The sequence below is a fragment of the Caretta caretta genome, chromosome 28, assembly GCF_965140235.1.
Source record: "Caretta caretta isolate rCarCar2 chromosome 28, rCarCar1.hap1, whole genome shotgun sequence".
Lineage (NCBI taxonomy): Eukaryota > Metazoa > Chordata > Testudines > Cheloniidae > Caretta > Caretta caretta.
The window spans coordinates 5,653,008-5,941,365 of NC_134233.1; the positions used below are offsets into that span (position 1 = coordinate 5,653,008).

Genomic DNA, 288,358 nt, shown 5'->3' on the forward strand with positions numbered 1-288,358 from the left:
TGGGCACTATGCTAATACAAATAAATAACAACAATGATGATGCAGAATACACCTGAGCTCTCCCTCCTGTAGCTGGGCTGGCTCTGCAGAGTTAAGATGAGCAAAATGCTACAAATCCTCCCCCTTCTCATTTTTGTCACGACCCTCACAGCTCTGATTCCAATACACACACACAGAGCAGGCCAGCTAAGGAGATGCCATTTTTAGCCAGTCACCTTTCAGAGCAAAAGCACATCATGGGACTGAAGGGACAACTTGCCGGTGGCGTAGCAAACATATTTTCTGATGGGCAACCAAATCTGAGATTCAGGTTGACTCTAGACTGTGCAGTTCTTTAAATTCTGTCTTATTTAAACTTATAATCTTGGGGGGAAGGATTTTTTTAGATGACTGATGCATTCAAATTGTGTGAATTGCAGTGAAGACAGGAGAGAATCTAACTCTTTGCGTTTTTTGTTTGTTCGTTTTAACTAAAACATCAGGAACAAAGTTCTTCATACAGATCATGAGCCACAAGGTAGGTGTAAACGTGTTGACCTCTCAGGCAGGTGGAGGGGCTCAGGATGGAGTATTACTTTGAGTGTGTATAAGAAAAGATAACTGAGCTCCCCAAATACACGGCTTAATTTTTCTTGGGAACTGGTTCTTTGAATCCTCTTCAATGTATTGGGAAAAGAGGATGTTTCAGACAAAAATCTGTGGATTTTAGCATCTTGGAGGAAACCTTTTCTCTGTGGAGCACAAGAATACGTGGTTCCCGGTACCCTACATTATACGTGGGCCCCCAAGAATAACCTTGTATCCTATGTTTGCACAGCGTAGCTGTAAAGTCTACCACTTGCTGTAGTGCAGTTGATCTTTGACACTTAATAGCTGTGATGGATAAATTGAAATAACTTTAAAGTTATTTCCAGTGCCTTGAAGTTGAAGCTAGAAAAATGCAGAATGGAAATAAGGTTTATTTTTAACAGTGAGGATAACTAACCACTGGAAAAATTACTAACTGTTGTAGATTCTCCATCAAATTTTAGAAAGACATCCAATTTTGATTTCAAAAAGATCTGCTCTAGATCAAATGGGAATTAATTCATGGCAGTCCTATGCCTTGTGTGCTACAGAAGGTCAGCCTAGATCAGTAGTTTTCCATTTTTCTTCATTTGAGGACTCCTAAAAATTTTTGAATGGAGGTGCAGGACCCCTTTGGAAATCCTACACATAGTCTGTGGACCCCCAGGGGTCTGCAGGTGACAGGTTAAAAACCACTCCTAGATTATCATAATTGTCTCTTCTGGCCTTAGAAATCTGTGAATCTCCTCATTTTTCGTCTGTAGGGTAGATATTTTTAGGAGGAGAGTGACACTCAGAGACTGGCTCAAAGGGTCCTCCAACAAAGCTTCAGTTCTTTCAGCATCAGTAAAATGGATTTAGAAGGCAACTATGGTAAGTGTTTCTTTGCTGGCTTCTAATATTCATGCAGGGAACTGGACTAGATGACCTCTCGAGGTCCCTTCCAGTCCCACAATTCTCTGTTTCTATTCATGGTTCCTGCAAAGATACAGTGAGAGACCGCTTAGATCTTTGAAAGTATGAAAATATCTTAAACTTGGTTAAAGGAGGGAGTGGAGTAACTTTCCGCTATAGGCATTAAGTTTGGTGAATATATGCTTCTGTGTATTAGAGCACTGGCCACTGCTGTAGGGGCATTGGCACCATTTTTATAGTGGAGGTGCTCAAAGCCACTGAACAAAACTAAATGCACTATATGAGGGAAACCACTTCAAGCAAGAGGGCTCTGCCACACCCCCAGCACTCCTAGTTCCAGTACCTCGGCATGGCTGGAAGACAGGATACGGGATACACAACACATTAGCTGAGAAGGGCAATGCGAAAAAGAGACTCCAAGTGGGGAGCAGCGACCTGTGAGGAGAACTGCTCAGGGAGTGACCTCACCCCTGCACAGGATGGCAATGCCCGGTGGGAGGCAGCGAGGTGTCAACTTGCTCCTGTGCACGAGGTTTGTGCCTTCGGCTGCAAGCTAGATGCAAAGGAGGATGCTCCAGAAGGCCAACAGCCTTAGTGAGAGCTGGTGCCGGGCAAAGGAGGGAACTCAACGCCCCAATAAAGCAGCCCCCACACTGGACAGATCAGCCACAAGACAACTGTGAGATGGACGCTGACTGCACCCCCAGAGGGGCTGACAGCATTGCATGCCGCTGTTCAGACAGAAGGGGGAGTTGGCCACAGACAGGCTTCTGAAGGCAGGAGATCTGCCACCCTCCTTAGCTGGAGTTGGGGCCCAGGCTGGCATTCCCAGAAGCACTGGTATCCGGCTTGGCAATTATTCTGCCATTTTCTCTTTTCAATTCGTTGCCAAGTACACTTTGCCCTGGTGACTGGCCCCAGCAGAACGGGCACTGCCAGATGCTCCCCATCAGGAACCAGCATCCGCCCTTCCAGCAGCAGCAGGAGCAGGAAATGCAGCTGCAGCAGGGTGTAAAGGCCGGGCTCCTGCTGAGAGCTGCGCAGGGCGTCTGGGTGGGAAGTGCCAGGCATGTCTCTCACATAGCAAAGGAGGCAGCGTGTCCACACCAGCTGTGAGCAGCAGCCCGAATACCCAGGCTCTGCTCTCGCCTGGCCGTCAGTGCGTCCGCATTGCTGCCCATGCACTAGGACACAGGGGGCCTGGCACAGCCAAGCTGGGCTCCTCACACACAGCCGCCCCTAGGTTAGCTCCGCGGGCTGCACGAGTGCCCGTTCCCGAGCACGTTTCCTGGCCCTGGACCCACAGCAGAGCTCGGCAGCAGCACTGGTGTGATGCTGGCAGTCAGGCAGCTCGCCGGTATGGTGGGCACCTGTTATTAATACTCGGCCTTTCATCGGAGACGCCACGGCCACCGCAAACCCGCTACTGGGTGCAGCTCTGCCAGACCTGGCCCAAAGCAACACGCTCAAGGGGGAGAGTTAGCAGTGGACACAGGGGAGCAGCCTCTCGACTCTCACCTCTCAGGCTCTGGCCTTCAATCCCCTTCTCCCCCACCATTACTCAGGGTAACAGATTCCCTCCCAGGCTCAGGGAATCCTGGCCTTTCATGCACATTGCCCCTACAAAGGCAGGTGAACAGCCAGGCCTTCTCTGGAACCATGTAGGTCAAACCAGATAAGACACGGGGTTGTGGAGCCCCATCGCCCCTGGTGGGCAGGGGACCAGGACTCCAGGTTGTCATGCTCAGCTCTGCCACCAACTCCCTCTGTGACTTTGGGAGAGTCATTTGGCCTCTCTGTGCCTCAGTTTCACAACCTACAAAACACGCCTAATACAAATCCGGGGAAGCGTGCTTTAAGGGTCAGCTCCCAGGCAGGAGAGGGGAGAGCCGCATTGAGAAGGCCGGAGGTTGTCGTTCTCTGCAGCAGAATCACAGGGCACAGCAGGGGCTTAGCGCTCTCTAGGCCTACAGGACTCAGACCGGGGGTCATGCTGGCGTGTCTGAGAGCTGACGATGATCAGGAGCCACATGGCTCAGAGAAGCACAGAGATCTCATGGACCAGTTTCCAACTGGCCAGGCTGCGCCTTCACTCTCAGAGCGATGAGTCAGGCCCACTGTGTCACTAAGGCAGGGGTGGGCAAACTTTTTGGCCCGAGGGCCACATGGGGTTGTAAAATGGTATGGAGGGCCGGGTAGGGAAGGCTGGGCCTCCCCAAATAGCATGGCCCCCACCCTTATCCACCCCCTCCCACTTCCCGCCCCCTGACTGCCCCCCTGAGAATCCCCGAACCATCCAACCCCCTGCTCCCTGTCCCCTGACTGCCCCCTCCGGAGACCCCCGCACCCTAACTGCCCCCGGGACCCCAACCCCCCCCACTCCCTGTCCCCTATCCACACCCCGGGGGAGGGGAGGCAGCGGGGGAGGGGCCGGGGATTGGACAGGACGGTCCTGCGGGCCAGACGTCGTTTGCCCACGTCCTGTCCGGCCGCCTGAGCTCCCGGCCGGGGAGCGAACCCCGGTCCCTCCCCCGCAGCCGCTCGCCCTCTGCCCGCTGCTCCTGCCATGGAGCGTTGCAGCGGCGGGACCGGCTCCGGCGAGCGGGGGGCGGGATTGGATGAGGGGCAGGGGTTTGCGGAGAGAGTCAGGGAGCCGGGGGCGTTGGATGGGGGGAGGGCGGTCGGGGGAGGGGCCGGGGCTCGCCTCCTTGGCCGGGAGCTCAGGCGGGCCGGACAGGCCGGTCCCGCGGGCCCTAATTTGCGTGTGTTGGTCGCAGGCCGGGACTCAGAAGTGAGGGTTCCGGGTGCAGGGGGAATGGGACTGTGCAGGGGGTCCAGATGAAGGTGGTTGGGGGTCAGCAGGGGAGGCTGGGTGCTGAGGACTCAGCATGAGGGTCCAGGTGCTGGGGGGTTCAGTGGGATGGGGGGCTCATTTGGGATGGTCCAGGTGCAGGGGGCTAGTCAGAGCATGGGTCTGGATGCAGGGAGGGGGAGCTCAGCACAGATCCAGATGCAGGGGGGACTCTGTGGGGGTAGGTCTGGATGCAGGGGGTCTCCATCCCTGCTGAAGGCAGCAGAGAAGTGAGGGTGTCAATCCTGCAATGCCCCAAGAGCAGCCTTGCAACACTCCCCCATCCCCTTTTGGGTTGGGGCCCCCACTATTACAACAGCCTGAAATTTCAGGGGTAAACTTCCGAAAATGTGGAATTGTCTTATTTTCAAATCCTATGGCCATGAAATTGACCAGAATGGACTGTGAATTTGGTAGGGCCCTAGTAATAACAGAAAGTTTATCGCTGCTGTACTCAGTCTCATAGTGTGCTCCATCGCAAACGTGACAAAACCCAATACAAGAATACCCCACCAATTATGGGTTTTGCTCACAAGAGTGAAACAAGCCTAATCGAGGAAAGCATACACTCATGCCCACACAGCCGTCTCAAATAGATAGATTACTCTGCGCTTCACCCCACATGTAGTGAAGGTTGCCAGACATGTTCCATCCAAGGCCTGGCTGCAATTCAGCAAAGGATAAAATAATACCATGTGTAAAGCATTGAAATCCTTCTGGATAAAAGGCACCAGATGATCATAAAGTGTTATCAAGAGTCACAACCACACATCTAATAACCAGAGGACTAAACCTACTAACCAGAGTTTGCTTCAAATGATTCCTTTCCTACTCAGTGGAGTCCAAGGGCTGTGCTATGGTGGGAATGCCAAATCCCACCCCTTTTACTTCACTACTGGTGGAGGAGAAGGGCTTCCTGCTCAGGTGTTGTCCCTGAATGTTATTTGAGACTCACACATTTTTCTGTTAGACTTGGCTACAAAGTGCCTCTTTAATTTGATGGTTTCCCAGTCTGCTGAGAAGAATGGAAACCGTCTTCTCTCCAAGACACAAACCCATCCCTGCTGTCTAGTTAGAGGGAACCAATACCATTCTCTCCATCCGTCCATCCCCATTCTCTCCCATCCCTATCAGCTGCTTCTTCCCTTCTCTCTGAGTTTTCTTTTTCAGGCTATAGATACGTTACAGCTCAGTGCAGATGGGCAGAGTCCCTGCGTGTTTCTGGAGAGGCTCAGCCCTGGCACTGTGTCAGGGTCGGGTGCAGCCTCACCTCTGAGTCCATGTCTCAGGGGAGGCGCGGGGCTTCAGGGTGATCTCCCACCTCCATACAGCCAGTGCGCGACTCTTGCCCCTGTTGCTGCACCCGCCCTGCAAAGGTGTGGGGATGACACAAACAGCTGTGGGGAAGCCATGGGAGCCTTGGCCAGGACTGCCATTTAGGGAGGGTGGAGGGGCACCCCCATCTCGAGTTCCATACCAGAGGCCTGTTCGTGGCACATAGTCGGAGCTCTTACCTGCTGCGCCATGCAGGTGCCCTCCTCCAGCTCCTGTGGTCTATTTCCTCCACTGCACTAGGGTGTCTGGGGGTGGGCAGGCAAGGAAGAGGTCAGTCGAGGGGTGGGGGTGGGGAAGCACAGGGGCCCTGGGGATGGGGGAGGGAGAGAAGCAGAGAGTCCCCAGTGGTGGGACAGCTTCAGAAAAATCTAGAGAAATTCTGCTCCTGGGTTTGATATTGTTTTATCATCTATTTAGTATGAACATGTAATTGCATGGCATGGCTTGGGCTTTTCGGCAAGCAGCATATGGAATGCTTAAACCTTGATTATGTTTCTTAGATTATCCTTACAATTGGATGTCTCTGAAGACCTTAGATTGAACTGCTACTGTACATAAGAGAGCCATGATAAGTGCATCTTTTGCTCCACTTTCCACATTTTAAAATGTGTCTAGATTAGGAAAAATTGTCAGGGTTAGGTAAACCTCATGTAGATGCAAGGGTGTAGTTTGTGGGGTGGGAGGGTTGCCCCTCCTCTCCAAACTGCAGGCCTCAACAGTTGTGGAATTTGCGCATCCCCCTCCCCCCATGCAGAGTCCTGTTGGCCTGACTGAAGCTGGCCCCCCAAATGTAGAAGTCAAACTATGCCTATGTGTAGACCTTTTACCTCCAGTGAGCTGGTTGCGGTTGATTGCCAAGTACTCCTAGAATTAACCCACTAAAAATTCTACCAACGTTACCAGCAAATGAAAAGGATATCATTTCAATCCCATGGTATTCTTATATTCTAGCATTGATTAAATCCTTTTGTTTCAGATCAGCCCAAATGAAATTGAAAGATTTTCAGATTTCCCATTGTCAAACAAAACACTGAAAGGTAAGTACACCAACAGTTCTTCGGAAAGTATTTGAATAAAAGACCAATTTTCATCAGTCTTCTTCATTGGCTGTTTCAGGAGTTTTTGTTTTTAAATATCAGAGTTCCAAGATAATGTTGCCACCTGCAGTATTTTTCCTTATGGGAAAATGTGTCATTATCCAAGGCAAAAAGTAAGAATCTTTTTTTTTTCTCTCCCAAATACTAGGTTTGCAAGAAGCACAGTATCGCATGGTTACTGAGATACAGAGGCAGACCATAGGCTTATCGTTGCAAGGTAAAGATGTACTTGGAGCTGCAAAGACTGGATCAGGCAAAACCTTGGCATTTATTATCCCAGCAAGTAACTGACCTTCTCATTGGAAGCTTGAGCTTACGTAAAGTGAAGGTATTGGACAGTAAACAGCATATTTTGGTTCACCTGGGCCAGGAGGAGACGTATAATTTGACTGTAATATTTGTTCACGTAAAGCTATGAGAGACTGACGTACGTATTGCTGTCTGAGGTTTTGTAAGATGGCCTGGGTATATTTTTGTCTCTAGAAATGTTTTGACACTTCGATATCTTGTTCTGACATTTTTATTAAGACTGATTTTTTTTCAAAAAAGTTTTTTCTTGATAGTCCTTTACCCATATAGTTGTCTGCTAAAATTATTTAAAACTGAATGTCTGTATGGAATAAGTGTAAAATTGATCAAGGAACCTCTTTACAATTAATCTTCACTAAATATGTAATACATTGTTCATTGTAGGTTAGGCTAGAGTTCATGAAAATGGTTTGCAAAATAGACTGAAATTTGGCTCACAACCAATATTCCTTATAGGATAAAAGTTCCTAGTGGTTCAGCTGGAAAGTTAGGCTTTGCATTTATTTTCTTTAGTATTCTAGAAAGGGATTTTTCAAGTTGGCATCTAAATTGTTCCCTCAATCAATGGTGATCAGGTTGGGAGGGCTTAATTTGGTTTTAAATGATGAGATTAGTGATAAGCATTCAATGTAGATTATTAGTTTAGGGCCCAATCCACTTGCATTAAAGTCAATGACAAAAGAGTGGGAACAGAAATGGGTATTTAGGCAAGCTCTCAGAAACCGGAATGTGCTTTATGCTAGATCTCATTCATGCTGATTCGGAAATAAATGTCTAAGTTTTGGAAGGGGGTGGGGGGAAACAATCTTCTGCATACTGTAGAAAGGAAAATGAGGTTGCTTAATTTATATCAGTAATTGAGAACTAGAGCTCTTGAAACAATTGTATGCATGTTGAGGTCCACGCATTTAAAGGGATTTGTAGAGAAGGGGCCTAGTGATAACTGGGATTTAGTGTCATATAGAAGGAGGTTAGAAAACAAGTTTTGTTCTCCTGTGTGGCTGTGGAAATCACCATGAGTAGGGGTATCACGTCAGCTCTGGTGAAATCCTTTTGTTGTACAGCTGAACACAACAATTTGACAGCGTGTGAATCTGTAATAGCAGAAGTGGACCTGCATCATGGCTGCTGTACCTTTAGTTGGAGTGCTCTGTTTCAGCCATGGTACTGCCTTGTAGGTGTGCGCCCAGTACTGCTAAGGGCATTCTACACCCAAAAATGAAAAATTCTGTGCACAATATTTTAAAATTCTGCAAATTTTATTTGTTAATTAAATGTGGAGGCTCCAGCACAAGCCACTGGCTGCACAGAGGTGGGAGATCATTGTGCAGCCGCCTCCTCCCCCCCCCTCCCGCCCCCAGGGGACACGGACTCACCGGTGAGGCTGTACCCAACCCTGACACAATGCAAGGATCCGGTCTGCCCCAGAAACACCCCAGAGTCCTGCCCCACCATGCCAGGTGCACCAGGTGTGGACAGGGAGGCTCACAAGGCGGGATCCGAGTTGGAAGGAATCCAACTGTGGGGTGAGGGAGTTCTGTGTGGGGCAATCTGGGAGCTGGCGGCTCAGTGGGTGATCTGGATGCCCAGGAGCTTGTTGGGGGTTCTGGCTGCAAAGGTAATGGGATTCTGCATTGGGGGTCCAGGTGAAGGTAGTTGGGGCTCAGTGGGGGGAGGGGGTTGAGTTGCGGGGAGATTGAGCTCAGCAGGGGGGTCTGACTGTGAGGGGATGTCCAGATGCTGGAGGAGTGGGGATCAGTGAGTTAGATACAATTGTTGTTATTGGGTCTCTGCATGAGAATAAAATATATGCATAGACTGTAACCCAGTTCTTCCTCTCCTTGAATTTGAGCCTGCTATGGTGTCATTATCCTGGGTTTGTGGCATCACACGATTGTCATGGAAAAGCAAATGGAGTAAATTCAGCATTATTGCGTAACGGCAGCTTCTAGCAGGACTCCTGAGAGTTTTCTCAGTATTAAGTGACTTGCCTGAAATGGGTCAGGCTGTGTGTGCCCGCCTTTTCCCCCACGAGTACGACGGGATGACTTGTCTCACACCGGTGCTCTTGGGAATGCTTCTAAAGCACTCTGGAGACTGAAGCAGCTGGACTGTGTTCCTAAAAAGGGTAAAGGAAATGGGATTTAATTCTAATCCTGCTGAGATCACTTTCCGGTGCACAAAGGGGGCCTTGTCAGAGAGCCGCTTTTCAATGAGACGTTTTCTGCGGTCGGCTAGTGGTAGAGGCAGCGTGAATAGAGCTTAGCGGAATACTGGGGATAGAAGGCCTGTTTCTTGGCTGAGAAACTGTACCCTCTGCTCTACGACTGACTACCCCTTGACTTCACCCCACCTTTGTCGGGATCTCCTTTCAGATGAATTCTCCCAGGGCCTGGGTGTATTTAAGGCTTTGCTGAAGTTTCAAGGGAAGGCTGATAAGAACCAGTCTTCAGCTATTTTTGCTGGCAGAGTGGTGATTTGAAGAGAGCACTTTCCTTCTGTAGGAAAAGCTTTACAGGCAGTGGCGTAGCTAGGACAGGGAAACTGGGCGGGCAATGACGGGGCGGTTGGGGATAGGGAGACCTGCCTCCCCCACCATCTCCAGCCGTCCTTCACTGCTCAGCAGGCACCTGACCATGAGGCTGCCTGGGGGAGGGCGGGGGTGTACCTTGCAGGGGCAGGGCTGGAGACCAGGGCAGCAGCACGTGGCGCTGGCAGGAGCGGGACGCGGATGGACACCGACCCGGTGTTGGGAGTCCCAGCCTGTGGATTCGGGGGGCTCCAGCCCCGATCTGGGTGGGCCTGGATGCTAAGTGGGTGGGCCGCAGCCCACTCAGGCCCACCCATGGCTACAGCCCTGTCAGGTGCTTGCTGACTCCTAATCTAACGCACAGATTAACGGTAAAACTGCCCTGCATTAGGGTTTCATTGTGGGGGAATCTGCCAAGTTCTTCGAGTGCTTGCTCATGTCGATTCCAAGTAGGTGTGCGGATGCCGCGTGCACAGTCGTCGGAAGGTTTTTCCCCAAGCAGTACCCGTCGGGTCAGCTGTGGAGCCCCCGGAGCTGCGCCTTCATGGCGGTGTATATAGGTCCCTGCCGACCCGCCACCTCTTCAATTCGTTCTTCCTGCCTGTGACGGTCGTTGGAGCTGTGTGTCTCTCTTGCCTCCGCAAGCAGTTTCCCCAGTGATGGGACTTTCTGTTAACCTGTAAATAGTTAATTAGTTAGTGTTAGTTTTCAGTAATTAGTTCGATAGAAGTGGGGGGTTCCCCCAAGCCCAATTCCCTCCCCTCTTGGGGTTCGGCACATGCCTCCATCCCAAGAGTTTAAGCCGTGCGGGACCTGCTACAAGCTCATGTCAATGGGCGACCCCCACGACTCCTGCCTAAAGTGTCTGGGGAAAGCACATCAAACAGCTCGCTTCAAGATCTGCAAAGTTCTCCGCCCGAGAACAAAGAAAGAAAGGGACTTCAGGCTCAAAGAACTCCTTATGGAGGCAGCCCTCCGTCCCCTGCCGGCTCTGGGCGCGCAGGACTTGGCATTAAGCACCTCTGTGCGCAGCGCTCTGGCCTCTGTTAGAGAAACTACGGCTCGCACTCACCGGTGCCACCTAAGCAGCACAAGAAGATGACTAGAGGGCGCTCACCCATGGTCAGAGCACTGGGTCTGACAGCATAAGCGGTCTGCGTCCTGCGCAGGGATCAGCACTGTCGACTTTGGGCCTGCAGAGGGATCCGTCAAGTCTGGTGCCACTGGACCCTCCTGCTAGAGAGTGCCAGGTGGAGGAGCAGGAGCTCCCTTCCATCCTAGACACGTTTGAGGTGGCCAGGGACTTGATTGCTAGGGGGAGGGATAGCTCAGTGGTTTGAGCATTGGCCTGCTAAACCCAGGGTTGTGAGTTCAATCCCTGAGGGGGCCATTTAGGGATCTGGGGCACAAATTGGGGATTGGTCCTGCTTTGAGCAGCGGGTTGGACTAGTTACCTCCTGCGGTCCCTTCCAACCCTGATATTCTATGATTCTATGATGGCACCGCAGTTTCCCACCAGGCAAGATAGACCTCCGGCCCCACAAGGCACGGCGCCGTCCAGAAGCAAGCCCATGATGATGAAGCTCTGCTCGCCTTCCCCACGGCACCATCCTCCGACACTATCCTGCTTGGACCACCCTGCCAGATTGGCTGAAGAAGTTAGCTGCCTGGTTCTTAAACTCAGCAGCAGCAGTCGCTCGCTGGGTGCTCAGTGATTCTCTGCCTCCCTGGGCTCAGCTCTTGCCAAGCCCTGCTTTTGCTCTGCTCCTCCACAGCTTCAGCCCAGATCCTGTCCTACACCCAGCCTTGCTCCTTCCTCAGAACAAGCCCTGCTCCCTTCTTCCCTGGCCCCGGTGATCCGGTTCTGACCCTTGGCTCTGATTCCTGACTCCAACTCTCTCTTGATTCTAGAGTGACCAGATATCCCCATTTGATAGGAACAGTCCTGATCTGGGGGTCTTTTTCTTATATAGGTTCCTATTACCCCCCACCCCCATCCCGATTTTTCACATTTGCTGTCTGGTCACCCTACTTGATTCTTGGCTCTGGCATTTGGATTCTGACTCTAGTTCTAATCTTTGGACCTGCTTCTTGGTTTTGGCCCTGTCTCAATCCCTGCTTTTGGCATTTGGACACTCACCACTAGGTATGACTCCCACTCTGACCACTAGGCCTGACCGCCTACAACCCGGTCTCCTGGCATGTGTTCAGTCTGGTTTGTGGTTTAACCATCTGGTGAGTTCCATGTAACCTTGTGCATGTCTTTGTGAGGAAACCAAGTATCACCAATAATCAGTGCATGTTACTGCACAGCGGTTCTCAAACTGTGGGTCGGGATCCCTTTTTAATAGGGTCGCCAGGGCTGGAGTTAGACTTGCCTGGGCCCAGGGCTGAAGCCCAAGCCTGAGCCCTGGGCAGCAGGGCTGAGACTTGGGCTTCAGCCCTGGGATCAGGTTACAGCTCCCCCCGCCCCCTGCCTGGGCCTGAAGCCCTTGGGTTTTGACTTTGGCCCCTTCTGGCCCGGGGGAGCTAGGGCTTGGGCGGGCTCAGGGTTTGGTTCTCCCTCCTGGGGTCGCGAAGTAATTTTTGTTGTCAGAAGGGGGTCGTGGTGCAATGAAGTTGGAGGACCCCTGTTATAGCAAGTTCTTATCTTTCTCTATTATCGTTTGCCATCCTAATGCCATGGGGGAAGTAGTTTTGTTTTGCTGTATGGGGGTGGCTTGCTGCATCAGGGCCTCTAGTGGGTGGAGCACGTACGGGCTCTGGCTGGGAGTTCAGATGTGGGAGTTCAGTGGGACACTGGGGCATGGCCACTAGGTAACTCGAGGGGATGGAAGACCACGAGTGTCGATGAGGCCCCCTCGCACTAGGTCCAGGTGTCCTTCCCCCCCCCCCCCCCCCGCCCGCCTGGAAGCACTCGCAGCAGCTCTGCATACTAGGCCCAAGTGTCCTTGGCCCCCGCGCCTGGAGGCACTGGCAGCAGTTATGCTGAGGATCTGCAACAATATGTTGCAGAGTCAGACTGCCTGAAACTAAACAAGGCCAAACAGGGCAGATATGGAAGAACAATGCTGAATAAAGCAGCTTTATGTATAGTTTAACAAATGATACAGAGAACAAGGGCACTAGCTGGGAACTGGATTGGCTGGCTATATGGATACTTAGGGCAGCTTGCTATTGGATAGGTATGCTGGGAAAAAGGATGTATAAAAGCCTGTGTAACTTCCTGCTCTGGGTGCAGGATTGGAGATTCTATTCTCCCTGTACCTTTTTGCAGCTGCAAATAAACTTTTCTGCTTCTCCACCCCGTTGTGATTATTGGGTGTAGCACAGCGGGTAGCGAACCAACCTCAGCTGTTGTTTAGGCTCTCGGCACTGGGTGCCGGCAACAATAACAATTATCAAAAAGTGTCATGTTTTCTCTAGTGACGTGCTAACATATTTTGCCACCAGGATAAATATGGACTAATTCTAATGAATTACCACAGATTTACATTGGTGTAACTGAAATTGTGCATTCAATATCCTGTTTCAGGTTAGTAAAAATAAAAGAATGCTGTGGGTTTTGTGGACATGTACAAGATACAGATTTATAAAAACAACATGAAAACAGGTAGTTATGCTGGGGAAAGGGGAAGCCTTATTGAAGCTGGTGGGCATACCAGTTGTCCTTTATTCAGGATCAATGTAAAAACAATCAAGCTCTTTTGTGGAACAGATGGCTGACTTAATAGAAGTCACCATCAAGTAAAGTTGGACTAGGAGTTGAGCCATACAGTGGAAGGGGCTTTCACTAGGGTCTGAATGCAAATGCAGGGAGATGGGGTTTGGGCGGGGGGGAGGAAGAGAGGGAGTGTGACACCGCAGAAGCACAAAGGAGCCCCAGAGAAGTATTTGTAGTGTGATCTCAGAAAAAGTTGAGAGAGAGAGAGAGAGAGCACGCGCGCTTTAGGGTAGACTGCTGGATAGAAAGAGGCTTGGAATTGTGAGCCAAGAAACTATTCCTGCTGTCGTTAGGGAAATAGAACTTTGGGTACATTCTTTGTAAATAGCAGGATTGTGTCAAAAAAATACCTGACTCCATCACCCATTTCTCCCCCAATGGAAACAACTCACAAGACCCAAAATATTCACTAATTACTCATGTCAAAAGGGATAACAATATTGTGAATTCTTTTCTTTTCCTGTTCTTCGATAAAGAATTAGACCTGCTTCAGTAAAGAACCATAAACACTGAAAATACTGTTTTGTTCTCTCAGAGCTAGCTCTCAGTAGATCTAGAAAATAAGAGTGTTTGTTGTTACACAATCCTTAGAATTCAATTATTTGCACAAATCATTTTAATTTTCCTCTGATTAGGATTTAAAAATAAGCAATTAGATATTCTGTATAGTGTTTAGGAAATTTGTAGGATTAAGATCAGCATGTATTCTGTATACATGGCTTTACCATATATGCAACCTCACATCTACACTTGTAAGAGGACCACATTTCCTGAAGCAGTTTCACACCACTTCAAGCTAGGACAGTTTTAAGCTACTTTATGTTTCAAATGTGAATGGTGTCCGCTGTGTCAATTAATTTTTTAAAATTATGACCATGATCTAAGATGCACATTTTCAGAATTTTCTTACATCATTCATATGCTGGGATGAATAAGGCTGCTTTCCTGAACTGCGGTCCATATTTGGAATTGTCTTTATAGTTTAGACTCAACCATCCTTCTTATACAGTTTGGAAGTTGTTTGATACTCCCTTGGGACCAGATTTACTCTTCTTTACACAGATTTGGGCCCTAGTCGGGGAGCGACATACTCATGTAACCGAGGAGCAGAATTTGACCCTCATATGGGTTCAGTCTCTCAGTTAGGCCTGTCTTTTTATCTTATCTATTGATATAGCATCCATCCCGAGAGTAGAAGAGCAGCTGTCCCATTTCAGACGAGATACATCAATACCTATATTGATTATTCACAATGTTTTTATCTTTGTTGTACTGTTCCTTTTGAGAAATAAGAAAATAGAGTAAAAGTAAAATGTACTTTTTCTCCCAAATCTATGTGCCATTCCCGATCTTGATTGAACAGGGGAGAGCGTCTTTCCTCTGGATTAAGAGTCCAGCTGAGACAACTACCCCAGCCCCACACATTCTACAAGGGAATCCAAAGTCAGAGCAGTGGCGTTCAGTGAAGGGTAGCTGCTCTCTTTGAACATCCTGATAGATGAAATAAAGGACTGGGGGTCATCATTAAAAGTACCTTAAATGGGAGCTCAATCCCCAAAGCTATGATTGCCGAATCAGGAAAAAACAAGAAAGTATGTCGTCTCAGGGATTGGCATATTCAAGTTTACAAGAGAGACGATAAAGACTGGCCATGACGTAGAAAAATCAAAATTCAAGTTTGCCAGTAAGAAAAGAGCCTGAGTAATAGTCAGCTAAAGAATGGAAGTGTTGGGAACACTGGGGCATGGCCACTAGGTAACTCGAGGGGATGGAAGACCACGAGTGTCGATGAAGCCCCCTCGCACTAGGCCCCGGTGTCCTTGCCCCCCCCCCCCCCCCCGCCTGGAGGCACTCGCAGCAGCTCTGCGTGCTAGGCCCAAGTGTCCTTGGCCCCCCCGCCTGGAGGCACACACAGCAGTTATGCTGAGAATCTGCAACAGTATGTTGCAGAGTCAGACTGCCTGAAACTAAGCAAGGCCAAACGGGAGATATGGAAGAACAATGCTGAATAAAGCAGCTTTATGTATAGTTTAACAAATAATACAGAGAATCAGGGAACTAGCTGGGAACTGGATTGGCTGGCTATATGGATACTTGGGACAGCTTGCTATTGGATAAGTATGCTGGGAAAAAGGATGTATAAAAGCCTGTGTAACTTCCTGCTCTGTTGTGCAGGATTTGAGATTTTATTCTCCCTGTACCTTTTTGCAGCTGCAAATAAACTTTTCTGCTTCTCCACCCCGTTGTGATTATTGGGTGTAGCACACCGGGTAACGAACCAACTCAAGCTGTTGTTCAGCCTCTCGGCACTGGGTGCCGGCAACAGCTTTTGGCGTCCCTGGGTGGGCGACGAGGCTGCAATTTAGCCTTGCCCGGACCCCTCCTGGAGGTCGAGGATTGCAGCGAGAACCGACGCCCAGCGCGCACCGGTGAGTTCATCGGGGGCCTCGGAGGAGACGCGATTTGATCGACCCCAGAGGGCACAACGGTGCAACGCACTCATATAGTGGAGAAGCTGTTGTGGACGGCGGTGAAGAACCGGTCCCTTAGACATGGGGGAGGAGCAGCTGCAGGCCACGGTGAAGAACCGGACCCTTGGATAAGGTAGGAACCTATTAAAATCCGGATTATATGCTCTGTTGGAACCTGGGGACGCCCAGAGTTACCCTGTAGGTATGGGACAGGGACAGAGCTCAGAGGTTAGGGCATGGTGTACGCCCCTAGAGTGCATTCTAGCAAACTGGAAGGTATTTGGTGCGGATCCAATGACTAAGAGCCAATTAAAACGATTCTGTACAGTTGACTGGCCTCAATATCAACTAGAGGACCAGGAGTGGTGGCCACCAGGAGGGTCAATTAATTACAACACGATCCTCCAATTAGTTTTGTTTTGTCAGTGAATGGGTAAATGGAATGAACATATGTATGCGCATTTGTTTCTGACTTTATGTACTCGACCAGATATTTTACAGCGCTGTAATCTGACTCCGACTGGTTCGGTAGCAGCTAATGTTAGTCCCCAGACCCCCACCCCCACTGTAATGGCAGAGCCGGTGTCCCCTTCGGCCCCCACATCCCCACCTTATAAGGGTAGGATGCCTCGGGTTACAGAGATTGCCTCCTCGGTGGGACTCTATCCTTTGCTTACCGAGACGGTTGTGGCTTGCCCAGGGGCAGACGGACGTCAGGCTACCACTATGCAAGTTTAAACCCATGTGCCATTCAATCCAATAGACTTAGCAGCTTTTAAAACACAGGCTGGGGAATTCTCAACGAACCCAAGCAGGTTTATTTCAGTCTTTGAGCGGTGCCTCAGTAGTCACAAGCCGATTGAGACGACTGTAATATCCTCCTGAGAACCCTGTTGTCTGAGGTGGAGAGGGATCAGGTTACAGCTAAGGCAAGGGGAGCGTCAGCTTTCAAGCGAAAGAAAGGAAGCTATCTGTCAAGTTCCTACCCCAAGTAACCGTAAGCGGCTCAGGGCATTTCTGGATATGGCAGGCTTTTGCAGGATATGGATCCCAGAGTTTGGACTGTGGGCTAAACCCCTGTATGACTGTGTAAAAGGAGCAGATCATGACCCCTTCTATTGAACCCCAGAGGCTGACAGGGCATTTAAAATCCTGAAAAGAAACTTGATGGAAGCCCCGGCTCTGGGCCTGCCAGATCTCTCTAAGCCGTTTCAGTTGTATGTACATGAACGAAGGGGGGTGGCCCTAGGAGTGCTTACACAGCTGTTAGGAGCATGGAAGCGTCCTGTGGCTTATTTTTCTAAGCAATTGGATCAGGTTGCAAAGGGTTGGCCGGCATGTTTACGGGCGGTCGCAGCTACTGCCCTATTGCTTGAGGAAGCCGAGAAGCTAACATTGGGAGGGGTTATGCAAATCTATACTCCCCATATGGTCCGAGCCTTATTGGATGCAAAGGGAGGGCTTTGGCTCACCCAGGCTCCATTGCTCGGTACCAGGCTAAGCTGTTAGAGAACTCTGAAGTCACCCTACAGCCTTGCCCCTCCCTTAATCCAGCCACCCTCTTGCCAGAAACAGAGGAACAGAAACATGACTGTTTAGAGATCATAGATGTCCAGTACTCCAGCCGTCCGGATTTAAAGGATGCACCCGTCCCAAATGCAGATTATGAGTGGTACACTGATGGTAGCAGTACTGTAATAGATGGGCAAAGGAGGGCGGGTTATGCTGTTGTGACCCTCCATGACACTGTGGAAGCTGAAGGTTTGCCTGCTGGGACCTCTGCCCAGCTTGCCGAACTAATAGCCCTGACCCGTGCACTTGAACTGTCAAAAGGAAAGCGGGTCAACATTTTTACTGATTCAAAGTATGCTTTTGGTGTGCTGCATGCTCATGCTGGCCTATGGAAGCAAAGGGGAATGCTGACAGCCCAAGGCTCCCCAGTCAAGTAAGGGCCCCAAATCCTCCGGCTCCTAGAAGCCATACAACTTCCCTCGGAAGTGGCGGTGGTACACTGTAAAGCCCATCAAAGGGAGGATCAAGATGTGGCCAGAGGTAACGCCCGGGCAGATAGAGAGGCTAAGCATGCTGCCACCCTGCCATCCCCTCAGGCTGAGAACGCCCATATGCATGCCCTTATCCCATCAGTAGGGGAGCTTCCAACCCCTCAGTACTCTGGGGAGGAGAGACAGCTAACTGACAAACTCAGTCTCCGGGAAAAGGAGGGATGGCTCCATTCCCCAGAAGGGAAGGTCCTCTTACCAAAGGGCCTAATCCGGCCAGTGCTGCAGAAACTACATCAAACCACTCATGCTGGCAGGGAAACACTTATCCAGCTAATGGGAAAATACTTTATCACTTCCGGACTCCGACCCCTGGCTGCCCAGGTACAAGCGGACTGCTTAGTCTACCAAAAGAATAACCCCCGACTGGGACATCCTGTGCCACCAGCTGCCCTAGAACTCACTCCGGGCCCCGGACAAGTGTGGCAAATAGACTTTACTGAGTTTCCCCGGACCCAAGGGTTCAAATATCTCCTTGTTATAGTGGATCGGTTCAGCGGATGGCCAGAAGCCTTCCCATGCTGTAACTGCACTGCCAGGACAGTGGCCCTCAAGTTTGTTAAGGAGCTCATTCCTCGCTTTGGACTCCCCCTGTGGATGGAATCTGACAATGGGACACACTTCACGTCAAAAATCATTCAAAGCATCTCACATGCCTTACAGATCCCCTGGAAACTCCATACACCCTGGAGACCGCAAGCCAGTGGTGTAGTGGAGCATACCAATCAGACCCTTAAACGGCATCTCTCAAAAGTGTGCCAAGAAGCCTCACTGCAATGGCCTAATGCTTTGCCCCTCGTCCTACTCCGTATCCGCGTTCTCCCAAAGGGTAGATTAGGGCTCAGTCCCTTTGAAATTATGTTTGGAAGGGCATGGCCCATGAATGGCACCCCGGTTCTGTCAGGGGAATGGGAGTTGGGTAATGTTTTTTTGTCACAGTATATGTGTTCCCTGTCTGCTGTTCTCTTGTCTCTTCACAGGCATACCAAGGATTCCCAGCCTCTCCCCTTGGACTCTCCCGTTCACTCCTTACAGCCCGGTGACTCTGTGCTTGTTCGTACCTGGAAAGACGAGCCTCTCCAGGAAAAGTGAAAAGGACCCTATACCGTCCTGCTGATCTCCCATACAGCGGCAAAGATCGAGGGACACAAGAACTGGATCCATCACTCTCGTCTGAAGGCAGTACCTGCCCCCTCGTCAGCAGAACAGTGGACCGTCCAACCTGCTGACTCCTCATCTAGTGACGATCTCGGGCTAAAGCTACTGTTTAAAAGACACAAATATCGGGCACCTTAATGCTAAAATGGGCCCACCCAGGTATTGGAGACCTTGGGTTGGGAAGACTTTGGTAATAATTAATTGGGTAACATTGTTATTCTTTGTATTGGTATTTCCAAACTGTGCATATCGGGAGCATAACTCCTTTGTTTTGCTTGCGCACCATGTTGCTAATTTAACAAACTAGACTGATTGCTGGGTATGTGCTCCGACTCCACTGTCCCCAAGACGGGAATGCCCCTTGACATGCTGCCCTTGACCCTAGCAGAATTAGCCACCACCAAAGAGCAGGAAAGAACGAACTCACCGTTCTGGAACAAGACCTCTTTACAGCAAGCCACCTATCAGGACCAGGAGTATTCAGTTGCAGTACTCACTAAGGGAGTGTTATGTTTTACCCGAAACCAATCTGATCCCTATGGGCATCCTGTGGGAAAGAGCTCCTGTGTTATTACACAGTGGGCTGATGGGTATTGGATAAAGACCAACAGGGGAGGCCAACAGTGTGGGTGTAATGGTTGCTCCCCTTTTAGGGAAACACTTACAAATAATCTTACCACAAAAAAGGGGTTTGGAAATGTAACTTGCCGTCCAGTTAATATCTCCAATGTAGCAAGCCAATGGTGGGTTTGTAGTGGTCCCTATGGCGAGTGTAATTTGAACGGGACAATTAGAAACGCCCCCACTTGTACCCAATCAGGAGGATGGGATGCCCCCCTAGGGGCATATGACCTGTTTGGAAAAGCAGCCCTAAATATCCCAGGAATCCCCTTAAGAAACAGTCCTTACTGGGCCCTACAGGGTCACTATTTTGTATGTGGCCGCAAGGCTTACAAGGTGCTGCCAGCCAACTGGACAGGTAGCTGTTATATAGCTCATGGAGTTCCTCATCTTTCCATAACTGCCACACTGCCCAAAGGAAAGATTAGAAATGCCCGAGACACCTCTGTTGAGTCACGAGAAAAGACCCTGCGGCGACTGACTAAGGCATTGGAGGGCAATATGAAGAATCCCCTCACAACCGAGAAGCTGGTAGGGTGCGCTGTACTGGGAATAGCGCCACTGTTTACCGGGCCAGCCATGGCATGCATAGGCCGCTATACTGTAAGCCTGCAGATGGTACTTGAGAAAGTGGCCTTAAAGTTAGAGGACTCGGTTAGTGATTTAGGGTCAGCAGTAAAAACATTAAATAAAGAGGTACAGCAGCTCAGGACGTTTTCCCTCCAAAACAGGCTGGCTTTGGACTATCTCTTGGCATCCCAAGGAGGGGTTTGTGCCCTCATCGGGCCCCGATGTTGTGTATATGTAAATGATAGCAGTTATGAGATCTATGAAAAGGTGGTACAGGCTGAGGCCCATGCCCGAGCCGGAGCACAGGTTGCCTATACTGCCCCAGAAAACGATTGGTTGCAGACCTTGTTTTCAGGCTGGGGTTTGTCGTCTTGGCTTGGTGGTTTATTTAGCCTGCTATTGAAATTTTTCTTTACTGTATTGATTGTATTACTGGTATTATGCTGTGCAGTATCATGTGTTAGGGCCCTTTTGCAAAAGTTAATAAGTCATTCTCTTCAGGGCTATCACAAAGTGCTTATGCAAAGTCATATTGTAAAGAAATAAGTAGCCCAAGTGAGAAAACTCAGAGCCAAGGCTGTTGAGTGTTCTCAAAGGGGGGAGTTGTTGGGAACACTGGGGCATGGCCACTAGGTAACTCGAGGGGATGGAAGACCACGAGTGTCGATGAAGCCCCCTCGCACTAGGCCCCGGTGTCCTTGCCCCCCCCCCTGCCTGGAGGCACTCGCAGCAGCTCTGCGTGCTAGGCCCAAGTGTCCTTGGCCCCCCCGCCTGGAGGCACACACAGCAGTTATGCTGAGAATCTGCAACAGTATGTTGCAGAGTCAGACTGCCTGAAACTAAGCAAGGCCAAACGGGAGATATGGAAGAACAATGCTGAATAAAGCAGCTTTATGTATAGTTTAACAAATAATACAGAGAATCAGGGAACTAGCTGGGAACTGGATTGGCTGGCTATATGGATACTTGGGACAGCTTGCTATTGGATAAGTATGCTGGGAAAAAGGATGTATAAAAGCCTGTGTAACTTCCTGCTCTGTTGTGCAGGATTTGAGATTTTATTCTCCCTGTACCTTTTTGCAGCTGCAAATAAACTTTTCTGCTTCTCCACCCCGTTGTGATTATTGGGTGTAGCACACCGGGTAACGAACCAACTCAAGCTGTTGTTCAGCCTCTCGGCACTGGGTGCCGGCAACAGAAGGGACCAGTTTACCCAGGAAGTTACAAGAGCCTTTATTAAAATGGAGAGCTACTTTTGTCCTTCTGTCTGCTTGCTTCTGGCAAAGGTTGACTCCGGAATAGAGGGGGAATCTCTTGGGGTCCAGCAGCTCTGCTGGCTTGGGAAAGTGTGCACTGCATCACCCACTCCTCCCTGTGTGAGACAATCTCTGTGCCTCTGTTTCGACAGTTCAAAACCCTTAAAAATATCTTTCTTTACAGCTCAATACAGAAATTGCCAGAACCTAGTCCTGTACTTTTTTCTTTAAAAACAAACAATGAAATGGGGATGTTTGCACGACAATGATATGAACCGATGTCTGTATTTTTATATCTTTAGATGCCCAACAAATACATAAAAATCTGCATGAAAATAACAATTAGTAAGTTTGCAAAACTGAGCAATGGAAAGTTCGGAAATGCCAGGATTCAGGGAGTCTGAGTACTGTGCACGTGCATTTTGACACAGTCTTTGAATTGCATAATGGTAGTATTTTTTTCCACAGGCCCCTCATTCAGTGACCATTGAAGTGTTGTTTGTTGTTTGCCTTCCGACACTGTGTACATACTTCTGCAACGTGAACACATCAAGTCAGGTTCCAGGTCGCAGTCCTTCTCTTCCAGGGGCTCAGTGGCCAGGGCCCAGTATATCTAAAATATCAGGTAAATCCCTGGGATTAGGGGTGTGGCTGACAGGGCCTATTTCTCAGGCACCATGAAGTGTTCTACTGTAAGGATGAGGCTTGTCTGTGCAGTAGATAGAGCTTTCTCAGGGGACAGTCTGTGACAGGAGAACAAACTCCCATGTCATTGCGAGGCTATTAGAGAGACAAGGTGGGGGAGGGATAGGGTGACCAGATAGTGAGTATGAAAAATCGTGATGGGGGTGGGGTGGGATTGATAGGTGCCTAAACCCCGAATATCTGGACTGTCCCTATAAACTTAGGACATCTGGTCACCCTAGCTGAGGTAATATCTTCTGTTGGACCAACTTCTGTTGGTGAAAGGAATAACCTTTCAAGGACCTGAAGGAGAACTCTGTGCACTCCTTTCACCAACAGAAGTTAGTCCAATAAAAGATATTACCATGACAGATGTGAGTCATATTATTAATGTACTAGACGAAGCTGCTCAGATACTTCATTGAGGAGAACAGTGGAAAAACCTAGATAGAATAAAGTGAAGGAGAAAGAGAGAGCCTCTTTCTGAGATTATCCTTTTCCTTCTCCCTAATGATCCTATTTGCTAACAAAGAAATACATTCTTAGTGCTGTTGTGGCTTTGTGCAGAAGTGTGAATTGTCTCAGTAGATTCTGATGTATTTTATCTTTTAGGTAATGATATCGAAAACAGGGAATACAAACAACACATGTTATGCAAACCCGCACCACTAGGTGGAAGCAGATATTTTGAGTTGTCATTAATTGAGAAACCATTTCAAAAAGCGAAGTAATGTTCTTGGAATTCTGCTTTAAGCCACAAGGCACACAGCTAAGCAGAGTCATCTTTTGAGTGCTGGATCTTTAATTTTTTTTTCCATACAAGAACCTGCTTAAAATCCCATTAATAAACTGTGTTCTCTTCACTCTCCTATTTGTCTATGCTGTGACGGAAAAATATAATTGTCTGTCAATAATGGCTTTTATTTGAAGCAGAGAGTTAGAAAACATGTGTGTAAAATGCTTTGAAGAAGAAAATCTCTCTAGAAATGCAAATTAGTATTATTGTTGTTATTGGGTCAAATTCTACAGTAGGTATTTAGGCTCCTAGCTTCCACTGATTTCAGACAGACAGACACAGACACAGACCCTTTGTTTTTTCTCCCTCCTCCCAGCTTTTGAAAGTATCTTGTCCCCTCATTGGTCATTTTGGTCAAGTGCCAACGAGAGGTTACCTTGAGCTTCTAAACCCTTTACAGGTGAGAGGATTTTTCCTCTGGCCGGGAGGGATTTTAAAGGGGTTTACCCTTCCCTTTATATTTATGACAAATGCATTTTCTGTATTTACCAGCTTTGTTTTCTTGCATCCTCAGTCATTTTGGGCCTTGTACATAATGTGTATAAATGGAATATTTATCATCCTCTCTGACTGTAATGTGTTTTAAGTGATGGTATATTGTCAAGCTGCATTCAGTATGGGTTAATCTGTTGATCCTCATTCGTGAGACAAGTGTATGAATTACGAGCCCAAGCAGGATCCCGCTGCTCATTGCTGCAGCTCAACTTGCACTGCCGCAGAACACTATTTGCGTGTGTGCACAAGGCTTGTGTTGCGAAAACCTTGCCCCCTGTAAATACACTCAAAGTCAACCTCTGATCCAGCTCTTGTCAAATGCAGCCAGTTAACATCACAGTGACCTCGGGTGTAAAGCTGTGGCCTCCTCCTTTTGAGGGTCTACTGTTGCCCAAGTTCTAAGTCAAGCTGAGGCAGTGTTGGGGTGATGATGTGCTAATTTATGAGCTCCTTGATGCCTGCACAGTGTTTGTCATGGCTTTGCCACACATACTCTTGTTCTGTTCTTGATCTTAATTTGTTCTGTGGCATGACATAGTTCATGGTGTTACTTGTCACATGCTGAACACTCTTCCCATCACTGGTCCATCCGTCGTGGACTTATATGTGGATGCCTTGCCCGGATGGTAACAGCTGCAATGAGCAAGCATTCTTACAATTACTTGTGCTCCTACCTGATGCTGCATTTTTGAAAGGCCCGACTTTATGGAGCCAGGTGTAGACAGTGAGGGGTGCAGAACACCAGCACAGAGACAGGCAAACTCTCTGTGCTGACCATGCCCTTAGCTTCTTGCCGAGCGGCCTGCTGTTTATGTACTAAAAATGGAGTAGGCCTCAACTGTGTGCCACTGGATACTTTCCATCTTGTGCAAATGTACGAGTCCCCAGTTTACACAATGGCATGGAACAGGGGCTGAGTCACATCAGACCCTGACTCAGGAAGAAAGTTCCCGAAATAGGTAGCACTATATTAGCTATCTGCTGGTACCTGGTCAAAGGGGGCTTTTTTGCTTGCTTTATTATCCTCTTGTCTGTTTGTTGTGCTGTTAAGATGTGTTAATTAATTAATGACAGTTAAGGACCATCTTGTTCTCTGTTTGTACAGGTCCTAGCGCAATGGGATCCTGCTCTGTGACTGGGACTGTGAGGCAGTACTGCAATACAAATAATCACATGCTGATCTCCAGAAATATTTTTATAGCGTGGCCATCCCCACTAGCTTAAGAGATTAGTCACGGTAAATGGAAGTATGTGAACCTGACATCTGCAGTTTAACTCAGTCCCCTTGTCTCCTGCACTGAGTGTTCTTTCTGCTCAATACACACTCAATGGTAGGCATGCCCACAGAATAGGGTTATGAAGATGGGTCTCTGGGAGGCTTTGACTTCCTCTACCATGGGATGCTATTGCAGGAAGGAGGTTTGCTGGGAAGAGATGGGGTCCGTCTGACCAAGAAGGAGAAGAACATCTTTATGCACTGACTCACCAACCTTAGGAGAAGAGCTTAAAACTAAGTTCAGAGGGGGCAGGTGAAAAAAGCCACCAGGTAAAAAAAGGTGGCCTTAATAGAGAACTAGCTGTGTGTGGAGAAGTAGATGTGGAAAATTGCAGTAGAATTACAGGAGAAACAAGAGGGAAATCCATGGGGGCATCCGCTTAACATCTTAGATGTCTGTACACACAAGCAAGGAGTAATAATAATGGGGAGTAAGCAGTAAGAACTGGGAGTTTTAGTACATGAATCTTAACTGAGCTTAACTGCATCACAGATACTTGATGGGATAAATCTCATGACTGGACTATTGGTATAGAGGGCTATAGCTTGTTGAGGAAGGACAGGCAGGAAAAAAAAGAGAGGACATATTGCATTGTTAACCTGTTCTGAGGTCCAGAAGGAGGTGAGAAGCAGACCAGTTGAAAGTCTCTGAGTAAAGATAAAAGAGGGAATAAACAGGGGTGAGGTCCTGGTAGGGGGTCTATTACAGACCACCAAATCAGGAAGAGGAGGGAGACGAGGCATTTCTAGAACAAACAACAGAAATATGCAAAACACAAATCCTGATCGTAATGGGGGACTTTACCTACCCAGACATCTGCTGAAAAAGGAATATGGTAAAACTCAAAATTACCCAATAAGTTCCTGGAATGTACTGGGGACAATGCTTTGTTTCAGAAAATGGAGGAAGTAAGCAGGGGGACAGCCATTTTAGACTTGATTCTGACCAGCAGGGAGGAGCTGGTGGTGAATGTGAAGGTGGAAGGTGATTTGGGTGAAAGGGATCATGAAGGATAGATTTCATGATTCTAAGGAAAGGAAGGAGTGAGAATGACAGGAGAAGGACTGCCAAAAGCAGACTTTAACATCCTCAGAGAATTGGTAGGTAGCGACCCATGGGGAAAAAGTCTAAGGCATAAAGGAGTTCAGGAAAGCTGGCAGTTTAACCTCCAGGAGACAATATTAAAGGCACAACTGCCAATGCAAAGGAAAGACAGGAAGAATAGTAAGAGGCCAATGGCTCCATCAGAAGTTTTGTAATGACCTGAAAATCAAAAAGAAATCCTACAAAATGGGGAAACATGGACGAATTACTAAGGAGGAGTACAAAAGAATAGCATGTCCGTGTAAGGGCAAAATCAGAAAGGGTAAGGCACCAAATCACTTATACATAGCAAAGGACACATGTCATTGGAATTCTTTTTCCATATGGTTTACTGCAAAGAGTGTCATCACTCTTAATGCTTTGAAGGCAACATCATCTCCAAAATCAAGTGTGGCCTCTACATATGGCCATACATATGACACCACACTGTATTAAACACAACAAAAAATAATTTAGTTGATTTGTTTGGCGGGACATGGAAATGAAGAATAAATTTCAATTCATTGTAAAACAATATAAAATCAATATTTGTAATACAGTCCAATAAGATTTCATCAAGCTTTTTAATCAACCGAATTAAAAAGCAAAGGAAACCAACCACCCACACTCAAGTGTCACTGTGCATTCCAACCAACCAACCACACTCAAGTGTCACTGTGCATTCTCCAAGGCAGTTTCTTCTCTTTCTTTGTTCGGTGCTTTTATTTTCTATCCATTCAACCAGGAGCAGATTTTCCAGTAAAACCAATATTGGAAAGTGTGGCAAACTGAGAGAGGGACGGAACCAAAATTCAAAATGATTTAGAGCGAATGAGAAATTCTACACTGGAGCAAATTTAGCCACCTATTGGACTGCGTACATGGATGGGCCCAGATATTGAAATGTATTTAGGTTCCTCACATCTATTGATTTCAGTGCGAGTTAGGAGCCTAAATACCTTTGAGGATCTTGTCCATGTCATCACAGCACCCACCTGGTCAGCAGCAGTTTATGTGCTATGTCACAGTCACAGCGATGTCATAATAGTGCTTGCATAATCTGAACTGGCTATCCTGGACAGGACAGGACAGCCTGAGAGGCCAGCTGCCTATCAGTACTGGAGCTCTTTGGAGAAAGGACTGGAGGAAGTGTTGAGGAAAGATTAAAACATGAATAAATTTGTGAGTGAGCAGGAGGTAACCAACAGAGGTAAGGGTCAGCATTGTATTCTCTATATCCATTCTATATTCACACACACATTGAGAAAGCATAGGCATACAGATTAACTGTAATGTTCTCCTTTTGTATGAGCAGAACCTCAGCTGCTGGAAACCAGTGTCCCTCTGTTGACTTCCTTGTACTTGTGTTGATTTACCCCAGTTGAGGAGTTGGCCTACAGCCTCTGGACCTGGAAACTTTCCTGAGAATCTGAGTTTCTAGGGAATGTTATGGGGGAGGCCTTCCTTCTTTTCTCCCAGTTGTTTTATGTTTGTTATGGGTCCTCATTTTGTGTCTTCTGCATCCATGGAGCCAACTCCATCAGAGAGAGGGGAAATTAGAACAAAAAAGGCAGAAGGACTTCTCCTCTAGCTGTCTAAATGAAGCTCTGCTAATATCTTAAATGCAAGAGAACAAAGCATGGGGGTCACATTTCTTAGCAACACTAGTGCTCCTCATCCCACACGGATGGGCAGTGTAGGTTACAGTTATGATTATGTTTGCATCTGGGTGTTACAACTGAAGGATGCAATTTGCATAACGGATGGGCAATCACCTAACCTCAAGCAGTCTTTCCTGGGAAGGGGAAATCTTGTTAGTTCCTCCTTCATGCTTGGAATGCTGTTACAATGGAGACAGATAAATACGGCATTTCAGATTTCTTGTGAAATATTAAGTCTCCTGGAGAATTTCTGCCCAGAGCGAAGAGATACATGGGAGATCAAATCCTGATTTTTTTCATACACCAGCTATTTCATTGTTTCCTAGAGTTTAAGGCCAGAAGGGACCATTAGATCATCTAGTCTGACTTCCTGTATTTCACAGGCCACTACATTTCACCTAGCAACCCTACCCTGAACCCCAAAACTTGTCTTGGACGAAAACATTTCAGTCTTTAGGAGACAAAACTGTTGTGTGCCATCGGCAGAGGACAGGAGAGACTGAGGTTCCACCAATGCCTGAGGCCCTTGCAATGGTCGAGAATTGATTAGGTCAGATATACGCAGATTATCCTAGCAGGTGATCAGTGCCCCATCCTCCCACTCAAAGGTCCCTGCCAATCCGACCAGGGGGAAATTCCTTCCCACCCACAACTCTGGAGATCAGTTGGACCCTGAGCTTGTGAGCAGGACAGCTAAGGAAACAGATTCTCTGAACCATCTTAGAGCACTGGTCCACCCTACCAGGTGTCCCATCTCCTGCTATGGTCAATCCCTGATGCTTCAGATGAAGGTTGGAGGGACCCACCCCACCCCACCCCACTCACAGCGTACACCTCGCCAATTGTGCATGGGGGTGGGGGGGGGGGCGGGGGAATTCCTTTATGACCTCTACAGGCAACTGTACAGGGGGGAGGGATAGCTCAGTGGTTTGAACATTGGCCTGCTAAACCCAGGGTTGTGAGTTCAATCCTTGAGGGGGCCATTTAGGGATCTGGGGCAAAAGTTGGGGATTGGTCCTGCTTTGAGCAGGGGGTTGGACTAGATGACCTCCTGAGGTCCCTTCCAACCCTGATATTCTATGAACTGGATGAACTCCGTTCCATGAGTCTTCTCTGCAAGTATTTAAACTACCATAAAAGAAGATTGAAGGCTTTCTTCAGAACAAGGGGCCTAAAGTTAGGCTTCTAAATTCATACTGAGCTCTCCAACAGTGGCCTGATTTTCAAGAGATACCGAGCCCCCAAAGTTCCCAGCATAGCCAATAGGTACATCTGGGTGCTCAGGATTTTTGAAAATGAGGCCCTGACTAAGCAAAACTCTTAAGCATTTGCTTAACTTTAGCTCTATTTCTTGGCTTAGAGTTAAATTATTACTCTGTATGCTATCAAAACTCATCAATTGACAGTAAAGAGGGAAAGGAAGATTATTTTATGGGGTGATCTACTTGAAAGGAGCAAATTTGCTTCATTATGATTTCCCCTCAAGCACACTGGGTAGTTCAGCAAACAAACCTGGTCATGAGGAGGAAGGAAGAGGATTTCCACGATTCCCAGGTCTACTTCTCACAGTGTTGGGGCTCCTGCAGAATCTTGACTGGATAGTGAATTAAAGAGGCCAGCACCAATTTCTGCTATCCTTTTATTTAATTTCAGGTGTTTATAATGAGGTTGTCTCCCTCCTGGCACATATGGATGATCAAGATAAGGGCAAAATTGCCCTCAGGATTGCCTTTATAGCCGAGACCAAGCTGGCTATCGTTCTGACAGTTCTGCTCGAGAAACTGCAAAAGGATGAGGTAGGGCAGTTTCATGAAATTACATCCGCTTTCCAGGTGTCCACACCAAATTCTGCCTGACTTCATGGGGGTACAGGGGACTGCACGGGGATAATTCAGTGTAGAACTTGGCCTGGCGCACCATCAGGAGAATCAGTATTCGCCCTTCTGTCCTCAGGCGTAAACTCATCATGCAAAATGCTGTTCTTACAGATCAGGATGATATAATGCTCTATAAAGAGAGCATTGTCCTTTTACACACAGTGGAGTACATGGGCTGTAGACAGTAAAAGTACACCATCGGACTAGCAGTAATCTCTTCTAATAATACTTTGCCCTTCTTTCGCATCTTCATCCAAAAATCTCAAAGCACTTCCCTAATACTAATGAATTAAGACTCACAGCACCCTTGTGAGAATGGGAAGCATTATCCTCATTTACGGATGACTTGTGTCACAGGGAATTAAGTAACTTGCTCAACACCACTTAGCAAGTTAGTCAAAGAATGTGAATAAAACCCAAGTGAACTGACTCCCTGCTCTAAATCCTAGCCAACACTCCTTTATTATGATGACATATTATTGAGATTATAGCATTGAAGGGACCCTTATCTATATATTTTCTACGGGGGGAATTCTGCAAGAAAAAAATAAAAATGATGCGTACAATATTTTAGAAGTTCTGCAAAATTCTGCATATTTTGTTTGTCAAAATAATACAATATAATTACACCCGTTAAAATTATTTTTGGTTATTTATTTCAAAATACCTGTCAGCAAGTATGTCTGTATGAATAGAGACAACAAAAAGGATTCAGGAAATGTTTTTTGACAAACTGATTCCTTACTATGCATGTTAATACAGAACTCAGAGTAATAATTCATTTAAACTCAATACAGAACCATATTTCTTGCACCCCTTAGGCGCAGTGTAAAGGCTTGGTAGAGTCAGGGGTAATGGAGGAGCTGAGGGAGAGGGAAGTAAATTGCTGGGAAGGAGCCTGGGTGTGAACTTGGAGCGTTGCTGGGTATGGGTGGGAAAAGTATGGAAGAGTTTTTTTGGGAGGGGCGGGAAGGAATTGTTAGGCAGCTCCCCCCATGCAGACCCTGTCTGACCCCTAACCTCTCCCATTCGGTAAGGCACATCTGCCCCTGTCTCCATGTGTTCCTGCACACCCGTGGGTCCTGGCACCCCTTGTCCACATGTGTCCCTCCACCCCCACTCAGAAACCCACTCCCGTGTAGATCTAACGGCTGAGCTCATTGCCTCTGGGAGCGGTTGAGGACTTACTGCAGGAGTTGGGTATTTTATATTCCACATTTACAAATTCTGCCTGGAGTGGCTAGAGCAAGGGCAAGGTGCTCATTTTTATTGTTTGTTCTGAATAAATGAAACTAGAGAAGGGGGCAGTGAAGGGCGCTTCCTCTGGCTCTTTTCTCTCCAGGAAGATTAAACAATGTCAGTTGCTCGGCTGCTTCTGAAGCGCTGCTCAATGCGGTGCTTGTGGAGGGCCGGGCACGTTTTACACCAATTAAGTCACCAATTAGGGCAGGGGCTTATTAGCCACATTACTGTCTGGTCGGCAAGAAAGAGTTTTCCCAATTCTTCTCTTTTATGTTTTGTCCCCAGCAAAACAGAGTAGACATTTACTGTGTCCTGGAGAAAGTCTTACAGCAGGACACCCAGGGCCTGGAGAGAAGGCTTCTGAAGAAAATAATTACACTAGCCTCAAACCACATGAGAGAGACTCAGGTAAGTTAGTTCTCCCGAGATACCAATCAAAGGATCCAAAGCTTTAACTCATTCAAACTCTCTTTTGGGGGGATAAACTATATACTGAAATGAAAATGTATTCTTCTGTTAGAGGCCCACACCTTCCTCCAGACCAAAGCCCAGGTCCTAGACAGCACTTGTGCACATGCATAAGATGGGACAACTCACATGCTGAAAGTTACACATGTGCTGAAGTGCTTTGCAGGATCAGGACCTGAGACACATGATCTCAGACCCAGAGACAGGCCTATGGTGTCTTAAGGAGCAAGTCTTTCCCGAAGTCTACTCAGGATTTCATTATTGATACTGATTTTATGGGGAAGGCGCTCTGATACTGTCGCGATAAGTGGCAGTATAAAGCCCCAAGACAGACAGAATATGAGCTATCTCCAAAAGAAGCAGCACTGGATTTAGAATATAGTTTGCCAGCAGGAAAACCCATGGAAAAATCCCTCTCTTCTTCCAAAGGAAGTCAGCCTCCTTTTGTGGGACAGTTTATTCCAGGAAAGCTCTCGGAATATTTGAAGCTGCCCAGTCTGTGTCTCACTTACCGCCTCAGGGAAGGGCAGGGAAAATATCATGTGACTCTGGTGACCAGTCACCCACCACAAGTAGCTAACAGTGAATAGGCTAACGAAGCAGCTTGCAAGCAACTCGAAGGCTGAAAACTCTTTAGCCAAGTGACTCAAGGAATATTTATGACGAATGACTCTACCCTCAGAAAGTTGGGTTGGTTCCTTCACAACTTGTGCACAGAAATAAGGACTTGACTCATGTAAACAACTCTGGCTAGTGCAACCGGCTTCAGTCACCTCAGTCTCTCTCTTTTGGTTTTTGTTTTTAGGAAGCAAGAAATGAACTAAAAGTGGCAGCTAGCAACACCTTAGTGACTCTGGCACGCTGCTATTTCAGCGATGTCATGGTAGAGCTGATGTATCATCTGGAGCTGCCTGAGGATTTTATTTTCATTACGTTGGGCAACCTGTCATCCGCCTATGGTATGGTCACTTCCCTCTTTTCTTTCAAAGTGATTGTTTTTCATTTAAGGACAGGGGATTATCTCTCTACCTAAAAATGTTACCGCTAAACAGAGCTCTGTTTGAGTGTGTGTGTAGAAACACAAGATTAACTGCTGTTGCTAGTTCTGGCCTCCAGATCATGAGCGATCCAGCCGGAGGTGCAAGCTCTAACTTATGCCCCTGAGTGAAGTACCTGAAGGATGGGAATGAGTGGAAGATCAGGTCTAGTGGAGCTCTTCTCCACCCCACTTCCCATCCCGCCCCAGTGCTCTCTCCCCTTACTCTGGGAGTGAGTTGGGCATTGGGCACAGCTGTACACTTGTGGAGGATTCCCCTCTTCAGGGTGACTTCCCCACTGGCTTTCAATGGCTGCTTTAAAGCCATTCTGCTCTGCTTACGCAGTGCCAATGGCCTCGGAACCCATAGCATCCTGCCCCACAGTGTTTCTAAGTGTGTTGTAAGAAGGCAGAGAGCAGCTGATTGTCTGTCTTCCTTCTCTTCTGGCCTTTCTCTGCAGCACTTAAGTGTATCCCTTTTGTGGGAATGATCCTGAACGTCATGATCTCCATGTTGGAGTTAGTCGAGGACAGCAGGATGAGACAAGCATTTTGTGGTGGTAAGTGCCAGCACTTCCTGTAGGTGCCCCAAATGGATCATGGAATAGCATATCAGGGTTGGAAGGGACCCCAGAAGGTCATCTAGTCCAACCCCCTGCTCGAAGCAGGACCAATTCCCAGTTAAATCATCCCAGGCAGGATATTTAGGGGGTCTTGGTACAGATTTAAGTGACTGACCAAGTCTGCAAACAGGCCCTGAACTGTGCTCCCTTCCCTGGATTGCACCAGGTGCTGTGTTCCTTGGCTCCCGTGGCACTCAGTGAAGTTGAGAATGCTCCTTACTTTGCAGGAGGTGCTGAGCATTTGTAAGTTCAGGCCCTTTGTGACTCACGCATATCGTTTAAAATAAACAGACACAAAGGCTGAAGCTGCCCCTCTGCCAGGAGGCTCCTGGGGGAGGAGGTGAAGGGAGCAGATTTCATTACTGTACATTTAAAAATCCCCTGTTTCCCACTCCTCCACCCATTCTCTCTCCTTAGTTTCTTCATCATCATCATCATCTCCTTTCACCCCCTTTCTCTGTCTTCTCTTCTCTACTTCTCTCTTCCTTTGCTTTTCAGGTGATGCTCAGTAAGGGGTTAATCCTGTGCCCTTGAGGGAAATGGGAATTTTGCCATCCACTTCATAGAGAACAGGATTGGGCCCTAATTCCTCTTAGCAAGGACACTAGATACACCTACTTTTAGGGCAAAGTGCTCCCCACTACCTTCAAATCCCACTGAAGCCAATGGCAGTTAGGGGCACTGAACATCTTTCAGACAAACTGTAACTCAAGATGAAATCATACAGTGTTCGGGTTGAATAAACAACAACTGCAGAGGACGCGAGTCTTCAAATGATGGTAATTGAAAAAAGATGGAGAGATGTACAAAGAAAAAAGCCTTTTAAGAAACAAGAAATGGAATGGGGGAAAGAGAAATAGCTCCAAATTGATATGAGATTTCAGCATCTAGTCCTGATAGGAGCTGCCATGGAATTGGAGTAAACGATAGGCCTGGGTGTCTTCTCTGAGAAAGCAACTTCTCCTCATTATTACTATGTCCTTTTCACATTGCCTGTCTTCTCTCCTTCCCTGCAGTTCTGGAAAAATGCTCAAGGGCAGTGAATGGATATTTTATGAACTGGGAAAAGTGCTCATTCCCCAGAATGGGTGAATCACAATTCTGCAATCAAATTCTTCCCTTATATTGTCATGTGACCAGCAACTGGCTGACCTGTGAGGAGCTGGAGGTGAGAATTGCTGACTTTCTAAACCTTTAGCGGAAATTGTGATGTTACATTCTGTGTGTCTGGCACTCTTTGTGATGATGGCATTTAATGGTAGGTCCTTTTGGATGGAACAGAGTGTCATGTAAAACACCGAAAACCCATACGTTTATAATGTCACCACATCATGGAAATTCGGTCTGTACCTAGTGTACATGGATTCTAGTTTTGTGCACCTAATGTGCAGATGAACCCGGGATAGTGGGCTAAATTAATTCCTGGTCTAAGTCCATTCAGCCCCAGTGGAGTTACAGCAGGGATGAGTTGGCCTAGAATGCATATTAATCTGGGGAAATATTTTACCTGCTCTAGTTGTGAGGTGCATTAGAATATAATCCTGACACCAACCCTACGAGTCCTGGTTCTTTACCAGGAAATATTGGGATAGGACCGTTCCGACAGTGGAACAAGGGAAATTGCACTCATTAGAAGTAGAAAAGGTGTGCCTATTGGAAGATATTGAATGAATTCATAGGAACATAAATTCTGTGTCTCATCTATGCAGCTCAAGCAGGCCATCATCAAAGCCCTTGGTCCCATGATGGGCATCCTACTACACAAAAAGGAGCCAGAAAATCCGATATTTAAGGAGATCTCATGGCTCCTTGAGCAATATAAGGAGGAAATTGATGTTTTTCACGTCACCAAGGTGAGGTACCACTCATTAAGGTAACTGTCTCTGTGTGTGCATGTGTGAACTGCAGGAGGAATTTGCTACCAGTGGGGTTTCCTGGTCTAGATAGTGACTTGTTAGATAATAAATATGCACACAAGTTCTGGCTTTATACACATGGTGACCCAGGCAACAAGATTTGTAGGTAACTGCCTCTGATGAAAAGCATCCTCTGTTTCCTAGGGAGGAGGAGCAGGAGATAAAAAAACAAAACACCTGCACAACAAGATACTCTCTCCTTGTGACAGGTTTCAGAGTAACAGCCCTGTTAGTCTGTATTCGCAAAAAGAAAAGGAGTACTTGTGGCACCTTAGAGACTAACCAATTTATTTGAGCATGAGCTTTCGTGAGCTACAGCTCACTTCATCGGATGCATACCGTGGATACTGCAGCAGACTTTATATACACACAGAGAATATGAAACAATACCTCCTCCCACCCCACTGTCCTGCTGGTAATAGCTTATCTAAAGTGATCATCAGGTTGGGCCATTTCCAGCACAAATCCAGGTTTTCTCACCCTCCACCCCCCCACACAAATTCACTCTCCTGCTGGTGATAGCTCTCGTCCCCTAAAGCCCCTACTCTACTTGCGCTATATTGATGACATCTTCATCATCTGGACCCATGGAAAAGAAGCCCTTGAGGAATTCCACCATGATTTCAACAATTTCCATCCCACCACCAACCTCAGCCTGGTCCAGTCCACACAAGAGATCCACTTCCTGGACACTACAGTGCTAATAAACAATGGTCACATAAACACCACCCTATACCGGAAACCTACTGACCACTATTCCTACCTGCATGCCTCCAGCTTTCACCCTGACCACACCACACGATCCATCGTCTACAGCCAAGCTCTGCGATACAACCGCATTTGCTCCAACCCCTCAGACAGAGACAAACACCTACAAGATCTCTGTCAAGCTTTCTTACAACTACAATACCCACCTGCAGAAGTAAAGAAACAGATTGATACAGCCAGAAGAGTTCCCAGAAGTTACCTACTACAGGACAGGCCTAACAAAGAAAATAACAGAACGCCACTAGCCGTCACCTTCAGCCCCCAACTAAAACCCCTCCAACGCATTATTAAGGATCTACAACCTATCCTAAAGGATGACCCAGCACTCTCACAAATCTTGGGAGACAGGCCAGTCCTTGCCTACAGACAGCCCCGCAACCTGAAGCAAATACTCACCAACAACCACATACCACACAACAGAACCACTAACCCAGGAACTTATCCTTGCAACAAAGCCCGTTGCCAATTGTGCCCACATATCTATTCAGGGGACACCATCACAGGGCCTAATAACATCAGCCACACTATCAGAGGCTCGTTCACCTGCACATCCACCAATGTGATATATGCCATCATGTGCCAGCAATGCCCCTCTGCCATTTACATTGCTCAAACTGGACAGTCTCTACGTAAAAGAATAAATGGACACAAATCAGATGTCAAGAATTATAACATTCATAAACCAGTCGGAGAACACTTCAATCTCTCTGGTCACGCAATCACAGACATGAAGGTCGCTATCTTAAAACAAAAAAACTTCAAATCCAGACTCCAGCGAGAAACTGCTGAATTGGAATTCATTTGCAAATTGGATACTATTAATTTAGGCTTAAATAGAGACTGGGAGTGGCTAAGTCATTATGCAAGGTAGCCTATTTCCCCTTGTTTTTTCCTACCCCCGCCCCCCCCAGATGTTCTGGTTTAACTTGGATTTAAACTTGGAGAGTGGTCAGTTTGGATGAGCTATTACCAGCAGGAGAGTGAGTTTGTGTGTGTATGGGGGTGGGGGGTGTGTGAGAAAACCTGGATTTGTGCTGGAAATGGCCCACCTTGATTATCATGCACATTGTAGGGAGAGTGGTCACTTTGGATGAGCTATTACCAGCAGGATAGTGAGTTTGTGTGTGTGGTTTTTGGGAGGGGGGTGAGGGGGTGAGAGAACCTGGATTTGTGCAGGAAATGGCCCAACTTGATTATCATGCACATTGTGTAAAGAGTTGTGACTTTGGATGGGCTATCACCAGCAGGAGAGTGAATTTGTGTGGGGGGGTGGAGGGTGAGAAAACCTGGATTTGTGCTGGAAATGGCCCAACCTGATGATCACTTTAGATAAGCTATTACCAGCAGGACAGTGGGGTGGGAGGAGGTATTGTTTCATATTCTCTGTGTGTATATAAAGTCTGCTGCAGTATCCACGGTATGCATCCGATGAAGTGAGCTGTAGCTCACGAAAGCTCATGCTCAAATAAATTGGTTAGTCTCTAAGGTGCCACAAGTACTCCTTTTCTCTCCTTGTGATTTCCCAAAACATCCTGTCAACTCTGTGTCTCTCTTTTAGATCATAAGCTCCTCAGAGCAGGGGCTACCTTATGTTGTCTCTGGTCAGTACCAAGTCAACTGTCAACGGTTGAAAATTAATAACAAGGAGGCTTGAGGGTCATTGCTTTGCACTGCATAACTAGATAGATATAAAATCATTGCCTGTCTGTTTCATCTACCGTTCTATGCAGTGCTGTTGTAGCCATGTTGGTCCAAGATATTGGAGCGACAAGGTGGGTGTGATAATCTAATTGAAGATATTGTCTCACTCGCCTTGTCTCTCTCTTTCATCCACCCTCAGTACCACATGAGCGAGAAGTAAGGGGCCATATTCTGTCTTCAGTGGGGCTACACAGTTGTAAATGAAGTCATGAGACAGCTATAACTTCTTGGTAGTGATATTTACTCACCGTCTATGTTGGTTGAAGCTTTCTAGTACAGAGTATGTGGTCACTTTGGGGGTTGAAATACCCATGATTTGGAGGGAACCAATGTACCATGGACTTGTTTGATAACATCAGGGCACTACACAACTGTGTAAACATAGTAAAGTATGTAGATGGCATCCGAGACATTCTGGAAGCTTCAAGCAGCAACAGAGAAAAGTGTGTTAGATGCAGGAAGGAATTAGATTTTCACCATTTTTTAATCAATAACCTGGCAGAGGACATAAAATCATCATCGATAAAGTTGGCAGATGAGATAAAAATGGGGGAGTGGTAAATAATGGAGAGGACAGCTCACGGATTCAGAGTGATCTAGATCACTTAGCAAACAGGGCGCAAAGAAACAATATGCCTTTAAATATGGCTGAATGTAAATGTATGCGTCTAGGCACAAGGGATTTAGGCCAGACATACATGATGGGGATGCTGTCCTGGGAAGCAGTGACTCTGAAAAAGATTTTGGGGGTCATGGGGCATAATCAGCTGAACATGAACTCATGCTGTGGCCAAAAAAGCTAAAGCTAGGATGCATCAAAAGGGGAATCTCAAGGAGGAGCACAGTGGTTATTTTACCTCTAAATCTGGCACTTGTCTGACGACTGTTGGAATCCTGTGTCCAGTTCTAGTGCCCACAATTCAAAAAGGGTGTTGCTAAATTGACAGAAGAGCCACAGTGAGGAAAGGATTAGAAAATATGCCTTACAGAGGGAGAATCAAGGAAGTCAATCTATTTAGTTTAATACACAGAAAGTAAAAGGGTGTGTGATGGGGTTTACCTACCCCGCATTGGTTCAGCAGGGGTTAATCATGCTTTGTGGGCCGAGGAGGTCATGCCCCCTCATCTCTGCTCGGCATGCTTCAGCTGGACCCAGGATACAAAAGAGAGCCGCTCAGCTCAGGCTGGGATGGCTGCCAAAGGGAGCAGAGGCGCATTGCAGGCTCCTGCAGAGAGACTGCCAGTGCTCCAGGATTCAGAGGCCAGCCGGACTATGGCTGCAGCTGACCCCCAGCCACCCAATGCCAGAGATGGAGGAGAGACCCCAGAATCCCTGAGAGTCCCAGCTGCGGAAGAACGGGTGGGAAGCAGCCTAGGTGGACGAAGCATTGATCCACTTGAGGTAGCAGGCTTGACTCAGCATGCTTTGGAAGGATCCCCGCTGAGTTGGTGGCAGATACCCCTGCGCCCTGGGCTGGGACCCTGTGGAATAGGTAGGACCCAGTGGAGAAGGGCTCACCACTAGGCAACACTACCCTGCCGCAAAAGGTGGTTCTATCGACTCTGGCCACTAGGCCGCATTGCCCTGCAGCCAAGGGTGGGTCTCCTGACTTTGGCCACTAGGCCGCACTGCCATCCCGAGAAGGGCAGCCCAAGTGACTCAGGCCGTTGGGCCGCGGTCCCTCACCCAAGGGCTGCTGCACTGATCCCGACCATTAGGCGATGCTGCCCTAGGAGCCCGGACTGCTGTGGTGGCTAGGGAGACTAGGCCAGTTGGGCCGCTCCAGATCTACTTCAATTCCTCCTCAACCTGATACCACCCTGACGGGGTGGACCTATCCTGTGACAGGGTGACTTAATTACAGTCTATAATATCTTACATGAGGGACTCCTATTATCTAATGGGCTCTTCCGTCTAGCAGAGAAAGGTGTCACTTGATCCAATGGCTAGAAACTGAAGCTAGACACTTTCAGACTGGAAATACGGCGTACATTTTTAATGGTGAGATAATTAACCATTAGAGCCATTTACCAAGGGCCGAGGCGGATTCTGACGATTTTTCAATCAGGATTGGTATGTTTTTCTAAAAGCTCTGCTCTGGGAATTATTCTGGGCAAGGTCTATGGCCTGTGTCCTACCGACCGGAGGTCAGACTAGATGATGGCAAGAATCCGGTCTGGCCTTGGAATCTAGGAATCCCCTGAATCTGCTTCAGTCACTACATATGGCTCCTTTGTGTGCCCACCATCTGACTTTCGCCCTCTGTTGCAGAGTCTGAGCCAGCTCTTGGAGGTCTCTGTTGAATATAAGATCCCTCTACCGAAAGGGAAGTTTCAAGCCATCTGCAGTGCTCTGCACAACCAGGTGAGGGGTGGTTTTGCTTGGATCCCTTGAGCTTAGGCACAGCAGATCTGAAGCATATTAACACTAAAAAATCAATGGAATGATCGTGCAGAGCCTGGGGACCTCCTCATGCCTTACTGATTTCTGCAGGCTCAAGAGTAAGCAGGGAGCGGTCTCATTTTCTTAGCTACTATCCAGCTCAGTTTGTAAAGCGATTTCACCATAAGCCGATTACCAGGGGGAGTCAGAGTTGTAAAGTAAAAACTGTGGCTGTGTCTTGATTAGGTCAGCTCTGCTGCTCAAAACACTTTAGCTTCTCTTATCTAATGTATTGGTCATTGTCTTGGAGTCTTGCTGTGCATGCAGGACCATCTCCCTGGGGTTCAGACCTCTAGTTGGACAAGCAGGAAGTGGAAGCTTAGAAATGAATTGAACATTTTTCTTTTCCCTTGCTTCTGATTCGTTTTTCTTTCACCATTTCCCTTCTTCCCACAGATCTGTTCTCCAGCTAAGCAGCTCAGCATCGAAAACCACAAAGAGCTGTTCCATTGTGTACTTCTGCTAGGTAAGGGGAAGAGACTCTGAGTTACACAGTGGTTTCTTTGTAACTTCCTTACCTTTGTGAGGTACGGTAAGAAGAAGAGTTCTGCAGACAGTGAGGATGTGATTTCTTCCCTTGCAGCCCGTTCTTCTCCTGATGATCTGCTGGCATTTCTACACGAGCAGCTGGAGATTGAGCATGAGGCCGTTCGTGTGGCGTCTTTAGAGCTCCTGAGAGCTATTGTTGGGGCTGACTGTAAGTAACACAGGAGCAACTGTGCCAGCTGCCCTCTTGGCCGACATGCTGAGGGTTGAGTTGAGGACATCCAGAGCTAAAAGCTTGAGCTACTCGAGATTGAGCTAAAGAACCAAGGCTGTGTAGGCACGGCAGGGCTGCAGCAGACTCATCACCTCTGCAACTGGGGCACAGAGGCTCCAGAACACACAGTCACCAGTGGTTTGGAGATCCCCTAAGGGACCAAATGCTGCCCTAAGTTACTCCCATATGGCCACAGAGAAATCAACAGGTTCAACTAAGTGCTGAATGTAGCCCAAGATATTTGTCAAGGTCTTTTTCAACTTCAAATACAGAAGTTAACTTGGGGCTAATGCATGTTAACAATAATCAGATAAAAATAGAATAATACTCCTGACTCGAGAATCCTAAGTATTATACACTCTAGACTAGATTCTGAGTCCTGTTATGCTGGTGTAAACACAGATTAACTTCAGTCACCTCAGTCTATCAAACTCCTTTATAATATTTCCATCATGGTAGTAGGATGGCACTATTTAGAGAAATGGAATTACTTTAGATTTACACTGGTGCAACTGAGACCAGAATCTGGTCCTAAGTCTTCCCCACTGATTCTGTAGAGGAGAGAAGCTTGATACTATTCTTAACTAGGGCCCTTTGGAATCCAGGATTAATTCCAATGTGGAAAGTGAGTGTGTGTGGAACAAAGAAGCACTGTACACCTCTCCTTATCTTTCAGTGCCTGAGACAAGAGTTAAAAAGCTTCTGATTGTGAAGGCAGTGAAATCCACTCTCAGTGATCAGAATGCTACGGTAAGATTGTGTGTGGAACAGTGAACTATTTCAACTTTTTCAGTGTTATGGGATGAATGGATATCTGGGTGGAGCTTTCATTCCGATCCAGATGAGAGACTGCAGAATAGAGAAGGCATGTCATTCTCCTGCCGGTGTTAAATGTATCCATGTTTCTAATCCAAGGAGACAAAATCAAAAGCATAAGGACTCTCCTATCATATCCTAGCTCCTATTTCAGGCAGAAGGGCTAACAAGAAGTGCTGTGTGTAATCTCTACCCTTGCAGGTGAGGAAGGCAGCTCTTCATTTCATCAGGACGCTGCTCAGTTCAGGAAGTGTGGAGAATTGTGCAGCATGGGATCTGGTAGCATATGTTTTCAGCGAGTTCAGTGTGTCCACCAGCAAACTGGTAAGGAGAGTTCTTAACACTTAGGACTCGGTCCTACCATTCTTGCATGCTGATTGCTCCCCTTGACTTCAGTGGGAGTTTTGACTCCAGGACAGCTGGACTGAATGAATAGAGCCAGAATCGGATCCGTTATATTGGTGTAAAGTCAAGGTAACTCCACTGACTTGAGTGGTGTTACTCTGGATTTATACGAGTGTAACAGAGACCAGAATCTCACACTGGGTATTTCCATCTAACAGAGTTATCTATGCTGCTCCAAACTCTGATGAGTCATTGAACATTCAGAAAACACCATTTTTCAGTGAAATGTTCCTGTACAAGGAAGCACATCTTTTTGTTTTAAATAGACTCTCCAAAAAACAGAACGATGCCCCGTTCTGTGGCTGTCAAAGCAGACCTAAACTATCAGCAAAACACTCAGGTTATGCAGGTTGCATAAAAATATCTTCAATCCGTATTTCTATCCATGGACACAGCCGCGGGCCCCAGACACTTTGTGCTCCATGACTGAATCCATGATGTGTATGAACATAAACAGTTCAACTTGACAGTAAGTTGTGGAAGATCTTAGCTCTGCCTGGCCCCTTTTCTACAAAGTTGGAGCTTGTGGCAATAACCACACACACATATCTCTTAAAGAAGGCTGCTTTTTCTCATCAGGCCAGTTTTGGTCCCATTGATAGAATCACACTCACTACACACAGAATGACCAAGCTGGTTGGGGCATCAGAACAAAGAGATTGGATCCCCCTGGTTCTGCAAATTTATTTCCCCTGGGCAGAATCGGAATGTTTTTCCTCAGAGATCAAAAGATGAAACAGTTTTTCAAATTTTAAAAAGTTGAACACTGTGGGGGAACTCTTTTGTGTCCAGTGAATCATTCCCTTCATTTTAGGGTTTTCCTAAGCCTGGGATCTGACCCACCAGTTCGGAGTTTCTATTATTCTCTTCCCTTCAGACGTCTGTGCACTTCCAGTGCAGTATAAAAGCAGGCATAGGTCAATGCTCAAGATGGCTTTGTAAGAGAAGGACACTGGTTCTATTGCCAGTGTCTTACGACTAGCGAATAAGTTCGATCTAGCTATCTCACAGCAGGGTACAACACTTCTCACCCAGGATGTTGAGGAAGAAAGCACGATCCAAACCCTGTGCATTGACATCCTGCAATGTCTGGACACCTCAGTCAATGGAATGACCCAAGTAAGTGACCTCTTGCTACTGCTTCTTGAAATAGGGACGTTCTTCCTTACGTTCCTTGTACCCCTCCACAAGGAAGCCTTCTGCACAGTCAGCATAATGGAGGATCAGCATGTCAAATTCATGTCAGGGATGATGTGACCCCTTCATCATGGAGTAAGCGGTTCACAGTAGAGAAAAGATATAAAGCAACTTAACTGGAAGGAATCATGTTGCAGAGATCGTCTCTTAATTCTTTCCACTGTCTGAGTGCAACTTCCCCTTAGATCCCCCATGAATACTTCTGAAACGTAGAGTTGGTGATCCTAGATTTGAAGAGATATTGGGGCTGGGACTGTGCCTTATATAGGTCTGTCAAGTTCTGAGTAGGCTTATGTTACTATCTAAATATCTCCATAATGCTCTAATGCTGGGAAAGAGGATTCATCTCTGGGTGCGAACCCAATTGCTCACTGTTAGGGGGCTTATTCCTTCACCCACTCACTTCCCTGGTCCTTCTCTCATGAACAGAGAGCAACAATACCCGAAGTCCAAAGGTGCAAACAATTCGATGTTTATTGGGGTGAACTTCCAGCAAGCATGATTCCAGTTTCCTTCCTTAGTATCCTCCTTCCCAGCTCTGACACCACAGAGCCTTACACCTGTGTCCCTGTTCCCATTCCTGCCCTTAACCAAACATGATTCCAATTTCCTTACCCCCATTCCCTGTTCCCATTTCCCCCACCCCCCTACTTCCTGATTGACTGCAGACTATATCGTAAAACTTGACTTCTGCTTTGCTATACCTTAACCAATCATGTTCCTGAAATTTAACTAACCAATCCTAACATATTGTAACATGATTATGTACCCAATTATATCCCACCACCTTAATTAGTTTACAGCCAGCAAAATTAATTATACAGCAGACAGGAACAAGCACAGAACCAGACAGAGATTATACAGACAAACAATAGCAAAGTGGGAACTATAATGGGGGGAGGGATAGCTCAGTGGTTTGAGCATTGGCCTGCTAAACCCAGGGTTGTGAGTTCAATCCTTGAGGGGGCCATTTAGGGATCTGGGCCAAAAATTGGGGATTGGTCCTGCTTTGAGCAGGGGGTTGGACTAGATGACCTCCTGAGGTCTCTTCCAACCCTGATATTCTATGATTCTATGATAATGACAAGACAATACAGAAGTGAGGATTTCACATCCCAGTATTGGTAAGTGAGTTCTTGCCAGACAGGATGCTATCAAACTAAGTTTCCTTTTACATCTTCTAGGCCCTTCCCTTTCTCTGGAGGTGATAGGCACTATCAGGACAGGATTGTATTCCTAACAGCCCAATAGCACCTGATTTCAGTGTGACTAGTTTGGAATGTGAGGATGTGACTGTTCGCTTCCTAGCTTATGGCTGCCTCTGCTGCTTAGCCAAAGCCTTAGCCTAAGAACAGGGCCTCAGACTGTCACAGTAAGAGAAGGCTCTTACACCAGCAGACAGTGATTTTGATTCTTTCTTTTATACCTCTATAACTAGCCAAGTGATAAGAATACACCTAAATTCTTAAAGTACAGGCCTTTGCAGACAGGCCTGAATATCTATATCCTAACTCTCACCAAACAAGATAGTGTCTTTAAAAGACAGAGTGAGGGGGCACCAGACAGGTAGAGTGAGCTAATGGGGAGAGAGAGATGAGGTGATAGGTTAGGGAAGGGTCCGTGAGGAATCAAAGGAGAAGCTACATGGCAGCTAGGGATTCAGACAGCAGGATACTGGAGGTGGGGGAACGGAAATAGCTCCGTACTGAGCAGTCTCGCTCTTCTCTGCAGGTGTTATGGCCAAGGCTGCTGGAGTATGTGGTGCCAGCTCAGTACACAGGTACTTTGAAGCCTCTTTGCAGATGCCTGAGGGAACTGGCTGAGAAAAAGCAGCGGGAAGGAGAAGCAGCTGCTTGCCTCGACTACAGTGGACGAGGTTTATAAGAGAAACTCTTTCATTTCTTCTCTCCAGGCACTATGAAATGAACAGGTTCAGTCTGCTCCAGTTCTCTCATCTGCAATCAGGAGGCTAAAATGAATGAGGGATGGTCTTGTGATTACAACACGGCCATGGGAGGGAGCTAGGAAATGTGGGTTCTGTTCCCAGCTCGCCACCAAAATTCGGATGTCACCTTGGGGAAATCACTTGATCTTTCTCTCTCAGCTTCCCCACTTGTGAAATGAAGGAGTAATTCATGCCAACCTCACAGAGGTGCTATGAGGTGGAATTCATACATGTTTGTAGAGCATTCTGAGATGCTCAGACTGAAAGCACTATGGAAATGCAAATTATTATCAGCTGTATTCAACATTGGCGGGCATGTTGGAAATGGATAGGTGAAGAACATCAGCAGGACTCTCTGCAAAGCCTGGCATAATTAACGCTATTCTGTTTCTTTCCCTAGTGCAACTCCCTACACCCCAGGGGCTGCTGGCGCGACTCCTGGTGAGTAGACCATGAGAATAGGTTTTCTGTGGAATGGGACAGTTAACGATACACATTGGTTTTGTAGCTAGATGCTTGACTTAGGCTGAGGAATGTGTATGACTGGGTCTCTCTCTCTCTCCGGCCTCTCCTGAGACGCACTGTCCTGCATCCTCCTACTAGCTAGAATGCTTTCTTCTTCAGGAAGGCACTGCAGTAGAAGCAACAACTCTCTTGGATTGTCTCCACAATGAGAGTCTCTGAACTATTCCCTCCCTCAGGAACAAACTGGTATTGTGCTGACAAAACTTAGCCTGTTCTTTCTCTCTCATTGACAGGTAGTAGCCTCATCCCCTTATGAAAGAGAAGGACACGGATGTGCTGCCTTGCAGTTACTAAAGGCCCTGCACCAAACTGTCCATGCAGCAGTGGGTGAGATGTGGCTAGTAAAGATCCCGTCTCTGCTGCAGTACATTGAAGGTAAAGTGTTAGTTAGGAGGAGTGTGGTCCATGGAGAATAGAAGGGAAGCCAGAAAATGCAGCTTCGTATTGACGTGTGTTGTGCCATTCCTGTTGCAGTACGTGGGAACAGTGGGGAATTGAAATGGGGCTTCTAGGCCCACACTTTTCCTTCCTCTGGATAACTGTGAACCACTGAGGCCAATTCAAACAGGGCAGAATCAGGCCAGGAAGGTTTCAGCTGAATGGAAATGTCACAGCACTTTCCCCCACACCTTTGCTAGGTTATTTTTTGGGAAGGTCAATACGCATGAAGCTGGAGGTTAGTGAAAGATTTTGGGGTTACATATAGAGTCTGATTTTGCAAACGGACTTTTTCTGAAAATTAAACCCCACATTTACTTTCAAGGGGGATTCAATTAAAAAACCCATAAGAAACCTGTGCCATAAAAGCTAGGTTGGCCAAGTGGGTGCCCTAGGGAGAATCTAGGTATTGTGGGCCTAATAATGTCTTTCACCAATTTTACAGTGGTACGACTCTATTGACCTCCATGGAAAAAACCCTTCAGTCAGCGCAGGCTGCGTCTAGACGATGGCGTTATGCCAGCAGAGCTCCCGTGACGGAGCTGCGCCTGTCTAGTCTCTGGGGAGCAGGACAGACCCTAGGTGCAGCACAAGCCCGCTATGTTTCTCATGAACGTCGAACCCCCCCATGGACAAGCGGGTTTGATATTCCAAAAAAGATTTTAAAAAATGAGCTGTATCTTCCCTCCTTGCTGCGGCTGTACAGAGTCCCCAGCACTACACTGTGCCGCCATTAAAGAAGGCTAGGTTAGAACTGGACACTCAGAAACAGGGCCAGATTCTCAGCTGATGTAAATCAGTATAGTTCCATTGACTTCAGTGAAGCTACACCGATTTACATCCAGTTCGGATCAAGTCCAGAATCTCTGATTCTGCAGGAAAAGTTAGTATTCCTACTAAACCCAGTCTTCTGATGTGCTGAAGAGTTTTGTGAGGTGCTCAGCACCCTCAGCTCCCATTCAAGTCAAGCGGAATTGGGAGTGCTCAGCATCTCACTCCTGGTGGGTTGACGGACCCTGAATAAAAATGCCAGCAGGGTACGTAACATCTGACGAAGTGAGCTGTAGCTCACGAAAGCTTACGCTCCAATAAATTTCTTAGTCTCTAAGGTGCCACAAGTCCTCCTTTTCTTTTTGCGGATACAGGCTGAGACGGCTGCTACTCTGAAACAGGACATTTTCTGTTGGTCCAACAAAGAACGTCGGCGCAGGTCCCTGTGACGGCGCAACGACTCACCCCTGCAGCGCCTCCTGCTGGCCATCTGGGAATTAGCTCTTTCCAGCACAGAGCACCCTCTGCAGGCCCGTGTCCCTCTCAGACCCCGGTGCCCTTTTTACCCAGGGTGCTGCGCCCTGGCAGTACCCCCTCAGTCTCTATGGGTCTCCCTTCTCTGGGGAACGCCCAACCCTCTAATCCCCACCTTGCCTCAGTCTGGGCCCCTGCACCTTGGGGCAGATTGCAGTGTAAGAGCCAGTCACCACAGGCAAGGGGGTTTGGGTCTGCTGCCTTTCCCTGCAACCCAGTACCCCTATGGGCCTTGGGCCAGGCCCGATAGCCTGGGGAGTTGCCAGCCTAGAGCTTCCCTGCTCCTCTGGCCTTTCCCCAGCCCAGCCCAGCCCACCCTCATTCCCAGTACCCTTTCTAAAGGCAAGCCCTACTCCCTTCAAAACTAGAGAGAAAGACCTTCTCCTACTGGCCCATGGCCCTCTTATAAGGGCCAGCTGGGCCCTGATTACCCTGGCTACAGCTGTAGCTGCTTTCCCTGTCAGCCCAGCTCTTGTTAATCCCTTTCATAGATTCATAGATATCAAGGTCAGAAGGGACCATTATAATCATCTAGTCTGACCTCCTGTACAACGCAGACCACAGAATCTCACCCACCCACTCCTGCGAAAAACCTCTCACCTCTTTCCCTCCTACAGCCCTCGCCCAGGGCTGTTTTAAGCCCCTCAGGACAGGAGCGGGATGACTCTCCCAGAACCCAATAGGTACAGTTCCATTTTGCCTTGAAAGCCCAGGTATGTTACAGCTTGGCAGACCAGGAGTTTTAGAAGGACTGATTGCAAAGGAGATACCTGGGATGACTCTTCTTGCGAATCCAGGTGACATTATTGTTTTGCCTCCTGCTTTATAGGAAACACAGAGAATTCCCTGGACTGTGCACGGTGGGAGCACATGCTGCTAAAGGTAGAGGATGGCTTTCAGATGTATTGTCACAGTCCTCTCTTCCCCCACCAAATATATCAGCTGGGGGAAAAATTAATGATAAATTATTCATTATCAGCAGAGCTGGTCAAACCATTTCATTTGCAACTTTTGTTCAATTAAAAATGGCCTTTTTATTTTCATGGGACATTTTCAAATTTTTCAGGGTTCTTTTTTTTTTTTTTTTAAACACACACACAAAAAAAAACCCCAAAACAAAATAACCCCAACCCAAATAGAAAATGTTTAGTTTTTTGAAACTGAAGCTGTTTTTTTTTCCAGTTGCTTTGCTGTTTGTCTCCTTCCCCTTTCCCCCCTCCCCCTCCCCTGCTTTTCAATCACAAAGTGGAAGAGGGGGAAAAAAGCACGGGGATGAGGGATAAAGGCAAGGAAATGGGGAAAACAAAGAATTGAATAATGGTCATCTTTGATTTCGAAAAGCAAAATATTTTTGTGTTTTCACTTTTCATTTGTATGTTGAAAAATCAAGAAAACAAAAAAATCCCACTTGTTTTGTGAAATGGCCTTACTATTGTTCAACCAGCTCTCGTTATAAATCCCTCTGTATTACCCCTGGGAACAACACAAAACTTAACCAGAAACCCAGCATGCTAATGGTGCTAATGCATCACTGGGGGACGTCTAAAGGATTTTTTTTCTATTTGCCACTCAAAAGAAAACTTGCTCTGAGAAACCCAAAAAGGAAAAGAGACAAGACAAGGTTTGGTGTCTGTATCTCATGGAGAAGCCTTTGTGGTCAGAAAGAGCTTTTTACAGCCTCATGTAAATCCAGACAAGGAAGATTTTTATGGCGAGGGCTGAAAATGAAAGGAAAGGACCTAGTGACAAAGAAGCCCCAGAAGGTTTGGAGTTCCATTTGGGGTTGGATTACACTCTAGAATTTCCCATTCCAGATCCAGCCTCATTTGAAATTCTTTGGGCTCAAAAATCAACTAAGATTAGGTTCTCTTGTGAGGTTTCTGATATTTCCTGGCTGCTGTTCAAAAGTCGGGCCTGAAACAGCAAAGTGCTGAGAGTTACTAACCTCTGGCTGACTTCAATGGGAGTTGAGGGTGTGACCCCGGGTCCTTTGGGTACCCACTGGCAGAGGCCACAGGAGTGCATAGGGTTCCCAGGATTCCCTGGATCTGATCTCTATATCATCAAAGGGTGTCATGTAAAGCCTTTCCTGGATGCCTGTGCCACACTGCATAATCCTCATAATCATTGCACAGTGACTGGATGGATAATATCTAAGGCGTTATGGTTGTCTACTGAAACTGATGCTTTGAAGGTCTGTGCGTTGGGGCTGGTCACCAGAAGGTGATAAAGAAGTTTCTTTCAGGCAGAAGATGCTTAGCTGCTTGAATGGCTGTATGTACACTGAGTAATTATTCACAGTGGATGCTAATCAATAGAGCAAAATTCTAATCAAGTGATTGCAAAGTCTCCAGAGGAGATTCGAGACAAGAAAAACAAAGAAACAATAGGGGGTACCCTGTTTACAAGCGGACAATGGATGCTTGGAACTATATCTGGAGGTCCAGAGGTATCCTGCACCAGGTATCCTTCACCTATTGGACAAATTGCCAACTGGCTTGTCTTATGAATGGAGGATCTCATTTGGTCTGGGTGTTTCCTGCTGGGAGAGAGATTTGGGGGAGCTATCCCTTGTGAGACAGGGGACTGTTTGGTTCTTTAAGTTGAAGCTCTAGAAGTGTGTTAGGATTTTATTTTTATGTAACCATTTGTGTACATTAATTATTCTTGCTGCTTCTCAAATCTCTGATCTTGGTGAATTAAACTCTACTTCTTTTCACTGTCAATGTATTGAAGTGTGTGAAATGGAGCGGTGATGCTGAGGTGAAACTGGTAAGGTGGTGTGTAGCAAACCTCTGAATTCTGTGAGTGTCCAGTGGAACAGGGGCTGGACATTCTGGGGATGTCCAGAGGGCGAGCGGTTGGAGTGTACTGATTGCTTATCTGTGGTAGGACAGTGGATCCTGGACGGGGTGAGAAGGGTGTGCTTGTGTTTCCTGTGACTGGCAGAGTCAGGAGCTGACACTTGGCAGGTACAGAGAAGGCTTCCTCATGCTAAGGGCAGGTGGTAGTGAGGTCCCTCACAACCCTGGGTACCTCGGGAGGTGTCATAAAGGATCCATAGCACTTCAGAGAAGGTGCCTGGTCCTTCGTAGTCCAGGGCCCTTTGTTCAAAGTTGACTAGACCCATCATCCATCCACTGGAAAATCACTCCTCGATGGTCAGATGTCTTGGCTCCATCTCATTCTCCAATTCACTGTCCATCTGGGTTTGGGGACTGAGAGGAATCCTCAGGCAAAGGTTCAAGTACAAGAGGCAGAGGAAGTCTGGGTTGTCAATGTTTATAGTTCTCAATAGGGAAATAATCTTCCCAGGACACCTGAATATTGGAAAGTTTACAACAGAACAAGGAAGCAAAAACCAACCAAATAAACAAAACCCCAAACCCCACAACAGCCCCCACATTCTTGCAATTAACCATCTGCTTTAACTCTGGTTTTACACGCAGTTCCTAAGAACATCTCTGGAGATGATAGACGACAGTGCCTGGAGCAGCCAGATATCCCTTGAGTTGAGCTGGCAGATGGCCGGCTATGCCAGCCCCTCCAAAGAGAAGGTTTGTTCTCTGTTAAGGTTTAGTTTCTAGTTACTTTCCCCTGAAATTCTGATTGGAGGGCTGCATAAGGCTTCTCTCAAGGTTTCATTATTTGATATTTTATTCTGCGTATAAAATTTGTTTGTACTTATTCCCTGCTCTCTTGCCCCCCTGCCCTTCCAATATTTGCTTGGACAGGCTGCTTGTCTGTCCTGCATTGTTGGTTCTCTGGCTGGGCTAGACGATGGGATGTTTCTGCAGCATGGGTGCTTGGACTTGGCTGTCTTGTTCCTTCCTGAGTGTTGCTGAGCTGGGTCTGTACTGACAGGCACGTTGTGTTCCTGATATCCAAGGGCTGGTCTCTTTCTTTCAGAGTTTCCTGTATAAGGCGCTAGGAACGTCCTTAGCAGCTTGTCAGGACCTGGTCCATCTTAAATCACAGATTCATACACTTCTGACAACAGCAGATTATATGGAAGCCCCTGAGAGACAGGTGAGGCCTCTGTCCCTCTCTCCATTTTACCAAGTAATCCCTGAATGCTCCCTGTGGGGCTCAGCTCTGAGTTGGCCTGGGACAGATGCCATTTTGCTTCCTATCCTCTTGATTTCTATTTCACTCAGCGCCCGCTCCCCATGTGTCTCAGGCCCGATTGGCACTTTACACCACTTTGGGTGAAAGGAATGGACTCGTGGGCTCTATCAGACACCTGGTTCGATCCTAACCTGTATTTCTCTTGGGTGACAGGGAGTCGTCTCCATCCTCGCAGTCTGTGCTGCGAGCCACTTGGACCTCACCTTGAAGGCACTTCAGGAGTTTGGGGCTGCAATGAGCCAGGTTAAGATTTCTGGGTTCGTCAGCCGCCTGAAGGTAAAGGAGCCAGGGGGTTCTCTCAAACTTCCTCTCTCTCTAAAGCAGGGGCAGCAGCCCCACGGTAGTGTCGGCTCCGGTCAGCTAGCATTGTCCCCCAGTGTATGCGTTCCACGTGATGCCTGCCGTTAAGCAGACAGGAGCACGATGTGGAGCTGGGGTTCTCTCAAATGATTTTCATCGTCTGATGTCTCATGGCTTGAGCGCCCCTCCCATGCACAATGTGTGGGAACTACATCAGTTGCTTGCATGGAAAAGCATTGAAGGTATTTTTAACTGTTTTTTATCCCAGGTTAGTAGCTGGAAATGAGGAGGTGTTGCAAGCAACATGTGGCTTACCAACCCGCTTTAGGTAGACCATCAGTGGTCTACGGATGACAATTAGGGAACCTCTGATTTAGAACAGTAGTTCTCAACCTTTCCAGATTAGTGTCCCCCTTTCAGGAGTCTGATTTGTCTTGTGTCCCCCAAATTTCACCTCACTTAAAAACTACTTGCTTACAAAATCAGGCATAAAATTATAAAAGGGTCCTAGCACATTATTCCTGAAAAAAAGACTGCTTATTTTCCCATTTTTGCCCTAGAATTAGAAAATACATCAACTGGAATCTAAATATTGTACCTGCATTTCAGAGGGCAGTATACAGAGTAGTCTAAAAAAGCCATTGTATGAAATTTGAGTTAGTAACTTTGCAAGTGCTTTCTTTGTCGTCTGCTGTAAAACTAGGCAAATATCTAGATGAGTTGATATACCCCCTGGAAGACCCCTGGAGACCCTCAGGGGTACAGAAGTCCCCCTGGTTGAACACCACTGATCTAGAGGATAGAGCAGGAGACTAGGCCTCTGGGCTCCCATTGCTGGCTCTGCCATTTACTCACTGTGCAGCCTTAGGCAAGACATTTAGCGCCTGATCTTGTACCCACCAGTGTCAATGACTAAGCTCCCGTGTACTCCACTGCTGTCGGTTCAGCCTTTTCGGCTCTCTGGGTCAGAGTTACCCAGTGGGAATGATGGCGATGGGGCGGCGAGTTCTATGGGCTCATGGTGCCCGGGCTCCAGCAGTATTCAAGGCTCGGGGGCCCGGCTCCACCAATGTTTGATTCATTCCAAGTCCAAATAAATCAGAAGAACTTGTCTCTAGTGATGTTTCCTACTGTCTAGGATTACCACCATGGGACAAGAGGCAAGACTCGCCGCACCTTGATGCTGACATACAGCAACGTGGCTGTCCATGCTCCAAAAGAGCAGCTTCTCTCCCGAGTAGAGGCAGACATCACAAGGAACATCATTCACCATTACAGAACCAGTTGTCAGGTAAGAGCCTTTGCATGACAACTGTGAGGGGCATTACCCTGAAGTTATAGAATTGCCTCTGAGTTTATAGAGAGAGGGCTTGTATTTTCTAAAACTCTCCTTTGAGCAATAATTTGTCACATAACTGAAATTTAAAACTGTAATGGATGGAGCGTGAGCTGTCACATGTTGTATCACTTTTGTTGCTCTTCTTTGTGTTTTCTCTAGTTTTTCTATAGTCTTCTGAAATTCTGTCGAGCACAGCTACACAGTAATTCACATGGAGTCACACTCAGGCTATTCAGAATAACACTCTAACTCTCCTAATATGTATGTGTATCTAGCTCTATCTTTTGCTAGCCAAGAGAGAATGGTGCTAACTTGTATTTAGTTTCTTTGCTGTCACTCTGTTTCTTGGACTCACTACTTCCCTTCCCTCTTCTCTGTCGTCTTGTTTGTCTGTGTGCTCGTTATTTCTGTTCCCTAGGTGTCTGACTGCTGGTACTGACTCTCCTCTCAGTGCAACCTCACCACGTCACTTTGCCATTCAGTTCTGCCCTGTCTAAGTGAGAATCTCATTTAGCCTTTGTCAAAAAAGTTGATCACAGTTGAACCAAACGGATATCTTCCAGAAGTTCATAAATGCAAATATTCCATAGGATGGCCCCTGATCTTGACCTCTGCAAAACACCCCCTCTGGATACGTTTCCTGCCTTTTGGAAGATTTAACAATCATGATTTCTCTCTGCTCCATATTCACCAGCCAGGCCATTTTGAGGATGTGTGTTATGTGGGACTATAGGCATTGCTAATAGCTGTTTTGCATTTTGTTTTTCAGGTGCTGGGCATCGCTCTTACAAACAAGGTAAATTCTAAATAATCTGCCCTCAGCTCTTGCCTTTTCTATCCACAAGTTGCTTGTTTAAATTGCACAGAGCTTGATTTCCTTGCTACATCAAGCAGGAGTCCTGGCTGCTCTGGTGTAAGTGGCCCTGGATTTCTTTCATGAACCTGGGTTTTCTCTTCTTCTGAGGTGGGTGCAGAGCCAGGGTCCTCTGCCTTCTGGGGTCTGTGGACACCTCTCTCCTCTCCTGTGGCTAGATTTAATTCCTGATCTTTATCTTCTGGACTCTGGTTCTTCTCTCCGTTTCTCATCCACATCCTCTTGTTTCTCCTTCTGGATTATGTAGGACATGCACCTAAAATTAACCCTCATCCAGAATGTCACGGAGATTAGCTGTGCCATTTTGGAGACCAGAGACTCCCAGGAGTACGAATTCTCTTACAAACTGGAGCTCCTTGGCTACATGCTGGTGAGTGATGAGGAACTTTGAGGACTGAAGTACAAAGGAGTTTGTTGTAATGTCATCAGACTGGGTTTCCAGGTAGATGTTGTTTTATCCATTGGCTGTGACTGTACCACTGCAGTCTCATGAGCTACCTGCATGGCACCCAGAATGCTGCTGGGTCCACTCTGAGCTTGGCAGGGATGCCGACCTATTGTGGGCTGTAAGTGGCAGGAATGCTTGTGTCTGGGGAGTTATCTTTCTGTCTCCGTATAGCCTGCAGATGACCCTACGGTCCATTTCTGAGGCAGAGAGCCTGCCGAGCACGGTGTCTGTTTATTACAGGTCTGGCATATGGCCCTGTTTCAGGGTGTGAGAGGAAAGCCTCTCTGCCTTTCAAATCCATTTCCCATTTTTTTAATTTCCCTATTCGTGCATTTCAGGACTTCATTAAAAAGGAACCACTGGATTCCCTGGCATCTCCAGTTCGCTACAAGGCAATTCTTGCCATTAGACATCTGAGGTAGGCTATTTTCTGCCATATTTCCTGGCACTGTGACGTCGTCTTTGTTAGTTCATGAGTGCCAGGTTGGGAGCAGTTTGATGCCTGCCGGGTTTGGCTCACATGCTGCTCACCAGCAGAACTTTAGTTCTTGAGGGTTTGAATGTGTCCATTTGGAGGTTTGTGCTTGAAAGACACAGACTTGGAGGTTGTGGGGCATGCAGTCCAATGCAGGAGAGTTCAGATGGGGAGGGAGGTGTCTGGCTTGCTGGCAGGGGGAAGGAAGCTTGTGGGTTTCTCTAAAAAGGGGACTTGAAGCTTTAGCTTTAGTTCTCAATGAGCCAATACTTAATAGAGGTGCAAAGAGGTGCTCAGCTGCAAAGTGAAGGGTTGTTTGCATTTGGGGTTTTAGATTGAGACAATCTCCAGTCATTGGACCCATTTCTTTTACTTGGAGGTGGTACTGAGTCTAATGCATGACTTTTCTCTCTCTCTCTTTCTTCTGCCAGCAAACTCAAACCATCTTTGACCTTGAAGGAAAACCGTGAGCTCCTTCATCAGTGTTTCAAAAGTTTGTTTCCCCTCCCTCCCCTGGAGAAGATGATGAAAGAGGAAGGTGAGACAGCAAAGGATGCTCTGCCTATACAGGTACGTGACAACAATTCTCCTCAGGCACCATCCACTGTATTTCTGCCCAGCAGGCACTGGGTGATGGCAGTCACACATGGCCTCCCTGGCAAGGTTATGGTTAGCTTTCCCCAGCCCCCAGTTGCCCCCCCCCCCACACACACACACAAATTATCTGTGCTGAGCCTCACTCCTTCTCTTCTGGTTTCAGTCACTGTACGTAGAGTCCTTGGAAGCCCTTGGCAAGCTAATGAAGACTTTGCTGGAGGAAGAACCAACCGCACACTGGTTCCAGGAAATGTTTCAAGTGAGTAGACCATTGAACCATGGTGAAGATTGTTTGTTTGTTTGTTTGTTGTGTTACTGCAGGGAAGAGTCAGAGATTTAGGGGGTCAAGCTTCAGTTGTGGAGGAATTTTCCACAATGGAGTGAATTGTCGGGGGAAAAAGCACCAAATTCTTCCTGGGATAAGCAGGCATGTGCCCCGCTGAAATCCACAGAAGCTATGCCATTTTATGCCAGGGCTGGATTGGGACCAACTTCTTACAATGTAGTTGACACTACTTGGACCGGCAAGAAAATCACCACTGCAGTAGCCAAATCCAAGAGAACCAGTTGAAACTGATCACTTCTTCAAAGAGGAATTCATTCATATTGAGTTAAGCCCTGTGTATGGAAACTCATCCAGAGGAGACTTCCTGTTCCTCAGACATGAACAGAATATCTTGAAGAGCTGAGGGGTGGGGAGTTTGATGCACCTTCAGTATAAAAATGAAGTTCTAAAAGGAGCTGGGCTTCGGGGGGGACTTCTCTGCTCTTTTTCAAATTAATAAAAAGAAATGCTCCTCTCTGTCATTTGGCCACTCAATGTGGGAGAAGTTGCCCAGGAAACAGAACACAGCAGCAGACATCAAACAGCATGCAATGTGGTAGACAGCTCCCATCAGACAGTCTACAGAAGACATGACGTACACAGGCCCAGGTTCATCTCTCATGTAACTCCTTTGTCTTCAATCACTCAGAGGTGAATCTGGTCCCTGGCACTTCCATTAGACATGTAATTCCTTCGCTCCATGGAGGTCGGGTGTTTTGGAGAGGGATTTTAGTAACAATTAAACCTGTTTAAGAGGAACTTTTGGGAGGGATTTTCTGGTACTAACTCTGTCCATTCCCCTGCTCTGCCAACAGCTACTAGAGACATGGCTCCATTCAGAGAAGGAGTGGGAGAGAGAAAGGGCCTTGCAGGCCACCATCCAGCTGCTGACTGCCTATCAAGAGACAGTTCATAGCACAGTGAGTATAGCCTTCCTCTTCCTTCAGCTGACTTCCCTGCTTATATCCGATCTGACACTCAATGCAAATGCATGAAAAAAGCTTCCAGGGCAGCAGCTGGGATCTCAAAGTGACTAAGATCCCTCTGCTTCTATAAGAGAGAGGTTTACACAACAATGCTGTGACCACACTCCGGGCAGACTGCAAGAAGTAGAGGGCAGACGATCCCCCAAACTGATGGCTTATTCTAGAATTACATGCACCAAGTCAACAGCAAAAGAGCTTCCACCCTAGTTAACAAAATGCCAAACACGGTCCCCTTTTGGCATTCCAGACCTAGGCTCCCATCTAAACAGCCCAGTCTAATATAGTGAGGGGTTACTGAAAACCTGATTCACCATATGTGAGGTTCACCCATCATAAAGGACCAGATGCTTATCCCCAGGTCAAGGTGAATCTCAGGTCTTTCCCAAATAGCATGCTGCCAGCCAATCCTTGATAACGAAATTGAAGATTTCTTCTTAAAAGAAAGAAGAGAGTTACAAATGGTTAAAAGATCAATATCCATACAAGTGACTGTCAATGTTCATAGTTCAGGATCTCATCAGTGATGGAATAAACTGCTGGCTTGTACAAGTCTCTCTGGAATCATCCCAACAGATCAGAATCCAAAGGCAGCTTAGATGTAAAGACTGTTAGTTTTTCCATGCATTTTCCAGGTTCTTTCAAATGATGATTTGGAAGCTCTCTGTCCTATGGCTTACACTTTCCCTGTTCAAAGTTTCAGCAGACTAGAGATGACAGGATGAGGCCCGAGCCTTCTCTTTTCTAGCTATTCTAGCAGGCTGACAAGCCTACCTCACAAAAATGGTTCCAGCAGGACCTTCCCCCGAGAAAGACTAGGCAATGCAGATCGCCTCCTGTACTTTGCTTTGAAGCTAATCTTCTATTTCCTGTGCATACACAGTAAACTAGTTACTCATTCGCATAAGGTGATTAGCCGTTCTTCCATTATAACACAGAGAGTTAAGCTGAAGACAATGTAGAAAGTATTAGTTTCCTGCAGTATCTTACATCTTTGATTTTAAGGTTAACTGAACACCTTGCACACATAATGAAGACTTGAAAGGAAATGAGCATCGACAAGCTAATTTGGTTACATTGTGAAGAAGTGAGCTGTAGCTCACGAAAGCTCATGCTCAAATAAATTGGTTAGTCTCTAAGGTGCCACAAGTACTCCTTTTCTTTTTGCGAATACAGACTAACACGGCTGTTCCTCTAAAACCTGTCATTGTGAAACTTCTAACCGCGTATAGATCAACAAAGACAAATAGACTTAGCATCTATTGTTCATTTTTGAATGAGTTGAGGATTGCTAGTCTAATCCATCTCTTTGAAATTCACATGCAAGTGAACTGTCTTGATACAGTGGAAGTGCCTCTTGTTAAGTTATTATGGGTCATACACAGGTTGCCTGGTCTGCCAGTGTCACAAATTCATTCTTGGTTCTTATGCTCCCAGGGTGGTAAAGGAAAATTTCTATTTAACCAGCTAAGAACATAAAACATAAGAATGGCTAACCTGCCTCCCGCAAAAGAATGGTTCATCTGGCCCAGTATCCTGTCTTCTGACTGCATTGTGTGAAGATATGCTTCCTTTGGTTTGTTTTAAACCTGCTGCCTATTAATTTCATTGGGGGGCCTCTTGGTCTTGTGTTAGGTGAAGGGCTAAATAACACTTCCTTATTGACTTTCTCTACACCAGTCATGATTTTATAGACCTCTAGCATATTCCCTCTGAGTCGTCTCTTTTCCAAGCTGAAACGTCGCTCTTTTTTTAATCTCCCTTGGGTGAGAAGTTATCCCATAGGCCTAATTTTTGTTGCTCTTCTCCGTATTTCTTCCCATTCTAACGCATCTTTTTTGAGATGAGATGACCAAAACTGCACGCAGTATTCAAGGTGTGGGGGTCCTGTAGATTCCTATCGTGGCATAATGATATTTGCTGTCTTCTTATCGATCCCTTTCCTAAGGGTTCCTAACATGTTGTTAGCTTTTTTGACTGCATGTTGAGCGGATGCTTTCAGAGAACTGTACACAATGACTCTGAGGTCTCTTTCTTGAGTGATAACAGCTAATTTAGACCCCATCCATTTCTATGTACAATTGGGATTATGTTTTCCAATGTGCATTACCCAGTACAGTACAGGAATCAGGGGCACAATGTTACCAGATGTGCCTGTTACTTTGGGGTAGGCTCATTGATTAGGGTTACTCTTCTTGGGGGGGGGGGTCTGTAATTCTATTAATGTGCTGCTTATGTCACTTGTGTGTTCATATGGAGCTCTACTCCTTCCTTCTGCAAGTGCCCTCCCAATGGAGCGACCCTGCAGGACCTCGGTTCCCCAGGGCTGGGTTCCTCCAGCCCTAGAACTAGATGAACACGCACGCACGTACGCTCACACTAGCAGAGCAAGTCTGAGCGGACCAGGTCAATCAGCACTCTCCAGCTGATCCTCTCATATGTCCCTGTACTCAATGGGCTGGGTTAAGCAGCACTTTCAGCTGCTCCCCTCTTATGTGCCCCAAGTTTAACACATCCCTATCCCACTTCCACATTACAATTGTACTGGTAGTAACCCACTTCATGAGCAAACCCCACAGTATTTTTGGGCGCTACCGGGACCTTTAGCTTAGGTAAAAGAAGGGTTGCTGCAGAGTAAATGGGGGAAGCGGAAAATACAGAGTGAAATTTGGAGAGCGAGAGAGAGGGAGAGAGAAGCAACCAGCTGAACCATAAAAGTTATTTATTGAATAATAGTGATAACTACACAAGGAGGGCTAAACAAACATAATGGTTACATTTGAAAGGTTAATACCTGAGGAAGAAAAGAAAACGGAGGGGCGAGGGGGGGGGGGAATCTCATCCACTCCATGAGGCTTGAACTGGGTGGGGTTCTGAATTGGTCTGGAATTGGTCTGAATTGGACTAGAATTGGTCTGATAATTGCTGAGCTAGGTGTGTGCAGGCATAGGTTCATTAGCATCTGGAGCAGGGATTCCCATGATGCAATGCGTCCCTGCTTTTCTGGTCCCAGAGTTCAGTGCGGTTCTCTGTTCCTCATTCTTCATGCTAATTCCTATCCCATCTTTCATGCAGATGAGGCTAGGGGAGTTGTCTCTGTTCTTCATTCTGTATGCAAATGGAGATGTCTTAATCTTGTCACCTTTCTCAGGAGGGGTCTAGGTGTGTCTCCCAACACCCTTCATTGTTCTCTGCAAGCCTTTTCTCTGATGGGTTTTGGTTCAAACAGAGACTGGTGGGGGCGGGGGGTGTCTTTCATGAGTCAGACAGGCTAGATACTGTGCCCTGGTTCCACAAAAAACACAGAGCTGACTGGTCTGAACAATAAGGATGGCAAGTGAAGTCTAGTCCAATTGGAGACCATTCATTCTTTGTTCTTCGTTCTTTTTTCATTAGACTCAGGGAACTTTTGATCAGTTTGGATCTCTGATTGGACTAATAGCACCATACAGCTGTGATTCGCTGGCCACGTCCCGTCAGTGGGTGGTTGACTGTATCAGCTGCCTTCTCTGTATACAAGGTGAGGAGACCATTAGCAGGTATAAGGAATTCTTCACCTTCTTTCACTGTTGTAATGTCCATTTGTCTGCCTATCTAGTTCTTTCTGTCCTGTCTGTTGTTGCTTAGATAACAGAATGGTGCGCATCTTGTAAATACCTCATTAGAAGAGAAGATTCTGATGTGTAAAGAGCCTAGCACACTTTTGGGAACTGTACAACTAATAAATGGTCTGCATACAGGTAGATAAGGGCTAAAATCCTTAGGGCTTGTCTACACAGGGACAGTAAGGAAAGTTAATCCAAATGAACTAAAGGTGTACATTTCAAGTGCATGAGGTAAATGGCATTAAACACATGTGTGGATGCTCTGATTCTGAATTAAAATGGGCCTTATTAATTGTAGTGAATTCCATGAATGAAACTAACCTGAATGAAGGCCACTTTAATTCTAAATCAGTGTGTCCCCACAGGTGTTGAATGAAGTTTAACGAATGCATTTTGAAAATGAATGGGGATTAGCTTTCTTGAATATCTCCATGGAGACAAGCCCTTGGTACTAAACATTTTCATTCTCTTTACCCTGCCACTGGCTGGACTGGAGGGGTTTCCTGGAATAATTCTGTAAACAAAAAGTTCTTCCAGCAGCCCTCTGCCATGAGCACTCCGAGCGACTGGAGTAAGTAGAGGCCATTTTTCCCCTTTGTGAAAGAGTAGGATATTCTTTTCACCTAATGGTTAGATGTTAAGGGATAGAGCTTGGTTATCGTTTAAGGCCATTTCCAATGAGGGTGACCAGACAGCAAATGTGAAACCTCGGGACAGGGGGTGGGGGGTAAGAGGAGTCTATCTAAGAAAAAGACCCCAAAATGGGGACTGTCCCTATAAAATTGGGACCCCTGGTCATCCTATTTCCAATGATTCTTAATAAGTCCTAAAAACAGTGTTGGTGATTCAGAAACAGAATAAGGGACTCCAACCTTTGAATGTACAACATAGTAATCCCAGCATTGTTTAGAAGTGACTGATGATGAGCCTGGGTTTCTTGCCAAAGTTTTTTGTCTATCCCCATCTCTTTTACAAGGAGAGTTTGGTGGAGGGATTCACCTCTAAACTGGAACCTCTGATCTACCTGCATGAGTTGTACTTGAATAGGAGCTTAGATGTAAATAGTGAGAGCAGAGAGACTACTGAAACCAGACACACACACAAAGCTGCTCCAAGCTGAATACAGTGCTTGTTCAATCCTGGATCATTCACAATAACATACCACTACTGTTAACATTCAGACATTTTAGGGTGTAATCCCGACTCCATTCCAGTCAACAGGAGTTTTGCCATTGACTTGAGTGGGGCCAAGATTTTACACTATGCTGATGACAACATAGCACATGGATCCTCCCGTATGAAGATCCATGCAGTAGGGGTTCAGTTTCCTTAATCGTTACAGTACTTTTTCTCCTTTTCTCCACTCCAGGCCAGTCCATAAACCTGGGCTCAGCAGAGGAGGAGCTGAGATGTCTCCGTGAAGGACTAACAGCTCCAGACCCCGAGGCTCTGTTTCAGGCATCTTCCAAAATGGCCAGGGTAACTGACTCAAAAAGCTTGTGCGGATGTGCGAGTGACCGGGCACCGTTCATTTGACATTTGCTCTTTCATGATGCCTTTCCGTACTCGGAGGGAGCTCTGGGAGTGGGGCGTTGGCTGCTAGTAACCAGCAAGATGCTTTTCATAGATGTGTGCTCTGAATGCCACGTAAAAACCAGATTCCACAGAACGTTGCACGCCCATGAAAATGCGCACGCGGATGCACACGCATGTACCTATCCAGCAGGGCCGGCTCTTGCTTTCTCACTGATCCAGAGCAGTGAAGCACAAAAAATAATGAAATAAAAGAGCCCCCATGCCGCCCTAAGATTGGCCGGAACACCGCCCCTTGCAATCTGCCGCCCCAAGCACGAGCTTCCTCGGCGGGTGCCTGGAGCCGGCCCTGCCATCCAGCCACCCAGGAGAAAAACTGTGTTAGTGGAACATCAAGCTGAGAAACCACCCAGGATTCATTCCGTCACCTTGTGGGTTTGCCTTCGCCGATATTTGTGTGCATGCCTCTCTTGACTGACTTCTATATGCTGTAAAAAGATGCAGTGTATGTAAGAGACTACAAAGGGAAACTTACCTCCTGCCTATCCAGTACAATGTTGTGCTAACTATGCAACAGAGTCTTTGCCTCTAACCTGATATGATAAGTGTAGAATACAAAAATGTAGTCTATAGACTAGAGAGAGAATTGTAATCCCAAATGGCGAGCTAGACAGGAGGCTAATTCACCATTTGCTGATGCAGGTATATCTTTTTTTCCATTTGTAAAAGTGCTGGAGTCAAATATCATTGCGGTCTCTCCTGTTTTTGATTTGTTCCCAGGTTGTTAGTGAGTACTTTCCCTCCGAACAGGCCACAGACTTTATTGCGGCCACATTGGGTGGTCTGCTGTCTGCTAGCCCCACCTGTGCCACGGCAGCTGGACTATGGATGAAGATCATCCTGAAGGAGTGTGGAGATGCCATGCTGGACAAGGTAAAACTGGGAACTGGAGAGCTTTTCTGCCTAAACTCTAGGCTTTTTGATCTTTGCCCTCATGTGTAAGGAAGAAAAATCTTGCTGTTTCTCCCCCTCGGACATAGAGTCGATTCCATCTCTGTTCCTACCCTAAGATAGGCAATGGCAGAATCAATAGCAGTAGACCGAGATAATCCAAGGGAAAAGGAAGATGGTTGGTTCTTTATTGGTCTAGCTTGTTGCCACAGTATTCAGCCAAGAAAGGCTTGAGAAAACAGACTCTGGGGAAAAGACAAGAAGACAGAATGACTGGCACTTGGAGGCCTCCAGGTCTTAGGAGGCCTATGGCTAAGGGCTACATGGATTAAAAAGAGCACTGGGCTATTGCCACCCTCTTGCCAGGTTTCTGAGCCTGGCCTCCAGCCCGAGCAGGAACAGCTCCACTTTTAGCCCCATCGTGCAAGCCCCACAGGCCCAGGTTGACCTGAGCTCTGAAACTCAATGCTGTGGGATTTTTTTGCTGTGTAGACCTACCCTTTAAGAAGAGAAGGAAGGAGGGAGAAAACTCTAGTGTCTTTGGGATCCACTATTTATATGCCTTATTCTGGAGCCCAGTACATCAGGGCTAGATGAAAGGAGCACTCCACAAATCTTCTAACAAGGCTGGTGAAAGGCCTCAGGACAGGGAACCCTCGCAGCAGAACTGCCATGTTTGCACAGTGTTTTGAAGATGTGAAGGGCTAGGAATGAATATGAGAGGTAGTCACCTGTTCAGAGTCCCAGGCATTTACACACTGTCTTTAAAGCACTTGCATATTTTGTGCTTGTGGTTGTTGATGAGCTCTGCATTCTTCGAGGCAAATGGTCAGATTTGGCTGCTTAAATCACAGCTGCAAAATCTGGGCAAGCAAAGCTGCCTTTTGTGCATGTGAACTGGTTTGTGTAATGCATAGCTGGGCACCACCACATTAAATTACCTGGTATGTCTATGTGTGTGTCAGTGTTAATTTTTACAGCCGTGTGTGGGCAATTTGTGTGGGTTCAAGTTACGCAGACGTATTTGAACATTTGCTTCTTGAAGTGAGGCATTTCTAAAAAAGCAGCAAATGGCTAAATAAAGGTTTTGATTCTGTAGAGTGAATGGAGAGAAAGAAAAGGGGACATTTCTTTCTGGTTTTGTTCCTTCCAGGTGCCAGATATCCTGGCTATACTATATCGCCACATGCCTACTATCCAGGAGGGCAGCTTGAGGCAGTTCCTGGTGGAGGCAGTGTCCATTCTAGCTCACCATCACCAAGAGGCAGTGATCTCCAGCCTCCTCAGCAAACGTCTGCCGATGGACAGGTATATACCGCTACCTATTGCATTCATCTTGGTAAAACATGGATCCCACAGCTTTACTAGGAGATGTAGGGCTTCATTTAAGCCGCAAACAGTTTGGGATCATTCCTAAGGGTTAATAGCCTGGCTCTTTCTGCAGGAAGGTCCAAGAACATGTTAAGGTGGGGTGCGGAGAGAAATTAAGTGTCACTCTGTTTCCATTCATGAATAGCTGCTTTGACATCCTAAAGATCTATCTTTACTGGTATAACTGGAGTGTATTGTTGGAAACATCTACCTCTCTAGATGCCTGAATTGAGCTCACTCTGGAAATGAGCAGTGGCTGTTGGTTTCCTGGTAGCATGACAGCTTCAGGTGCAAATCCCTGGCTGATTGCAAAGACTAGGGCCAATATTATCATCAGACCTCTGCTTGGTATCAGTGAGGGTGTGGCTGCTAGAGCAGAGTTGCCATCCTTGGTACTTAAAAGTGGACTGGAAGCAGATCCATCATTTCATTTCAAGATCCCTAACTGAGGTATCAGTTATCAGTGCTGGAATCTAAGACCATAAGAACAGCCATACTGGGTCAGACCAAAAGGCCATCTAGCCCAGTAGTCTGTCTTGCGACCGTGACCAGTGCCACATGCCCCAGAGGAAATGAACACAACAGGTCATTGTCAAGTGATCCATCCCCTGTTGCCCAGTCCCAGCTTCTGGCAAACAGAGGGTAGGGACGCCATTTGTGAAGGGGACCTAGGATGGCCAAGAACATTCCTTCTCATAGTTGTATGTCCATCTAGTAGGAATCTGGCTTTTCCTTCATCCACTTGCCTTCCAAACCCTAGATCTTTGGGAGCCACATGCTCATGATTCCATATTGACTGGGAAGTGGAGAAAACAGGAAGTGAGGTTGGCGCTCTGTGTCCTGTCCTTCTGAAGTCTAGTATTAATGGTTAGGCTGCAGGAGGACTAGGTCACTTAACTTAGTTCTGTAACTGGAAACTCAATATTTAAACATGAGGAGCATTAAAGGAGGACAGGACTCCTAACTCTCTCATCATAGGCAAGGAGAACATTTGGTCTTTGCTAAAATAAGACACATTCAGGGTGAGCCACAAAAGTGTCCAGGGCTCACCTGTAACTTCTGTTAAACTGCAGTGACACCGCTGAGCAGTGGAGATCTCTGGGGGGAGACCCCTTGCTTGCCACTCAAGTCCTACGAGCCCTAATAGAGAAGATAAAGACTCCAACAAGAACAGAAGGCAGCATCACCTCAGAGACCGAAATGGACAGGCATTTGGCAGCTGCTGAACCTCTCTTAGTAAGTTAGATGGCAGACACGTCTTTCAGGCTTTCCTGTGCCCTGCGATAATCCTGCTGATGGAAAGCTGGAAGTGTGGTATAATATTGCTGTGTGGGCACTTCTCCTCTGATGGACTGTTTCCCTGAGTCCAGCTCTGCTGCCTGTGGAACAAATACGGCAGCTTTAGATACGTTACTGATTTACTTAATACTATCTGGCCATTAGAAAGTCTTTGGAGCAGGTTTCTTTGCAAATCTTCCTTTGGACTCACAGCATGCCTTGGGAGGTCATACACATTTGTACAGATGTGGGAAAGTGAGCCACGAGTTAAGCAAGTTGCTCGCTGTCATTCAAGTTACTGGCAGAAGGGAGAATTTCGTACAGCAGATATCAGACGGGGAGAGAGGGTGTGATGGTTTTGGGAAGAGATCTCCTTTTTTACCATGCTCTCCTTTCAGGCAACATGTGCCATCTTTGAGGTGGTGTCAGCCCTGCAGTCGAGCAAAGCTGTGCGGGAACTGCTCCCAGAGTTGTTTCCTCTTCTCCTGCAGCAGGTCAGCCAAACCCTCGGACAAAAGCTGCCTTTGCCAACGAGAAGCAGCCCGAGAGAAATCCGAAAAGGGCTACAACTTCCTGAGGGCAACCCTTGCCGGTAATTAGAAGGAAGGGAGAGAAACCAAGAGAATTCCAGTAGAGTTGTGTGACGCTCCCGAGGAGTTCCCAGGGTTATGAGGCACCTTACCACCACGTGCCCTTCGAGTGAGGAAGTCTTGTCTGTGCCTGCTGTGGGTCAGTTCCCTGAAACGACCAGGCTCTGGCAAAACAAACCCTGCCACCCAGGCCTCCTCAGACCTCAGTCTCTTTGTACAGGTTAATGACAGGCACACACCCACCCCCGAGTCCTCTGACCATTCCGTATGGTGTCCAGCCCTTTATCCACTGAACTCCCACAGAATTGTCAGGCCTGCTGTTCCCAGTGGAACAGTACACACCCGTTTATTACTTCTACTTTAGACTCTGTACTCGATACTTAGACTCTGTACTGCAAAACACACAGCACTTAGATATATTTCTAGTGAAAACAAGAAGGGAGATTATCAAAGAACAGAGATTCCAGTGACCGTCAGTAAGAATGCAAGCAAAAAATGGTTACATTTCAAATGAAATCATAACCTGCTCCTAGAAACTAAACTTAACCAACAGGTTAACCTCCTGTCTAAAGATGTTTCTCACCCAAAGTTCTCAACCAAGCCTGATCGCGACCCCTCTTTCATGAAGCAAACTCACGGTCCATCTACTTCCTAAGTGAAAGATGTCCCCCAAATAGACTAGAGCAAACCTTTGATGTGTACCCCAAAATTGGGTCCCCACCCCCTGTCTACTTCCTGCTACTTTTCTTTCTTTAAAGTTCTCACAGTCCTTCTCAACTGAATGTACATTAAGCATGTAGGGTTCACATGTAAACAAACAGATGGATAAACATTTCTTGCCTGAAAGAAAACCATTTTGTCACCTTTCCTGGTGACTAGTCCCGAGACACAGATCCTAAGCATGTAATTTTCAATGCATATCCATGACTCTTTACACAGCATCTGTACATGCGTTTCACAATGATATTGGTGACATGGGCTTTTATTTGAGACTCATGGGGCAATCTTTTAGTGAACTAGAATGTACGTACCAGGTCCCTCGGCACCCACTCTGTGCCCCTCGCCAGTTAACACTAAGATTCCTGAGTCCTCAGTTGACTTCAGCTCTGGTAGCACATTAATGTACATTTCCCACCAATCTCACAACATGATTAGTTTCTCTTCTTGTTGTGTTTCTTTATTCCATGGCAACAAGGTGCTCAAATTACAGACTTCATGGTTTTATAATGTCTCTGAATTTTCCTAGGAAACCAGGATCTCAGCTCTGTTCACGGATGGGCAGCAGGTATCAAATAAACATAAGGAAGTACTACTTCACACAACACACGGTCAACCTGTGGAACTCATTGCCAAGGGATGTTGTGAAGGCCAAAAGTATAACTGGGCTTTTTTAAAAAAAAGAATTAGATAAGTTCATGGAGAACAGGTCCATCAATGGCTATTCGGCAAGATGGTCAGGGATGCAACCCCAAGCTCTGGGTGTCCCTAGGCCTCTGACCGCCAGAAACTGAGACTGGACAACAGGGATTGGATCATTTCATGATTGCCCTGTTCTGTTCATTCCTGCTGAAGAAGCTGGCATTGACCACTGTTGGAAGAGAGTGTACTGGACTAGATGGACCATTGGACTGGCCCAGTAAGGCTGATCTTAGGTAGTGGCCACAGTGGGTCAGGTTTTCAAGATGGGTGCCTCAGTTTTGTCCACAAAACTTGAATTTGTTCAGATGGATGGGTACCTAGCTATGTGATTGCTGGCGCTGCAGACACTAGTATATATTCTGCTCATGCTGTTGGCCCATGTGCAGGCCCATTTTAGGTACCTATATGTGACGGGGTGGTAGGCTGTGCCCCGGCCTCTTCCATGGACACAGACTGCTCCGAGTCCCTCCAAAGTGTTCTAGGGATGCCTGCTCCTGAGATCCTGGTGGTAAGGGCTCTGATGACTGTTTGACCCCAACGGATGATCTTAAGTCACCTTTACGCTTGACCTTTGTTTTCTTTCTCCTCCCTCTTGTCTATACTTTCGTGTCTAGGTTTCTCCAGCCCCTTTACATATATTTCCTCTTTACCTGGCCCTTCAGGTTTTATTTCCACCCTCCTGGGCCTCCATACCTGCCTTGGTGTCCCTGTTAGAAAGGGATTCCAGTCCATGCCCAGTAGAAGGCAGTGGGGCAATCCATCCACTACCGCTACATGTTTCTGCCTAAACTTCCCCTTAATATTCAGGGTCCTTAAAATTGGGCAGAATTTATCGTCCCCATGGACACTGGGCAGAATTTCTTGTCCCCATGGACCTGGTATTCAGTTTTGATCCTACCTCTGGGAAGTATCCAGTGGGGTTTCACTAACTCCTGCCTGATTAGCAAACAGGATGAAGCTGTGTCCATTAGTCCCTTTGGTGGCTCCTCCCTACCCAGACCGATACGGTAGGTACTTTCTTTTTTCTTTCCTGCCTGGGAGTCTTGTCCCAACCACAAAACTGGGCAAACCCACAGTCCATTTTAGGACAGTCTCTTTTTAGATGTCCTTCACGTCCATGTCGGAAGCACACTGTAGGCCAAGCTCCCACTACAGTTCCTTGAGGCTCCTCCCTCTTCTTCTTGCTCCCCTTCCCAGCTGTAAGCACTCTGGTCCTTCTCAGATCTAGTCCCTTAAACCACTGACTCACTCTGGGAATGTCCGCCTCTGTAAATTCCTCTCACTTTAACTGTGGGGTCCAGATGAACTGGCTGGCGCCACAGAACCCATCCTCGGATATGCTCAGGGAGACTCTGAAGAAACTTCCAGAATCATGCAAACCATGATCTCCCCCACAGTCTGAGTATCTGGCCTTACCAATGAGTGGCCCAATCTTTTAATTCCTGTCCAAATGCACAGAGGCATAATCCCTCAATCCATCTTTCAACTCTACATTTCTGGCAGTACATTTCTGGACAGGCCCCACCTCGTCCAGCATGGCTGCCTTAATCATGTCATAATCGCTTGCCTGCTCATCACTAAAAGCCCTGTATGTGCTTCCCCGGTTAAATAGGGTGTCAGTTGAAGGGCCCACATTGTTCTGTCCCTAGGAGGTCTCACTGCTGCTCCTTGAAGAGTAACCAAAAACACATTGGGGTTGTTCGCAGGTCCCATTTTACAGTCTGATCTCCTGTGCCTGGTTTCCATTTCCTGTCACGGGACTCACCAAACTTTGGAGGAGTTGTTGCCAGACCTGGGTTTGCTCCCGTATAAATTCCTGACGGCTCTTTTGCTGTTAAACCTACCAGGCAAGGAAAGGCTGTTTTTCTGCCTGGTGGGATTGTTGGAAGGTCTGTCGGGTCTTCTACACCAGTGGTCTCCAAATTGGGGTGCGCGGGATGATCCCGGGGGGAGCATGGCATTAGTAGCGCCGCCGGACAGCACTCTGCCGTTTTTTTCCTTCGGCGGCAGCTCTGCACGTCCAAGGCTGGTGCTCCCCTTTGGCGGCCCGCCTGCGGCAGGTCTTCCATCGGTGGCGCGTCTGCGGCAGGTCACCCTGGGGGTGCGTGAGCCAAAACGTTTGGAGACCACTGTTCTACACCAGCAGTTCTCAGCCGGGCCGGTTTTAGCGGGTCTGCCAAGCAAGGTTGGCTTTAGACTAGCTGGGGCTCAGGGCAGAAAGCTGAAGCTTTGAGCCCAGCCGGGCTGGAGCCCTGAGGCCCAACACCTGCACTAAAGCCCCGAGCCCCTGCACCCTGTGGGGTTAAAATCCGGAGCCAGGAGCCCCAAACTCTGATGCCTGGCAGGGCAGAGGCCTGGAACTGGGCCATGGAGTATTTCTAGCATGTTGAGGGTGGGGGGAGGCTCAGAAACAGAAAGGTTGAGAACCCCTGTTCCACACTTCTCTTTGCTGCTTCATCACTTGTTTCAGTGTTCCCTCCATCACCGGACTGCCAAACCTCTACACTGGCTTCTCCAACAGGCTCTCCATTTGCATAGATAACAGGGAAATCCCTGATGAGCCCCCAGCTGTGACAGAGAGGGGTGTTGCACCCCCACATCTTCCACAAACACAGACCGTGTTGAGACTTTTTTCCTTCTAAGCACCAACATATAGTCTATTTAATCCCCCTACCAATACATAGCACCTTTATATTGTATCTCAACTTTCTAAACTCTTCTCCAAAAGTCGGGTGGGGGGTAAGGTGTTTCCACTCAGAGACCTCACTTTGTCAGGCTCTCCTAGCTTTTTGTCTTTCTGTTTCTCTTAGGGTGACCAGACAGCAAGTGTGAAAAATCAGGACGGGGGTAGGGCTGTGGGGTGGGGGGGAGGGAATAGGCACCTGTATAAGATAAAGCCCCAAATATCAGGACATCTGGTCACCCAAGTTTCTTTCTCTGTCTGTTCCCCTCAAAGGGCTCCTGCCCATGTCCTTTTACAGTTTCCCTGTTAATGGAATGATTGGTTCCTTGACTCACTAGCCCCAATCTGACCTTGTAATCAGGTACACCTCTCTCCAATTAGGCCTTCTGTGAGGAACGGAATTAGGAGGAATAGTGACCAGAGTGCTGACTCAAGTGCAAACCCTCAGCACTCTGTCACCTCATATCTGGAGATATGACCCCAGAATGTCCATTAGTGATCACCACACTCGATGCCCCCTGTTTCTGGGTCCTGATCATTACCTTTTCCACATCACTTTACTCTGCTAGTGCCCATAGTCCTTGCAGAAAGAGAAAAAGGACTGCAAAATTTTGTCCCTAGCAAAACTAGTCCTATGAGATGTATGAGACTGAAACTTACCTCCCAGCATCAAGTCCTTCCAGGGACACTGGTGTCCAGGACATTGCCAATGGATGAACTGCCGATTGAACAGCAGACCTGAGAAGTAGCCGGGGCTTCCTGACTCTCTGTTCAAGCTGCACCTTCCTCCTGATTGCTGCAGTTCTGTGCCTCTCTTTCCCCAGGCTTTCTATCAAAGCATTCGAGTCTGTGCTTTTCAAGGGTGGGAATGAGAGACTGGTGAGAGCGCTCAGGAAGCAGAGAACTTGGATTCTTCTGGAAAACCCCAAGACTCACCATGAGGGAGTGTGTCTGCTGGTGAGGTAAGAGATCTAGGAGGCATCATTTTATCCTTGGGAATCAGTAGCCAATAGAGTGGCTGAGAGGGAACCTCCCGTTTATAGCTTTGTGGGTGGGGGGAGGGGTGGGGTGTCTTGGGTGGAAACACACAGCTCCCACTCCTAGATATCAGAGCTGTCTGCTCAGAGCAGCTGAGTTTTTTTGAAGTGTGCAAACTAGCCCATGAGCGGTTTCTTTTGTCTTCCAGTCTTCTGCTAAGATCTGGACTCATAACACCTGAGATCATACAGAGCCTCCTCCGCTGGGTGAATTCCCCCACAGAAAACCACCGAGTCACCAGCACAGCTTTCCTTGCCCAGGTAAGACACAGGGCTCTGAAGAGTAGTTTCACCATTAGACTGTTGTCTGCCTTTCTTTCGGGAGTTGTACAGTTCTGTTCATAGGAGTAATTGTCATTTTAGACAGTAGAATAGGTCCTCTTTTATATGGAAACCTCACCAGGAACTTCACGATACCTTTCTGAGTCCTTCTCTCTCTGTGGTTTTTATTGCCGTCATTGCCTATACTAGCTACACAACCACAGGTGCTGGCTGAGAGAGATACGGACAGAGTTTGGATGACTGGACCTCTTCTGCCAAGTCCTAGTGCTGATCCTAACCAACAGCTCCTGATTTTGGTTTCGCTCAGCAGATCTTCTGAATGAACCTAGTGTCCTAATACTACCCACCAAGCAACCTACAACTACATTAATGTCTATCTTAGGTTCTCATTACTCTAGTATCTGAGTACCTCCAAACTCTTTAATGTCTGTATCCCCACCACACTCCTGCGAGGTAGGGAAGGACTATGTTTCCTATTTTACAGGCAGGGAACTGATGCACAGAAGGGCTAAGTGACTTGCCCAAGGTCACACAGGAAGTCTTTGAGGGAGCAGAAAATGGAACCTGGGTCTCCTAAGTCCTAGGCTAGTGTGATACCTGCCGCAGCATCCTCCCTTTCCACAGCCTTCCTCCAACATCTGCATCATATTTCCCACTTCATGAAAGCAGCCAATCCAAGCCCATGAGGCTCGGCTAAAAGGAGCTGAAGGGCCTTAGCAGGTCAGTTCCTGGCAGGAACTGGAGGGGCAAGAAAGGGCGCTGCTCTCTGGCCACAGAAATTCAGGGGACAGCCAGAGTTTGATTCTGGCAGGCTTTACTTAAGCTGTGTTTTCAGGAAGAGAGTCCTGAAGAACTTTAACCCTGAGGTGAGGGTGAAGCTAAAAGTGGCTGGTAGGAAGAAGCGACAATGAACTGAAATCAAGCAGTGCCTAGCTCCTGTTTATAGGATCCATGGTTTGGAACCCAGAGTTAGGGGCAGGCCCAGGTTCCCCTACCACCAACAGTGGCATAAGCCCCATGGAGGGGACAATGCTAATGGAGAGCTTGAACAAAGGGCAGAATGTAAAGGACCCAGAGTTGGGGCTGGAGACCCAAGTGAGGGCAATGGGATTGTTCTGGACTGCCCCAGAAGGGGTTCATTTGGACTTTGGGACTCAGCCAGAGGCCTGAGCCACAGAAGGCTCACTGAGGACGGCTGGCAGGGTGCACCGGGGTGAGAAAAGGACTGTGATACCATACCCAGCCACTAAGAGGCTCTCAAGAGGTGAGTGGATCCCTATTCTAGTGCCCAAAAGGAAAGCTCCATGTTTTGTAGACCTTTCTCATTTGTGTGGAATGCTAAAGTTACAGTGGATTATGTGGCAAGTATCAGAGGGGTAGCCATATTTGTCTGTATCCTCAAGACTGGGGCTGTAGGAGGACTCCTTGTTGTTTTTAGCGTATGACATGTCTGCTCAAATTCTATTCCCAATCTTACTGATCCTATTGGGGTAATGGACAGGTTGATTTTCTTTCAGCTAATGAGTGATCCCATGCTCAGGGAGAAGAAGTTCCTTAAGCCAGTCTTACGCATCTTGGAAGAAAGGTCACATGATAGGAACAGCATTGTCCGGCAGATGGCTGTAAGAGGCCTGGGAAATTTAGTCTATGGGGCGCCTGAGAAGGTAAGAGAGAATACTGACTAGAATGCAGCATAACTAGAGAAACCAAGGGAAATAGTTCTTCAGAGTTTACAGAGGCTGCACACAATGCACTAGGCCAAATTCTGCTCTCTCACATACCCGAGTAACCTCTTTGCAGTCAATACAGGGCAAGCTAGATCCTTTGCTAAGCTGGGCATAAGCAAACAATCTGTGCACTTTAATATGACCATGTGTAAATGTCTCCATCTAGGAATAAAAAATGCAGGCCTTACTTACAGGATGAGAGACTCTATCCCAAGAAGCAATGATGCTGAAAACCACTTGAGTCATGGCAGAGAATCAGTTGAACATAAGGTGTCCCAATGCGAAGGTGTGGTCAAAAGGGCTGAAATGATCCTTAGAGGCATAAAGAGAGGAATCTTGAATAAGAGTAAAGAAGTTCTTTTCCCTCTGAATATGACGCTCATGTGAGCACTGCTGGAATGCTGTGTCCAGATCAGGTCTCCACAATTCTAGAAGGATGCTGATAAATTAGAGAGGATTCAGAGAAGAGTCACAAGAATTCTCAAAGGATTGGAAAAGATACCTCTAGTGATAGACTCAAGGAGCTCAATCTATTTAGCCTTACAAAGAGAAGGTTAAGGAGTGACTTGAGGACAGTCTATAACTACTCACATGGGGAACACATTTTGAGAATGGGTTCTTCCCATTAGCAAACAAAGGTATAAGAAGATTCAATGGGGGAAAATGAAACTAGACTAATTCAGACTGGTAATAAGGCATTGATTTTTAATGGTAATTTTAATTAACCATTGGAACAATTTACCAAGGGTTGTAGTGGATTCTCTGTCACTAGCAATTTTAAAATCAAGATTGAACGTTTTTCTAAAAGATACACTCTAGTTCCAACAGAGACTATTTCGGGGAAGTTCAGTGTTATGCAGGAGGTCAGGCCGGATAATCACAAGGGTTCCTTTTGGCCTTGGAATCTAAGTAACTAGGAATCTAATGATAGGATGACACAGGTGTATTATGGCACCAAGTTTGGCTCATTGCAGCTCGAACCTGGTCTGAAATATAGCTATAGGTCTCCGGGGGTGGGAGGGGGAGATGAAATTCCCACAGCTTCATAACTGCTAAAGAAAACGTATTAGAAGTGTGATCAGTGATCAGTGTTCTTTAATGTCCTATTTTTGTCCAGGTGAAAAAGCACAAGAAGTTTCTTATGGTCATACTGATCAGGGCCTTAAGTGACCCTTTCAGTTCTGAAGTCATTGGCGAGAGCATGAAAGCAGTGGCCAAAGTCCTGAAGGAGCTGAAAGAGAAGGACATAGGTTCTTCCTTCAGAGACCTCACCCAACAGATCCGGACCTACTTTGACAATGTATGTGACCAGAACTCTCCAGCCCCAGTTCAAGCGATCTTGATTAGACTCCATTTACTCCCTGGGCATTGCTCATGTCAGAGTGAAGAGATGTTTCGGCCCCAGGGAAGAGAGGTGTTTTACGGAGGAGGAGAACATTAGGAGGATGGGGATGACATCCCTGCTCCCACAGTCTCCCCCTTCTGTTCTTCTTTCTTGCCACTGAGAACCTCAAAGGAAGTCTGAATACTAGATTAGATAGCTAGATAACCATGAAAAGGGGGTTCCAAGGTACAATAGAGAGTGTTGGGCCTGCTCTATACCATTTTTTTGTGAGAGGGTTGGAATGATTCCGTTTTTGCAGAGAATTTTGAGATTTCAAATTTTGGTTTTGTTCCAATTTGTGGGACTCCCTCTCCCCAAACTTCAAAACTCTTTGTGAAACGGAATTACTATTCTCAACCGAGCTCTATTGAAAGCCTTGGGTCCGGGCAGTCTGCTCTCGGCGCTGGGAACCTAGGTGCTGGGAACCCAGGAAACTGTGGGAGCTAGAAGTGCCAGGGAGTTGCAAATTTGAGAGCCAGGGTCCCAGACGCTGTGGGTTTGGAAGCCCACAATCCCAGTCAGCCTGCTAGATCGGCTTCCAAGGAGCTGAATGGGTGCACTGTCAAGACAGCAGGCAGGTTTCTAAGGACCTCTGCCTGGCTTCTGGAGGAATTTCATCAAAATGGAACTGTCGCTAAAATAGTTTGATGAATCAGCAAACTCAAATCAAAAATTCGTTCATGAAAGTGTTTCCGACTAGCTATAGTTGGAATCCCTCAACTTTAGCATAGAAGAGATGGCTGTGCGAGGTACGTGATGTGATTGTCCCTTAGTTACTAACTTGTGGGTCTTTCTTGGCTGTAGGAGGACGATGCTCTTCGTTTATTGTCCTTTGTCCTATTTGGCATCCTGGCCCGCGTGAGCAAAAGAAAATGGAAGGGCTATTTCGCCGAGCAGGTTAGACAGAGCTGGGTCACACTTCTGCTGCACCTGCAAGACCCGAACCCCAGGGTTTCAGTGGTAAGACCGAGAGTGACTTATTTACTAAGCCAAAGGAATCTTCCTCCCAATGCCAGGGGAGATCTGCTATTCCTGCCTGCTGTGGAGGCCCAAATTCTCCCCTCAGTTCATTGCCCTCCTGCTGAGTCAGTTCCCGCCAGGTTGCTCCATGGCTGCCTCACCAGAATCCAAGATAGGTCATGGGTCTGAGCCCAACAGCTCTCTATTCCTGTCTGTCTCTGCACCCCAGGCCCCTGCCTCCCCAGAACAGAAGAGAGACCTGGTGAAGCAGCTTTCATAGGTAGATCTGTTCCAAAAAGACATTGATGCTACCTCCAGGTTGCAGTGGAAGCTCTCCCCTCTATTAGTCATTCCTGCATGTTTTCTGCCAATTACATCCAGATGAATCCCTTTTTATCCTGGAATAGATGAGCAGGCAAGCAGATGAGTTCCCTTTGAATGACCATAGCACTCAGTAGGGAACAATTAAATGGTGTGACACGCTTTCTTTTTTTCAGGAATGCAGAGCTACGTTTCACCTCTGTGTCCCATTTTTGGGACTGAAGAGGCTCCAAACTGCAGTGAATGAACACCTTGATAGCACAGCTGAGCTGAAGCCTGAGGAGCTCCAGGTGGACATTTGCAGACACCTTGTGAGTGAGCTGTTGAAGTGTCTGAGATTCTTGACTGGAGTGGCGTGTGGTGGTGTAGAGATGTGTGATGGGTAATGGAAATAACGGTCAGAGTGGGATATATGACTGAGGGTGATGGAAAATGTAAATCTGCCAGAGATCCCCATTTTTCCCACGTCCACCCAGTCACCTGTTCTTTCTCTGATTTACCTGTGGCTCGTAAAAGCATGTGCTGGCAGTCAAAGGGCACTTCTAGCCAGAGAGAGCTCATGTGTCCCTGATTTCCTCTAGGCCAAAGAGAATGCCGAGCTGCTGGAGAACTTGTACAAAAGCACCATCACGTACTTCTGTAGCAGCTGGGAAGAGATGCGGGCAGTTGCAGCCAAGTTAGCTGGTGAGAGATGATGCCCAGTGTCCCTTTTGGTATTCCCATTGAGGGAGAGAGAAGAAAATCCCACTGTGCAGCACTGAGCTGCCATTAATCTCTCTGTGCCTCAGCTTCCCATACATAAATGGGGATGTTAATATCCCTACCTCTCCAGTGTGGTGGTCGGAGGAAATCATGACTTGCTATAAAGTGCTTTGGGATTGTTGCAGGGAAAGCATGGTGCAGTCATTTAGTAGTAAAGGCTGGGACACTGTCTCGTAGGGCACGTTTACACTTGGAGCTGGGGGTCTAATTCCCAGCTTGATGAGACATACCCGCACTAGCCCTGAGTGCTAAAAATAGAGAGTAGCTGCGATGGCAGGAGCAGCAGGAAGTTTAAGCACCCCAAGTATGATCCCATCCAAACCCCAAAGTCGATTCTCAAGGTGGCTAGCTCCTCCCACTGCTCGTGCTGCTTTACCTACATTCTAATTTTAGCATGCAAGCGCTGTTCGAGCTAGAGTGGGCCTGTCCCATTGAACTGGGAGTGATCTCCCTCGCTCAAAGTGCAGACCCACCCACAGTGTTGCTCAGTGCTCTTCACTACTACTTCATCATTGGGAGGCATGCAGCCCACCTGCCCTCAGCGCCTGCTGTTTCAGGTTCCTGGCCACACCACCTTGTCAAGGAGGCAAAAGGTTCCTCCGCTTTGGCCCTGTGCCCTCTTCTCCCAAGCATACCCAGGTGAGACAGGCAGGCGTTGTGCCCTAAGTCTCACCTATCAGTCACCTTGTGGGATCCCTGCTTAGAACTCACTTATTCCTGGCCCCAGTCCTTTGCTCAGACCACTAGACCAAGACACTAGCTTAGTATGTCTCCAATGACTGACAGCAGTGGCAAGAGGAACACAAACTCTTTAAAGCAAATGGGTTTTGTGTAAACATTCTTAAAAATAAAAAGTCTTTCTCATTCTCTTCAGTGTGGACTCTAAACTGCACGAGCATCCTCTTGCCCACAGCTCACCCTTAGGCCCACAGTAGGAGAGGCCAAAGACCTGTCTAGGGGCTGCTAATATCACTTTGCACTCAACAAGGGAAGGTTTTATTGTTGTTGTTTGTTTTCCATTGTGTATTTAGGCATCATCCTGGAACACACAGACAGGCAGCGTATGAAATGGCTGGACCTGGAACATCTGCTGATGTGTAAGTAATAAATACAGCTGAAGTTCTGCTCATCCGTGAGTTCTAAAGGAATTTAGCTGACAAGCAGCTGTAACCGATAGCACTGGTGCAAAGTGCATCAGCCACACGTCAAAGGACAAATTCACTCTTGCCCAGTAGAAAGTCAGCTTTAATTTCCCCTGAAGGAGGAAGCTGCAGAGGGTGTGATGTGAGTCCGTGCATCTCCTGGTTGTCCTGGCAAGGCCCCCTCCGCAGCCAGTGCTATCGACTCTTTGGGCTTTATTGGCTCTCTGTGGACTCCCCAGGTGAGGAGAAATTGTAGCCACTTTCTGCTACCCCAAATTTCCCACCAGCAATTTTTCTTCCAGTAGGTGCCCTGCATCCTGCACAAAGCAGCTTGGACCTGGCCTCTGTTCAATTCCAGGGTTATTGGAGCTCAGACAGTGGCTCCTGAATAGAGATGGAAAATAAACTTAAAAGTGGAAGCTATTGAAACAATGGACCTTCTTCCATTTACAGCAGAGTGGATGACTTTCTGGTCGAGTCAGGGTCTCCCCGCTTGTTGGGAGCATGGAAGGGAGCCAATGGAGGAAGCTCAAGCTTTCTTTGTATTGGAGAGCTTCTGTAGAGTGGTATTCAGAGGTAGTAAGTCTCCAGCTATTTCCGGCACAGGTGACAATATGAAAAGTGAGGCATATTCATCTCTCATGTATTTTCCACCCCAATAGAAGGACTGAGGCTAGTTTCACATTTTACCATGTGATCATTCTGCTCTGGTACTTCAAGATTCTGTGATCACGCTTAGCTGTGATTTGACAGTCTGTATACTAACATGTTGTCCTGTGTCATTTCAGCTCTCCAGGTCCTCAAGAAAGACCCAAGTCCCTCTGTCCAGCTGGTGGCAACGGAGGTCATAAGTGACATCTGTCCTGGCCGAGTGCTTGGGGACTGAAGCGGAAGGGACACAAACAGAAGAAGGCGCTCCAGTAGTATAAGGGCCCTACCGTCAATCAAACAATTAACCCCACCCTTGGCCCTCGTAAGCCTTGCCCACCGGTCACTGGAAGTCCCAAGCCATGAGGTATTACTTCCAGGGTCAAGGCGGACAAATGACCGGAAGCAAGGTGTGTCATGTGACCCCTCTAAGAACTCCTCCCATTGTCCTCTACCAATCGGGATGGGTTTCGCCCTGATAGGAATGCCCCAAGAGAAGATTTGACCAATCAGGGGGAGTTCCGGGGCAGGATGACCTGTCTGGAAGTGGTTCGTGTGACCCCTCTAAGAATTCCTCCCACCACCCTCTACCAATCAGGAGGGGTTTCAGCCACTGGAAACCACCCAGAGAGGAGGTTTGACCAATCATGGGGAGTTCCGGGGTGGGGTGATCTGTCTGGAAGTGGTTTGCGTGACCCCTCTAAGAATTCCTCCCACCGCCCTCTACCAATCAGGAGGGGTTTCAGCCACTGGAAACCACCCAGAGAGGAGGTTTGACCAATCATGGGGAGTTCCGGGGTGGGGTGACCCGTCTGGAAGTGCTTCGTGTGACCCCTCTAAGAACTCCTCCCACCATCTTCTACCAATCGCGATGGGTTTCGGCTGCAGAGGACCTCCCCGAGACGAGATTTGACCAAAATGGGGCAGGTTCTCGGATTGGGTGAACCATCCAGAAGAGGGTCATGTGACCCCTCTGAGAACTCCTCCCAACGCCCTCTGCCAATCAGAGTGCAGCACCATCACCCCATAAGTCCCAGCGCTGGGCAGAGGAAGCCATCTCTTACCAAGAAGACATGTTTTAGAAATTGTGGAAAGGCTGAGAGGAAACGTGGACTCCTTCACCACCCCCGTGAGACCTTCAGATTTTGTTTTAGCTCCAAGGACCTTTGGAGTTGTGTGGAGAAAGCGCTACAGCAGTGACAGTTCCGAGGAGGGCCCTTTGACTCAACCGTTGATGGCTACGTCGGAACCTGACCCCAAAATCCAAACCTTTGTGAGGCACCCCAGTGAGTGTGACAGCCTCTCATTGTCCATGCCCTAAAGTTGGAAGGCGATTGTGGCTTGGGGGAGTCACAAGGTGAACGGGAAAGATGGCGCTCAGGTAAATGAATGATTAAGAAGCGACTGTCAATCATGGGGGTGTAATGGGGTTGGGAATCGACCTGGCATTGCATAAATCTAAAAACAGGCAGTGGGGTGCTTACACTGTTTTTTGTCTGAAAATCTCTCAACAGCTCGACGATGCCTTTCTAGAGGCCTTTGAGAAGTTGCACATCGGTAGCCCTGTGGGAGTAAATCCATCGCGCATCAGCTGTTTTTGCTCCTGTCTGAGACCCAGATCTCAAGAGGAAAATCCAGAAAAGGACAAAAATGGAAGAATGAACCAGCTCAGACTCCCTCATGGTAGGGGTCATGGCGTCCTTTGTTTCAGGCGGCTGTAAAAGATTGTGTTAAACCAGGCGATTAATAAAACTTATTTAAATGTGTCAGAATGAACGTGTCCCCCTCCATACTTGTGTTCGTAAAAGACGGTCCCAGGAAGAGTCATGTCTCCACAGACGGCTCTGTTAAAGAAAATCTGTTAAACCCCCAGGAAAGTTGGGGGCTTTGACGGGGTCAATCTTCTTTTTCAAGTGGCCAAAAAGCATCATAAAACTTTAAATAGAAGACAGGTAGGAGCTTGGCTTTCACACCAGGATGCTTACACTTTACACAAACCAGCTCGAATACATTTTAAAAGAACCAAGACCGTTCTTTCAGATGTGGACGCGCAATGGCAGGCAGATTTGGTCCGTATGCACTGGTTCTCCAAACACAACAGCGGTTTTAAGTACATCTTAACAGTGATAGACGTTCTATCCAAATATGCCTGGGCCTTAGGCCTAAAAGACAAGATGAGTGGTGAGGTATCCAAGGCCTTTAAAGCTATTTTTAGCCAAGGTCGCGTGCCTCAAAAATGACAAACTAATCGGTGGAAAGAATTTTGAAACAGACCTTTCAGCAGATTGTTGAAATGGCACAGCGTTAACGCTTTTTGTTACTGATAATGAAGTCAAAGCAGGGGTTGTGGAGCGATTTAATAGAACTTGAAAAAGATGCGGAGGATGTGGCGATATTTTACAGCCCATAACGCCTTTCGCCACCTTGACCTGTTACCTGACTTTATGAAGAGTTACAACCAGAGCTTTTACAGAACTCTACGTACCAGACCCGCTGATGTTAACCCTTCCAATTCTCTGAAGATATGGAAACTGGTTGATAGAGATGGTTTTAAAATAAAACCGGTTGTTGCCCCTTTTAGAAAAGGCGACCACGTGAGACTCTCTCTAAAACCAAAGGAGCTTTTGAAAAAGGTTGTGAACAGACGTTTACCAATGAGATATTTATAGTGGATGAAGCCTTAACCAGGAGCCAGAGACCTGTATACCGATTAAAAGATTACGAGGGTGAGACAGTTACTGGATCTTTTTACCCTGAAGATTTACAAAAAGTAAACCCCAAAGGAGACAGGATTTGCCGGATCGAAAAAGTTCTAGCGGAGAAAGGAAAAGGGAGAAAAAAGCAGCTACTGGTGAAATGGTTTGCCGGGGGGACGGGGACGATAAGTTTACCAGCTGGGTGGAAGCTTCTCAATTCTGACGTTTAGACACAAACAAACAAAAAGATTCCTCCTGCAAAAACTGAGGGAGAGAAAAATGAGCGATGGCAGGTGTTACATGACTTTGCCCAGCAATGCCAGCTCTGCAGTTTTTCCTCAAAACACCAGCTCGAACTTTACAATACAGCTAATTAAGGCCTTGGGTCTCCCGGGTGCCTGGAAGGTGGGGTGAGTGGAAATACAACACCCACACAGCTGGAACACTATCCGCGAGAACACCCCTTTTGAAATCACCTTTGAAGATATGGCATAGAGTTTTATCCTACGACAAGGTTATTACTCGTCCATACCCGAATGATTGGATCATATGAACAGTACCGTGGCTCGTCCTCCCCCACCGCCTGAGGTGGTCATGAACTATGACCCTGTGGGTAGAAAAGTTAGCCTTAAATCCGCTGATTTTACTTTTATGTTTTCTACCAGCAGGGAGCTAGCTAACATTCTAGGTTTGGGCCCCAAGCGCAGCGTCCAAAAATTCCCCTTCTGGGCAGACATCACAGGGGGGGTTAAGTCCTTGTATCTGCACACAGTTATTGTAGAACACCAGTTTGTGAGGGACTTTTCTGTTCCCCTGTTATGCTGTGTCCCTGTTTGAGGAAGGAACAATGAGTTTGTCACCATCACCTACGATAAACCTCATCACGTTCCTGTCAGAAAACACCACATCGATACCATTACCATTGAAATAAAGACAGATCAGAACAGATACGTCTCATTTGTTGAACGGAGTGGATGTGAAAATTAAACTGACGCGCAGTTAAGACGCTTTCTGTTTAATGGGCAGTGCAGCCGAAGGCTTTAAATTGCGCATTGTATCACCATCGCTTTTGTGAAGAAAGTACGGATGGCCCTGAGCGTTCGTCTGGGGCACGCGGAGTCCCTGCTTACCACAAATGCTAAATATCCCGTGGACCGTGTGGGAATAAAAGTGTTCAGCATCCCCGTGGGCAGCAGGGTCAATAACCAGGAGAACCTGTTTTTTGGGACAGTTACCCAAAATGCTTGTCCTAGGGTTTGTCCTATGCCTTGAGTGGAAGTTACACGAAAAATCCCTTTCATTTTAAACATTATGATATTGGTTTTGTGGCCTTGTATGTGGATGGTGAACAGATACCAACCAAGCCTCTGCAACCAGACTTGGAGGCAGGATGCTGCGTGAGAGAATACATGAATCTGGTACTGACGCTGGTAAACACATGACAGATCGTTCTCTGTTAATCGACCGTGAGAAGTTTCCACAGGGTTACATCTTGTTTGCCTTTGACCTGTCTCCCGACCAGGAATGCGCCGATGGCTATTCCCTGATTAAAACCGGGAACCTGAGAGCAGAAATACGTTTTGGGAAGGCTTTAACCCTCACCGTCAATCTGATCGTGCATGGGGTTTTTGACAACATCATAGAGAGAAATCAGAGGAGAGACGTTCTGCTTGACTATATGTGAACATGGACACCGTGCAGCTCTCGTGTGTCTTATCAAGGTGCCTTACACAAAAAAGAATTTCTTAGATGTGTTCCCTTGTGATTTGGCTCCCTGGTGACAAGCTGTCTCAGAGACCCCTAGGTTTGTATTGCACATCCACACAACCAACCTGGTGAACACTGGCTTGCCTTGTGTCTGGCAGAGCGTAACGTGGAGAGCTTTTAGACTCATACGGGCACCCCCCGAAGAGCATGTTGTTCCCTAAAAGCATTATGAAATTTTTAAACAAAAATGCCACAGGCATTGTGTTTCACAATAGACAATTACAAGACCCCCGCTCTGTCGCCTGCGACTATCACCGAGTGTTTTTCTTACATCATCGGAGCAAGTGTTTATCTTTTGACCGGATTTTAAAATTGTATTGTAAAACGACCGGATGGTGATGAATTTTGTAAAAAATACATTTAAATTCTTGGGCATGCCTAGCCTTGCTCAAAATGTGTTTCAACAAGCCCAGACATGTGTATCTTGCAATGCTTTTTATAGCCAGGTTATCCAATATTCTCAGGCATAACAGACAATGTTTTGTTTGGCATTATCCAACACATTTTTTATAAAGTAACTTTTCCCACAGTTGCTAGGCCCCGCGAGAATTGCAGAAAAGGGGTGTTTCCACCTCGTATCCATTTTAAAATCCATAGGGCAGGGTTCTAAATCCTTCTCCTAGGACCCTCTTGTTGTAAATGACTTTCTGTGTTTTCTTAAGGGTTTTGGTCTCTATTTACCACTGATTTTTGTTCCTTATGATAGAGGGCTGCTGCACCTCTCTCTTTTTTGAGGTGTTTTCTCGCAGGCCCGTGCAATAGTCCAGGACTAGATCTTTCAAACTGTCAAAGTTGATCTATTGACAGTTTGCCAAGTTCAGGGTAATACCTTTGACTTTCATACAGGCTTTTCCTCCCGACAGCTTATACCCGTATGTTTTCGGGCCTGCCGACACAAACTCGGTGATGTGTTGATCTGGCGGGATCTCACTCGTGAGGGAATTTAGAAAGAGTTTAGCGATTTGGCATTTAGCGGGGTTAAACCTGATCTCGTGTTGGCACAAACGCATGCCTTCTTCCTGGTAGAAATCGTTCATGTACTTATTTTGTTTTGATTCGTCTGTGCACCAGCTGGGGTACCCTGAAGCCTCTTGTTTCTGGTGGAGGTGTCATTTGATGAAGTCTTTTCAGAGTACATCAGATTTTTCATTAAAAAGCCAGTTTTCATATATTTTTGCCACCGCGTACCCCTTCGCTATGGCGGTGTTCAATTCCACCGTGCACCAAGTCCCCAGGATGGCCCTCTCCTCGTCAGTATGGATGCACATCTCCCGCTGCTCGGTTTCCGCACAGGTTCGGCATAGCGGGAACATAAGCTTGCCACCCACTCTGACAGGTAACAATGGGAAAAAGAAGCCTTGTGTGGGGTACACTTTAACTTTTGCAATTCCAAAATAATTTGCAAGGGGTCCAAATTTGTCATAAACTATATCAGAGTGTTCGAGAGGGTATTCTTTGGTTTTCTTTACAAAAGGGTAGAAGCTGGTAAAATCATAATAGTGGATTTCTTCCCTGGAGTTAAGTTTGTAATATAGGTGCATAGCGTTTGTCCTTCCCCAAAAAGAGCATCCCTAGGCACGAGAGGCTAGGGCAACTGGGCTCAGTTTAAAAAACCTGCAAGCTCCCTGTCTCTTTCTTTCATCACTTCCCACTCTTGCTCCCAAAGAGTCCTCACTACAAAACCAAGTTGTTTCAGATAGTCGGTCTTGAGCTGCGTCTTGTAATAAAGAAACCCAAAAGTTGTCCCCGTCATAGGGTTTTGTGCTTTTTCACAATGACAGGTGGCACAAGCGTGGAAAAGAACACCCGTTAAACTCTAAGGCTGTGTGTACCCTGTCAACACTGGCATAACCGTCTAAAGAGTAGGAGCCTACCTGTAGTTCCCCACCCTGTAAAGCATGCTGTATTTGTATAGTTTCTTTGTGAGAGGTATACAACAGCCACTGAACAGATGGGGTCGAATATCTTTTTCCTGCCTGTGATCATTGTCTGGAGGGAGAAGAGCTACCGTGTTAGGCTCCAAAAACATAAACCTGTACATAGCCATACAGACAGATGCCGGTGTTATGTACCAGAATGGATCTATACACAGTTTTATCTCGGTGAATTTACCAGGTTCTCTCTCTACTAGATCTCCCTTCTCCATCTTTTTCATAATCTCTTTTCTGTAGAGGATACAAGGCTGTCTCAAAATTTTGACATCCTGCTGACAGTAATACACGAGCTCTTTCTGCAAGTCAAACGTCTCCTACCTGTGGGCCTGCTACCAGTCGAGAAACTCTGCTTTTTCCCTGGGCATCATGCTTTCTACACCATAGTGCTCCACACGGGGCATAGGCCCCACGTCATTTTGATTTTCTAAAGTGTTCAAAAAATGTGGAAAATACCCTTTGCACCCTTCAAACCCCATCACCTGCGGGAGCTTACCAAGCTTCATGGGCAAGAAGTTTAAAGAGTCTATAAAACGAATGCCCAGGACCTTACACACATTACTTTACTACCCTGAGTGATCAGTTCTAGGCACATCTTTTTCTTCAGTAACTGTCTAATGATGAAGTATGCATCGTAACCTTTGGAATTGTGCGCCTGGAACGTGTAGACCTGGAACTCTTTGCCAATAAAGGTCTGAACAAACATAGAAAGACACTCATCACCCTTAAATTCCCAGGACTTTTCCAGCTTGAGGGACATAGCAAAAATGTAATTGGGAGTGTGCAACCCAGTCTCCTATGTGTATTCAGAATCATAACAAATACACTTTTCTGAGGATTCGGGCTTTCTAAGGCTGTCCATAAAACCGAGGTGACCAGCGATCAAAGCCTGACCCCGCTTATAGCGCCTCCCTTTACACCTGTGCCGCTTGTCCACGTAAGACTGACCCTTATCGCACAACGTTTTAGACAGGCATTCAACTTGTTCTGTCGATGCCCAGTCGATGTGTCTGTCTAAACGCTCTCTGGACTGACAATACAGTCTACAGCGAGGAGACCTCAGCTGCACGTCCACGCTGTCTGAGCATGTTATGCTCAAGCAGAGGCAGCAGCTGGACCTGCAAGAGTGGCCGTTTTGAGTGTGCTGTTTTGAGTTGTTAAAGGTTTCAAAGCAGATTTCTGGTTCTTTGGCTGGTCTGGTGGAGGTGTCCCTGTAGCTACAGCATTGTCAGGAGAACTGCACATACCCGATTAGGGGGGAAGGGACATATTACAAAACTTAACTTTACCATCTTTCTCACCCACACCGATGTATTTACTTAAAATACAAAACCTCATAACCTCACAAACACAATATATTTACTGGGCTTCATCCATCCATCTGGGGAATTTTTCTTTTCAGCTGTCTCTTTTCTTCTTCTTTTAAGCTTGTTTACCCTCTGGTCTAAGGGTCTCTCATGTTTTCACCGTATGGTGGAGCAGACAAAATTATGATGATGATGATGATTATTATTATTATAAATCACATGAAACTGTCTTGTAAAGTTAAAAATAAAATATTCATTAGGGTGTTTTTCTATTTAAAAAGTCAGAGCTTTCAAACAAAATAATCCATTTCAGGCTGCACAACAAACAGGAGTTTTGAGTTTATTTCTACCACTTTAAAACAAAAAACAACAAACCCGCAAACATTTTTTTTAAATACACCTCATTTTGCAAAATAAAAACCAAACTGCTTTTAAAATCAACTTTTAAAATCCAGTTTAAAACACATTTTGCACAGTAAAAAAACACCCTGTTAGTTTGAAACACACCATTACTATCAGTTTGCAGCCATATACTTTAAAAAAAAACCACCTATGTTTTTTTTACACAGAGAGAGAGAGAGAGAGAGTTTAAAACACAAAAAGAAAAGGAGTACTTGTGGCACCTTAGCGACTAACCAATTTATTTGAGCATGAGCTTTCGTGAGCTACAGCTCACTTCATCGGATGCATACTGTGGAAAATACAGAAGATGTTTTTATACACACAAACCATGAAAAAATGAGTGTTTATCACTACAAAGGGTTTTCTCTCCCCACACCCTACTCTCCTGCTGGTAATAGCTTATCTAAAGTGATCACTCTCCTTACAATGTGTATGATAATCAAGGTGGGCCATTTCCAGCACAAATCCAGGTTTTCTCACCCCCTCCCCAAAGAAAAACAAACCCACTCTCCTGTTGGTAATAACTTATCTAAAGTGATCACTTACATTGTAAGGAAACCTGGATTTGTGCTGGAAATGGCCCACCTTGATTATTAATGTGTGTGGTGGGGTTTTTTGGTTGGTTGTTTTGGGTTTTTTGGTAAATATAGTATTTTAAACTTTTAATGGCTTTGAATTGCTAGAAAGAGTGACCCATAGCATTCAAAACCACTCCTGGGTCATATTTAAACTGTCCAGTGGAGTTCTGCCAGTTACTGGGTCCTTTAAACTGTCCAGTAGAGTTCTGCCAACTCCAGGGATTATATTTAAACTGCCCAATAGCATCTGCAAATTCCTGAGGTTTTATTTCATTTCATATTAATCCGAACTCACCCACCCACCTCCCTTACTATGGGTGCACACCCATCACATTTATCCCTATAGCAACAAGGGTAAGGAATCACAGTTACCTTCACTATTCAGTGGGGGTGTGGTTAAAACCATTCAGTTCAACAGGATGAGTCAACTCTGTTGTACTCAAACACATGTCTGAACCATCCCTGTTTTGTTTTCCTGTTGTAAGCAGAGGCAGGATGAGCTCTACCCTGACATCTGGTGGTGAGTTGTGGAAAAGGACTTCAGGAGCTGATCTCGTTTGCACAGGCACACCCACCCCGCCTAGCATGAGCCCACAGGAGCCCAAACGGTCACTTTGGCTGCTGTGGGATCCCCAGTGTCTCTGTTATTGGGGCAGGAAGAATAAAGTGTCGTTATCCTGATTATGTGAACCAAGGACAGTGGAACTGTCCTTGGCCTTTTATGACGGAGGGACTCACCATCAACTAAGTAGCACTTGCTAGGCAAGGGACAAGGATTGAAAAAGCCAGTGAATTGAGAGAGTTTGAGGATGGAGGTCTGTGCCTAGTGGTGTGAGCCCCCTTCTGAGGGCCCCAAATACCAACTGCAGCTTCTCTCCATTATGTAATATCAGAGAGAATTTTAATTCTATTAGGAGTTTGGTTACAGACTGCAGAGCTGAATTCACTTTGGGTTCATGGTGTCCTAGCTCTGAGGCCCACTACTACTACCACTAGATACTGAACCTAGACCCTGTTGTTGCCAACTCTGATGGGCAGAAGGGTTACACTGTAAACACATTTCTAGGATTTGTTCCCCTCCCACTTCACAGCTTGTTGCTGTAAATGGGTCTCTTTTACACAAAGACACAAGAGCTAGGTTCTCACAAACCATTTTTTTTCAATTTAAAAGTCATACAGATTCTTGAAAACAAACCCAGATCTCCATTAAAACTTTTAGCTCACTTACGGGCCAGAGACCTTCTAACAGAAATACAGATTATCACAAAGCCCTTTTCATTCGATTTTTCAAAATGTACAGCGACCAAGTTTGATATTGCATGTTTGTCCCCTCATCATTCTCTCAATTAATCCTTTTAGATTTCTTACAAATAGTCTTTTTCTTAAGCAGGGTTCTGTCAGTTTTTGTGTGGACCAGACGGTCAATGTAACGCTGTAAGCAGGCATCTTCCATTTTGGACATTTTCTTTAAAACACGGTCAGGGTCTCCACTGAATTGCACAGCATTTCTCAAGGTCACCGCTTGCGCTAAATGTTCTTGGGTTAGGCACAGATGTTGCATAACATAACCTATGGCAATAATAGTGTTCAATAAGCTTTCCAAACACAGCTCAGCACACAGGCCCCAGAGCTTGCAGTTTCTATCCATTGAAGTCCAAGTCACACAGGCATGGTGCCATTGGGCTAGGGCATTGATGACACAGTCCTCACCATTTTCAAAAAGCTTTTCCCCAAGACAGTGATGAAGAACAGCATAAACAGCAACGCGTACAATAGTCCGCATAACATTTTTACGCTCGTGACGTGGCACTGGCTCAGCGAGTTCCATGCCAAGCCTCTCCTAAACTCCTCATAGCCGTCCTCCTCGGAGTCATCTTCAACAATTTCTAGCGGCGTTGAGCAAAAACAAGGCGGGCCTGGTTCACCTTCGCTGTTTGATGCAACGCCGTCCAGGGCCTCCGGGTCCTCTAGAAAGGCATCGTCAAGCTGTCGAGAGATTTTCAGACAAGAAACAAGCGTAAGTTCCCACTGCTTGTTTTTAGATTTACACAACCCCTGGTTCCTAACCCCATTACACCCAATCATCGACCGTCGCTTCTTAATCATTCATTTACCTGAGTTACGTCTTTTCCATTCACCTTGTCTGCCAGTGCCTCCCCCACGCCATGATGGCCTTCCTCCTCCAGGGTGGCGGATGACGAGAGGCCACCATGCTCATGGGGGTGTCTCATGAGCAGTTGGGCTTCAGGGTCGGATACTGGCATATCCATCAATGGCTGGGCCAAAGGAATCCCCTTGGCTTCTCTCTCATCCTCTTCAGAACTGTCGCTGCTGTAGCGCTTTCTCCACACAACTCCAAAGGTCCTCGGGGCTAAAACAAAGTCTGAAGGTCTCACAGGAGTGGTAAAGGAGTCCACGTTTCCTCTCAGCCTTTCCACAATTTCTAAAACACGTCTTCTTGGTAAGAGATGGCCTCCTCTTCCCAGCGCTGGGACTTATGAGGTGATGGTGCTGCACTCTGATTGGCAGAGGACGTTGGAAGGGGTCCTTAGAGGGGTCACACGACCCTCTTCTGGGCGGTTGACCCCGTCCCAGAACCCACCCTATTTTGGTCGAATCTTCTTTCGGGGCTGTCCTCTGTGACCAAAACCCATCACGATTGGTAGAGGGTGGTGGGAGGAGTTCTTAGAGGGGTCACACGAGCCACTTCCTGACGGGTCACCCCGCCCCAGAATTCCTCCCAATTGGACAAATCTCCTCTCGGGGTGGTCCCCAGCGGCTGAAACCCTTCCTGATTGGTATAGGGCAGTGGGAGGAGTTCTTAGAGGGGTCACACAAACCCCGGAACTCCCCCTGATTGGTCAAATCTTCTCTCGAGTCGTTCCTGTCAGGGCAAAATCCATCCTGATCAGCAGAGGACAGTGGGAGGAGTTCTTACAGGGGTCACATGACACACCTTGCTTCCAGACATGTGTCCGCCTTGACCCTGGAAGTAATATTCCCATGAGGTGGGACTTCCAGTGACCTGTGTGCAGGGCTTACAGGGTCAAGGGGTGGGGTTAACGTTTGATTGATGGTAGGGCCTTTATACTACTCGCTCCTGCGACCCAAAATTGGAACAAGAGAGACTATAATACTGGAAAGAAAGAAAGGAATGTTTTAAATGTTTTAAAGCCTTGTACTGTGCTGTAAATTCTTTTCCCCAAATTAATTCAAAACATTCATTTGTATTTTTTATTTTTCTATTTATTTTGTTGTTTTATAACACGATACAGCAACTATAATACTGGCCAGTATTATACTTTTATAAATAGAATACAACAACCATAATACTGGCCCGTATTAGCCATTCTCCTACTGCTCAGATGCTGTAAGGGAGAGAAGGATCAGGCCCTGTAAAGTAGGCTGGGTTGATTTTTTATGATTCGAAGTGTTTTTATTACACATCAGGACATCTAGTCATTCTGATTTAATTGGGGATTGTTCCTGCTTTTGAGCAGGGGGTTGGACTAGATGACCTCCTGAGGTCCCTTCCAACCCTGATATTCTATGATTCTATGCAGCCTCTGGACAAGCTCAGTGATAAGCATGTACATTACACTGCTTGCTCAGGGGTCATTACTATAGAAACAGCCAAGTACTGGCCCACATCCTCAAATACACCTGAGCTTTAGACTCTGGGTTGTTCTAACTTACTCTGTCTTGTAAGAGCCATTGCTGTACGGGAGATTGCTGTAGCACCGGGGTCGGTAATGTTTGGCACGCAGCCCCCCAGGGTAAGCCCCCTGGTGGGCCGGGCCAGTTTCTTTACCGGCCGTGTCCGCAGGTTTGGCCGACCGCGGATCCCACTGGCCGCGGTTCCCCACTGCAGGCCAACGGGGGCTGCAGGAAGCCGTGGCCAGCACATCCCTCGCCCCGCGCTGCTTCTCGCAGTAAAACAGAAGGTTTATTAGATGACAGGAACATGGTCTAATACAGAGCTTGTAGGTGCAGAGAACTGGACCCTTCAGCTGGGGGGTCCATTTTGGGGGGCAGTGAGCCAGACAACCACTACTGCCCTTCACTCCATGTCCCAGCCAGCCCCAGACTGAAACTCCCTCCAGCCCCTCCTCCTCTGGGCTTTGTCCCTTTACCCGGCCAGGAGGGCACCTGATTCCTTTGTTCTCCAACCCCTTTAGCTCTCACCTTGCAGGGGGGAAGGGCCCAGGCCATCAGTTGCCAGGAAACAGGGTGTCGGCCATTCTCTGTGTCCAGACCCCTGCACACACCTGCCCTCTAGGGATCTGCAACGATCATACACCCTTACCCCACCCCCTAGATACTTAAGAACTGCCTAGGGGAAACCGAGGAACCACGCACTATTCAGAGGAAACATTAAGAACAGTCCCCCTTCGTCACACTGGGTATGAGATTTTGCTGTTTGTGCAGGGAGCTGGGAGCCCCAGGGCGCCCTGTTTAACCCTGGGACTTGGTGCCTCTCCAAGAGGCCCTGCAATGAGTGTTGGACTGAAACCCAGCCAGCTTGGTTTACATCCGGCCCACAACAGCGTCAGATGGAGCGAACGGGCCAAAGTGAAAGCAGAGCCTCTCCCCAAGCCTCTGGGAAAGACCGACCTGCCTTGCGGGGCGGGTGTGCAATTCCTAGCTTCTCCCTCCCTCCCGGCTGCTGTTAACGGGAGGCAAACAGAGACTGCAATAAACCGCTCTGGTTGGAACGAGCGTGCGTCGCTGGGGAACGGAGCCACCCGGAGCAGATTAAAAGCCCTAGTCCCAGAGCCAGGGCAAGCGCTCTCCTCTGGACAGCGGTTGGGGACGTCATACAGGGCAGCTTTTGGGCCCAGGGTTCTCATCCTGGCGCTTCAGCTGCTAGTTACCTAGGGCCTCCTCTTCTGCAGCGCTGAGTCCCACAGCTGCACTGAAGTCACTGGGGCAGATCCACTGCTCGTGTCAGTGACCACGGCTCCAGGAACGGGGCTGGAGATGTGCTGTGCCCCTGAACAGGGCTGGGACAAACTGCCCCAGCTGAGGTCTGCCCCGGTGGGAGCTGTGGGGAGCCCAGTGTACTGGAAGCTGCTGCTGCCCCGGGGTTTGTGATGGAGAATGTGGGGTGACGGGGGGGGGGCAATTCAGCACAAACAGCTCCTTTCGATTTCCTCCCAGCCACCCCAGCATGCCTGGGGACTCCCCTCCCAATCAATCAAAGCCCAAGACGGGGATCTGAAGCTCGACATGAAGTTATTCCTCCGCCAGCTGATGTAACCCACGCACCTTCTGGGTGTGGTGTTGTGTCCCATCGAGTGGCACCAAGACCATTCGAGAGAGAGATAAGATGAGTCTGCTCTGCAGCCGTCGCTACCAGCCAGGGGGCTTTTAGCTCACGCGATAGAGGCTCATGCACTAAGCTCCAGAGGCCCCAGGTTTGATCCCCACCCGCCGACGACCAGGGTCTGTGGGAGTGACGCTGGCGTGGCGGGCAAGGGGCAGCAGGAAGGGTTTCCACTGAGCGTTAAGGGAAAGGAACTTGCAGGCTGTGGCACGGTGCAGCCGGCTGGTTGGCACACCGGAAAAGGAAGATGGAGAAGAGCTCCAGCCCTGGCTGGTTCCCAGCTCTTGTCTTGGCCTTGTAAAAGGCTGACAGACGTAGTGCGAGGTTTGAAAGCGAACACACCATGTTCTGGGCCTGGAGCAGCGGCTGGGAAGCGTTCCCAATCAACAACCGCCCCGGGATCCCTGTAATCCGCACCAGAGTGCAGGGGGAGGGGAGGGAGCTGGAGGGCCTTTGAAAACACAGACAGCTTGATGCCAGCCTTCCCTGGCTGCATGAAGCTATCCTCCAGAACCATGCCACCAAGGGCCCAGTCCTGCAGCGGGACAGCCGGAGGGTTGGTGTCGCTATCCTCCTGTTCTACAGAGGGGGAAACTGAGGCACAGAGCTGGGCCACGTCAGGGCGCGGCTGGGGATGGAGCCCGTCAGATCCTCACGAGCTGCTGTGAGGCGCTAGCCCTTGTGTCTGTGCCAGGTATAAACCCAGGCCCCGTGTGCAGGCCCAGCCGTCCGTCCCCTGGCGGGCAGCAGGGCCCATGCGGGAGCCCCCACGCAGCCCCCCACCGCCCTCGGCTGCAAAGCAGCCCCAGCCCCACGGCTGGCCCAAAGGAAACACCTCCATGGTCTTTCCAGGTGCCACCCAGTCCCCCGGTGCCTGCAGGAAGGTTTGGGGTAATCACACACACGCTGGGTCTCCCAGTCACCAACGCTTTGCCCGGAGCCTGGCTCGGAGGGAAGCGCAGATCCAGTCCAGCCAGCCTTGACGTCCCTCTCCGCGGAGCTGGGAACGCGCCTGGAGCTGCCAGCCCAGTCCTGTCTCCTCAGCGAACGGCTTGCTGCTGCTCTTTCCCGGGTCTCCTGCTCCCTCCCCAGCCCTGGAGCCAGACGAACACCCACACACAGGCCTACTGTGCCCATGGCTGTACAGCGGCTGCAGGGCTGCAGCCATCGCGTCCTGGACATATTCAAGGGGAGCCCGATGGGATTGGCCAGGCAAGGAGGGCATGAGCCCTGCCCAGCTAGGATGGGGCACCGTCCCCAGGCTGCTGCATCAAAGCCAGCCCTGGCTAGGAGCGATTCTGCAACCCAGGAGCGATTCTGCAACCATCCGCCTGCTGGAGAAAGACATCAAGGTGAACTTGTCCCAGCTTGGAACTCCCTGTAGCCAATGGGATACATTTGGGTTAGGAAAAATAAAAGGAGTCCTTGTGGCACCTTAGAGACTAACCAATTTATTTGAGCATAAGCTCCCAGTGCCAGCTGTGCCAGGGCCCCCAAGACCTTTGGGCCTGGATTGGGGGGATCATGACTCGGGCGGAGCTGGGACCCAGGGACAGGTGAGGCTGCACCAGGCTTGCAGAAGAGCTCATCCTGCAGAGACCTGCATGCAGACCCTGCTTGTTTGGGGAGATTGTTTGGGACAGAGCAGGGTGACTTGGGGGGCTTACAGCAGGGCGGGGGGAAGGCAGTGGGGGTAGCAGGGAGGGGGAGAGGTTTACAGTAACTGCAAGCTGTATACACTGCATGGGTGGGGGGGTCAGGGGTGATTTGGGGTGGGGCAGTGGGAGGCAGGAGGTGCGGGTGGGTGACACCCCCATGCAGCGGCAGTGCCCCCTGTAGGCAGTACGGGTGCATCCAATGGGCCCTAGAGCAAATATTGTCTAAAGATCGGAGTTCACCAAACCCAGGCTGAGCCAGCCCTGTCCCAAACTGCCCATCCCTTGTGGGTGTGGACTGCAGCCTGGTGCCCCCTGCCCTGGGCCTGGCCATGCTGGGGGCTGAGTGATCCCAGAATGATGCCCAGTGCACACCCCTTCTCCCGGGCAGGGACCCAGCATCTCGTCCCCCAGCCCTCCCCAGAGTCGTCCCCCAACCTCCAGGGCTGGGCGGGGGGTGGGGAAGGCGACCGGCCTGAGCCAAGTTCACAATTATGCAACCAACCAGCCCGTGTGATGCTGCTTATCATCTTACCGCGCAGCCCAAAGCCGGTTCACCTGCCACTTTCGTGGCATTTTGTTGCCTGAAATTAAATCTCATTTCCTAATTACGGGGTGGACTCAGGCTGCTGGGCAGGGCTGGGCTGGGCTGGGCTGGGCTTTAAGAAGAGGGCAGCGTAGTGTGATCAGCATCAGTCACAGAGACAGCCTGTTGGAGAACCCGCCCCCCCAAAGCCCGAGACCCCCCTCACCACAGCCAGCCCCCCAGGCTGCATCTAACGAGACCCACTCACCTCCCTCTGCCCTGCAGGAAACTCAGCCTGGCTGGTTCCTACAGGGCCCATCCAGCCCAGTATCCCCTCTCTCTGCTGTGAGTGAACGTCAGGCCCTGCCCACTTGCACGTTCCCAGAATCTGGCCAGCCCAGCGCTGATCGTGCAGAAACGCGCAGTCCTGGACAGTGCTCGGCACAAAGGACTCACACAAACACATTCCAGAAGCGTGGTACAAAAACCACAACATCAAGAATGGCACAAAAACATTCCCCAAGGATAACAGGAACACACTGAGCCCTCCTAAAAGATAAGGTCAAATAGCAACGTAATAAATACAAATGTTTTAATCAAACCAACATGTACAAAAACGTGGGCAATAACTAGCCAGGTCAGAGGGCAGTATCTAAGTCAGAGGGGCAGCTTGTTTGTATCAGGGTATCTCTGAGAGAATGTGTTGGTCCAGCCAAGGGGGAAATGGAAAGTCCTGCCATTCACTGAGCTGCGTCCATTGTCACAGGCATACATGTCTTAGTATCCTCGTAGAGTCTGCCAGGTGCCTGGAGCCTGCGCCATGCACTGCTCTCTCAGAAGAGAAAAAAGGAGCTGTCTCCAAGAGCTCTTGTGATGAAAGCTCTGGACTGGGACTCAGGACATCTGGGGTCCGTTCCTGGCTCTGCCACAAACTCCATCTGTGATACTGGGCATTTCATGTGGGACCAAATTCCCAAAAGTATTCAGCACCAAGCAGCCTCCATTAGGGGAATGTGAGCATCGGATGCGAATGGACCGCCAGCTGGGGGAGGCTAGCCCCCAGCCCTGCCCCTTCCGGCTGAGGCCCCACCCCTTCCATCCCCTCACCACAGCCCTGAGCCCCCCACCGCAGCAAAGGAAACCAACCACCCAAACTCAAGTGTCACTGTGCATTCCAACCAACCAACCACACTCAAGTGTCACTGTGCATTCTCCAAGGCAGTTTCTTCTCTTTCTTTGTTCGGTGCTTTTATTTTCTATCCATTCAACCAGGAGCAGATTTTCCAGTAAAACCAATATTGGAAAGTGTGGCAAACTGAGAGAGGGACGGAACCAAAATTCAAAATGATTTAGAGCGAATGAGAAATTCTACACTGGAGCAAATTTAGCCACCTATTGGACTGCGTACATGGATGGGTCCACATATTGAAATGTATTTAGGTTCCTCACATCTATTGATTTCAGTGCGAGTTAGGAGCCTAAATACCTTTGAGGATCTTGTCCATGTCATCACAGCACCCACCTGGTCAGCAGCAGTTTATGTGCTATGTCACAGTCACAGCGATGTCATAATAGTGCTTGCATCATCTGAACTGGCTATCCTGGACAGGACAGGACAGCCTGAGAGGCCAGCTGCCTATCAGTACTGGAGCTCTTTGGAGAAAGGACTGGAGGAAGTGTTGAGGAAAGATTAAAACATGAATAAATTTGTGAGTGAGCAGGAGGTAACTGACAGAGGTAAGGGTCAGCATTGTATTCTCTATATCCATTCTATATTCACACACACATGTAGAAAGCATAGGCATACAGATTAGCTGTAATGTTCTCCTTTTGTATGAGCAGAACCTCAGCTGCTGGAAACCAGTCTCCCTCTGTTGACTTCCTTGTAGCTGTGTTGATTTACACCAGTTGAGGCGTTGGCCTACAGCCTCTGGACCTGGAAACTTTCCTGAGAATCTGAGTTTCTAGGGAATGTTATGGGGGAGGCCTTCCTTCTTTTCTCCCAGTTGTTTTATGTTTGTTATGGGCCCTCATTTTGTGTCTTCTGCATCCATGGAGCCAACTCCATCAGAGAGAGGGGAAATTAGAACAAAAAATGCAGAAGGACTTCTCCTCTAGCTGTCTAAATGAAGCTCTGCTAATATCTTAAATGCAAGAGAACAAAGCATGGGGGTCACATTTCTTAGCAACACTAGTGCTCCTCATCCCACACGGATGGGCAGTGTAGGTTACAGATATGATTCCGTTTGCATCTGGGTGTTACAACTGAAGGATGCAATTTGCATAACGGATGGGCAATCACCTAACCTCAAGCAGTCTTTCCTGGGAAGGGGAAATCTTGTTAGTTCCTCCTTCATGCTTGGAATGCTGTTACAATGGAGACAGATAAATACGGCATTTCAGATTTCTTGTGAAATATTAAGTCTCCTGGAGAATTTCTGCCCAGAGGGAAGAGATACATGGGAGATCAAATCCTGATTTTTTTCATACACCAGCTATTTCATTGTTTCCTAGAGTTTAAGGCCAGAAGGGACCATTAGATCAACTAGTCTGACTTCCTGTATTTCACAGGCCACTACATTTCACCTAGCAACCCTACCCTGAACCCCAAAATTTGTCTTGGACGAAAACATTTCAGTCTTTAGGAGACAAAACTGTTGTGTGCCATCGGCAGAGGACAGGAGAGACTGAGGTTCCACCAATGCCTGAGGCCCTTGCAATGGTCGAGAATTGATTAGGTCAGATATACTCAGATTATCCTAGCAGGTGATCAGTGCCCCATCCTCCCACTCAAAGGTCCCTGCCAATCCGACCAGGGGGAAATTCCTTCCCAACCACAACTCTGGAGATCAGTTGGACCCTGAGCATGTGAGCAGGACAGCTAAGGAAACAGATTCTCTGAACCATCTTAGAGCACTGGTCCACCCTACCAGGTGTCCCATCTCCTGCTATGGTCAATCCCTGATGCTTCAGATGAAGGTTGGAGGGACTCACCCCACCCCACCCCACTCACAGCGTACACCTCACCAATTGTGCATGGGGGGGGGCGGGGGAATTCCTTTATGACCTCTACAGGCAACTGTACAGGGGGGAGGGATAGCTCAGTGGTTTGAACATTGGCCTGCTAAACCCAGGGTTGTGAGTTCAACCCTTGAGGGGGCCATTTAGGGATCTGGGCCAAAAGTTGGGGATTGGTCCTGCTTTGAGCAGGGGGTCGGACTAGATGACCTCCTGAGGTCCCTTCCAACCCTGATATTCTATGAACTGGATGAACTCCGTTCCATGAGTCTTCTCTGCAAGTATTTAAACTACCATAAAAGAAGATTGAAGGCTTTCTTCAGAACAAGGGGCCTAAAGTTAGGCTTCTAAATTCATACTGAGCTCTCCAACAGTGGCCTGATTTTCAAGAGATACCGAGCCCCCAAAGTTCCCAGCATAGCCAATAGGTACATCTGGGTGCTCAGGATTTTTGAAAATGGGGCCCTGACTAAGCAAAACTCTTAAGCATGTGCTTAACTTTAGCTCTATTTCTTGGCTTAGAGTTAAATTATTACTCTGTATGCTATCAAAACTCATCAATTGACAGTAAAGAGGGAAAGGAAGATTATTTTATGGGGGGATCTACTTGAAAGGAGCAAAATTGCTTCATTATGATTTCCCCCCAAGCACACTGGGTAGTTCAGCAAACAAACCTGGTCATGAGGAGGAAGGAAGAGGATTTCCACGATTCCCAGGTCTACTTCTCACAGTGTTGGGGCTCCTGCAGAATCTTGACTAGATAGTGAATTAAAGAGGCCAGCACCAATTTCTGCTATCCTTTTATTTAATTTCAGGTGTTTATAATGAGGTTGTCTCCCTCCTGGCACATATGGATGATCAAGATAAGGGCAAAATTGCCCTCAGGATTGCCTTTATAGCCGAGACCAAGCTGGCTATCGTTCTGACAGTTCTGCTCGAGAAACTGCAAAAGGATGAGGTAGGGCAGTTTCATGAAATTACATCCGCTTTCCAGGTGTCCACACCAAATTCTGCCTGACTTCATGGGGGTACAGGGGACTGCACGGGGATAATTCAGTGTAGAACTTGGCCTGGCGCACCATCAGGAGAATCAGTATTCGCCCTTCTGTCCTCAGGCGTAAACTCATCATGCAAAATGCTGTTCTTACAGATCAGGATGATATAATGCTCTATAAAGAGAGCATTGTCCTTTTACACACAGTGGAGTACATGGGCTGTAGACAGTAAAAGTACACCATCGGACTAGCAGTAATCTCTTCTAATAATACTTTGCCCTTCTTTCGCATCTTCATCCAAAAATCTCAAAGCACTTCCCTAATACTAATGAATTAAGACGCACAGCACCCTTGTGAGAATGGGAAGCATTATCCTCATTTACGGATGACTTGTGTCACAGGGAATTAAGTAACTTGCTCAACACCACTTAGCAAGTTAGTCAAAGAATGTGAATAAAACCCAAGTGAACTGACTCCCTGCTCTAAATCCTAGCCAACACTCCTTTATTATGATGACATATTATTGAGATTATAGCATTGAAGGGACCCTTATCTATATATTTTCTACGGGGGGAATTCTGCAAGAAAAAAATAAAAATGATGCATACAATATTTTAGAAGTTCTGCAAAATTCTGCATATTTTGTTTGTCAAAATAATACAATATAATTACACCCGTTAAAATTATTTTTGGTTATTTATTTCAAAATACCTGTCAGCAAGTATGTCTGTATGAATACAGACAACAAAAAGGATTCAGGAAATGTTTTTTGACAAATTGATTCCTTACTATGCATGTTAATACAGAACTCAGAGTAATAATTCATTTAAACTCAATACAGAACCATATTTCTTGCACCCCTTAGGCGCAGTGCAAAGGCTTGGTAGAGTCAGGGGTAATGGAGGAGCTGAGGGAGAGGGAAGTAAATTGCTGGGAAGGAGCCTGGGTGTGAACTTGGAGCGTTGCTGGGTATGGGTGGGAAAAGTATGGAAGAGTTTTTTTGGGAGGGGCGGGGAGGAATTGTTAAGCAGCTCCCCCCATGCAGACCCTGTCTGACCCCTAACCTCTCCCATTCAGTAAGGCACATCTGCCCCTGTCTCCATGTGTTCCTGCACACCCGTGGGTCCTGGCACCCCCTGTCCACATGTGTCCCTCCACCCCCACTCAGAAACCCACTCCCGTGTAGATCTAACGGCTGAGCTCATTGCCCCTGGGAGCGGTTGAGGACTTACTGCAGGAGTTGGGTATTTTATATTCCACATTTACAAATTCTGCCTGGAGTGGCTAGAGCAAGGGCAAGGTGCTCATTTTTATTGTTTGTTCTGAATAAATGAAACTAGAGAAGGGGGCAGTGAAGGGCGCTTCCTCTGGCTCTTTTCTCTCCAGGAAGATTAAACGGTCTCAGTTGCTCGGCTGCTTCTGAAGCGCTGCTCAATGCGGTGCTTGTGGAGGGCCGGGCACATTTTACACCAATTAAGCCACCAATTAGGGCAGGGGCTTATTAGCCACATTACTGTCTGGTCGGCAAGAAAGAGTTTTCCCAATTCTTCTCTTTTATGTTTTGTCCCCAGCAAAACAGAGTAGACATTTACTGTGTCCTGGAGAAAGTCTTACAGCAGGACACCCAGGGCCTGGAGAGAAGGCTTCTGAAGAAAATAACAACACTAGCCTCAAACCACATGAGAGAGACTCAGGTAAGTTAGTTCTCCCGAGATACCAATCAAAGGATCCAAAGCTTTAACTCATTCAAACTCTCTTTTGGGGAAATAAACTATATACTGAAATGAAAATGTATTCTTCTGTTGGAGGCCCACACCTTCCTCCAGACCAAAGCCCAGGTCCTAGACAGCACTTGTGCACATGCATAAGATGGGACAACTCACATGCTGAAAGTTACACATGTGCTGAAGTGCTTTGCAGGATCAGGACCTGAGACACATGATCTCAGACCCAGAGACAGGCCTATGGTGTCTTAAGGAGCAAGTCTTTCCCGTAGTCTACTCAGGATTTCATTATTGATACTGATTTTATGGGGAAGGCGCTCTGATACTGTCGCGATAAGTGGCAGTATAAAGCCCCAAGACAGACAGAATCTGAGCTATCTCCAAAAGAAGCAGCATTGGATTTAGAATATAGTTTGCCAGCAGGAAAACCCATGGAAAAATCCCTCTCTTCTTCCAAAGGAAGTCAGCCTCCTTTTGGGGGACAGTTTATTCCAGGAAAGCTCTCGGAATATCTTGAAGCTGCCCAGTCTGTGTCTCACTTACCGCCTCAGGGAAGGGCAGGGAAAATATCATGTGACTATGGTGACCAGTCACCCACCACAAGTAGCTAACAGTGAATAGGCTAACGAAGCAGCTTGCAAGCAACTCGAAGGCTGAAAACTGTTTAGCCAAGTGACTCAAGGAATATTTATGACGAATGACTCTACCCTCAGAAAGTTGGGTTGGTTCATTCACCACTTGTGCACAGAAATAAGGACTTGACTCATGTAAACAACTCTGGCTAGTGCAACCGGCTTCAGTCACCTCAGTCTCTCTCTTTTGGTTTTTGTTTTTAGGAAGCAAGAAATGAACTAAAAGTGGCAGCTAGCAACACCTTAGTGACTCTGGCACGCTGCTATTTCAGCGATGTCATGGTAGAGCTGATGTATCATCTGGAGCTGCCTGAGGAGTTTATTTTCATTACGTTGGGCAACCTGTCATCCGCCTATGGTATGGTCACTTCCCTCTTTTCTTTCAAAGTGATTGTTTTTCATTTAAGGACAGGGGATTATCTCTCTACCTAAAAATGTTACCGCTAAACAGAGCTCTGTTTGAGTGTGTGTGTAGAAACACAAGATTAACTGCTGTTGCTAGTTCTGGCCTCCAGATCATGAGCGATCCAGCCGGAGGTGCAAGCTCTAACTTATGCCCCTGAGTGAAGTACCTGAAGGATGGGAATGAGTGGAAGATCAGGTCTAGTGGAGCTCTTCTCCACCCCACTTCCCATCCCGCCCCAGTGCTCTCTCCCCTTACTCTGGGAGTGAGTTGGGCATTGGGCACAGCTGTACACTTGTGGAGGATTCCCCTCTTCAGGGTGACTCCCCCACTGGCTTTCAATGGCTGCTTTAAAGCCATTCTGCTCTGCTTACGCAGCGCCAATGGCCTCGGAACCCATAGCATCCTGCCCCACAGTGTTTCTAAGTGTGTTGTAAGAAGGCAGAGAGCAACTGATTGTCTGTCTTCCTTCTCTTCTGGCCTTTCTCTGCAGCACTTAAGTGTATCCCTTTTGTGGGAATGATCCTGAACGTCATGATCTCCATGTTGGAGTTAGTCAAGGACAGCAGGATGAGACAAGCATTTTGTGGTGGTAAGTGCCAGCACTTCCTGTAGGTGCCCCAAATGGATCATAGAATAGAATATCAGGGTTGGAAGGGACCCCAGAAGGTCATCTAGTCCAACCCCCTGCTCGAAGCAGGACCAATTCCCAGTTAAATCATCCCAGCCAGGATATTTAGGGGGTCTTGGTACAGATTTAAGTGACTGACCAAGTCTGCAAACAGGCCCTGAACTGTGCTCCCTTCCCTGGATTGCACCAGGTGCTGCGTTCCTTGGCTCCCGTGGCACTCAGTGAAGATGAGAATGCTCCTTACTTTGCAGGAGGTGCTGAGCATTTGTAAGTTCAGGCCCTTTGTGACTCACGCATATCGTTTAAAATAAACAGACACAAAGGCTGAAGCTGCCCCTCTGCCAGGAGGCTCCTGGGGGAGGAGGTGAAGGGAGCAGATTTCATTACTGTACATTTAAAAATCCCCTGTTTCCCACTCCTCCACCCATTCTCTCTCCTTAGTTTCTTCATCATCATCATCATCTCCTTTCACCCTCTTTCTCTGTCTTCTCTTCTTCTCCACTTCTCTCTTCCTTTGCTTTTCAGGGGATGCTCAGTAAGGGGTTAATCCTGTGCCCTTGAGGGAAATGGGAATTTTGCCATCCACTTCATAGAGAACAGGATTGGGCCCTAATTCCTCTTAGCAAGGACACTACATACACCTACTTTTAGGGCAAAGTGCTCCCCAGTACCTTCAAATCCCACTAAAGCCAATGGCAGTTAGGGGCACTGAACATCTTTCAGACAAACTGTAACTCAAGATGAAATCATACAGTGTTCGGGTTGAATAAACAACAACTGCAGAGGACGCGAGTCTTCAAATGATGGTCATTGAAAAAAGATGGAGAGATGTACAAAGAAAAAAGCCTTTTAAGAAACAAGAAATGGAATGGGGGAAAGAGAAATAGCTCCAAATTGATATGGGATTTCAGCATCTAGTCCTGATAGGAGCTGCCATGGAATTGGAGTAAACGATAGGCCTGGGTGTCTTCTCTGAGAAAGCAACTTCTCCTCATTATTACTATGTCCTTTTCACATTGCCTGTCTTCTCTCCTTCCGTGCAGTTCTGGAAAAATGCTCAAGGGCAGTGAATGGATATTTTATGAACTGGGAAAAGTGCTCATTCCCCAGAATGGGTGAATCACAATTCTGCAATCAAATTCTTCCCTTATATTGTCATGTGACCAGCAACTGGCTGACCTGTGAGGAGCTGGAGGTGAGAATTGCTGACTTTCTAAACCTTTAGCGGAAATTGTGATGTTATATTCTGTGTGTCTGGCACTCTTTGTGATGATGGCATTTAATGGTAGGTCCTTTTTGATGGAACAGAGTGTCATGTAAAACATTGAAAACCCATACGTTTATAATGTCACCACATCATGGAAATTCGGTCTGTACCTAGTGTACATGGATTCTAGTTTTGTGCACCTAATGTGCAGATGAACCCGGGATAGTGGGCTAAATTAATTCCTGGTCTAAGTCCATTCAGCCCCAGTGGAGTTACAGCAGGGATGAGTTGGCCTAGAATGCATATTAATCTGGGGAAATATTTTACCTGCTCTAGTTGTGAGGTGCATTAGAATATAATCCTGACACCAACCCTACGAGTCCTGGTTCTTTAACAGGAAATATTGGGATAGGACCGTTCCGACAGTGGAACAAGGGAAATTGCACTCATTAGAAGTAGAAAAGGTGTGCCTATTGGAAGATATTGAATGAATTCATAGGAACATAAATTCTGTGTCTCATCTATGCAGCTCAAGCAGGCCATCATCAAAGCCCTTGGTCCCATGATGGGCATCCTACTACACAAAAAGGAGCCACAAAATCCGATATTTAAGGAGATCTCATGGCTCCTTGAGCAATATAAGGAGGAAATTGATGTTTTTCACGTCACCAAGGTGAGGTACCACTCATTAAGGTAACTGTCTCTGTGTGTGCATGTGTGAACTGCAGGAGGAATTGGCTACCAGTGGGGTTTCCTGGTCTAGATAGTGACTTGTTAGATAATAAATATGCACACAAGTTCTGGCTTTATACACATGGTGACCCAGGCAACAAGATTTGTAGGTAACTGCCTCTGATGAAAAGCATCCTCTGTTTCCTGGGGAGGAGGAGAAGGAGATAAAAAAACAAAACACCTGCACAACAAGATACTCTCTCCTTGTGACAGGTTTCAGAGGAACAGCCGTGTTAGTCTGTATTCGCAAAAAGAAAAGGAGTACTTGTGGCACCTTAGAGACTAACCAATTTATTTGAGCATGAGCTTTCGTGAGCTACAGCTCACTTCATCGGATGCATACCGTGGAAACTGCAGCAGACTTTATATACACACAGAGAATATGAAACAATACCTCTTCCCACCCCACTGTCCTGCTGGTAATAGCTTATCTAAAGTGATCATCAGGTTGGGCCATTTCCAGCACAAATCCAGGTTTTCTCACCCTCCACCCCCCCACACAAATTCACTCTCCTGCTGGTGATAGCTCTCGTCCCCTAAAGCCCCTACTCTACTTGCGCTATATTGATTACATCTTCATCATCTGGACCCATGGAAAAGAAGCCCTTGAGGAATTCCACCACGATTTCAACAATTTCCATCCCACCACCAACCTCAGCCTGGTCCAGTCCACACAAGAGATCCACTTCCTGGACACTACAGTGCTAATAAACAATGGTCACATAAACACCACCCTATACCGGAAACCTACTGACCGCTATTCCTACCTGCATGCCTCCAGTTTTCACCCTGACCACACCACACAATCCATCGTCTACAGCCAAGCTCTGCGATACAACCACATTTGCTCCAACCCCTCAGACAGAGACAAACACCTACAAGATCTCTGTCAAGCTTTCTTACAACTACAATACCCACCTGCGGAAGTAAAGAAACAGATTGATAGAGCCAGAAGAGTTCCCAGAAGTTACCTACTACAGGACAGGCCTAACAAAGAAAATAACAGAACGCCACTAGCCGTCACCTTCAGCCCCCAACTAAAACCCCTCCAACGCATTATTAAGGATCTACAACCTATCCTAAAGGATGACCCAACACTCTCACAAATCTTGGGAGACAGGCCAGTCCTTACCTACAGACAGCCCCGCAACCTGAAGCAAATACTCACCAACAACCACATACCACACAACAGAACCACTAACCCAGGAACTTATCCTTGCAACAAAGCCCGTTGCCAATTGTGCCCACATATCTATTCAGGGGACACCATCACAGGGCCTAATAACATCAGCCACACTATCAGAGGCTCGTTCACCTGCACATCCACCAATGTGATATATGCCATCATGTGCCAGCAATGCCCCTCTGCCATGTACATTGGTCAAACTGGACAGTCTCTACGTAAAAGAATAAATGGACACAAATCAGATGTCAAGAATTATAACATTCATAAACCAGTCGGAGAACACTTCAATCTCTCTGGTCACGCAATCACAGACATGAAGGTCGCTATCTTAAAACAAAAAAACTTCAAATCCAGACTCCAGCGAGAAGCTGCTGAATTGGAATTCATTTGCAAATTGGATACTATTAATTTAGGCTTAAATAGAGACTGGGAGTGGCTAAGTCATTATGCAAGGTAGCCTGTTTCCTTTTGTTTTTTCCTACCCCCCTCCCCCAGATGTTCTGGTTTAACTTGGATTTAAACTTGGAGAGTGGTCTGTTTGGATGAGCTATTACCAGCAGGAGAGTGAGTTTGTGTGTGTATGGGGGTGGGGGGTGTGTGTGAGAAAACCTGGATTTGTGCTGGAAATGGCCCACCTTGATTATCATGCACATTGTAGGGAGAGTGGTCACTTTGGATGAGCTATTGCCAGCAGGATAGTGAGTTTGTGTGTGTGGTTTTTGGGAGGGGGGTGAGGGGGTGAGAGAACCTGGATTTGTGCAGGAAATGGCCCAACTTGATTATCATGCACATTGTGTAAAGAGTTGTCACTTTGGATGGGCTATCACCAGCAGGAGAGTGAATTTGTGTGGGGGGTGGAGGGTGAGAAAACCTGGATTTGTGCTGGAAATGGCCCAACCTGATGATCACTTTAGATAAGCTATTACCAGCAGGACAGTGGGGTGGGAGGAGGTATTGTTTCATATTCTCTGTGTGTATATAAAGTCTGCTGCAGTTTCCACGGTATGCATCCGATGAAGTGAGCTGTAGCTCACGAAAGCTCATGCTCAAATAAATTGGTTAGTCTCTAAGGTGCCACAAGTACTCCTTTTCTCTCCTTGTGATTTCCCAAAACATCCTGTCAACTCTGTGTCTCTCTTTTAGATCATAAGCTCCTCAGAGCAGGGGCTACCATATGTTGTCTCTGGTCAGTACCAAGTCAACTGTCAACGGTTGAAAATTAATAACAAGGAGGCTTGAGGGTCATTGCTTTGCACTGCATAACTAGATAGATATAAAATCATTGCCTGTCTGTTTCATCTACCGTTCTATGCAGTGCTGTTGTAGCCATGTTGGTCCAAGATATTGGAGCGACAAGGTGGGTGTGATAATCTAATTGAAGATATTGTCTCACTCGCCTTGTCTCTCTATTTCATCCACCCTCAGTACCACATGAGCGAGAAGTAAGGGGCCATATTCTGTCTTCAGTGGGGCTACACAGTTGTAAATGAAGTCATGAGACAGCTATAACTTCTTGGTAGTGATATTTACTCACCGTCTATGTTGGTTGAAGCTTTCTAGTACAGAGTATGTGGTCACTTTGGGGGTTGAAATACCCATGATTTGGAGGGAACCAATGTATCATGGACTTGTTTGATAACATCAGGGCACTACACAACTGTGTAAACATAGTAAAGTATGTAGATGGCATCCGAGACATTCTGGAAGCTTCAAGCAGCAACGGAGAAAAGTGTGTTAGATGCAGGAAGGAATTAGATTTTCACCATTTTTTAATCAATAACCTGGCAGAGGACATAAAATCATTATCGATAAAGTTGGCAGATGAGATAAAAATGGGGGAGTGGTAAATAATGGAGAGGACAGCTCACGGATTCAGAGTGATCTAGATCACTTAGCAAACGGGGCGCAAAGAAACAATATGCCTTTAAATATGGCTGAATGTAAATGTATGCGTCTAGGCACAAGGGATTTAGGCCAGACATATATGATGGGGGATGCTGTCCTGGGAAGCAGTGACTCTGAAAAAGATTTTGGGGGTCATGGGGCATAATCAGCTGAACATGAACTCATGCTGTGGCCAAAAAAGCTAAAGCTAGGATGCATCAAAAGGGGAATCTCAAGGAGGAGCACCGTGGTTATTTTACCTCTAAATCTGGCACTTGTCTGACGACTGTTGGAATCCTGTGTCCAGTTCTAGTGCCCACAATTCAAAAAGGGTGTTGCTAAATTGACAGAAGAGCCACAGTGAGGAAAGGATTAGAAAATATGCCTTACAGAGGGAGAATCAAGGAAGTCAATCTATTTAGTTTAATACACAGAAAGTAAAAGGGTGTGTGATGGGGTTTACCTACCCCGCATGGGTTCAGCAGGGGTTAATCATGCTTTGTGGGCCGAGGAGGTCATGCCCCCTCATCTCTGCTCGGCATGCTTCAGCTGGACCCAGGATACAAAAGAGAGCCGCTCAGCTCAGGCTGGGATGCTGCCAAAGGGTGCAGAGGCGCATTGCAGGCTCCTGCAGAGAGACTGCCAGTGCTCCAGGATTCAGAGGCCAGCCGGACTGTGGCTGCAGCTGACCCCCAGCCACCCAATGCCAGAGATGGAGGAGAGACCCCAGAATCCCTGAGACTCCCAGCTGCGGAAGAACGGGTGGGAAGCAGCCTAGGTGGACGAAGCATTGATCCACTTGAGGTAGCAGGCTTGACTCAGCATGCTTTGGAAGGATCCCCGCTGAGTTGGTGGCAGATACCCCTGCGCCCTGGGCTGGGACCCTGTGGAATAGGTAGGACCCAGTGGAGAAGGGCTCACCACTAGGCAACACTACCCTGCCGCAAAAGGTGGTTCTATCGACTCTGGCCACTAGGCCGCATTGCCCTGCAGCCAAGGGTGGGTCTCCTGACTTTGGCCACTAGGCCGCACTGCCATCCCGAGAAGGGCAGCCCAAGTGACTCAGGCCGTTGGGCCGCGGTCCCTCACCCAAGGGCTGCTGCACTGATCCCGACCATTAGGCGATGCTGCCCTAGGAGCCCGGACTGCTGTGGTGGCTAGGGAGACTAGGCCAGTTGGGCCGCTCCAGATCTACTTCAATTCCTCCTCAACCTGATACCACCCTGACGGGGTGGACCTATCCTGTGACAGGGTGACTTAATTACAGTCTATAATATCTTACATGAGGGACTCCTATTATCTAATGGGCTCTTCCGTCTAGCAGAGAAAGGTGTCACTTGATCCAATGGCTAGAAACTGAAGCTAGACACTTTCAGACTGGAAATACGGCGTACATTTTTAATGGTGAGATAATTAACCATTAGAGCCATTTACCAAGGGCCGAGGCGGATTCTGACGATTTTTCAATCAGGATTGGTATGTTTTTCTAAAAGCTCTGCTCTGGGAATTATTCTGGGCAAGGTCTATGGCCTGTGTCATACTGACCGGAGGTCAGACTAGATGATGGCAAGAATCCGGTCTGGCCTTGGAATCTAGGAATCCCCTGAATCTGCTTCAGTCACTACATATGGCTCCTTTGTGTGCCCACCATCTGACTTTCGCCCTCTGTTGCAGAGTCTGAGCCAGCTCTTGGAGGTCTCTGTTGAATATAAGATCCCTCTACCGAAAGGGAAGTTTCAAGCCATCTGCAGTGCTCTGCACAACCAGGTGAGGGGTGGTTTTGCTTGGATCCCTTCAGCTTAGGCACAGCAGATGTGAAGCATATTAACACTAAAAAATCAATGGAATGATCGTGCAGAGCCTGGGGACCTCCTCATGCCTTACTGATTTCTGCAGGCTCAAGAGTAAGCAGGGAGCGGTCTCATTTTCTTAGCTACTATCCAGCTCAGTTTGTAAAGCGATTTCACCATAAGCCGATTACCAGGGGGAGTCAGAGTTGTAAAGTAAAAACTGTGGCTGTGTCTTGATTAGGTCAGCTCTGCTGCTCAAAACACTTTAGCTTCTCTTATCGAATGTATTGGTCATTGTCTTGGAGTCTTGCTGTGCATGCAGGACCATCTCCCTGGGGTTCAGACCTCTAGTTGGACAAGCAGGAAGTGGAAGCTTAGAAATGAATTGAACATTTTTCTTTTCCCTTGCTTCTGATTCGTTTTTCTTTCACCATTTCCCTTCTTCCCACAGATCTGTTCTCCAGCTAAGCAGCTCAGCATCGAAAACCACAAAGAGCTGTTCCATTGTGTACTTCTGCTAGGTAAGGGGAAGAGACTCTGAGTTACACAGTGGTTTCTTTGTAACTTCCTTACCTTTGTGAGGTACGGTAAGAAGAAGAGTTCTGCAGACAGTGAGGATGTGATTTCTTCCCTTGCAGCCCGTTCTTCTCCTGATGATCTGCTAGCATTTCTACACGAGCAGCTGGAGATTGAGCATGAGGCCGTTCGTGTGGCGTCTTTAGATTTCCTAAGAGCTGTTGTTGGGGCTGACTGTAAGTAACACAGGAGCAACTGTGCCAGCTGCCCTCTTGGCCGACATGCTGAGGGTTGAGTTGAGGACATCCAGAGCTAAAAGCTTGAGCTACTCGAGATTGAGCTAAAGAACCAAGGCTGTGTAGGCACGGCAGGGCTGCAGCAGACTCATCACCTCTGCAACTGGGGCACAGAGGCTCTAGAACACACAGTCACCAGTGGTTTGGAGATCCCCTAAGGGACCAAATGCTGCCCTAAGTTACTCCCATATGGCCACACAGAAATCAACAGGTTCAACTAAGTGCTGAATGTAGCCCAAGATATTTGTCAAGGTCTTTTTCAACTTCAAATACAGAAGTTAACTTGGGGCTAATGCATGTTAACAATAATCAGATAAAAATAGAATAATACTCCTGACTCGAGAATCCTAAGTATTATACACTCTAGACTAGATTCTGAGTCCTGTTATGCCGGTGTAAACACAGATTAACTTCACTCACCTCAGTCTATCAAACTCCTTTATAATATTTCCATCGTAGTAGTAGGATGGCACTATTTAGAGACATGGAATTACTTTAGATTTACACTGGTGCAACTGAGACCAGAATCTGGTCCTAAGTCTTCCCCACTGATTCTCTAGAGGAGAGAAGCTTGATACTATTCTTAACGAGGGCCCTTTGGAATCCAGGATTAATTCCAATGTGGAAAGTGAGTGTGTGTGGAACAAAGAAGCACTGTACACCTCTCCTTATCTTTCAGTGCCTGAGACAAGAGTTAAAAAGCTTCTGATTGTGAAGGCAGTGAAATCCACTCTCAGTGATCAGAATGCTACGGTAAGATTGTGTGTGGAACAGTGAACTATTTCAACTTTTTCAGTGTTATGGGATGAATGGATATCTGGGTGGAGCTTTCATTCCGATCCAGATGAGAGACTGCAGAATAGAGAAGGCATGTCATTCTCCTGCCGGTGTTAAATGTATCCATGTTTCTAATCGAAGGAGACAAAATCAAAAGCATAAGGACTCTCATATCATATCCTAGCTCCTATTTCAGGCAGAAGGGCTAACAAGAAGTGCTGTGTGTAATCTCTACCCTTGCAGGTGAGGAAGGCAGCTCTTCATTTCATCAGGACGCTGCTCAGTTCAGGAAGTGTGGAGAATTGTGCAGCATGGGATCTGGTAGCATATGTTTTCAGCGAGTTCAGTGTGTCCGCCAGCAAACTGGTAAGGAGAGTTCTTAACACTTAGGACTCGGTCCTACCATTCTTGCATGCTGATTCCTCCCCTTGACTTCAGTGGGAGTTTTGACTCCAGGACAGCTGGACTGAATGAATAGAGCCAGAATCGGATCCGTTATATTGGTGTAAAGTCAAGGTAACTCCACTGACTTGAGTGGTGTTACTCTGGATTTATACGAGTGTAACAGAGACCAGAATCTCACACTGGGTATTTCCATCTAACAGAGTTATCTATGCTGCTCCAACCTCTGATGAGTCATTGAACATTCAGAAAACACCATTTTTCAGTGAAATGTTCCTGTACAAGGAAGCACATCTTTTTGTTGTAAATAGACTCTCCAAAAAACAGAACGATGCCCCGTTCTGTGGCTGTCAAAGCAGACCTAAACTATCAGCAAAACACTCAGGTTATGCAGGTTGCATAAAAATATCTTCAATCCGTATTTCTATCCATGGACACAGCCGCGGGCCCCAGACACTTTGTGCTCCATGACTGAATCCGTGATATGTATGAACATAAACAGTTCAACTTGACAGTAAGTTGTTGAAGATCTTAGCTCTGCCTGGCCCCTTTTCTACAAAGTCGGAGCTTGTGGCAATAACCACACACACATATCTCTTAAAGAAGGCTGCTTTTTCTCATCAGGCCAGTTTTGGTCCCATTGATAGAATCACACTCACTACACACAGAATGACCAAGCTGGTTGGGGCATCAGAACAAAGAGATTGGATCCCCCTGGTTCTGCAAATTTATTTCCCCTGGGCAGAATCGGAATGTTTTTCCTCAGAGATCAAAAGATGAAACAGTTTTTCAAATTTTAAAAAGTTGAACACTGTGGGGGAACTCTTTTGTGTCCAGTGAATCATTCCCTTCATTTCAGGGTTTTCCTAAGCCTGGGATCTGACCCACCAGTTCGGAGTTTCTATTATTCTCTTCCCTTCAGACGTTTGTGCACTTCCAGTGCAGTATAAAAGCAGGCATAGGTCAATGCTCAAGATGGCTTTGTAAGAGAAGGACACTGGTTCTATTGCCAGTGTCTTACGAGTAGCGAATAAGTTCGATCTAGCTATCTCACAGCAGGGTACAACACTTCTCACCCAGGGTGTTGAGGAAGAAAGCACGATCCAAACCCTGTGCATTGACATCCTGCAATGTCTGGACACCTCAGTCAATGGAATGACCCAAGTAAGTGACCTCTTGCTACTGCTTCTTGAAATAGGGACGTTCTTCCTTACGTTCCTTGTACCCCTCCACAAGGAAGCCTTCTGCACAGTCAGCATAATGGAGGATCAGCATGTCAAATTCATGTCAGGGATGATGTGACCCCTTCATCATGGAGTAAGCGGTTCACAGTAGAGAAAAGATATAAAGCAACTTAACTGGAAGGAATCATGTTGCAGAGATCGTCTCTTAATTCTTTCCACTGTCTGAGTGCAACTTCCCCTTAGATCCCCCATGAATACTTCTGAAATGTAGAGTTGGTGATCTTGGATTTGAAGAGATATTGGGGCTGGGACTGTGCCTTATATAGGTCTGTCAAGTTCTGAGTAAGCTTATGTTACTATCTAAATATCTCCATAATGCTCTAATGCTGGGAAAGAGGCTTCATCTCTGGGTGAGAGCCCAATTGCTCACTGTTAGGGGGCTTATTCCTTCACCCACTCACTTCCCTGGTCCTTCTCTCATGAACAGAGAGCAACAATACCCGAAGTCCAAAGGTGCAAACAATTCGATGTTTATTGGGGTGAACTTCCAGCAAGCATGATTCCAGTTTCCTTCCTTAGTATCCTCCTTCCCAGCTCTGACACCACAGAGCCTTACACCTGTGTCCCTGTTCCCATTCCTGCCCTTAGCCAAACATGATTCCAATTTCCTTACCCCCATTCCCTGTTCCCATTTCCCCCACCCCCCTACTTCCTGATTGACTGCAGACTATATAGTAAAACTTGACTTCTGCTTTGCTATACCTTAACCAATCATGTTCCTGAAATTTAACTAACCAATCCTAACATATTGTAACATGATTATGTACCCAATTATATCCCACCACCTTAATTAGTTTACAGCCAGCAAAATTAATTATACAGCAGACAGGAACAAGCACAGAAACAGACAGAGATTATACAGACAAACAATAGCAAAGTGGGAACTATAATGGGGGGAGGGATAGCTCAGTGGTTTGAGCATTGGCCTGCTAAACCCAGGGTTGTGAGTTCAATCCTTGAGGGGGCCATTTAGGGATCTTGGCCAAAAATTGGGGATTGGTCCTGCTTTGAGCAGGGGGTTGGACTAGATGACCTCCTGAGGTCTCTTCCAACCCTGATATTCTATGATTCTATGATAATGACAAGACAATACAGAAGTGAGGATTTCACATCCCAGTATTGGTAAGTGAGTTCTTGCCAGACAGGATGCTATCAAACTAAGTTTCCTTTTACATCTTCTAGGCCCTTCCCTTTCTCTGGAGGTGATAGGCACTATCAGGACAGGATTGTATTCCTAACAGCCCAATAGCACCTGATTTCAGTGTGACTAGTTTGGACTGTGAGGATGTGACTGTTCGCTTCCTAGCTTATGGCTGCCTCTGCTGCTTAGCCAAAGGCCTTAGCCTAAGAACAGGGCCTCAGACTGTCACAGTAAGAGAAGGCTCTTACACCAGCAGACAGTGATTTTGATTCTTTCTTTTATACCTCTATAACTAGCCAAGTGATAAGAATACACCTAAATTCTTAAAGTACAGGCCTTTGCAGACAGGCCTGAATATCTATATCCTAACACTCACCAAACAAGATAGTGTCTTTAAAAGACAGAGTGAGGGGGCACCAGACAGGTAGAGTGAGCTAATGGGGAGAGAGAGATGAGGTGATAGGTTAGGGAAGGGTCCGTGAGGAATCAAAGGAGAAGCTACATGGCAGGGAGGGATTCAGACAGCAGGATACTGGAGGTGGGGGAACGGAAATAGCTCCGTACTGAGCAGTCTCGCTCTTCTCTGCAGGTGTTATGGCCAAGGCTGCTGGAGTATGTGGTGCCAGCTCAGTACACGGGTACTTTGAAGCCTCTTTGCAGATGCCTGAGGGAACTGGCTGAGAAAAAGCAGCGGGAAGGAGAAGCAGCTGCTTGCCTCGACTACCGTGGACGAGGTTTATAAGAGAAACTCTTTCATTTCTTCTCTCCAGGCACTATGAAATGAACAGGTTCAGTCTGCTCCAGTTCTCTCATCTGCAATCAGGAGGCTAAAATGAATGAGGGATGGTCTTGTGATTACAACACGGCCATGGGAGGGAGCTAGGAAATGTGGGTTCTGTTCCCAGCTCGCCACCAAAATTCGGATGTGACCTTGGGGAAATCACTTGATCTTTCTCTCTCAGCTTCCCCACTTGTGAAATGAAGGAGTAATTCATGCCAACCTCACAGAGGTGCTATGAGGTGGAATTCATACATGTTTGTAGAGCATTCTGAGATGCTCAGACTGAAAGCACTATGGAAATGCAAATTATTATCAGCTGTATTCAACATTGGTGGGCATGTTGGAAATGGATAGGTGAAGAACATCAGCAGGACTCTCTGCAAAGCCTGGCATAATTAACGCTATTCTGTTTCTTTCCCTAGTGCAACTCCCTACACCCCAGGGGCTGCTGGCGCGACTCCTGGTGAGTAGACCATGAGAATAGGTTTTCTGTGGAATGGGACAGTTAACTATACAAATTGGTTTTGTAGCTAGATGCTTGACTTAGGCTGAGGAATGTGTATGACTGGGTCTCTCTCTCTCTCTGGCCTCTCCTGAGACACACTGTCCTGCATCCTCCTACTAGCTAGAATGCTTTCTTCTTCAGGAAGGCACTGCAGTAGAAGCAACAACTCTCTTGGATTGTCTCCACAATGAGAGTCTCTGAACTATTCCCTCCCTCAGGAACAAACGGGTATTGTGCTGACAAAACTTAGCCTGTTCTTTCTCTCTCATTGACAGGTAGTAGCCTCATCCCCTTATGAAAGGGAAGGACACGGATGTGCTGCCTTGCAGTTACTAAAGGCCCTGCACCAAACTGTCCATGCAGCAGTGGGTGAGATGTGGGTAGTAAAGATCCCATCTCTGCTGCAGTACATTGAAGGTAAAGTGTTAGTTAGGAGGAGTGTGGTCCATGGAGAATAGAAGGGAAGCCAGAAAATGCAGCTTCGTATTGACGTGTGTTGTGCCATTCCTGTTGCAGTACGTGGGAACAGTGGGGAATTGAAATGGGGCTTCTAGGCCCACACTTTTCCTTCCTCTGGATAACTGTGAACCACTGAGGCCAATTCAAACAGGGCAGAATCAGGCCAGGAAGGTTTCAGCTGAATGGAAATGTCACAGCACTTTCCCCCATGCCTTTGCCAGGTTATTTTTTGGGAAAGTCAATACGCATGAAGCTGGAGGTTAGTGAAAGATTTTGGGGTTACATATAGAGTCTGATTTTGCAAACGGACTTTTTCTGAAAATTAAACCCCACGTTTACTTTCAAGGGGGATTCAATTAAAAAACCCAGAGTTTGTCTTTCTGTAAGGAAACCTGCACCATAAAAGCTAGGTTGGCCAAGTGGGTGCCCTAGGGAGAATCTAGGTATTGTGGGCCTAATAATGTCTTTCACCAATTTTACAGTGGTATGACTCTATTGACCTCCATGGAAAAAACCCTTCAGTCAGTGCAGGCTGCGTCTACACGATGGCGTTAGGCCAGCAGAGCTCCAGTGACGGAGCTGTGCCTGTCTAGTCTCTGGGGAGCAGGACAGACCCTAGGTGCAGCACAAGCCCGCTATGTTTCTCATGAATGTCGAACCCCCCCATGGACAAGCGGGTTTGATATTCCAAAAAAGATTTTAAAAAATGAGCTGTATCTTCCCTCCTTGCTGCGGCTGTACAGAGTCCCCAGCACTACACTGTGCTGCCATTAAAGAAGGCTAGGTTAGAGCTGGACACTCAGAAACAGGGCCAGATTCTCAGCTGATGTAAATCAGTATAATTCCATTGACTTCAGTGAAGCTACACCGATTTACATCCAGTTCGGATCAAGTCCAGAATCTCTGATTCTGCAGGAAAAGTTCGTATTCCTACTAAACCCAGTCTTCTGATGTGCTGAAGAGTTTTGTGAGGTGCTCAGCACCCTCAGCTCCCATTCAAGTCAAGCGGAATTGGGACTGCTCAGCATCTCACTCCTGGTGGGTTGACGGACCCTGAATAAAAATGTCAGCAGGGTACATAACATCTGACGAAGTGAGCTGTAGCTCACGAAAGCTTACGCTCCAATAAATTTCTTAGTCTCCAAGGTGCCACAAGTCCTCCTTTTCTTTTTGCGGATACAGGCTGAGACGGCTGCTACTCTGAAACAGGACATTTTCTGTTGGTCCAACAAAGAACGTTGGCGCAGGTCCCTGTGACGGCGCAACGACTCACCCCTGCAGCGCCTCCTGCTGGCCATCTGGGAATTAGCTCTTTCCAGCACAGAGCACCCTCTGCAGGCCCGTATCCCTCTCAGACCCCGGTGCCCTTTTTACCCAGGGTGCTGCGCCCTGGCAGTACCCCCTCAGTCTCTATGGGTCTCCCTTCTCTGGGGAACGCCCAACCCTCTAATCCCCACCTTGCCTCAGTCTGGGCCCCTGCACCTTGGGGCAGATTGCAGTGTAAGAGCCAGTCACCACAGGCAAGGGGGTTTGGGTCTGCTGCCTTTCCCTGCAACCCAGTACCCCTATGGGCCTTGGACCAGGCCCGATAGCCTGGGGAGTTGCCACCCTAGAGCTTCCCTGCTCCTCTGGCCTTTCCCCAGCCCAGCCTCATTCCCAGTACCCTTTCTGCAGGCAGGCCCTACTCCCTTCAAAACTAGAGAGAAAGACCTTCTCCTACTGGCCCACGGCCCTCTTATAAGGGCCCTGATTACCCTGGCTACAGCTGTGGCTGCTTTCCCCGTCAGCCCAGCTCTTGTTAATCCCTTTCATAGATTCATAGATATCAAGGTCAGAAGGGACCATTATAATCATCTAGTCTGACCTCCTGTACAACACAGACCACAGAATCTCACCCACCCACTCCTGCGAAAAACCTCTCACCTCTTTCCCTCCTACAGCCCTCGCCCAGGGCTGTTTTAAGCCCCTCAGGACAGGAGCGGGGTGACTCTCCCAGAACCCAATAGGTACATTTCCATTTCGCCTTGAAAGCCCAGGTATGTTACAGCTTGGCAGACCAGGAGTTTTAGAAGGACTGATTGCAAAGGAGATACCTGGGATGACTCTTCTTGCGAATCTAGGTGACATTATTGTTTTGCCTCCTGCTTTATAGGAAACACAGAGAATTCCCTGGACCATGCACGGTGGGAGCACATGCTGCTTCAGGTAGAGGATGGCTTTCAGATGTATTGTCACAGTCCTCTCTTCCCCCTCCAGCTGGGGAAAAAATTAATGATAAATTATTCATTATAAGCAGAGCTGGTCAAACCATTTCATTTGCAACTTTTGTTCAATTAAAAATGGCCTTTTTATTTTCATGGGACATTTTCAAATTTTTCAGGGTTCTTTTTTTTTTTAAACACCCACACAAAAAAACCCCAAAACAAAATAACCCCAACCCAAATAGAAAAAGTTTAGTTTTTTGAAACTGAAGCTGTTTTTTTTTTCCAGTTGCTTTGCTGTTTGTCTCCTTCCCCCCCTCCCTTCCCCCCCCCCCCCCACTTTTCAATGACAAAGTGGAAGAGGGGGAAAAAAGCACGGGGATGAGGGATAAAGGGAAGGAAATGGGGAAAACAAAGAATTGAATAATGGTCATTTTTGATTTTGAAAAGCAAAATATTTTTTGTTTTCACTTTTCATTTGTATGTTGAAAAATCAAGAAAACAAAAAAATCCCACTTGTTTTCTGAAATGGCCTTACTATTGTTCAACCAGCTCTCGTTATAAATCCCTCTGTATTACCCCTGGGAACAACACAAAACTTAACCAGAAACCCAGCATGCTAATGGTGCTAATGCATCACTGGGGGACATCTAAAGGATTTTTTTTTTCTATTTGCGACTCAAAAGAAAACTTGCTCTGAGAAACCCAAAAAGGAAAAGAGACAAGACAAGGTTTGGTGTCTGTATCTCATGGAGAAGTCTTTGTGGTCAGAAAGAGCTCTTTACAGCCTCATGTAAATCCAGACAAGGAAGATTTTTATGGCGAGGGCTGAAAATGAAAGGAAAGGACCTAGTGACAAAGAAGCCCCAGAAGGTTTGGAGTTCCATTTGGGGTTGGATTACACTCTAGAATTTCCCATTCCAGATCCAGCCTCATTTGAAATTCTTTGGGCTCAAAAATCAACTAAGATTAGGTTCTCTTGTGAGGTTTCTGATATTTCCTGGCTGCTGTTCAAAAGTCGGGCCTGAAACAGCAAAGTGCTGAGAGTTACTAACCTCTGGCTGACTTCAATGGGAGTTGAGGGTGTGACCCCGGGTCCTTTGGGTACCCACTGGCAGAGGCCACAGGAGTGCATAGGGTTCCCAGGATTCCCTGGATCTGATCTCTATATCATCAAAGGGTGTCATGTAAAGCCTTTCCTGGATGCCTGTGCCACACTGCATAATCCTCATAATCATTGCACAGTGACTGGATGGATAATATCTCAGGCGTTATGGTTGTCTACTGAAATTGATGCTTTGAAGGTCTGTGCGTTGGGGCTGGTCACCAGAAGGTGATAAAGAAGTTTCTTTCAGGCAGAAGATGCTTAGCTGCTTGAATGGCTGTATGTAGACTGAGGAATTATTCACAGTGGATGCTAATCAATAGAGCAAAATTCTAATCAAGTGATTGCAAAGTCTCCAGAGGAGATTCGAGACAAGAAAAACACACAAACAATAGGGGGTACCCTGTTTACAAGCGGACAATGGATGCTTGGAACTATATCTGGAGGTCCAGAGGTATCCTGCACCAGGTATCCTTCACCTATTGGACAAATTGCCAACTGGCTTGTCTTATGAATGGAGGATCACATTTGGTCTGGGTGTTTCCTGCTGGGAGAGAGATTTGGGGGAGCTATCCCTTGTGAGACAGGGGACTGTTTGGTTCTTTAAGTTGAAGCTCTAGAAGTGTGTTAGGATTTTATTTTTATGTAACCATTTGTGTACATTAATTATTCTTGCTGCTTCTCAAATCTCTGATCTTGGTGAATTAAACTCTACTTCTTTTCACTGTCAATGTATTGAAGTGTGTGAAATGGAGCGGTGATGCTGAGGTGAAGCTGGTAAGGTGGTGTGTAGCAAACCTCTGAATTCTGTGAGTGTCCAGTGGAACAGGGGCTGGACATTCTGGGGATGTCCAGAGGACGAGCGGTTGGAGTGTACTGATTGCTTATCTGTGGAAGGACAGTGGATCCTGGACGGGGTGAGAAGGGTGTGCTTGTGTTTCCTGTGACTGACAGAGTCAGGAGCTGACACTTGGCAGGTACAGAGAAGACTTCCTCATGCTAAGGGCAGGTGGTAGTGAGGTCCCTCACAACCCTGGGTACCTCGGGAGGTGTCATAAAGGGTCCATAGCACTTCAGAGAAGGTGCCTGGTCCTTCGTAGTCCAGGGCCCTTTGTTCAAAGTTGACTAGAGCCATCGTCCATGCACTGGAAAATCACTCCTCGATGGTCAGATGTCTTGGCTCCATCTCATTCTCCAATTCACTGTCCATCTGGGTTTGGGGACTGAGAGGAATCCTCAGGCAAAGGTTCAAGAACAAGAGGCAGAGGAAGTCTGGGTTGTCAATGTTTATAGTTCTCAATAGGGAAATAATCTTCCCAGGACACCCGAATATTGGAAAGTTTACAACAGAACAAGGAAGCAAAAACCAACCAAACAAACAAAACCCCAAACCCCACAACAGCCCCCACATTCTTGCAATTAACCATCTGCTTTAACTCTGGTCTTACACGCAGTTCCTAAGAACATCTCTGGAGATGATAGACGACAGTGCCTGGAGCAGCCAGATATCCCTTGAGTTGAGCTGGCAGATGGCCGGCTATGCCAGCCCCTCCAAAGAGAAGGTTTGTTCTCTGTTAAGGTTTAGTTTCTAGTTACTTTCCCCTGAAATTCTGATTGGAGGGCTGCATAAGGCTTCTCTCAAGGTTTCATTATTTGATATTTTATTCTGCGTATAAAATTTGTTTGTACTTATTCCCTGCTCTCTTGCCCCCCTGCCCTTCCAATATTTGCTTGGACAGGCTGCTTGTCTGTACTGCATTGTTGGTTCTCTGGCTGGGCTAGACGATGGGATGTTTCTGCAGCATGGGTGCTTGGACTTGGCTGTCTTGTTCCTTCCTGAGTGTTGCTGAGCTGGGTCTGTACTGACAGGCACGTTGTGTTCCTGATATCCCAGGGCTGGTCTCTTTCTTTCAGAGTTTCCTGTATAAGGCGCTAGGAACGTCCTTAGCAGCTTGTCAGGACCTGGTCCATGTTAAATCACAGATTCATACACTTCTGACGACAGCAGATTATATGGAAGCCCCTGAGAGACAGGTGAGGCCTCTGTCCCTCTCCCCATTTTACCAAGTAATCCCTGAATGCTCCCTGTGGGGCTCAGCTCTGAGTTGGCCTGGGACAGATGCCATTTTGCTTCCTAGCCTCTTGATTGCTATTTCACTCAGCGCCCGCTCCCCATGTGTCTCAGGCCCGATTGGCACTTTACACCACTTTGGGTGAAAGGAATGGACTCGTGGGCTCTATCAGACACCTGGTTCGATCCTAACCTGTATTTCTCTTGGGTGACAGGGAGTCGTCTCCATCCTCGCAGTCTGTGCTGCGAGCCACTTGGACCTCACCTTGAAGGCACTTCAGGAGTTTGGGGCTGCAATGAGCCAGGTTAAGATTTCTGGGTTCGTCAGCCACCTGAAGGTAAAGGAGCCAGGGGGTTCTCTCAAACTTCCTCTCCCTCTAAAGCAGGGGCAGCAGCCCCGCAGTAGTGTCGGCTCCGGTCAGCTAGCATTGTCCCCCAGTGTATGCGTTCCACGTGATGCCTGCCGTTAAGCAGACAGGAGCACAATGTGGAGCTGGGGTTCTCTCAAATGATTTTTATCGTCTGATGTCTCATGGCTTGAGCGCCCCTCCCATGCACAATGTGTGGGAACTACATCAGTTGCTTGCATGGAAAAGCATTGAAGGTATTTTTAACTGTTTTTTATCCCAGGTTAGTAGCTGGAAATGAGGAGGTGTTGCAAGCAACATGTGGCTTACCAATCCGCTTTAGGTAGACCACCAGTGGTCTACGGATGACAATTAGGGAACCTCTGATTTAGAGCAGTGGTTCTCAACCTTTCCAGATTAGTGTCCCCCTTTCAGGAGTCTGATTTGTCTTGTGTCCCCCAAATTTCACCTCACTTAAAAACTAATTGCTTACAAAATCAGGCATAAAATTATAAAAGGGTCCTAGCACATTATTCCTGAAAAAAAGACTGCTTATTTTCCCATTTTTGCCCTAGAATTAGAAAATACATCAACTGGAATCTAAATATTGTACCTGCATTTCAGTGGGCAGTATATAGAGTAGTCTAAAGAAGCCATTGTATGAAATTTGAGTTAGTAACTTTGCAAGTGCTTTCTTTGTCGTCTGCTGCAAAACTAGGCAAATATCTAGATGAGTTGATATACCCCCTGGAAGACCCCTGCAGACCCTCAGTGGTACAGAAGTCCCCCTGGTTGAACACCACTGATCTAGAGGATAGAGCAGGAGACTAGGCCTCTGGGCTCCCATTGCTGGCTCTGCCATTTACTCACTGTGCAGCCTTAGGCAAGACATTTAGCGCCTGATCTTGTACCCACCAGTGTCAATGACTAAGCTCCCGTGTACTCCACTGCTGTCGGTTCAGCCTTTTCGGCTCTCTGGGTCAGAGTTACCCAGTGGGAATGATGGCGATGGGGCGGCGAGTTCTATGGGCTCATGGTGCCCGGGCTCCAGCAGTATTCAAGGCTCGGGGGCCCGGCTCCACCAATGTTTGATTCATTCCAAGGCCAAATGAATCAGAAGAACTTGTCTCTAGTGATGTTTCCTATTGTCTAGGATTACCACCATGGGACAAGAGGCAAGACTCGCCGCACCCTGATGCTGACATACAGCAACGTGGCTGCCATGCTCCAAAAGAGCAGCTTCTCTCCCGAGTAGAGGCAGACATCACAAGGAACATCATTCACCATTACAGAACCAGTTGTCAGGTAAGAGCCTTTGCATGACAACTGTGAGGGGCATTACCCTGAAGTTATAGAATTGCCTCTGAGTTTATAGAGAGAGGGCTTCTATTTTCTAAAACTCTCCTTTGAGCAATAATTTGTCACATAACTGAAATTAAACTGTAATGGATGGAGCGTAGCTGTCACATGTTGTATCACTTTTGTTGCTCTTCTTTGTGTTTTCTCTAGTTTTTCTATAGTCTTCTGAAATTCTGTCGAGCACAGCTACACAGTAATTCACATGGAGTCACACTCAGGCTATTCAGAATAACACTCTAACTCTCCTAATATGTATGTGTATCTAGCTCTATCTTTTGCTAGCCAAGAGAGAATGGTGCTAACTTGTATTTAGTTTCTTTGCTGTCACTCTGTTTCTTGGACTCACTACTTCCCTTCCCTCTTCTCTGTCGTCTTGTTTGTCTGTGTGCTCCTTATTTCTGTTCCCTAGGTGTCTGACTGCTGGTACTGACTCTCCTCTCAGTGCAACCTCGCCACGTCACTTTGCCATTCAGTTCTGCCCTGTCTAAGTGAGAATCTCATTTAGCCTTTGTCAAAAAAGTTGATCACAGTTGAACCAAACGGATATCTTCCAGAAGTTCACAAATGCAAATATTCCATAGGATGGCCCCTGATCTTGACCTCTGCAAAACACCCCCTCTGGATACGTTTCCTGCCTTTTGGAAGATTTAACAATCATGATTTCTCTCTGCTCCATATTCACCAGCCAGGCCATTTTGAGGATGTGTGTTATGTGGGACTATAGACATTGCTAATAGCTGTTTTGCATTTTGTTTTTCAGGTGCTGGGCATCGCTCTTACAAACAAGGTAAATTCTAAATAATCTGCCCTCGGCTCTTGCCTTTTCTATCCACAAGTTGCTTGTTTAAATTGCACAGAGCTTGATTTCCTTGCTGCATCAAGCAGGAGTCCTGGCTGCTCTGGTGTAAGTGGCCCTGGATTTCTTTCATGAACCTGGGTTTTCTCTTCTTCTGAGGTGGGTGCAGAGCCAGGGTCCTCTGCCTTCTGGGGTCTGTGGACACCTCTCTCCTCTCCTGTGGCTACATTTAATTCCTGACCTTTATCTTCTGGACTCTGGTTCTTCTCTCCGTTTCTCATCCACATCCTCTTGTTTCTCCTTCTGGATTATGTAGGACATGCACCTAAAATTAACCCTCATCCAGAATGTCACGGAGATTAGCTGTGCCATTTTGGAGACCAGAGACTCCCAGGAGTACGAATTCTCTTACAAACTGGAGCTCCTTGGCTACATGCTGGTGAGTGATGAGGAACTTTGAAGACTGAAGTACAAAGGAGTTTGTTGTAATGTCATCAGACTGGGTTTCCAGGTAGATGTTGTTTTATCCATTGGCTGTGACTGTACCACTGCAGTCTCATGAGCTACCTGCACGGCACCCAGAATGCTATTAATGTGCTGCTTATGTCACTTGTGTGTTCATATGGAGCTCTACTCCTTCCTTCTGCAAGTGCCCTCCCAATGGAGCGACCCTGCAGGACCTCGGTTCCCCAGGGCTGGGTTCCTCCAGCCCTAGAACTAGATGAACATGCACGCACGTACGCTCACACGAGCAGAGCAAGTCTGAGCGGACCAGGTCAACCAGCCCTCTCCAGCTGATCCTCTCATATGTCCCTGTACTCAATGGGCTGGGTTAAGCAGCACTTTCAGCTGCTCCCCTCTTATGTGCCCCAAGTTGAACACATCCCTATCCCACTTCCACATTACAATTGTACTGGTAGTAACCCACTTCATGAGCAAACCCCACAGTATTTTTGGGCGCTACCGGGACCTTTAGCTTAGGTAAAAGAAGGGTTGCTGCAGAGTAAATGGGGGAAGCGGAAAATACAGAGTAAAATTTGGAGAGAGAGGGAGAGAGAAGCAACCAGCTGGACCATAAAAGTTATTTATTGAATAATAGTGATAACTACACAAGGAGGGCAAAACAAACATAATGGTTACATTTGAAAGGTTAATACCTGAGGAAGAAAAGAAAACGGAGGGGCGAGGGGGGCGGAATCTCATCCACTCCATGAGGCTTGAACTGGGTGGGGTTCCCAGGTAATGGTGGTAGCTCCGGGTCCTGAGTGCTGGAGACAGGCAGAGCCCCCAGCACAATCAGTCAGGAGATGGAATCCCAGTGGAACTGATGCAGAGTTTGGGTCTATACCTCAGAACCCTTACTTGGGCATAGGTAGGGGGTTTTGTAGAGAAAATACAATGGTTCAAGGGAGAACACTAGATTTGTTTATGGGTAAACTAATGGGTTTTCAAGGGTTTTCTTTAGGCTAGACAATAGGAGCTGATCACTCTTGGCTACGGGTGGTGGTTTTTTCCAGGGAGCTCACAAGGCAACTAGGCTGCTTCAGTATTTTAGGATAATAAAGATTTATTACTAGAATTGGTCTGATAATTGCTGAGCTAGGTGTGTGCAGGCATAGGTTCATTAGCATCTGGAGCAGGGATTCCCATGATGCAATGCGTCCCTGCTTTTCTGGTCCCAGAGTTCAGTGCGGTTCTCTGTTCCTCATTCTTCATGCTAATTCCTATCTCATCTTTCATGCAGATGAGGCTAGGGGAGTTGTCTCTGTTCTTCATTCTGTATGCAAATGGAGATGTCTTAATCTTGTCACCCTTCACAGGAGGGGTCTAGGTGTGTCTCCCAACACCCTTCATTGTTCTCTGCAAGCCTTTTCTCTGATGGGTTTTGGTTCAAACAGAGACTGGTGGGGGCGGGGGGTGTCTTTCATGAGTCAGACAGGCTAGATACTGTGCCCTGGTTCCCCAAAAACACAGAGCTGACTGGTCTGAACAATAAGGATGGCAAGTGAAGTCTAGTCCAACTGGAGACCATTCATTCTTCGTTCTTCGTTCTTTTTTCATTAGACTCAGGGAACTTTTGATCGGTTTGGATCTCTGATTGGACTAATAGCACCATACAGCTGTGATTCGCTGGCCATGTCCCGTCAGTGGGTGGTTGACTGTATCAGCTGCCTTCTCTGTATACAAGGTGAGGAGACCATTAGCAGGTATAAGGAATTCTTCACCTTCTTTCACTGTTTTAATGTCCACTTGTCTGCCTATCTAGTTCTTTCTGTCCTGTCTGTTGTCGCTTAGATAACAGAATGGTGGGCATCTTGTAAATACCTCATTAGAAGAGAAGATTCTGATGTGTAAAGAGCCTAGCACACTTTTGGGAACTGTACAGCTAATAAATGGTCTGCATACAGGTAGATAAGGGCTAAAATCCTTAGGGCTTGTCTACACAGGGACAGTAAGGAAAGTTAATCCAAATGAACTAAAGGTGTACATTTCAAGTGCATGAGGTAAATGGCATTAAACACATGTGTGGATGCTCTGATTCTGAATTAAAATGGGCCTTATTAATTGCAGTGAATTCCATGAATGAAACTAACCTGAATGAAGGCCACTTTAATTCTAAATAAGTGTGTCCCCACAGGTGTTGAATGGAGTATAACTAATGCATTTTGAAAATGAATGGGGATTAGCTTTCTTGAATATCTCCATGGAGACAAGCCCTTGGTACTAAACATTTTCATTCTCTTTACCCTGCCACTGGCTGGATTGGAGGGGTTTCCTGGAATAATTCTGTAAACAAAAAGTTCTTCCAGCAGCCCTCTGCCATGAGCACTCCGAGCGACTGGAGTAAGTAGAGGCCATTTTTCCCCTTTGTGAAAGAGTAGGATATTCTTTTCACCTAATGGTTAGATGTTAAGGGATAGAGCTTGGTTATCGTTTAAGGCCATTTCCAATGAGGGTGACCAGACAGCAAATGTGAAACCTCGGGACAGGGGGTGGGGGGTAAGAGGAGTCTATCGAAGAAAAAGACCCCAAAATGGGGACTGTCCCTATAAAATCGGGACCCCTGGTCATCCTATTTCCAATGATTCTTAATCAGTCCTAAAAACAGTGTTAGTGATTCAGAAACAGAATAAGGGACTCCAACCTTTGAATGTACAACATAGTAATCCCAGCATTGTTTAGAAGTGACTGATGATGAGCCTGGGTTTCTTGCCAAAGTTTTTTGTCTATCCCCGTCTCTTTTACAAGGAGAGTTTGGTGGAGGGATTCACCTCTAAACTGGAACCTCTGATCTACCTGCATGAGTTGTACTTGAATAGGAGCTTAGATGTAAATAGTGAGAGCAGAGAGACTACTGAAACCAGACACACACACAAAGCTGCTCCAAGCTGAATACAGTGCTTGTTCAATCCTGGATCATTCACAATAACATACCACTACTGTTAACGTTCAGACATTTTAGGGTGTAATCCCGACTCCATTCCAGTCAACAGGAGTTTTGCCATTGACTTGAGTGGGGCCAAGATTTTACACTATGCTGATGACAACATAGCACATGGATCCTCCCGTATGAAGATCCATGCAGTAGGGGTTCAGTTTCCTTAATCGTTACAGTACTTTTTCTCCTTTTCTCCACTCCAGGCCAGTCCATAAACCTGGGCTCAGCAGAGGAGGAGCTGAGATGTCTCCGTGAAGGACTAACAGCTCCAGACCCCGAGGCTCTGTTTCAGGCATCTTCCAAAATGGCCAGGGTAACTGACTCAAAAAGCTTGTGCGGATGTGCGAGTGACCGGGCACCGTTCATTTGACATTTGCTCTTTCATGATGCCTTTCTGTACTCGGAGGGAGCTGTGGGAGCGGGGTGTTGGCTGCTAGTAACCAGGAAGATGCTTTTCATAGATGTGTGCTCTGAATGCCACGTAAAAACCAGATTCCACAGAACGTTGCACGCCCATGAAAATGCGCACGTGGATGCACACGCATGTACCTATCCAGCAGGGCCGGCTCTTGCTTTCTCACTGATCCAGAGCAGTGAAGCACAAAAAATAATGAAATAAAAGAGCCCCCATGCCGCCCTAAGATTGGCCGGAACACCGCCCCTTGCAATCTGCCGCCCCAAGCACGAGCTTCCTCGGCGGGTGCCTGGAGCCGGCCCTGCCATCCAGCCACCCAGGAGAAAAACTGTGTTAGTGGAACATCAAGCTGAGAAACCACCCAGGATTCATTCCGTCACCTTGTGGGTTTGCCTTCGCCGATATTTGTGTGCATGCCTCTCTTGACTGACTTCTATATGCTGTAAAAAGATGCAGTGTATGTAAGAGACTACAAAGGGAAACTTACCTCCTGCCTATCCAGTACAATGTTGTGCTAACTATGCAACAGAGTCTTTGCCTCTAACCTGATATCATTAGTGTAGAATACAAAAATGTAGTCTATAGACTAGAGAGAGAATTGTAATCCCAAATGGCGAGCTAGACAGGAGGCTAATTCACCATTTGCTGATGCAGGTATATCTTTTTTTCCATTTTTAAAAGTGCTGGAGCCAAACATCATTGCGGTCTCTCCTGTTTTTGATTTGTTCCCAGGTTGTTAGTGAGTACTTTCCCTCCGAACAGGCCACAGACTTTATTGCAGCCACATTGGGTGGTCTGCTGTCTGCTAGCCCCACCTGTGCCACGGCAGCTGGACTATGGATGAAGATCATCCTGAAGGAATGTGGAGATGCCATGCTGGACAAGGTAAAACTGGGAACTGGAGAGCTTTTCTGCCTAAACTCTAGGCTTTTTGATCTTTGCCCTCATGTGTAAGGAAGAAAAATCTTGCTGTTTCTCCCCCTCGGACATAGAGTCAATTCCATCTCTGTTCCTACCCTAAGATAGGCAATGGCAGAATCAATAGCAGTAGACCGAGATAATCCAAGGGAAAAGGAAGATGGTTGGTTCTTTATTGGTCTAGCTTGTTGCCACAGTATTCAGCCAAGAAAGGCTTGAGAAAACAGACTCTAGGGAAAATACAAGAAGACAGAATGACTGGCACTTGGAGGCCTCCAGGTCTTAGGAGGCCTATGGCTAAGGGCTACATGGATTAAAAAGAGCACTGGGCTATTGCCACCCTCTTGCCAGGTTTCTGAGCCTGGCCTCCAGCCCGAGCAGGAACAGCTCCACTTTTAGCCCCATCGTGCAAGCCCCACAGGCCCAGGTTGACCTGAGCTCTGAAACTCACTGCTGTGGGATTTTTTTGCTGTGTAGACCTACCCTTTAAGAAGAGAAGGAAGGAGGGAGAAAACTCTAGTGTCTTTGGGATCCACTATTTATATTCCTTATTCTGGAGCCCAGTACATCAGGGCTAGATGAAAGGAGCACTCCACAAATCTTCTAACAAGGCTGGTGAAAGGCCTCAGGACAGGGAACCCTCGCAGCAGAACTGCCATGTTTGCACAGTGTTTTGAAGATGTGAAGGGCTAGGAATGAATATGAGAGGTAGTCACCTGTTCATAGTCCCAGGCATTTACACACTGTCTTTAAAGCACTTGCATATTTTGTGCTTGTGGTTGTTGATGAGCTCTGCATTCTTCGAGGCAAATGGTCAGATTTGGCTGCTTAAATCACAGCTGCAAAATCTGGGCAAGCCAAGCTGCCTTTTGTGCATGTGAACTGGTTTGTGTAATGCACACGCTTAGCTGTGATTTGACAGTCTGTATACTAACATGTTGTCCTGTGTCATTTCAGCTCTCCAGGTCCTCAAGAAAGACCCAAGTCCCTCTGTCCAGCTGGTGGCAACGGAGGTCATAAGTGACATCTGTCCTGTCCGAGTGCTTGGGGACTGAAGCGGAATGGAGACAAACAGAAGAAGGCGCTCCAGTAGTATAAGGGCCCTACCGTCAATCAAACGTTAACCCCACCCTTGGCCCTCGTAAGCCTTGCCCACCGGACACTGGAAGTCCCAAGCCATGAGGTATTACTTCCAGGGTCAAGGCGGACAAATGACCGGAAGCATGGTGTGTCATGTGACCCCTCTAAGAACTCCTCCCATTGTCCTCTACAAATTGGGATGGGTTTCGCCCTGATAGGAATGCCCCAAGAGAAGATTTGACCATTCAGGGGGAGTTCCGGGGCAGGATGACCTGTCTGGAAGTGGTTCGTGTGACCCCTCTAAGAATTCCTCCCACCACCCTCTACCAATCAGGAGGGGTTTCAGCCACTGGAAACCACCCCGAGAGGAGGTTTGACCAATCATGGGGAGTTCCGGGGTGGGGTGATCTGTCTGGAAGTGGTTTGTGTGACCCCTCTAAGAATTCCTCCCACCACCCTCTACCAATCAGGAGGAGTTTCAGCCACTGGAAACCACCCCGAGAGGAGGTTTGACCAATCATGGGGAGTTCCGGGGTGGGGTGATCTGTCTGGAAGTGGTTTGTGTGACCCCTATAAGAATTCCTCCCACCGCCCTCTACCAATCAGGAGGGGTTTCAGCCACTGGGGACCACCCCGAGAGGAGATTTGACCAACTGGGGGGAGTTCCGGGGTGGGGTGACCCGTCTGGAAGTGCTTCGTGTGACCCCTCTAAGAACTCCTCCCACCACCTTCTACCAATCGCGATGGGTTTGGGCTGCAGAGGACCGCCCCGAGAAGAGATTTGACCAAAATGGGGCAGGTTCTCGGATTGGGGGAACCGTCCAGAAGAGGGTCATGTGACCCTCTAAGAACTCCTCCCAACGCCCTCTGCCAATCAGAGTGAAGCACCATCACCCCATAAGTCCCAGTGCTGGGCAGAGGAAGCCATCTCTTACCAAGAAGACATGTTTTAGAAATTGTGGAAAGGCTGAGAGGAAACATGGCCTCCTTCACCACCCCCGTGAGACCTTCAGATTTTGTTTTAGCTCCGAGGACCTTTGGAGTTGTGTGGAGAAAGCGCTACAGCAGCGATAGTTCCGAGGAGGGCCCTTTGACTCAACCGTTGATGGTTATGTTGGAACCGGACCCCAAAATCCAAACCTTTGTGAGGCACCCCAGTGAGTGTGACAGCCTCTCATTGTCCATGCCCTAAAGTTGGAAGGCGATTGTGGCTTGGGAGAGTCACAAGGTGAATGGGAAAGATGGTGCTCAGGTAAATGAATGATTAAGAAGCGACTGTCGATCATGGGGGTGTAATGGGGTTCGGAATCGACCTGGCATTGCATAAATCTAAAAACAGGCAGTGGGGTGCTTACACTGTTTTTTGTCTGAAAATCTCTCAACAGCTCGACGATGCCTTTCTAGAGGCCTTTGAGAAGTTGCACATCGGTAGCCCTGTGGGAGTAAATCCATCGCGCATCAGCTGTTTTTGCTCCTGTCTGAGACCCAGATCTCAAGAGGAAAATCCAGAAAAGGACAAAAATGGAAGAATGAACCAGCTCAGACTCCCTCATGGTAGGGGTCATGGCGTCCTTTGTTTCAGGCAGCTGTAAAAGATTGTGTTAAACCAGGCGATTAATAAAACTTATTTAAATGTCTGAGAATGAACGTGTCCCCCTCCATACTTGTGTTCGTAAAAGACGGTCCCAGGAAGAGTCATGTCTCCACAGACGGCTCTGTTAAAGAAAATCTGTTAAACCCCCAGGAAAGTTGGGGGCTTTGACGGGGTCAATCTTCTTTTTCAAGTGGCCAAAGAGCGTCATAAAACTTTAAATAGAAGACAGGTAGGAGCTTGGCTTTCACACCAGGATGCTTACACTTTACACAAACCAGCTCGAATACGTTTTAAAAGAACCAAGACCGTTGTTTCAGATGTGGACGCGCAATGGCAGGCAGATTTGGTCCGTATGCACTGGTTCTCCAAACACAACAGCGGTTTTAAGTACATCTTAACAGTGATAGACATTCTATCCAAATATGCCTGGGCCTTAGGTCTAAAAGACAAGATGAGTGGTGAGGTATCCAAGGCCTTTAAAGCTATTTTTAGCCAAGGTCGCGTGCCTCAAAAATGACAACCTAATCGGTGGAAAGAATTTTGAAACAGACCTTTTAGCAGATTGTTGAAATGGCACAGCGTTAACGCTTTTTGTTACTGATAATGAAGTCAAAGCAGGGGTTGTGGAGCGATTTAACAGAACTTGAAAAAGATGCGGAGGATGTGGCGATATTTTACAGCCCATAACGCCTTTCGCCACCTTGACCTGTTACCTGACTTTATGAAGAGTTACAACCAGAGCTTTTACAGAACTCTACGTACCAGACCCGCTGATGTTAACCCTTCCAATTCTCTGAAGATATGGAAACTGGTTGATAGAGATGGTTTTAAAATAAAACCGGTTGTTGCCCCTTTTAGAAAAGGCGACCACGTGAGACTCTCTCTAAAACCAAAGGAGCTTTTGAAAAAGGTTGTGACCAGACGTTTACCAATGAGATATTTATAGTGGATGAAGCCTTAACCAGGAGCCAGAGACCTGTATACCGATTAAAAGATTACGAGGGTGAGACAGTTACTGGATCTTTTTACCCTGAAGATTTACAAAAAGTAAACCCCAAAGGAGACAGGATTTGCCGGATCGAAAAAGTTCTAGCGGAGAAAGGAAAAGGGAGAAAAAAGCAGCTACTGGTGAAATGGTTTGCCGGGGGGACGGGGACGATAAGTTTACCAGCTGGGTGGAAGCTTCTCAATTCTGACGTTTAGACACAAACAAACAAAAAGATTCCTCCTGCAAAGACTGAGGGAGAGAAAAATGAGCGACGGCAGGTGTTACATGACTTTGCCCAGCAATGCCAGCTCTGCAGTTTTTCCTCAAAACACCAGCTCAAACTTTACAATACAGCTAATTAAGGCCTTGGGTCTCCCGGGTGCCTGGAAGGTGGGGTGAGTGGAAATACAACACCCACACAGCTGGAACACTATCCGCGAGAACACCCCTTTTGAAATCACCTTTGAAGATATGGCATAGAGTTTTATCCTACGACGAGGTTATTACTCGTCCATACCCGAATGATTGGATCATATGAACAGTCCCGTGGCTCGTCCTCCCCCACCGCCTGAGGTGGTCATGAACTATGACCCTGTGGGTAGAAAAGTTAGCCTTAAATCCGCTGATTTTACTTTTATGTTTTCTACCAGCAGGGAGCTAGCTAACATTCTAGGTTTGGGCCCCAAGCACAGCGTCCAAAAATTCCCCTTCTGGGCAGACATCACAGGGGGGGTTAAGTCCTTGTATCTGCACACAGTTATTGTAGAACACCAGTTTGTGAGGGACTTTTCTGTTCCCCTGTTATGCTGTGTCCTGTCTGAGGAAGGAACAATGAGTTTGTCACCATCACCTACGATAAACCTCATCACGTTCCTGTCAGAAAACACCACATCGATACCATTACCATTGAAATAAAGACAGATCAGAACAGATACGTCTCATTTGTTGAACGGAGTGGATGTGAAAATTAAACTGACGCACAGTTAAGATGCTTTCTGTTTAATGGGCAGTGCAGCCGAAGGCTTTAAATTGCGCATTGTATCAGCATCGCTTTTTGTGAAGAAAGTACGGATGGCCCATAGCGTTCGTCTGGGGCACGCGGAGTCCCTGCTTACCACAAATGCTAAATATCCCGTGGACCATGTGGGAATGAAAGTGTTCAGCATCCCCGTGGGCATCAGGGTCAATAACCAGGAGAACCTGTTTTTTGGGACAGTTACCCAAAATGCTTGTCCTAGGGTTTGTCCTATGCCTTGAGTGGAAGTTACACGAAAAATCCCTTTCATTTTAAACATTATGATATTGATTTTGTGGCCTTGTATGTGGATGGTGAACAGATACCAACCAAGCCTCTGCAACCAGACTTGGAGGCAGGATGCTGCGTGAGAGAATACATGAATCTGGTACAGACGCTGGTAAACACATGACAGATCGTTCTCTGTTAATCGACCGTGAGAAGTTTCCACAGGGTTACATCTTGTTTGCCTTTGACCTGTCTCCCGACCAGGAATGCGCCGATGGCTATTCCCTGATTAAAACCGGGAACCTGAGAGCAGAAATACGTTTTGGGAAGGCTTTAACCCTCATCGTCAATCTGATCACGCATGGGGTTTTTGACAACATCATAGAGAGAAATCAGAGGAGAGACGTTCTGCTTGACTATATGTGAACATGGACACTGTGCAGCTCTCGTGTGTCTTATCAAGGTGCCTTACACAAAAAAGAATTTCTTAGATGTGTTCCCTTGTGATTTGGCTCCCTGGCGACAAGCTGTCTCAGAGACCCCTAGGTTTGTATTGCACATCCACACAACCAACCTGGTGAACACTGGCTTGCCTTGTGTCTGGCAGAGCATAACGTGGAGAGCTTTTAGACTCATACGGGCACCCCCCGAAGAGCATGTTGTTTCCTAAAAGCATTATGAAATTTTTAAACAAAAATGCCACAGGCATTGTGTTTCACAATAGACAATTACAAGACCCCCGCTCTGTCGCCTGCGACTATCACCGAGTGTTTTTCTTACATCATCGGAGCAAGTGTTTATCTTTTGACCGGATTTTAAAATTGTATTGTAATGACTCAGTGCAGAACGACCGGATGGTGATGAATTTTGTAAAAAATACATTTAAATTCTTGGGCATGCCTAGCCTTGCTCAAAATGTGTTTCAACAAGCCCAGACATGTGTATCTTGCAATGCTTTTTATAGCCAGGTTATCCAATATTCTCAGGCATAACAGACAATGTTTTGTTTGGCATTATCCAACACATTTTTTATAAAGTAACTTTTCCCACAGTTGCTAGGCCCCGCGAGAATTGCAGAAAAGGGGTGTTTCCACCTCGTATCCATTTTAAAATACATAGGGCAGGGTTCTAAATCCTTCTCCTAGGACCCTCTTGTTGTAAATGACTTTCTGTGTTTTCTTAAGGGTTTTGGTCTCTATTTACCACTGATTTTTGTTCCTTATGATAGAGGGCTGCTGCACCTCTCTCTTTTTTGAGGTGTTTTCTCGCAGGCCCGTGCAATAGTCCAGGACTAGATCTTTCAAAATGTCAAAGTTGATCTATTGACAGTTTGCCAAGTTCAGGGTAATACCTTTGACTTTCATACAGGCTTTTCTCCCGACAGCTTATACCCGTATGTTTTCGGGCCTGCCGACACAAACTCGGTGATGTGTTGATCTGGCGGGATCTCACTCGTGAGGGAATTTAGAAAGAGTTTAGCGATTTGGCATTTAGCGGGGTTAAACCTGATCTCGTGTTGGCACAAACGCACGCCTTCTTCCTGGTAGAAATCGTTCATGTACTTATTTTGTTTTTCTTCGTCTGTGCACCAGCTGGGGTACCCTGAAGCCTCTCGTTTCTGGTGGAGGTGTCATTTGATGAAGTCTTTTCAGAGTACATCAGATTTTTCATTAAAAAGCCAGATTTCATATATTTTTGCCACCACGTACCCCTTCGCTATGGCCGCGTTCAATTCCACCGTGCACCAAGTCCCCAGGATGGCCCTCTCCTCGTCAGTATGGATGCACATCTCCCGCTGCTCGGTTTCCGCACAGGTTCAGCATAGCGGGAACATAAGCTTGCCACCCACTCTGACAGGTAACAATGGGAAAAAGAAGCCTTGTGTGGGGTACACTTTAACTTTTTCAATTCCAAAATAATTTGCAAGGGGTCCAAATTTGTCATAAACTATATCGGAGTGTTTGAGAGGGTATTCTTTGGTTTTCTTTACAAAAGGGTAGAAGCTGGTAAAATCATAATAGTGGATTTCTTCCCTGGAGTTAAGTTTGTAATATAGGTGCATAGCGTTTGTCCTTCCCCCAAAAAGAGCATCCCTAGGCACGAGAGGCTAGGGCAACTGGGCTCAGTTTAAAAAACTTGCAAGCTCCCTGTCTCTTTCTTTCATCACTTCCCACTCTTGCTCCCAAAGAGTCCTCACTACAAAACCAAGTTGTTTCAGATAGTCGGTCTTGAGCTGCGTCTTGTAATAAAGAAACCCAAAAGTTGTCCCCGTCATAGGGTTTTGTGCTTTTTCACAATGACAGGTGGCACAAGCGTGGAAAAGAACACCCGTTAAACTCTAAGGCTGTGTGTACCCTGTCAACACTGGCATAACCGTCTAAAGAGTAGGAGCCTACCTGTAGTTCCCCACCCTGTAAAGCATGCCGTATTTGTATAGTTTCTTTGTGAGAGGTATACAACAGCCACTGAACAGATGGGGTCGAATATCTTTTTCCTGCCTGTGATCATTGTCTGGAGGGAGAAGAGCTACCGTGTTAGGCTCCAAAAACATAAACCTGTACATAGCCATGCAGACAGATGCCAGTGTTATGTACCAGAATGGATCTATACACAGTTTTATCTCGGTGAATTTACCAGGTTCTCTCTCTACTAGATCTCCCTTCTCCATCTTTTTCATAATCTCTTTTCTGTAGAGGATACAAGGCTGTCTCAAAATTTTGACATCCTGCTGACAGTAATACACGAGCTCTTTTTTCAAGTCAAACGTCTCCTACCTGTGGGCCTGCTACCAGTCGAGAAACTCTGCTTTTTCCCTGGGCATCATGCTTTCTACACCATAGTGCTCCACATGGGGCATAGGCCCCACGTCATTTTGATTTTCTAAAGTGTTCAAAAAATGTGGAAAATACCCTTTGCACCCTTCAAACCCCATCACCTGCGGGAGCTTACCAAGCTTCATGGGCAAGAAGTTTAAAGAGTCTATAAAACGAATGCCCAGGACCTTACACACATTACTTTACGACCCTGAGTGATCAATTCTAGGCACATCTTTTTCTTCAGTAACTGTCTAATGATGAAGTATGCATCGTAACCTTTGGAATTGTGCGCCTGGAACGTGTAGACCCGGAACTCTTTGCCAATAAAGGTCTGAACAAACACAGACAGACACTCATCACCCTTAAATTCCCAGGACTTTTCCGGCTTGAGGGACATAGCAAAAATGTAATTGGGAGTGTGCAACCCAGTCTCCTATGTGTATTCAGAATCATAACAAATACACTTTTCTGAGGATTTGGGCTTTCTAAGGCTGTCCATAAAACCGAGGTGACCATCTACATCACCAGCGATCAAAGCCTGACCCCGCTTATAGCGCCTCCCTTTACACCTGTGCCGCTTGTCCACGTAAGACTGACCCTTATCGCACAATGTTTTAGACAGGCATTCAACTTGTTCTGTCGACGCCCAGTCGATGTGTCTGTCTAAACGCTCTCTGGACTGACAATACAGTCTACAGCGAGGAGACCTCAGCTGCACGTCCACGCTGTCTGAGCATGTTATGCTCAAGCAGAGGCAGCAGCTGGACCTGCAAGAGTGGCCGTGACTGTGCACCGTGGGGCAAAACTCACCATAATTTTTTGCTCCAAACAACTTTTTCACAACCAGAACCCCCTAGTAATGCTCATCGTGCAACAGGATGAAATAAGTCTTGGGGTAAACTGCCCCTCCCCCCCGTTTTAAAAAAGCCCCTTTCGCCGCATACAGCACCACCTGTATGTTGACTCCTAAATGCTGTTCAGACATTGCTACGTCACTGAGCATAATCTTTTTTTCATCTGACCAGCCCAGTTTCTCATGCAACTTTCTCGCCCCAGCTAACAATTCCGCGTCCGTAGGTTTATGGTCGGACATGACAGCCAAGAGTCCACGCGCAAAACACAGATGGGTACCCGTGTAAGTCAGGTCTACTAAACATTGTCTCTTTTTTATGGATGATTTGACTACTGAGGATAGAATTTAAAACTCTATGAGCGGTCCCCACCCCTGTTTTTTTACAACTGTCACAACGAGGTGCAATGTCCCATTGACATGCAACTCTATTGCTCTGTGGCAGCTTTGAGGTCTGATTGAAGAAATCCTCAGCAGACAGCTCATCCCTAGTTCTTCAGACCAAAACCAACGGCTTAGTTAAATTACAGCTCTCTAAATGTAACTGAACATAATCATCAGGGCCTACCCTACCATTAACGTCATCGAGAACTAACTGTACCCCCTGTGTATGGCTTCAACAACCTGCTGAGCTGAATTTATTCGCTCAAGATTGACAAAATGAAATTCCTCACAATACACTCACCCCCCAAATCTAGGTAATTCACGTTGCCAACTTCTCACTCTCTCCATACACACCTCTGCATTTTCAGGGTTACTTGGGGGTTCCTCTACGGGACCATCAGCGGCATCTTCTACATCAGATGCTATTTGAGAGTCAGACTCCGAGGCGCCTCCGTGAGGGTCATCGGGAGAAGATGGGGACCCATCATTCTAGAGAGTCCTCTGGGGAATTTTCTAAACCAGACTCTGTGTGAGAGTCTGATTCCACCTCCCCATTTTCAGACATGCCAGTTTGAGAGCCTCCAGTCGAGGGCATCTCTTTTTGTTCCCCCTTTGGCTGGTCTGGTGGAGGTGTCCCTGTCGCTTTGACTACAGCATTGTCAGGAGAACTGCACATACCCGATTAGGGGGGAAGGGACATATTACAAAACTTAACTTTACCATCTTTCTCACCCACACCGATGTATTTACTTAAAATACAAAACCTCATAACCTCACAAACACAATATATTTACTGGGCTTCATCCATCCATCTGGGGAATTTTTCTTTTCAGCTGTCTCTTTTCTTTTTCTTTTAAACTTGTTTACCCTCTGGTCTAAGGGTCTCTCATGTTTTCACCGTATGGTGGAGCAGACAATATTATGATTATTATTATTATTATTATTAATCACATGAAACTGTCTTGTAAAGTTAAAAATAAAATATTCATTAGGGTGTTTTTCTATTTAAAAAGTCAGAGCTTTCAAACAAAATAATCCATTTCAGGCTGCACAACAAACAGGAGTTTTGAGTTTATTTCTACCACTTTAAAACAAAAAACAACAAACCCGCAAACATTTTTTTTAAATACACCTCATTTTGCAAAATAAAAACCAAACTGCTTTTAAAATCAACTTTTAAAATCCAGTTTAAAACACATGTTGCACAGTAAACAAACACCCTGTTAGTTTGAAACACACCATTACCATCAGTTTGCAGCCATATACTTTAAAAAAAAAAACACCTATGTTTTTTTTACACAGAGAGAGAGAGAGAGAGAGAGAGAGAGAGTTTAAAACACAAAAAGAAAAGGAGTACTTGTGGCACCTTAGCGACTAACCAATTTATTTGAGCATAAGCTTTCGTGAGCTACAGCTCACTTCATCGGATGCACACTGTGGAAAATACAGAAGATGTTTTTATACACACAAACCATGACAAAATGAGTGTTTATTACTACAAAGGGTTTTCTCTCCCCACACCCTACTCTCCTGCTGGTAATAGCTTATCTAAAGTGATCACTCTCCTTACAATGTGTATGATAATCAAGGTGGGCCATTTCCAGCACAAATCCAGGTTTTCTCCCTCCCCCCCCCAAAGAAAAACAAACCCACTCTCCTGTTGGTAATAGCTTATCTAAAGTGATCACTTACATTGTAAGGAAACCTGGATTTGTGCTGGAAATGGCCCACCTTGATTATTAATGTGTGTGGTGGGGTTTTTTGGTTGGTTGTTTTGGGTTTTTTTGGTAAATATAGTATTTTAAACTTTTAATGGCTTTGAATTGCTAGAAAGAGTGACCCATAGCATTCAAAACCACTCCTGGGTCATATTTAAACTGTCCAGTAGAGTTCTGCCAGTTCCTGGGTCCTTTAAACTGTCCAGTAGAGTTCTGCCAACTCCAGGGATTATATTTAAACTGCCCAATAGCATCTGCGAATTCCTGAGGTTTTATTTCATTTCATATTAATCCGAACTCACCCACCCACCTCCCTTACTATGGGTGCACACCCATCAAATTTATCCCTATAGCAACAAGGGTAAGGAATCACAGTTACCTTCACTATTCAATGGGGGTGTGGTTAAAACCATTCAGTTCAACAGGATGAGTCAACTCTGTTGTACTCAAACACATGTCTGAACCATCCCTGTTTTGTTTTCGTGTTGTAAGCAGAGGCAGGATGAGCTCTACCCTGACATCTGGTGGTGAGTTGTGGAAAAGGACTTCAGGAGCTGATCTCGTTTGCACAGGCACACCCACCCCGCCTAGCATGAGCCCACAGGAGCCCAAACGGTCACTTTGGCTGCTGTGGGATCCCCAGTGTCTCTGTTATTGGGGCAGGAAGAATAAAGTGTCGTTATCCTGATTATGTGAATCAAGGACAGTGGAACTGTACTTGGCCTTTTATGACGGAGGGACTCACCATCAACTAAGTAGCACTTGCTAGGCAAGGGACAAGGATTGCAAAAGCCAGTGAATTGAGAGAGTTTGAGGATGGAGGTTTGTGTCTAGTGGTGTGAGCCCCCTTCTGAGGGTCCCAAATACCAATTGCACCTTCTCTCCATTATGTAATATCAGAGAGAATTTTAATTCTATTAGGAGTTTGGTTACAGACTGCAGAGCTGAATTCACTTTGGGTTCATGGTGTCCTAGATCTGAGGCCCCCTACTACTTAACACAGTATTCAGTGATTTCAACTTGTCGTAGGGGAGCTTCAGTGCCCCACTGGTGGGGGCTTGACCTGGTTTTGCATTGTGTTACGGGAATGGAACTCCTAGACACTGAACCTAGACCCTGTTGTTGCCAACTCTGATGGGCAGAAGGGTTACACTGTAAACACATTTCTAGGATTTGTTCCCCTCCCACTTCACAGCTTGTTGCTGTAAATGGGTCTCTTTTACACAAAGACACAAGAGCTAGGTTCTCACAAACCATTTTTTTTTCAATTTAAAAGTCATACAGCTTCTTGAAAACAAACCCAGATCTCCATTAAAACTTTTAGCTCACTTAAGGGCCAGAGACCTTCTATCAGAAACACAGATAATCACAAAGCCCTTTTCATTCGATTTTTTAAAACGTACAGCAACCAAGTTTGATATTGCATGTTTGTCCCCTCATCATTCTCTCAATTAATCCTTTTAGATTTCTTACAAATAGTCTTTTTCTTAAGCAGGGTTCTGTCAGTTTTTGTGTGGACCAGACGGTCAATGTAACGCTGTAAGCAGGCATCTTCCATTTTGGACATTTTCTTTAAAACACGGTCAGGGTCTCCACTGAATTGCACAGCATTTCTCAAGGTCACCGCTTGCGCTAAATGTTCTTGGGTTAGGCACAGATGTTGCATAACATAACCTATGGCAATAATAGTGTTCAATAAGCTTTCCAAACACAGCTCAGCACACAGGCCCCAGAGCTTGCAGTTTCTATCCATTGAAGTCCAAGTCACACAGGCATGGTGCCATTGGGCTGGGGCATTTATGACACAGCCCTCACCGTTTTCAAAAAGCTTTTCCCCAAGACAGTGATGAAGAACAGCATAAACAGCAACGTGTACAATAGTCCGCATAACATTTTTACACTCGTGACGTGGCACTGGCTCAGCGAGTTCCATGCCAAGCCTCTCCTAAACTCCTCATAGCCGTCCTCCTCGGAGTCATCTTCAACAATTTCTAGCGGTGTTGAGCAAAAACAAGGCGGGCCTGGTTCACCTTCGCTGTTTGATGCAACGCCTTCTAGGGCCTCCGGGTCCTCTAGAAAGGCATCGTCAAGCTGTTGAGAGATTTTCAGACAAGAAACAAGCGTAAGTTCCCACTGCTTGTTTTTAGATTTACACAACCCCTGGTTCCTAACCCCATTACACCCAATCATCGACCGTCGCTTCTTAATCATTCATTTACCTGAGCTACGTCTTTTCCATAGACCTTGTCTGCCAGTGCCTCCCCCACGCCATGATGGCCTTCCTCCTCCAGGGTGGCGGATGACGAGAGGCCACCATGCTCATGGGGGTGTCTCATGAGCAGTTGGGCTTCAGGGTTGGATACTGGCATATCCATCAATGGCTGGGCCAAAGGAATCCCCTTGGCTTCTCTCTCATCCTCTTCAGAACTGTCGCTGCTGTAGCGCTTTCTCCACACAACTCCAAAGGTCCTCGGGGCTAAAACAAAGTCTGAAGGTCTCACAGGAGTGGTAAAGGAGTCCACGTTTCCTCTCAGCCTTTCCACAATTTCTAAAACACGTCTTCTTGGTAAGAGATGGCCTCCTCTTCCCAGCGCTGGGACTTATGAGGTGATGGTGCTGCACTCTGATTGGCAGAGGACGTTGGAAGGGGTCCTTAGAGGGGTCACACGACCCTCTTCTGGGCGGTTGACCCCGTCCCAGAACCCACCCTATTTTGGTTGAATCTCCTTTCGGGGCTGTCCTCTGTGGCCAAAACCCATCGCGATTGGTAGAGGGTGGTGGGAGGAGTTCTTAGAGGGGTCACACGAGCCACTTCCTGACGGGTCACCCCGCCCCAGAATTCCCCCCAATTGGACAAATCTCCTCTCGGGGTGGTCCCCAGCGGCTGAAACCCTTCCTGATTGGTATAGGGCAGTGGGAGGAGTTCTTAGAGGGGTCACACAAACCCCGGAACTCCCCCTGATTGGTCAAATCTTCCCTCGAGTCATTCCTGTCAGGGCAAAATCCATCCTGATCAGCAGAGGACAGTGGGAGGAGTTCTTACAGGGGTCACATGACACACCTTGCTTCTGGACATGTGTCCGCCTTGACCCTGGAAGTAATACTCCCATGAGGTGGGACTTCCAGTGACCTGTGTGCAGGGCTTACAGGGTCAAGGGGTGGGGTTAACGTTTGATTGATGGTAGGGCCTTTATACTACTCGCTCCTGTGACCCAAAATTGGAACAAGAGAGACTATAATACTGGAGAGAAAGAAAGGAATGTTTTAAATGTTTTAAATCCTTGTACTGTGCTGTAAATTCTTTTCCCCAAATTAATTCAAAACATTCATTTGTATTTTTTATTTTTCTATTTATTTTGTTGTTTTGTAACACGATACAACAACCATAATACTGGCCCGTATTAGCCATTCTCCTACTGCTCAGATGCTGTAAGGGAGAGAAGGATCAGGCCCTGTAAAGTAGGCTGGGTTGATTTTTTATGATTTGAAGTGTTTTTATTACACATCAGGACATCTAGTCATTCTGATTTAATTGGGGATTGGTCCTGCTTTTGAGCAGGGGGTTGGACTAGATGACCTCCTGAGGTCCCTTCCAACCCTGATATTCTATGATTCTATGCAGCCTCGGGACAAGCTCAGTGATAAGCATGTACATTACACTGCTTGCTCAGGGGTCATTACTATAGAAACAGCCAAGTACTGGCCCAGATCCTCAAATACACCTGAGCTTTAGACCCTGGGTTGTTCTAACTTACTCTGTCTTGTAAGAGCCATTGCTGTACGGGAGATTGCTGTAGCACCGGGGTCGGTAACGTTTGGCATGCAGCCCCCCAGGGTAAGCCCCCTGGTGGGCCGGGCCAGTTTCTTTACCGGCCGCGTCCGCAGGTTTGGCCGACCGCGGATCCCACTGACCGCGGTTCCCCACTGCAGGCCAACGGGGGCTGCAGGAAGCCGTGGCCAGCACATCCCTCGCCCCGCGCTGCTTCTCGCAGTAAAACAGAAGGTTTATTAGATGACAGGAACATGGTCGAATACAGAGCTTGTAGGTGCAGAGAACTGGACCCTTCAGCTGGGGGGTCCATTTTGGGGGGCAGTGAGCCAGACCACCACGTCTGCCCTTCACTCCATGTCCCAGCCAGCCCCAGACTGAAACTCCCTCCAGCCCCTCCTCCTCTGGGCTTTGTCCCTTTACCCGGCCAGGAGGGCACCTGATTCCTTTGTTCTCCAACCCCTTTAGCTCTCACCTTGCAGGGGGGAAGGGCCCAGGCCATCAGTTGCCAGGAAACAGGGTGTCAGCCATTCTCTGTGTCCAGACCCCTGCACACACCTGCCCTCTAGGGATCTGCAACGATCATACACCCTTACCCCACCACCTAGATACTTAAGAACTGCCTAGGGGAAACCGAGGAACCACGCACTATTCAGAGGAAACATTAAGAACAGTCCCCCTTCGTCACACTGGGTATGAGATTTTGCTGTTTGTGCAGGGAGCTGGGAGCCCCAGGGCGCCCTGTTTAACCCTGGGACTTGGTGCCTCTCCAAGAGGCCCTGCAATGAGTGTTGGACTGAAACCCAGCCAGCTTGGTTTACATCCGGCCCACAACAGCGTCAGATGGAGCGAACGGGCCAAAGTGAAAGCAGAGCCTCTCCCCAAGCCTCTGGGAAAGACTGACCTGCCTTGCGGGGCGGGTGTGCAATTCCTAGCTTCTCCCTCCCTCCCGGCTGCTGTTAACGGGAGGCAAACAGAGACTACAATAAACCCCTCTGGTAGGAACGAGCCTGCGCCGCTGGGGAACGGAGCCACCCGGAGCGGATTAAAAGCCCTAGTCCCAGAGCCAGGGCAAGCGCTCTCCTCTGGACAGCGGTTGGGGACGTCATACAGGGCGGCTTTCGGGCCCAGGGTTCTCATCCTGGCGCTTCAGCTGCTAGTTACCTAGGGCCTCCTCTTCTGCAGCGCTGAGTCCCACAGCTGCACTGAAGTCACTGGGGCAGATCCACTGCTCATGTCAGTGACCACGGCTCCAGGAACGGGGCTGGAGAATGTGCTGTGCCCCTGAACAGGGCTGGGACAAACTGCCCCAGCTGAGGTCTGCCCCGGTGGGAGCTGTGGGGAGCCCAGTGTACTGGAAGCTGCTGCTGCCCCGGGGTTTGTGATGAAGAATGTGGGGTGACGGGAGGGGGGCAATTCAGCACAAACAGCTCCTTTCGATTTCCTCCCAGCCACCCCAGCATGCCTGGGGACTCCCCTCCCAATCAATCAAAGCCCAAGACGGGGATCTGAAGCTCGACATGAAGTTATTCCTCCGCCAGCTGATGTAACCCACGCACCTTCTGGGTGTGGTGTTGTGTCCCATCGAGTGGCACCAAGACCATTCGAGAGAGAGATAAGATGAGTCTGCTCTGCAGCCGTCGCTACCAGCCAGGGGGCTTTTAGCTCACGCGATAGAGGCTCATGCACTAAGCTCCAGAGGCCCCAGGTTTGATCCCCACCCGCCGACGACCAGGGTCTGTGGGAGTGACGCTGGCGTGGCTGGCAAGGGGCAGCAGGAAGGGTTTCCACTGAGCGTTAAGGGAAAGGAACTTGCTGGCTGTGGCACGGTGCAGCCGTCTGGTTGGCACACCGGGAAAGGAAGATGGAGAAGAGCTCCAGCCCTGGCTGGTTCCCAGCTCTTGTCTTGGCCTTGTAAAAGGCTGACAGACGTAGTGCGAGGTTTGAAAGCGAACACACCGTGTTCTGGGCCTGGAGCAGCGGCTGGGAAGCGTTCCCAATCAACAACCGCGCCGGGATCCCTGTAATCCGCACCAGAGTGCAGGGGGAGGGGAGGGAGCTGGAGGGCCTTTGAAAACACAGACAGCTTGATGCCAGCCTTCCCTGGCTGCATGAAGCTATCCTCCAGAACCATGCCATCAAGGGCCCAGTCCTGCAGCGGGACAGCCAGAGGGTTGGTGTCGCTATCCTCCTGTTCTACAGAGGGGGAAACTGAGGCACAGAGCTGGGCCACGTCAGGGCGCGGCTGGGGATGGAGCCTGTCAGATCCTCACGAGCTGCTGTGAGGCGCTAGCCCTTGTGTCTGTGCCAGGTATAAACCCAGGCCCCTTGTGCAGGCCCAGCCGTCCGTCCCCTGGCGGGCAGCAGGGCCCATGCGGGAGCCCCCATGCAGCCCCCCACCACCCTCGGCTGCAAAGCAGCCCCAGCCCCACGGCTGGCCCAAAGGAAACACCTCCATGGTCTTTCCAGGTGCCACCCAGTCCCCCGGCGCCTGCAGGAAGGTTTGGGGTAATCACGCACACGCTGGGTCTCCCAGTCACCAACGCTTTGCCCGGAGCCTGGCTCGGAGGGAAGCGCAGACCCAGTCCAGCCAGCCTTGACGTCCCTCTCCGCGGAGCTGGGAACGCGCCTGGAGCTGCCAGCCCAGTCCTGTCTACTCAGCGAACGGCTTGCTGCTGCTCTTTCCCGGGTCTCCTCCTCCCTCCCCAGCCCTGGAGCCAGACGAACACCCACACACAGGCCTACTGTGCCCATGGCTGTACAGCGGCTGCAGGGCTGCAGCCATCGCGTCCTGGACATATTCAAGGGGAGCCCGATGGGATTGGCCAGGCAAGGAGGGCATAAGCCCTGCCCAGCTAGGATGGGGCACCGTCCCCAGGCTGCTGCATCAAAGCCAGCCCTGGCTAGGAGCAATTCTGCAACCCAGGAGAGATTCTGCAACCATCTGCCTGCTGGAGAAAGACATCAAGGTGAACTTGTCCCAGCTTGGAACTCCCTGTAGCCAATGGGATACATTTGGGTTAGGAAAAAGAAAAGGAGTCCTTGTGGCACCTTAGAGACTAACCAATTTATTTGAGCATAAGCTAAAGCTCCCTTCATCGGATGCTTATACTCAAATAAATTGGTTAGTCTCTAAGGTGCCACAAGTCCTCCTTTTCTTTTTGCGAATACAGACGAACACGGCTGCTACTCTGAAACCTGTCATTATTTGGGTTAGGGTGAATATATGTCAAGAAGACAAAACCACTCCTTGAGAGGGGTGTGGCAGTGAGCTAGGCCCAGCCTGAGGGCCTCAGAGATCCCCTTGTCCCACCCTCTCTGCCTAGCTTTGGAACAGTCTAGCGGGTTCTCTGTGTATGAAATTCCTCTCACTCTGCCCTCATTACCGGGGCTGGAGGGGTGCTGGAATATTTAGCTGCATGCAGCACATTGGCTTCTTGGGGTGAAGTCCCATCACAGAGAGGTGCACACAGGGCTAGGGAATGGGCAGCTCCATCAGACAGTCATAGTATTCCCTGAATCACACATGCAACATGAAGGGCCCATGAGAGTGCTGAGTCCTGAGAGCACCACAGCTCCAGCTGGACTGGATCTCCTAGCTCTCCCCCTTCCCCCAGAAGGTCGGGGTGAGCAGCTCTCAGATCACAATGGATGCTTTGCCAGCTTATACAAGGCTATTGGAATGCATTGTTTATTGGTGGGAGAAAAGGACCTAGAGAGGTGAGGTTTATGGGCCAACAGGCTTTGCAGTCTGCACTGGGTTCGCGTGCTGACGCACACCGTCAGTGAGACCAGGGACAGCACACGCACAGGGCTGTGGACAGCTCTGGCCCACGGGCTGGGCTGGGCTCAGAAGCATCCAGCGGAAGGAAGGCTTCGGTATTTCACCAGAAGGGGGGCTAGGTCAGAGGCGAATTGCCGATTGGAGCTGGCTCGCTCGTGTTGGCAGGCCCCACCCTTTACAGACACGCGACTCCATCCTCGTGTCCATGCTCCCCGAGCCCTTTAAAACAAGGGTAGCCAAAGGCAATGTTTCCTTGGCTGCCCCAAGGAGCTCGGCTGCTGGAGGTTACAGGACACAGGCAGCGATGCTCTACCTTGAACCAAGCGGCTAGGCCAGGAGCACGACATGCCAGAGACCCAAGGTCTCCACCAGCCACACCACCTACTAAAGATGATGCAGCTGGATTCTTTGCAAACTGAGCAAGGCCCTCAGGTCCTCTCACCCATCCCCTCCTGCTCCCCAGGCCTCCCCACAGATGCTGCTGACTCTGCATTCCAGTGCTGGGGAATAGCAATGCTGGATGGAGACTCCCCTACTGGGGCTGTGCAGGAAGGTCTAGCAGTGTGGGGGCATTTATCGTGGGTCAGTGCTCCTGCTCTGTGGCTGATTATCAGCTTCAGTGACCAATTTCTTGCTCTAACAGCACCCAGGGAGCACAGGATTTGTTGTGCTAGCTCACTGCAGCACCCAAAAGCCAGGTATCCTGTCTCCATAATCACAGGCTTCAAGGAAGGTACCAGAGACCCTGCAGTGTGTAATTATGGAATAACCTTCTCTTTGGGGAATGTGCCCCCCTGTAGTCAGTGGCTGGCTCCTGCCCTGTGGAGATGGTTTTATAGTCCTGTGTCTCCTGCCCTCTCTAGCTGGTGATATTTGGATTATCCCTAGATATGTCTCATCCTTTTTTGAATCCCACTAGACATTTGGCCCCCTCAATATCCTGTGGCAGTAAGTTCCGCTGGTGAATTATGTGTTGTTAAGAAAGCCTTTCATTGGTAAGTCCTGAAAGCCCAAGGTGCCAAGGTGGCTGTGACTGGCTCATGGCTGCTGTGTTCCCTGTTGGAGGGTCAGTGGGGCATCATTCAGGCTGCCTGCCCGCACCCCTGGGTAGAAGTATGGCCGCAGGGGCTCCAAGAAGATGCCACTGAAGGTGTAGATGTGACAGCTGCCAGTCACGTTGTAGAAGGACACCTCTCCGGCCTCAAAGTCCAGGAGGATACCAATCTGCCGAGGCTTCACTCTCAGCATAAGCTCGGACAGGGGGGAAGTGAGCGCTGCATACTCATCCCCATTGTGCAGCCACACCGTCCCGAAACCAGTCGCTGGTGAGGCCGTGAATATTCCCTGCCTGCTCACACACTCCTCACAGACCACCCGTGTCCAACATGGCTTGTCCCCCACTTCCACCTCCCAGTAGTGCATCCCGGCTGTGAACCGCTGCCGGCCCAGGATGCAGCTGCACGTGTCAAACCGCTTGGGGTTACTGGGGACGTCCCGCCTCTTGTTGCCCACACTCACGCTCCGCTGATCCCGGGACAGGAGCAGGTAGGCATTGGCTGTGTTGGGGTCCACAGTCACACGCGCTAGGGACAGAAAGAGAATCACATGGTGCATCCCATTAGTGTCTGTTGGTTACTTATGTCCTGCCCTTTCCTAGCACCTCCCTCAGAGGTGCTGTATAGACTGGAATGAATCCAGCCCCAACCCCCAGGAGCTGGGTCGGTGTCATTATCCCCGTATGACTGAGGCACGGGGGGGGTGGGGGGAATTGCCCTCAGTCACACAGGGAGTCAGCTGCAAAGCCAGGAGGAGTCCTGACTCTCCATCTCCTGATCTAAACAGTAGACAACCCTCCCTCACAGATCCAGGAATAGAACCCAGGAGTGCTGACTCCCACCCCCAACCCCCCCACTCATACCCACTAGACCTCGAAGTGTAACTTACTAATGCAGATTTTTTTTTGGTTACCTAACCTACTTCTTATTCTGCCAATCGCTCAGACAAACCAGTTTGTTTACACTGACGGGAGATACTGCTGCCTGCTTCTTAGTTACAATGTCACCTGAAAGTGAGAATGCATGGAACTTTTGTAGCCAGCGTTGCAAGGTATTTACATGCTAAATATGCTAAACATTCATATTCCCCTTCATGCTTCAGCCACCATTCCAGAGGACATGCTTCCATGCTGATGATGCTCATTAAAAAAATAATGCATCAATTACATTTGTGACTGGACTCCTTGGGGGGAGAATTGTATGTTTCCTACTCTGTTTTACCCACATTCTGCACATATTTCATGTTATAGCAGTCTCGGGTGATGATCCAGCACATGTTCGTTTTAAGAACATTTTCACTGCAGATTTGACAAAACGCAAAGAAGGTACCGATGTGAGATTTCTAAAAATAGCTATAGCACTCGACCCAAGGTTTAAAAATCTGAAGTGCCTTCCAAAATCTGAGAGGGACAAGGTATGGAGCATGCTTTTAGAAGCCTTAAAAGAGCAACACTCTGATACGGAAACTACAGAACCTAAACCACCAAAAAAGAAAGTCAACCTCCTGGTGGCATCTGACTCAGATGATGAAAATGAACATGCGTCAGTCCACGCTGCTTTGGATTGTTATCAAAAGCAGAGCCCATCATCAGCATGGAAGCATGTCCTCTGGAATGGTGATTGCAGCATGAAGGGACATATGAATCTTTAGCATATCTGGCACGAAAATATCTTTCAACGCCAGCGACAACAGTGCCCTGCGATCGCCTGTTCTCACTTTCGGGTGTCATTGTAAACAAGAAGCAGGCAGCATTATTTTCTACAAATTGTAACCAACCTTGTTTGTCTGAGCGATTGGCTGACCAAGAAGTAGGACTGAGTGGACTTGTAAGCTCTAAAGTTTTACATTGTTTTATTTTTGAATGCAGTTTTATATATATATATATAATTCTACATTTGTAAGCTCAACTTTCATGGTAAAGAGACTGCACTACAGTACTTGTATGAGGTGAATTGAAAAATAATTTTTGTTTGTTTTTTACAGTGCAATTATTTGTAATCAAAAATAAATATACAGTGAGCACTGTACACTCTTTATTCTGTGTTGTAATTGAAATTAATAGATTTGAAAATGTAGTAAACATCGAAAAATATTTAAAAGAAATGGTATTCTATTGTTGTTTAACAGCACAATTAATCGCGTAATTCCTTTTTGAATCGCGCGGTTAATTTTTTGAATCGCGCAGTTAATCGCAATTAATTTTTTTAATTGCTTGACAGCCCTAATTTTAATATGGCTAATGTAAACGTATACATCCAGGAACAAAACCTGTAGGCCTTAGTTAGAGGATGGGGGACTCTATCCTGGGAAGCAGTGACTCTGAAAAAGATTTGGGGGTGGAAGTGAATAAGCAGCTGAACATGAGCTCCAAGTGTGATACAGTGATCAAAATAGCTCGAGTGATCCTGGGATGCATAAATAGGGGAATTTTGAGTAGGAGTAAAGAGGTTACTGTACCTCAATAATGGCACCGGTGTGATCCCTACTGTGTCCAGTTGCGGTATCCACAATTCAAAAAGGATGTTAATAAATTGGAGGGTTCAGAAAAGAGCCACAAGCGTGATTAAAGGACTGGAAAACATGACTTATAGTGATACAGGCAAGGAGCTCAATCTATTTATCTTAACAAAGAGAAGGTTAAGGGGTGATTTGATTACAGTCTCCAAGTACCTACATGGGGAACAAATATTTAATAATGGGCTCTTCAATCTACCGGCGATTGGTATAACATGGAAGTTGAAGCTAAACAAATTCAGACTGCAAAAAGGTGTAAATGATTGACAGTGAGGGTAATTAACCATTGGAATAATTTACCAAGGATTGTGATGGATTCTCCATCACTGACCATTTTAAAATCCAGATTAGGTGTTTTCCTACAAGATCTGCTCTAGGGATTATTTTTGGGAAGCTCTCTGGCCTGTGCTATACAGAAGACCAGACTAGATGATCCCTTCTGTCACTGGAATCTAGGAATCTATGATTTGCCTGATTTTGAGATAAAGATGGAGCCAGTAGCCCTGGGGATGATGGAGAAAGGAAAGGAGAATTGAGGCTGTGCAGCTCAAGCCAACAACCCTAATCCAATGACTGCTTCATCTTGAGCAGATACTTTTGAATAACAAATTCCCTTCCAAACTGAGGTGGCACCCCCTCTTCTCTCCCCCAGCTGTTACACTGGAAAGGGCCCAGGATGTCTGGCTGCGACAGGCCCGAGGATCGCAGCCCTTCAACAGCTGCGCCAGGACCGGGGCTCGCAGCCCTTCAGCCTCTAGGCTGGGCCCGGGACACGCAGCCCTTCACCCTCTAGGCTGGGCCCGGGGCTCGCAGCCCTTCAGCGTCTGCGCCAGGCCTGGGGCTCGCAGCCCTTCAGCATTTCCACCTGCCTGCAACTCACAGCCCTTCTGCTCTGCTCTTTGGGACTCAGCCCCAGCCACTGAAAAGTTGGAATTCTTTTTTAAGCAGAAAGTGGATTTGTGCCCATGACTCAAAAGTTGCAAGACAGATTCTGTCCCAGCCTGGCCCCGAGCACAGATTCCCCTGGGATTTGGCTGAGATGGGAGAGGAGGAACATCAAGGTCTGAGGGGATCTGGAGAGCAGCGCAGGACAGGGGTTGAGAGAGATGCTCTCTCTCAGCTTTGCTGCCAGGACTCTGAGTTGTCTGTAGCTCATATCTGGAGGCTGGGCATTGCCTGACTGCGGGACAGGCTGATGGCACTGCTCTACTCACCCGAGACAGGCTGTGTTCTTGGAGCAGGGCTCTTCCCTGCACAGGTTCAGACTCTGCCTCACAGTGTCCTTACCTTTCCTGAGTTGGCGTTTATATTCCCTAGCTCTGGGCATGCTTCACTGGCCCTCATTTTCCCTAATAAGGGAGGGGTTTGCTCCTTCCTCTCTTCCCGAAGCCCTGAGGATCCTCCAGCCCTGCTGAGCTCTCGATGGTTCCCTTGGCCTTGGCCTCACAGCCTATCACGTTTCCCACTTCTGGTTTGGAAGAAACGTGCCTGCGAACATACAGCCGGCCTGGGCTTGGCGAGATGCCGGGTGAGGCCAGTGCAGCGTCTCAGGAAGGGCCATTTTCCAGTTACATAATTTCACAGAATTTAATGGGACATTGGACCATCAAGTCTGACTTCCTGTATAACACAGGCTAGACAGTCCTTCCACCCTGACACCCCTTCCACCTGGACACCCCAACACCCCAATGGCAGGGAATCTACAAGTTTAAAAATATTGACAAAGTTTAAAAGCTTCAACTCTTCTCCAGCTGCTCCTTCCCATAGCAAGAGCCTCACAGAGAGCCTCAAAAGAGAGAGAGAGAGAGAAAGAGAGAGAGAGAGAGAGAGAGAGAGAGAGAGAGAGTCAGGAATGACAACAATACTGGCGGGGAAGGTACTACATTTATAAACAGCAGGTCCTGCTGTAATGTCACATGCTATGCTTGAGTTATGTCAAGGTTACAGAAGATGACGACCATGTTTTCAGAGTCAGAAGCCAAGGCATCAAATCGAAGGGTTGAGCCACTGGCTAGACCAGTACAGTGAAAGTGAGGCCCCCTAGTGTTGAGGCAGTTATGCTGGTGTAGGAGTGCTAGTCCTGGGGTCGCTATTCCTAGAGGAGAAGCGGAAGAAGCTCCACGGGTATAAAGATGTAGAACTGCAACCACACTAGGCCCTGGTCCACACTAGGAGTTTGAGGTCGAATTTAGCAGCGTTAAATCGATTTAACCCTGCACCCGTCCACATGATGAAGCCCTTTTTTTCGACTTAAAGGGCTCTTAAAATCGATTTCCGTACTCCACCCCCGACAAGGGCATTAGCGCTTAAATCGGCCTTGCTGGGTCGAATTTGGGGTACTATGGACGCAATTAGACGGTATTGGCCTCAGGGAGCTAAAGAGCTCCAGCATGGACCAAACGGGATGTACGGGATCTGATCTCTGTATGGGGAGAGGAATCCGTGCTATCAGAACTCCATTCCAGTTTTCGAAATGCCAAACCATTTGTCAAAATCTCTCAGGGCATGAAGGACAGAGGCCATAACAGGGACCCGAAGCAATGCTGCGTGAAACTTAAGGAGCTGAGGCAAGCCTACCAGGAAACCAGAGAGGCAAACGGCCGCTCCGGTTCAGAGCCCCAAACATGCCACTTCTATGACAAGCTGCATGCCATTTTAGGGGGTTCAGCCACCACTACCCCAGCCATGTTGTTGACTCCTTCAATGGAGATGGAGGCAATACAGAAGCAGGTTTTGGGGACCAGGAAGATGATGATGATGAAGTTACAGATAGCTCACAGCAAGCAAGTGGAGAAACCGGTTTTCCCGACAGCCAGGAACTGTTTCTCACCCTGGACCTGGAGCCAGTACCCCCCGAACCCACCCAAGGCTGCCTCCCGGAACCACCATGTGGAGAAGAGACCTCTGGTGAGTGTACCTTTTAAAATACCACATGGTTTAAAAGCAAGCATGTGTAATGATTAATTTGCCCTGGCATTTGCGGCTCTCCTGGATGTACTCCCAAAGCCTTTGCAAAAGGTTTCTGGGGAGGGCAGCCTTATTCTCTCCACCATGGTAGGACACTTTACCACACCAGGCCAGTAGCACGTACTCAGGAATCATTGTAGAACAAAGCATTGCAGTGTATGTTTGCTAGCATTCAAACAACATCCGTTCTTTATCTCTCTGTGTTATCCTCAGGAGAGTGATATCATTCATGGTCACCTGGTTGAAGTAGGGTGCTTTTCTTAAGGGGACATTCAGAGGTGCCCGTTCCTGCTGGGCTGTTTGCCTATGGCTGAACAGAAATGTTCCCCGCTGTTAGCCACGGGGAGGGGGAAGGGTCTAGCCACATGGTGGGGGGAGGCAAAATGCAACCTTGGAACGAAAGCACATGTGCTGTGTATGTAATGTTAACAGTAAGGTTTACCGTGAAAGAGTGTAGCCATTGTTGTAGAAAATGTGTCTTTTTAAATACCACTGTCTCTTTTTTTTTCTCCACCAGCTGCATGTGTTTCAAGGATCACAGGATCTTCTGCTTCCCAGAGGCTAGTGAAGATTAGAAGGCGAAAAAAATGCACTCGTGATGAAATGTTCTCTGAGCTCATGCTATCCTCCTACACTGACAAAGCACAGACGAATGCGTGGAGGCAGACAATGTCAGAGTGCAGGAAAGCACAATATGACCGGGAGGAGAGGTGGTGGGCTGAAGGGAGTAAGTGGCGGGCTGAAGAGAGGGCTGAAGCTGAAAGGTGGTGGCAGCGTCATGAGAGGAGGCAGGATTCAATGCTGAGGCTGCTGGAGGATCAAACCAATATGCTCCAGCGTATGGTTGAGCTACAGGAAAGGCAGCAGGAGCACAGACCGCCGCTACAGCCCCTGTGTAACCAACCGCCCTCCTCCCCAAGTTCCATAGCCTCCTCACCCAGACGCCCAAGAAGGCAGTGGGGGGGCCTCCGGCCACCCAGCCACTCCACCCCAGAGGATTGCCCAAGCAACAGAAGGCTGGCATTCAATAGGTTTTAAAGTTTTAAACTTTGAAAGTGCTGTGTAGCCTTGTCCTTCCCTCCTCCACCACCCCTCCTGGTGCTTCTCTCCTCCACCACCCCTCCTGGGCTACCTTGGTAGTTATCCCCCTATTTGTGTGATGAATGAATAAAGAATGCAAGAATGTGAAGCAAGGATGACTCTATTGCCTCTGCAAGTGGTGATCGAAGGGAGGAGGGGAGGGTGGTTAGCTGACAGGGAAATAGAGTGAACCAAGGGGCAGGGGGTTTCATCAGGGAGAAACAAACAGAACTTTCACACCATAGCCTGTCCAGTCATGAAACTGGTTTTCAAAGCTTCTCTGATGCGCACCGCGCCCTCCTGTGCTCTTCTAACCGCCCTGGTGTCTGGCTGTGCGTAACCAGCAGCCACGCGATTTGCCTCAATCTCCCACCCCGCCATAAACGTCTCCCCCTTACTCTCACAGAGATTGTGGAGCGCACAGCAAGCAGTAATAACAGTGGGAATACTGGTTTTGCTGAGGTCTAACCGAGTCAGTAAACCGTACCAGCGCGCTTTTCAATGTCCAAATGCACATTCGACCACCATTCTGCACTTGCTCACCCTGTAGTTGAACAGCTCCTGACTACTGTCCAGGCTGCCTGTGTACGGCTTCATGAGCCATGGCGTTAAGGGGTAGGCTGGGTCCCCAAGGATAACTATAGGCATTTCAACATCCCCAACGGTTATTTCCTGGTCTGGGAATAAAGTCCCTTCCTGCAGCTTTTGAAACAGACCAGAGTTCCTGAAGATGCGAGTGTCGTGTACCTTTCCCGGCCATCCCACGTTGATGTTGGTGAAACGTCCCTTGTGATCCACCAGTGCTTGCAGCACTATTGAAAAGTCCCCCTTGTGGTTTATGTACTCGCCGGCTTCGTGCTCTGGTGCCAAGATAGGGATACGGATTCCGTCTACGGCCCCACCGCAGTTAGGGAATCCCATTGCAGCAAAGCCATCCACTATGACCTGCACATTTCCCAGGGTCACTACCCTTGATATCAGCAGATCTTTGATTGCGTTGGCTACTTGCATCACAGCAGCCCCCACAGTAGATTTGCCCACTCCAAATTGATTCCCGACTGACTGGTAGCTGTATGGCATTGCAAGCTTCCACAGGGCTATTGCCACTTGCTTCTCAACTGTGAGGGCTGCTCTCATCTTGGTATTCTTGTGCCTCAGGGCAGGGGAAAGCAAGTCACAAAGTTCCATGAAAGTGCCCTTACGCATGCGAAAGTTTCGCAACCCCTGGGAATCGTCCCAGACCTGCAACACTATGCGGTCCCACCAGTCTGTGCTTCTTTCCCAGGCCCAGAATCGGCATTCCATCGCATGAACCTGCCCCATTAGCACCATGATGCCCACATTGTCAGGGCCCGTACTTTGAGAGAAGTTTGTGTCCATGTCCTCATCACTCACGTCACCGCGCTGACGTCGCCTACTCGCCCGGTATCGCTTTGCCAGGTTCTGGTGCTGCATATACTGCTGGATAAGGCGTGTGGTGTTTAATGTGCTCCTAATTGCCAAAGTGATCTGAGCGGGCTCTATGCTTGCCGTGGTATGGCGTCTGCACAGGTAACTCAAGAAAAAAGGCGCAAAACGATTGTCTGCCCTTGTTTTCCCAGAGGGAGGGAGGGAACGGGGGCCTGACGATATGTACCCAGAACCACCCGCGACAATATTTTAGCCCCATCAGGCACTGGGATTTCTACCCAGAATTCAAATGGGCGGCGGAGACTGCGGGAACTGTGGGATAGCCACCCACGGTGCAATGCTCCGGAAGTCGACAGTTGCCTCGGTACTGTGGACACACTCCACCGACTACATGCACTTAGAGCATTTGTGTGGGGACACACACAATCAACTGTATAAAAACGCTTTCTACAAAACCGACTTCTATAAATTCGACCTAATTTTGTAGTGTAGACGTACCCTTAGAGACTAACCAATTTATTTGAGCATAAGCTTTCGTGAGCTACAGCTCACTTCATCGGATGCATTCAGTGGAAAATACAGTCAGGAGATTTATATACACACAGAACATGAAAAAAATGGGTGTTATCATACACACAGTAAGGAGAGTGATCACTTAAGATGAGCTATTACCAGCAGGAGAGCGGGGGGAAAAAACCTTTTGTAGTGATAATCAAGGTGGGCCATTTCCAGCAGTTAACAGGAACGTCTGAGGAGCAGTGTGGGGTGGGGGAAGACAGTGGCAAGAAGATTTTGAATGGCCCCTAACTTTGGGTGCCCACGTTGAGACACCTGGGGCCTAGAGTTCAGAGTTGCTAAATACCCGCAGCTCCCAGGAGGGCTTGTGGGCACTTAGGGTGTGTCTACACTGCAATTATGTGCCCACGGCTGGCCCGGGCCAGCTGACTCCAGCTAACAGGGCTCGAGCTGAGCAGCTGTTTATTTGTGGTGCAGACGTTCTGGCTTCGGCTGGAGCCCGAGCTCTGGGAACCTCCCACCTCGCATCGTCCTAGAGTCAAAGCGCCAGCCTGAGCCCCAAAGGCTACACCGCAGTTAAACAGCCCCTTAGCCCGAGTCCCGGGAGCTGGAGTCAGCTGGCCTGGGCCAGCTGCAGGTGTGTAATTGAAAATCAGCCCCCAGCCGTCTCTGGGTGGGCACCAAAACCTGAAGCATCCAGTGCTGGCCATTTACTCCCTACTGAATCCCTGGACCTGAACTCCATGGGCGAAGCCACCTTGCCTGGCCTGCGTTTGGCTCTAGGCTACATCTACTGGGAGCTTAGCAGGTCCTCTACATTTGATGTATCGTGAGGGCAGCACCTGGCTCTGGGAAGGCTCAGTAATTGGATGAGTCTGTTCAATTCCACGGATCTGCTTCTAGCCAGGTTGCCGCTTGCGTTTTGCTTGGGTCTGTAAAAGAAAACAAAATCAAAGTGGCTGGTGGAAGCAGCACAATGAACATTTAAAAAGAATCAGTGGCAGAGCTAATAGCGGGCCGGGGGGCAACTGCCCCCCTCAGCAGCCATTAGGTATACGTTTGGTGCCTTTTCAAGCCAATAGGTAGAACTGAAGGTGGAACCACCAATGACCTGGATATGATATAAGCTGGATATGAGTCAGCAGTGTGCCCTTGTTGCCAAGAAGGCCAATGGCATTTTGGGATGTATAAGTAGGGGCATCGTGAGCAGATCAAGGGACGTGATCGTTCCCCTCTATTCGACATTGGTGAGGCCTCATCTGGAGTACTGTGTCAAGTTTTGGGCCCCACACTACAGGAAGGATGTGGATAAATTGGAGAGAGTCCAGCAAAGGGCAACAAAAATGATTAGGGGTCTAGAACACATGACTTATGAGGAGAGGCTGAGGGAGCTGGGATTGTTTAGCCTGCAGAAGAGAAGAATGAGGGGGGATTTGATAGCTGCTTTCAACTACCTGAAAGGGGGTTCCAAAGAGGATGGCTCTAGACTGTTCTCAATGGTAGCAGATGACAGAACGAGGAGTAATGGTCTCAAGTTGCAGTGGGGGAGGTTTAGATTGTATATTAGGAAAAACTTTTTCACTAGGAGGGTGGTGAAACACTGGAATGCGTTACCTAGGGAGGTGGTAGAATCTCCTTCCTTAGAGGTTTTTAAGGTCAGGCTTGACAAAGCCCTGGCTGGGATGATTTAACTGGGAATTGGTCCTGCTTCGAGCAGGGGGATGGACTAGATGACCTTCTGGGGTCCCTTCCAACCCTGATATTCTATGATTCATAGAATCATAGAATCATAGAATAATAGAATATCAGGGTTGGAAGGGACCCCAGAAGGTCATCTAGTCCAACCCCCTGCTCGAAGCAGGACCAATTCCCAGTTAAATCATCCCAGCCAGGGCTTTGTCAAGCCTGACCTTAAAAACCTCTACCACCTCCCTAGGTAACGCATTCCAGTGTTTCACCACCCTCTTAATGAAAAAGTTTTTCCTAATATCCAATCTAAACCTCCCCCACTGCAACTTAAGACCATTACTCCTCGTTCTGTCATCTGCTACCATTGAGAACAGTCTAGAGCCATCCTCTTTGGAACCCCCTTTCAGGTAGTTGAAAGCAGCTATCAAATCCCCCCTCATTCTTCTCTTCTGCAGGCTAAACAATCCCAGCTCCCTCAGCCTCTCCTCATAACTCATGTGTTCCAGACCCCTAATCATTTTTGTTGCCCTTCGCTGGACTCTCTCCAATTTATCCACATCCTTCTTGAAGTGTGGGGCCCAAAACTGGACACAGTACTCCAGATGAGGCCTCACCAATGTCGAATAGAGGGGAACGATCACGTCCCTCGATCTGCTCGCGATGCCCCTACTTATACATCCCAAAATGCCATTGGCCTTCTTGGCAACAAGGGCACACTGCTGACTCATATCCAGCTTCTCGTCCACTGTCACCCCTAGGTCCTTTTCCGCAGAACTGCTGCCTAGCCATTCGGTCCCTAGTCTGTAGCTGTGCATTGGGTTCTTCCGTCCTAAGTGCAGGACCCTGCACTTATCCTTATTGAACCTCATCAGATTTCTTTTGGCCCAATCCTCCAATTTGTCTAGGTCCTTCTGTATCCTATCCCTCCCCTCCAGCGTATCTACCACTCCTCCCAGTTTAGTATCATCCGCAAATTTGCTGAGAGTGCAATCCACACCATCCTCCAGATCATTTATGAAGATATTGAACAAAACCGGCCCCAGGACCGACCCTTGGGGCACTCCACTTGATACCGGCTGCCAACTAGACATGGAGCCATTGATCACTACCCGTTGAGCCCGACAATCTAGCCAGCTTTCTACCCACCTTGTAGTGCATTCATCCAGCCCATACTTCCTTAACTTGCTGACAAGAATACTGTGGGAGACCGTGTCAAAAGCTTTGCTAAAGTCAAGAAACAATACATCCACTGCTTTCCCTTCATCCACAGAACCAGTAATCTCATCATAAAAGGCAATTAGATTAGTCAGGCATGACCTTCCCTTGGTGAATCCATGCTGGCTGTTCCTGATCACTTTCCTCTCATGCAAGTGCTTCAGGATTGATTCTTTGAGGACCTGCTCCATGATTTTTCCAGGGACTGAGGTGAGGCTGACTGGCTGATTCTATGATTCTATGACCCAGCTGCCTCCTGGTTCCACCACTGCTCAAAATGTAGCTCCGCTGATGCTAAGAATCCAGAGTCTATTGAGCAGGAACATGGGACAGACAGCACCCTTGCTTGGAGAACCCATGCTTTGCAAAATGAGACATGGACTTTCATTCACCCTGCACTGAATTGCAGCCACTTCTGGAGTGGAGCATAGTACCTGCATAACAACACACGGATTGCTCGCCCAGCACAGAAATGCAGATACCTCTGGGGTGGAGCGCAGCAGCGTATCATAGAACGTGAGGGTTGGAAGGGACCTCAGGAGATCATCTAGTCCAACCCCCTGCTCAAAGCAGGGCCAATCCCCAATTTTTGCCCCAGATCCCTAAATGCACCCCCCCCCTCAAGGATTGAACTCACAACCCTAGGTTTAGCAGGTCAATGCTCAAACCACTGAGCTATCCCTCCCCCCCACAACACAATACAGGGATCACTCACCTGGCATTGAAATGCAGACAGCTCTGGATGGAGCATAGCAGATGTGCAACAGCACTCAACAACACTACACAGGGGTCACTCACCCAGAACTGAAATGATGCCACATCTGGGGTAGGAATGCAGCAGCTGTTGAACAGCCACAGAGCGACACTCCTCACAGTGTAGAGCAGGATGTGAAGAAGACTCTCACTTCCATTCGAAAGCTCTGGGGGAGTTCACAGAAACAGACCATGCTGTTAACCTGAGCTGAACAGCAGCCAGGACACAATAGATTGGGTCTGCACTGCGGGTAACCAGACAACAGCTCTGCCATGAGGGATTCGTTCTGATTGACGGAGGGAGGGATGGGGCAGGGAGCCAGTCAAGCTTGGGGAACAAATTCCTTCTCCAGGACGCTTTGCTCCAGGATCTTAGAGCCCAGGCTCTACGGCCATTAATTCCTGCACCACCCAGCTGGAAGGGAAGGGCTGGGGAAGGTCTTTGCGCTCCACATGTCACAGGAGGACAGGGCAGAACGAACCATGTCACCGAATGAATCAGTTGCATCGCCTGGACTAGAACCCAGGAATCCTACCTGCCAGCTCTCTGCTCTAACCATTAGACCCCACTCCGCTCGCAGTCAGGATAGACCCCAGGAGTCCTGATTCCTAGACACACACACACACACACACACACACGTTTCTCTAACCCAGTGGTTCTCAACCAGGGTCACGGGTGCCTCTGGGGGTACGCAGGGGTCTTCCAGGGGGTACACCAACAGGCTACACAAAAAGCTTTAGCGAAGTCAGGACAAACTAAAATGTCATACAGACAATGACTTGTTTATACTGCTCTGTATACTGTTGGGTGTGTTTTGTTATAGGATTATAGTCTGTTAAAATATGTGTATATTAAAGTCAATATGGGGTTTGTAAAGACAGAGCAGCAATCCAAGATGGCGTCTGAACGGCCATCTTGTGACCGCCATCTTGTTGTTTACGGTGATCATGGCCCAGTCATAACTGGATCCAACCGGCTTTTCCCGCCATTGGCAGCTCCCAGGACAATTTTACCTCAGACTGTTTCCACCCCGGCTGGGGCTGTACCGTGTTTTCCCGCCGCTCCGTGCAGGAGGGGCCGGGACTGGCTGAGCAGTGGTACAGTCCCTTCCCTCCGGCCCTCCCCGCCCCCGGCAGCGCTGAAGGACGCCATTCCCGACGGGGCGCGACGGGCAGAGGCCGTTCGCTCCATTCGACCTGCCCGTGTTCCTGGGTGCAACACGGGGCCTGGCTGAGGGGGGCTGGGTGGAGGGGGGGCGAGGGGCCTGGCTGATGGGGGGAGGCTGGGGGGAGGGGGGACTTGCAGCTCAGTGGGGGGCCCTGACTGGAGTGGGCTGAGGCCCCACTACCCCAACCCAGTCCTCGCTTTAACCCTGCCCGAGGCCCCCGCCTCCCTCTGCGCCCCACGTGACCAGGTGGGGGTTCAGTGGGGACCTGCGTGGCCCTGTCACTGGTCGCCTGCCCATTGGTGCCCAGGCCCAGCCCTCGCAGCGCCAGAAGTGGGGGGCTGCGGCGTTCGGCCGTCTTCAGCCTTGCAGACATCGACCCGCCAGCACCCCAGTTGCTTTACACTGAAATCAGTCACTGGGGGGGGCTGGGCCCGTCCATCAGTGACACTGGGGGGGGCTGGGCCCGTCCACCAGTGACTGATTTCAGCGTCGCTAGGGGCTGTGGCCCAGTGTCACAGACACTCCCCAGAGCATGGCAGGGAGAGGCCAGGGCGTGCCCAAGGTCAGGAGCAGAGCCGGGGCAGAACCCAGGAGTCCTGACTCCAGCCCCACCCCGCACACAGCTGAGTCCCACTTCTACCCATAGGGCTCGAGGGGACGTGGCAAGAGGCAGAAATGGCCCCGTCCGGGCTGAAGGTGGTGGTGCCCAAGAGTGAGTGCGGAGCCGGTCGGGGGCAGGTCTGGTTGGGTGTGGGTCTGGGGGGGCAGGGCCCAGTTGGGGGGCCCTGGGAGGGGCGCTCCTGGGGGTGTCTCACCCTCGGGGAGGATTAGGAGTCAGTCGGAGCAGAGAGCTACCCCCCGCCTGCCTGTCATACACCAGGAAGGGGAGGAGGCTGTCTGCCCCACCCCCAAGGGCTGCCCCCTCCCATAGGAGCTGCACTTTGGGGGGGGGCGTCATCGTCGTCATCTCTTTCCATCAGGATGACTCCCACCAGGGCCGGTGCAAGGATATTTTGTGCACTAGGCGAAACTTCCACCTTGCACCCCCCCCCGCCCTCCCCGACAACCTCTGAAAACTAGTAAAGTTAGCATTATAAACAGCCTGTCAGAATGGGTAACGGCTGCGCGCAAGGAGAAAAATGACGTCATAGCCGCTTTGTAACGTAGTGAAGCAGTACACTTCTGCCCGGCCCCAACACAGAGCTGGCGTAGGCTATGGCTGTAATGTAGGAGAGAGCAAGTTAAAGCCTTACACTTCAGAAGCCCAACCCACTTCTGTTACTTCAGAAGCCCAGATCCACTGCTGAATCTCCAGCCCAGGCTGCAGTGGACGGGGCCTGTGGCTAAATCCAGACCACAGACCTGGGGTTTAAAAGACTCTTGGAAAGTGGATTCAGTTCTGATGTTCCATGGTTGCCCCCAGAACTGGGACAGAGCAAAAGTGGCCCACAGTTCAGGCCGGCCGGTGGTGCTAATAACCCTTAGCTCTTCTCTTAGCTTTTCCTCACTAAATTGCACAATTAGGAGGGCCTGACACGTGACTTTTGAATACTTGGGGTGGGCCATACTGCCCTGGTTCAAGAGGGGTCTCTGAACAGGAATAGCAGGGGGCTGCGGGTCAGGAGTGAGGCGCATCTGCAGAGCCGTGGCAGGGTGGGGGGGAACCCAGGACTGGAATAGCTGCGGGTCAGGAGTGAGGAGCACCGGCGGAGCTGGGAGTGGGTGGTAGCCCAAGGCTGCGATAGCAGGGGGCTGCGGACAGGAGTGAGGGGCGCTGGCAGAGCTGGGAATCGGGGGGGAGCAAAGGGCTGGAATAGCAGAAGGCTGCGGACAAGAGTGAGGGGCATCTGCAGAGCTGTGAGGCGGGGAACCCAGGACTGCAATAGCTGCGGGTCAGGAGTGAGGCAGAGCTGGTGGGGGACAGACCAGAGCTGGCATAGCAGAGGGCTGTGGACAGGAGTGAGGGGCACTGGCAGAGCTGGGAATCGGGGGGGAGCAAAGGGCTGGAATAGCAGAAGGCTGCGGACAAGAGTGAGGGGCATCTGCAGAGCCGTGAGGCGGGGAACCCAGGACTGCAATAGCTGCGGGTCAGGAGTGAGGCAGAGCTGGTGGGGGACAGACCAGAGCTGGCATAGCAGAGGGCTGTGGACAGGAGTGAGGGGCACTGGCAGAGCTGGGAATGGGGGGGAGGAAAGGGCTGGGATTGCAGGGGCTCCAGTCAGTAGTGAGGGGCACTGGCAGAGCTGGTGGGGGGAGCCCAGGGCTGGCGTGGGGAGCTGTAACTGCAGTTCAGGGTCAAAATGCCTGGGCGGAGTTGCGTGGAGAAAGCAGGTTCATGTCTGCCTTCACCATGTCTGGGTCCAGGCTGTGCTGCCGGCCCCTTACCTTGCACTAGAGCCCCACGTGCCCCGGTGAATGGGGCGTCCGCATGCCGCAGGTGTAAAGGAACTGCAGGAAAGCAGCAGGGAGGCCAGCGCGTCCTGGTGCAGAATAGCCCCTGGAGCCTCATTAGGACCGAGCAGCCAAGTCCTGATGGTCTAGAGGTGGGGTAGGGAGAGGCATTGCTTGAGTTATGGGGGAAACATAGTGTGTTGGGCAGTGCACTCACGCACACCAGCTACCAGGAGTGGGAGTGAGAGCACAGGTCAGGGTCGTGGGGCTATTGCCCTACGGGGCCAGCCAGAATCAGGTGCTTCGTAGGGGTAAAACAAACAGATGTATTATGGTAGCACCCAGGAGCCCCAGTCATGGACCAAGGCCCCATTTTGCAAGGCGTTGTACATTATTCATTAGGTGTATTACGGTAGTGCCCAGGAGCGCCAGTCATGGGTCAGGGTACCATTATGCTGGGCACAACAAAAAGATGGTGCTTGGCCCAAAGAGCTGACTATCTAATTGCTTAGCTGGGCCGTGGAAGGTGCCCAGGAGACAGGCCGGCAGTTCTCTGAGCGGGGCATGCCTTGGAGGGGTTCTATGTGCAGGACTCAGGATTTGAAGTCTTTGTTGTGTTGTTGTCCCCCACACACTGTAGAGGGTCCCTGGATCCCTACCGGCCACTTTTAGCTTCACCCTCACCTCAGGGTTAAAATTCTTCGGGACTTGTGACGAAGTGGGACTGTTCTTAATGTTTCCTCTGAATAGTGTGGGGGTGCCTCAGTTTCCCCTAGGCAGTTAAGTATCTAGGGGGTGGAGTAAGGGTGTATGATCATTGCAGTGCCCTAGAGGGCATGTGTGTGCAGGAGTCTGGACACAGAGAATGGCCCACACCCTGTTTCCTGGCAACTGATGGCCTGGGCCCTTCCCCCCCTGCAAGGTGAGAGCTGAAGGGTTGGAGAACAAAGGAATCAGGTGACCTCCTGGCCCGGGAAAGGAACAAAGCCCAGAGGAGGAGGGGCTGGAGGGGGTTTTCAGTTTGGGGCTGGCTGGGACATGGAGTGAAGTGCAGACGTGGTTGTCTGGCTCACTACCCCCCAAAATGGACCCAGCTGAGGGGTCCCGTTCTCTGCACCTGCAAGCTCTGTTTTAGACCATGTTCCTGTAGTCTAATAAACCTTCTGTTTTACTGGCTGGCTGAGAGTCACGTCTGACTGCGAAGTTGGGGTGCAGGACCCTCTGGCTTCCCCAGGAGCACCGCCTGAGCGGACTCGCTGTGGGAAGCGCACGGAGAGGCAGAGGATGCTGAATGCTCCGAGGTCAGACCCAGGAAGGTGGAAGCTGTGTGAGCTGTGTGTCCTGAAGACAGTCTGCTCACAGAAAGGCGACTACCCCAGAGTCCTGACTGACTTCATGGGGAGCAGTTCCAGAGCATCGCCCAGGGACTCCGTGACAACTGGTGGCAGGGGTGGGATGTACTGCACCCCGTGGATGGCGCTTCCTGCAGTAAGTGACTGGGGAGCAGTAACACGAAGGGGGATTGCCGAGGACCAGGCCTGCTGAAGGCTCAGAAAGGAGCGGTTTCGGGGGGCGGTTAACCCCTGGGAGTGTGTGACCAGCGAGAAGTACTGTGCAGTAATGGGGTCCCCCTGGGGACTGCAGTGAGCAGTCTCAGGGGCGGAGGAGTCTGCAGCTCGACCCTGGCAAAGAGGTGGTGACCTCGAGAAGGGCTGGCACACTAGGGGTTCTCCCTGGAAACCGTGGGGAGCTGAGAACACATGGGCCTGTGAGTCCACAACAACTTGGGAGGAGCGGAGTGACGGCCTGTCACTGTCTCCTTAAGAAGGACATTGTCACCCTGTGCAAAAAGAGAGGGTTGAGCATTGGAAAGTTCAGCAAAGCAGAGTTAATCGTGCAGCTGGAGGAGGATGACCGCTCTAAGGAACAGATTCCTGACCCCAACTGGGGCTATAGCAGGATCTGGGAGCAGCTGAAGCAGGAGCCAGGCATCGCCAAGACTCCTGTCCCCGACCAGACGAGGGTCTTCACGATCAGGTTCCCCATCGGGGGATCGAGACGGACGGGATTGGAGCTGAGTCTGAGAGAGCAAGAGGACCCTGGGAGACAGCGAGAGCCCGAGAAAGAGCTGCAGAAGCAGCAGCAGCATGAACTGGCGGTGGGGGAGCGGAGAGGCCTAGGGGACCTCCCCGGGGTGAGTGGGGATAGATCCCGGGGGGCCAGTTCCGCAGGGAACCTCGAGACTAAATTGCTGCCCCTGGTTAAGGAGGGGGGGTGTGTGGATGCCCACCTCACTGCCTTTGAGCAGGCTGGCGATTTGAACCAAGGGGACCCTGCGGAAAAGCCCCGGTGTCTAGCTCCCTTGCTGGGTCCCAAGGCCACAGACTCCGTCAGCCAGATGGTTGGGGAGGTGGACAGGCTCCCACTCCTGACCCCAACCTATATGTCTGTGTGGAGTTTCCTGGGGCCAGGCCCCCCGGACCTCCAGTGGGAGCAGAAGGTGATGGTCAATGGGGAGACATTCTTGGGGTGGCCAAAGGGCATGGGCTGCATAAACCTTCCCACATGCGGCCTGCGAGTGCTATCGACCACCCCTGACCTAAGGGAGGGCGTGAAACTGGAAGGGCCTGGTGTAACTCCTACCAAGGAATGGGAGAGATGCTGGGGCATCCATGGGAACATTGGTGGCTTCGAACTTCCCCAGGTCACCGGCTAAAGTGACCCCGCTCAGTTCGATCTCGAAGGGGGGAGAGATGTGACAAAGTGGGACTGTTCTTAATGTTTCCTCTGAATAGTGTGGGGGTGCCTCAGTTTCCCCTAGGCAGTTAAGTATCTAGGGGGTGGAGTAAGGGTGTATGATCATTGCAGTGCCCTAGAGGGCATGTGTGTGCAGGAGTCTGGACACAGAGAATGGCCAACACCCTGTTTCCTGGCAACTGATGGCCTGGGCCCTTCCCCCCCTGCAAGGTGAGAGCTGAAGGGTTGGAGAACAAAGGAATCAGGTGACCTCCTGGCCCGGGAAAGGAACAAAGCCCAGAGGAGGAGGGGCTGGAGGGGGTTTTCAGTTTGGGGCTGCCTGGGACATGGAGTGAAGTGCAGACGGGGTTGTCTGGCTCACTGCCCCCCAGAATGGACCCAGCTGAGGGGTCCCGTTCTCTGCACCTGCAAGCTCTGTTTTAGACCATGTTCCTGTAGTCTAATAAACCTTCTGTTTTACTGGCTGGCTGAGAGTCACGTCTGACTGCGAAGTTGGGGTGCAGGACCCTCTGGCTTCCCCAGGAGCACCGCCTGAGTGGACTCGCTGTGGGAAGCGCACGGAGAGGCAGAGGATGCTGAATGCTCCGAGGTCAGACCCAGGAAGGTGGAAGCTGTGTGAGCTGTGTGTCCTGAAGACAGTCTGCTCACAGAAAGGCGACTACCCCAGAGTCCTGACTGACTTCATGGGGAGCAGTTCCAGAGCATCGCCCAGGGACTCCGTGACAGGCCCCCAGCTCGAGAACACAGAGTTGGGAAGGTTTGAGCTGGGGGATGAGTGCGGGAAGCTGGGAGCTCTCGCCTGAGAACTGACCAAGGTCAGGCCGAGGCCTGGTCTACACGAGGCAATTGGGTTGGTGCCACTGCGTTGCTTGGGGGTATGGGAAAGGCGGAGTCACTGAAGCGGAGCAGCTGAAGTGGTTTACATGTAGACAGGCCCTGAGTGAGAGACCCCCGGAGCTGAAAACAGGTTTCTCTGCAGCTCGGCCAGGCTCTGGGCTGACCAGAACGGCCTCTTGCTTTAACCTTCAGTGGGCTGGGCTGCCCAGGCTGGGGTCCAGGTGCCTAAGAAACCCGACTGTTCTGGTCTCCAAAGCCACCCAGCCCGCAGTCCCGGCACCCTGGGGCCTTGTCTGCACTAGTCCCTCTTGCCTTGATGTTTCCCAGCTGCCAGCCCTGAGGGGTAGCTGGGACAGGCAGTGCTGTGGCACCCACCAGTGCACTAACCACCCCTCTGCTCTGGGCAGGGTGGGGTGACCCGGTGGTTACGCCAGCCCCCATCTGCACTCGGGGATCCCTCCAGCAGAGCCGAACTGGCAAAGGGTGTGAGCAGAGTCCCGTGGGGGGTGGGGGCGGGGGCTGAGCATAGCAACCCATCCAGGCTGGGTAGGGCTAGAGGGGAATGATGGTGCCAGCTCTGGGTTCATGTCCCTGCTCTGCCACAGACTCCCTGTGTGACCTTGGGTGAGTCACCCAGCCCCTCTGGGCCTCCATCCCCCTCTGCAATGGGGTGACAGCCCTGCCCAGCCCCACGTGCATGGGGGGGCAGGATGCAGCAATGATAGTGTTACAGTGGTGGGGGCCAGATACTCCTCCAAGAGAGGCGCTCCCCCGTCAGCCTCAACCCATTTACCCAGAGGCTGTGGAGACCTGCCAGGCGGGTGGGTGGTGGCCGGTCGGACGTTCTGCTCCCGAGCGTGGCTGAAAATCGGGCCACGTACTGAGGTGGGACAGTTGGGATAGCATCAGGGGCTGTACGTCTCCACCCCACCCACCCCTGACTGTCTGTGCTACCCAGCAAAGAGCAGACGCAGCCCCCCCCTTGCCGAGGTGCTCCTGGGTGGACTTGGGTTCCACTGGGGCTGCTGGAGCCGGTTTCAGAGCCCTCTGCCATGAGAGCGCAGGGCTGGTCTCCTATCGCCACCTGCTGCGCAAAGAGGGCAGTGCATGCTGATCAGGCAGGAAGCGGGGGTGGGCCAGCCCCCCCATGATGTGGGTCTGAGATGCTGACCATTGGAGTGGTCTCTGTCCCACTGGATGCTGGGGGGCCACACAGGCTGGGACTGGGGAGCTAGAGCTTCATATGGGGTCCCAGCTCAGATGCAAGGTGGGGCATAGGGATAATGTCCTGTCGTCCCCCTCTGGGACCTTGTATCAAAGAGTCTCTGGGCCTGGTGTTGGTTCATGATAGACTAGCCAGGCCCTTCTGGTGTAGTTCCCCCCGTCCCCACACAGCATATGGAGCAGGGGGCAGTCAGGGAGCTGCCTTGTAAGGGGCATGCTCCCGTTGGTGGAGAGGCACGAGCAGAGAGCATGCTTGGGGGAGGCGGGCATTGCTATTTGCATGAGGGGCAGGTAGCCCGTCCCTGCAGGGGGCGTTGCAGTGCAGCTGGTCAGGGCAGGACCCCAGGGCACGTCCCAGCTAGCTTGGGGGGTGTCTCTTGGCTTCCCCCTGGGGTTGGGGGCTGGGCCACAGAGAGGGTGGTGTCACGGAGTCCCTGGACGATGCTCTGGAACTGCTCCCCATGAAGCCAGTCAGGACTCTGGGGCAGTCGCCTTTCTGTGAGCAGCCTGTCTTCAGGACACACAGCTCACACAGCTTCCACCTTCCTGGGTCTGACCTCGGAGCATTCAGCATCCTCTGCCCCTCCGTGTGCTTCCCCCCAGCGAGTCCGCTCAGGCGGGGCTCCTGGGGAAGCCAGAGGGTCCTGCACCCCAACTTCGCAGTCAGACGTGACTCTCAGCCAGCCAGTAAAACAGAAGGTTTATTAGACGACAGGAACATGGTCTAAAACAGAGCTTGCAGGTGCAGAGAACGGGACCCCTCAGCTGGGTCCATTTTGGGGGGCAGTGAGCCAGACAACCACGTCTGCACTTCACTCCATGTCCCAGCCAGCCCCCAACTGAAAAACCCCCTCCAGCCCCTCCTCCTCTGGGCTTTGTTCCTTTCCCGGGCCAGGAGGTCACCTGATTCCTTTGTTCTCCAACCCTTTAGATCTCACCTTGCAGGGGGGAAGGCCCAGGCCATCAGTTGCCAGGAAACAGGGTGTCAGCCATTCTCTGTGTCCAGACTCCTGCACACACCTGCCCTCTAGGGCTCTGCAATGATCATACACCCTTACCCCACCCCCTAGATACTTAAGAACTGCCTAGGGGAAACTGAGGCACCCCCACACTATTCAGAGGAAACATTAAGAACAGTCCCACTTCGTCACATCTCTCCCCCCTTCGAGATCGAACTGAGCGGGGTCACTTTACCCGGTGACCTGGGGAAGTTTGAAGCCACCAATGTTCCCATGGATGCCCCAGCATCTCTCCCGTTCCTTGGTAGGAGTTACACCAGGCCCTTCCAGTTTCACGCCCTCCCTTAGGTCGGGGGTGGTCGATAGCACTAGCAGGCTGCATGTGGGAAGGCTTTCTGCAGCCCATGCCCTTTGGCCACCCCAAAACCCCAGGGGGTCAAACTGGGATTGGGTTTTCTCCCAGAGCTCCAGTCTGGAGGGCTGCAATTCGGGCTCTCTTGGTTAAGGGCCCCCATCTTGACCTGGGCCACATACTGTTCACTTACAGAACTAGCATGGAGACATCCCTTTCCCAACAACCTTGTCTCCCCAACAAGCTGGCCAAACACAGCCACTTGGTTATAGGACGGTATACCTTTCTTAATAGCTTTCACTCCATCTGAGACCTTCTCAAAGCTCTCCACACTGGATCTTTCAACAGGAAAGTCAGTGGATCCATTCACAACAGAAAATTTCTGGCTGTTAGGAACTTAAACTTTCTTGATTAAATCACTTTCACACCCTTCAGTGGCAGTAAACTGCTTGCAAAGACTCCATGAGGATTCCTTTCCCGAGGGCTTTTCTATGCAACAATTCACCCCCTCCCAGAAATTCTGCTCTTACCCTCTTTACCTAGGGCTTGCTCTAGGGGAACACTTTCCTGAGCAACTACAGACTCTTTCTGGGTCTCCCTTACATCCAGAATCACCTCTGGCCCATCAGGCGGATTCCTACACAATCCCCTTTCATGCAAACTTACAGACTTCCTAGATAAAAGGTTAGAAGCATTCTCCTTCCCTTTGCCACACACAAGTTCAGGAATCTTTTCCTTCTTGCTACAGGTTTCCACACCCTCAGTAGGTTCCACAATCACATCACCTTCCTGCTCTCCTTGTGCCCTGGCTAGGATCTCACCCTGATTAGACAGAGTTGCTCCACCCTTTCCAACAACACACTAGCAACAGGCAAAATACAAGCACCAGAATTGTCTGGTCTCGGGGATTTTACATAGACCCTAACTGGATGCGACCTAGTTACAGGGCCATTCTCCCGAGCAGACAGAAACTTAGGACCCTTCCCTTCCTGGGCTTTAGCTGAATCCAGAACCAGCTCTGAGACAACTGCATGACCCTCAACCATCACAGGCTGAAAGGCCCCTTCTGTCTGCTCCACAGACCAAGAAGAGCCGGACACACTTTCTCCTTTACCAGACACACAGGTTGGGATCTCATTCCCTTTGTCCCAGCACACAAGGCTGGTCACAGACAACTGCTTGGAGATCAGGGTAGCTCCCTCCATAGGCAAGTCAATACCCCTGACAGAGAGACCCATTTCCTTCACTGTCCCAATTCTCCACCCAGCTAACAGGTAAGGTCCAGGGACTCTCATCTTCCACTCTCCTCGCCTTCCCACCCTGCTGACTGGACACAGCCATCAGCTCACAAGGCTGCCTAGGCTCATCCAAACTTCCCTTACCAAGCACCTTGCCACTCCCCACAGATCCCCTGCCCTGCCTGTGTCTCCCCCCACTCAGCTGGGGTCTCAGCTCCCACTGTGCTCAGCACTGCCCTTGCTGTCCCAGTGGGGGCAGGCCACTGCTTTCCTCACTGCATCAGAGCCAGCGAGAGTCCCCAGTCTGGTGTGCAAGGGGGCAGGGAGCATCTCTCTGTCCCACCGAGTCCCAGGGGTCTGGTTACAGGCAGGCAGGTAGCCTGAGCCTAGCGGCTCCTCCCTGCTGCCAGCCAGGTCATCTGCATTTTCACTGACCATTTCCCTCTCCACCGATTGGTTCCCTGGATTCAAATTCAAACCCTCGGCAGTTACAGGAGCAGGGCCTGGATCCTGTCCCAAAGAGACACAGTCACCCCACAACAGGGTCTCGCAGCTGGTGTCCTGGGGCACCCCAACGGCCAGCCAGCCCCACCCCTCCTGGGTCTGCACAGGGATCTGGGCCATAGGCAGGGCGAGGGGCTTCGTCCCTGGGACCCTCACCCAGCTCACACAGGCCCTCAGCCTCTGAGGCTGCACCACCCAGGGTCTGACACCAGTTCTCTCTGTCCCAGGATCTCGCCACCCCAGGAATGTCTCCCCATTGACCATCCCCTTCCGCTCCCACTGGGGGTCCGAGGGGCCTGACCCCAGGGAACTCCACACAGACATATAGGTTGGGGTCAGGAGTGGGAGCCTGTCCACCTCCCCACCCATCTGGCTGATGGAGTCTGTGGCCTTGGGACCCAGCAAGGGAGCTAGACACCGGGGCTTTTCCGCAGGGTCCCCCTGGTTCAGATCTCCAGCCTGCTCAAAGGCAGTGAGGTGGGCATCCACACCCCCCCCCTTAACTAGGGGCAGCAATTTAGTCTCGAGGTTCCCTGCGGAACTGGCCCCCCGGGATCTATCCCCACTCACCCCGGGGAGGTCCCCTCGGCCTCTCCGCCCCACCACCGCCAGTTCATCCTGCTGCTGCTTCTGCAGCTCTTTCTCGGGCTCTCGCTGTCTCCCACGGTCCTCTTGCTCTCTCAGACTCCGCTCCAATCCCGTCCGTCTCGATCCCCCGATGGGGAACCCGATCGTGAAGACCCCCGTCTGGTCGGGGACAGGAGTCTTGGCGATGCCTGGCTCCCGCTCCAGCTGCTCCCAGATCCTGCTATAGCCCCAGTTGGGGTCAGGAATCTGTTCCTTAGAGCGATCATCCTCCTCCAGCTGCACGATTAACTCTGCTTTGGTGAACTTTCCAACGCTCAACCCTCTCTTTCTGCACAGGGTTACAATGTCCTTCTTAAGGAGACGGTGACAGGCCATCACTCCGCTCCTCCCAAGTTGTTGTGGACTCACAGGCCCGTGTGCTCTCAGCTCCCCACGGTTTCCAGGGAGAACCCCTAGTGTGCCAGCCCTTCTCGAGGTCACCACCTCTTTGCCAGGGTCGAGCTGCAGACTCCTCCGCCCCTTGGACTGCTCGCTGCAGTCCCCAGGGGAACCCTGTTACTGCACAATCCTTCTCGCTGGTCACACACTCCCAGGGGTTAACCGCCCCCCGAAACCGCTCCTCTCTGAGCCTTCAGCAGGCCTGGTCCTCGGCAATCCCCCTTCGTGTTACTGCTCCCCAGTCACTTACTGCAGGAAGCACCATCCACGGGGTGCAGTACATCCCACCGCTGCCACCAGTTGTCACGGAGTCCCTGGGCGATGCTCTGGAACTGCTCCCCATGAAGCCAGTCAGGACTCTGGGGCAGTCGCCTTTCTGTGAGCAGCCTGTCTTCAGGACACGCAGCTCACACAGCTTCCACCTTCCTGGGTCTGACCTCGGAGCATTCAGCATCCTCTGCCCCTCCGTGTGCTTCCCCCCAGCGAGTCCGCTCAGGCGGGGCTCCTGGGGAAGCCAGAGGGTCCTGCACCCCAACTTCGCAGTCAGACGTGACTCTCAGCCAGCCAGTAAAACAGAAGGTTTATTAGACGACAGGAACATGGTCTAAAACAGAGCTTGCAGGTGCAGAGAACGGGACCCCTCAGCTGGGTCCATTTTGGGGGGCAGTGAGCCAGACAACCACGTCTGCACTTCACTCCATGTCCCAGCCAGCCCCCAACTGAAAAACCCCCTCCAGCCCCTCCTCCTCTGGGCTTTGTTCCTTTCCCGGGCCAGGAGGTCACCTGATTCCTTTGTTCTCCAACCCTTTAGATCTCACCTTGCAGGGGGGAAGGCCCAGGCCATCAGTTGCCAGGAAACAGGGTGTCAGCCATTCTCTGTGTCCAGACTCCTGCACACACCTGCCCTCTAGGGCTCTGCAATGATCATACACCCTTACCCCACCCCCTAGATACTTAAGAACTGCCTAGGGGAAACTGAGGCACCCCCACACTATTCAGAGGAAACATTAAGAACAGTCCCACTTCGTCACAGGTGGGTAGTGAAGTTTCAGGCCACCAGGGCCCATTGGATTGTGCTGTGTAAGCCAGGCCAGGAACCCTCTGCCAGAGCAGGAGGTGACGGGTTTCTCTCTCCTTTGCCCCAGGGCCCCGACAAAGCCCGTTCTCAGCTGCTGATCGTGGACCGGAGCTTCCACTGCTGCACGAGCTCACCTACCAGGCCATGGCCTACGACCTGCTCAGCATCGAGAAAGACACCTACAAGTAGGGCCTGGCTGCCAGTAGGGGGCGCCCCACACCCCTCCTCAGGCGGGCTGGGGGGGATGTGGCCCAGGCACCTGCACTGCTCCGCAGCCCCCACGCTCGGGCGAGGGGTGCCGCAGCCTGACCCCATCTCCCCCCTGCAGGTACGAGACGATGGGCATCAGCGACTCGCAGGAGAAAGAGGCGCTGCTGGACGAAGACGACGAACTCTGGGTGCAGCTACGCCACATGCACATCGCTGACGTCTCCAAGTGAGCGTGCTCGGCCCTGCCCCCTGATGCACCCCTCCATGCCCCGCCCATCCACTGGACATACCCCCCCGTGCCCCACCCAGGGCCAGGACCCATCCCCCCCCCGGACACACCACTCCATGCCCCACCCAATGCCAGGACACCCCTGGACACACCCCTCTGTGCCCTGCCTAGTGCCGGGTCTTGCTACTCCCCCCCACCTTCGGCACACCTCTCCCCTCCCCACCCAATGCTGGGACCCCCTACCCCCACTTTGGCACAGCCCTCCCCTCCCCGCCCGCTGCCAGGACTCCCCCTTGGACACACCTCTCCCACCCAGTGCCAGGACAGCCCACCCCGTTGACACACCCCTCCCCCTCTTTTCCAGTGCCGGGACTTCCCCCATCCTCCCCTTCAGACACACCCCTCCCCTTTCCTTCCCACCCAGTGCTGGAACCCCACTACCCCTTGGATACACTCCTCTCCCACCCAGTGCAGGGACACCCACCCCCCGCAACACACCCCTCTCCTGCGCAGTGCCAGGGCCCCCCTCCCCCTCCCACCCAGTGCTGGAGCTTGTCCCTCAGACATACTCCTCTCTGAGTGCTGAGACCCCCTGGACCCAGCCCCTCTCCCCAAAGGACCCCTGAGCGCTCCCTTCCAGAGCCACTGTCCACATCTCCTCTTGGGGATCCCCCTGGACACTGTCTTCCCCCGATTCCAGGGTCTCCCCATGCACCTTACAGCTCCCTTGAGTGAGTCCCTCACCGACCTCCTGCTGGGCCTGCCGCTGCCCCCAGGCCCCCCCCAGCAGGGCGCCAGGAGCCCCCAGAGGTGCACTGAACTCTGCCTTGGGGTAACTTAGGAAGAGGGCCTCCCCCAGCCTGTCTGAGGCTCTTGAGGCAGAGAACCCTGGTGCCTGTGGGGCGGGGGCTCCATCCCCTGTAGCATAGGACAGGGTACCCCCTAGCTCCAAGGCAGTGCCTGGCTCCGTCCTGACCCCTCTCCCTGCTGCAGGAAGGTGACGGAGCTGCTGCGCACCTTCTATGAGAGCAAGAGGCTGACCACGGACAAGGTGCGGCAGGGGTTGGGGGAGCGATTGGGGAGTTCAGGCCGGAGGGACAGGGGGACCCATCCCACTGCCACTGATGGGGAGGGGAGGCTTCCCTGCTGCCCCAGGAGGGGTTGGCGGGGGTGGGGGGGCTGTCCCATTGCTCCCAGGGTTTGCCTGTAAAGGGCTTAGAGGTGTATGTGGAGTCCCCTGCCCCCCAGCCAGAGCTCTGGAGCTCCCCACAGTGGGGGAGGGCAGAGGCCCATGGGGCGGGGTCAGACAGCAGGATCGGGACCGTGCAGGGAGAGCTGCAGGGAGCCAACGCTGGCATCTCCCTGGCCCGCTGCTGCTTTACACCTTGAGGGGCGCTCGGGTTGCGGGGCTCCCATCTCGTTCCAGCTGGCCTGGAAAGGGCAGGTCTAACCTAAGCCGCAGCCACGCATGGCCTGAGTGACCCGCCCTGCTGCCTCTGCCCTGCAGGGGGCTCCAAGCGCTGGGAGCAGCCGGGATATCACCACCGCCTCCCTCCAGGCCAACATCGAGGACCTGTCCCAGATCCTGAAGAAGATGCCCCAGTATCAGAAGGAGCTGAACAGGGTAACGGGGCTGGGCTTTTAGTGGGCAGGGGGCAGGCCATTCAGTGGGGCTGATGGGAGGGGCAGGGTGCTCTGTGGGGCTGGTGAGGGCCAGTAGGGACTCTCCTGGGGGGCAGGGCACTCTGTGGCACTCCGCTTTACTGCCTGATGAGAGCTGCTGACCTGTCCCGTTGGGCAGAGCCATTTTCCCCCCAGGTACTGTGTGGCACCATGGGCAGCAGCCTGCCTGTCAGTGCCCAGAGCTGCCACGTTAGCCCCACCAAGGGCAGCCCTTGGGTAAAGCCCGTGCCTTGCTGCTGCAGCTCTCGGGAGAGGGCCTTGGTGGGCTTCCAAACCAGCCTATTGGAGCCACTCCTGGTGCCACTGAGCCATGTGCCAACAGAAAGCTCCTGGCCACTGGCACAGATACCCCGACACCTGCTGATCTCCAAGCCCCCAACCTCGTGGTGACTAACAGAGAAGCCGTGGGTGCAGGTGCTCTGGACCAGCCAGTGATACGGTAAACTCCCCCTGTGCCCCGGTCTCTCCCCGCAGTACTCCACGCATCTGAACCTGGCCGAGCACTGCATGCAGCACTTCAAAGGAAGAGTGGAGAAGCTGTGCAGCTTGGAGCAGGTGGGTCTGTGGGCAGAGCCTGGCTTGGGGCAGAGTCTGGCTCATGGACTCAGCCCGGAGAGAGGGGTCTCAGAGCCGCAGGCTCGCTGGAGCCAGGGTCAGCCCCTCCATGCAGCACCAGGGGTGCAGAAGGAGGACATGGGGCTCGGGTTACTCCCTGGGGGCCAGTTGCTCACCCCAGAGGGAGCTGACCCCAGGGAGGAGGGGGCCCTGGCACGGGGTAGGCGAGCTGTGGGTCAGGGGGCCGTCACATCTCCCATCCTGCTGCGTGGGCGGGAGGAAGCAGAGTGGCCTGACCTGGGCCTTGTGTGTGCGCCCCCTTCCCCCTGCCCCCAGGACCTGGCTATGGGGACGGACGTGGACGGGAAGAAGATCAAGGACCCCATGAAGATCATCTTGCCTGTCCTGCTGGACCCCAGCGTGCAGGCCTACGACAAGATCCGCATCATCCTGATCTACATCTTCCTGAAGAATGGTAATGCCACAGGCCTGCAGGGGGAGCACTGCGGGGCCTGCTGCTGCAGGGGGGTGCTCCTGGAGGTGGGGCCCAGGCCTGTGGGGCTGGTGGGGAATAGCACTGCTCAGACTGGCAAGCCCTCCTGCTATGCAGGGCGCCCCCCGGCCAGCCGCTTCCCAGGGCCTGTGTCCAGCCCGGCTTTACAGCCCTGTCTTCCCTCTGCCCACCTCTCGGTGCCTGCAAGCCTGCCAGTGCGCCACGCCCATGCTCCGATCTGGGGTCAGATCTGGGGTCAGATCTGGTGGCCTTTGCTCCCTGCTACTGCCTTCCGAGCAGTGTCCGCCCTCCATGCTCCCCCAAGCCCGTTCTCTGCAGGGAGGGGGGATGGAGAGACACACACCTGGAGCAGTCCCCCGGCCCATTCTCTGCAGGGAGGGGGGACTTCCCTCCCTTCCTGCAGGCTGTTCAGATACCATGTTGTGTCTCTGAGCCTCCTGCAACCAGTCCCCTGCCCACCCCTTGTGTCATCCCTGCAGCAGCTCCCTGCTTCTTGCTGCATCCAGCCCCTTCCCCAAACTCACCATGGCCTGGGGAACCTCCCTGACCCTGACACTTGGCACAGTCCCTCTTCCCCCATCGGTTCCTATCCCATGCTGGCTCGGTGGGGCAGGGCCCTGCTCCGGGGCCCTTCCTGTAGCCCTGCTCAGGCACTGCCCCTGTGCCCATTGCTCAGGCCAGGGTGCCCTCATGGGGCTCCTCTGGCTGCCTGGCTGCCCAGTTTCCTGGCCAGGGGGTGCTGTGGAGTTGCCAGGCCTCCCCGTCTGCACTAAGCAGCAGTAAATGGTTTGGGGGGGCAGGGGTGGGGCACGTTGCCCTCCCTCCAGCTCAAGGCCTCACAGCCTTTAAGAGCCAGGCCTCGGCTCTGACTCTGCACCTGACTGGCCGCAGAAGGGGGAGCCCAGATCAGGGGGATGGGGGCTCCCATTGCACTGCCAGGGGGAACTAGAGAGACCCCTGACCCCAGCGCCCGAGAGAACCTGTTGAGGGAGGAGCAGCAAGAACCTAAATTCGATCATTAACTGTGTGGGGTCCAGTGGGTTAGAGCGGATGGTGCTGGGAGCCAGGACTCCTGGGTTCTATCCTCAGCTCTGGGAGGGCAGTGGGGTCTAGTGGGTTAGAGGGGGGCTGAGAGCCAGGACTCCTGGGTTTACTCCCAGCTCTGAGAGGGGTGGGAAGAGCAGGATCTCAGGATTTGATCGGGGAACTAGGACTCCTGGGGCCACGGACTCGTGTGCCTGGGCTGTGGGTGCGTCCCGGGGTGCTAGCACTGACCTGTCTCTCCCCGTGAAGGTGTGGACAAGGAGAACTACTGGTGCTTATTACAAGTGAATTAACAGATTTCTTTGTATAAACACAACTGATTTCTCTCTCTTTCAGGAACTGGAGTTAGTGCTTGCTTTCAATTCAGTTGGCTTTTGCTGCAGTTATTTAAGAGCCCTTTTTATTATTTCAAGAGGCCCTTTGATTTCCTTAATTTCTATTTCAGCAGCTGGCTTCCTTTAGTCTGTGGCTCTGGCTTTGATAGCTTGATATTATTTCTGGATGTCTTTGCCTTTCCTCTGATGAAGAAAGTCTATGGCAAGATCTCACAGTCTCTTTGGAGAAATAGGCAAAAATGCCCATGGAAGGCTGTTCAGAGGGACAAAAGCCATTTCAGTGACATGCCAGTGATTTTGTTCAGAGGCTGGTTAATGCACATGTCCTCCAGCTGCGAATCAGAAACAAAAGGGAAGATTTTGTGGAGGTATAGGTTTTTTATTGAATGATTTTTCGCTCAGTTGATTTGTAGAACCCTGATTACACATCTATATTTTTTCAGAATCCAGGTCTTAGCAACAGCTCATCGTGGCACCATGCTATGTCAGAGCTGCTGCTGACTTGAAAGGCTTTTCAATGCATTTTATTATGTGCTTAACATGAACAGACACGTTTCCTCTCCCATCTGCAAGAAAGAGGCCGCTACTTCAAAACCTTTCTTGGCTAATACACCGGAGCAGCCCGGTGGACTAGATGTTCTGAACTAGTGTAACTCACCGAGGAGCAAGAATCATCACCACAGGGGTATAACAGTCTCACCAGGCTGCAGTGTCTCCATTTATTTTTAGACTTCTGCACCACAGCTGGAGATGACTACTCCAGGAACAGTAGTTCTGCCTGTGGAAAGAGAGCTGTGTTCGCAACTTATCCTCAGAAAGGTATTAATAATGAAAAATAGAGCAATGTATAAAATAGATTATTTAAGAATAGTTTTAAAGATGGCCTGTGTAGCAATAGTTAACATGCAGTGGAGTAAAAACTATGACAAATTCCACTAATCAGATGTTAGGTATTCAGGTTGTCACACAAGCCATCTCTAAGTTACTACTTGTAAAGGTGACCTAAACAAAAGGAAAACAAAGTGTAGACACACCCTTTTTATTTCTTTCTACTGCATTGAGTAGCTCGATATACTTTATATTTATTTATTTATTTATTTATTTACAGGTTTTATTCTACAGACTTTTTACATTTTAAATATTAGGTTGTCACTTGCATGTGCTGGAAGACAGGCAAACTAGTGGGACATACTGAAGGACTAAAACTTGAGCAAGTATGATTGCTTTTGTAACTAAATATTTAACTCTAACATCTGAAAAACATTTGGGAGAAAAGCTTTCTCTGTGTAATAAAGAGCTGAGTAACCTATCACTTATCTAGTTCTCCAAAGAATTCTTAAATAAAAACAGGAAAGACATAACTGAGATTGGGGGGGGGAGGAGCCACAAACAGAATTGTATTTTATGTGGGAAAGAAATTCAGGGTTTTTTTATATATCACAAAGAAGAAAAATAGGGTGCAAACATTATCGTTTTTTCCTTTGTGGTTCTCATTTAAAATTTACCTTGGTTTGAAAGGGAGTAGCCAGATTTGTATTCATACAATTTTAAAGCATGTTTCTAGGATATTATGAGACCAAATTTGAATTCTACCACAATAAGTACTCTGAAACTCAGCTTTGACTAACACAGTACCCAAATGGGGTAGTTTCAGTGTGCTAATCTGGATTAAAGTATTTCCTTTTAAATTGCAGTAAAACAATACTGAAAAACATACTTTAGCATTATTGTGATGTGAAAAAACATATACTCCCAAGTCTGCAGTCTATACATACTAGGACAGATTCCCCCTATATTTTACCAGTTTTTTGATGGTGTAAGGCCATTGATTTCAGTAGAATTATACTAGCACAAAAGTGGTGTAACAGATTGGAAAATTAGAGCTACTGACTTCAACATTTCTGGATGGTGAGAAATGAAGATTTAGTATCCTGGAGCTGCCAAAACTCACTTGGATATAGTGGTCAAAGAGTAAAACAACAAACATAGCAGAGAAGAGACTTTAAAATTTTGTTTCTTCCTCTGATAACATATGTGCACTGTTACTAAAATAATCTTAAATGCCATTAGAAAATTAGGCTTTCATTCACCGATGAATGTATCTGTGAACACATACTGCAAGGAACAATCTTCCAGGATTTGTAATGCAATATTAAAGAAAATGTAAAACACTTAATATATTCCCAAATGCACATGAATCTAGTTAAAGATGGGTAATTTATTTGTTTGCTTTAAAAAAAAAACAACCCAAACCTTCAGCCACTGATAATTTGAAAAGGAAGTTTGCCTGGGGGTTGGGGGGAAGGTGGGGCGGGGCGGGGAGGGGCGGGATATTGTCAGAAAAGAGAGAGAAAAGAAAAGGAGGACTTGTGGCACCTTAGAGATTAACCAATTTATTTGAGCATGAGCTTTCGTGAGCTACAGCTCACTTCATCAGATGCATACCGTGGAAACTGCAGCAGACTTTATATATACACAGAGAATATGAAACAATACCTCCTCCCACCCCACTGTCCTGCTGGTAACAGCTTATCTAAAGTGATCATCAGGTTGGGCCATTTCCAGCACAAATCCAGGTTTGTGCTGATTTGTGCTGGAAATGGCCCACCTGTCGATCACCTCAGACAAGCTGCCACCAGCAGGACAGTGGGGCGGGAGGAGGCACTGTTCCACACTCTCTGTGCATACACAAAGTCCGCTGCAGTCTCCACGGCACGCATCCGATGAAGTGAGCTGCAGCCCACGAAAGCCCAGGCTCAAATAAACCGGCTAGTCTCCAAGGTGCCACAAGTACTCCCCTTCCCTCTGCGAATACAGACTAATACGGCTGTTCCTCTGAAACCAGTGAAAATGCAGATGACCTGGCTGGCAGGGGGAGGAGCGGCTAGGCTCAGGCTACCTGCCTGCCTGTAACCAGACCCCTGGGGCTGGGTGGGACAGAGAGATGCTCCCCACCCCCCTGCACACCGGAGAGGGGGGCTTAGGGGGCTCAGGCTCTGATGCAGTGAGGAAAGCAGCGAGCTCGCTGCCTACCCGCACTGGGACAGCAAGGGCAGCGCTGAGCACAGTGGGAGCTGAGACCCCCAGCTGAGTGGGGGGAGACACAGGCAGGGCAGGGGATCTGTGGGGAGTGGCAAGGTGCTTGGTAAGAAAAGTCTGGATGAGCCTAAAGAAAAGGAGTACCTGTGGCACCCCAGAGACCAACCAATCCACCTGAGCATGAGCCCTCGTGAGCCACAGCCCACCCCATCAGATGCACACCGTGGAAACTGCAGCAGACCCCACATACACACAGAGAACATGAAACAACACCTCCCCCCACCCCACCGTCCCGCTGGCAACAGCCTATCCAAAGTGATCACCAGGTGGGCCATTTCCAGCACAAATCCAGGTTTTCTCACCCTCCACCCCCCCACACAAATTCACTCTCCTGCTGGTGCTAGCCCATCCAAAGTGACAACTCTTTACATAATCAAGTCGGGCTATTTCCTGCATAAATCCAGGTTTTCTCACATCCCCCCCACCCCCATTCACACACAAACTCACTCTCCTGCTGGTAATAGCTCATCCAAACTGACCACTCTCCAAGTTTAAATCCAAGTTAAACCAGAACATCTGGGGGGGGGGGGGGGGGGTAGGAAAAAACAAGAGGAAACAGGCTACCTTGCATAATGACTTAGCCACTCCCAGTCTCTATTTAAGCCTAAATTAATAGTATCCAATTTGCAAATGAATTCCAATTCAGCAGTTTCTCGCTGGAGTCTGGATTTGAAGTTTTTTTGTTTTAAGATAGCGACCTTCATGTCTGTGATTGCGTGACCAGAGAGATTGAAGTGTTCTCCGACTGGTTTATGAATGTTATAATTCTTGACATCTGATTTGTGTCCATTTATTCTTTTACGTAGAGACTGTCCAGTTTGACCAATGTACATGGCAGAGGGGCATTGCTGGCACATGATGGCATATATCACATTGGTGGATGTGCAGGTGAACGAGCCTCTGATAGTGTGGCTGATGTTATTAGGCCCTGTGATGGTGTCCCCTGAATAGATATGTGGGCACAATTGGCAACGGGCTTTGTTGCGAGGATAAGTTCCTGGGTTAGTGGTTCTGTTGTGTGGTATGTGGTTGTTGGTGAGTATTTGCTTCAGGTTGCAGGGCTGTCTGTAGGCAAGGACTGGCCTGTCTCCCAAGACTTGTGAGAGTGTTGGGTCATCCTTTAGGATAGGTTGTAGATCCTTAATAATGCGTTGGAGGGGTTTTAGTTGGGGGCTGAAGGTGACGGCTAGTGGCGTTCTGTTATTTTCTTTGTTAGGCCTGTCCTGTAGTAGGTAACTTCTGGGAACTCTTCTGGCTCTATCAATCTGTTTCTTTACTTCTGCAGGTGGGTATTGTAGTTGTAAGAAAGCTTGACAGAGATCTTGTAGGTGTTTGTCTCTGTCTGAGGGGTTGGAGCAAATGCGGTTGTATCGCAGAGCTTGGCTGTAGACGATGGATCATGTGGTGTGGTCAGGGTGAAAGCTGGAGGCATGCAGGTAGGAATAGCGGTCAGTAGGTTTCCGGTATAGGGTGGTGTTTATGTGGCCATTGTTTATTAGCACTGTAGTGTCCAGGAAGTGGATCTCTTGTGTGGACTGGACCAGGCTGAGGTTGGTGTTGGGATGGAAATTGTTGAAATCATGGTGGAATTCCTCAAGGGCTTCTTTTCCATGGGTCCAGATGATGAAGATGTCATCAATATAGCGCAAGTAGAGTAGGGGCTTTAGGGGACGAGAGCTGAGGAAGCGTTGTTCTAAATTGGCTTTCGTGGGCTGCAGCTCACTTCATCGGATGCGTGCCGTGGAGACTGCAGCGGACTTTGTGTATGCACAGAGAGTGTGGAACAGTGCCTCCTCCCGCCCCACTGTCCTGCTGGTGGCGGCTTGTCTGAGGTGATCGACAGGTGGGCCATTTCCAGCACAAATCAGCACAAACCTGGATTTGTGCTGGAAATGGCCCACCTGTTGATCACTTTAGATAAGCTTCAGAGTAACAGCCGTGTTAGTCTGTATTCGCAAAAAGAAAAGGAGTACTTGTAGCACCTTAGAGACTAACCAATTTATTTGAGCATGAGATTTCGTGAGCTACAGCTCACTTTATCAGATGTATACCGTGGAAACTGCAGCAGACTTTATATACACACAGAGATCATGAAACAATACCTCCTCCCACCCCACTGTCCTGCTGGTAATAGCTTATCTAAAGTGATCATCAGGTGGGCCATTTCCAGCACAAATCCAGGTTTTCTCACCCTCCACCCCCCCACACAAATTCACTCTCCTGCTGGTGCTAGCCCATCCAAAGTGACAACTCTTTACATAATCAAGTCGGGCTATTTCCTGCATAAATCCAGGTTTTCTCACATCCCCCCCACCCCCATACACACACAAACTCACTCTCCTGCTGGTAATAGCTCATCTAAACTGACCACTCTCCAAGTTTAAATCCAAGTTAAACCAGAACATCTGGGGGGGGGGGGGGGGGGGGATAGAGAAAACAAGAGGAAACAGGCTACCTTGCAAGGGGTATGTGAGAACATCGGGGGGGGGGGGGGTGTGTGAGAAAACCTGGATTTATGCAGGAAATAGCCGGACTTGATTATGTAAAGAGTTGTCACTTTGGATGGGTTAGCACCAGCAGGAGAGTGAATTTGTGTGGGGGGGTGGAGGGTGAGAAAACCTGGATTTGTGCTGGAAATGGCCCACCTGATGATCACTTTAGATAAGCTGTTACCAGCAGGACAGTGGGGTGGGAGGAGGTATTGTTTCATATTCTCTGTGTATATATAAAGTCTGCTGCAGTTTCCACGGTATGCATCTGATGAAGTGAGCTGTAGCTCACGAAAGCTCATGCTGAAATAAATTGGTTAATCTCTAAGGTGCCACAAGTACTCCTTTTCTTTTTGCGAATACAGACGAACACGGCTGTTACTCTGAAACCTGAGAAAAGAGAGAGTCTGTTAAAGCAAATGCATATGTTTATCTCAAGAGAAATATACATATAATTACTGCTAAAGGTGGAAAATATTTTTTGTTTTCATGCATTTGGAATAACTTAAAAGAGTCCACAGCTGACTCTGACTTGTACTCTGTACTGAACCAAAATCATGATAAAAGATATTTCCCTTTTCAGTATGGCGTATTCTCTCTCTGATCAAAAATGTTTCCAGCTCTTTTTTATTTAGGTTCTTATACCATGCCCATCACCATGTTTGAGTATTTTTCAGATTTAAAAATCATACAACTTACCATCAGTAAAGTTTCCTCTTCAAACTCCCCCCCCCACCCCCAGGGTGAATAAGTTGTGTTAGATTTTTATGAGTGTCCCAGAAATGCTAATAGATTTGGAGTTTCTGTGTGGGGAGGCAAGGTCAAAGACAGTGGGATTTGCATTTGGACCTGAGGGTGGTGAGGTTGGTGATTATTTTTAGTTGCTACAGGAGTGAATTCCAAAACCTCCGTCAGCTATACACAGGAGCTTCACCCTTGAAGGTAGATAGAATTTGTATGTGCACAAAAGGCAAATGAGAAAAATAATTATTCACAATACAGAGATATCTAGAAAATAAATCATGTCAAAAGAGCAAGCTACTGAGATGCTCAAGTGAAACAAGACACAATGGATCAAATGTCAGCCCTAGTGAGGAGAATTTGGCCCTCTTCTAGTGTTCACTAGCTTATGTGTATTTGGGATATGGTATAAAATAGGGTTATTCTGCATTCCTCCTAACACAGAATGAATGAGGAATAGTGTGGAGAACCTATTGAGAAAAGCCTTTAGTATAGATGACTTGAGTTTTGAAATGTGTTCATTTCTTAGAATCTAGGAAAGTTTTGAATACTGTGTGTGTGAGGCACCTCTGCCAGTTACACAACTATGGATCAAAGACTCGCTGTGCAAAGCAGGGAAATGTTTCTGTCTACTCTTTATAGTGTATCCTGTCTGTAACCCTGTGCTCTGGGCAGGGGGTTGGACAAGATGACCTCCAGAGGTCCCTTCCAACTCTGATATTCTGTGATTCTATGATAATTCCTCATCCCTTCCCCTAGAGATCTTGCTGTCTTTTCCTTTTTCATTATCCATGGGTCTTGGGTTGACAAAGCGTATATTTCACTCAAGTATGCGTGCAACTATACTGTTGACATAACATTATATAATTACTGTAGAGTTGGTGGTTGACTATATTGTTGAAGTGGCAGGTGGAAAGAGGGAGTTCGGAATTTTAATAGAAGAAGCAAGACTCTACCGAGCATATAATTTCCTTTCCTTTCCTAACCAAGTTATGATCTGGATTCTCTCTTGCTTAGCTATGGCAGTTTATTTTTATTTTCATGGCCTACTGATTTACCTCGATAGGTAGAGTTTGAATCGTTATAAGAAAGGATAGGCACATATGCTCTGGGATTTTCGAACAAAGAAACAAAGGAACATTACAGTTTTTTAAAATCTGTCTTAGAACATCTCTTCTCTTCCTTTCTCACTTATCATTCCAGATGTTTGCTAACAAAGGATTACTCTGAGTTCAATTATTTGCAAGATACAAACATAAGTGTTAACATTCTGTAATGGATGATTCATGTAAAATTATCTCACTAGACATTAGATTATGACCATCCCTGTAAAATGAGAGTTCTTATCTAAAAAGAAACTAAAGGATGATTTTCCCCTCTTTCAAGAATCTCCTTTCATCAAACACTGAGCATGAAAATTTGAAGTGTGGAGGGGTATTTCTACTCTTCATAGTATGTTAAGAGCCAGGGTGGTGAGAAGTTTTTGTGTGTGCATAAATATGTTCCATTCATCTGACTGCAACAATACTATGAGAGGAGGGTAGGATTGCACTGGTTGTTGGAGAAACTGGGAATAAAATTTATACGCTATCTCTAGTCTGATTATTTTTAATTACATATTCAAGATTTGCATACACGTGGAACATTGGGAATAGGGAGTGGTAGGACTCATTGTCACTACTAGAGTTATAGAGTTTAAGGTCAAAAGGGACCACCAGATCATCTAGTCTGACCTCCTGTATATCACAGACCACTAAACGCCCCCCAGCCACCACCACACCAAACCCAACAACCAGAATTAGACCAAAGTATTACAGCCCCCAGGATACTAATCTCTTATGTGCCACAGGCAGAGAACAGGAGGGACTGCGATGACCAATGCCTGAGGACCTGCAATAGCATGGAATTGATTATATGATCTATACCCAGATGAACCTAGCTAGTGGCCCACACCCCATGTCATAAAGGATTATGAAAACCCTAGGGTCCCTGCCAATCTGCCTTGGGGGAAAAAATTCCTTCCTCATCCTGAATATAATGATCAGTGACTGGCTGAGGCTGTGAACAAGATAGCATGGTCTACTGCAAGACACACTGCTCTGTAACTCAGCAGATGGGGGTTTTCTTTCCAGCTTTGCCACTGTGCTGCTAAGTGGGCTTCAAGAAAGTCAGTTTTCCTTTTGTTTCCCTTCCCTCCAATGGGTGGTTTTATCCAATTAGATGGTTAGCTCTTCAAAGTAGGAACTGCCTCTTCCTCAAGGACAGACAAGATTTCCCACAATACATCACCAATAAATTCCTAGACTGGCTCAAGGTAGTCAGGTGCTAAGAACCTGGGGATATACCCCCATAAATCCTAGCGCTAAACTTGGGTAACTGCAGCGTGGACATTGGTATGAGTTGTATGTGACTCTGCAGTGTGGACATTTACAGGTGGGCTTGGCAAGCCAGAGTACCTGTATCCTGGTACCCTCTGCTGTGAAGCCATACCATATCTGTTTGTAGAATACCTGGCACAATGGGGCCCTGCTCTAGGTGTCACTGTTATATATATACTTTCTAAAATTGCTCAGGTCCCACTAACTCTCTGAACTTGAAAGTGAAAAAATTAGGAAAACTTTTAGGAGACAAAAACATGTAAGATGCCATCTGCAGCCTCTGACAGGAGATTGCACTTTTTTCACTGAGACACCAATCATATTTGAGATTAGATTACTCTTTTCTTGATATTCATCTGGTTGCCAGAGAAATTGTTTGTCAGATTTGGCTCAATTAGCATTTCAGGACCATGCTCCGCTGGTACTAATGTTAATAGTAAAGGAACCTAAAGGGTGGATGGCACTGGTCAATAGATAAACTTGAAATGTAGTGTAATGATGCCCCAGATAACTATCTAGCTAACCGCTACACCCCTGAGATTTCCTGTCTCTGGCTGTGGTGGGGACCAGCAAGTGAGAAGGGGCAGGGCTATCTCAATATGTCAGGAAGGAAGCAGTGTCAGGAGTTGCACGTCAAAAATTTCTTCCAGTATGAGAGATATTGCTGGTGATACTTGCACCCCGATAGAATCTTGCAAACTTGGAAAAACTTTTGAAGTGTGACTGCTTTGGTAAACCAACAACTTCTGGCTCTTCAGGATCAGTTAAACCCAATTGGAAAAATTACAGAATAGTGCTTTAGTAGCACTTTGAAATAAATGAGCAAGACTATTAGAGAAATAAATGTAATTGATATTATCTGAATGGTGTATGCAATTAGAGCGCCTCAAAGATTTTGTTCTGAGAAAGCCAACAAATCTGACAAACCTCTACCTTGGCTTTTTCAAGGAAATCACTTTAAATGTATTGGAATCTTGGAAACCTTACCTGGCTGTGAAATACATTTTTTAGCAATTTTTTTTTCAATTCTAGCACTTTGCCTGTAACCCCATCAATGAGAGAGTGATCAACAGACTGCCAAATGAAATGGAAAACAGAGTCCTTGGTTCTGGCCACTGTCAGAGCCAGGATTCTGAACTAACTGGCTCACTGGTCTCATGCAGTATGGTGGCTCCTAATTCCCTGCATTCCCTGCTGTGTGTAAAGTGGTTATAGCTGGAACATGTTCTACCCCCCAACACACTATTTTTAACATTAAGGCCTCGTCTACAGTGGTGGCGGCATGCAGCTACATGTTGCAGTGGAGTAGGGTGCATCCACACAGTGGTGTGTAGCTACACATGGCAATGAAAGGCTCTGGCACAGGGGAGGCAGGAGAAAAGGCTCTGGCAGTGGGGAGCTGTCAGAGATTTTTCCCACTGCTTCCCCCTGCCAGACCCTTTTCCTGTTGCTGGAGCCTTTCCCTTTGGTGGGGAAACACTCCTGCAATGGAGAGGCAGCAGGATGCTACACTGCTAAAAATAGCAGCATAGCCATGGAAGCCACTGCTTTTGTGCGTAGAGAGCCATGTAGGGTACATACCCTAAGATTCTGATGTGTCTACTCCCCTAAGCAGTGCCTCACCTTCTACACTGCTAGTTATAGCTGTGTTCCGGGGGGCATGCCATGTATGTACTCTGCACACTGTCCTAAGTGTAGGCATAGCCTAAGTTAAACTATATTTAAATATGAGATGCAGACACGAGGAGGCAGTTTATCTAGACAGGCAAATAAATCATCTGAGCTGTTGGCTTAAGTGTGCCGTATCCCAGTCAAATAGAATGAGAATAGTAACTGTAATGTATTTAACCTCTTCCAGATTAAATGCAATAAATGACTGTTATTCTTCCGAGTGGCAGAAGAGCTGTGATTTACTGGTGGCTGTGCCCTCAAATAATTTCTCTTCGGGATGTGTGTGTGTGCGCGCGTGTGTGTGAAATGAACAGATACTTAAAATAAGAAAGGTTGACCTCCCTTTAGAACCTGCCAATTACTTACAGAGTTTATTGCCAAGCACACCAGAGGTAAGATTACATACGGGACTGCCTGGAAACGAGAATTCAATTTCACAAAAACATTTGATATGGGAGAGATCCCTGGGATAGCCAGATGGTTAGGGTACACTGCTGGGATGTGGGAGACCCAGGCTCAAGTCAGTAGTCTGAATCTAGCAGACTGAACACCGGGTCTCCTACATGAATCCCCCAACTGCTTGGCTATTCTGGGCTGGATCTCTCTCTCTGTGTTACAGGAAATTTCCTCCTGGACCTGAAAAACAATCCGGACAAAAGTTTTTTCATAACCAATATGTTTCCATCAAAAGTTCTGGTTTCTACAAATTGAAAATTTTTTAGCCGAAAAGTTCCTGACCAAATTACATAGAGAATTATACTTCCAACTTCAGACTAAGGCCCAAATGCCCTCATCCCTAAAGTTTCTGAATGGGTCTAATGATCAGAAGGTCTAGTGTGGTACTGTAAATACATCCATTATTCTGAAAATAACCTAATAATCAGAGAACGTGTTTAGCAACTCAATTCCCTTCTTCTTTGAGGAGCATCTCTGTTGGGTGCTCCACTTTAGGTGTCTGTACACCTTACACCTGAAACAGAGATTTGTGGTAGCAGTGCCTAGTTGGGTCACACACGCGCCATCACTGTCTTGCACCACTCCAGGTGGTTACATAGTGCTGCACAACCAACCGCCCCCCCAGTTCCTTCTCTACCGCAGAGAATCTGTATGAAACTCTGAAGTAGAGGGGAGGTGGGAGAGTAGTGGAGCACCCACAGTGACAGCCAATTCAAAACACCTTAGTTACTGCACAAGGTGAGTAACCTCCTTCTTCTTCTTCTTCTTCTTGGAGTGTCCCTGTGGGTGCTCCACTTTAGGTCACTGTTGAGCAGTGCTCCTCAGTGGAAGGGAGGGGCTTCGGAGTTGTGTTGTAAATGTTGGATAACACCGTGAGTCTAAAACAAGCATCTGATGTTGATTGTTGTTCTATAGCATAGTGTTCTGTCAATGTGTGGGCTGATGCCCAGGTTGCTGCTCTGCAAATGTCGGTAATGGGGACATTGTTGAGAAAGGCCACAGAAGCTGCCTGTGCTCTGGTAAAGTGTGCGGACTCCCACTGGGGCTTGTAGGTTGCTCTTTTGGAAGCAAAGATGGATGCATCCTGATATCCATTTGGATAGTCTCTCTATTTTGAGATGGTTTGTCCTATTGAGTATTCTGTTATGGAGACCGAAAGTCTCTGTGATTTTCTTAATTTTTTTGATCTTTCAATGTAGAAAGCTAATGCTCTGTAAATATCTGTGTGGAGTGATGCCTCCCTTCCATCTGCATGTGGTTTTGGAAAAAACACAGGTAAGTAAATGGGTTGTTTCAAATGAAGTGTGTGGGCGGGGGGAGCGACTTTGGGTAGGAACTTGGGGTGTGGTCTTAAAGTAACTTTATCTTTAAAGAACGTTGTGTAAGGAGGATGTACCATTAGGGCACCTTGCTCTCCCACTCGTCTGGAGGATGTGATGATGATGAGGAAGGCCACCTTCATAGATAAATGTAGTAATGAGCCAATTGCAAGGGGTTCAAACAGCTTTCCCATAAGACTGCATAAGATGAAGTTGGGTGGCAGTTTCCTTATTGTGGGAGTAGGTGTTCTCAATGCTTTAAGAAAGCGGTTAGTCATTGGGTGGGCAAATATAGTGATTCCATCCACCTTCTCTTGGAAAGCTGTGATAGCCACCAAGTGTACCTTGATGGAGCTTGTGAAGAGTCCCGGTTTTTAAAGTTCTAATATGTAGTCCAGGACCCTTGTTAGAAGGGAAGATGTTGGTAAGATCTGTTTATCTTGGCACCAAGCGCTGAATTGTTTCCACTTATGGATATATGTCTTTCTTGTATTCATTCTATGACTGTTCAGTAATATGTCTTTTATTTCCTCCGAACAGGCTGTCTCGGCAACCATCTCGAAGAACCTGCACAATGTAAGTAACCTTCTCTTCCTCAGTCAAGTTGGGGTAAACAATCCCCTATATCAAAACCTAAATTCTATTAACATTTTGATTACATTTGAGACATTAATAACTCAAAGCAGGTTATTAGCTATCAGGATTTTGAATTGTGGGCATGGGCCAATTTATTATTATCTTTGTGAGATTTTCAAAGGCCCAAATGGCAGTTAGGAACCCAACTTCCACTAAAAGACAATAGAATTAGATGCTTCAAGTGCCCTTTGTGTCTTTGAAAATCTCCCCCTAAATTTGTATATATGGTCACAGTAGTCCCTTCTGGGTTTATAATTTATGAATCTGAAACCTTCCCACCATGGAGTTAAACTCATTTTAGGCTCATAGATTGGTTATGCTGAGATCCACTTCATTTACTTACTGATGGGATTTATTTTCCTTGTTTCATGCTGAAAGAAAAGTTAAAGCATGCTGTGCTAGTTCATGGGTTTGACTAGTTTGGTTTTTTGGTGTTTGTATTTTGGATATATTAGGTATGACAACTCACATAGTCTGAGAGGTCAAATTATTGTGATATTATTTTAAAAGCAAAGACAACATCTTTGTTTTTAAAGGACTTTGAAGAGAAAGCTCTGTCAGACTTTTCCCTGTAGAGTGTCACATCCATGTGGAACACAGTGAGAGGTCATTATAGATCTGTATGCAATCTGTATATCCCAGAAGGGTTGCAGAATGATCTTTTTCCTACGCTGTTCAAACTCCTCATGAAATAACAAGCAGAGACAAAAGTGCATAGTGCTTCCAGAGTACTGCAAATGACTCCAAAATCTCTTTCTTGAAGGGTAACCGTTAATTTAGACCCCATTCTTTTGTATGTATAGTTGGGATTATGTTTGCATTACTTTACACTTAACATTGAATTTCATCTATCATTTTGTTGCCAAGTCACCCAGTTTTGTGAGGTCCCTTTGTAACTCTTTGCAGTCAGCTTTGGACTTAACTATCATGAGTAATTTTGTATCATCTGTAAATTTGCCACCTCACTATTTTACCCCTTTTCCCAGATCATTTATGAGTATGTTGAACAGCGCTGGTCCCAGTACAGACCTCTGGGGGACACCACTATTTAACTCCCTCTATTCTGAAAACTGACAATTTATTCCTACCCTTTGTTTCTTATCTTTTAACAGGAGTGCTGGCAATGCTTTCAGGATCATCTAAGGATCCTTAATTTAATTTAATGACAAGCCTTTTGTTATCTTAATCACCCTGCCTCTGTTTATAAACAAACTCCCTGCCCCAAGGGCAGAAGCTGTTAGCAGTACAGAATTTGGTGATTTTGCAACAGAAAAGAAGCTTCAAAAACAGGCTCCAATGAGAAACTGCTAAGCTTGAATTAATATGCAAACTAGATACCATTAACTTGGGTTTGAATAGAGACTGGGAGTGGCTGGGTCATTACACATATTTAATCTATTTCCCCATGTTAAGTATCCTCACACCTTCTTGTCAACTGTCTAAATGGGCCATCTTGATTATCACTACAAAAGTTCTTTTCTCCTGCTGAAAATGGCTCATCTTAATTAATTAGCCACTTACAGTGGTATGGCTACTTCCACCTTTTCACATTCTCTGTATGTATATATCTATCTTCTTACCATATGTTCCATTCTATGCATCCGATGAAGTGGGCTGTAGCCCACAAAACTTATGCTCAAATAAATTTTCAAAAAGAAAAGGAGGACTTGTGGCACCTTAGAGACTAACAAATTTATTTGAGCATAAGCTTTCGTGAGCTACAGCTCACTTCATCGAATGCTCACGAAAGCTCATGCTCAAATAAATTTGTTAGTCTCTAAGGTGCCACAAGTCCTCCTTTTCTTTTTGTAAACTTATCATATTCCACACTCAAGCTCTGTGTGGGCCTAGGGCAGGCCCAGTGATCAGACCTCAGTTACAAAACTTGAGGGGGAGAGTGACAGGAACCACTATAGCTCATGTGTGCTGAGCACCCCCTATTTTTTTTTCTGTGGGTGCTTGAGCCCTGGAGCACCCACAGAGTCAGTGCCTATTGTGCATACGTGACCTATTTATTCCAAGTGGGTTTTGATTGTAAACTCCTTAGGGCAGAGACTGTCTTTTTGTTACCTGTTTGTACAATGCCTAGCACAACGGGGCCCTGGCCTATGACTGGGGTCTCCAAACACTTCTGCAGTACAAGTGATCAATAATAAGACAACCAGAACCTAGCATGCTGTGGTGTCTCTATTAAAGCTCAGTTCTCTTCATGAGTTAAATATTCTGGCCAGACTGAATATTTAGAAGTTGTTTGAAATATTTCCAGCCCAGACCTTTCAGGAAGGAAGGAATTCTTTACAGTGAGGAATAAGAGTCAACTCTGGAGGGTGGTACATGATAGCCCAGGAAAGCTCTGGTACCTTCTCCTAAAAGAAGAGAGAAAAAAAGAAGGATCAGGGATACAAAATATCACACCGCTGTCTCTCTTATGGAAAGTTGCTGTAGCATTTAGAATGAATGGTGACCTCTCTATAAAAAGTTGAATCCTACCTATACAGATCAATAGAAGGGATACAATTATCCAATTAAAATCTACTAGACAGTACAAAATTCCATAGGAAGGCTATAATTTTCTATTAAATTATGGTTTTAGAATCTTTTCTATTGTTTCATCCCTGTTGAAATCCATAGGGCTATTCCATTAGATTCCTACAACTTTCCAAAAAAGGAAGGGGGAAAAATCCTGATTATTCATGGAAATTGTAACCTGGAATGCTAAATGAAAAGTTTCTAGAAAATAAATAACTAGAGTGAAAGATGACTTTTGGTTTTACATGAATGCATGTATAGTCAGACCAGATCTTTAAATTTGTTTGGAAAAACTGGATATTGGCAGAATCTCAGAGAAATCAAGAAATAGAACCACAATGACTTTGTTGTGATGGACCAAATGGGGAAAGACTGTGGCAACATAAGGAGAAACTGATGGAAGTGAGGGACTAATCTCTCTGTTCACTCTGTATAGAGATTTTATAACAGTTGACTTTGCATTTCTGGCTGAAGGCATTTGTACATGTGATAGACTGACTGTACTATTGAAATCAACTGTGTTGCCTTATGATATAAAACAAAAAAGACTGGAGTGTTCTCATTGTTTTATATTTATGGAAAGTTAAGTTTCAGGTCTGTTCTAGAAGAAAGTATGAGTCTTTCTTCTAGACTCTAGAATCTGATGAGGTTCAATAAGGATAAGTGCAGGGTCCTGCACTTAGGACGGAAGAACCCAATGCACAGCTACAGACTAGGGACCGAATGGCTAGGCAGCAGTTCTGCGGAAAAGGACCTAGGGGTGACAGTGGACGAGAAGCTGGATATGAGTCAGCAGTGTGCCCTTGTTGCCAAGAAGGCCAATGGCATTTTGGGATGTATAAGGAGGGGCATAGCGAGCCGATCGAGGGACGTGATCGTTCCCCTCTATTCGACATTGGTGAGGCCTCATCTGGAGTACTGTGTCCAGTTTTGGGCCCCACACTTCAAGAAGGATGTGGATAAATTGGAGAGAGTCCAGCGAAGGGCAACGAAAATGATTAGGGGTCTGGAACACATGACTTATGAGGAGAGGCTGAGGGAGCTGGGATTGTTTAGCCTGCAGAAGAGAAGAATGAGGGGGGATTTGATAGCTGCTTTCAACTACCTGAAAGGGGGTTCCAAAGAGGATGGCTCTAGACTGTTCTCAATGGTATCAGATGACAGAACGAGGAGTAATGGTCTCAAGCTGCAGTGGGGAGGTTTAGATTGGATATTAGGAAAAACTTTTTCACTAAGAGGGTGGTGAAACACTGGAATGCGTTACCTAGGGAGGTGGTAGAATCTCCTTCCTTAGAGGTTTTTAAGGTCAGGCTTGACAAAGCCCTGGCTGGGATGATTTAACTGGGAATTGGTCCTGCTTCGAGCAGGGGGTTGGACTAGATGACCTTCTGGGGTCCCTTCCAACCCTTATATTCTATGATTCTATGATTCTATGGATTTGATAGCTGCTTTCAACTACCTGAAAGGGGGTTCCAAAGAGGATGGCTCTAGACTGTTCTCAATGGTAGCAGATGACAGAACGAGGAGTAATGGTCTCAAGTTGCAGTGGGGGAGGTTTAGATTGGATATTAGGAAAAACTTTTTCACTAAGAGGGTGGTGAAACACTGGAATGCGTTACCTAGGGAGGTGGTAGAATCTCCTTCCTTAGAGGCTTTTAAGGTCAGGCTTGACAAAGCCCTGGCTGGGATGATTTAACTGGGAATTGGTCCTGCTTTGAGCAGGGGGTTGGACTAGATGACCTTCTGGGGTCCCTTCCAACCCTGATATTCTATGATTCTATTCTATATGAAAGTAGACAAAGCAGAATTAATTAGGAGAATATAGTAAGATAAAATGAGCATGCTCAGAGCCAGTTAAATACCATTTAAAAGCATGTAGTTGCTATGTCAGAGTCAGAGAAGGTGGTTAGGTAAGCCCAGGCACTGTTGCAAGTAGGTTGATCAAACACATTCCTATATACAGAGAAAAAAAATCCATCTAGAACCAAAACTGAGCGCAGCTAGGTTCTCTACTTTCATATCCTGCCTCAAGATCTGCCTTTGCCACAATCCTGCTTAGCTAACTAAAGAGGGCTAGGCTGAGAGACAGACAGGATACTAAATAACTTAAAATATTTACTTATTATAAAGTGCACTCCACAACTGAATGCAGTAGGTCTTTGTCTTGGCAGCAAGAAGAAAGGGATTGTGGACCCCATAAGGGTTCCTGCTTCCTTGAGTTATGAGGGAAAGGCAAAAGAGGTGAGCAGAGTAATAGGGACCCAGAAGTCCAGCTCAGGTGTGGGCACTGACCTGTCAGGCATGCAGTCAGGGCAGGATATTTATACCCTCCAGATGTAATCCTCTTTGATCATGTGGGTAAAGGAAATGGCAAAACTTCCGCTAACTTCCATGGGGCCATGTCTTAAGTTATATTTGTGCAGCATTTAACACAACATCCCAGCTGAGGCCTTTGAGTGCTTCTGCAATATGGCCTCATCCAACTGCCAAGGAAGTCATTAGAAGTCATTCCATTGACTTTAATGGGAGCTGGATCAGGGCCTATACATATTTAATAAGAAGAAAATAACTTTCTTATTAAATAACCAGGGCCTAACCTTGTGATAATATTTTAAAAAAAAAACACATTTTCTGGGGTTTATTAAAACTCTTGCATCCTAAGGGATGTGCAATAAACACAATTAGTTTGATTTTTTTGAAAATAAACTGAACCAAGTATTATAGTGAACAATTTGTATTGGCTTGGGATTGCCTGGATCACACAGATGTTTTCTACTTTTGTGATTTTTAGGGTTGTTGTGGAAACTGTGGGGTTGTGGGTTTTTTGTTTTGTTTTTTTTAATCTAGGCATGATTTAAAGAGGCATGTCTTTTTGACAGTATAAAAACTAATCAGTCACAGCTTGAATTATTTATAAAAGCTTCTTAATCAGAGGTACAGTGAAGAGTGATTGTCCATGAAATTATTGTCTTTCTGAACTGGACAAGTTTTGTACTCTGACAGTTCATGGTAAAAGAAAATTACATTAGTATGTCACAATTAATTTGTCTGCAGTGTAACAGGAACTTCAGAATGGTCATCAGTGGTACAAAGTGACATCTGTTAAAATCTGCGCTAGCATGCTTCAAGAGTGTTCTAGCCTTAAGGCTAAGATTTGTCATCATTTCTCATGGAATTAATGATTCCCAGTTACTCAAAACTGGTATGATACTAATGTAAATTCCGATACCCTGGAAGGAAAGGTCGCACCAATCCTGTTTGCTGCATTCTGAAAGCAAAATCACACAAGTGGCAGACAAGAGTTGCCAGCTATCAGTAAATTACTTTTAAAAATGTGTATACTATAGACTAATAAAAATAGCATACTAATCTGGAAATTATTTTTGGCATAATATTCTGTATTTTCAGCAGAGAATAGAAAAAGAGTAACAGCAGAAATAATCTGCCAACTTCCTTCTCAGAGAAGCCGACTCATTGTGGAAAATGTTTCAGGAAAATAACTAAAGAAATGGTGGATGAATTTTGTAAATATTGATCCAGATTGCATTACCATGAATAGAAGTTGGGCAGAAGAAAAAATTCTGAGAAATATTGTTTCCAAAGTACATCAGGATCTTATTATTAATCATGTTGGTTTATTATTTTTTAAATAAGTAAATGAAACTTTGACAGTATTATTAGTATTTTTCCCATCTGGGCTGTGAACAGAAATAGCAACTTGTTAAGCAACACTTTAGCCTTCTCCTGTGGTCACTCTACTTCTTTCGTTTGTTTCAAACACATATTTAACTGTGAAATTAACTTTTTCAAATTTTAAAGAAAGTTAGTACAGGCTTTAAAAATTATATTAAATATGCCCAGTATTTAGAGATGAAAAGTACCTGTTAGATACTTGAATTCATCCCTCTGCTTGGCAGAATACATTTCTTTATGTAGCAATCCCACAAGGAATGTTCATGTATTAAATTGATACTACCCTGGGCACAAACACTAAGCGACCATTAGAAGTTATTCTGGAGACAGGAGGAGTCAATTATTGTAAGCAGTTGAGTCTCATCAGTCGCAGAAACAACATGCTAATATGGTATGTGCCCTCCAGATTTTCTTGACTACATCATGTCCTATCTGAAGAAACTCAATATCTGTCATAACTCAAAATCTTTTCAATCAATCCTCCCCAATTTGCTTGCCATTTATTCAGTCTGTCATCTCTTTCCCACTTCTTTCACTCTGCTGCACCGTGGTATCAATTGTATCCTCATGTGCTTGAAACTGCCTTCATATTGGCTACTTGGGCCTCCAGGCAGAATGAAATGTTTCATAATTAATATGGGATACTTCAGTCATCCAGCCAAAGCACAGTGTAAATATTAGCAGCATTTGTGATCTGGTGGGGATGCGACAGGGATCACAGAGTTGGGGGTTATTGAAGAAGGGAGTGGGATGGAAGGAAAGAAGTCAGAATGGAAAGAAAACTTTTACAATTTTTTTTGTATGATAGCTCTGAACAGCATTAGCAAGGACAGCAGTTGGTGAGTGTAAGTAACTCGTGAGTATGGGCTATAGGGACACTTCTCTATGTCAAAATCCACATATAAGAATTTGCTGCTCATGATACTCCCAGTTCAATCTCCAATATGTCAACCAAGAGGACAGCTATCACGGTAGCACTTGAAAGTATATACATGCCTCACTTGTAAGAACCATATAATGTGGCTCTTCCTGTTTCCTATTTGGTTATTGCTTGAAGAGACCATGAAGTGGATTGGCAAACTACAGCTTATTTGAATGTTTAAGAACTTTGGGAATCAGGAGAACTGAGTTACAGTCCTGACTGCCAGTTTGTCACTTTGAGCAAGTCTCTCTCAGGTCAGTGTCCTTTTCTGTTAAATGGAGCTAATGATGTTTTCCCACCTTTGTAAAGTGTTCATAGATCCTTGAGACAAGATTATTAATATTAATATTTATGCAATTTATTTTATCATTGTTAAAGCCTGACAAAATGTTAGGTTACACTTTCACACCAGTTGGCAATATTGTTCATTACTCTCTTTTCCCGAACACATGTTTTGCCTGTCATTGTCAGAAGCATCTCTGCTAGCGCAGTGGGCAGGTCACTCCCAATGCTGTTATACACTGTTTGTATAATCAGTGATATCCCTATGCAGTTAGAAACATGGTGCAGAGGCAGTTGCCATGTGCAGATGCTGTCATTTGTGTCAGGAACACAGAAGAAGCCATATCTGACTGCTTTAGTATGGGTTTATTGTAGTACTTTATCCAGACAGAGTTATGCATGCTATATAGGTTTCATACTTCCAGTATATTAGACAACTTGTTTGTCAACTGTAATAAGTTTCATGGTGATGGAGGAGTAACAAGACAAAGTGCCAAACTATATGAAAATCAAAGTGCCATACCTTTCAAAGGGGGCCTGTACACCATGACTGCTCAAGGTCCTTTCATTAACTTAATCCAGCTGTCCTTAATCTGTAGAATTTGAACGCCAGAGTCTCTATTCAGGGTGAATGAACATGTCTGGGCTTTATTTCCATTAACACATGGAACTTCTTTTAAATAACAATAAGGTTGTGACAGATGCTTCCACACTCCTTTTTTAAAAAGACAACTATCAAGGTATTTTTCATAATTCTTAAAGCAGTTTTTTAATTTCTTCATTCCTTATAAAAGCCCGTTGGGTATTTGAAATTCTTTTTCTTTGGAAAAGAAAACTGCAGTGCAATAAAAGTGATTCTAACTCCTGCAAATGACTCGTGTATTTTTTAAAATATTTTAAATATAATCAAGAATAATTAACCACCAGACATGAAGATGCTGTCTGGACAATCTGATGACCTAGTTTTAGACACTGTTAATGCAACTCAGCATTTAAATACAAGTGGACAGCAGAAACTTTCTAAATTGTTGCAAGGTGAATTCTGTTATCTTTGTCAACTTGGAGTATTATATAATGTTTTAACAAGTCTGTGTATGTTGTATTTGTTAGCATGCTGGGACCATGGCTGCTCAGATCTTCACATTGACAGCAGGACTCTACATTCCTAGGATCCTGTGATTTTGGATCTATCCCTGAATTAATTGTGAGATCAGGGTGGTTGTGGTCTGTGGTATTGCGACAACCATCTTGTCCTAGGCAAACATTTGGAACAATATTATTTTATATATGCCCTTTGGGATATAAAATAGTATTGTTTTCAAAATCATGCACAGTAAAAACCCTCCATTTACCCACCACCGTCAGTGTGGTCTCGTGGGATTCCTTGGTAGCTATGATGTCAGTATATGATAGGGGTCAGTGTATGATCATACAGTCCTAGGGATTGCGTGGACGTACAGAGTGTATCCAGGCTGTTAGTCTGGATTTCAAGGGACATGTGCTGAATACAAGCAAGGTAAGTTAAATAATTTATGTGCAGAGTGTTCACATTACCCTTGCTATTTGGGACATTCAGTATATAAAACCACATTTAGTTGTTTAAAAATAAAGTGCAGGTCACCTTTGTTTCACTTGTAAGAAATGAGCTGATTTTTCTCATTTTGACATGGTTAGTATCAAGAAACAAAGACAGATATCTATATGGGTTTACTCATAGCCCCTAGAACAGACAGAATAATAATAATAATATAACATATGTCATATAAAATGAATACGGGGCTTCTAATTGCAGCTCTATATCAAAAGGACAAAAAATCCGATGACTTGTTCTCCTTGGAATAATGTCTCTAAGTACTTCTTGTGCTCTCTACATCTGTTACATGACAGGTTGTTAATGATGTGTGTGTTCATTTGATGTAAAGCACCTCCTGTGTGTTGTACTTTTCAAATCTGCCTTCTGAAATCCCTACTGATGTGGTATATTTCTCCAGACTGGGTCCACTCAAGGTCCAAATACTGATTAGTTGCTGTATTTCTCTGAATCAGCTTTCTGCCATTGGAGACCTTTATCCATTTCTCCGGGAGTCATGTAAGAATTTTCTTTCTACTATTTGATCCCTTGTGTTATCTATGCCAGTGATGGTCAGACCTGATATAGGTTATTAAATGTTGCCAAATGCCACTTTTCTTAGTCAGGGATATCAGTCTACTAGAGTTGCCCTACCAAAATGGTCCTTACGCACGTGAAATATTTAAGTATACATTTGTATTTGTAGCTCAGCTCAATCTCTGTCCATTTTTATGGGAGCCTGATTCAACTGCAATGGGATGAATTTGCATCTTCTTTGAAAACTAATTGTATGTAAAATCCTAGTGTGCTATCTACACTTGTGCTTCAACTCTGTCATCCTTTACAATCTAGCTTCAGCCCTTTCTAATTCATTGAAATAGCACTCTCCAGAGCCATAGGTGATCTATTCTTAGCTAAAATCAAGGGAGCGCTTCAATTATTTAATTCTTTTTGATTTGCCTGCTGCCTTTGACCATCATGATCATGATTATTTCTACCTCGTGGCTGGACTCTATTAGTTTTCCTTATGACTTGCTGTCCACTTCTTCAAAGTCTGCCATGGCAGTTGCTTATTATCTCCTCTCCCACTATCCTGCAACTACCCAGTGATTCTGCAATTATTGTTTCATAAATTTAACTTCTGTCCCTAGTAAAACAGTGGAACAAATATTGAGAGGAAAAAAGTAGCTAAACATCTCTAGGATAGTGAGTAATAAGCAACACTGGTTTGCAAAGAATGTGTTTTGCTAGAAAATGAAGGATTTTGACAGAATTACAAAATGTAGATGTCATATAACTGAATTTGAATAAACCATAGAATAAAAGATACCATGAAATCATACTTGAAACATTAATTCAGATCAATAGGAATAGCCTGCTATAGGCTGAAAACTGGCTGAAAGATTGTAAACTAATGGTAATAATGACAAACAGCAATGTATCAAGATGGGGGAAGGTATCTAGGTATCTGTGTTATTTCAGGCATAGTTAAAAACTTCATCAAGAGTTCACAGAAGAACTACAGGGATTGATTTTATGATGCAAGTTTACAAGAGCAAGATACATTTGCTTGACTAAGCAAAAACAAAGGGGTATATAATAACTGCTGCTAGTAAAGACCAATGGAGAAATCTTGACATTTTGTCATTGACTTCATTTGGGCCGGGATTTCACCCAAGGAGAGAGAAGAGGTTTTTGCAGTAGTATAAGGGATTTAACTCAGACAAGTAAAAGGGAACATTTAGGCTAAATATTAAGAAAAGTTCCAGTTGGGTTATACAATAGCCTCCCTAGGGAAATAGTCATAAACCTGTCACCTGAAACATTAAAATGTAGCCTGGACAGAAGACTAGAAAATGTATGTTTTGGGACGGTCCTGCACTGGGAGATCAGGAGGCTGATTAGAGATCTAATAGGTTTAGTCCTTCTCTAACAGCAGTGATTCAATAGGATCTCTGTGTCCAAATGTCAGGCTTTTGGTGTGTCACAGGCCCTTGAAAATCCAGCCACTCCAGCATGTTTATTATTGTGTTACAAGTTGTACCATCTATAGTATACAACAAGAAACAAGTGATACAATTCTACTTGCTTAAGTAAAAGGACAAATAAACTTCTCACTCTCATAAGAAATTAATGACTACCACCAGGTTGCTTCAAAGGAATCGCTGAAATGTTGTTTGGCCTGTTGTGGTACTGTCACTGTTCATGAAATGTCATAGACTAAAGCAGGCAGTGAGCAAGGCTTATCCGAGAGTTGGCTACAAACTGTTGTTTGGCCTGTTGAACTGGAAGCCTAGGTTTCCCTGATAATCCTGCTGGCTCTCTTGCCTCCTTTATGTCTCACAATAAAGAGTAATGCAGAGGAGGACATTACATGCTTTGGCTGCCTGTTGGTCCTTAGGAGGAGGTCACAAGGGACAATCTATCTAAGTGGAGCAAACTGGAGAGACAGGTAGGAGACTGGATCTTTGGATGGGAGAGGACAAGTGGAAATTGGTGGTGGTGGAGGAGACAGAAAGGACCAGGTGGTGGACAAGACAGACAATGGAACTGGAGAAAGCTAGATGGGAAAGAGGGCAGGACTGAGAAAGGAAAAAAGAAAACAATGTTGGTTAAAATAAGGGAAGAATGGCCTTGTTGCTAATGCATGGCTCAGGAGTTGGGAGACCTGCATTCTGTTCTCAGCCAACAGATTTGCTATGTAACTTTAGGCAATGGAGAAGGTAGTTAAGGACATTGAAGTCAATGGTAAATGGGACAAAATACAGCATGGTTTTACAAAAGGTAGATCATGCCAAACCAACCTGATCTCCTTCTTTGAGAAAGTAACAGATTTTTTAGACAAAGGAAACGCAGTGGATCTAATTTACCTAGATTTTAGTAAGGCGTTTGATACCATGCCACATGGGGAATTATTAGTTAAATTGGATAAGATGGGGATCAATAGGAAAATTGAAAGGTGGATAAGGAATTGGTTAAAGGGGAGACTACAACGGGTCCTACTGAAAGGTGAACTGTCAGGCTGGAGGGAGGTTACCAGTGGAGTTCCTCAAGGATCAGTTTTGGGACCAATCTTATTTAATCTTTTTATGACTGACCTTGGCACAAAAAGTGGGAGTGTGCTAATAAAGTTTGCGGATGATACAAAGCTGGGAGGTATTGCCAATTTAGAGAAGGACAGGGATATCCTACAGGAGAATCTGGATGACCTTGTAAACTGGAGTAATAGGAATAGGATGAAATTTAATAGTGAGAAGTGTAAGGTCATGCATTTAGGGATTAATAACAAGAATTTTAGTTATAAGCTAGGGACACAACAATTAGAAGTAACGGAGGAGGAAAAGGACCTTGGAGTATTGGTTGATCATAGGATGACTATGAGCCGCCAATGTGATATGGCCGTGAAAAAAGCTAATGCGGTCTTGGGATGCATCAGGAAAGGTATTTCCAGTAGGGATAAGGAAGTTTTAGTACCATTATACAAGGCACTGGTGAGACCTCACCTGGAATACTGTGTGCAGTTCTGGTCTCCCATGTTTAAGAAGGATGAATTCAAACTGGAACAGGTACAGAGAAGGGCTACTAGGATGATCTGAGGAATGGAAAACTTGTCTTATGAAAGGAGACTCAAGGAGCTTGGCTTGTTAGGCTAACTAAAAGAAGGTTGAGGGGAGATATGATTGCTCTCTATAAATATATCAAAGGGATAAATACCGGAGAGGGAGGGGAATTATTTAAGCTCAGTACCAAAGTGGACACAAGAACAAATGGCTATAAACTGGCCACCAGGAAATTTAGACTAGAAATTAGACGAAGGTTTCTAACCATCAGAGGAGTGAAGTTTTGGAATAGCCTTCCAAGGGAAGCAGTGGGGGCAAAAGATCTATCTGGCTTTAAGATTAAATTCGATAAGTTTATGGAGGAGATGGTATGATGGGATAACATAGTTTTGGTAATTAAATATTCATGGTAAATAGGCCCAATGGCCTGTGATGGGATATTAGATGGGGTGGGATCCGAGTTACCCAGGAAAGAATTTTCTGTAGTATCTGGCTGGTGAATCTTGCCCATATGCTCAGGGTTTTGCTGATCACCATATTGGGGTTGGGAAGGAATTTTCCTCCAGGGCAGATTGGAAGAGGCCCTGGAGATTTTTCGCCTTCCTCTGTAGCATGGTGCATGGGTCACTTGCTGGAGAATTCTCTGCTCCTTGAAGTCTTTAAACTATGATTTGAGGACTTCAATAGCACAGATATAGGTGTGAGGTTTTTTGCAGGAGTGGTGGGTGAAATTCTGTGGCCTGCGTTGTGCAGGAGGTCAGACTAGATTATCATAATGGTCCCTTCTGACCTAAATATCTAGGAATCTATGAAAGTCACATAATCTTTTTCTGCATTGATTTCCATATGAAAATAGGGATTTTAAATTTTACCTGTCTCACAAGTAAGTGAAAGTCCCTTAGTACTTTGGGAGGAAGGTGTTTGTGATGCTTCTTGGGACACCTAGGGCTGGGGGTCACCTTGTTACTACATGAGGGAGACTTGCATGTGCTTAACTGGGTGTTAGCTCGTGAGCACAACTAGCCTGTCAGACACTCAAGAACTCTTCTTTGGGACTGTTTTTGCTGTGCAGATTGACAATAGTGGCACCTCTGCCCATGAGTTTTTTCAAAGAATTCCCCTGTGGTATCCAGCCCCTGATCACTCCCTACACAGAGAAATTCCAGATCCTCTGTTCTCAAAGGAAAAGAGTATCACAGTTTACCAGCTCTACCTTAGATCACCACTCCTCTGTTACACACAGCACTTGAGTTCAATTACAAACAAAAGGAAATGTATTTAAGAAAGAATAAAAATATTCAAATAAAAAGCAGTGTAAGAGATGGGAACAAATGATTACATCTAAAACAAAATCATAACATGCATTCTAGAGCCTAAACATAACTAACATATAATCCTCTTGCCCAAATAAGTTTATCGCATCCAAAGTTCTTTCCAGCATTTTCAACCAAGCCCGGCTGAAATTTCTTTTTCATGAAGCCAATGTGCTATCAGTTTACTTCCTAGGGGAAGGCTGAAGGTGTACTTCTGTACCCCTTATTATACCCCCCACATTTCATTGTCCTTACATGTAAACAGGGCATTTCCCTGCTGGGTCACTTCTTCCTGTAAATTTTCTCTCTTTGAAGATTTCACAATCCTTTTTTAACATTTGGCTCAGACTGTACATGGATGCCCATTGTGAACCATTTACATATAAACAGACAAATGGATAATTATTTCTTGCATGAAAGAAAACCTGCTTTTCACCTTTCTGATGACCAGTCTCTGATCACAGACCTTAAGAACATATTTTTCAATGTATACATGTAACTCTTTACACAATGTCTGTACATACATTTTGAAATCATTATGATGACCAGTGTGAGACAGGCTTTCATTAGAGACCTTACATGACATCCTTTGGGTGAACCCAGGGGATCCCTATACTCCTTTGCCCTCTGCTAGTTGGCATCCAGAGAATCTTTGGTCACAGTGCTATGTAACTCCAAAGTATTATAACTAACTAATTAATGATTATTAGATAGGGGAGAAATACTGAACTAGAGGGTGCTTGCTCTCGCGATTCAATCCTGCATAAAATATCACTTAAGAAGCTGCATATGTACCTAGTTAAATAGATATATAACATGCACAGATGACAAGGTCTAGGTAAGTCCTACACCACTGAAGTCAATGGGAGTATTGCAGGATTGGACCCTGCATCTTCAGAGATCCGCTTTAGGAAGAAAGAGAATATATTTAATATTAGTCCAATGGACTGTTCTGTAGGCTAAGAAAAGGGTTGAAAAGAGTTTCCACATAAAAATCAAATACTTCTGTAAAATGAGTAGCAAGAAAATAAAAGTTAAAGTGAGGCAAAGCAAAACCTCCTTTTTCTTTTCTTTGCTGAAGCCAAATAATCTTGTGAATAACTATTATTCCATGCAAATTTTTGTGAGAATTTAAAAAAAAAAAAAAGAAAAGTGGTATCATTATAGGCAAAACCTGTAATAAATAACTGGATCTTGCTAGAACATTCATTTCAATAACATTTGTTCTGTCTCCCCATGAAAGGCATAATGATTTCCAATGAGCTAATTCTTCTGAAACTTTCTTCAGAGGTGGACTATAATTCAGAGAGAGGTTTCAGAGTAACAGCCTTGTTAATCTGTAAGTCTGCATGGTTTTTTGATATTTTAACCCCTATGTAACTAAGTGTACTAGATGTCTGCTTGAAATCAAAGCTAGCTCTAAGAGAATTCCAGGGAGAGCATAGGGAACAGTGCTTCTGCTTTTTCAAACTTGGTTTTGAACCCAGAAATTCCTTACACATTTTGAAAATATTATTGAATTAGAAACAATTAATACATATTGTCATCATATTGTGCAACCAATTCTTAAACTTATGACAGCCTTACTCGCTGTACTAAATTGTGTTAAAGGTTCCATTCATATAGTATATTGCTCAGTGCTAAAGAGCAACTAGTTTACCTCAAAAAAAAAAAAAAAAGATTCCTGGATGTTAAACTAATATTGGCTTTGGGAGATGCATTCCTAGCTTCAATATATTTCACATAATTATGGCCAAAGACCATTCTTTAAGCATGGACAAACAAAAATAACCACTCCACTTCTTCAGATGCTTTTTCTTAATCAAGAAACCAAAAAAGTAAGGAGGACTCGTTTAACCCAGCAGGAGGGAGAATATTAACATACTTGAGTAAATTATCAGCCATTACATTTTTTTTCTTAATAAGATTTATTTAGACCATATAATTAATTTTTTATGTCTGATACCAAGCATATAAGCAGGTATATATGAATTTAGGAGAACCCACAAAGTTCCTCATATATATATTTTTTGAGAATAAGCAAGATTGTTTCATTCATATATCAGGCAATTTCCAATTGACTAATTAAAGATTTTAGTCAAGAAGAGCTTTAACTGAGGTAAATAATTTTATAGCATTATGCTACTTATGAAGATTGTTTTGATTATCCAGGATCAGAGAATGATAGGAGAGAGTTGCAGAATTTTTTAAATATTCATGTCACTTAAGCAAATTTGAAATATACAACTCTGATAAAAAGAGGAGTGAAGCAGTAGACATGATTAAGGCTACAATTTAGTTGCGGAGGTCGTGGAAGTCATGGAATCCATGACTTCCAGCAATCTCTGTGACTTCAGCTTGTGGTGGTCGGGAGCTGCAGGGTCCTCCGCTGTCTGCAGGGGCAGGGAGCTGCCAGGTACTCTAGCCTCTGGCGGCTCCCAGAGCTCCAAGCTGCCATGGGCAGTGGGGCACCTCGCAGCTCCTGGGCAGCAGGGTACCCTTGAGCTCCCAGCTGCCATGGGCAGTGGGGGCCTCCCAGAGCTGCCAATGGCAGGGGAATCACCACAGCTTCCGGCTGCCGTGGGTGGTGGGGAACCCCTAAGCTTGTGGGCGGTGGTGGCAGGGGAACCCCCAGGCTCCCAGCTGCTGCAGGCCCCCAAAACTATGGGTGGCAGGGGTATCCTGCAGCTCCCGGACCCTGCGGGCCTCAGGGGAACCCCCGAGCTCCTGGCCACCACGGGCCCCTGGAGCTGCAGGTGGCGGGGGTACCCACATCCTTCAGCTGCTGTAGGTGGCTCCTAGCAGCCACCCAGCTGCCCCGCTTTAGGCAGTGTGCGGACCTGAAGATCCAGATCCCCATTTTGTCACGGATAGTTTTAGTAAAAGTCTGGGACAGGTCATGGCTTCTGTGAATTTTTCTTTTTTGCCTGTGACCTGTCCATGACTTTTACAAGAAATATCCATGACAAAGTCTTAGCCTTAGACATGATTTATTTTAGTTTTGGCAAAGCTTTTGACTCAGTCTCATTTGACATTCTCATAAGCAAACTAACAAAATGTGCTCCCGATGAAATTATTATAAAATAGATGCATAACTGGTTGAAAAACCATACTCAAAATATAGTTACAGATGGTTTATTGTCAAACTGGGATGATGTATTTAGTGAGGGTTCTTCAGGAGTCTATCCTGAGTCCATTACTATTCAATATTTTCATTAACAACTTGGATAGTGGAGTGGAGAGTATGTTTATATAATTTGCAGATGATGCTAAACTGAGATGGTCAGGATTAGAATTTAGAATGACCTTGACAAATTGGCAAATAGGTCTGAAATCAACAAGATGAAATTCAATAAAGACATATGCAAAGTACTACACTTAGGAAGGAAAAATCAAATTCAGAACTACAAAATGGGGTGTAACTGACTAGGCACAAATACTGCAGAAAAGGATCTGGGATTATAGTGGATCACAAACTGAATATGTGCCAACAATGTGATGCAGTTGTAGAAAAGGCTAATGTCATTCTGACGTGTATAAGCAGGAGTGTTGTATGCAAGACATAGGAAGTAATTGTCCCGCTCTACTTGGCATTAGTGATGCTTCAAATGTGTCCAAATTCAGGCATCACTCTTTAAGAAAGATGTGGACAAATTGGAGAGCGTACAGAGGACAGCAAAAAAATGATGAAAGATTTAGAAAATCTGACGTATAAGGAAGGATTTTAAACAGAGTATGTTTAGTTTTGAGAAAAGCAGACTGAGGGGGAACCTGATACTTGTTTTAAAATATTTTAAGGCCTGTTACAAAGAGGATGGTGCTCAATTGTTCTCCATGTTCACTGAACGTAGGACAAGAAATAATCAGCTTAATATACAGCAAGAGAGATTTAGGTTAGATAGTAAGAAAAACTTTCTCACTATAAGTATCATTAAGTACTAGAATAGCCTACCAAAGGAGGTCTTGGAATCCCCATAATTGAAGGTTTAGAGGAGCAGGTTAGACAAATGCCTGTCAGGGATGGTCTAGGTATACTTGGTTCTGCCTCAGCATGGGGAAATGGCCTTGATTACCTCTGGAGGTCCCTTCCAGCCCTACATTTCCATGGTTCTATGAAAATTGATTCTATAAAAAACTATTCTATTGACTTTATACTCTCTGGCTTGTTTTACATTCTGACAAACAAGGCGCTTGTCAACCTTTTTTCTCTTTACATAGCATCTTTCTTTAATTCCGTTTACCCTCTCCCTTCAGCCCCCACCCAGTTTGATCACCATAGGAAGACCATTACATTTTCTTCTGGCTGTAGCTAACTTTTTGAATAAGCAGTTAGATGCAGTCCTTTTTGTGAATATTTTTTCCAATGTGTTTGTTTAAATATAAGATTTTGTTCTTTGCAGTTCACATCTTTTCAACATAGCTGTCCATTTAATTTCATATAGATTTCTAGTGTGTCATCTCATGACAAGTAGTATTCAGTTTCTTTTGCAATATTATTGGATCATAGGGCTGTTGTACTGCATTTAGTGTTATATTTTCATCTTGTTTGCTGAAACAAGCCAGAAAAAGATCATCATTACAGTATTAGACTGTATAACTTAAGTTGGAAGAGATTCTTATCTCAGGAAAATTTTTGGTGGCTATATAATAAAATAATCTGGCATTACCAAATAAATCTTTCTATACATCCACTAAAACAAGATGTCCCATTACTTTGTTTACATTAAAGTAATCAATTAAATTTTATTGTAGATACTGACATTATGTATATTTCGTCCTCTATGGCCATACTTTTCAATATCTAAAATTAGAGCACATTAAAGGGTACTGTGAGTGCTTAGCACCACGGAAAATCATACCACTAACTGAGGTGCCCAAATATGGAACTTAAGGTATTTCCTTTGAAAATTTTGGCCATGTTGCTTTTGGCAGAACTTAAAAAAAAACAACAACCAAATTGCCCTTGTACAAAACAGCAAATCCAGCAACACATGTTCACCAACATTAACCAGCCAAAAGAAAAAATTTAACAAAGAAATAATTCACCCTCTCCAACAATACCATCTCCTCCCTGTGCTGATTTCGAGAATCTGTCTATGTATGATTAAGCATTCTGTTTGATGTTGGGGGCTCTTGATATGTATTTATGTCAGACTGCAGACTCCACTCTGAATGTGGGGTTTGCTGTCTTCTCTGTTGTTCCCTTACTTTCATGCTGCTCTGCAATTCCGAGGGGTAGTGGCATCGGACTAACAATAGTGGGTGATTCAATCTGGATGGTCCTCTATTGAAAGAGAAATACCCTGTAAAAATGGCTCTCTTTTCCCAGGGGAGAGGTTGCCTGGCAATTAAGTCACATGGGTCTGCTCATCCTCTTGAGGCTGATTGGGAGGTCATATGACAGGAGACTGGGAGGTTATAATTTAAGGGCAGGAACTGCTCTCCTCAGAGTCTTTGGCTATTTTCATCAGTTCAAGCCAATGGAAGCTGTTGCAGGAGCCTGATGTTGGGGGAACCCTGCCTACCTGAACACAGAGAGACCTTAAGAACTCCCAAGGGAAAGGTCAGCTGCATTCTGGATTATTTGTTGTTTTCTAAATATCTGTATTTGCTTGTGCCTTATCTCCTATGTACACAGTAATAGTGTTAGAAACCTTTTGCTAAGCCTGTGTCCTACTATGTGTCTCTGAAGAGGTAAACTGTAAACCAAAAGGCCCAGTCCTTCAGTGGGATACTGGGGAATGTGCAACAGCTGATGGGGAGGTTTACACTAATTTCAGGACGTAGGGAATTGGGCCATGGTGCCCATATTTCCAAAAGGGGCATGAGACACAGCATCTGGAGTGCATGCCGACAGACAAGAGATTGGCAATGTTTGGCATGTGGCCCATCAGGGAAATCTGCTGGTGGGCCAGGCAGGTTTGTTTAACTGCAGTGTCCACAGGTTCAGGCAATCACAGCTCCCACTGGCTGTGGTTTGCTGTTCCAGGCCAATGGGGGCTGTGGGAAGCAGTGTGGGCCGAGGGATGTACTGGCCGCCACTTTCTGCCACCCCCATTAGCCTGGAATGGCAAACCATGGCCAGTGGGAGCTGTGATTGGCCAAACCTGTGGACCCTGCAGGTAAACAAACAGTCCCGGCCCTCCAGCAGATTTCCCTGATGGGCCGTGTGCCAAAGGTTGCCGATCCCTGCTATAGACCCAAAGACCTACAGACCTAAAATCTGCCCAGCCCCCATAAGCTAAGGGCTTATGGGATTCATTGTTTGATTCACCTCACAGCAGTCTGGCAAGTGTTCAGCATGGGGAACTTGGCTTCCTCAAATTCTGAGCAAAGAAAGCATTATTACTACAACCTGAATATCAGCAGATTAAGGTTATTTAGGACCAAGGTTGAGAATGAGTTCCAAAGTTTGGGGGATCTCATACAAAAGACACTGTCAGGAGTGCCCTTCCTTTTACACCAAAGAATTTACAGCTTAAGCTCCTTTTTTGATTTCAGCTATGGCAGAATTATGCAGGGAGAACGATGCAATTCTTGTAGGCCACACCTCAGCCATTTAGAATGGCATTTAAAAAATGCCTACATAACATAGGAGCACAAATCCCATTGCCTTTCAATGGAACTTATGCTTCTAAGTCACTTCTGAAAATCCCACCTGATCAAAATTGGCACATTAAATTCCATTCAGAATCAAAAGGTAGCTAATGCAGATCATGAAGTGCAGGTGTGATGTGCTAGCTGATCCGGAATAAGTAATGTACAGTGTAGTATGTTAATGTTTTATTGTCATTTGGCCTTCATAAAAAGATTTTTTAAAAATAAAATCATAACATAACAAGTGAGCTGATGCACGAGAATTCATTTTGTACTGGATTTAAAGTATCACCACATGTAAAATTCCACTGCAGTCATCTAAAGTGGAGCTGACAGAGGGATGGATCATGGTAGCTGATTGGTCCTGTTTCATTAATATTTATTGGCTTAGTTTCCCCCTCCCTCTCACCTTGTGTAGTCTTTCACACTTGTGCAAAGTGAGTGAAAATGGGAGTTAACTCATGCCAAATTGGAATGGTAGCGTTTTTCACACACTTGGCACTCAGTTTGGAGAGGTGTAAATTACTTCACAAAATGAAAGGCAGTGGAGACTTAGGGCCTATGTCTTTAAACTAAAACTTGCATTCAGGAGGAAGAATAGGGTGAGGAGTGTCTGGCTGCAATAGGATTTCAGTGGGAGTACTGTGGAGGCAGACGCTGGTACAGAAGTCTTTCCCTAATAAAACAAGTATAAAAGCAGGTGAGAGGGCATAGCCAGGTATACGGTGTTGGTTTGAGGCATTGGGGACTTTTTCCCCCCATAGTAGTTCATGGATGCACGGGCTTGGTGCTCTGGAACCATTGAATGAAGTTCAGGGCTTGTCTACGCTTCCGCTTAAGTTGATGTAACTTATGTCGGTCACGGATATGAAAAAGCCACCCCCCGAGCTGTCCGCACTGGCGCTAAGTCAGTGGGACACACTCTCATTCTGTCATAGCTTCCACCTTTCGCTGAGGTGGAGTAATTATGCTGACAGGAAAGCGCTCTCTGGTCTTCATAGTGCGTTTACACTACTGCCCTACATTAGCGCAGCTGCAGTGAGTCTGGTGAAGACTAGCCCCCGGACCAGGACCCTCTTGCAGTGTGACTACCCCTCGGGGCACACTCTCACTAGGACAAGCCTCCTGGGCTTCAGCTTCTCCTTGGTCTGACCTCAGAGCATTCAGCATCCCTGTCTCACGCCATAAGCTCCCTGCAGTGAGCCACCTGAATAGGACACCTGGGGAAACCTTACACGCCCTCCAAAGGGGCCATGCACCCCCGACTTCAGCAGTCAGGAGTGACTCTCAGCCAGCGGTGTAAAACAGAAGGGTTTATTAGTCATCTGGAACACAGCATAGAGCAGAATCTTGTTAGCACAGAAAGCAGGAAGTTACAGCAAAGTTCATCTTGAGGAGACCCAGAGCCATGGGCTGTCCTCCTGAGTCCCAAACCAGGAGTCTGACCAGCCTCCAGCAGTCCACCTGCAGTCACACCCAGTTGCCCCTCCTCCATCCTGTATGCTGTTCCCCAGGCAAACCGGTCACCTGGCCTCCACCTCCCTTTGTTCTCCAATTCCTCCAGCTGGCTCTTGCAGAGGATGCGGCCCGGCAATCAGTTGCCAAGATACATCTATTGTCTGGGCCCAGGGAGCTAGAAGGCACTTGCACCTTCCCTCTCGGGGTATCTGCAAAGGTCACACACCCTTATCCCACCACCTAGATACTTGTGCAACACATAGGGAAAACTGAGGCGTGCACAGTATTCATACAAACACTAAGACACTTTCCACTTCATCACAAGTAGCCATTTGTCCTAAGTACCTGTGTCAATCTTTCTCAATGGCCTGTCCCTCAGATCTCCCTGACACTGTTTAGAAAGGCTGCAAGCTTTGGATTCACCAAGGGCAAGTGATACCTGACCAACCTGATTGCCTTCCAGGATGAGAGAACTGGCTCTGTGGATATGGGGAAAGCAGTGCATGTGATATATCTTGACTTTAGCAAAGCATTTGATACGGTCTCCCACAGTATTCTTGCCAGCAAGTTAAAGCAGTATGGATTGGATGAATGGACGATAAGGTGGATAGAAAGCTGGCTAGATTGTTGGGCTCCACGGGTAGTGATCAATGGCTCCAAGTCTAGTTGGCAGCTGGTATCAAGAAGAGTGCCCCAGGGGTCAGTCCTGGGGCCGGTTTTGTTCAATACCTTTATTAATGATCTGGATGATTGGATTAATTGCACCCTCAGCAAGTTTGCAGATGACACTAAACTGGGGGGAGAAGTAGATACACTGGAGGATAGGGAAGGGTCCAGAGTGACCTAGACAAATTGGAGGATTGGGCCAAGAGAAATCTGATAAGGTTCAACAAGGACAAGTGCAGAGTTCTGCACTAAGGAAGGAAGGAAGGAAGGAAGGAAGGAAGGAAGGAAGGAAATCCCATGCACTGCTACAGACAGGGGACCGACTGGCTAAGCAGCAGTTCTGCAGAAAAGGACCTGGGGATTACAGTGGATGAGAAGCTGGATAGGAGTCAGCAGTGTGCCCTTGTTGCCAAGAAGGCCAATGGTATATTGTGCTGTATTAGTAGGAGCATTGCCAGCAGATTGAGGGAAGTGGTTATTCCCCTCCATTTGGCACTGGTGAGGCCACACCTGGAGTGTTGCGTCCAGTTTCGGTCCCCCACTAGAGAAAGGATGTGGACAAATTGGAGGGAGTCCAGCGGAGGGCAATGGAAATTATTAAGGAGCTGGGGCACATGATTTATGAGGAGAGGCTGAGGGAACTGGGGTTATTTAGTCTGCAGAAGAGAAGAGTGAGGGGGAATTTGATAGCAGCCTTTAACTACCTGAAAGGGGGTTCCAAAGAGGATGGAGCTAGGCTGTTCAAAGTGGTGGCAGATGACAGAAGAAGAAGCAATGGTCTCAAGTTGCAGTGGGGGAGGTCTAGGTTGGATATTAGGAAACACTATTTCACTAGGAGGGTGGTGAAACACTGGAATGGGTTACCTAGGGAGATGGTGGAAACTCCATCCTTAGAGGTTTTTAAGGCCCGGCTTGACAAAGCCTTGGCTTGGATGATTTAGTTGGTGTTGGTGTTGCGCTGAGCAGGGGGTTGGACTAGATGACCTCCTGAGGTCCCTTCCAACCCTGATATTCTATGATTCTAAGCTGGTCCCTGGTATCAAAAAGGTTGAAAAACACTGATTTATGTAATCAATCTTACTTACTTCCAGGTATCTAGAAAACCTCCCACAGTCCGTTGGCCCATGTTCCTTCTGTGCATGCCCTCTGTACATTGATACAAACGTGGATAAATAGCATGGAAGGTGTGAGGGGAGACACATTTGTGATGGCAAGAAAGCTGCTGCATGGACACAAACTGAATCCTGAAGAAGAGGTCTATGTATGCTTGAAAGCTTGTGTGTCTCACTATCAGAAGTTGGTCCTCCCCTACCTTGTCCCTTCTGTGTAACTGTTAAGTGATTAAGGTGATTCGTGCCTGTCTCTGGGTCATAGTATGGACTAGGAGGGAACGCTTTCAAAAAGTGCCTGTGACTTAGCCCCTCACTATGTTCAGTGAGTGTTGGGCTCTTAAGCACCTGCCAACCTCTGCACTTTACAGGGCCAAGTGCACTGTAGTGCAAATTGCATCCTTAACTCCAGACATGTTTGTTTGAGTTTGATTTTTTTCTTAATCCAGCAGAGATGGCCTTGGAGTATGAAGGTAAATGCAAAAGGATTTACTTCAGAATGCCGTGCTTCTGCCAATCCTTAGCATGTCACTGCTGTACAACTCGCTAATTTGGTAGCTTCAAGGGTTTTTCTAGTAATGTTTATTTCCAGCTCACTGTTCTGCATAAGTATAGTCATTAATATGTACTGGCCACTCTGCCCTACTGATTGCGCTTTCCTCATTTTTAATTGAACATTCCACTCACCCAAAATCCGAAGTGAATTTGGTTGGGTACACACAGTGAGTGCCAACTTAGCAGTTTAGCATTTTTGTCTCGGCTATTAAAAATTGATGGCTTAACCCCGTTAGAGGGCAGCTCCAGTAGCTAGTATGCTTCCACTCTTGTTAATTGTGTTGATGATGAACTTAGATCTTGTTTTACAGAATGTTTTCTTTTGTCTTTTTATTCCTTCTCTTCCAGTTGATGCTTTGGATCCAGAGAGGTTAATACAATGTCCCTATGATAACTATCATCGAATCAGGGCCTGTTGGTTTCCCTATCATCTTATAAAGTGCAGGAAGGTAGGATGCATCCGATGAAGTGAGCTGTAGCTCACGGAAGCTTATGCTCAAATAAATTGGTTAGTCTCTAAGGTGCCACAAGTACTCCTTTTCTTTTTGCGAATACAGACTAACATGGCTGTTACTCTGAAGGTAGGATGGGATGTTAAGGTCTCTAATGCACTTGGGAAATCATATTTTTGTAAATGCTTATGCATGGTGAGCTCGGTATGCTGTGCTGCCTTTTGCTAGAAGGATGCATTCACTTGCTATTTGGCTGGAAGAAGCCGTCTTTATTTCATATTTATATCGCTCATCCATTTACCACTTCGTAAAAGCATCCAGTTCCTATTTAGTAATGCCCTTCTGATCAGTGCATTTACCCTGAAGAAAGGCGAAACAGGTTCTTCAGAATACCTAGCTCAGTGATGGGATCCTATTCTCTTCCAACAGTTCATTCATGGGACCAGGGTATTTACTTCCCACTTCAGGCCATGGAGCAAATGCAGCCAGTGTTAGATGGATGCCTTCTGGCTGGCCAAAGCAGAAGTGATCTGATGTTGCAGTTAATTCTTTACTTTGCAATCAGAGCAGGAGAGCTGCTAAGCCATCTTTTTTTATATTGCTAATAACTCTATTCAGTGTACATCTGTCTGAAACTCCCTCTTCTCAGTCTTCTATCCTGGGCGAGAATGCTGTATATTTAAGAGGAGAATCTGCTCCTTTCTTTTGTCCTCTCAGTCTAGTATCTTATTTTAAGCTCTCCAGTGCTAGTGTAGATTAGTTGTACTGGTATAAGCACACTTATACCGGTATAACTGCATCCACGTGTTAAGATGATGTCCTGGTATGATTGTATTGGTTAGGAATCACACCCCTAGCCAACATCGCTATAGTGATAGAAAAGCCATGCAGAGCAAGCCTGAGCAGTGGGTTCGTCCTCTTTGTATTCTTGCTCTTTTCTAAGGGTAAAGGCTCTTCATTCAGTGGGGGACAGTAGTGCTCTTCTATGTCCACACTAGTTTACCGGTACTGGCAAAATGCTCCCAATATAGACGTGGCCTCAGCTGGAACATTGAGTAACTTCCCTCCTGTTTCAGAAGGGTTAAATTAACTGCAAAGACTTAAGCTCTAGCGCAGGCAGAGACTTATCATAGAATATCGGGGTTGGAAAGGACCTCAGGAGGTGTCTAGTCCAACCCCCTGCTCAAAGCAGGACCCATCCCCAACTAAATCATCCCAGCCAGGGCTTTGTCAAGCCTGACCTTAAAAACCTCTAAGGAAGGAGATTCCACCACCTCCCTAGGTAACCCATTCCAGGGCTTCACCACCCTCCTAGTGAAAAAGTTTTTCCTAATATCCAACCTAAACCTCCCCCACTGCAACTGGAGACCATTACTCCTTGTTCGTTCATCAGCTACCACTGAGAACAGTCTAGAGCCATCCTCTTTGGAACCCCCTTTCAGGTAGTTGAAAGCAGCTATCAAATCCCCCCTCCTTCTTCTCTTCCGCAGATTAAACAATCCCAGTTCCCTTAGCCTCTCCTCATAAGTCACATGTTCCAGTCCCCTAATCATTCTTGTTGCCCTCCGCTGGACATTTTCCAATTTTTTCACATCCTTCTTGTAGTGTGGGGCCCAAAACTGGACACAGTACTCCAGATGAGGCCTCACCAATGTCGAGTAGAGGGGAACGATCACGTCCCTCGATCTGCTGGCAATGCCCCTACTTATACATCCCAAAATGCCATTGGCCTTCTTGGCAACAAGGGCACACTGCTGACTCATATCCAGCTTCTCGTCCACTGTAACCCATAGGTCCTTTTCTGCAGAACTGCTGCCGAGCCTTTCTGTCCCTAGTCTGCAGCGGTGCATGGGATTCTTCCCTCCGAAGTGCAGGACTCTGCACTTGTCCTTGTTGAACCTCGTCAGATTTCTTTTGGCACAATCCTCCAACTTGTCTAGGTCCCTCTGTATCCTATCCCTACCCTCCAGCCTATCTACTTCTCCTCCCAGTTTAGTGTCATCTGCAAACTTGCAAACACTAATCCACGCCATTCTCCAGATCATTAATGAAGATACTGAACAAAACCGGCCCCAGGACCGACCCTTGGGGCACTCCACTTGATACTGGCTGCCAACTAGACATGGAGCCATTGATCACTACCCACTGAGCCCAACAATCTAGCCAGCTTTCTATCCACCTTATAGTCCGTTCATCCAGCCCATACTTCTTTAACTTGCTGGCAAGAATACTGTGGGGCACCGTGTCAAAAGCTTTGCTAAAGTCAAGGAATAACACATCCGCTGCTTTCCCCTCATCCACAGAGCCAGTTATCTCATCATAGAAGGCAATTAGTTTAGTCAGGCATGACTTGCCCTTGGTGAATCCATGCTGACTGTTCCTGATCACTTTCCTCTTGAAAGCAGAATCGGGATGAGCTCCACCCTGACATCTGGTGGTGAGGTGTGGCAAGTTGTGGAAAAGAACTTCAGGGGCCGATCTCATTTGCATAGGCACACCCAGCCCGCCTAGAATGAGGCCATAGCTGCCCAAATGGTCACTTTGGCTGCTGTGGGATCCCCATTGTCTCTGTTATTGGGGCAGGAAGAATAAATTGTTATTACCCTGATTATGGGAATCAAGGACAATGGAACTGTACTTGGCCTTTTGTTATGATGGAGGGACTCTCCATCAACTAAGTTTCACTCGCTAGGCAAGGAACATGGGTCCCAAAACTCTGTGAAGGGAGAGAGGCTGGGGACAGGTATTAATACTTGGTGGTATGCCCCCCGCCCCCCCTTTCGTGAGGGCCTTACGTGCTAATTGCACTTCTTCCTCTTTCCACTATAATTTTGATTCCATTAGGAGTCTAGTCACAGGCTGCTGAGCTGAATTCACTTTGGGCTAATGGTGCACCCACACTGAGGCTCCCCTACTACAAGTTGAAATCATGAAAGAGCTAAACTTACTCAGAGCTGAAATCACTGAGTGTTGTGTTAAGTAGTGGGGGAGGCTGAAGATATATGGTGGAGCAGTTGCGGGATGGCGAGCGGAGCAGAGCGGCTCGGGGAGCAGAGCAGTTTGTTGGATGCCTAGAGCAACTCATGGGGTGGCTGGCAAAGCAGAGCCCCATGGAGAGGTGGGGCCATCAGCTTTGGACCATGTAAGGTGCCCCTTAACCCCAGTCTCCACCCAGGTTGGGAGGTAAAACTCTGCAGATAAACTTTTGAACTCTGGGGCTGCCCTGACCAGGGACAGAGACTTTTGGGTCGTTGGACTTTCGGGACTTTGGGTGATTTTGAGTTGCTGAACTCAAGAACCAAAGGGAAAGGGCATGCCCCAATTTGCTTGGGGTGGGTTTTTTGCTCATGGGTTGTGTTATGAATCCTGTTGGTGGTGTTTCCCCAACATAATGCCACATTGTTTCTCTCTGTTATTAAAAGGCTTTTTGCTACACTCAGACTCTGTGCTTGCGAGAGGGGAAATATTGCCTCATAGAGGCGCCCAGCGGGGGTGGTATATATTTGTCCCAGGTCACTGGGTGGGGGCTCGAGCCGGTTTTCCATTGTGTTATTGGAATGGATCCCCTAGATACTGAACCCGGCCCTTGTTGCTGCCAACTCTGACAGGCAGAAAGGTTACACTTATGTTCTTAAGATACAAAGGCTGACTTTAGAGAACTGGCCTGGCGAGCAGGCCCCCGCTGCCCCAGCAGCAGAGCCCTTGCCCCACCCGCAGAGTTCATTCTCCACATCACAGCGTAGAGACCCACCTTGTGGGACTCAAACAGCTGCACCGATTTGGCTCAGACATTAGAAGAAAACCACTCGCCACCTTCAGGCGAACGCCAGGTGGCGAAGCTCCAGGCCCGAGGTGACAGCATGAAGCAGAGTTCAAATCAGAGTCCTGGTGTTACCGTAACACCGGCATGGCAGTCGGTGGCAGGTTGCCAAAGCTCAGGCTCCAGGCCCCGCCCTGCCCTCACCCTCGAGCCCCCTTATCGGCCAGGAAGAGGCTACAGATAACGAGGGTGAGGGATCAATGAACAGCAGCCGCCCTCTATCCCACACAGGCTCACAGACGAGCCCGTGATGATGTTAACAGCCACCCAAGGGACAAAGGGTGTTGGATCAATGGGACCCAGATTCGTGCCAGGGCAGCCATCTCCTCTCACCCCAGATTCCTGCCAGGGCAGCCATCTCCTCTCACCCCAGATTCCTGCCAGGGCAGCCATCTCCTCTCACCCCAGATTCCTGCCAGGGCAGCCATCTCCTCTCACCCCAAAGCTCTGGCACAGAAGGAAAGGCTGCCTGGGAGAACCCCTTGGCAGGGAGCTTTGCTCAGGACGCAAGGGTCCCTCTGCCGGCTCTCATGCAGGATGCACACTGAGGCATGGAGCAGAAGCAGTCAGGTTAATCCAGCTCTTGATTGCCTTTGCACTGCAGCAACAGCCTCTGAAGACTGATCAGCAAGCGAGCCCACGCCCTGATAACGGGGCTGGACAGACAGATGCTGTGTGGAAAGGCCAAGCAAAGTGGCCGTGGCCTTCCCCACCCCACCAGCCCAGCCTTCCCTGCCAGGCATCTGCCAATCCCAGCCTAGCCTTTGCGCCTCCTAGCCCACCGCCCATGCCCCCCATGTCTCAGCCCCCCAATTTTTCCCACCCAGCACCTGCTTCCCCCAACCCAGCCTCCCGCAACCAACACCCCCTCAACTTCCCACCCAGTGCCTGCCACCCTCCTTCCAGCACCTGCTGCTGCCACCGCCCCACCCCTTCCCCACAAGCCTTCCCTGACACCCTCAGCCAGCCTTCCCTCCGCCGCCCAATCAGTCTTCCCCACTTGCCACCTCACTCTCTCCAGCCTGCCCTGCCCCACCCAGCATCCCACCCCACAACCCACCCAGTGGCTCAGCTAAGCCTTGCAGCTCCCCTCATTAACACTGTCAGCTACTTCAGAGGACATCTCTGTGCGGGTTGTTGCTAGCGTACTTTGGAGCTAATAGGCACATAGAGCCCACCATCTATGCAGCGTCACCAGCTTCAGAGCTCAGAAGTGAGGCCCCCAAAATCATGGGATTACAAAACTGATCAGTTTGGATTCTTTATTCATCCCTCCATGGAGCTGCTGGACTGTGCTCCCCAGCCATGAGCGCTGGACACTGACTTCATTGGCTAAGGAAAAACTGGAATTCTCACAAATTCACATGACTCCAGGAGCTGGGACTTTAAGAAAGCCACCAGTTCTCCTGAGAGTCAGTGACCTTGGCTGTGCTCAGGGGAGGCTCAGCTCTGTTCCCAGGTGCCCAGATGTGCCCTGCTTAGGAGCACTCTGTCACAAGTGTGATATTGGGGAGAAAGGAGCACACAAGGGGCATGGCCCATGCCTGAGAGACAGTTGGACACATTTCCATGTGCAGCATCAGGTTTAAAACCTACCAGAGCATAATAAAGTGGGAATTTTCTGTAATATTTTTAATTAATTCTATGCATGCCTCAGTTTCCCTCTGCACTTCACACTGTTACCCAATGGGTCCAGAGGGTTAAAATGCCCATGGGGCAAAGCAGGAGACATGAGGTTCCTGGACTTTCAGAAAGCCTTTGACAAAGAGCCTTTGGTGGGGGTCCTAAGCAAAGTAAGCACTCACGGGATAAGAGGGAAAGTCCTCTCATGGATCAGTAACTTAAAAGACAGGAAGCAAAGGATAGGAATAAATGGTCAATATTCAGAATGGAGAGAGGTAAACAGTGGTGTCCCCCAGGGATCTGTACGGGGACTAGTGATGTTCAACATATTCATAAATGATCTAGAAAAGGGGGTAAATGGTGATGTGGCAAAAAGTGCAAATGATAGAAACTTACTCAAGACAGATAAGTCCAAAGCAGACCGTGAAGAATTACAAAGGCATCTCAGACAACTGGGTGACTGGGCAACAAAATGGCAGATGAAATTCCATGTTGGTAAGTGCAAAGTAATGCTCATTGGAAAACATAATCCCCACAATACATATAAAATGAGAGGGGTTTATCATATCAATGATGAGCTGTTACCACTCAAGAAAGATCCTGGGCTCACTGTGGATAGTTCTCTGAAAGCATCTGCTCAGTGTGCAGCAGCAGTCAAAAAAGCGAACAGAATGTTAGCAACCATGAGGAAAGGGATAGAGAATGAGACAGAAGATGCCATAATGTCTCTATATAAATCCATGGCATGCCCACAAGTTGTATACTATGCACAGATGATTGACCCATCTCAAAAAAGGTATCTTAGAGTTGGAAAGGGTACCGAGAAGGGCAAGATAAATGATGAAGGGGGTAGAACAGCTTCCCGTAGGAGGGGAAATTAAAAAGACTGGGACTTTTCACAAGCTTGGAGAAATTGACAACAATGGGAGGTCTATAAAATCACCAGTGGTGTGAAAAGAATGAAGAAGGAAATGTTCGTTCTCTCTTCACATGTCAGAAGAACCAGGGGGTCACCCAATGACATTTATCGGCAGTGGGTTAAAACTACCATAAGGAAGTACTTCTTCACAGTGCACAGACAAGCTGTTGAACTCATTGGCAGGGGATGTTGTGAAGGCCAGAAATACAGCTGGGTTCAAAAAGAATGAGAGAAGTTCCTGGAGGACAGGTCCATCCATGACTATTAGCCAAGATGGTCAGGGATGCAACCCCGTGCTCTGGGTGTCCCTAAACCACCGAACACCAGAACCTGGGACTGGATGATGGGGACGGATCACTCAAAATTGCCTTCTTCTGGTCATTCTCTCTGAAGCGTCTGGCACTGGTAGGGGCATTGGCACCATTTTTATAGTGGAGGTGCTCAAAGCCACTGAGCAAAACTAAATGCACGATATGAGGGAAACCACTTCAAGCAAGAGGGTTCTGCCACACCCCCAGCACTCCTAGTTCCAGCACTTGGCACTGCTGGAAGACAGGATATGGGCTGGATGGACCTTTGGTCCGACCCTGTATGGCCGTTCTTAAGAGGTGTTGGGTCACGCTGTCTGAAGTTCAATGAATGGGTCATTAAGGACTGGTTGAAACTGACCCGTGTCAGTGGAGGATCTGAAAAGACAAGGGGAGGCCCAAAAGCCAGGGCAGTCACACCTAGCAACCGAGGAGGAGATTTCCCCCACCTCTCTGCAGGGAAGCAGAGCACAGGTCCCCCAGCCAGCAGTTTTATAGCCCCTCAGCCCAAGTCAGCTGACCCAGGCCAGCTATGGGGTTCACTGCAGTGCAGACATAGCCCCCCCCACCACCCACCCACTCTCCCTGCCCGCTCCCAGAGCTCATTGCAGAGTCTAACAAGTGCAGAACACCCACTCTCCTGAACCTGCTGCTGTTTAGGACCACAGGAACTGCCAGGTAGAATCAAAGCCAGGGTCCCTCTTGCCCAGCAGCTGGTGCGAGCCCCACGCTGATGGCATCTCTTCAATCGTGGCCTGGCCTGGAGCTGCAGGGTCCAGGTCTTTGTTCACATTAGGGGCTGTGTCCACACACAACACATTAGCTGAGAAGGGCAATGCGAAAAAGAGACTCCAAGTGGGGAGCAGCGACGTGTGAGGAGAACTGCTCAGGGAGTGACCTCACCCCTGCACAGGATGGCAATGCCCGGTGGGAGGCAGCGAGGTGTCAACTTGCTCCTGTGCACGAGGTTTGTGCCTTCGGCTGCAAGCTAGATGCAAAGGAGGATGCTCCAGAAGGCCAACAGCCTTAGTGAGAGCTGGTGCCGGGCAAAGGAGGGAACTCAACACCCCAATAAAGCAGCCCCCACGCTGGGCAGATCAGCCACAAGACAACTGTGAGATGGACGCTGACTGCATCCCCAGAGGGGCTGACAGCATTGCATGCCGCTGTTCAGACAGAAGGGGGAGTTGGCCACAGACAGGCTTCTGAAGGCAGGAGATCTGCCACCCTCCTTAGCTGGAGTTGGGGCCCAGGCTGGCATTCCCAGAAGCACTGGTATCCGGCTTGGCATTCATTCTGCCATTTTCTCTTTTCAATTCGTTGCCAAGTACACTTTGCCCTGGTGACTGGCCCCAGCAGAACGGGCACTGCCGGATGCTCCCCATCAGGAACCAGCATCCGCCCTTCCAGCAGCAGCAGGAGCAGGAAATGCAGCTGCAGCAGGGTGTAAAGGCCGGGCTCCTGCTGAGAGCTGCGCAGGGCGTCTGGGTGGGAAGTGCCAGGCATGTCTCTCGCATAGCAAAGGAGGCAGCGTGTCCACACCAGCTGTGAGCAGCAGCCCGAATACCCAGGCTCTGCTCTCGTCTGGCCGTTAGTGCGTCCGCATTGCTGCCCATGCACTAGGACACAGGGGGTCTGGCACAGCCAAGCTGGGCTCCTCACACACAGCCGCCCCTAGGTTAGCTCCGCGGGCTGCACGAGTGCCCGTTCCCGAGCACGTTTCCTGGCCCTGGACCCACAGCCTGGCACTCAGGCAGCTCGCCGGTATGGTGGGCACCTGTTATTAATACTCGGCCTTTCATCGGAGACGCCACGGCCACCGCAAACCCGCTACTGGGTGCAGCTCTGCCAGACCTGGCCCAAAGCAACACGCTCAAGGGGGAGAGTTAGCAGTGGACACAGGGGAGCAGCCTCTCGACTCTCACCTCTCAGGCTCTGGCCTTCAATCCCCTTCTGCCCCACCATTACTCAGGGTAACAGATTCCCTCCCAGGCTCAGGGAATCCTGGCCTTTCATGCACATTGCCCCTACAAAGGCAGGTGAACAGCCAGGCCTTCTCTGGAACCATGTAGGTCAAACCAGATAAGACACGGGGGGTTGTGGAGCACCATCTCCCCTGGTGGGCAGGGGACCAGGACTCCAGGTTGTCATGCTCAGCTCTGCCACCAACTCCCTCTGTGACTTTGGGAGAGTCATTTGGCCTCTCTGTGCCTCAGTTTCACAACCTACAAAACACGCCTAATACAAATCCGGGGAAGCGTGCTTTAAGGGTCAGGTCCCAGGCAGGAGAGGGGAGAGCCGCATTGAGAAGGCCGGAGGTTGTCGTTCTCTGCAGCAGAATCACAGGGCACAGCAGGGGCTTAGCACTCTCTAGGCCTACAGGACTCAGACCGGGGGTCATGCTGGCGTGTCTGAGAGCTGACGATGATCAGGAGCCACATGGCTCAGAGAAGCACAGAGATCTCATGGACCAGTTTCCAACTGGCCAGGCTGCGCCTTCACTCTCAGAGCCATGAGCCAGGCCCACTGTGTCACTAAGGCAGGGGTGGGCAAACTTTTTGGCCCGAGGGCCACATGGGGTTGAAAAATGGTATGGAGGGCCGGGTAGGGAAGGCTGGGCCTCCCCAAATAGCATGGCCCCCACCCTTATCCACCCCCTCCCACTTCCCGCCCCCTGACTGCCCCTCTCAGAATCCCCGAACCATCCAACCCCCTGCTCCCTGTCCCCTGACCGCCCCCTCCGGAGACCCCCACACCCTAACTGCCCCCGGGACCCCAACCCCCCCCACTCCCTGTCCCCTATCCACACCCCGGGGGAGGGGAGGCAGCGGGGGAGGGGCCGGGGATTGGACAGGACGGTCCTGCGGGCCAGACGTCGTTTGCCCACGTCCTGTCCGGCCGCCTGAGCTCCCGGCCGGGGAGCGAACCCCGGTCCCTCCCCCGCAGCCGCTCGCCCTCTGCCCGCTGCTCCTGCCATGGAGCGTTGCAGCGGCGGGACCGGCTCCGGCGAGCGGGGGGCGGGATTGGATGAGGGGCAGGGGTTTGCGGAGAGAGTCAGGGAGCCGGGGGCGTTGGATGGGGGGAGGGCGGTCGGGGGAGGGGCCGGGGCTCGCCTCCTTGGCCGGGAGCTCAGGCGGGCCGGACAGGCCGGTCCCGCGGGCCCTAATTTGCACGTGTTGGTCGCAGGCCGGGACTCAGAAGTGAGGGTTCCGGGTGCAGGGGGAATGGGACTGTGCAGGGGGTCCAGATGAAGGTGGTTGGGGGTCAGCAGGGGAGGCTGGGTGCTGAGGACTCAGCATGAGGGTCCAGGTGCTGGGGGGTTCAGTGGGATGGGGGGCTCATTTGGGATGGTCCAGGTGCAGGGGGCTAGTCAGAGCATGGGTCTGGATGCAGGGAGGGGGAGCTCAGCACAGATCCAGATGCAGGGGGGACTCTGTGGGGGTAGGTCTGGATGCAGGGGGTCTCCATCCCTGCTGAAGGCAGCAGAGAAGTGAGGGTGTCAATCCTGCAATGCCCCTAGAGCAGCCTTGCAACACTCCCCCATCCCCTTTTGGGTTGGGGCCCCCACTATTACAACAGCCTGAAATTTCAGGGGTAAACTTCCGAAAATGTGGAATTGTCTTATTTTCAAATCCTATGGCCATGAAATTGACCAGAATGGACTGTGAATTTGATAGGGCCCTAGTAATAACAGAAAGTTTATCGCTGCTGTTCTCAGTCTCATAGTGTGCTCCATCGCAAACGTGACAAAACCCAATACAAGAATACCCCACCAATTATGGGTTTTGCTCACAAGAGTGAAACAAGCCTAATGGAGGAAAGCATACACTCATGCCCACACAGCCGTCTCAAATAGATAGATTACTCTGCGCTTCACCCCACATGTAGTGAAGGTTGCCAGACATGTTCCATCAAAGGCCTGGCTGCAATTCAGCAAAGGATAAAATAATACCATGTGTAAAGCACTGAAATCCGTCTGGATAAAAGGCACCAGATGATCATAAAGTGTTATCAAGAGTCACAACCACACATCTAATAACCAGAGGACTAAACCTACTAACCAGAGTTTGCTTCAAATGATTCCTTTCCTACTCAGTGGAGTCCAAGGGCTGTGCTGTGGTGGGAACGCCAAATCCCACCCCTTTTACTTCACTACTGGTGGAGGAGAAGGGCTTCCTGCTCAGGTGTTCTCCCTGAATGTTATTTGAGACTCACACATTTTTCTGTTAGACTTGGCTACAAAGTGCCTCTTTAATTTGATGGTTTCCCAGTCTGCTGAGAAGAATGGAAACCGTCTTCTCTCCAAGACACAAACCCATCCCTGCTGTCTAGTTAGAGGGAACCAATACCATTCTCTCCATCCGTCCATCCCCATTCTCTCCCATCCCTATCAGCTGCTTCTTCCCTTCTCTCTGAGTTTTCTTTTTCAGGCTATAGATACATTACAGCTCAGTGCGGATGGGCAGAGTCCCTGTGTGTTTCTGGAGAGGCTCAGCCCTGGCACTGTGTCAGGGTCGGGTGCAGCCTCACCTCTGAGTCCATGTCTCAGGGGAGGCGCGGGGCTTCAGGGTGATCTCCCACCTCCATACAGCCAGTTGGCGACTCTTGCCCCTGTTGCTGCACCCACCCTGCAAAGGTGTGGGGATGACACAAACAGCTGCGGGGAAGCCGTGGGAGCCTTGGCCAGGACTGCCATTTAGGGAGGGTGGAGGGGCACCTCCATCTCGAGTTCCATACCAGAGGCCTGTTCGTGGCACATAGTCGGAGCTCTTACCTGCTGCGCCATGCAGGTGCCCTCCTCCAGCTCCTGTGGTCTATTTCCTCCACTGCACTAGGGTGTCTGGGGGTGGGCAGGCAAGGAAGAGGTCAGTCGAGGGGTGGGGGTGGGGAAGCACAGGGGCCCTGGGGATGGGGGAGGGAGAGAAGCAGAGAGTCCCCAGTGGTGGGACAGCTTCAGAAAAATCTAGAGAAATTCTGCTCCTAGGTTTGATATTGTTTTATCGTCTATTTAGTATGAACATTTAATTGCATGTCATGGCTTGGGCTTTTTGGCAAGCAGCATATGGAATGCTTAAACCTTGATTATGTATCTTAGATTATCCTTACAATTGGATGTCTCTGAAGACCTTAGATTGAACTGCTACTGTACATAAAAGAGCCATGATAAGTGCATCTTTTGCTCCACTTTCCACATTTTAAAATGTGTCTAGATTAGGAAAAATTGTCAGGGTTAGGTAAACCTCATGTAGATGCAAGGGTGTAGTTTGTGGGGTGGGAGGGTTGCCCCTCCTCCCCAAACTGCAGGCCTCGACAGTTGTGGAATTTGCGCATCCCCCTCCCCCCATGCAGAGTCCTGTTGGCCTGACTGAAGCTGGCCCCCCAAATGTAGAAGTCAAACTATGCCTATGTGTAGACCTTTTACCTCCAGTGAGCTGGTTGCGGTTGATTGCCAGGTACTCCTAGAATTAACCCACTAAAAATTCTACCAACGTTACCAGCAAATGAAAAGGATATCATTTCAATCCCATGGTATTCTTATATTCTAGCATTGATTAAATCCTTTTGTTTCAGATCAGCCCAAATGAAATTGAAAGATTTTCAGATTTCCCATTGTCAAACAAAACACTGAAAGGTAAGTACACCAACAGTTCTTCGGAAAGTATTGGAATAGAAGACCAATTTTCATCAGTCTTCTTCATTGGCTGTTTCAGGAGTTTTTGTTTTTAAATATCAGAGTTCCAAGATAATGTTGCCACCTGCAGTATTTTTCCTTATGGGAAAATGTATCATTATCCAAGGCAAAAAGTAAGAATCTTTTTTTTTCTCTCCCAAATACTAGGTTTGCAAGAAGCACAGTATCGCATGGTTACTGAGATACAGAGGCAGACCATAGGCTTGTCGTTGCAAGGTAAAGATGTACTTGGAGCTGCAAAGACTGGATCAGGCAAAACCTTGGCATTTATTATCCCAGCAAGTAACTGACCTTCTCATTGGAAGCTTGAGCTTACGTAAAGTGAAGGTATTGGACAGTAAACAGCATATTTTGGTTCACCTGGGCCAGGAGGAGACGTATAATTTGACTGTAATATTTGTTCACGTAAAGCTATGAGAGACTGACGTACGTATTGCTGTCTGAGGTTTTGTAAGATGGCCTGGGTATATTTTTGTCTCTAGAAATGTTTTGACACTTTGATATCTTGTTCTGACATTTTTATTAAGACTGATTTTTTTTCAAAAAAGTTTTTTCTTGATAGTCCTTTACCCATATAGTTGTCTGCTAAAATTATTTAAAACTGAATGTCTGTATGGAATAAGTGTAAAATTGATCAAGGAACCTCTTTACAATTAATCTTCACTAAATATGTAATACATTGTTCATTGTAGGTTAGGCTAGAGTTCATGAAAATGGTTTGCAAAATAGACTGAAAATTGGCTCACAACCAATATTCCTTATAGGATAAAAGTTCCTAGTGGTTCAGCTGGAAAGTTAGGCTTTGCATTTATTTTCTTTAGTATTCTAGAAAGGGATTTTTCAAGTTGGCATCTAAATTGTTCCCTCAATCAATGGTGATCAGGTTGGGAGGGCTTAATTTGGTTTTAAATGATGAGATTAGTGATAAGCATTCAATGTAGATTATTAGTTTAGGGCCCAATCCACTTGCATTAAAGTCAATGACAAAAGAGTGGGAACAGAAATGGGTATTTAGGCAAGCTCTCAGAAACCGGAATGTGCTTTATGCTAGATCTCATTCATGCTGATTCGGAAATAAATGTCTAAGTTTTGGAAGGGGGTGGGGGGAAACAATCTTCTGCATACTGTAGAAAGGAAAATGAGGTTGCTTAATTTATATCAGTAATTGAGAACTAGAGCTCTTGAAACAATTGTATGCATGTTGAGGTCCACGCATTTAAAGGGATTTGTAGAGAAGGGGCCTAGTGATAACTGGGATTTAGTGTCATATAGAAGGAGGTTAGAAAACAAGTTTTGTTCTCCTGTGTGGCTGTGGAAATCACCATGAGTAGGGGTATCACGTCAGCTCTGGTGAAATCCTTTTGTTGTACAGCTGAACACAACAATTTGACAGCGTGTGAATCTGTAATAGCAGAAGTGGACCTGCATCATGGCTGCTGTACCTTTAGTTGGAGTGCTCTGTTTCAGCCATGGTACTGCCTTGTAGGTGTGCGCCCAGTACTGCTAAGGGCATTCTACACCCAAAAATGAAAAATTCTGTGCACAATATTTTAAAATTCTGCAAATTTTATTTGTTAATTAAATGTGGAGGCTCCAGCACAAGCCACTGGCTGCACAGAGGTGGGAGATCATTGTGCAGCCGCCTCCTCCCCCCCCCTCCCGCCCCCAGGGGACACGGACTCACCGGTGAGGCTGTACCCAACCCTGACACAATGCAAGGATCCGGTCTGCCCCAGAAACACCCCAGAGTCCTGCCCCACCATGCCAGGTGCACCAGGTGTGGACAGGGAGGCTCACAAGGCGGGATCCGAGTTGGAAGGAATCCAACTGTGGGGTGAGGGAGTTCTGTGTGGGGCAATCTGGGAGCTGGCGGCTCAGTGGGTGATCTGGATGCCCAGGAGCTTGTTGGGGGTTCTGGCTGCAAAGGTAATGGGATTCTGCATTGGGGGTCCAGGTGAAGGTAGTTGGGGCTCAGTGGGGGGAGGGGGTTGAGTTGCGGGGAGATTGAGCTCAGCAGGGGGGTCTGACTGTGAGGGGATGTCCAGATGCTGGAGGAGTGGGGATCAGTGAGTTAGATACAATTGTTGTTATTGGGTCTCTGCATGAGAATAAAATATATGCATAGACTGTAACCCAGTTCTTCCTCTCCTTGAATTTGAGCCTGCTATGGTGTCATTATCCTGGGTTTGTGGCATCACACGATTGTCATGGAAAAGCAAATGGAGTAAATTCAGCATTATTGCGTAACGGCAGCTTCTAGCAGGACTCCTGAGAGTTTTCTCAGTATTAAGTGACTTGCCTGAAATGGGTCAGGCTGTGTGTGCCCGCCTTTTCCCCCACGAGTACGACGGGATGACTTGTCTCACACCGGTGCTCTTGGGAATGCTTCTAAAGCACTCTGGAGACTGAAGCAGCTGGACTAGTGTTCCTAAAAAGGGTCAAGGAAATGGGATTTAATTCTAATCCTGCTGAGATCACTTTCCGGTGCACAAAGGGGGCCTTGTCAGAGAGCCGCTTTTCAATGAGACGTTTTCTGCGGTCGGCTAGTGGTAGAGGCAGCGTGAATAGAGCTTAGCGGAATACTGGGGATAGAAGGCCTGTTTCTTGGCTGAGAAACTGTACCCTCTGCTCTACGACTGACTACCCCTTGACTTCACCCCACCTTTGTCGGGATCTCCTTTCAGATGAATTCTCCCAGGGCCTGGGTGTATTTAAGGCTTTGCTGAAGTTTCAAGGGAAGGCTGATAAGAACCAGTCTTCAGCTATTTTTGCTGGCAGCGTGGTGATTTGAAGAGAGCACTTTCCTTCTGTAGGAAAAGCTTTACAGGCAGTGGCGTAGCTAGGACAGGGAAACTGGGCGGGCAATGACGGGGCGGTTGGGGATAGGGAGACCTGCCTCCCCCACCATCTCCAGCCGTCCTTCACTGCTCAGCAGGCACCTGACCATGAGGCTGCCTGGGGGAGGGCGGGGGTGTACCTTGCAGGGGCAGGGCTGGAGACCAGGGCAGCAGCACGTGGCGCTGGCAGGAGCGGGACGCGGATGGACACCGACCCGGTGTTGGGAGTCCCAGCCTGTGGATTCGGGGGGCTCCAGCCCCGATCTGGGTGGGCCTGGATGCTAAGTGGGTGGGCCGCAGCCCACTCAGGCCCACCCATGGCTACAGCCCTGTCAGGTGCTTGCTGACTCCTAATCTAACGCACAGATTAACGGTAAAACTGCCCTGCATTAGGGTTTCATTGTGGGGGAATCTGCCAAGTTCTTCGAGTGCTTGCTCATGTCGATTCCAAGTAGGTGTGCGGATGCCGCGTGCACAGTCGTCGGAAGGTTTTTCCCCAAGCAGTACCCGTCGGGTCAGCTGTGGAGCCCCCGGAGCTGCGCCTTCATGGCGGTGTATATAGGTCCCTGCCGACCCGCCACCTCTTCAATTCGTTCTTCCTGCCTGTGACGGTCGTTGGAGCTGTGTGTCTCTCTTGCCTCCGCAAGCAGTTTCCCCAGTGATGGGACTTTCTGTTAACCTGTAAATAGTTAATTAGTTAGTGTTAGTTTTCAGTAATTAGTTCGATAGAAGTGGGGGGTTCCCCCAAGCCCAATTCCCTCCCCTCTTGGGGTTCGGCACATGCCTCCATCCCAAGAGTTTAAGCCGTGCGGGACCTGCTACAAGCTCATGTCAATGGGCGACCCCCACGACTCCTGCCTAAAGTGTCTGGGGAAAGCACATCAAACAGCTCGCTTCAAGATCTGCAAAGTTCTCCGCCCGAGAACAAAGAAAGAAAGGGACTTCAGGCTCAAAGAACTCCTTATGGAGGCAGCCCTCCGTCCCCTGCCGGCTCTGGGCGCGCAGGACTTGGCATTAAGCACCTCTGTGCGCAGCGCTCTGGCCTCTGTTAGAGAAACTACGGCTCGCACTCACCGGTGCCACCTAAGCAGCACAAGAAGATGACTAGAGGGCGCTCACCCATGGTCAGAGCACTGGGTCTGACAGCATAAGCGGTCTGCGTCCTGCGCAGGGATCAGCACTGTCGACTTTGGGCCTGCAGAGGGATCCGTCAAGTCTGGTGCCACTGGACCCTCCTGCTAGAGAGTGCCAGGTGGAGGAGCAGGAGCTCCCTTCCATCCTAGACACGTTTGAGGTGGCCAGGGACTTGATTGCTAGGGGGAGGGATAGCTCAGTGGTTTGAGCATTGGCCTGCTAAACCCAGGGTTGTGAGTTCAATCCCTGAGGGGGCCATTTAGGGATCTGGGGCACAAATTGGGGATTGGTCCTGCTTTGAGCAGCGGGTTGGACTAGTTACCTCCTGCGGTCCCTTCCAACCCTGATATTCTATGATTCTATGATGGCACCGCAGTTTCCCACCAGGCAAGATAGACCTCCGGCCCCACAAGGCACGGCGCCGTCCAGAAGCAAGCCCATGATGATGAAGCTCTGCTCGCCTTCCCCACGGCACCATCCTCCGACACTATCCTGCTTGGACCACCCTGCCAGATTGGCTGAAGAAGTTAGCTGCCTGGTTCTTAAACTCAGCAGCAGCAGTCGCTCGCTGGGTGCTCAGTGATTCTCTGCCTCCCTGGGCTCAGCTCTTGCCAAGCCCTGCTTTTGCTCTGCTCCTCCACAGCTTCAGCCCAGATCCTGTCCTACACCCAGCCTTGCTCCTTCCTCAGAACAAGCCCTGCTCCCTTCTTCCCTGGCCCCGGTGATCCGGTTCTGACCCTTGGCTCTGATTCCTGACTCCAACTCTCTCTTGATTCTAGAGTGACCAGATATCCCCATTTGATAGGAACAGTCCTGATCTGGGGGTCTTTTTCTTATATAGGTTCCTATTACCCCCCACCCCCATCCCGATTTTTCACATTTGCTGTCTGGTCACCCTACTTGATTCTTGGCTCTGGCATTTGGATTCTGACTCTAGTTCTAATCTTTGGACCTGCTTCTTGGTTTTGGCCCTGTCTCAATCCCTGCTTTTGGCATTTGGACACTCACCACTAGGTATGACTCCCACTCTGACCACTAGGCCTGACCGCCTACAACCCGGTCTCCTGGCATGTGTTCAGTCTGGTTTGTGGTTTAACCATCTGGTGAGTTCCATGTAACCTTGTGCATGTCTTTGTGAGGAAACCAAGTATCACCAATAATCAGTGCATGTTACTGCACAGCGGTTCTCAAACTGTGGGTCGGGATCCCTTTTTAATAGGGTCGCCAGGGCTGGAGTTAGACTTGCCTGGGCCCAGGGCTGAAGCCCAAGCCTGAGCCCTGGGCAGCAGGGCTGAGACTTGGGCTTCAGCCCTGGGATCAGGTTACAGCTCCCCCCGCCCCCTGCCTGGGCCTGAAGCCCTTGGGTTTTGACTTTGGCCCCTTCTGGCCCGGGGGAGCTAGGGCTTGGGCGGGCTCAGGGTTTGGTTCTCCCTCCTGGGGTCGCGAAGTAATTTTTGTTGTCAGAAGGGGGTCGTGGTGCAATGAAGTTGGAGGACCCCTGTTATAGCAAGTTCTTATCTTTCTCTATTATCGTTTGCCATCCTAATGCCATGGGGGAAGTAGTTTTGTTTTGCTGTATGGGGGTGGCTTGCTGCATCAGGGCCTCTAGTGGGTGGAGCACGTACGGGCTCTGGCTGGGAGTTCAGATGTGGGAGTTCAGTGGGACACTGGGGCATGGCCACTAGGTAACTCGAGGGGATGGAAGACCACGAGTGTCGATGAGGCCCCCTCGCACTAGGTCCAGGTGTCCTTCCCCCCCCCCCCCCCCCCCCCCCGCCCGCCTGGAAGCACTCGCAGCAGCTCTGCATACTAGGCCCAAGTGTCCTTGGCCCCCGCGCCTGGAGGCACTGGCAGCAGTTATGCTGAGGATCTGCAACAATATGTTGCAGAGTCAGACTGCCTGAAACTAAACAAGGCCAAACAGGGCAGATATGGAAGAACAATGCTGAATAAAGCAGCTTTATGTATAGTTTAACAAATGATACAGAGAACAAGGGCACTAGCTGGGAACTGGATTGGCTGGCTATATGGATACTTAGGGCAGCTTGCTATTGGATAGGTATGCTGGGAAAAAGGATGTATAAAAGCCTGTGTAACTTCCTGCTCTGGGTGCAGGATTGGAGATTCTATTCTCCCTGTACCTTTTTGCAGCTGCAAATAAACTTTTCTGCTTCTCCACCCCGTTGTGATTATTGGGTGTAGCACAGCGGGTAGCGAACCAACCTCAGCTGTTGTTTAGGCTCTCGGCACTGGGTGCCGGCAACAATAACAATTATCAAAAAGTGTCATGTTTTCTCTAGTGACGTGCTAACATATTTTGCCACCAGGATAAATATGGACTAATTCTAATGAATTACCACAGATTTACATTGGTGTAACTGAAATTGTGCATTCAATATCCTGTTTCAGGTTAGTAAAAATAAAAGAATGCTGTGGGTTTTGTGGACATGTACAAGATACAGATTTATAAAAACAACATGAAAACAGGTAGTTATGCTGGGGAAAGGGGAAGCCTTATTGAAGCTGGTGGGCATACCAGTTGTCCTTTATTCAGGATCAATGTAAAAACAATCAAGCTCTTTTGTGGAACAGATGGCTGACTTAATAGAAGTCACCATCAAGTAAAGTTGGACTAGGAGTTGAGCCATACAGTGGAAGGGGCTTTCACTAGGGTCTGAATGCAAATGCAGGGAGATGGGGTTTGGGCGGGGGGGAGGAAGAGAGGGAGTGTGACACCGCAGAAGCACAAAGGAGCCCCAGAGAAGTATTTGTAGTGTGATCTCAGAAAAAGTTGAGAGAGAGAGAGAGAGAGCACGCGCGCTTTAGGGTAGACTGCTGGATAGAAAGAGGCTTGGAATTGTGAGCCAAGAAACTATTCCTGCTGTCGTTAGGGAAATAGAACTTTGTGTACATTCTTTGTAAATAGCAGGATTGTGTCAAAAAAATACCTGACTCCATCACCCATTTCTCCCCCAATGGAAACAACTCACAAGACCCAAAATATTCACTAATTACTCATGTCAAAAGGGATAACAATATTGTGAATTCTTTTCTTTTCCTGTTCTTCGATAAAGAATTAGACCTGCTTCAGTAAAGAACCATAAACACTGAAAATACTGTTTTGTTCTCTCAGAGCTAGCTCTCAGTAGATCTAGAAAATAAGAGTGTTTGTTGTTACACAATCCTTAGAATTCAATTATTTGCACAAATCATTTTAATTTTCCTCTGATTAGGATTTAAAAATAAGCAATTAGATATTCTGTATAGTGTTTAGGAAATTTGTAGGATTAAGATCAGCATGTATTCTGTATACATGGCTTTACCATATATGCAACCTCACATCTACACTTGTAAGAGGACCACATTTCCTGAAGCAGTTTCACACCACTTCAAGCTAGGACAGTTTTAAGCTACTTTATGTTTCAAATGTGAATGGTGTCCGCTGTGTCAATTAATTTTTTAAAATTATGACCATGATCTAAGATGCACATTTTCAGAATTTTCTTACATCATTCATATGCTGGGATGAATAAGGCTGCTTTCCTGAACTGCGGTCCATATTTGGAATTGTCTTTATAGTTTAGACTCAACCATCCTTCTTATACAGTTTGGAAGTTGTTTGATACTCCCTTGGGACCAGATTTACTCTTCTTTACACAGATTTGGGCCCTAGTCGGGGAGCGACATACTCATGTAACCGAGGAGCAGAATTTGGCCCTCATATGGGTTCAGTCTCTCAGTTAGGCCTGTCTTTTTATCTTATCTATTGATATAGCATCCATCCCGAGAGTAGAAGAGCAGCTGTCCCATTTCAGACGAGATACATCAATACCTATATTGATTATTCACAATGTTTTTATCTTTGTTGTACTGTTCCTTTTGAGAAATAAGAAAATAGAGTAAAAGTAAAATGTACTTTTTCTCCCAAATCTATGTGCCATTCCCGATCTTGATTGAACAGGGGAGAGCGTCTTTCCTCTGGATTAAGAGTCCAGCTGAGACAACTACCCCAGCCCCACACATTCTACAAGGGAATCCAAAGTCAGAGCAGTGGCGTTCAGTGAAGGGTAGCTGCTCTCTTTGAACATCCTGATAGATGAAATAAAGGACTGGGGGTCATCATTAAAAGTACCTTAAATGGGAGCTCAATCCCCAAAGCTATGATTGCCGAATCAGGAAAAAACAAGAAAGTATGTCGTCTCAGGGATTGGCATATTCAAGTTTACAAGAGAGACGATAAAGACTGGCCATGACGTAGAAAAATCAAAATTCAAGTTTGCCAGTAAGAAAAGAGCCTGAGTAATAGTCAGCTAAAGAATGGAAGTGTTGGGAACACTGGGGCATGGCCACTAGGTAACTCGAGGGGATGGAAGACCACGAGTGTCGATGAAGCCCCCTCGCACTAGGCCCCGGTGTCCTTGCCCCCCCCCCTGCCTGGAGGCACTCGCAGCAGCTCTGCGTGCTAGGCCCAAGTGTCCTTGGCCCCCCCGCCTGGAGGCACACACAGCAGTTATGCTGAGAATCTGCAACAGTATGTTGCAGAGTCAGACTGCCTGAAACTAAGCAAGGCCAAACGGGAGATATGGAAGAACAATGCTGAATAAAGCAGCTTTATGTATAGTTTAACAAATAATACAGAGAATCAGGGAACTAGCTGGGAACTGGATTGGCTGGCTATATGGATACTTGGGACAGCTTGCTATTGGATAAGTATGCTGGGAAAAAGGATGTATAAAAGCCTGTGTAACTTCCTGCTCTGTTGTGCAGGATTTGAGATTTTATTCTCCCTGTACCTTTTTGCAGCTGCAAATAAACTTTTCTGCTTCTCCACCCCGTTGTGATTATTGGGTGTAGCACACCGGGTAACGAACCAACTCAAGCTGTTGTTCAGCCTCTCGGCACTGGGTGCCGGCAACAGCTTTTGGCGTCCCTGGGTGGGCGACGAGGCTGCAATTTAGCCTTGCCCGGACCCCTCCTGGAGGTCGAGGATTGCAGCGAGAACCGACGCCCAGCGCGCACCGGTGAGTTCATCGGGGGCCTCGGAGGAGACGCGATTTGATCGACCCCAGAGGGCACAACGGTGCAACGCACTCATATAGTGGAGAAGCTGTTGTGGACGGCGGTGAAGAACCGGTCCCTTAGACATGGGGGAGGAGCAGCTGCAGGCCACGGTGAAGAACCGGACCCTTGGATAAGGTAGGAACCTATTAAAATCCGGATTATATGCTCTGTTGGAACCTGGGGACGCCCAGAGTTACCCTGTAGGTATGGGACAGGGACAGAGCTCAGAGGTTAGGGCATGGTGTACGCCCCTAGAGTGCATTCTAGCAAACTGGAAGGTATTTGGTGCGGATCCAATGACTAAGAGCCAATTAAAACGATTCTGTACAGTTGACTGGCCTCAATATCAACTAGAGGACCAGGAGTGGTGGCCACCAGGAGGGTCAATTAATTACAACACGATCCTCCAATTAGTTTTGTTTTGTCAGTGAATGGGTAAATGGAATGAACATATGTATGCGCATTTGTTTCTGACTTTATGTACTCGACCAGATATTTTACAGCGCTGTAATCTGACTCCGACTGGTTCGGTAGCAGCTAATGTTAGTCCCCAGACCCCCACCCCCACTGTAATGGCAGAGCCGGTGTCCCCTTCGGCCCCCACATCCCCACCTTATAAGGGTAGGATGCCTCGGGTTACAGAGATTGCCTCCTCGGTGGGACTCTATCCTTTGCTTACCGAGACGGTTGTGGCTTGCCCAGGGGCAGACGGACGTCAGGCTACCACTATGCAAGTTTAAACCCATGTGCCATTCAATCCAATAGACTTAGCAGCTTTTAAAACACAGGCTGGGGAATTCTCAACGAACCCAAGCAGGTTTATTTCAGTCTTTGAGCGGTGCCTCAGTAGTCACAAGCCGATTGAGACGACTGTAATATCCTCCTGAGAACCCTGTTGTCTGAGGTGGAGAGGGATCAGGTTACAGCTAAGGCAAGGGGAGCGTCAGCTTTCAAGCGAAAGAAAGGAAGCTATCTGTCAAGTTCCTACCCCAAGTAACCGTAAGCGGCTCAGGGCATTTCTGGATATGGCAGGCTTTTGCAGGATATGGATCCCAGAGTTTGGACTGTGGGCTAAACCCCTGTATGACTGTGTAAAAGGAGCAGATCATGACCCCTTCTATTGAACCCCAGAGGCTGACAGGGCATTTAAAATCCTGAAAAGAAACTTGATGGAAGCCCCGGCTCTGGGCCTGCCAGATCTCTCTAAGCCGTTTCAGTTGTATGTACATGAACGAAGGGGGGTGGCCCTAGGAGTGCTTACACAGCTGTTAGGAGCATGGAAGCGTCCTGTGGCTTATTTTTCTAAGCAATTGGATCAGGTTGCAAAGGGTTGGCCGGCATGTTTACGGGCGGTCGCAGCTACTGCCCTATTGCTTGAGGAAGCCGAGAAGCTAACATTGGGAGGGGTTATGCAAATCTATACTCCCCATATGGTCCGAGCCTTATTGGATGCAAAGGGAGGGCTTTGGCTCACCCAGGCTTGGATTGCTCGGTACCAGGCTAAGCTGTTAGAGAACTCTGAAGTCACCCTACAGCCTTGCCCCTCCCTTAATCCAGCCACCCTCTTGCCAGAAACAGAGGAACAGAAACATGACTGTTTAGAGATCATAGATGTCCAGTACTCCAGCCGTCCGGATTTAAAGGATGCACCCGTCCCAAATGCAGATTATGAGTGGTACACTGATGGTAGCAGTACTGTAATAGATGGGCACAGGAGGGCGGGTTATGCTGTTGTGACCCTCCATGACACTGTGGAAGCTGAAGGTTTGCCTGCTGGGACCTCTGCCCAGCTTGCCGAACTAATAGCCCTGACCCGTGCACTTGAACTGTCAAAAGGAAAGCGGGTCAACATTTTTACTGATTCAAAGTATGCTTTTGGTGTGCTGCATGCTCATGCTGGCCTATGGAAGCAAAGGGGAATGCTGACAGCCCAAGGCTCCCCAGTCAAGTAAGGGCCCCAAATCCTCCGGCTCCTAGAAGCCATACAACTTCCCTCGGAAGTGGCGGTGGTACACTGTAAAGCCCATCAAAGGGAGGATCAAGATGTGGCCAGAGGTAACGCCCGGGCAGATAGAGAGGCTAAGCATGCTGCCACCCTGCCATCCCCTCAGGCTGAGAACGCCCATATGCATGCCCTTATCCCATCAGTAGGGGAGCTTCCAACCCCTCAGTACTCTGGGGAGGAGAGACAGCTAACTGACAAACTCAGTCTCCGGGAAAAGGAGGGATGGCTCCATTCCCCAGAAGGGAAGGTCCTCTTACCAAAGGGCCTAATCCGGCCAGTGCTGCAGAAACTACATCAAACCACTCATGCTGGCAGGGAAACACTTATCCAGCTAATGGGAAAATACTTTATCACTTCCGGACTCCGACCCCTGGCTGCCCAGGTACAAGCGGACTGCTTAGTCTACCAAAAGAATAACCCCCGACTGGGACATCCTGTGCCACCAGCTGCCCTAGAACCCACTCCGGGCCCCGGACAAGTGTGGCAAATAGACTTTACTGAGTTTCCCCGGACCCAAGGGTTCAAATATCTCCTTGTTATAGTGGATCGGTTCAGCGGATGGCCAGAAGCCTTCCCATGCTGTAACTGCACTGCCAGGACAGTGGCCCTCAAGTTTGTTAAGGAGCTCATTCCTCGCTTTGGACTCCCCCTGTGGATGGAATCTGACAATGGGACACACTTCACGTCAAAAATCATTCAAAGCATCTCACATGCCTTACAGATCCCCTGGAAACTCCATACACCCTGGAGACCGCAAGCCAGTGGTGTAGTGGAGCATACCAATCAGACCCTTAAACGGCATCTCTCAAAAGTGTGCCAAGAAGCCTCACTGCGATGGCCTAATGCTTTGCCCCTCGTCCTACTCCGTATCCGCGTTCTCCCAAAGGGTAGATTAGGGCTCAGTCCCTTTGAAATTATGTTTGGAAGGGCATGGCCCATGAATGGCACCCCGGTTCTGTCAGGGGAATGGGAGTTGGGTAATGTTTTTTTGTCACAGTATATGTGTTCCCTGTCTGCTGTTCTCTTGTCTCTTCACAGGCATACCAAGGATTCCCAGCCTCTCCCCTTGGACTCTCCCGTTCACTCCTTACAGCCCGGTGACTCTGTGCTTGTTCGTACCTGGAAAGACGAGCCTCTCCAGGAAAAGTGAAAAGGACCCTATACCGTCCTGCTGATCTCCCATACAGCGGCAAAGATCGAGGGACACAAGAACTGGATCCATCACTCTCGTCTGAAGGCAGTACCTGCCCCCTCGTCAGCAGAACAGTGGACCGTCCAACCTGCTGACTCCTCATCTAGTGACGATCTCGGGCTAAAGCTACTGTTTAAAAGACACAAATATCGGGCACCTTAATGCTAAAATGGGCCCACCCAGGTATTGGAGACCTTGGGTTGGGAAGACTTTGGTAATAATTAATTGGGTAACATTGTTATTCTTTGTATTGGTATTTCCAAACTGTGCATATCGGGAGCATAACTCCTTTGTTTTGCTTGCGCACCATGTTGCTAATTTAACAAACTAGACTGATTGCTGGGTATGTGCTCCGACTCCACTGTCCCCAAGACGGGAATGCCCCTTGACATGCTGCCCTTGACCCTAGCAGAATTAGCCACCACCAAAGAGCAGGAAAGAACGAACTCACCGTTCTGGAACAAGACCTCTTTACAGCAAGCCACCTATCAGGACCAGGAGTATTCAGTTGCAGTACTCACTAAGGGAGTGTTATGTTTTACCCGAAACCAATCTGATCCCTATGGGCATCCTGTGGGAAAGAGCTCCTGTGTTATTACACAGTGGGCTGATGGGTATTGGATAAAGACCAACAGGGGAGGCCAACAGTGTGGGTGTAATGGTTGCTCCCCTTTTAGGGAAACACTTACAAATAATCTTACCACAAAAAAGGGGTTTGGAAATGTAACTTGCCGTCCAGTTAATATCTCCAATGTAGCAAGCCAATGGTGGGTTTGTAGTGGTCCCTATGGCGAGTGTAATTTGAACGGGACAATTAGAAACGCCCCCACTTGTACCCAATCAGGAGGATGGGATGCCCCCCTAGGGGCATATGACCTGTTTGGAAAAGCAGCCCTAAATATCCCAGGAATCCCCTTAAGAAACAGTCCTTACTGGGCCCTACAGGGTCACTATTTTGTATGTGGCCGCAAGGCTTACAAGGTGCTGCCAGCCAACTGGACAGGTAGCTGTTATATAGCTCATGGAGTTCCTCATCTTTCCATAACTGCCACACTGCCCAAAGGAAAGATTAGAAATGCCCGAGACACCTCTGTTGAGTCACGAGAAAAGACCCTGCGGCGACTGACTAAGGCATTGGAGGGCAATATGAAGAATCCCCTCACAACCGAGAAGCTGGTAGGGTGCGCTGTACTGGGAATAGCGCCACTGTTTACCGGGCCAGCCATGGCATGCATAGGCCGCTATACTGTAAGCCTGCAGATGGTACTTGAGAAAGTGGCCTTAAAGTTAGAGGACTCGGTTAGTGATTTAGGGTCAGCAGTAAAAACATTAAATAAAGAGGTACAGCAGCTCAGGACGTTTTCCCTCCAAAACAGGCTGGCTTTGGACTATCTCTTGGCATCCCAAGGAGGGGTTTGTGCCCTCATCGGGCCCCGATGTTGTGTATATGTAAATGATAGCAGTTATGAGATCTATGAAAAGGTGGTACAGGCTGAGGCCCATGCCCGAGCCGGAGCACAGGTTGCCTATACTGCCCCAGAAAACGATTGGTTGCAGACCTTGTTTTCAGGCTGGGGTTTGTCGTCTTGGCTTGGTGGTTTATTTAGCCTGCTATTGAAATTTTTCTTTACTGTATTGATTGTATTACTGGTATTATGCTGTGCAGTATCATGTGTTAGGGCCCTTTTGCAAAAGTTAATAAGTCATTCTCTTCAGGGCTATCACAAAGTGCTTATGCAAAGTCATATTGTAAAGAAATAAGTAGCCCAAGTGAGAAAACTCAGAGCCAAGGCTGTTGAGTGTTCTCAAAGGGGGGAGTTGTTGGGAACACTGGGGCATGGCCACTAGGTAACTCGAGGGGATGGAAGACCACGAGTGTCGATGAAGCCCCCTCGCACTAGGCCCCGGTGTCCTTGCCCCCCCCCCTGCCTGGAGGCACTCGCAGCAGCTCTGCGTGCTAGGCCCAAGTGTCCTTGGCCCCCCCGCCTGGAGGCACACACAGCAGTTATGCTGAGAATCTGCAACAGTATGTTGCAGAGTCAGACTGCCTGAAACTAAGCAAGGCCAAACGGGAGATATGGAAGAACAATGCTGAATAAAGCAGCTTTATGTATAGTTTAACAAATAATACAGAGAATCAGGGAACTAGCTGGGAACTGGATTGGCTGGCTATATGGATACTTGGGACAGCTTGCTATTGGATAAGTATGCTGGGAAAAAGGATGTATAAAAGCCTGTGTAACTTCCTGCTCTGTTGTGCAGGATTTGAGATTTTATTCTCCCTGTACCTTTTTGCAGCTGCAAATAAACTTTTCTGCTTCTCCACCCCGTTGTGATTATTGGGTGTAGCACACCGGGTAACGAACCAACTCAAGCTGTTGTTCAGCCTCTCGGCACTGGGTGCCGGCAACAGAAGGGACCAGTTTACCCAGGAAGTTACAAGAGCCTTTATTAAAATGGAGAGCTACTTTTGTCCTTCTGTCTGCTTGCTTCTGGCAAAGGTTGACTCCGGAATAGAGGGGGAATCTCTTGGGGTCCAGCAGCTCTGCTGGCTTGGGAAAGTGTGCACTGCATCACCCACTCCTCCCTGTGTGAGACAATCTCTGTGCCTCTGTTTCGACAGTTCAAAACCCTTAAAAATATCTTTCTTTACAGCTCAATACAGAAATTGCCAGAACCTAGTCCTGTACTTTTTTCTTTAAAAACAAACAATGAAATGGGGATGTTTGCACGACAATGATATGAACCGATGTCTGTATTTTTATATCTTTAGATGCCCAACAAATACATAAAAATCTGCATGAAAATAACAATTAGTAAGTTTGCAAAACTGAGCAATGGAAAGTTCGGAAATGCCAGGATTCAGGGAGTCTGAGTACTGTGCACGTGCATTTTGACACAGTCTTTGAATTGCATAATGGTAGTATTTTTTTCCACAGGCCCCTCATTCAGTGACCATTGAAGTGTTGTTTGTTGTTTGCCTTCCGACACTGTGTACATACTTCTGCAACGTGAACACATCAAGTCAGGTTCCAGGTCGCAGTCCTTCTCTTCCAGGGGCTCAGTGGCCAGGGCCCAGTATATCTAAAATATCAGGTAAATCCCTGGGATTAGGGGTGTGGCTGACAGGGCCTATTTCTCAGGCACCATGAAGTGTTCTACTGTAAGGATGAGGCTTGTCTGTGCAGTAGATAGAGCTTTCTCAGGGGACAGTCTGTGACAGGAGAACAAACTCCCATGTCATTGCGAGGCTATTAGAGAGACAAGGTGGGGGAGGGATAGGGTGACCAGATAGTGAGTATGAAAAATCGTGATGGGGGTGGGGTGGGATTGATAGGTGCCTAAACCCCGAATATCTGGACTGTCCCTATAAACTTAGGACATCTGGTCACCCTAGCTGAGGTAATATCTTCTGTTGGACCAACTTCTGTTGGTGAAAGGAATAACCTTTCAAGGACCTGAAGGAGAACTCTGTGCACTCCTTTCACCAACAGAAGTTAGTCCAATAAAAGATATTACCATGACAGATGTGAGTCATATTATTAATGTACTAGACGAAGCTGCTCAGATACTTCATTGAGGAGAACAGTGGAAAAACCTAGATAGAATAAAGTGAAGGAGAAAGAGAGAGCCTCTTTCTGAGATTATCCTTTTCCTTCTCCCTAATGATCCTATTTGCTAACAAAGAAATACATTCTTAGTGCTGTTGTGGCTTTGTGCAGAAGTGTGAATTGTCTCAGTAGATTCTGATGTATTTTATCTTTTAGGTAATGATATCGAAAACAGGGAATACAAACAACACATGTTATGCAAACCCGCACCACTAGGTGGAAGCAGATATTTTGAGTTGTCATTAATTGAGAAACCATTTCAAAAAGCGAAGGAATGTTCTTGGAATTCTGCTTTAAGCCACAAGGCACACAGCTAAGCAGAGTCATCTTTTGAGTGCTGGATCTTTAATTTTTTTTTCCATACAAGAACCTGCTTAAAATCCCATTAATAAACTGTGTTCTCTTCACTCTCCTATTTGTCTATGCTGTGACGGAAAAATATAATTGTCTGTCAATAATGGCTTTTATTTGAAGCAGAGAGTTAGAAAACATGTGTGTAAAATGCTTTGAAGAAGAAAATCTCTCTAGAAATGCAAATTAGTATTATTGTTGTTATTGGGTCAAATTCTACAGTAGGTATTTAGGCTCCTAGCTTCCACTGATTTCAGACAGACAGACACAGACACAGACCCTTTGTTTTTTCTCCCTCCTCCCAGCTTTTGAAAGTATCTTGTCCCCTCATTGGTCATTTTGGTCAAGTGCCAACGAGAGGTTACCTTGAGCTTCTAAACCCTTTACAGGTGAGAGGATTTTTCCTCTGGCCGGGAGGGATTTTAAAGGGGTTTACCCTTCCCTTTATATTTATGACAAATGCATTTTCTGTATTTACCAGCTTTGTTTTCTTGCATCCTCAGTCATTTTGGGCCTTGTACATAATGTGTATAAATGGAATATTTATCATCCTCTCTGACTGTAATGTGTTTTAAGTGATGGTATATTGTCAAGCTGCATTCAGTATGGGTTAATCTGTTGATCCTCATTCGTGAGACAAGTGTATGAATTACGAGCCCAAGCAGGATCCCGCTGCTCATTGCTGCAGCTCAACTTGCACTGCCGCAGAACACTATTTGCGTGTGTGCACAAGGCTTGTGTTGCGAAAACCTTGCCCCCTGTAAATACACTCAAAGTCAACCTCTGATCCAGCTCTTGTCAAATGCAGCCAGTTAACATCACAGTGACCTCGGGTGTAAAGCTGTGGCCTCCTCCTTTTGAGGGTCTACTGTTGCCCAAGTTCTAAGTCAAGCTGAGGCAGTGTTTGGGTGATGATGTGCTAATTTATGAGCTCCTTGATGCCTGCACAGTGTTTGTCATGGCTTTGCCACACATACTCTTGTTCTGTTCTTGATCTTAATTTGTTCTGTGGCATGACATAGTTCATGGTGTTACTTGTCACATGCTGAACACTCTTCCCATCACTGGTCCATCCGTCGTGGACTTATATGTGGATGCCTTGCCCGGATGGTAACAGCTGCAATGAGCAAGCATTCTTACAATTACTTGTGCTCCTACCTGATGCTGCATTTTTGAAAGGCCCGACTTTATGGAGCCAGGTGTAGACAGTGAGGGGTGCAGAACACCAGCACAGAGACAGGCAAACTCTCTGTGCTGACCATGCCCTTAGCTTCTTGCAGAGCGGCCTGCTGTTTATGTACTAAAAATGGAGTAGGCCTCAACTGTGTGCCACTGGATACTTTCCATCTTGTGCAAATGTACGAGTCCCCAGTTTACACAATGGCATGGAACAGGGGCTGAGTCACATCAGACCCTGACTCAGGAAGAAAGTTCCCGAAATAGGTAGCACTATATTAGCTATCTGCTGGTACCTGGTCAAAGGGGGCTTTTTTGCTTGCTTTATTATCCTCTTGTCTGTTTGTTGTGCTGTTAAGATGTGTTAATTAATTAATGACAGTTAAGGACCATCTTGTTCTCTGTTTGTACAGGTCCTAGCGCAATGGGATCCTGCTCTGTGACTGGGACTGTGAGGCAGTACTGCAATACAAATAATCACATGCTGATCTCCAGAAATATTTTTATAGCGTGGCCATCCCCACTAGCTTAAGAGATTAGTCACGGTAAATGGAAGTATGTGAACCTGACATCTGCAGTTTAACTCAGTCCCCTTGTCTCCTGCACTGAGTGTTCTTTCTGCTCAATACACACTCAATGGTAGGCATGCCCACAGAATAGGGTTATGAAGATGGGTCTCTGGGAGGCTTTGACTTCCTCTACCATGGGATGCTATTGCAGGAAGGAGGTTTGCTGGGAAGAGATGGGGTCCGTCTGACCAAGAAGGAGAAGAACATCTTTATGCACTGACTCACCAACCTTAGGAGAAGAGCTTAAAACTAAGTTCAGAGGGGGCAGGTGAAAAAAGCCACCAGGTAAAAAAAGGTGGCCTTAATAGAGAACTAGCTGTGTGTGGAGAAGTAGATGTGGAAAATTGCAGTAGAATTACAGGAGAAACAAGAGGGAAATCCATGGGGGCATCCGCTTAACATCTTAGATGTCTGTACACACAAGCAAGGAGTAATAATAATGGGGAGTAAGCAGTAAGAACTGGGAGTTTTAGTACATGAATCTTAACTGAGCTTAACTGCATCACAGATACTTGATGGGATAAATCTCATGACTGGACTATTGGTATAGAGGGCTATAGCTTGTTGAGGAAGGACAGGCAGGAAAAAAAAGAGAGGACATATTGCATTGTTAACCTGTTCTGAGGTCCAGAAGGAGGTGAGAAGCAGACCAGTTGAAAGTCTCTGAGTAAAGATAAAAGAGGGAATAAACAGGGGTGAGGTCCTGGTAGGGGGTCTATTACAGACCACCAAATCAGGAAGAGGAGGGAGACGAGGCATTTCTAGAACAAACAACAGAAATATGCAAAACACAAATCCTGATCGTAATGGGGGACTTTACCTACCCAGACATCTGCTGAAAAAGGAATATGGTAAAACTCAAAATTACCCAATAAGTTCCTGGAATGTACTGGGGACAATGCTTTGTTTCAGAAAATGGAGGAAGTAAGCAGGGGGACAGCCATTTTAGACTTGATTCTGACCAGCAGGGAGGAGCTGGTGGTGAATGTGAAGGTGGAAGGTGATTTGGGTGAAAGGGATCATGAAGGATAGATTTCATGATTCTAAGGAAAGGAAGGAGTGAGAATGACAGGAGAAGGACTGCCAAAAGCAGACTTTAACATCCTCAGAGAATTGGTAGGTAGCGACCCATGGGGAAAAAGTCTAAGGCATAAAGGAGTTCAGGAAAGCTGGCAGTTTAACCTCCAGGAGACAATATTAAAGGCACAACTGCCAATGCAAAGGAAAGACAGGAAGAATAGTAAGAGGCCAATGGCTCCATCAGAAGTTTTGTAATGACCTGAAAATCAAAAAGAAATCCTACAAAATGGGGAAACATGGACGAATTACTAAGGAGGAGTACAAAAGAATAGCATGTCCGTGTAAGGGCAAAATCAGAAAGGGTAAGGCACCAAATCACTTATACATAGCAAAGGACACATGTCATTGGAATTCTTTTTCCATATGGTTTACTGCAAAGAGTGTCATCACTCTTAATGCTTTGAAGGCAACATCATCTCCAAAATCAAGTGTGGCCTCTACATATGGCCATACATATGACACCACACTGTATTAAACACAACAAAAAATAATTTAGTTGATTTGTTTGGCGGGACATGGAAATGAAGAATAAATTTCAATTCATTGTAAAACAATATAAAATCAATATTTGTAATACAGTCCAATAAGATTTCATCAAGCTTTTTAATCAACCGAATTAAAAAGCAAAGGAAACCAACCACCCACACTCAAGTGTCACTGTGCATTCCAACCAACCAACCACACTCAAGTGTCACTGTGCATTCTCCAAGGCAGTTTCTTCTCTTTCTTTGTTCGGTGCTTTTATTTTCTATCCATTCAACCAGGAGCAGATTTTCCAGTAAAACCAATATTGGAAAGTGTGGCAAACTGAGAGAGGGACGGAACCAAAATTCAAAATGATTTAGAGCGAATGAGAAATTCTACACTGGAGCAAATTTAGCCACCTATTGGACTGCGTACATGGATGGGCCCAGATATTGAAATGTATTTAGGTTCCTCACATCTATTGATTTCAGTGCGAGTTAGGAGCCTAAATACCTTTGAGGATCTTGTCCATGTCATCACAGCACCCACCTGGTCAGCAGCAGTTTATGTGCTATGTCACAGTCACAGCGATGTCATAATAGTGCTTGCATAATCTGAACTGGCTATCCTGGACAGGACAGGACAGCCTGAGAGGCCAGCTGCCTATCAGTACTGGAGCTCTTTGGAGAAAGGACTGGAGGAAGTGTTGAGGAAAGATTAAAACATGAATAAATTTGTGAGTGAGCAGGAGGTAACCAACAGAGGTAAGGGTCAGCATTGTATTCTCTATATCCATTCTATATTCACACACACATTTAGAAAGCATAGGCATACAGATTAACTGTAATGTTCTCCTTTTGTATGAGCAGAACCTCAGCTGCTGGAAACCAGTGTCCCTCTGTTGACTTCCTTGTACTTGTGTTGATTTACCCCAGTTGAGGAGTTGGCCTACAGCCTCTGGACCTGGAAACTTTCCTGAGAATCTGAGTTTCTAGGGAATGTTATGGGGGAGGCCTTCCTTCTTTTCTCCCAGTTGTTTTATGTTTGTTATGGGTCCTCATTTTGTGTCTTCTGCATCCATGGAGCCAACTCCATCAGAGAGAGGGGAAATTAGAACAAAAAAGGCAGAAGGACTTCTCCTCTAGCTGTCTAAATGAAGCTCTGCTAATATCTTAAATGCAAGAGAACAAAGCATGGGGGTCACATTTCTTAGCAACACTAGTGCTCCTCATCCCACACGGATGGGCAGTGTAGGTTACAGTTATGATTCCGTTTGCATCTGGGTGTTACAACTGAAGGATGCAATTTGCATAACGGATGGGCAATCACCTAACCTCAAGCAGTCTTTCCTGGGAAGGGGAAATCTTGTTAGTTCCTCCTTCATGCTTGGAATGCTGTTACAATGGAGACAGATAAATACGGCATTTCAGATTTCTTGTGAAATATTAAGTCTCCTGGAGAATTTCTGCCCAGAGCGAAGAGATACATGGGAGATCAAATCCTGATTTTTTTCATACACCAGCTATTTCATTGTTTCCTAGAGTTTAAGGCCAGAAGGGACCATTAGATCATCTAGTCTGACTTCCTGTATTTCACAGGCCACTACATTTCACCTAGCAACCCTACCCTGAACCCCAAAACTTGTCTTGGACGAAAACATTTCAGTCTTTAGGAGACAAAACTGTTGTGTGCCATCGGCAGAGGACAGGAGAGACTGAGGTTCCACCAATGCCTGAGGCCCTTGCAATGGTCGAGAATTGATTAGGTCAGATATACGCAGATTATCCTAGCAGGTGATCAGTGCCCCATCCTCCCACTCAAAGGTCCCTGCCAATCCGACCAGGGGGAAATTCCTTCCCACCCACAACTCTGGAGATCAGTTGGACCCTGAGCTTGTGAGCAGGACAGCTAAGGAAACAGATTCTCTGAACCATCTTAGAGCACTGGTCCACCCTACCAGGTGTCCCATCTCCTGCTATGGTCAATCCCTGATGCTTCAGATGAAGGTTGGAGGGACCCACCCCACCCCACCCCACTCACAGCGTACACCTCGCCAATTGTGCATGGGGGTGGGGGGGGGGCGGGGGAATTCCTTTATGACCTCTACAGGCAACTGTACAGGGGGGAGGGATAGCTCAGTGGTTTGAACATTGGCCTGCTAAACCCAGGGTTGTGAGTTCAACCCTTGAGGGGGCCATTTAGGGATCTGGGGCAAAAGTTGGGGATTGGTCCTGCTTTGAGCAGGGGGTTGGACTAGATGACCTCCTGAGGTCCCTTCCAACCCTGATATTCTATGAACTGGATGAACTCCGTTCCATGAGTCTTCTCTGCAAGTATTTAAACTACCATAAAAGAAGATTGAAGGCTTTCTTCAGAACAAGGGGCCTAAAGTTAGGCTTCTAAATTCATACTGAGCTCTCCAACAGTGGCCTGATTTTCAAGAGATACCGAGCCCCCAAAGTTCCCAGCATAGCCAATAGGTACATCTGGGTGCTCAGGATTTTTGAAAATGGGGCCCTGACTAAGCAAAACTCTTAAGCATGTGCTTAACTTTAGCTCTATTTCTTGGCTTAGAGTTAAATTATTACTCTGTATGCTATCAAAACTCATCAATTGACAGTAAAGAGGGAAAGGAAGATTATTTTATGGGGGGATCTACTTGAAAGGAGCAAATTTGCTTCATTATGATTTCCCCCCAAGCACACTGGGTAGTTCAGCAAACAAACCTGGTCATGAGGAGGAAGGAAGAGGATTTCCACGATTCCCAGGTCTACTTCTCACAGTGTTGGGGCTCCTGCAGAATCTTGACTAGATAGTGAATTAAAGAGGCCAGCACCAATTTCTGCTATCCTTTTATTTAATTTCAGGTGTTTATAATGAGGTTGTCTCCCTCCTGGCACATATGGATGATCAAGATAAGGGCAAAATTGCCCTCAGGATTGCCTTTATAGCCGAGACCAAGCTGGCTATCGTTCTGACAGTTCTGCTCGAGAAACTGCAAAAGGATGAGGTAGGGCAGTTTCATGAAATTACATCCGCTTTCCAGGTGTCCATACCAAATTCTGCCTGACTTCATGGGGGTACAGGGGACTGCACGGGGATAATTCAGTGTAGAACTTGGCCTGGCGCACCATCAGGAGAATCAGTATTCGCCCTTCTGTCCTCAGGCGTAAACTCATCATGCAAAATGCTGTTCTTACAGATCAGGATGATATAATGCTCTATAAAGAGAGCATTGTCCTTTTACACACAGTGGAGTACATGGGCTGTAGACAGTAAAAGTACACCATCGGACTAGCAGTAATCTCTTCTAATAATACTTTGCCCTTCTTTCGCATCTTCATCCAAAAATCTCAAAGCACTTCCCTAATACTAATGAATTAAGACGCACAGCACCCTTGTGAGAATGGGAAGCATTATCCTCATTTACGGATGACTTGTGTCACAGGGAATTAAGTAACTTGCTCAACACCACTTAGCAAGTTAGTCAAAGAATGTGAATAAAACCCAAGTGAACTGACTCCCTGCTCTAAATCCTAGCCAACACTCCTTTATTATGATGACATATTATTGAGATTATAGCATTGAAGGGACCCTTATCTATATATTTTCTACGGGGGGAATTCTGCAAGAAAAAAATAAAAATGATGCATACAATATTTTAGAAGTTCTGCAAAATTCTGCATATTTTGTTTGTCAAAATAATACAATATAATTACACCCGTTAAAATTATTTTTGGTTATTTATTTCAAAATACCTGTCAGCAAGTATGTCTGTATGAATACAGACAACAAAAAGGATTCAGGAAATGTTTTTTGACAAATTGATTCCTTACTATGCATGTTAATACAGAACTCAGAGTAATAATTCATTTAAACTCAATACAGAACCATATTTCTTGCACCCCTTAGGCGCAGTGCAAAGGCTTGGTAGAGTCAGGGGTAATGGAGGAGCTGAGGGAGAGGGAAGTAAATTGCTGGGAAGGAGCCTGGGTGTGAACTTGGAGCGTTGCTGGGTATGGGTGGGAAAAGTATGGAACAGTTTTTTTGGGAGGGGCGGGAAGGAATTGTTAGGCAGCTCCCCCCATGCAGACCCTGTCTGACCCCTAACCTCTCCCATTCAGTAAGGCACATCTGCCCCTGTCTCCATGTGTTCCTGCACACCCGTGGGTCCTGGCACCCCCTGTCCACATGTGTCCCTCCACCCCCACTCAGAAACCCACTCCCGTGTAGATCTAACGGCTGAGCTCATTGCCTCTGGGAGCGGTTGAGGACTTACTGCAGGAGTTGGGTATTTTATATTCCACATTTACAAATTCTGCCTGGAGTGGCTAGAGCAAGGGCAAGGTGCTCATTTTTATTGTTTGTTCTGAATAAATGAAACTAGAGAAGGGGGCAGTAAAGGGCGCTTCCTCTGGCTCTTTTCTCTCCAGGAAGATTAAACGATGTCAGTTGCTCGGCTGCTTCTGAAGCGCTGCTCAATGCGGTGCTTGTGGAGGGCCGGGCACGTTTTACACCAATTAAGCCACCAATTAGGGCAGGGGCTTATTAGCCACATTACTGTCTGGTCGGCAAGAAAGAGTTTTCCCAATTCTTCTCTTTTATGTTTTGTCCCCAGCAAAACAGAGTAGACATTTACTGTGTCCTGGAGAAAGTCTTACAGCAGGACACCCAGGGCCTGGAGAGAAGGCTTCTGAAGAAAATCACAACACTAGCCTCAAACCACATGAGAGAGACTCAGGTAAGTTAGTTCTCCCGAGATACCAATCAAAGGATCCAAAGCTTTAACTCATTCAAACTCTCTTTTGGGGGGATAAACTATATACTGAAATGAAAATGTATTCTTCTGTTGGAGGCCCACACCTTCCTCCAGACCAAAGCCCAGGTCCTAGAGAGCACTTGTGCACATGCATAAGATGGGACAACTCACATGCTGAAAGTTACACATGTGCTGAAGTGCTTTGCAGGATCAGGACCTGAGACACATGATCTCAGACCCAGAGACAGGCCTATGGTGTCTTAAGGAGCAAGTCTTTCCCGAAGTCTACTCAGGATTTCATTATTGATGCTGATTTTATGGGGAAGGCGCTCTGATACTGTCGCGATAAGTGGCAGTATAAAGCCCCAAGACAGACAGAATCTGAGCTATCTCCAAAAGAAGCAGCATTGGATTTAGAATATAGTTTGCCAGCAGGAAAACCCATGGAAAAATCCCTCTCTTGTTCCAAAGGAAGTCAGCCTCCTTTTGGGGGACAGTTTATTCCAGGAAAGCTCTCGGAATATCTTGAAGCTGCCCAGTCTGTGTCTCACTTACCGCCTCAGGGAAGGGCAGGGAAAATATCATGTGACTATGGTGACCAGTCACCCACCACAAGTAGCTAACAGTGAATAGGGTAACGAAGCAGCTTGCAAGCAACTCGAAGGCTGAAAACTCTTTAGCCAAGTGACTCAAGGAATATTTATAACGAATGACTCTACCCTCAGAAAGTTGGGCTGGTTCCTTCACAACTTGTGCACAGAAATAAGGACTTGACTCATGTAAACAACTCTGGCTAGTGCAACCGGCTTCAGTCACCTCAGTCTCTCTCTTTTGGTTTTTGTTTTTAGGAAGCAAGAAATGAACTAAAAGTGGCAGCTAGCAACACCTTAGTGACTCTGGCACGCTGCTATTTCAGCGATGTCATGGTAGAGCTGATGTATCATCTGGAGCTGCCTGAGGAGTTTATTTTCATTACGTTGGGCAACCTGTCATCCGCCTATGGTATGGTCACTTCCCTCTTTTCTTTCAAAGTGATTGTTTTTCATTTAAGGACAGGGGATTATCTCTCTACCTATAAATGTTTCCGCTAAACAGAGCTCTGTTTGAGTGTGTGTGTAGAAACACGAGATTAACTGCTGTTGCTAGTTCTGGCCTCCAGGTCATGAGCGATCCAGCCGGAGGTGCAAGCTCTAACTTATGCCCCTGAGTGAAATACCTGAAGGATGGGAATGAGTGGAAGATCAGGTCTAGTGGAGCTCTTCTCCACCCCACTTCCCATCCCGCCCCAGTGCTCTCTCCCCTTACTCTGGGAGTGAGTTGGGCATTGGGCACAGCTGTACACTTGTGGAGGATTCCCCTCTTCAGGGTGACTCCCCCACTGGCTTTCAATGGCTGCTTTAAAGCCATTCTGCTCTGCTTACGCAGCGCCAATGGCCTCGGAACCCATAGCATCCTGCCCCACAGTGTTTCTAAGTGTGTTGTAAGAAGGCAGAGAGCAGCTGATTGTCTGTCTTCCTTCTCTTCTGGCCTTTCTCTGCAGCACTTAAGTGTATCCCTTTTGTGGGAATGATCCTGAACGTCATGATCTCCATGTTGGAGTTAGTCGAGGACAGCAGGATGAGACAAGCATTTTGTGGTGGTAAGTGCCAGCACTTCCTGTAGGTGCCCCAAATGGATCATAGAATAGAATATCAGGGTTGGAAGGGACCCCAGAAGGTCATCTAGTCCAACCCCCTGCTCGAAGCAGGACCAATTCCCAGTTAAATCGTCCCAGCCAGGATATTTAGGGGGTCTTGGTACAGATTTAAGTGACTGACCAAGTCTGCAAACAGGCCCTGAACTGTGCTCCCTTCCCTGGATTGCACCAGGTGCTGCGTTCCTTGGCTCCCGTGGCACACAGTGAAGTTGAGAATGCTCCTTACTTTGCAGGAGGTGCTGAGCATTTGTAAGTTCAGGCCCTTTGTGACTCACGCATATCGTTTAAAATAAACAGACACAAAGGCTGAAGCTGCCCCTCTGCCAGGAGGCTCCTGGGGGAGGAGGTGAAGGGAGCAGATTTCATTACTGTACATTTAAAAATCCCCTGTTTCCCACTCCTCCACCCATTCTCTCTCCTTAGTTTCTTCATCATCATCATCTCCTTTCACCCTCTTTCTCTGTCTTCTCTTCTTCTCCACTTCTCTCTTCCTTTGCTTTTCAGGTGATGCTCAGTAAGGGGTTAATCCTGTGCCCTTGAGGGAAATGGGAATTTTGCCATCCACTTCATAGAGAACAGGATTGGGCCCTAATTCCTCTTAGCAAGGACACTAGATACACCTACTTTTAGGGCAAAGTGCTCCCCACTACCTTCAAATCCCACTAAAGCCAATGGCAGTTAGGGGCACTGAACATCTTTCAGACAAACTGTAACTCAAGATGAAATCATACAGTGTTCGGGTTGAATAAACAACAACTGCAGAGGACGCGAGTCTTCAAATGATGGTAATTGAAAAAAGATGGAGAGATGTACAAAGAAAAAAGCCTTTTAAGAAACAAGAAATGGAATGGGGGAAAGAGAAATAGCTCCAAATTGATATGGGATTTCAGCATCTAGTCCTGATAGGAGCTGCCATGGAATTGGAGTAAACGATAGGCCTGGGTGTCTTCTCTGAGAAAGCAACTTCTCCTCATTATTACTATGTCCTTTTCACATTGCCTGTCTTCTCTCCTTCCCTGCAGTTCTGGAAAAATGCTCAAGGGCAGTGAATGGATATTTTATGAACTGGGAAAAGTGCTCATTCCCCAGAATGGGTGAATCACAATTCTGCAATCAAATTCTTCCCTTATATTGTCATGTGACCAGCAACTGGCTGACCTGTGAGGAGCTGGAGGTGAGAATTGCTGACGTTCTAAACCTTTAGCGGAAATTGTGATGTTACATTCTGTGTGTCTGGCACTCTTTGTGATGATGGCATTTAATGGTAGGTCCTTTTGGATGGAACAGAGTGTCATGTAAAACATCGAAAACCCATACGTTTATAATGTCACCACATCATGGAAATTCGGTCTGTACCTAGTGTACATGGATTCTAGTTTTGTGCACCTAATGTGCAGATGAACCCGGGATAGTGGGCTAAATTAATTCCTGGTCTAAGTCCATTCAGCCCCAGTGGAGTTACAGCAGGGATGAGTTGGCCTAGAATGCATATTAATCTGGGGAAATATTTTACCTGCTCTAGTTGTGAGGTGCATTAGAATATAATCCTGACACCAACCCTACGAGTCCTGGTTCTTTACCAGGAAATATTGGGATAGGACCGTTCCGACAGTGGAACAAGGGAAATTGCACTCATTAGAAGCAGAAAAGGTGTGCCTATTGGAAGATATTGAATGAATTCATAGGAACATAAATTCTGTGTCTCATCTATGCAGCTCAAGCAGGCCATCATCAAAGCCCTTGGTCCCATGATGGGCATCCTACTACACAAAAAGGAGCCACAAAATCCGATATTTAAGGAGATCTCATGGCTCCTTGAGCAATATAAGGAGGAAATTGATGTTTTTCACGTCACCAAGGTGAGGTACCACTCATTAAGGTAACTGTCTCTGTGTGTGCATGTGTGAACTGCAGGAGGAATTTGCTACCAGTGGGGTTTCCTGGTCTAGATAGTGACTTGTTAGATAATAAATATGCACACAAGTTCTGGCTTTATACACATGGTGACCCAGGCAACAAGATTTGTAGGTAACTGCCTCTGATGAAAAGCATCCTCTGTTTCCTGGGGAGGAAGAGAAGGAGATAAAAAAAACAAAACACCTGCACATCAAGATACTCTCTCCTTGTGACAGGTTTCAGAGTAACAGCCATGTTAGTCTGTATTCGCAAAAAGAAAAGGAGTACTTGTGGCACCTTAGAGACTAACCAATTTATTTGAGCATGAGCTTTCGTGAACTACAGCTCACTTCATCGGATGCATACCGTGGAAACTGCAGCAGACTTTATATACACACAGAGAATATGAAACAATACCTCCTCCCACCCCACTGTCCTGCTGGTAATAGCTTATCTAAAGTGATCATCAGGTTGGGCCATTTCCAGCACAAATCCAGGTTTTCTCACCCTCCACCCCCCCCCACAAATTCACTCTCCTGCTGGTGATAGCTCTCGTCCCCTAAAGCCCCTACTCTACTTGTGCTATATTGATGACATCTTCATCATCTGGACCCATGGAAAAGAAGCCCTTGAGGAATTCCACCATGATTTCAACAATTTCCATCCCACCACCAACCTCAGCCTGGTCCAGTCCACACAAGAGATCCACTTCCTGGACACTACAGTGCTAATAAACAATGGTCACATAAACACCACCCTATACCGGAAACCTACTGACCGCTATTCCTACCTGCATGCCTCCAGCTTTCACCCTGACCACACCACACGATCCATCGTCTACAGCCAAGCTCTGCGATACAACCGCATTTGCTCCAACCCCTCAGACAGAGACAAACACCTACAAGATCTCTGTCAAGCTTTCTTACAACTACAATACCCACCTGCGGAAGTAAAGAAACAGATCGATAGAGCCAGAAGAGTTCCCAGAAGTTACCTACTACAGGACAGGCCTAACAAAGAAAATAACAGAACGCCACTAGCCATCACCTTCAGCCCCCAACTAAAACCTCTCCAACGCATTATTAAGGATCTACAACCTATCCTAAAGGATGACCCAACACTCTCACAAATCTTGGGAGACAGGCCAGTCCTTGCCTACAGACAGCCCCGCAACCTGAAGCAAATACTCACCAACAACCACATACCACACAACAGAACCACTAACCCAGGAACTTATCCTTGCAACAAAGCCCGTTGCCAATTGTGCCCACATATCTATTCAGGGGACACCATCACAGGGCCTAATAACATCAGCCACACTATCAGAGGCTCGTTCACCTGCACATCCACCAATGTGATATATGTCATCATGTGCCAGCAATGCCCCTCTGCCATGTACATTGGTCAAACTGGACAGTCTCTGCGTAAAAGAATAAATGGACACAAATCAGATGTCAAGAATTATAACATTCATAAACCAGTTGGAGAACATTTCAATCTCTCTGGTCACGCAATCACAGACATGAAGGTCGCTATCTTAAAACAAAAAAACTTCAAATCCAGACTCCAGCGAGAAACTGCTGAATTGGAATTCATTTGCAAATTGGATACTATTAATTTAGGCTTAAATAGAGACTGGGAGTGGCTAAGTCATTATGCAAGGTAGCCTATTTCCCCTTGTTTTTTCCTACCCCCCCCCCCCAGATGTTCTGGTTTAACTTGGATTTAAACTTGGAGAGTGGTCAGTTTGGATGAGCTATTACCAGCAGGAGAGTGAGTTTGTGTGTGTATGGGGGTGGGGGGGGGTGTGAGAAAACCTGGATTTGTGCTGGAAATGGCCCACCTTGATTATCATGCACATTGTAGGGAGAGTGGTCACTTTGGATGAGCTATTACCAGCAGGATAGTGAGTTTGTGTGTGTGGTTTTTGGGAGGGGGGTGTGGGGGTGAGAGAACCTGGATTTGTGCAGGAAATGGCCCAACTTGATTATCATGCACATTGTGTAAAGAGTTGTGACTTTGGATGGGCTATCACCAGCAGAGAGTGAATTTGTGTGGGGGGGTGGAGGGTGAGAAAACCTGGATTTGTGCTGGAAATGGCCCAACCTGATGATCACTTTAGATAAGCTATTACCAGCAGGACTGTGGGGTGGGAGGAGGTATTGTTTCATATTCTCTGTGTGTATATAAAGTCTGCTGCAGTTTCCACGGTATGCATCCGATGAAGTGAGCTGTAGCTCACGAAAGCTCATGCTCAAATAAATTGGTTAGTCTCTAAGGTGCCACAAGTCCTCCTTTTCTCTCCTTGTGATTTCCCAAAACATCCTGTCAACTCTGTGTCTCTCTTTTAGATCATAAGCTCCTCAGAGCAGGGGCTACCATATGTTGTCTCTGGTCGGTACCAAGTCAACTGTCAACGGTTGAAAATTAATAACAAGGAGGCTTGAGGGTCATTGCTTTGCACTGCATAACTAGATAGATATAAAATCATTGCCTGTCTGTTTCATCTACCGTTCGATGCAGTGCTGTTGTAGCCATGTTGGTCCAAGATATTGGAGCGACAAGGTGGGTGTGATAATCTAATTGAAGATATTGTCTCACTCGCCTTGTCTCTCTCTTTCATCCACCCTCAGTACCACATGAGCGAGAAGTAAGGGGCCATATTCTGTCTTCAGTGGGGCTACACAGTTGTAAATGAAGTCATGAGACAGCTATAACTTCTTGGTAGTGATATTTACTCACCGTCTATGTTGGTTGAAGCTTTCTAGTACAGAGTATGTGGTCACTTTGGGGGTTGAAATACCCATGATTTGGAGGGAACCAATGTATCATGGACTTGTTTGATAGCATCAGGGCACTACACAACTGTGTAAACATAGTAAAGTATGTAGATGGCATCCGAGACATTCTGGAAGCTTCAAGCAGCAACGGAGAAAAGTGTGTTAGCTGCAGGAAGGAATTAGATTTTCACCATTTTTTAATCAATAACCTGGCAGAGGACATAAAATCATCATGGATAAAGTTGGCAGATGAGATAAAAATGGGGGAGTGGTAAATAATGGAGAGGACAGCTCACGGATTCAGAGTGATCTAGATCACTTAGCAAACGGGGCGCAAAGAAACAATATGCCTTTAAATATGGCTGAATGTAAATGTATGCGTCTAGGCACAAGGGATTTAGGCCAGACATACATGATGGGGGATGCTGTCCTGGGAAGCAGTGACTCTGAAAAAGATTTGGGGGGTCATGGGGCATAATCAGCTGAACATGAACTCATGCTGTGGCCAAAAAAGCTAAAGCTGGGATGCATCAAAAGGGGAATCTCAAGGAGGAGCACAGTGGTTATTTTACCTCTAAATCTGGCACTTGTCTGACGACTGTTGGAATCCTGTGTCCAGTTCTAGTGCCCACAATTCAAAAAGGGTGTTGCTAAATTGACAGAAGAGCCACAGTGAGGAAAGGATTAGAAAATATGCCTTACAGAGGGAGAATCAAGGAAGTCAATCTATTTAGTTTAATACACAGAAAGTAAAAGGGTGTGTGATGGGGTTTACCTACCCCGCATTGGTTCAGCAGGGGTTAATCATGCTTTGTGGGCCGAGGAGGTCATGCCCCCTCATCTCTGCTCGGCATGCTTCAGCTGGACCCAGGATACAAAAGAGAGCCGCTCAGCTCAGGCTGGGATGGCTGCCAAAGGGAGCAGAGGCGCATTGCAGGCTCCTGCAGAGAGACTGCCAGTGCTCCAGGATTCAGAGGCCAGCCGGACTGTGGCTGCAGCTGACCCCCAGCCACCCAATGCCAGAGATGGAGGAGAGACCCCAGAATCCCTGAGACTCCCAGCTGCGGAAGAACGGGTGGGAAGCAGCGTCGGTGGATGAAGCATTGATCCACTTGAGGTAGCAGGCTTGACTCAGCATGCTTTGGAAGGATCCCCGCTGAGTTGGTGGCAGATACCCCTGCGCCCTGGGCTGGGACCCTGTGGAATAGGTAGGACCCAGTGCAGAAGGGCTCACCACTAGGCAACACTACCCTGCCGCAAAAGGTGGTTCTATCGACTCTGGCCACTAGGCCGCATTGCCCTGCAGCCAAGGGTGGGTCTCCTGACTTTGGCCACTAGGCCGCACTGCCATCCCGAGAAGGGCAGCCCAAGTGACTCAGGCTGTTGGGCCGCGGTCCCTCACCCAAGGGCTGCTGCACTGATCCCGACCATTAGGCGATGCTGCCCTAGGAGCCCGGACTGCTGTGGTGGCTAGGGAGACTAGGCCAGTTGGGCCGCTCCAGATCTACTTCAATTCCTCCTCAACCTGATACCACCCTGACGGGGTGGACCTATCCTGTGACAGGGTGACTTAATTACAGTCTATAATATCTTACATGAGGGACTCCTATTATCTAATGGGCTCTTCCGTCTAGCAGAGAAAGGTGTCACTTGATCCAATGGCTAGAAACTGAAGCTAGACACTTTCAGACTGGAAATACGGCGTACATTTTTAATGGTGAGATAATTAACCATTAGAGCCATTTACCAAGGGCCGAGGCGGATTCTGACGATTTTTCAATCAGGATTGGTATGTTTTTCTAAAAGCTCTGCTCTGGGAATTATTCTGGGCAAGGTCTATGGCCTGTGTCATACCGACCGGAGGTCAGACTAGATGATGGCAAGAATCCGGTCTGGCCTTGGAATCTAGGAATCCCCTGAATCTGCTTCAGTCACTACATATGGCTCCTTTGTGTGCCCACCATCTGACTTTCACCCTCTGTTGCAGAGTCTGAGCCAGCTCTTGGAGGTCTCTGTTGAATATAAGATCCCTCTACCTAAAGGGAAGTTTCAAGCCATCTGCAGTGCTCTGCACAACCAGGTGAGGGGTGGTTTTGCTTGGATCCCTTGAGCTTAGGCACAGCAGATCTGAAGCATATTAACACTAAAAAATCAATGGAATGATCGTGCAGAGCCTGGGGACCTCCTCATGCCTTACTGATTTCTGCAGGCTCAAGAGTAAGCAGGGAGCGGTCTCATTTTCTTAGCTACTATCCAGCTCAGTTTGTAAAGCGATTTCACCATAAGCCGATTACCAGGGGGAGTAAGAGTTGTAAAGTAAAAACTGTGGCTGTGTCTTAATTAGGTCAGCTCTGCTGCTCAAAACACTTTAGCTTCTCTTATCTAATGTATTGGTCATTGTCTTGGAGTCTTGCTGTGCATGCAGGACCATCTCCCTGGGGTTCAGACCTCTAGTTGGACAAGCAGGAAGTGGAAGCTTAGAAATGAATTGAACATTTTTCTTTTCCCTTGCTTCTGATTCGTTTTTCTTTCACCATTTCCCTTCTTCCCACAGATCTGTTCTCCAGCTAAGCAGCTCAGCATCGAAAACCACAAAGAGCTCTTCCATTGTGTACTTCTGCTAGGTACGGGGAAGAGACTCTGAGTTACACAGTGGTTTCTTTGTAACTTCCTTACCTTTGTGAGGTACGGTAAGAAGAAGAGTTCTGCAGACAGTGAGGATGTGATTTCTTCCCTTGCAGCCCGTTCTTCTCCTGATGATCTGCTAGCATTTCTACACGAGCAGCTGGAGATTGAGCATGAGGCCGTTCGTGTGGCGTCTTTAGATTTCCTGAGGGCTATTGTTGGGGCTGACTGTAAGTAACACAGGAGCAACTGTGCCAGCTGCCCTCTTGGCCGACATGCTGAGGGTTGAGTTGAGGACATCCAGAGCTAAAAGCTTGAGCTACTCGAGATTGAGCTAAAGAACCAAGGCTGTGTAGGCACGGCAGGGCTGCAGCAGACTCATCACCTCTGCAACGGGGGCACAGAGGCTCTAGAACACACAGTCACCAGTGGTTTGGAGATCCCCTAAGGGACCAAATGCTGCCCTAAGTTACTCCCATATGGCCACACAGAAATCAACAGGTTCAACTAAGTGCTGAATGTAGCCCAAGATATTTGTCAAGGTCTTTTTCAACTTCAAATACAGAAGTTAACTTGGGGCTAATGCATGTTAACAATAATCAGATAAAAATAGAATAATACTCCTGACTCGAGAATCCTAAGTATTATACACTCTAGACTAGATTCTGAGTTCTGTTATGCCAGTGTAAACACAGATTAACTTCAGTCACCTCAGTCTATCAAACTCCTTTATAATATTTCCATCATGGTAGTAGGATGGCACTATTTAGAGAAATGGAATTACTTTAGATTTACACTGGTGCAATTGAGACCAGAATCTGGTCCTATGTCTTCCCCACTGATTCTGTAGAGGAGAGAAGCTTGATACTATTCTTAACTAGGGCCCTTTGAAATCCAGGATTAATTCCAATGTGGAAAGTGAGTGTGTGTGGAACAAAGAAGCACTGTACACCTCTCCTTATTTTTCAGTGCCTGAGACAAGAGTTAAAAAGCTTCTGATTGTGAAGGCAGTGAAATCTACTCTCAGTGATCAGAATGCTACGGTAAGATTGTGTGTGGAACAGTGAACTATTTCAACTTTTTCAGTGTTATGGGATGAATGGATATCTGGGTGGAGCTTTCATTCCGATCCAGATGAGAGACTGCAGAATAGAGAAGGCATGTCATTCTCCTGCCGGTGTTAAATGTATCCATGTTTCTAATCCAAGGAGACAAAATCAAAAGCATAAGGACTCTCCTATCATATCCTAGCTCCTATTTCAGGCAGAAGGGCTAACAAGAAGTGCTGTGTGTAATCTCTACCCTTGCAGGTGAGGAAGGCAGCTCTTCATTTCATCAGGACGCTGCTCAGTTCAGGAAGTGTGGAGAATTGTGCAGCATGGGATCTGGTAGCATATGTTTTCAGCGAGTTCAGTGTGTCCACCAGCAAACTGGTAAGGAGAGTTCTTAACACTTAGGACTCGGTCCTACCATTCTTGCATGCTGATTGCTCCCCTTGACTTCAGTGGGAGTTTTGACTCCAGGACAGCTGGACTGAATGAATAGAGCCAGAATCGGATCCGTTATATTGGTGTAAAGTCAAGGTAACTCCACTGACTTGAGTGGTGTTACTCTGGATTTATACTAGTGTAACAGAGACCAGAATCTCACACTGGGTATTTCCATCTAACAGAGTTATCTATGCTGCTCCAACCTCTGATGAGTCATTGAACATTCAGAAAACACCATTTTTCAGTGAAATGTTCCTGTACAAGGAAGCACATCTTTTTGTTTTCAATAGACTCTCCAAAAAACAGAACGATGCCCCGTTCTGTGGCTGTCAAAGCAGACCTAAAGTATCAGCATAACACTCAGGTTATGCAGGTTGCATAAAAATATCTTCAATCCGTATTTCTATCCATGGACACAGCCGCGGGCCCCAGACACTTTGTGCTCCATGACTGAATCCGTGATATGTATGAACATAAACAGTTCAACTTGACAGTAAGTTGTGGAAGATCTTAGCTCTGCCTGGCCCCTTTTCTACAAAGTTGGAGCTTGTGGCAATAACCACACACACATCTCTCTTAAAGAAGGCTGCTTTTTCTCATCAGGCCAGTTTTGGTCCCATTGATAGAATCACACTCACTACACACAGAATGACCAAGCTGGTTGGGGCATCAGAACAAAGAGATTGGATCCCCCTGGTTCTGCAAATTTATTTCCCCTGGGCAGAATCGGAATGTTTTTCCTCAGAGATCAAAAGATGAAACAGTTTTTCAAATTTTAAAAAGTTGAACACTGTGGGGGAACTCTTTTGTGTCCAGTGAATCATTCCCTTCATTTTAGGGTTTTCCTAAGCCTGGGATCTGACCCACCAGTTCGGAGTTTCTATTATTCTCTTCCCTTCAGACGTTGGTGCACTTCCAGTGCAGTATAAAAGCAGGCATAGGTCAATGCTCAAGATGGCTTTGTAAGAGAAGGACACTGGTTCTATTGCCAGTGTCTTACTATAGCGAATAAGTTCGATCTAGCTATCTCACAGCAGGGTACAACACTTCTCACCCAGGGTGTTGAGGAAGAAAGCACGATCCAAACCCTGTGCATTGACATCCTGCAATGTCTGGACACCTCAGTCAATGGAATGACCCAAGTAAGTGACCTCTTGCTACTGCTTCTTGAAATAGGGACGTTCTTCCTTACGTTCCTTGTACCCCTCCACAAGGAAGCCTTCTGCACAGTCAGCATAATGGAGGATCAGCATGTCAAATTCATGTCAGGGATGATGTGACCCCTTCATCATGGAGTAAGCAGTTCACAGTAGAGAAAAGATATAAAGCAACTTAACTGGAAGGAATCATGTTGCAGAGATCGTCTCTTAATTCTTTCCACTGTCTGAGTGCAACTTCCCCTTAGATCCCCCATGAATACTTCTGAAACGTAGAGTTGGTGATCCTGGATTTGAAGAGATATTGGGGCTGGGACTGTGCCTTATATAGGTCTGTCAAGTTCTGAGTAAGCTTATGGTACTATCTAAATATCTCCATAATGCTCTAATGCTGGGAAAGAGGCTTCATCTCTGGGTGAGAGCCCAATTGCTCACTGTTAGGGGGCTTATTCCTTCACCCACTCACTTCCCTGGTCCTTCTCTCATGAACAGAGAGCAACAATACCCGAAGTCCAAAGGTGCAAACAATTTGATGTTTATTGGGGTGAACTTCCAGCAAGCATGATTCCAGTTTCCTTCCTTAGTATCCTCCTTCCCAGCTCTGACACCACAGAGCCTTACACCTGTGTCCCTGTTCCCATTCCTGCCCTTAGCCAAACATGATTCCAATTTCCTTACCCCCATTCCCTGTTCCCATTTCCCCCACCCCCCTACTTCCTGATTGACTGCAGACTATATAGTAAAACTTGACTTCTGCTTTGCTATACCTTAACCAATCATGTTCCTGAAATTTAACAAACCAATCCTAACATATTGTAAGATGATTATGTACCCAATTATATCCCACCACCTTAATTAGTTTACAGCCAGCAAAATTAATTATACAGCAGACAGGAACAAGCACAGAACCAGACAGAGATTATACAGAGAAACAATAGCAAAGTGGGAACTATAATGGGGGGAGGGATAGCTCAGTGGTTTGAGCATTGGCCTGCTAAACCCAGGGTTGTGAGTTCAATCCTTGAGGGGGCCATTTAGGGATCTGGGCCAAAAATTGGGGATTGGTCCTGCTTTGAGCAGGGGGTTGGACGAGATGACCTCCTGAGGTCTCTTCCAACCCTGATATTCTATGATTCTATGATAATGACAAGACAATACAGAAGTGAGGATTTCACATCCCAGTATTGGTAAGTGAGTTCTTGCCAGACAGGATGCTATCAAACTAAGTTTCCTTTTACATCTTCTAGGCCCTTCCCTTTCTCTGGAGGTGATAGGCACTATCAGGACAGGATTGTATTCCTAACAGCCCAATAGCACCTGATTTCAGTGTGACTAGTTTGGAATGTGAGGATGTGACTGTTCGCTTCCTAGCTTATGGCTGCCTCTGCTGCTTAGCCAAAGGCCTTAGCCTAAGAACAGGGCCTCGGACTGTCACAGTAAGAGAAGGCTCTTACACCAGCAGACAGTGATTTTGATTCTTTCTTTTATACCTCTTTTATACTAGCCAAGTGATAAGAATACACCTAAATTCTTAAAGTACAGGCCTTTGCAGACAGGCCTGAATATCTATATCCTAACACTCACCAAACAAGATAGTGTCTTTAAAAGACAGAGTGAGGGGGCACCAGACAGGTAGAGTGAGCTAATGGGGAGAGAGAGATGAGGTGATAGGTTAGGGAAGGGTCCGTGAGGAATCAAAGGAGAAGCTACATGGCAGGGAGGGATTCAGACAGCAGGATACTGGAGGTGGGGGAACGGAAATAGCTCCGTACTGAGCAGTCTCGCTCTTCTCTGCAGGTGTTATGGCCAAGGCTGCTGGAGTATGTGGTGCCAGCTCAGTACACGGGTACTTTGAAGCCTCTTTGCAGATGCCTGAGGGAACTGGCTGAGAAAAAGCAGCGGGAAGGAGAAGCAGCTGCTTGCCTCGACTACAGTGGACGAGGTTTATAAGAGAAACTCTTTCATTTCTTCTCTCCAGGCACTATGAAATGAACAGGTTCAGTCTGCTCCAGTTCTCTCATCTGCAATCAGGAGGCTAAAATGAATGAGGGATGGTCTTGTGATTACAACACGGCCATGGGAGGGAGCTAGGAAATGTGGGTTCTGTTCCCAGCTCGCCACCAAAATTCGGATGTGACCTTGGGGAAATCACTTGATCTTTCTCTCTCAGCTTCCCCACTTGTGAAATGAAGGAGTAATTCATGCCAACCTCACAGAGGTGCTATGAGGTGGAATTTATACATGTTTGTAGAGCATTCTGAGATGCTCAGACTGAAAGCACTATGGAAATGCAAATTATTATCAGCTGTATTCAACATTGGTGGGCATGTTGGAAATGGATAGGTGAAGAACATCAGCAGGACTCTCTGCAAAGCCTGGCATAATTAACGCTATTCTGTTTCTTTCCCTAGTGCAACTCCCTACACCCCAGGGGCTGCTGGCGCGACTCCTGGTGAGTAGACCATGAGAATAGGTTTTCTGTGGAATGGGACAGTTAACTATACAAATTGGTTTTGTAGCTAGATGCTTGACTTAGGCTGAGGAATGTGTATGACTGGGTCTCTCTCTCTCTCCGGCCTCTCCTGAGACACACTGTCCTGCATCCTCCTACTAGCTAGAATGCTTTCTTCTTCAGGAAGGCACTGCAGTAGAAGCAACAACTCTCTTGGATTGTCTCCACAATGAGAGTCTCTGAACTATTCCCTCCCTCAGGAACAAACGGGTATTGTGCTGACAAAACTTAGCCTGTTCTTTCTCTCTCATTGACAGGTAGTAGCCTCATCCCCATATGAAAGAGAAGGACACGGATGTGCTGCCTTGCAGTTACTAAAGGCCCTGCACCAAACTGTCCATGCAGCAGTGGGTGAGATGTGGGTAGTAAAGATCCCATCTCTGCTGCAGTACATTGAAGGTAAAGTGTTAGTTAGGAGGAGTGTGGTCCATGGAGAATAGAAGGGAAGCCAGAAAATGCAGCTTCGTATTGACGTGTGTTGTGCCATTCCTGTTGCAGTACGTGGGAACAGTGGGGAATTGAAATGGGGCTTCTAGGCCCACACTTTTCCTTCCTCTGGATAACTGTGAACCACTGAGGCCAATTCAAACAGGGCAGAATCAGGCCAGGAAGGTTTCAGCTGAATGGAAATGTCACAGCACTTTCCCCCACACCTTTGCTAGGTTACTTTTTGGGAAGGTCAATATGCATGAAGCTGGAGGTTAGTGAAAGATTTTGGGGTTACATATAGAGTCTGATTTTGCAAACGGACTTTTTCTGAAAATTAAACCCCACATTTACTTTCAAGGGGGATTCAATTAAAAAACCCAGAGTTTGTCTTTCTGTAAGGAAACCTGCACCATAAAAGCTAGGTTGGCCAAGTGGGTGCCCTAGGGAGAATCTAGGTATTGTGGGCCTAATAATGTCTTTCACCAATTTTACAGTGGTATGACTCTATTGACCTCCATGGAAAAAACCCTTCAGTCAGCGCAGGCTGCGTCTACACGATGGCGTTAGGCCAGCAGAGCTCCAGTGACGGAGCTGCCCCTGTCTAGTCTCTGGGGAGCAGGACAGACCCTAGGTGCAGCACAAGCCCGCTATGTTTCTCATGAACGTCGAACCCCCCCATGGACAAGCGGGTTTGATATTCCAAAAAAGATTTTAAAAAATGAGCTGTATCTTCCCTCCTTGCTGCGGCTGTACAGAGTCCCCAGCACTACACTGTGCCGCCATTAAAGAAGGCTAGGGTAGAGCTGGACACTCAGAAACAGGGCCAGATTCTCAGCTGATGTAAATCAGTATAATTCCATTGACTTCAGTGAAGCTACACCGATTTACATCCAGTTCGGATCAAGTCCAGAATCTCTGATTCTGCAGGAAAAGTTAGTATTCCTACTAAACCCAGTCTTCTGATGTGCTGAAGAGTTTTGTGAGGTGCTCAGCACCCTCAGCTCCCATTCAAGTCAAGCGGAATTGGGACTGCTCAGCATCTCACTCCTGGTGGGTTGACGGACCCTGAATAAAAATGTCAGCAGGGTACATAACATCTGACGAAGTGAGCTGTAGCTCACGAAAGCTTACGCTCCAATAAATTTCTTAGTCTCCAAGGTGCCACAAGTCCTCCTTTTCTTTTTGCGGATACAGGCTGAGACGGCTGCTACTCTGAAACAGGACATTTTCTGTTGGTCCAACAAAGAACGTTGGCGCAGGTCCCTGTGACGGCGCAACGACTCACCCCTGCAGCGCCTCCTGCTGGCCATCTGGGAATTAGCTCTTTCCAGCACAGAGCACCCTCTGCAGGCCCGTATCCCTCTCAGACCCCGGTGCCCTTTTTACCCAGGGTGCTGCGCCCTGGCAGTACCCCCTCAGTCTCTATGGGTCTCCCTTCTCTGGGGAACGCCCAACCCTCTAATCCCCACCTTGCCTCAGTCTGGGCCCCTGCACCTTGGGGCAGATTGCAGTGTAAGAGCCAGTCACCACAGGCAAGGGGGTTTGGGTCTGCTGCCTTTCCCTGCAACCCAGTACCCCTATGGGCCTTGGACCAGGCCCGATAGCCTGGGGAGTTGCCACCCTAGAGCTTCCCTGCTCCTCTGGCCTTTCCCCAGCCCAGCCTCATTCCCAGTACCCTTTCTGCAGGCAGGCCCTACTCCCTTCAAAACTAGAGAGAAAGACCTTCTCCTACTGGCCCACGGCCCTCTTATAAGGGCCAGCTGGGCCCTGATTACCCTGGCTACAGCTGTGGCTGCTTTCCCCGTCAGCCCAGCTCTTGTTAATCCCTTTCATAGATTCATAGATATCAAGGTCAGAAGGGACCATTATAATCATCTAGTCTGACCTCCTGTACAACACAGACCACAGAATCTCACCCACCCACTCCTGCGAAAAACCTCTCACCTCTTTCCCTCCTACAGCCCTCGCCCAGGGCTGTTTTAAGCCCCTCAGGACAGGAGCGGGGTGACTCTCCCAGAACCCAATAGGTACATTTCCATTTCGCCTTGAAAGCCCAGGTATGTTACAGCTTGGCAGACCAGGAGTTTTAGAAGGACTGATTGCAAAGGAGATACCTGGGATGACTCTTCTTGCGAATCTAGGTGACATTATTGTTTTGCCTCCTGCTTTATAGGAAACACAGAGAATTCCCTGGACCATGCACGGTGGGAGCACATGCTGCTTCAGGTAGAGGATGGCTTTCAGATGTATTGTCACAGTCCTCTCTTCCCCCTCCAGCTGGGGAAAAAATTAATGATAAATTATTCATTATAAGCAGAGCTGGTCAAACCATTTCATTTGCAACTTTTGTTCAATTAAAAATGGCCTTTTTATTTTCATGGGACATTTTCAAATTTTTCAGGGTTCTTTTTTTTTTTTTTTTTTTAAACACCCACACAAAAAAACCCCAAAACAAAATAACCCCAACCCAAATAGAAAAAGTTTAGTTTTTTGAAACTGAAGCTGTTTTTTTTTTCCAGTTGCTTTGCTGTTTGTCTCCTTCCCCCCCTCCCTTCCCCCCCCCCCCACTTTTCAATGACAAAGTGGAAGAGGGGGAAAAAAGCACGGGGATGAGGGATAAAGGGAAGGAAATGGGGAAAACAAAGAATTGAATAATGGTCATTTTTGATTTTGAAAAGCAAAATATTTTTTGTTTTCACTTTTCATTTGTATGTTGAAAAATCAAGAAAACAAAAAAATCCCACTTGTTTTCTGAAATGGCCTTACTATTGTTCAACCAGCTCTAGTTATAAATCCCTCTGTATTACCCCTGGGAACAACACAAAACTTAACCAGAAACCCAGCATGCTAATGGTGCTAATGCATCACTGGGGGACATCTAAAGGATTTTTTTTTTCTATTTGCGACTCAAAAGAAAACTTGCTCTGAGAAACCCAAAAAGGAAAAGAGACAAGACAAGGTTTGGTGTCTGTATCTCATGGAGAAGTCTTTGTGGTCAGAAAGAGCTCTTTACAGCCTCATGTAAATCCAGACAAGGAAGATTTTTATGGCGAGGGCTGAAAATGAAAGGAAAGGACCTAGTGACAAAGAAGCCCCAGAAGGTTTGGAGTTCCATTTGGGGTTGGATTACACTCTAGAATTTCCCATTCCAGATCCAGCCTCATTTGAAATTCTTTGGGCTCAAAAATCAACTAAGATTAGGTTCTCTTGTGAGGTTTCTGATATTTCCTGGCTGCTGTTCAAAAGTCGGGCCTGAAACAGCAAAGTGCTGAGAGTTACTAACCTCTGGCTGACTTCAATGGGAGTTGAGGGTGTGACCCCGGGTCCTTTGGGTACCCACTGGCAGAGGCCACAGGAGTGCATAGGGTTCCCAGGATTCCCTGGATCTGATCTCTATATCATCAAAGGGTGTCATGTAAAGCCTTTCCTGGATGCCTGTGCCACACTGCATAATCCTCATAATCATTGCACAGTGACTGGATGTATAATATCTCAGGCGTTATGGTTGTCTACTGAAATTGATGCTTTGAAGGTCTGTGCGTTGGGGCTGGTCACCAGAAGGTGATAAAGAAGTTTCTTTCAGGCAGAAGATGCTTAGCTGCTTGAATGGCTGTATGTAGACTGAGGAATTATTCACAGTGGATGCTAATCAATAGAGCAAAATTCTAATCAAGTGATTGCAAAGTCTCCAGAGGAGATTCGAGACAAGAAAAACAAAGAAACAATAGGGGGTACCCTGTTTACAAGCGGACAATGGATGCTTGGAACTATATCTGGAGGTCCAGAGGTATCCTGCACCAGGTATCCTTCACCTATTGGACAAATTGCCAACTGGCTTGTCTTATGAACGGAGGATCACATTTGGTCTGGGTGTTTCCTGCTGGGAGAGAGATTTGGGGGAGCTATCCCTTGTGAGACAGAGGACTGTTTGGTTCTTTAAGTTGAAGCTCTAGAAGTGTGTTAGGATTTTATTTTTATGTAACCATTCGTTTACATTAATTTTTCTTGCTGCTTCTCAAATCTCTGATCTTGGTGAATTAAACTCTACTTCTTTTCACTGTCAATGTATTGAAGTGTGTGAAATGGAGCGGTGATGCTGAGGTGAAACTGGTAAGGTGGTGTGTAGCAAACCTCTGAATTCTGTGAGTGTCCAGTGGAACAGGGGCTGGACATTCTGGGGATGTCCAGAGGGCGAGCGGTTGGAGTGTACTGATTGCTTATCTGTGGAAGGACAGTGGATCCTGGACGGGGTGAGAAGGGTGTGCTTGTGTTTCCTGTGACTGGCAGAGTCAGGAGCTGACACTTGGCAGGTACAGAGAAGGCTTCCTCATGCTAAGGGCAGGTGGTAGTGAGGTCCCTCACAACCCTGGGTACCTCGGGAGGTGTCATAAAGGGTCCATAGCACTTCAGAGAAGGTGCCTGGTCCTTCGTAGTCCAGGGCCCTTTGTTCAAAGTTGACTAGAGCCATCGTCCATCCACTGGAAAATCACTCCTCGATGGTCAGATGTCTTGGCTCCATCTCATTCTCCAATTCACTGTCCATCTGGGTTTGGGGACTGAGAGGAATCCTCAGGCAAAGGTTCAAGAACAAGAGGCAGAGGAAGTCTGGGTTGTCAATGTTTATAGTTCTCAAGAGGGAAATAATCTTCCCAGGACACCTGAATATTGGAAAGTTTACAACAGAACAAGGAAGCAAAAACCAACCAACCAAACAAAACCCCAAACCCCACAACAGCCCCCACATTCTTGCAATTAACCATCTGCTTTAACTCTGGTTTTACACGCAGTTCCTAAGAACATCTCTGGAGATGATAGACGACAGTGCCTGGAGCAGCCAGATATCCCTTGAGTTGAGTTGGCAGATGGCCGGCTATGCCAGCCCCTCCAAAGAGAAGGTTTGTTCTCTGTTAAGGTTTAGTTTCTAGTTACTTTCCCCTGAAATTCTGATTGGAGGGCTGCATAAGGCTTCTCTCAAGGTTTCATTATTTGATATTTTATTCTGCGTATAAAATTTGTTTGTGCTTATTCCCTGCTCTCTTGCCCCCCTACCCTTCCAATATTTGCTTGGACAGGCTGCTTGTGTGTCCTGCATTGTTGGTTCTCTGGCTGGGCTAGACGATGGGATGTTTCTGCAGCATGGGTGCTTGGACTTGGCTGTCTTCTTCCTTCCTGAGTGTTGCTGAGCTGGGTCTGTACTGACAGGCACGTTGTGTTCCTGATATCCCAGGGCTGGTCTCTTTCTTTCAGAGTTTCCTGTATAAGGCGCTAGGAACGTCCTTAGCAGCTTGTCAGGACCTGGTCCATGTTAAATCACAGATTCATACACTTCTGACGACAGCAGATTATATGGAAGCCCCTGAGAGACAGGTGAGGCCTCTGTCCCTCTCCCCATTTTACCAAGTAATCCCTGAATGCTCCCTGTGGGGCTCAGCTCTGAGTTGGCCTGGGACAGATGCCATTTTGCTTCCTAGCCTCTTGATTGCTATTTCACTCAGCGCCCGCTCCCCATGTGTCTCAGGCCCGATTGGCACTTTACACCACTTTGGGTGAAAGGAATGGACTCGTGGGCTCTATCAGACACCTGGTTCGATCCTAACCTGTATTTCTCTTGGGTGACAGGGAGTCGTTTCCATCCTCGCAGTCTGTGCTGCGAGCCACTTGGACCTCACCTTGAAGGCACTTCAGGAGTTTGGGGCTGCAATGAGCCAGGTTAAGATTTCTGGGTTCGTCAGCCGCCTGAAGGTAAAGGAGCCAGGGGGTTCTCTCAAACTTCCTCTCCCCCTAAAGCAGGGGCAGCAGCCCCATGGTAGTGTCTGCTCTGGTCAGCTAGCATTGTCCCCCAATGTATGCGTTCCACGTGATGCCTGCAGTTAAGCAGACAGGAGCACAATGTGGAGCTGGAGTTCTCTCAAATGATTTTTACCATCTGATGTCTCATGGCTTGAGCGCCCCTCCCATGCACAATGTGTGGGAACTACATCAGTTGCTTGCATGGAAAAGCATTGAAGGTATTTTTAGCTGTTTTTTATTCCAGGTTAGTAGCTGGAAATGAGGAGGTGTTGCAAGCAACATGTGGCTTACCAACCCGCTTTAGGTAGACCACCAGTGGTCTACGGATGACAATTAGGGAACCTCTGATTTAGAACAGTAGTTCTCAACCTTTCCAGATTAGTGTCCCCCTTTCAGGAGTCTGATTTGTCTTGTGTCCCCCAAATTTCACCTCACTTAAAAACTACTTGCTTACAAAATCAGGCATAAAATTATAAAAGTGTCCTAGCACATTATTCCTGAAAAAAAGACTGCTTATTTTCCCATTTTTGCCCTAGAATTAGAAAATACATCAACTGGAATCTAAATATTGTACCTGCATTTCAGCGGGCAGTATATAGAGTAGTCTAAAGAAGCCATTGTATGAAATTTGAGTTAGTAACTTTGCAAGTGCTTTCTTTGTTGTCTGCTGTAAAACAAGGCAAATATCTAGATGAGTTGATATACACCCTGGAAGACCCCTGCAGACCCTCAGGGGTACAGAAGTCCCCCTGGTTGAACACCACTGATCTAGAGGATAGAGCAGGAGACTAGGCCTCTGGGCTCCCATTGCTGGCTCTGCCATTTACTCACTGTGCAGCCTTAGGCAAGACATTTAGCGCCTGATCTTGTACCCACCAGTGTCAATGACTAAGCTCCCGTGTACTCCACTGCTGTCGGTTCAGCCTTTTCGGCTCTCTGGGTCAGAGTTACCCAGTGGGAATGATGGCGATGGGGCGGCGAGTTCTATGGGCTCATGGTGCCCGGGCTCCAGCAGTATTCAAGGCTCGGGGGCCCGGCTCCACCAATGTTTGATTCATTCCAAGGCCAAATGAATCAGAAGAACTTGTCTCTAGTGATGTTTCCTATTGTCTAGGATTACCACCATGGGACAAGAGGCAAGACTCGCCGCACCCTGATGCTGACATACAGCAACGTGGCTGTCCATGCTCCAAAAGAGCAGCTTCTCTCCCGAGTAGAGGCAGACATCACAAGGAACATCATTCACCATTACAGAACCAGTTGTCAGGTAAGAGCCTTTGCATGACAACTGTGAGGGGCATTACCCTGAAGTTATAGAATTGCCTCTGAGCTTATAGAGAGAGGGCTTGTATTTTCTAAAACTCTCCTTTGAGCAATAATTTGTCACATAACTGAAATTTAAAACTGTAATGGATGGAGCGTGAGCTGTCACATGTTGTATCACTTTTGTTGCTCTTCTTTGTGTTTTCTCTAGTTTTTCTATAGTCTTCTGAAATTCTGTCGAGCACAGCTACACAGTAATTCACATGGAGTCACACTCAGGCTATTCAGAATAACACTCTAACTCCCCTAATATGTATGTGTATCTAGCTCTATCTTTTGCTAGCCAAGAGAGAATGGTGCTAACTTGTATTTAGTTTCTTTGCTGTCACTCTGTTTCTTGGACTCACTACTTCCCTTCCCTCTTCTCTGTCGTCTTGTTTGTCTGTGTGCTCGTTATTTCTGTTCCCTAGGTGTCTGACTGCTGGTACTGACTCTCCTCTCAGTGCAACCTCGCCACGTCACTTTGCCATTCAGTTCTGCCCTGTCTAAGTGAGAATCTCATTTAGCCTTTGTCAAAAAAGTTGATCACAGTTGAACCAAACGGATATCTTCCAGAAGTTCACAAATGCAAATATTCCATAGGATGGCCCCTGATCTTGACCTCTGCAAAACACCCCCTCTGGATACGTTTCCTGCCTTTTGGAAGATTTAACAATCATGATTTCTCTCTGCTCCATATTCACCAGCCAGGCCATTTTGAGGATGTGTGTTATGTGGGACTATAGACATTGCTAATAGCTGTTTTGCATTTTGTTTTTCAGGTGCTGGGCATCGCTCTTACAAACAAGGTAAATTCTAAATAATCTGCCCTCGGCTCTTGCCTTTTCTATCCACAAGTTGCTTGTTTAAATTGCACAGAGCTTGATTTCCTTGCTACATCAAGCAGGAGTCCTGGCTGCTCTGGTGTAAGTGGCCCTGGATTTCTTTCATGAACCTGGGTTTTCTCTTCTTCTGAGGTGGGTGCAGAGCCAGGGTTCTCTGCCTTCTGGGGTCTGTGGACACCTCTCTCCTCTCCTGTGGCTAGATTTAATTCCTGATCTTTATCTTCTGGACTCTGGTTCTTCTCTCCGTTTCTCATCCACATCCTCTTGTTTCTCCTTCTGGATTATGTAGGACATGCACCTAAAATTAACCCTCATCCAGAATGTCACGGAGATTAGCTGTGCCATTTTGGAGACCAGAGACTCCCAGGAGTACGAATTCTCTTACAAACTGGAGCTCCTTGGCTACATGCTGGTGAGTGATGAGGAGCTTTGAGGACTGAAGTACAAAGGAGTTTGTTGTAATGTCATCAGACTGGGTTTCCAGGTAGATGTTGTTTTATCCATTGGCTGTGACTGTACCACTGCAGTCTCATGAGCTACCTGCACGGCACCCAGAATGCTGCTGGGTCCACTCTGAGCTTGGCAGGGATGCCGACCTATTGTGGGCTGTAAGTGGCAGGAATGGCTTGTTTCTGGGGAGTTATCTTTCTGTCCTCCGTATAGCCTGCAGATGGCCCTAGGGTCCATTTCTGAGGCAGAGAGCCTGCCGAGCACGGTGTCTGTTTATTACAGGTCTGGCATATGGCCCTGTTTCAGGGTGTGAGAGGAAAGCCTCTCTGCCTTTCAAATCCATTTCCCATTTTTTTTAATTTCCCTATTCGTGCATTTCAGGACTTCATTAAAAAGGAACCACTGGATTCCCTGGCATCTCCAGTTCGCTACAAGGCAATTCTTGCCATTAGACATTTGAGGTAGGCTATTTTCTGCCATATTTCCTGGCACTGTGACGTCGTCTTTGTTAGTTCATGAGTGCCAGGTTGGGAGCAGTTTGATGCCTGCCGGGTTTGGCTCACATGCTGCTCACCAGCAGAACTTTAGTTCTTGAGGGTTTGAATGTGTCCATTTGGAGGTTTGTGCTTGAAAGACACAAACTTGGAGGTTGTGGGGCATGCAGTCCAATGCAGGAGAGTTCAGATGGGGAGGGAGATGTCTGGCTTGCTGGCAGGGGGAAGGAAGCTAGTGGGTTTCTCTAAAAAGGGGATTTGAAGCTTTAGCTTTACTTCTCAATGAGCCAATACTTAATAGAGGTGCAAAGAGGTGCTCAGCTGCAAAGTGAAGGGTTGTTTGTATTTGGGGTTTTAGATTGAGACAATCTCCAGTCATTGGACCCATTTCTTTTACTTGGAGGTGGTACTGAGTCTAATGCATGACTTTTCTCTCTCTCTCTTTCTTCTGCCAGCAAACTCAAACCATCTTTGACCTTGAAGGAAAACCGTGAGCTCCTTCATCAGTGTTTCAAAAGTTTGTTTCCCCTCCCTCCCCTGGAGAAGATGATGAAAGAGGAAGGTGAGACAGCAAAGGATGCTCTGCCTATACAGGTACGTGACAACAATTCTCCTCAGGCACCATCCACTGTATTTCTGCCCAGCAGGCACTGGGTGATGGCAGTCACACATGGCCTCCCTGGCAAGGTTATGGTTAGCTTTCCCCAGCCCCCAGTTGTCCCCCCGCCCACACACACACAAATTATCTGTGCTGAGCCTCACTCCTTCTCTTCTGGTTTCAGTCACTGTACGTAGAGTCCTTGGAAGCCCTTGGCAAGCTAATGAAGACTTTGCTGGAGGAAGAACCAACCGCACACTGGTTCCAGGAAATGTTTCAAGTGAGTAGACCATTGAACCATGGTGAAGATTGATTGTTTGTTTGTTTGTTGTGTTACTGCAGGGAAGAGTCAGAGATTTAGGGGGTCAAGCTTCAGTTGTGGAGGAATTTTCCACAATGGAGTGAATTGTCGGGGGAAAAAGCACCAAATTCTTCCTGGGATAAGCAGGCATGTGCCCCGCTGAAATCCACAGAAGCTATGCCATTTTATGCCAGGGCTGGATTGGGACCAACTTCTTACAATGTAGTTGACACTACTTGGACCGGCAAGAAAATCACCACTGCAGTAGCCAAATCCAAGAGAACCAGTTGAAACTGATCACTTCTTCAAAGAGGAATTCATTCATATTGAGTTAAGCCCTGTGTATGGAAACTCATCCAGAGGAGACTTCCTGTTCCTCAGACATGAACAGAATATCTTGAAGAGCTGAGGGGTGGGGAGTTTGATGCACCTTCAGTATAAAAATGAAGTTCTAAAAGGAGCTGGGCTTCGGGGGGGACTTCTCTGCTCTTTTTCAAATTAATAAAAAGAAACGCTCCTCTCTGTCATTTGGCCACTCAATGTGGGAGAAGTTGCCCAGGAAACAGAACACAGCAGCAGACATCAAACAGCATGCAATGTGGTAGACAGCTCCCATCAGACAGTCTACAGAAGACATCACGAACACAGGCCCAGGTTCATCTCTCATGTAACTCCTTTGTCTTCAATCACTCAGAGGTGAATCTGGTCCCTGGCACTTCCATTAGACATGTAATTCCTTCGCTCCATGGAGGTCGGGTGCTTTGGAGAGGGATTTTAGTGACAATTAAACCTGTTTAAGAGGAACTTTTGGGAGGGATTTTCTGGTACTAACTCTGTCCATTCCCCTGCTCTGCCAACAGCTACTAGAGACATGGCTCCATTCAGAGAAGGAGTGGGAGAGAGAAAGGGCCTTGCAGGCCACCATCCAGCTGCTGACTGCCTATCAAGAGACAGTTCATAGCACAGTGAGTATAGCCTTCCTCTTCCTTGAGCTGACTTCCCTGCTTATATCCGATCTGACACTCAATGCAAATGCATGAAAAAAGCTTCCAGGGCAGCAGCTGGGATCTCAAAGTGACTAAGATCCCTCTGCTTCCATAAGAGAGAGGTTTACACAACAATGCTGTGACCACACTCCGGGCAGACTGCAAGAAGTAGAGGGCAGACGATCCCCCAAACTGATGGCTTATTCTAGAATTACATGCACCAAGTCAACAGCAAAAGAGCTTCCACCCTAGTTAACAAAATGCCAAACACGGTCCCCTTTTGGCATTCCAGACCTAGGCTCCCATCTAAACAGACCAGTCTAATATAGTGAGGGGTTACTGAAAACCTGATTCACCATATGTGAGGTTCACCCATCATAAAGGACCAGATGCTTATCCCCAGGTCAAGGTGAATCTCAGGTCTTTCCCAAATAGCATGCTGCCAGCCAATCCTTAATAACGAAATTGAAGATTTCTTCTTAAAAGAAAGAAGAGAGTTACAAATGGTTAAAAGATCAATATCCATACAAGTGACTGTCAATGTTCATAGTTCAGGATCACAACAGTGATGGAATAAACTGCTGGCTTGTACAAGTCTCTCTGGAATCATCCCAACAGATCAGAATCCAAAGGCAGCTTAGATGTAAAGACTGTTAGTTTTTCCATGCATTTTCCAGGTTCTTTCAAATGATGATTTGGAAGCTCTCTGTCCTATGGCTTACACTTTCCCTGTTCAAAGTTTCAGCAGACTAGAGATGACAGGATGAGGCCCGAGCCTTCTCTTTTCTAGCTATTCTAGCAGGCTGACAAGCCTACCTCACAAAAATGGTTCCAGCAGGACCTTCCCCCGAGAAAGACTAGGCAATGCAGATCGCCTCCTGTACTTTGCTTTGAAGCTAGTCTTCTATTTCCTGTGCATACACAGTAAACTAGTTACTCATTCACATAAGGTGATTAGCCGTTCTTCCATTATAACACAGAGAGTTAAGCTGAAGACAATGTAGAAATTATTAGTTTCCTGCAGTATCTTACATCTTTGATTTTAAGGTTAACTGAACACCTTGCACACATAATGAAGACCTGAAAGGGAATGAGCATCGACAAGCTAATTTGGTTACATTGTGAAACTTCTAACCGCGTATAGATCAACACAGACAAATAGACTTAGCATCTATTGTTCATTTTTGAATGAGTTGAGGATTGCTAGTCTAATCCATCTCTTTGAAATTCACATGCAAGTGAACTGTCTTGATACAGTGGAAGTGCCTCTTGTTAAGTTATTATGGGTCATACACAGGTTGCCTGGTCTGCCAGTGTCACAAATGCATTCTTGGTTCTTATGGTCCCAGGGTGGTAAAGGACAATTTCTATTTAACCAGCTAAGAACATAAAACATAAGAATGGCTAACCTGCCTCCCGCAAAAGAATGGTTCATCTGGCCCAGTATCCTGTCTTCTGACTGCATTGTGTGAAGATATGCTTCCTTTGGTTTGTTTTAAACCTGCTGCCTATTAATTTCATTGGGGGACCCCTTGGTCTTGTGTTAGGTGAAGGGCTAAATAACACTTCCTTATTGACTTTCTCTACACCAGTCATGATTTTATAGACCTCTAGCATATTTCCTCTGAGTCGTCTCTTTTCCAAGCTGAAACGTCGCTCTTTTTTTAATCTCCCTTGGGTGAGAAGTTATCCCATAGGCCTAATTTTTGTTGCTCTTCTCCGTATTTCTTCCCATTCTAACACATCTTTTTTGAGATGAGATGACCAAAACTGCACGCAGTATTCAAGGTGTGGGGGTCCTGTAGATTCCTATCGTGGCATAATGATATTTGCTGTCTTCTTATCGATCCCTTTCCTAAGGGTTCCTAACATGTTGAAGCTTTTTTGACTGCATGTTGAGCGGATGCTTTCAGAGAACTGTACACAATGACTCTGAGGTCTCTTTCTTGAGTGATAACAGCTAATTTAGACCCCATCCATTTCTATGTACAATTGGGATTATGTTTTCCAATGTGCATTACCCAGTACAGAACAGGAATCAGGGGCACAATGTTACCAGATGTGCCTGTTACTTTGGGGTAGGCTCATTGATTAGGGTTACTCTTCTTGGGGGGGGGGGTCTGTAATTCTATGAATGTGCTGCTTATGTCACTTGTGTGTTCATATGGAGCTCTACTCCTTCCTTGTGCAAGTGCCCTCCCAATGGAGCGACCCTGCAGGACCTCGGTTCCCCAGGGCTGGGTTCCTCCAGCCCTAGAACTAGATGAACACGCACGCACGTACGCTCACACTAGCAGAGCAAGTCTGAGCAGACCAGGTCAATCAGCACTCTCCAGCTGATCCTCTCATATGTCCCTGTACTCAATGGGCTGGGTTAAGCAGCACTTTCAGCTGCTCCCCTCTTATGTGCCCCAAGTTTAACACATCCCTATCCCATTTCCACATTACAATTGTACTGGTAGTAACCCACTTCATGAGCAAACCCCACAGTATTTTTGGGCGCTACCGGGACCTTTAGCTTAGGTAAAAGAAGGGTTGCTGCAGAGTAAATGGGGGAAGCGGAAAATACAGAGTAAAATTTGGAGAGCGAGAGAGAGGGAGAGAGAAGCAACCAGCTGGACCATAAAAGTTATTTATTGAATAATAGTGATAACTACACAAGGAGGGCAAAACAAACATAATGGTTACATTAGAAAGGTTAATACCTGAGGAAGAAAAGAAAACGGAGGGGCGAGGGGGGGGGGGAATCTCATCCACTCCATGAGGCTTGAACTGGGTGGGGTTCCCAGGTAATGGTGGTAGCTCCGGGTCCTGAGTGCTGGAGACAGGCAGAGCCCCCAGCACAATCAGTCAGGAGATGGAATCCCAGTGGAACTGATGCAGAGTTTGGGTCTATACATCAGAACCCTTACTTGGGCATAGGTAGGGGGTTTTGTAGAGAAAATACAATGGTTCAAGGGAGAACACTAGATTTGTTTATGGGTAAACTCATGGGTTTTCAAGGGTTTTCTTTAGGCTAGACAATAGGAGCTGATCACTCTTGGCTATGGGTGGTGGTTTTTTCCAGGGAGCTCACAAGGCAACTAGGCTGCTTCAGTATTTTAGGATAATAAAGATTTATTACTAGAATTGGTCTGATAATTGCTGAGCTAGGTGTGTGCAGGCATAGGTTCATTAGCATCTGGAGCAGGGATTCCCATGATGCAATGCGTCCCTGCTTTTCTGGTCCCAGAGTTCAGTGCGGTTCTCTGTTCCTCATTCTTCATGCTAATTCCTATCCCATCTTTCATGCAGATGAGGCCAGGGGAGTTGTTTCTGTTCTTCATTCTGTATGCAAATGGAGATGTCTTAATCTTGTCACCCTTCTCAGGAGGGGTGTAGGTTTGTCTCCCAACACCCTTCATTGTTCTCTGCAAGCCTTTTCTCTGATGGGTTTTGGTTCAAACAGAGACTGGTGGGGGCGGGGGGTGTCTTTCATGAGTCAGACAGGCTAGATACTGTGCCCTGGTTCCCCAAAAACACAGAGCTAGCTGGTCTGAACAATAAGGATGGCAAGTGAAGTCTAGTCCAACTGGAGACCATTCATTCTTTGTTCTTCATTCTTTTTTCATTAGACTCAGGGAACTTTTGATCACTTTGGATCTCTGATTGGACTAATAGCACCATACAGCTGTGATTCACTGGCCACGTCCCGTCAGTGCGTGGTTGACTGTATCAGCTGCCTTCTCTGTATACAAGGTGAGGAGACCATTAGCAGGTATAAGGAATTCTTCACCTTCTTTCACTGTTGTAATGTCCACTTGTCTGCCTATCTAGTTCTTTCTGTCCTGTCTGTTGTCGCTTAGATAACAGAATGGTGGGCATCTTGTAAATACCTCATTAGAAGAGAAGATTCTGATGTGTAAAGAGCCTAGCACACTTTTGGGAACTGTACAACTAATAAATGGTCTGCATACAGGTAGATAAGGGCTAAATTCCTTAGGGCTTGTCTACACAGGGACAGTAAGGAAAGTTAATCCAAATGAACTAAAGGTGTACATTTCAAGTGCATGAGGTAAATGGCATTAAACACATGTGTGGATGCTCTGATTCTGAATTAAAATGGGCCTTATTAATTGTAGTGAATTCCATGAATGAAACTAACCTGAATGAAGGCCACTTTAATTCTAAATCAGTGTGTCCCCACAGGTGTTGAATGAAGTTGAACGAATGCATTTTGAAAATGAATGGGGATTAGCTTTCTTGAATATCTCCATGGAGACAAGCCCTTGGTACTAAACATTTTCATTCTCTTTACCCTGCCACTGGCTGGATTGGAGGGGTTTCCTGGAATAATTCTGTAAAGAAAAAGTTCTTCCAGCAGCCCTCTGCCATGAGCATTCCGAGCGACTGGAGTAAGTAGAGGCCATTTTTCCCCTTTGTGAAAGAGTAGGATATTCTTTTCACCTAATGGTTAGATGTTAAGGGATAGAGCTTGGTTATCGTTTAAGGCCATTTCCAATGAGGGTGACCAGACAGCAAATGTGAAACCTCGGGACAGGGGGTGGGGGTAAGAGGAGTCTATCTAAGAAAAAGACCCCAAAATGGGGACTGTCCCTATAAAATCGGGACCCCTGGTCATCCTATTTCCAATGATTCTTAATCAGTCCTAAAAACAGTGTTGGTGATTCAGAAACAGAATAAGGGACTCCAACCTTTGAATGTACAACACAGTAATCCCAGCATTGTTTAGAAGTTACTGATGATGAGCCTGGGTTTCTTGCCAAAGTTTTTTGTCTATCCCCATCTCTTTTACAAGGAGAGTTTGGTGGAGGGATTCACCTCTAAACTGGAACCTCTGATCTACCTGCATGAGTTGTACTTGAATAGGAGCTTAGATGTAAATAGTGAGAGCAGAGAGACTACTGAAACCAGACACACACACAAAGCTGCTCCAAGCTGAATACAGTGCTTGTTCAATCCTGGATCATTCACAATAACATACCACTACTGTTAACGTTCAGACATTTTAGGGTGTAATCCCGACTCCATTCCAGTCAACAGGAGTTTTGCCATTGACTTCAGTGGGGCCAAGATTTTACACTATGCTGATGACAACATAGCACATGGATCCTCCCGTATGAAGATCCATGCAGTAGGGGTTCAGTTTCCTTAATCGTTACAGTACTTTTTCTCCTTTTCTCCACTCCAGGCCAGTCCATAAACCTGGGCTCAGCAGAGGAGGAGCTGAGATGTCTCCGTGAAGCACTAACAGCTGCAGACCCCGAGGCTCTGTTTCAGGCATCTTCCAAAATGGCCAGGGTAACTGACTCAAAAAGCTTGTGCGGATGTGCGAGTGACCGGGCACCGTTCATTTGACATTTGCTCTTTCATGATGCCTTTCCGTACTCGGAGCGAGCTGTGGGAGCGGGGCGTTGGCTGCTAGTAAGCAGCAAGATGCTTTTCATAGATGTGTGCTCTGAATGCCACGTAAAAACCAGATTCCACAGAACGTTGCACGCCCATGAAAATGCGCACGCGGATGCACACGCATGTACCTATCCAGCAGGGCCGGCTCTTGCTTTCTCACTGATCCAGAGCAGTGAAGCACAAAATATAATGAAATAAAAGAGCCCCCATGCCGCCCTAAGATTGGCCGGAACACCGCCCCTTGCAATCTGCCGCCCCAAGCACGAGCTTCCTCGGTGGGTGCCTGGAGCCGGCCCTGCCATCCAGCCACCCAGGAGAAAAACTGTGTTAGTGGAACATCAAGCTGAGAAACCACCCAGGATTCATTCCGTCACCTTGTGGGTTTGCCTTCGCCGATATTTGTGTGCATGCCCCTCTTGACTGACTTCTATATGCTGTAAAAAGATGCAGTGTATGTAAGAGACTACAAAGGGAAACTTACCTCCTGCCTATCCAGTACAATGTTGTGCTAACTATGCAACAGAGTCTTTGCCTCTAACCTGATATCATTAGTGTAGAAGACAAAAATGTAGTCTATAGACTAGAGAGAGAATTGTAATCCCAAATGGCGAGCTAGACAGGAGGCTAATTCACCATTTGCTGATGCAGGTATATCTTTTTTTTCCATTTTTAAAAGTGCTGGAGCCAAACATCATTGTGGTCTCTCCTGTTTTTGATTTGTTCCCAGGTTGTTTGTGAGTACTTTCCCTCCGAACAGGCCACAGACTTTATTGCGGCCACATTGGGTGGTCTGCTGTCTGCTAGCCCCACCTGTGCCACGGCAGCTGGACTATGGATGAAGATCATCCTGAAGGAGTGTGGAGATGCCATGCTGGACAAGGTAAAACTGGGAACTGGAGAGCTTTTCTACCTAAACTCTAGGCTTTTTGATCTTTGCCCTCATGTGTAAGGAAGAAAAATCTTGCTGTTTCTCCCCCTGGGACATAGAGTCGATTCCATCTCTGTTCCTACCCTAAGATAGGCAATGGCAGAATCAATAGCAGTAGACCGAGATAATCCAAGGGAAAAGGAAGAAGGTTGGTTCTTTATTGGTCTAGCTTGTTGCCACAGTATTCAGCCAAGAAAGGCTTGAGAAAACAGACTCTAGGGAAAAGACAAGAAGACAGAATGACTGGCACTTGGAGGCCTCCAGGTCTTAGGAGGCCTATGGCTAAGGGCTACATGGATTAAAAAGAGCACTGGGCTATTGCCACCCTCTTGCCAGGTTTCTGAGCCTGGGCTCCAGCCCGAGCAGGAACAGCTCCACTTTTAGCCCCATCGTGCAAGCCCCACAGGCCCAGGTTGACCTGAGCTCTGAAACTCACTGCTGTGGGATTTTTTTGCTGTGTAGACCTACCCTTTAAGAAGAGAAGGAAGGAGGGAGAAAACTCTAGTGTCTTTGGGATCCACTATTTATATGCCTTATTCTGGAGCCCAGTACATCAGGGCTAGATGAAAGGAGCACTCCACAAATCTTCTAACAAGGCTGGTGAAAGGCCTCAGGACAGGGAACCCTCGCAGCAGAACTGCCATGTTTGCACAGTGTTTTGAAGATGTGAAGGGCTAGGAATGAATATGAGAGATAGTCACCTGTTCATAGTCCCAGGCATTTACACACTGTCTTTAAAGCACTTGCATATTTTGTGCTTGTGGTTGTTGATGAGCTCTGCATTCTTCGAGGCAAATGGTCAGATTTGGCTGCTTAAATCACACCTGTAAAATCTGGGCAAGCCAAGCTGCCTTTTGTGCATGTGAACTGGTTTATGTAATGCATAGCTGGGCACCACCACATTAAATTACCTGGTATGTCTATGTGTGTGTCAGTGTTAATTTTTACAGCCGTGTGTGGGCAATTTGTGCGGGTTCAAGTTACGCAGATGTATTTGAACATTTGTTTCTTGAAGTGAGGCATTTCTAAAAAAGCAGCAAATGGCTAAATAAAGGTTTTGATTCTGTAGAGTGAATGGAGAGAAAGAAAAAGGGACATTTCTTTCTGGTTTTGTTCCTTCCAGGTGCCAGATATCCTGGCTATACTATATCGCCACATGCCTACTATCCGGGAGGGCAGCTTGAGGCAGTTCCTGGTGGAGGCAGTGTCCATTCTAGCTCACCATCACCAAGAGGCAGTGATCTCCAGCCTCCTCAGCAAACGTCTGCCGATGGACAGGTATATACCGCTACCTATTGCATTCATCTTGGTAAAACATGGATCCCACAGCTTTACTAGGAGATGTAGGGCTTCATTTAAGCCGCAAACAGTTTGGGATCATTCCTAAGGGTTAATAGCCTGGCTCTTTCTGCAGGAAGGTCCAAGAACATGTTAAGGTGGGGTGCGGAGAGAAATTAAGTGTCATTCTGTTTCCATTCATGAATAGCTGCTTTGACATCCTAAAGATCTATCTTTACTGGTATAACTGGAGTGTATTGTTGGAAACATCTACCTCTCTAGACGCCTGAATTGAGCTCACTCTGGAAATGAGCAGTGGCTGTTGGTTTCCTGGTAGCATGACAGCTTCAGGTGCAAATCCCTGGCTGATTGCAAAGACTAGGGCCAATATTATCATCAGACCTCTGCTTGGTATCAGTGAGGGTGTGGCTGCTAGAGCAGAGTTGCCATCCTTGGTACTTAAAAGTGGACTGGAAGCAGATCCATCATTTCATTTCAAGATCCCTAACTGAGGTATCAGTTATCAGTGCTGGAATCTAAGACCATAAGAACAGCCATACTGGGTCAGACCAAAAGGCCATCTAGCCCAGTAGTCTGTCTTGCGACCGTGACCAGTGCCACATGCCCCAGAGGAAATGAACACAACAGGTCATTGTCAAGTGATCCATCCCCTGTTGCCCAGTCCCAGCTTCTGGCAAACAGAGGGTAGGGACGCCATTTGTGAAGGGGACCTAGGATGGCCATGAACATTCGTTCTCATAGTTGTATGTCCATCTCGTAGGAATCTGGCTTTTCTTTCATCCACTTGCCTTCCAAACCCTAGATCTTTGGGAGCCACATGCTCATGATTCCATATTGACTGGGAAGTGGAGAAAACAGGAAGTGAGGTTGGCGCTCTGTGTCCTGTCCTTCTGAAGTCTAGTATTAATGGTTAGGCTGCAGGAGGACTAGGTCACTTAACTTAGTTCTGTAACTGGAAACTCAATATTTAAACATGAGGAGCATTAAAGGAGGACAGGACTCCTAACTCTCTCATCATAGGCAAGGAGAACATTTGGTCTTTGCTAAAATATGACACATTCAGGGTGAGCCACAAAAGTGTCCAGGGCTCACCTGTAACTTCTGTTAAACTGCAGTGACACCGCTGAGCAGTGGAGATCTCTGGGGGGAGACCCCTTGCTTGCCACTCAAGTCCTACGAGCCCTAATAGAGAAGATAAAGACTCCAACAAGAACAGAAGGCAGCATCACCTCAGAGACCGAAATGGACAGGCATTTGGCAGCTGCTGAACCTCTCTTAGTAAGTTAGATGGCAGACACGTCTTTCAGGCTTTCCTGTGCCCTGCGATAATCCTGCTGATGGAAAGCTGGAAGTGTGGTATAATATTGCTGTGTGGGCACTTCTCCTCTGATGGACTGTTTCCCTGAGTCCAGCTCTGCTGCCTGTGGAACAAATACGGCAGCTTTAGATACGTTACTGATTTACTTAATACTATCTGGCCATTAGAAAGTCTTTGGAGCAGGTTTCTTTGCAAATCTTCCTTTGGACTCACAGCATGCCTTGGGAGGTCATACACATTTGTACAGATGTGGGAAAGTGAGCCACGAGTTAAGCAAGTTGCTCGCTGTCATTCAAGTTACTGGCAGAAGGGAGAATTTCGTACAGCAGATATCAGACGGGGAGAGAGGGTGTGATGGTGTTGGGAAGAGATCTCCTTTTTTACCATGCTCTCCTTTCAGGCAACATGTGCCATCTTTGAGGTGGTGTCAGCCCTGCAGTCGAGCAAAGCTGTGCGGGAACTGCTCCCAGAGTTGTTTCCTCTTCTCCTGCAGCAGGTCAGCCAAACCCTCGGACAAAAGCTGCCTTTGCCAATGAGAAGCAGCCCGAGAGAAATCCGAAAAGGGCTACAACTTACTGAGGGCAACCCTTGCCGGTAATTAGAAGGAAGGGAGAGAAACCAAGAGAATTCCAGTAGAGTTGTGTGACGCTCCCGAGGAGTTCCCAGGGTTATGAGGCACCTTACCACCACGTGCCCTTCGAGTGAGGAAGTCTTGTCTGTGCCTGCTGTGGGTCAGTTCCCTGAAACTACCAGGCTCTGGCAAAACAAACCCTGCCATCCAGGCCTCCTCAGACCTCAGTCTCTTTGTACAGGTTAATGACAGGCACACACCCACCCCCGAGTCCTCTGACCATTCCGTATGGTGTCCAGCCCTTTATCCACTGAACTCCCACAGAATTGTCAGGCCTGCTGTTCCCAATGGAACAGCACACACCCGTTTATTACTTCTACTTTACACTCTGTACTCGATACTTAGACTCTGTACTGCAAAACACACAGCACTTAGATATATTTCTAGTGAAAACAAGAAGGGAGATTATCAAAGAACAGAGATTCCAGTGACCGTCAGTAAGAATGCAAGCAAAAAATGGTTACATTTCAAATGAAATCATAACTTGCTCCTAGAAACTAAACTTAACCAACAGGTTAACCTCCTGTCTAAAGATGTTTCTCACCCAAAGTTCTCAACCAAGCCTGATCGCAACCCCTCTTTCATGAAGCAAACTCGCGGTCCATCTACTTCCTAAGTGAAAGATGTCCCCCAAATAGACTAGAGCAAACCTTTGATGTGTACCCCAAAATTGGGTCCCCACCCCCTGTCTACTTCCTGCTACTTTTCTTTCTTTAAAGTTCTCACAGTCCTTCTCAACTGAATGTACATTAAGCATGTAGGGTTCACATGTAAACAAACAGATGGATAAACATTTCTTGCCTGAAAGAAAACCATTTTGTCACCTTTCCTGGTGACTAGTCCCGAGACACAGATCCTAAGAATGTAATTTTCAATGCATATCCATGACTCTTTACACAGCATCTGTACATGCGTTTCACAATGATATTGGTGACATGGGCTTTTATTTGAGACTCATGGGGCAATCTTTTAGTGAACTAGAATGTACGTACCAGGTCCCTCGGCACCCACTCTGTGCCCCTCGCCAGTTAACACTAAGATTCCTGAGTCCTCAGTTGACTTCAGCTCTGGTAGCACATTAATGTACATTTCCCACCAATCTCACAACATGATTAGTTTCTCTTCTTGTTGTGTTTCTTTATTTCGTGCCAACAAGGTGCTCAAATTACAGACTTCATGGTTTTATAATGTCTCTGAATTTTCCTAGGAAACCAGGATCTCAGCTCTGTTCACGGATGGGCAGCAGGTATCAAATAAACATAAGGAAGTACTACTTCACACAACACATGGTCAACCTGTGGAACTCATTGCCAAGGGATGTTGTGAAGGCCAAAAGTATAACTGGGCTTTTTTAAAAAAAAAGAATTAGATAAGTTCATGGAGAACAGGTCCATCAATGGCTATTAGGCAAGATGGTCAGGGATGCAACCCCAAGCCCTGGGTGTCCCTAGGCCTCTGACCGCCAGAAACTGAGACTGGACAACAGGGATTGGATCATTTCATGATTGCCCTGTTCTGTTGATTCCTGCTGAAGAAGCTGGCATTGACCACTGTTGGAAGAGAGTGTACTGGACTAGATGGACCATTGGACTGGCCCAGTAAGGCTGATCTTAGGTAGTGGCCACAGTGGGTCAGGTTTTCAAGATGGGTGCCTCAGTTTTGTCCACAAAACTTGAATTTGTTCAGATGGATGGGTACCTAGCTATGTGATTGCTGGCGCTGCAGACACGAGTATATATTCTGCTCATGCTGTTGGCCCATGTGCAGGCCCATTTTAGGTACCTATATGTGACGGGGTGGTAGGCTGTGCCCCGGCCTCTTCCATGGACACAGACTGCTCCGAGTCCCTCCAAAGTGTTCTAGGGATGCCTGCTCCTGAGATCCTGGTGGTAAGGGCTCTGATGACTGTTTGACCCCAACGGATGATCTTAAGGCACCTTTACGCTTGACCTTTGTTTTCTTTCTCCTCCCTCTTGTCTATACTTTCGTGTCTAGGTTTCTCCAGACCCTTTACATATATTTCCTCTTTACCTGGCCCTTCAGGTTTTATTTCCACCCTCCTGGGCCTCCATACCTGCCTTGGTGTCCCTGTTAGAAAGGGATTCCAGTCCATGCCCAGTAGAAGGCAGTGGGGCAATCCATCCACTACCGCTACATGTTTCTGCCTAAACTTCCCCTTAATATTCAGGGTCCTTAAAATTGGGCAGAATTTATCGTCCCCATGGACACTGGGCAGAATTTCTTGTCCCCATGGACCTGGTATTCAGTTTTGATCCTACCTCTGGGAAGTATCCAGTGGGGTTTCACTAACTCCTGCCTGATTAGCAAACAGGATGAAGCTGTGTCCATTAGTCCCTTTGCTGGCTCCTCCCTACCCAGACCGATACGGTAGGTACTTTCTTTTTTCTTTCCTGCCTGGGAGTCTTGTCCCAACCACAAAACTGGGCAAACCCACAGTCCATTTTAGGACAGTCTCTTTTTAGATGTCCTTCACGTCCATGTCGGAAGCACACTGTAGGCCAAGCTCCCACTACAGTTCCTTGAG

The 288,358-nt window shown here is 47.5% G+C and overlaps 2 protein-coding genes and 6 long non-coding RNA genes across 11 annotated transcripts; all 8 read left to right on the forward strand.

Annotated features, from left to right (window-relative positions):
• The first annotated feature begins 1,139 nt into the window (after window positions 1-1,139).
• On the forward strand, window positions 1,140-227,823 carry LOC142068393 (putative ATP-dependent RNA helicase DDX10). Of its 4 annotated transcripts, XR_012666273.1 has the most exons (5): window positions 204,688-204,777; window positions 208,910-209,001; window positions 214,172-214,272; window positions 226,517-226,577; window positions 226,785-227,823. XR_012666273.1 is itself a non-coding variant. In XM_075123875.1 (4 exons), the coding sequence occupies exons 1-4, from the start codon at window positions 1,419-1,421 to the stop codon at window positions 226,925-226,927; spliced, it is 327 nt and encodes a 108-aa protein (XP_074979976.1). In that variant the 5' UTR covers window positions 1,140-1,418; the 3' UTR covers window positions 226,928-227,823. The 4 variants fall into 4 exon arrangements, 1 of the variants encoding a protein (XP_074979976.1); XM_075123875.1 differs by lacking the exons at window positions 204,688-204,777; window positions 208,910-209,001 and adding an exon at window positions 1,140-1,440; XR_012666274.1 differs by lacking the exon at window positions 214,172-214,272.
• Window positions 15,056-21,318, forward strand: LOC142070264 (uncharacterized). The gene is made up of 2 exons (XR_012666240.1): window positions 15,056-15,932; window positions 18,840-21,318. It is a non-coding gene; the product is annotated as an uncharacterized LOC142070264 (long non-coding RNA).
• LOC142070260 (uncharacterized) lies at window positions 53,818-55,111 on the forward strand. The gene is made up of 3 exons (XR_012666236.1): window positions 53,818-53,936; window positions 54,353-54,432; window positions 54,921-55,111. It is a non-coding gene; the product is annotated as an uncharacterized LOC142070260 (long non-coding RNA).
• On the forward strand, window positions 76,145-78,701 carry LOC142070369 (uncharacterized). Its single transcript, XR_012666323.1, has 3 exons — window positions 76,145-76,219; window positions 77,329-77,394; window positions 78,228-78,701. It is a non-coding gene; the product is annotated as an uncharacterized LOC142070369 (long non-coding RNA).
• On the forward strand, window positions 164,341-176,738 carry LOC125629866 (syntaxin-binding protein 2-like). Its single transcript, XM_075123748.1, has 8 exons — window positions 164,341-164,429; window positions 172,278-172,395; window positions 172,539-172,646; window positions 173,643-173,700; window positions 174,157-174,273; window positions 174,807-174,887; window positions 175,224-175,362; window positions 176,695-176,738. The coding sequence occupies exons 2-8, from the start codon at window positions 172,355-172,357 to the stop codon at window positions 176,736-176,738; spliced, it is 588 nt and encodes a 195-aa protein (XP_074979849.1). The 5' UTR covers window positions 164,341-164,429; window positions 172,278-172,354.
• On the forward strand, window positions 176,833-199,072 carry LOC142070304 (uncharacterized). The gene is made up of 5 exons (XR_012666270.1): window positions 176,833-177,599; window positions 188,814-188,889; window positions 189,474-189,509; window positions 196,849-196,967; window positions 198,987-199,072. It is a non-coding gene; the product is annotated as an uncharacterized LOC142070304 (long non-coding RNA).
• Window positions 227,824-234,937: 7,114 nt separating the features above from the next.
• Window positions 234,938-241,191, forward strand: LOC142070263 (uncharacterized). The gene is made up of 2 exons (XR_012666239.1): window positions 234,938-235,804; window positions 238,713-241,191. It is a non-coding gene; the product is annotated as an uncharacterized LOC142070263 (long non-coding RNA).
• A 33,945-nt stretch (window positions 241,192-275,136) lies between these two features.
• On the forward strand, window positions 275,137-279,891 carry LOC142070285 (uncharacterized). The gene is made up of 3 exons (XR_012666249.1): window positions 275,137-275,221; window positions 276,103-276,207; window positions 279,843-279,891. It is a non-coding gene; the product is annotated as an uncharacterized LOC142070285 (long non-coding RNA).
• Window positions 279,892-288,358: the final 8,467 nt, after the last annotated feature.

What these genes read in the sequence shown, in the direction of transcription:
- LOC125629866 (XM_075123748.1), top strand. Translation starts at nt 172,355, where the DNA reads ATGGCCTACGACCTGCTCAGCATCGAGAAAGACACCTACAA. An exon ending in CACATCGCTGACGTCTCCAA is followed by an intron (nt 172,647 to 173,642) that starts GTGAGCGTGCTC and finishes TCCCTGCTGCAG; the next exon opens with GAAGGTGACGGAGCTGCTGC. An exon ending in AGCTGTGCAGCTTGGAGCAG is followed by an intron (nt 174,888 to 175,223) that starts GTGGGTCTGTGG and finishes CCCTGCCCCCAG; the next exon opens with GACCTGGCTATGGGGACGGA.
- LOC142068393 (XM_075123875.1), top strand. Translation starts at nt 1,419, where the DNA reads ATGGATTTAGAAGGCAACTATG. An exon ending in GGATTTAGAAGGCAACTATG is followed by an intron (nt 1,441 to 214,171) that starts GTAAGTGTTTCT and finishes CTTCTCTTCCAG; the next exon opens with TTGATGCTTTGGATCCAGAG. An exon ending in ATCTTATAAAGTGCAGGAAG is followed by an intron (nt 214,273 to 226,516) that starts GTAGGATGCATC and finishes CTTTTGTTTCAG; the next exon opens with ATCAGCCCAAATGAAATTGA.